The 284172-nt window shown below is 22.5% G+C and overlaps 80 protein-coding genes and 2 non-coding genes across 82 annotated transcripts; 42 read left to right on the forward strand and 40 right to left on the reverse strand.

Moving 5' to 3' along the window:
* Positions 1-636: 636 nt before the first annotated feature.
* Positions 637-3114, reverse strand: PVVCY_1203550 (EELM2 domain-containing protein, putative; the record flags this gene model as incomplete). The annotated part of the gene is made up of 2 exons (XM_008625365.2): positions 637-1256; positions 1386-3114. The coding sequence occupies 2 exons, from the start codon at positions 3112-3114 to the stop codon at positions 637-639; spliced, it is 2349 nt and encodes a 782-aa protein (XP_008623587.2).
* A 3305-nt stretch (positions 3115-6419) lies between these two features.
* PVVCY_1203560 (conserved Plasmodium protein, unknown function) lies at positions 6420-7748 on the reverse strand (the record flags this gene model as incomplete). Its single annotated transcript, XM_008625366.1, has 1 exon — positions 6420-7748. One exon carries the CDS (start codon positions 7746-7748, stop codon positions 6420-6422), a length of 1329 nt encoding a protein of 442 aa, XP_008623588.1.
* A 1420-nt stretch (positions 7749-9168) lies between these two features.
* Positions 9169-10292, forward strand: PVVCY_1203570 (40S ribosomal protein S9, putative; the record flags this gene model as incomplete). The annotated part of the gene is made up of 3 exons (XM_008625367.1): positions 9169-9231; positions 9622-9689; positions 9854-10292. 3 exons carry the CDS (start codon positions 9169-9171, stop codon positions 10290-10292), a joined length of 570 nt encoding a protein of 189 aa, XP_008623589.1.
* A 1534-nt stretch (positions 10293-11826) lies between these two features.
* Positions 11827-14400, forward strand: PVVCY_1203580 (protein phosphatase PPM9, putative; the record flags this gene model as incomplete). The annotated part of the gene is made up of 6 exons (XM_008625368.2): positions 11827-13170; positions 13331-13456; positions 13594-13657; positions 13813-14060; positions 14154-14243; positions 14365-14400. 6 exons carry the CDS (start codon positions 11827-11829, stop codon positions 14398-14400), a joined length of 1908 nt encoding a protein of 635 aa, XP_008623590.2.
* Positions 14401-15121: 721 nt separating this feature from the next.
* On the reverse strand, positions 15122-16900 carry PVVCY_1203590 (conserved Plasmodium protein, unknown function; the record flags this gene model as incomplete). Its single annotated transcript, XM_008625369.1, has 1 exon — positions 15122-16900. One exon carries the CDS (start codon positions 16898-16900, stop codon positions 15122-15124), a length of 1779 nt encoding a protein of 592 aa, XP_008623591.1.
* A 777-nt stretch (positions 16901-17677) lies between these two features.
* On the forward strand, positions 17678-18470 carry PVVCY_1203600 (U6 snRNA-associated Sm-like protein LSm2, putative; the record flags this gene model as incomplete). The annotated part of the gene is made up of 3 exons (XM_037634675.1): positions 17678-17680; positions 17904-18068; positions 18324-18470. The coding sequence occupies 3 exons, from the start codon at positions 17678-17680 to the stop codon at positions 18468-18470; spliced, it is 315 nt and encodes a 104-aa protein (XP_037490737.1).
* Positions 18471-18899: 429 nt separating this feature from the next.
* PVVCY_1203610 (conserved Plasmodium protein, unknown function) lies at positions 18900-19838 on the reverse strand (the record flags this gene model as incomplete). Its single annotated transcript, XM_008625370.1, has 1 exon — positions 18900-19838. One exon carries the CDS (start codon positions 19836-19838, stop codon positions 18900-18902), a length of 939 nt encoding a protein of 312 aa, XP_008623592.1.
* A 786-nt stretch (positions 19839-20624) lies between these two features.
* On the reverse strand, positions 20625-21666 carry PVVCY_1203620 (bis(5'-nucleosyl)-tetraphosphatase [asymmetrical], putative; the record flags this gene model as incomplete). Its single annotated transcript, XM_008625371.2, has 5 exons — positions 20625-20733; positions 20846-20955; positions 21055-21158; positions 21264-21409; positions 21662-21666. The coding sequence occupies 5 exons, from the start codon at positions 21664-21666 to the stop codon at positions 20625-20627; spliced, it is 474 nt and encodes a 157-aa protein (XP_008623593.2).
* A 711-nt stretch (positions 21667-22377) lies between these two features.
* On the reverse strand, positions 22378-25107 carry PVVCY_1203630 (conserved Plasmodium protein, unknown function; the record flags this gene model as incomplete). Its single annotated transcript, XM_008625372.2, has 1 exon — positions 22378-25107. One exon carries the CDS (start codon positions 25105-25107, stop codon positions 22378-22380), a length of 2730 nt encoding a protein of 909 aa, XP_008623594.2.
* Positions 25108-26204: 1097 nt separating this feature from the next.
* Positions 26205-31478, reverse strand: PVVCY_1203640 (conserved Plasmodium protein, unknown function; the record flags this gene model as incomplete). The annotated part of the gene is made up of 1 exon (XM_008625373.2): positions 26205-31478. The coding sequence occupies one exon, from the start codon at positions 31476-31478 to the stop codon at positions 26205-26207; it is 5274 nt and encodes a 1757-aa protein (XP_008623595.1).
* Positions 31479-32539: 1061 nt separating this feature from the next.
* On the forward strand, positions 32540-33979 carry PVVCY_1203650 (adenosylhomocysteinase, putative; the record flags this gene model as incomplete). Its single annotated transcript, XM_008625374.1, has 1 exon — positions 32540-33979. The coding sequence occupies one exon, from the start codon at positions 32540-32542 to the stop codon at positions 33977-33979; it is 1440 nt and encodes a 479-aa protein (XP_008623596.1).
* Positions 33980-34752: 773 nt separating this feature from the next.
* On the reverse strand, positions 34753-40120 carry PVVCY_1203660 (conserved Plasmodium protein, unknown function; the record flags this gene model as incomplete). The annotated part of the gene is made up of 8 exons (XM_008625375.2): positions 34753-34844; positions 34946-35023; positions 35131-35263; positions 35387-36497; positions 36616-37161; positions 37240-37445; positions 37559-39127; positions 39269-40120. The coding sequence occupies 8 exons, from the start codon at positions 40118-40120 to the stop codon at positions 34753-34755; spliced, it is 4587 nt and encodes a 1528-aa protein (XP_008623597.2).
* Positions 40121-41353: 1233 nt separating this feature from the next.
* On the forward strand, positions 41354-42355 carry PVVCY_1203670 (conserved Plasmodium protein, unknown function; the record flags this gene model as incomplete). Its single annotated transcript, XM_008625376.1, has 1 exon — positions 41354-42355. The coding sequence occupies one exon, from the start codon at positions 41354-41356 to the stop codon at positions 42353-42355; it is 1002 nt and encodes a 333-aa protein (XP_008623598.1).
* A 253-nt stretch (positions 42356-42608) lies between these two features.
* Positions 42609-46791, reverse strand: PVVCY_1203680 (conserved Plasmodium protein, unknown function; the record flags this gene model as incomplete). Its single annotated transcript, XM_008625377.1, has 3 exons — positions 42609-42668; positions 42753-42815; positions 42922-46791. 3 exons carry the CDS (start codon positions 46789-46791, stop codon positions 42609-42611), a joined length of 3993 nt encoding a protein of 1330 aa, XP_008623599.1.
* Positions 46792-47821: 1030 nt separating this feature from the next.
* On the reverse strand, positions 47822-49372 carry PVVCY_1203690 (conserved Plasmodium protein, unknown function; the record flags this gene model as incomplete). The annotated part of the gene is made up of 1 exon (XM_008625378.1): positions 47822-49372. One exon carries the CDS (start codon positions 49370-49372, stop codon positions 47822-47824), a length of 1551 nt encoding a protein of 516 aa, XP_008623600.1.
* A 701-nt stretch (positions 49373-50073) lies between these two features.
* PVVCY_1203700 (ribosomal large subunit pseudouridylate synthase, putative) lies at positions 50074-51736 on the forward strand (the record flags this gene model as incomplete). The annotated part of the gene is made up of 2 exons (XM_008625379.1): positions 50074-50408; positions 50530-51736. The coding sequence occupies 2 exons, from the start codon at positions 50074-50076 to the stop codon at positions 51734-51736; spliced, it is 1542 nt and encodes a 513-aa protein (XP_008623601.1).
* A 465-nt stretch (positions 51737-52201) lies between these two features.
* Positions 52202-52474, reverse strand: PVVCY_1203710 (conserved Plasmodium protein, unknown function; the record flags this gene model as incomplete). Its single annotated transcript, XM_008625380.1, has 1 exon — positions 52202-52474. The coding sequence occupies one exon, from the start codon at positions 52472-52474 to the stop codon at positions 52202-52204; it is 273 nt and encodes a 90-aa protein (XP_008623602.1).
* A 1953-nt stretch (positions 52475-54427) lies between these two features.
* Positions 54428-56863, forward strand: PVVCY_1203720 (ATP-dependent RNA helicase DDX1, putative; the record flags this gene model as incomplete). The annotated part of the gene is made up of 1 exon (XM_008625381.1): positions 54428-56863. The coding sequence occupies one exon, from the start codon at positions 54428-54430 to the stop codon at positions 56861-56863; it is 2436 nt and encodes an 811-aa protein (XP_008623603.1).
* Positions 56864-57670: 807 nt separating this feature from the next.
* Positions 57671-60238, forward strand: PVVCY_1203730 (nucleotide binding protein, putative; the record flags this gene model as incomplete). Its single annotated transcript, XM_008625382.1, has 6 exons — positions 57671-57928; positions 58067-59409; positions 59579-59650; positions 59726-59836; positions 59919-59978; positions 60172-60238. 6 exons carry the CDS (start codon positions 57671-57673, stop codon positions 60236-60238), a joined length of 1911 nt encoding a protein of 636 aa, XP_008623604.1.
* Positions 60239-61027: 789 nt separating this feature from the next.
* PVVCY_1203740 (conserved Plasmodium protein, unknown function) lies at positions 61028-65878 on the forward strand (the record flags this gene model as incomplete). Its single annotated transcript, XM_037634677.1, has 5 exons — positions 61028-64711; positions 64890-65053; positions 65164-65274; positions 65525-65699; positions 65852-65878. 5 exons carry the CDS (start codon positions 61028-61030, stop codon positions 65876-65878), a joined length of 4161 nt encoding a protein of 1386 aa, XP_037490738.1.
* Positions 65879-66436: 558 nt separating this feature from the next.
* PVVCY_1203750 (conserved Plasmodium protein, unknown function) lies at positions 66437-67351 on the forward strand (the record flags this gene model as incomplete). The annotated part of the gene is made up of 4 exons (XM_008625384.1): positions 66437-66520; positions 66752-66814; positions 66945-67058; positions 67289-67351. 4 exons carry the CDS (start codon positions 66437-66439, stop codon positions 67349-67351), a joined length of 324 nt encoding a protein of 107 aa, XP_008623606.1.
* A 452-nt stretch (positions 67352-67803) lies between these two features.
* Positions 67804-69837, reverse strand: PVVCY_1203760 (conserved Plasmodium protein, unknown function; the record flags this gene model as incomplete). The annotated part of the gene is made up of 1 exon (XM_008625385.1): positions 67804-69837. One exon carries the CDS (start codon positions 69835-69837, stop codon positions 67804-67806), a length of 2034 nt encoding a protein of 677 aa, XP_008623607.1.
* Positions 69838-71385: 1548 nt separating this feature from the next.
* On the forward strand, positions 71386-72080 carry PVVCY_1203770 (transcription initiation factor TFIID subunit 10, putative; the record flags this gene model as incomplete). Its single annotated transcript, XM_008625386.1, has 4 exons — positions 71386-71454; positions 71590-71697; positions 71807-71884; positions 71982-72080. The coding sequence occupies 4 exons, from the start codon at positions 71386-71388 to the stop codon at positions 72078-72080; spliced, it is 354 nt and encodes a 117-aa protein (XP_008623608.1).
* Positions 72081-72449: 369 nt separating this feature from the next.
* On the reverse strand, positions 72450-74326 carry PVVCY_1203780 (S-adenosylmethionine-dependent methyltransferase, putative; the record flags this gene model as incomplete). The annotated part of the gene is made up of 10 exons (XM_008625387.2): positions 72450-72509; positions 72617-72695; positions 72792-72890; positions 73020-73138; positions 73252-73366; positions 73536-73575; positions 73689-73751; positions 73857-73965; positions 74064-74168; positions 74291-74326. 10 exons carry the CDS (start codon positions 74324-74326, stop codon positions 72450-72452), a joined length of 825 nt encoding a protein of 274 aa, XP_008623609.1.
* A 2539-nt stretch (positions 74327-76865) lies between these two features.
* Positions 76866-103859, forward strand: PVVCY_1203790 (conserved Plasmodium protein, unknown function; the record flags this gene model as incomplete). The annotated part of the gene is made up of 4 exons (XM_037634678.1): positions 76866-76973; positions 77066-77732; positions 77846-95868; positions 96012-103859. The coding sequence occupies 4 exons, from the start codon at positions 76866-76868 to the stop codon at positions 103857-103859; spliced, it is 26646 nt and encodes an 8881-aa protein (XP_037490739.1).
* An 867-nt stretch (positions 103860-104726) lies between these two features.
* On the forward strand, positions 104727-105476 carry PVVCY_1203800 (50S ribosomal protein L17, apicoplast, putative; the record flags this gene model as incomplete). Its single annotated transcript, XM_008625389.2, has 3 exons — positions 104727-104945; positions 105054-105227; positions 105369-105476. The coding sequence occupies 3 exons, from the start codon at positions 104727-104729 to the stop codon at positions 105474-105476; spliced, it is 501 nt and encodes a 166-aa protein (XP_008623611.1).
* Positions 105477-107520: 2044 nt separating this feature from the next.
* On the forward strand, positions 107521-108981 carry PVVCY_1203810 (inner membrane complex protein, putative; the record flags this gene model as incomplete). The annotated part of the gene is made up of 1 exon (XM_008625390.1): positions 107521-108981. The coding sequence occupies one exon, from the start codon at positions 107521-107523 to the stop codon at positions 108979-108981; it is 1461 nt and encodes a 486-aa protein (XP_008623612.1).
* A 1133-nt stretch (positions 108982-110114) lies between these two features.
* Positions 110115-111130, forward strand: PVVCY_1203820 (iron-sulfur assembly protein, putative; the record flags this gene model as incomplete). The annotated part of the gene is made up of 5 exons (XM_008625391.1): positions 110115-110286; positions 110385-110434; positions 110573-110674; positions 110786-110922; positions 111073-111130. The coding sequence occupies 5 exons, from the start codon at positions 110115-110117 to the stop codon at positions 111128-111130; spliced, it is 519 nt and encodes a 172-aa protein (XP_008623613.1).
* A 312-nt stretch (positions 111131-111442) lies between these two features.
* PVVCY_1203830 (pre-mRNA-splicing factor BUD31, putative) lies at positions 111443-112152 on the reverse strand (the record flags this gene model as incomplete). Its single annotated transcript, XM_008625392.1, has 3 exons — positions 111443-111496; positions 111617-111789; positions 111936-112152. The coding sequence occupies 3 exons, from the start codon at positions 112150-112152 to the stop codon at positions 111443-111445; spliced, it is 444 nt and encodes a 147-aa protein (XP_008623614.1).
* A 3415-nt stretch (positions 112153-115567) lies between these two features.
* On the forward strand, positions 115568-120448 carry PVVCY_1203840 (zinc finger protein, putative; the record flags this gene model as incomplete). Its single annotated transcript, XM_008625393.2, has 1 exon — positions 115568-120448. One exon carries the CDS (start codon positions 115568-115570, stop codon positions 120446-120448), a length of 4881 nt encoding a protein of 1626 aa, XP_008623615.2.
* Positions 120449-122878: 2430 nt separating this feature from the next.
* PVVCY_1203850 (ABC transporter B family member 1, putative multidrug resistance protein 1, putative) lies at positions 122879-127111 on the forward strand (the record flags this gene model as incomplete). Its single annotated transcript, XM_008625394.2, has 1 exon — positions 122879-127111. The coding sequence occupies one exon, from the start codon at positions 122879-122881 to the stop codon at positions 127109-127111; it is 4233 nt and encodes a 1410-aa protein (XP_008623616.2).
* Positions 127112-128265: 1154 nt separating this feature from the next.
* PVVCY_1203860 (mitochondrial processing peptidase alpha subunit, putative) lies at positions 128266-130075 on the reverse strand (the record flags this gene model as incomplete). Its single annotated transcript, XM_008625395.2, has 2 exons — positions 128266-129491; positions 129697-130075. 2 exons carry the CDS (start codon positions 130073-130075, stop codon positions 128266-128268), a joined length of 1605 nt encoding a protein of 534 aa, XP_008623617.2.
* A 1220-nt stretch (positions 130076-131295) lies between these two features.
* PVVCY_1203870 (conserved Plasmodium protein, unknown function) lies at positions 131296-134422 on the forward strand (the record flags this gene model as incomplete). Its single annotated transcript, XM_008625396.2, has 2 exons — positions 131296-134197; positions 134289-134422. 2 exons carry the CDS (start codon positions 131296-131298, stop codon positions 134420-134422), a joined length of 3036 nt encoding a protein of 1011 aa, XP_008623618.2.
* Positions 134423-134864: 442 nt separating this feature from the next.
* Positions 134865-135582, reverse strand: PVVCY_1203880 (conserved Plasmodium protein, unknown function; the record flags this gene model as incomplete). The annotated part of the gene is made up of 3 exons (XM_008625397.1): positions 134865-135095; positions 135295-135334; positions 135461-135582. 3 exons carry the CDS (start codon positions 135580-135582, stop codon positions 134865-134867), a joined length of 393 nt encoding a protein of 130 aa, XP_008623619.1.
* Positions 135583-138164: 2582 nt separating this feature from the next.
* On the forward strand, positions 138165-139852 carry PVVCY_1203890 (DnaJ protein, putative; the record flags this gene model as incomplete). The annotated part of the gene is made up of 2 exons (XM_008625398.2): positions 138165-139699; positions 139819-139852. The coding sequence occupies 2 exons, from the start codon at positions 138165-138167 to the stop codon at positions 139850-139852; spliced, it is 1569 nt and encodes a 522-aa protein (XP_008623620.2).
* Positions 139853-140389: 537 nt separating this feature from the next.
* Positions 140390-141430, reverse strand: PVVCY_1203900 (dynein light chain Tctex-type, putative; the record flags this gene model as incomplete). Its single annotated transcript, XM_008625399.2, has 6 exons — positions 140390-140496; positions 140577-140651; positions 140854-140932; positions 141117-141151; positions 141243-141294; positions 141419-141430. The coding sequence occupies 6 exons, from the start codon at positions 141428-141430 to the stop codon at positions 140390-140392; spliced, it is 360 nt and encodes a 119-aa protein (XP_008623621.2).
* Positions 141431-142044: 614 nt separating this feature from the next.
* Positions 142045-143251, forward strand: PVVCY_1203910 (conserved Plasmodium protein, unknown function; the record flags this gene model as incomplete). Its single annotated transcript, XM_008625400.2, has 5 exons — positions 142045-142196; positions 142371-142499; positions 142640-142766; positions 142893-142931; positions 143075-143251. 5 exons carry the CDS (start codon positions 142045-142047, stop codon positions 143249-143251), a joined length of 624 nt encoding a protein of 207 aa, XP_008623622.1.
* An 850-nt stretch (positions 143252-144101) lies between these two features.
* Positions 144102-148223, reverse strand: PVVCY_1203920 (conserved Plasmodium protein, unknown function; the record flags this gene model as incomplete). Its single annotated transcript, XM_008625401.2, has 2 exons — positions 144102-147741; positions 148021-148223. The coding sequence occupies 2 exons, from the start codon at positions 148221-148223 to the stop codon at positions 144102-144104; spliced, it is 3843 nt and encodes a 1280-aa protein (XP_008623623.2).
* Positions 148224-151926: 3703 nt separating this feature from the next.
* Positions 151927-154056, forward strand: PVVCY_1203930 (transporter, putative; the record flags this gene model as incomplete). Its single annotated transcript, XM_008625402.1, has 1 exon — positions 151927-154056. The coding sequence occupies one exon, from the start codon at positions 151927-151929 to the stop codon at positions 154054-154056; it is 2130 nt and encodes a 709-aa protein (XP_008623624.1).
* A 997-nt stretch (positions 154057-155053) lies between these two features.
* PVVCY_1203940 (conserved Plasmodium protein, unknown function) lies at positions 155054-156072 on the reverse strand (the record flags this gene model as incomplete). Its single annotated transcript, XM_008625403.1, has 3 exons — positions 155054-155494; positions 155609-155846; positions 156053-156072. The coding sequence occupies 3 exons, from the start codon at positions 156070-156072 to the stop codon at positions 155054-155056; spliced, it is 699 nt and encodes a 232-aa protein (XP_008623625.1).
* Positions 156073-159702: 3630 nt separating this feature from the next.
* PVVCY_1203950 (karyopherin beta, putative) lies at positions 159703-163083 on the forward strand (the record flags this gene model as incomplete). The annotated part of the gene is made up of 1 exon (XM_008625404.1): positions 159703-163083. One exon carries the CDS (start codon positions 159703-159705, stop codon positions 163081-163083), a length of 3381 nt encoding a protein of 1126 aa, XP_008623626.1.
* A 1587-nt stretch (positions 163084-164670) lies between these two features.
* On the forward strand, positions 164671-167905 carry PVVCY_1203960 (conserved Plasmodium protein, unknown function; the record flags this gene model as incomplete). Its single annotated transcript, XM_037634679.1, has 2 exons — positions 164671-167717; positions 167800-167905. 2 exons carry the CDS (start codon positions 164671-164673, stop codon positions 167903-167905), a joined length of 3153 nt encoding a protein of 1050 aa, XP_037490740.1.
* A 618-nt stretch (positions 167906-168523) lies between these two features.
* On the reverse strand, positions 168524-169302 carry PVVCY_1203970 (conserved Plasmodium membrane protein, unknown function; the record flags this gene model as incomplete). Its single annotated transcript, XM_008625406.1, has 3 exons — positions 168524-168684; positions 168892-168960; positions 169071-169302. 3 exons carry the CDS (start codon positions 169300-169302, stop codon positions 168524-168526), a joined length of 462 nt encoding a protein of 153 aa, XP_008623628.1.
* A 1551-nt stretch (positions 169303-170853) lies between these two features.
* Positions 170854-171966, reverse strand: PVVCY_1203980 (conserved Plasmodium protein, unknown function; the record flags this gene model as incomplete). Its single annotated transcript, XM_008625407.1, has 1 exon — positions 170854-171966. The coding sequence occupies one exon, from the start codon at positions 171964-171966 to the stop codon at positions 170854-170856; it is 1113 nt and encodes a 370-aa protein (XP_008623629.1).
* A 1206-nt stretch (positions 171967-173172) lies between these two features.
* Positions 173173-174270, reverse strand: PVVCY_1203990 (ribosome-interacting GTPase 1, putative; the record flags this gene model as incomplete). Its single annotated transcript, XM_008625408.1, has 1 exon — positions 173173-174270. The coding sequence occupies one exon, from the start codon at positions 174268-174270 to the stop codon at positions 173173-173175; it is 1098 nt and encodes a 365-aa protein (XP_008623630.1).
* Positions 174271-175849: 1579 nt separating this feature from the next.
* On the forward strand, positions 175850-176224 carry PVVCY_1204000 (conserved Plasmodium protein, unknown function; the record flags this gene model as incomplete). The annotated part of the gene is made up of 1 exon (XM_008625409.1): positions 175850-176224. The coding sequence occupies one exon, from the start codon at positions 175850-175852 to the stop codon at positions 176222-176224; it is 375 nt and encodes a 124-aa protein (XP_008623631.1).
* A 1291-nt stretch (positions 176225-177515) lies between these two features.
* Positions 177516-178298, forward strand: PVVCY_1204010 (50S ribosomal protein L12, apicoplast, putative; the record flags this gene model as incomplete). Its single annotated transcript, XM_008625410.1, has 1 exon — positions 177516-178298. One exon carries the CDS (start codon positions 177516-177518, stop codon positions 178296-178298), a length of 783 nt encoding a protein of 260 aa, XP_008623632.1.
* A 908-nt stretch (positions 178299-179206) lies between these two features.
* On the reverse strand, positions 179207-179524 carry PVVCY_1204020 (mitochondrial import receptor subunit TOM22, putative; the record flags this gene model as incomplete). Its single annotated transcript, XM_008625411.1, has 1 exon — positions 179207-179524. The coding sequence occupies one exon, from the start codon at positions 179522-179524 to the stop codon at positions 179207-179209; it is 318 nt and encodes a 105-aa protein (XP_008623633.1).
* A 1690-nt stretch (positions 179525-181214) lies between these two features.
* Positions 181215-183808, reverse strand: PVVCY_1204030 (ubiquitin fusion degradation protein 1, putative; the record flags this gene model as incomplete). The annotated part of the gene is made up of 2 exons (XM_008625412.1): positions 181215-183020; positions 183551-183808. 2 exons carry the CDS (start codon positions 183806-183808, stop codon positions 181215-181217), a joined length of 2064 nt encoding a protein of 687 aa, XP_008623634.1.
* A 2331-nt stretch (positions 183809-186139) lies between these two features.
* On the forward strand, positions 186140-188776 carry PVVCY_1204040 (conserved Plasmodium protein, unknown function; the record flags this gene model as incomplete). Its single annotated transcript, XM_008625413.1, has 1 exon — positions 186140-188776. One exon carries the CDS (start codon positions 186140-186142, stop codon positions 188774-188776), a length of 2637 nt encoding a protein of 878 aa, XP_008623635.1.
* Positions 188777-193860: 5084 nt separating this feature from the next.
* Positions 193861-195864, forward strand: PVVCY_1204050 (zinc finger protein, putative; the record flags this gene model as incomplete). Its single annotated transcript, XM_008625414.1, has 1 exon — positions 193861-195864. One exon carries the CDS (start codon positions 193861-193863, stop codon positions 195862-195864), a length of 2004 nt encoding a protein of 667 aa, XP_008623636.1.
* A 2943-nt stretch (positions 195865-198807) lies between these two features.
* On the forward strand, positions 198808-200832 carry PVVCY_1204060 (acyl-CoA synthetase, putative; the record flags this gene model as incomplete). The annotated part of the gene is made up of 1 exon (XM_008625415.1): positions 198808-200832. One exon carries the CDS (start codon positions 198808-198810, stop codon positions 200830-200832), a length of 2025 nt encoding a protein of 674 aa, XP_008623637.1.
* Positions 200833-202480: 1648 nt separating this feature from the next.
* On the forward strand, positions 202481-207522 carry PVVCY_1204070 (structural maintenance of chromosomes protein 6, putative; the record flags this gene model as incomplete). Its single annotated transcript, XM_008625416.1, has 3 exons — positions 202481-207201; positions 207291-207382; positions 207479-207522. 3 exons carry the CDS (start codon positions 202481-202483, stop codon positions 207520-207522), a joined length of 4857 nt encoding a protein of 1618 aa, XP_008623638.1.
* An 899-nt stretch (positions 207523-208421) lies between these two features.
* PVVCY_1204080 (conserved Plasmodium protein, unknown function) lies at positions 208422-209681 on the reverse strand (the record flags this gene model as incomplete). Its single annotated transcript, XM_008625417.1, has 1 exon — positions 208422-209681. The coding sequence occupies one exon, from the start codon at positions 209679-209681 to the stop codon at positions 208422-208424; it is 1260 nt and encodes a 419-aa protein (XP_008623639.1).
* A 2387-nt stretch (positions 209682-212068) lies between these two features.
* Positions 212069-213481, forward strand: PVVCY_1204090 (G-protein coupled receptor, putative; the record flags this gene model as incomplete). Its single annotated transcript, XM_008625418.1, has 1 exon — positions 212069-213481. One exon carries the CDS (start codon positions 212069-212071, stop codon positions 213479-213481), a length of 1413 nt encoding a protein of 470 aa, XP_008623640.1.
* A 187-nt stretch (positions 213482-213668) lies between these two features.
* PVVCY_1204100 (WD repeat-containing protein, putative) lies at positions 213669-217964 on the reverse strand (the record flags this gene model as incomplete). The annotated part of the gene is made up of 1 exon (XM_008625419.1): positions 213669-217964. One exon carries the CDS (start codon positions 217962-217964, stop codon positions 213669-213671), a length of 4296 nt encoding a protein of 1431 aa, XP_008623641.1.
* Positions 217965-218759: 795 nt separating this feature from the next.
* Positions 218760-219959, reverse strand: PVVCY_1204110 (RNA methyltransferase, putative; the record flags this gene model as incomplete). The annotated part of the gene is made up of 2 exons (XM_008625420.1): positions 218760-218850; positions 218941-219959. 2 exons carry the CDS (start codon positions 219957-219959, stop codon positions 218760-218762), a joined length of 1110 nt encoding a protein of 369 aa, XP_008623642.1.
* A 798-nt stretch (positions 219960-220757) lies between these two features.
* Positions 220758-221403, forward strand: PVVCY_1204120 (conserved Plasmodium protein, unknown function; the record flags this gene model as incomplete). Its single annotated transcript, XM_008625421.2, has 2 exons — positions 220758-221033; positions 221260-221403. 2 exons carry the CDS (start codon positions 220758-220760, stop codon positions 221401-221403), a joined length of 420 nt encoding a protein of 139 aa, XP_008623643.2.
* Positions 221404-222793: 1390 nt separating this feature from the next.
* On the forward strand, positions 222794-223690 carry PVVCY_1204130 (inner membrane complex protein 1g, putative; the record flags this gene model as incomplete). The annotated part of the gene is made up of 1 exon (XM_008625422.1): positions 222794-223690. The coding sequence occupies one exon, from the start codon at positions 222794-222796 to the stop codon at positions 223688-223690; it is 897 nt and encodes a 298-aa protein (XP_008623644.1).
* Positions 223691-224732: 1042 nt separating this feature from the next.
* Positions 224733-226347, forward strand: PVVCY_1204140 (NIMA related kinase 2, putative; the record flags this gene model as incomplete). Its single annotated transcript, XM_008625423.1, has 7 exons — positions 224733-224833; positions 224957-225029; positions 225189-225285; positions 225375-225509; positions 225656-225798; positions 225940-226074; positions 226177-226347. 7 exons carry the CDS (start codon positions 224733-224735, stop codon positions 226345-226347), a joined length of 855 nt encoding a protein of 284 aa, XP_008623645.1.
* Positions 226348-226409: 62 nt separating this feature from the next.
* On the reverse strand, positions 226410-228434 carry PVVCY_1204150 (RAP protein, putative; the record flags this gene model as incomplete). Its single annotated transcript, XM_008625424.1, has 1 exon — positions 226410-228434. The coding sequence occupies one exon, from the start codon at positions 228432-228434 to the stop codon at positions 226410-226412; it is 2025 nt and encodes a 674-aa protein (XP_008623646.1).
* An 845-nt stretch (positions 228435-229279) lies between these two features.
* On the forward strand, positions 229280-230484 carry PVVCY_1204160 (conserved Plasmodium protein, unknown function; the record flags this gene model as incomplete). Its single annotated transcript, XM_037634681.1, has 2 exons — positions 229280-230029; positions 230428-230484. The coding sequence occupies 2 exons, from the start codon at positions 229280-229282 to the stop codon at positions 230482-230484; spliced, it is 807 nt and encodes a 268-aa protein (XP_037490741.1).
* Positions 230485-231403: 919 nt separating this feature from the next.
* PVVCY_1204170 (ADP-ribosylation factor GTPase-activating protein, putative) lies at positions 231404-233514 on the reverse strand (the record flags this gene model as incomplete). The annotated part of the gene is made up of 6 exons (XM_008625426.1): positions 231404-232337; positions 232474-232539; positions 232692-232746; positions 232884-232972; positions 233087-233181; positions 233281-233514. 6 exons carry the CDS (start codon positions 233512-233514, stop codon positions 231404-231406), a joined length of 1473 nt encoding a protein of 490 aa, XP_008623648.1.
* A 1635-nt stretch (positions 233515-235149) lies between these two features.
* On the reverse strand, positions 235150-236118 carry PVVCY_1204180 (nucleolar Jumonji domain interacting protein, putative; the record flags this gene model as incomplete). Its single annotated transcript, XM_008625427.1, has 1 exon — positions 235150-236118. One exon carries the CDS (start codon positions 236116-236118, stop codon positions 235150-235152), a length of 969 nt encoding a protein of 322 aa, XP_008623649.1.
* A 1075-nt stretch (positions 236119-237193) lies between these two features.
* Positions 237194-238276, forward strand: PVVCY_1204190 (conserved Plasmodium protein, unknown function; the record flags this gene model as incomplete). The annotated part of the gene is made up of 1 exon (XM_008625428.1): positions 237194-238276. The coding sequence occupies one exon, from the start codon at positions 237194-237196 to the stop codon at positions 238274-238276; it is 1083 nt and encodes a 360-aa protein (XP_008623650.1).
* A 1307-nt stretch (positions 238277-239583) lies between these two features.
* PVVCY_1204200 (conserved Plasmodium protein, unknown function) lies at positions 239584-243123 on the forward strand (the record flags this gene model as incomplete). Its single annotated transcript, XM_008625429.2, has 1 exon — positions 239584-243123. One exon carries the CDS (start codon positions 239584-239586, stop codon positions 243121-243123), a length of 3540 nt encoding a protein of 1179 aa, XP_008623651.2.
* A 1675-nt stretch (positions 243124-244798) lies between these two features.
* On the forward strand, positions 244799-245224 carry PVVCY_1204210 (conserved Plasmodium protein, unknown function; the record flags this gene model as incomplete). The annotated part of the gene is made up of 1 exon (XM_008625430.1): positions 244799-245224. One exon carries the CDS (start codon positions 244799-244801, stop codon positions 245222-245224), a length of 426 nt encoding a protein of 141 aa, XP_008623652.1.
* Positions 245225-246198: 974 nt separating this feature from the next.
* Positions 246199-248211, reverse strand: PVVCY_1204220 (conserved protein, unknown function; the record flags this gene model as incomplete). The annotated part of the gene is made up of 1 exon (XM_008625431.2): positions 246199-248211. The coding sequence occupies one exon, from the start codon at positions 248209-248211 to the stop codon at positions 246199-246201; it is 2013 nt and encodes a 670-aa protein (XP_008623653.2).
* A 1062-nt stretch (positions 248212-249273) lies between these two features.
* Positions 249274-250014, reverse strand: PVVCY_1204230 (conserved Plasmodium protein, unknown function; the record flags this gene model as incomplete). Its single annotated transcript, XM_008625432.1, has 1 exon — positions 249274-250014. One exon carries the CDS (start codon positions 250012-250014, stop codon positions 249274-249276), a length of 741 nt encoding a protein of 246 aa, XP_008623654.1.
* A 1107-nt stretch (positions 250015-251121) lies between these two features.
* Positions 251122-252328, forward strand: PVVCY_1204240 (transmembrane emp24 domain-containing protein, putative; the record flags this gene model as incomplete). The annotated part of the gene is made up of 4 exons (XM_008625433.1): positions 251122-251290; positions 251618-251695; positions 251805-252046; positions 252185-252328. 4 exons carry the CDS (start codon positions 251122-251124, stop codon positions 252326-252328), a joined length of 633 nt encoding a protein of 210 aa, XP_008623655.1.
* A 387-nt stretch (positions 252329-252715) lies between these two features.
* PVVCY_1204250 (DNA replication licensing factor MCM3, putative) lies at positions 252716-255669 on the reverse strand (the record flags this gene model as incomplete). Its single annotated transcript, XM_008625434.1, has 2 exons — positions 252716-252859; positions 252958-255669. The coding sequence occupies 2 exons, from the start codon at positions 255667-255669 to the stop codon at positions 252716-252718; spliced, it is 2856 nt and encodes a 951-aa protein (XP_008623656.1).
* Positions 255670-257373: 1704 nt separating this feature from the next.
* Positions 257374-258251, reverse strand: PVVCY_1204260 (ubiquitin-conjugating enzyme E2 N, putative; the record flags this gene model as incomplete). The annotated part of the gene is made up of 4 exons (XM_008625435.1): positions 257374-257592; positions 257778-257872; positions 257956-258042; positions 258197-258251. 4 exons carry the CDS (start codon positions 258249-258251, stop codon positions 257374-257376), a joined length of 456 nt encoding a protein of 151 aa, XP_008623657.1.
* Positions 258252-259937: 1686 nt separating this feature from the next.
* Positions 259938-261891, reverse strand: PVVCY_1204270 (ubiquitin carboxyl-terminal hydrolase 14, putative; the record flags this gene model as incomplete). The annotated part of the gene is made up of 2 exons (XM_008625436.1): positions 259938-261501; positions 261791-261891. The coding sequence occupies 2 exons, from the start codon at positions 261889-261891 to the stop codon at positions 259938-259940; spliced, it is 1665 nt and encodes a 554-aa protein (XP_008623658.1).
* A 1478-nt stretch (positions 261892-263369) lies between these two features.
* On the reverse strand, positions 263370-264665 carry PVVCY_1204280 (methionine aminopeptidase 1a, putative; the record flags this gene model as incomplete). The annotated part of the gene is made up of 3 exons (XM_008625437.1): positions 263370-263905; positions 264057-264368; positions 264521-264665. 3 exons carry the CDS (start codon positions 264663-264665, stop codon positions 263370-263372), a joined length of 993 nt encoding a protein of 330 aa, XP_008623659.1.
* A 1704-nt stretch (positions 264666-266369) lies between these two features.
* PVVCY_1204290 (conserved Plasmodium protein, unknown function) lies at positions 266370-266894 on the forward strand (the record flags this gene model as incomplete). Its single annotated transcript, XM_008625438.1, has 1 exon — positions 266370-266894. One exon carries the CDS (start codon positions 266370-266372, stop codon positions 266892-266894), a length of 525 nt encoding a protein of 174 aa, XP_008623660.1.
* A 1606-nt stretch (positions 266895-268500) lies between these two features.
* PVVCY_1204300 (Hsc70-interacting protein, putative) lies at positions 268501-269914 on the forward strand (the record flags this gene model as incomplete). Its single annotated transcript, XM_008625439.2, has 2 exons — positions 268501-268516; positions 268689-269914. 2 exons carry the CDS (start codon positions 268501-268503, stop codon positions 269912-269914), a joined length of 1242 nt encoding a protein of 413 aa, XP_008623661.2.
* Positions 269915-270307: 393 nt separating this feature from the next.
* PVVCY_1204310 (conserved Plasmodium protein, unknown function) lies at positions 270308-272671 on the reverse strand (the record flags this gene model as incomplete). Its single annotated transcript, XM_037634682.1, has 9 exons — positions 270308-270332; positions 270422-270594; positions 270741-270823; positions 270913-270951; positions 271134-271199; positions 271286-272011; positions 272121-272242; positions 272375-272430; positions 272594-272671. 9 exons carry the CDS (start codon positions 272669-272671, stop codon positions 270308-270310), a joined length of 1368 nt encoding a protein of 455 aa, XP_037490742.1.
* Positions 272672-274048: 1377 nt separating this feature from the next.
* PVVCY_1204320 lies at positions 274049-274121 on the forward strand. The gene has a single exon. It is a non-coding gene; the product is annotated as a tRNA-Glu (tRNA).
* Positions 274122-274993: 872 nt separating this feature from the next.
* On the reverse strand, positions 274994-275076 carry PVVCY_1204330. The gene has a single exon. It is a non-coding gene; the product is annotated as a tRNA-Leu (tRNA).
* A 461-nt stretch (positions 275077-275537) lies between these two features.
* On the forward strand, positions 275538-277436 carry PVVCY_1204340 (RNA helicase, putative; the record flags this gene model as incomplete). The annotated part of the gene is made up of 1 exon (XM_008625441.1): positions 275538-277436. One exon carries the CDS (start codon positions 275538-275540, stop codon positions 277434-277436), a length of 1899 nt encoding a protein of 632 aa, XP_008623663.1.
* A 360-nt stretch (positions 277437-277796) lies between these two features.
* Positions 277797-278171, reverse strand: PVVCY_1204350 (proteasome maturation factor UMP1, putative; the record flags this gene model as incomplete). Its single annotated transcript, XM_008625442.1, has 1 exon — positions 277797-278171. One exon carries the CDS (start codon positions 278169-278171, stop codon positions 277797-277799), a length of 375 nt encoding a protein of 124 aa, XP_008623664.1.
* A 926-nt stretch (positions 278172-279097) lies between these two features.
* Positions 279098-282640, reverse strand: PVVCY_1204360 (AP-1 complex subunit beta, putative; the record flags this gene model as incomplete). Its single annotated transcript, XM_037634683.1, has 8 exons — positions 279098-279157; positions 279266-279382; positions 279505-279612; positions 279734-279868; positions 279953-280023; positions 280111-280172; positions 280305-280386; positions 280480-282640. 8 exons carry the CDS (start codon positions 282638-282640, stop codon positions 279098-279100), a joined length of 2796 nt encoding a protein of 931 aa, XP_037490743.1.
* Positions 282641-284172: the final 1532 nt, after the last annotated feature.

A 284172-nucleotide genomic window follows, 5' to 3' on the forward strand; every position in this document is an offset into this window, starting at 1 on the left:
ATTTTTTGGTCATTTTGTGTAGAACTATTGAAATGGCAAACCCCCCAAAACACAATATTTAAGATTATGTTTAATGTGTAAAAGGGGTATGGGGAAATATTCCCCAATATAATAGGTATGTATAAGTATATTATAAAATGATAAAAATATATATAATTGAGAAAGTTAATTTATCAAGAAATTTATATTGCAAAAAATGCAAGGATATGTTAATTTTAAAAATTGATATAAATCAAATGGAGACGAAAAAAATATATATAATAAGCATAAAATGAAAAGAAAAGAGTAAAAATGAATGTACATATATATACTTATATATATGTAATACATTTTGAAAAATTATATACAAGAGTGAATAGTTAGTTTACCTTAATTTGGGTATATTCATACTTTTTTTAATATATAAAATTAAATTTGTTTTTTTTTTTTTTCCTTCGTCTCTTGCCATGAATTTTTTAATAATTTGATTTTTTTTGCAATTTAATTATTTTTGAAAAGCCTATATGTTTGTAAAAATGTGTGTCAATTATAACACATATTTTATATAGAAATTAATTTACTTACTGCAGTATATCATATATGTATGAATTATATGTATAGCTATTTAATCGTATGTTTTTTTTTTTTTAAATGTCATCATCGAAGGTGATATCCACTATTGTGATGTCGTTTAGATAAATATGTTCTTATGGTTAAGGGTGATGGGAATGGGTTTTTCGATATATTTTCTCTTTTATCTTTGGGTTTCCATTTATTTTGATATTTTCTAGTTGGTGGGTCCATAATTTTTCTAAATGAAAATTCTGAAGATTTCATAATACTTATAGCTTTATGTGGATCATAATTAGCATAATGTAATAATTTATATGCATATTCAGGTGAAAATGGGACCCATTCATCAACATTTGATTTCCAATTTTTTGCACATTCTTGTATATAGGATGATAATTCAATTTCATTTTTTATACATTTGTGATAACCTCTATTTTTCATACATTTTTCTCTTATTCTTTCTAATATAAGAGGTGAGTATACTAATATTGCTCCACCAGCTTTACAATGACATGATAATCCTGAGCATGTTAGGCATGGCTCAGCATTTGTCTCTTCAACTGGTTCATAACTTTTGTACATAAATTCTGATCGACACAAAAAAAAGTTGGGCAATTTGGATACTTGATAGCTATCTCCTATATTTATTTTGTTACTCTCTTTTGATCCCTCTTCTGTGACTCGTTTTTTTCGTTTTTTTTGATCTAAAAATGGTAAAAAAAAGTAGGAATTATAATAAAAAAAATAATGATATGAGGGAGACAGATAAAAAGAATATAAAAAATATTAATAGACAAACATAATAAGAAGACAAACAAAATGGATAGACATACCTGCATCATCATCGTGGTCTGGGTATCTTTCATTAAAACGGTTAGCATTAGAGCTTCTGGTATTTGTTCCATAATTATTGGAATAATAATTATCATTATTTGAATAATTGCCACCTCTATTGGTATTATGATGTGCATTTGAAGCAGCAGTAGCTCTATGTTTAGGATTTGATGAATAATCATTATGATCATGAATGCCGTGTTTTCTTTCATTTTGTAAAATATTAGCATTTTTGATTGCATTATTTTTATTTTTAGTTACATTTGTAGAATTAGCATTATTTTTGGCAAGTGTTTTTTTTGTTTTTTTAGTTTTATTTTCTTTTTGCTTTGCATTTGATTTTGAATTTTCAACATGGTCATGATCATTTCTATTTTTCACGGATACACTAGGCATTTTATGTATTCCATTTCCGATTACTTCACCATTTTTATTTCTAACAATATTTTCATTTATAAATTGTGCATCATAGTTATACATAGTATCATCATTGTTATATGCATCATAATTTACTTGTCTTCTTCGATTTTCACTTTTTTCATTTTTTACATAATTAGCATATTCTTCATTATAATTATTATTATTATTATATCTTCGAGTATTATTATATCTCCTAGTATTATATATATCACTATTTTTATTTGCTACATTATTGTTATCATCATATGCATTATTATTATTATATTCATCTTCATATTCATCATAATTTTCTTCTCTTTCAAATTTCCCTTTTGAATTGCTAATATATTCATTATTTTTGCTTTGATTTCTAATATAATTACGTGCTTGTATTTTTATATTATTTTTTGTATTATTTTTTAGTCGATTTCTTATAGTAGATTCATCTTGTATACCATTTTGATTTATGTTATGTTCATTTTGTAAATCATTTTCTTCTTCATCTTGATTTGTATAATATATATCATCTTGTTCATTATTATTTCGGGTATTATAACGACCCATATTATTTGTATCAATGTGATTATTATTTCGATTACTATTAGTGAATCTACTTAAAATTTCTTTATCTATAGATATTTTTTCAGAGTTTTTTCTTTTTGTCCCCCTATTTTCTTGAGATGATATGAATTGTCGATGATGATCACCATTTGGATTTCCAATATCTGATATATTATAATTAGTATTATTTTTATTTATATTACGTAATGATCTCCCACCTTTAATATTTGGATTGTTTATATAGGTTGTGTTATTATATATGTCTTGATTGTCTAGGGCATTTTGTTCACCCTTTATTAAATGAAGGCCATTATCTATACCTTCACTTTGTTTATTGTGATTAAGCATTTCATTCCTATGATATTGATTAGTACGATTGTTTGTGCCAAGACTGGAGGGGTTAAGATTTGAATGTTTCATTTGGGCTCTCTCTATTAATTTTCTCAACTCAAGGTCATTTGCAAGTTTTTTATATGCATCATCTCTATTTTTTTTTTGTTCCTTTAATCGTTTTGTATATTCAACATTTTCATAATCCTCCATGTTGTTTCCTACATCCTTATTTTCTTTGTAGTCATCTAGTATGTTATTATTGTCATTATTACTATCGTTGTTATTGTCATTGTTACTATTGTTATTGTTGTTATTTTTATTGTTATTGTCAAATATGGCACTATTTAATTTATTAAAAAAACTACTAAATATATGTGAATTTACTGGCTCTTCATCAGAAATGAGCATTCCCTTATGTTTTTGTTGTACAGTCATTTTTTATTTCCTTTTTTTTTTTTTTTGTGGCAATTATTATTATCACAATTATTTATTTTACATAAATTGTTCTGATTATTTATAATATTTTTGTCTATTTATTTTTTAAGAAAATATGTTGAATAATTAGTAGGCGTAGTTTTCGAATTTTATTACTACCTGTTTGAATGGTACCCACTATATACTATTTTTTTTTAACGTTATAAATTTTTTTATTTTTAATAGTAAATTTATTTCTTTTTTAATAAAACATCAAAATATATTATTTTATTTTTTTGAAAAAAATCTGTCTTTCAACTTTTATGAATATATATCCAAATCAACGGAATTGTCATCTTTAAATTTGGAAAATTATTATTTCAAACTTTTCCTTTTATATTCTTTTTTGTTCTGATATAATTTGGCTTGTTTTTTTTTTTTCTCCTCTTAATTCATGCTCGGTTTCAAAAATAAATATATATATATATATATGTCCTTTGGGAAAAATAACGGATGTTATTATAACATAAATTGTTTTATCTCTTTTCTTTTATGTGATACATAAAAAAACATTATAATTTTTTTGAACAAATTGTAAAAAAAGGTAGTAAAATAAAAATAATGTGGGGGGAAATAAAACAAAGGAGAGATAGCTAAAATGGCTGCCCCAAAAAATATATAGTAAAGGTTAAAAAATAAAATAATCTGAAAAATATAGTATTCTCTAATAATTGATTATACTTGAATATACATAAAAATGGAATTGAATAATTAAAAAATATGGATACAAAATATAGTAAAAAAAAAATAAAATAAAAAGAAATAATTGAAATAATTTGGAGTGGTTGAAATAGTTAAAGTGCCTATAATATAACTAAAACTATTAAAACAATTGAAAAGTTAAAAAAATATGTAGACGAAATTTATTAAAATAATATATAAACAATATAAAAATATATAAAATTAGCTATATGCTAATGTTATATAATTTTTTTATCTTTGTGTATAGCTGTCTATATACATATATGCATGTAGAAATGTTTTTTATATCCAATATAGGAGAATAGTAATAAGTATGTATATAATAGTATATATATATAATTAAATTTATTAAAATTAAAGTGACATATATAATTAGTATGATGTAAATAATTGAATAGTAACTATATACAAAAAATAAAATATGAGTAATAAAAATTACCTTGCATATACATGTATATTTTTTATGCTAGTAATAGTTATCGCAATAGTAAAGGTAAAATTGCTTGGGGTAAAAGGGGTGCGAAAAAAAAAAAAATAGAGAGTGACATACATTAATATATTTTATAATGAATCTACTACTCAAACTATTTTAATAAATAAATATATTATATATAACCCTATCTATATACTAAATATTAAAAGATATTTTTCTATTTATAGTGTTAGTGGTTTACTATAAAATTTAATCAATGTAAAATTTTATAGCATGCACAAGCTTAATAAAATATAAAATAGGCAAGTATTTCGAATCATAAAAATAGTATGTATATATATAATAAAGGATTATAAGTAATAGGCATATTATATATACAAATTCATCGGCTAAAATCAATAGGCAATATATATATGTATAAATATCATATCCATTCTTCGAAAATTTTATTAACATAAAATATTTAATTATATAATAAAAAGTAGTAAATAATAATACATTGTATACAAAATAAATATCAAATATGATAAATGAATGGTAGCATGAATATGTATTATTATCGTTCTTGTATATTTTGGTTGCCTTTAATACAAAGAGGCATATAAGAAAAACACAAAATAATAGAATAAATTTCACTTGTTCATTATAGAAAGGAAATGACTAATAAATATGTTAAAAAAAAATAAGTTAAATATTTAGGAAAGAAAAAGAAAAGAGAAAATCACAAGCTCTATATGAGTTATATACATTAGAAATATGCACATTGTGAAATAATTTAAAATGTTTAGAAAATGCATATTATATATATTTACTATGCCAAATATGAAATACCATTTCATTACAAGCTATAATATATACATAGGGTGTATTAAAAACACACGTATATAATAATTGAAAATAAAGCATGTGAAATATATATATTTACTTATATATTATATTTAAGTCCTTTTGAGAATACATGCATATAAAGTCAAACAAAGAACTAGCCGTATTAATTAACCAAATACGAAAAGGTCGTACTATATTAGTAAAAGATAAAAAAAAAGAAAAATATTATTAATTTTTTTTTTACACACATGTATGTAATAAACATTAATATTTATAAGAAATGTAAAAAAGAATAGAAAGAAATAAAAAATAGATGAGGTAATCCGATATTATGCATATATGTCGAGAAAATAAGTTAACCATTAAGAATATAACTATGGAAAAATAGAAAACTATAAAAAAAAACATATATTTTCACAAAGGAAAAAATAATTCTTAAAATGTATGATAATACACTATAGTAACAATTGAAAAAAAAACTAAAAAATTTTATGCATTTTATATTAATTATAAATTTCGTCCTTGTGCTAGTGTATATGTATAAGCTGTTATGAATAAGCTCACCGTATTTGCAAAGTTAAGAAATGAAAACTAAGCAAAAAACTAAGCAAAAAAATAAGCAAAAAAATAAGCAAAAAAAAATAAGCAAAAAAAAATAAGAAAAAAAAATAAGAAAAAAAAACTAATGCGCCATAAAGCTATTAAACTATTAATAATATTATTTTTTTAAAGCATGGGTTTTAATAGCTGCAACCAAAAAAATATCACACTTGGTAATATATATAAATATGCAAACTTATTTATATTAATATAAATTTATTAGGTTTATATATTAAATAATTTATGGAATAAGACCTTTAAATATTTATATTTTTTTTTTTGTCTATTTAAAAAGTATATTATAGAATGGCTCAATATGGCTATTTATTTTTATGACCTAACTTATAAATGTGTAGGAAAAATATTTACTACATTCACATTATTTAATATATTTATTTAGCTTTTCAAATTGCATAATAAATTATTTTTTAAGTTTACCAAAAATAGTAAAAAATTAAAAAAAAAAATTTTTTAAAAAAATTAAAAAATAATGTTTAAAATAATAATAAAATAATATGCCCACTAGTGAAAAGGGAAATATACTAAAAATAGACATTTAAAAAACGAAAAAAAAGGGAATTATAAAAAGGGTATTTGCAGGGAAATACCCCAAAATGAGACCAAAAAATAAAGTGTAAAGGATTATAGGCTAATGCACATACATATATATATGCTACTTGGATAGCGAGCAAAAAAGCCCGTGCTAAATATAATAAAACTCGTCTTCATATTTATCAGAACTATCGGTTGCTATAGTATATACCTTTTTGTCATAATAATTATCTTTGATTGTGTCCATTAATATTTTTTTTTTTAAGGAATTATTAATTAATTTCGTTTCCAACTTAATTAATCTTGATCGTACATGCTGGGATATATAATTAAATAATATATTGGAATATGAATATGCTTGTTTAACTATAAATAATTTAAGTGGTAAAGTAGTATGATATATATTACACCATATATTATATACATATGGATGCCATATTAGTTCACTACTTAATAATTGTAAAAAAGCTTCATAAAAAAAATTTCTTGTTAAATAAAATGAAGATAATAATGATGTTAAGGTAAATGTATCAATAATATATTGCTTGTTAATAATTTTATTTACAATAAGTGTAAAAAAGCTACAATTATTATAAATATGATCAAAAGTTATATTAAATTTTTTAAAAAAAATATTTTTTAATATATCTTGATTATTTCTTTTTATATCATTTAATGCGCTTATAGAAATTAAGAAATTATTTTCATCCATTTCTCGTGGTTTAACCATTACAGTACCATCAGGGACGTCTAAATAAACAAAACATTTTAATGGCTTATCTTTTTTGCTTAAATAAAAATCCCATTTAATATATTCTTTAATATTATTACTACTATTTTTATTTTCAAGTTTGTCTTTTTCTCTTTTTTTTAGTTCATTTTCCATATTTAAAATTTCACTTGCTAATTTTATCAATTGATTGCTAACATAGTTTTCTAATTTTGTGTGTATATCAGGAGTCAAAATATTTTTTTGTGACTTATTGTTAGTACTTTCAATACTTTCAGAATGGTGAAAAGCCCTGGATTTTTTAATATTGTTTGTGATAGGAGTTGATTTTTCTGATTGAATTATATTAAATATATAGCTGTCTAAGAATGTGTTAAATTTATTGCTAGGGATTATTAGCCAGGTCGGTGGTGTATCTTCTAATTCAGCATTTTCATTTTCTATAAATTGATAATTATAACTTGTTGGATAAAATATATTAAATAATTTTGTAATAACATCATTTTTATTATTTAAAAATTTATGAAATGTATTTTTAATTTTGTCATTTTTTATAAATAATAACTTATTTTGTGTTGGTAATTTATTTCTTTTACGGGATATTTCATATATATTATTTGTTCTTTTCCCATTTTGTATTAGTGGTTGTATTTTTTGATTGTGCCTATTTTGTGACAAGCTTTTTGTTAGTTTTATATTACACACAAAAAAAACAAAAAAAAAAAAGCTTTTATACAAATACAAAATCATAGCAGCATTCTCTTTTTTTTCGTTTTATTTTGTCTAAAATATCGTTTTAAATATGTATTATAATGATTATATATATGTTGGTTGTTTATTTATTTGATTAAGGTAATTTTCCTTTTCATAGTTTTGTTCATTATTTATTAACACAGCTAGCTAATTTTATTAAGTTTATTGATTTTTTTTTTTTTTTTTTTTTTTATAAAATTAACAAATATATTTTAAAGAATTATATAAGTGAATATTGGCTACCCATATTTTTATACCCAGATTATTATTTCCCATTCTTAGTATTTTTTTTTTTACCTTAATAAAATGATTATTTCATAATTTAGCCATATATAAAAGGCTTAAAGGGTAAATATGATTGAACAAACATTTGTTTTAAAAAATAATACATTAAAATAAAAACAAATATATATATAAATATTTATTTAACCTTTATTTTATATGTATAAATATACCTTATATTTTTTTTTTACTTTTTTTTATGGCATACAAGAAAGGAATATTATACCGAATTACACAACATATATTTAGAGTGATCAAAAGGGAGGAAAAAATTAACCTTATATTTAAGAGAAATATTTATTTAGGAAAAAATAATAAAATAAACAAACTATAACATTTGTTTTGTTTATTTTTTTTTAATTAAATTTATTTTGTAACAAAAAAGAATTTTTTTACAAATAATTAACAAATTTGTATTTTCCAGTTATATTTATAAAAATGTAATAAAATATACAATAAAGCCTTGTTTTTATTGAGGGCAATTGTCTGCGGTTATTTTTATTATATTATTTGTTTATTTATTTTTTTATATATAATGTTTTTTATTTCCATTTTGCTACATTGAGTTACGCACTATTATTATGGTACTATAGAGATATTATGGCCCTGCCCCCCTTGGATTAATTTTTTTTACCTATGAGTATATATATTATGCATATATATTATTATGGCGATCCCTCTATATTTTTCCTTAGTTTTTCCTCTATATATGCATAAAAATAATTAAACTTTTTTCTTATTTTTGAAACTAATATTATAATATATATGGCACCATATTTTTCCCATTATAATAAAAAACTTGTGTTATATATATGATTAAGAAATCCAAATGTTTAAATATGCATACAACTTTATATAGGCATTTTTAATATGTAAAATACATTCTATGTTAGCACTTTAATATTATAAAATTATATGCTATACATTTTAAGCACAAAGAAAAAGGAGCATATATTATATTCCAATTTTCAACAAAAAATATTCAAAAAAAAAATCGTTAATAATTTATATACAATATTTAAAAAAAAAAAAAAAAAATAATAAAATAGGGAAAAAAATAACTGTTTAAAAAGCATATTTTTTTACATTAAAAATTTTAAAAAAAATTTAAACGATTTTAAGAAATTAAATAAAAATGGGAAAAAGCTATAGAAACTATTCAAAAACTGCAAGGAATCCAAAGCGTCCCTTTGAAAAGGTAAACAAAAAAAAATAAAAATGAAAAAAAAAAATATAAATAAAAAAAAACTGAAATAAAAGTAAAAAATATGAACAACAAAATAAGGAAGTAAAGAACGAGTTGAGTAAGGGAAGGTATGGATGTATGCCTACTTTCCTTACACTCATTATATTCGTATTACCTACTTAGGTATGTACGCCTGTATTTATACTTTCCTATTCTTGTTGGGGTTCCCTTTGGTACCCACATATTTGACGATCAACTTTTTATAAAACTATAAAATGTTAACAATATATAATTACGGAAAACAAATGCATGCTTATATATATATATATAGCCTATTGAGGGTATACAATTTTTATCCCTATTTTAAAACTATAAATTTTTTCATTTTTTTTCGATTTATAGGAACGTTTAGATCAAGAATTAAAATTAATTGGAGAATATGGTTTAAAAAACAAGAGAGAAATATGGAGGTAATAATTTTTTCATCAACAAATGGGAAATATATGCATATTAGTAATATCGACTCTGTCGGTGCATGCTATATTGTTTTTTCATATTGCTATATTGTTTTTTCACATTGCTATATTGTTTTTTCACATTGCTTTAATTTATTTTTCCACTTCTTGTCATGCAGAGTGCAATACTTGTTAGCAAAGATAAGATCCGCAGCCAGATATTTATTAACATTAGATGAAAAAAGCCCAAAAAGAATATTTCAAGGTGAAGCCTTATTAAGAAGAATGGTTCGTCAAGGTTTACTTGGTGAGAATGAAGAAAAATTAGATTATGTTTTAGGATTAACTTTACCTAAATTATTAGAAAGAAGATTGCAAACAAAAGTATTTAAATTAGGTTTAGCAAAATCAGTACATCATGCTAGAGTATTAATAAGACAACGACATATTCGTGTTGGTAAACAAATGGTTGATATTCCATCATTTCTAGTTCGTATTGATTCAGAAAAACATATTGATTTTGCAACAGCTTCACCATTTGGTGGATCTAGACCTGGTAGAGTTAAGAGAAAAACATTAAGAAACCAAAAAGAAAAAGCTGAAGGAGATGATAATTAATAACAAGCACATTTACACACACATATATATATATATCATGAACAAATCGTGTAGAATATTTTGTTATTATGCTGTTCCTTGTATGTTATTATTTACGTATATGTGGCAATGCACTATATTTCAGTATCATCATATATGTGAAAAAGTGAATATATAAATTAACAACTTTATTGAAATATGTATATTTAGATATATGTCTGTATAATTATTAGTTTGCCAATGATTGGCCTTGTTACATTAAATGGGATATTTATTGATACTATATGTGCACACAAACATATACGTATATATGTTTATTTATTTTTTAATTAACATAATTTTGCAGTGAATAATAAACAATTTTTAATTATAAGTAATAAATAAGAGTAAAATTATATTTAAAAAAAAATAAGTCCCCATTTTCTTAGTGCCACACATTGGCACGTATTTATGATAAGATTTTTCAATGCTTATGTTTGTATGAAAGGGAAATAAAAAGCTTGATCTGCATTTTAACTATTAATTATTTTTACACAATGAAAATAAAAAGCAGGCATAGGTATATATTTATGGTTTGTTTATATCGCCTGGTTTTTTAACTTCTCACCAATTAAATTAAAAAAATATACTACACATTGTTATATTTTACTTTGAAAAAAAAATCAGTAAAATCGATATATGTAGATTTTAGTAAAGCATGAAATGTAATACTTCCTAATATTTGAATAATTTTATTTGGTTCTTATTTTTAAAATGGTATAGAGAAAAGTTGGATTTACATATTAAACATTTTTTTGTTTTTGTGGTGTGTTAATATAGTTATATATTAATGATCAGTTTGAATAAATTAAATTTAAAAAAATATAATAAATAATTATAGTTACATAAAATAAATTATTTAATTGAACTTGTTTATTTGCGTCTTATAAATATATCGTATATTTTTTTTTTGAGGTGGTCGTTTAAATTATATGGTGATGCTAATATATGTTATAATTATTTCGGGAAAAAAAAATACAAGCTCTCTTTTTTTTTTTTTTTTTATAGTATATTTTTTTATTTCTATATTAATTTTTTTTATTATATTTTTTTTAATTTTATTTATTTTCATATAAATAATATATCAAAATAAGTCAAGGTATGGGATAGAAAATAATTGTTAGGGGAATGAAGAAAAAAATGGAATTAAAAAATATATAGTAGAATAAATAAAGTATGTATAAAAATATATTATGACATAAATATAAGATATATGCCTTAATACAAAATTAGGTATACACATTCACAGTTGTTTATGCAATATCTTATTAAATAGGTATAAGCATAATTTAAAGATTGACGAGAGAAACATTTTGCATGTGCATATGCCAACTAGTGATGGTCTATATATACATGCATTATTAGTTGTCGATTTTTTGTAAGAGTAACACACAAATTAAGGTATTCTTTTTCTCCATATCTTGCAATTTTTCTTATTGGCAAAGCCGTGTGCAAATAAATATTGACAGACATACGTAGATAAGAAATAAAAATTTAGGGAAGCCCTTCACATATTATGAATGCAGCCAAAGAAAATTATGAGGAAAATAATGGAATGGAAAATTATGAGAAAAACAATGAAACGGAAAATTATGAGAAAAACAATGCAACCACATTTAAGGATATAAAGGGATATAAAAGTATAAATAATATCATTAGCTATTTGATAACAGTTGGTGTATGGGAAATGTATACATATGAATGGCTATTTAACCGAAAAACTTATTTATATTATCATACCTTATTAAAGGGTTACTATTTTTATGATAAAAATAATAATCTTACTTTATTTAATGATCAGAATTTTTTTTTATATGTATGTACATTTGAAAATACCGAATTTATTTCATATTTTTTTTTTAATAATTCTCCCAAAAAAATAAAATTAGCTAGCTATACAAAAACTATGCAAGGAAGAAGACAAAAACAAGAAGATAGATTTATAGTAGTTACTGATTTAACTAAATATATAGATCCAAATGATTATAAAACTTTATTTTTTTATAAAATAAATCCTTTTTATTTTTTTTCGATTTTTGATGGTCATAGAGGAATAAAAGCATGTGAATATTGTCTTACACATATAATAATAAATATTATTTATTTTTTTTACAACCAGCAAAATGTAGAAAACAAAAGTGGGTCTCCAAAAAATGAAAATAAAGAAGATCCCATCGATAGTACTTCTGATCAAATTGTAAAGAAAAAAATCGACCTTTTAAATAGTGATAACATGAATAGTAACAGTGCAAGTTCATGCTTAGAATGCGATCCAGAAAATGAAAACAAACAAGAGAGAAGTGATGTAGTTCAAACTTCTCAAACTAATGATGCTTTAGATGGTAGCGACATTAATAAAGAAGACATCGGGAACAAACATAAAAACAAACGTTCTAACGATAATATAGATGACGAAGAAACTGTAAAAAAAAGAAAATATGACAATAAAAATAATTTGAAAAATATAAAGATATGTAAGAATGACATCAATGCTGAAAATATCGATTCAGAAGTTAATAACAACAATGAAAATCCTGAGCATATTAATAAATGTGAAGGTATTGAAAATGATATAAAACATGAAGAAGGTTTTGAAAACAAACCAAATGATTTCAAAATAAATAATACTAAACATAGTAAAGAAGAAAATTATAAATATTTAGATGAATTATCAGATGATGAAATTATAGAATGTTTAAAATTAGCTTTTTTGAAAACAGATGAACAATTTTTAAAAGCTTCAAAATTTCCAAATCATGGATGTACAATTATTTCTTTAATTATTTTCAAAAATAAAATGTATGTAGCTAACTTGGGAGATTGTAGAGCTCTTGGAATTGTCAACATAAACAATGTATTGGTAAGGAATTTCCCACTTTATTTCATCTTCTTTCTATTTAAAATGGCAGAAAATTTTCTTGCTTTTTCTTGCTTTTTCTTACTTTTTCTTGCTTTTTCTTGCTTTTTCTTACTTTTTCTTGTTTTTTCTTCCTTTTTTTCTTTACATATTTGGCCCAAAGAAACACGAGCCCCTTTCCCATGACCATAAGCCTAATGACCCAAAGGAAAAAGAGAGAATAAAAAAAATGGGTGGGGATGTTGTTTGTCTCCAAAATGTGTATAGGGTGAAGGCAAACACAAAGAAGGTAGTAAAAAAGATACTGAAATAAATGCTAATGTGTTTGCTAATACGTTTTTTTATTTTTCATGTAATATATAAAGTAGCTTATATTTTTTTCCATATATAATATGTTTGTTATATGCTTTGTTAAAAAATTTGCAGAGTAGCGCTGAAAAGCCAAGTTTACTCGAAAGATTATCTTTCAAAGACGAAGTATATTTAGCAGGTATATAATTTTAATTTTCTAAAAAATGGCAATATATAATATTAATAAACAAATGAGTAAACGTTGTATAGCATGACTAATGAAGTCGTAATTTGAGCCCAAGCTAAGATATTTTACATGATTGATAAAAATTTTTAATTATTTTTTTTTTTAAGTTTCGAGAGCAATAGGGGATAAGGACTTCAAACATAACAATGTTATATCAGCTATGCCTGATGTTGTATGTAAAGAAATATATGATAGTAGTATAAATAAAAATAAGAATAATACTGAACCAGGAAATAATAATGAAATATATGAAGATTATTTTAAAGATAGTAATTTATATTTATCGTCTGATGAGATGAATTATCATTTTGTTATTATGGCTTGTGATGGTGTATGGGATACTCTATCAAATAAGGTAAGAAAAAAAATATTATTATTTTTAAACTATATATGTAGACATACTTACATTATTTTAATTTGTTTTTTCATTTTTTTTTTATTATATAAGGATGTTACACAAATTATACAAAAATACCAGAACGACCCAGACAAGGCTTGTAGTGAAATTATAAAAACAGCATATGCTTATGGAAGTCAGGTATGCATTTCATTAAAATAAATTTTGTTTATTATATTGTTTAATCTGATAATTAAATAGTATCATAAAGGTATATTGTTTACACATTTATGATTTGGCTTATATTTTTTCTCTATTTCAGGACAATTTAACTGCTATGCTTTTAAAACTTTTTTAAACATATCATAGATATAGAATATAAAGGGATATTACATATATATACTTTCTTTCTATTTTTAATTTAAAATTAAAAATATATTTTACCTATGACATAAATATTATTATGCATATAATGTGGTGTGCAACCAAATATTTCCCGAATTTTTTTATAAAATAAATTTTACCTTTTTAAGTTGACATTTTATTATACATAGATTTTTGTGCCTTTCTTGACTTTTATTTAATTTTTATTGTCTTTTTAAATTCATTAATTAAAACTTTTTAAAAGGAATTTAATATTACCATTTGAGAATATTCAAAAATAAAAAAAAAGACAAAAAAAAATGTTTTACAAAAAAACAAAATGGGATAGGTATAGCTAATTTTGTAATACTTAAAAAATAAAATATGCATTTTCAAAATAAAAGAATAAATAGTGTAACTTAAAAAAATAGACATTATTTGAGATCATTAAATGGGTTGATTAGTTAAAAAAAGTATAAATTTTTTTTACAATTTTTCATGTTTTATTAAAAAATGTAAAACATGTTATGCCTTCAAAAGTGTGTGCAACGACGAATATTCTCTAACACATTATATTAATTATTGAAAATTTTAATGACATTTTTTTGGTTAATTATTCTGAGGTTATACTTATTAATTGGGGTTTAAAAAATAGTATTTGTCAACCATATTAATAAGTAGGTTTATCAAAATATTGTGTATGACTAGCTTTTTTTTCAGTTTTTATATACCCTCAAATATTTTTCCAACGCTATAATAAACCATGAAAAAAAGGTTGTAAATAATGTGTCTGAATGAGAATTTGGAAATATATCTTGATATACCATGGGATGTATATCAGAAGAATAGTATGGCATTTCAAAAGAGAAATATTTCCATGCACAAATAAATAAGTCTCGTATTTTTGAAAGTGCTAAATTTAAAACTATTTGAATTAGTTCATTATCAATAATATCTTCTGCAGGAATTCCTTGTTTTTCCATATTCTCATCTTCAAATATTTCTTCATCGGAGTATTCCATTATTTTATTATTATTATCACTATCGTATGTTTGACTGTGTCCACATTCATTAGTAGTATCACTAGCTTCATATGTAATACTAAAAGAGAAATCGACTTTAATGTTTTTTTTAGAAGAAGATGGTATAGAAATATTATTAATAAAAAAATCGATTGATTTATGATTTATTTGTGTACAATGTATTTTAATATTGCGATTAATATTTTGTTCTACATTATCAAGATTTATTAAAATTTCATTATTTTTATCTTTTAAATTATTTGCTTGTTCAGCTAAAATACAAAAAATAGATTTATCAATTAATATCCATTGGGCTTTTGTTAATTTTTCATGAACATTTTTAGCTTGTTTGAATATAATATTTTCAGGTATTGTTGTAATATTATTTTGGTCTATACTTATAATTTTTTTTAATTTTTTTTTTCCTTTTAATTTAACATTTAAAGGGTGTAAATAAAATTGTATATGACAATTATTTTCAATTAAGTGTGCAGATATTCCTTCAAACTGAATTGAAACATTACTTTTGTTATCCAATAAACGGAACATATTCATTTCTTCCTCTGTAATGTTTTCAAAAATGGGGTTACTCTCTAAGTATGTATCTGCATTTTCCTCAATTCCCTCCTCTTTATCTTCTCCATTTTCTTCTGTTAAATTTTTAATTGAAAAGGTAATGTGTGCGTATTGAGATTTAAAAGGAGAAAATGAAGGATATGGAGGCCATAATAAAAATATGGGGTTTTTTGAGATTTTCCAAAAAATAGACGGTAAAAAAAAAAATTCAACTGAAAATTCAGTACAATATGGAAAATTACTATCTATTTGCATATAATCAATTTCAGAATATTTTGTATATAAAATTCTCCAATGTTTTATTAATTGGTTAATAAAAAATAAATAATATTTTTGAGCAATTATACCATTTATAGAATTTAATTGTATTCTTTCATTTTCACATAATTTTTTTAATTTTTCTAATATTTCAATTCTATTAGTTACAGAAATACATATATCTTGTTTATTTTCTTCTGGATCTCTATAATAATTACATTTATTTAAAGATAAATATTTTGTTCCTTTATCATAATTTAATGTACCTAATATCATATCAAATAATATCATAATTTCTTTTAATTCATTTTCAACTAATATTCTATATTCTTCTCCTTTATTCCATTCACTATTATTTTTCAAATTTAAATCATTACTATTTTCTATTTTATATCTTTCCATTTCTGAACATAACATTTGTGCATATTGTTGTAAATGTTGTTTATTTTTAGTTTCTTCATTTGGTACTTCTTCAAAAGCTAATGATCCATCAGGTAAATATCTCAACAATCTGTAATCTCCTTCTCCATAAGCTTCTAACTTTAAATTTATATCATTAAACTTGTTTTCAAATATATTATCTTCCTTTCCATTTTTGTTATCTACATGATTGTTTGTTTCCTCTTCATTTGTTTTCATTTTTTAATATACTAAAATATTCTTATTTTTCAAGCTATATAAATATGTGCATAAATATGTATATCTATATCGAGCATAATAGTTTTCCATTGAATGTTAAAGCGATATTATATACACACAGTTCTCAAGGTATATTCACCACTTGATAAATATAGAGTATGTTTTTACAAGCAGTAAACTATTTACCAGATTTTTCGAAAAATCTATCTCTATATAAATTATGCATGCTTTTTATTAATTAAAAAATTTGTATGATATAATATTATTTATTTCTATCTTTCTATATATTTATGCATATATACATATCTATTTAATTGTATTGCGTAATATTTTTATTATAATTCTTTTTGGATAAACCCAATTATATTACGCATGTATATGGGCATTACCAATAATTCCCCTCTATTATATTGTATACATATATATAATATATTTTTTTTTAGAGCTTTATTTTATAAAATTTATAGCAAACATTTATATTAGAAATATAAACTTTTATTAATTTTTTTTTCGTTTTTTTAAAAATTATTACTAAACAAATTTTAAAGAATAACCATAAGTTTTAATATATGGGTGTTATTTCATAGTCCCACGATCAAGGATACACAAATAAATCAACAAAAGATAAACCAATGAATTCGAAAAATAAATTGTAAAACATTACAGATATATAAATAAACCTATAAACAAGTATTATACTAAGTTATTATTTTTTTAGTAACCTTTTCTTTACTTTTATAAATCAGTAAATTATTAATTCCGTAAAATCAGTAAAAAATGGTAAGATGACAAATCCAATACTATTTTTTAATTATCTATAAAAAACATGATATGTGCTTACAATAACTTTCATTCTTGTAACTTTACGTGTGATATTAAATATTGGAAGAGAGGAGAATAATATCTTCATATAATATGCACACGCATATTTATATTTGCATGAATAATATACATGATATTCATTTCTATATTTATATGTACATATTTTTTATTAACTGTTCAGCTTTTTTTTACGTTTTTTCAACAACTAGCTGAAAAAAACCAACATATAACCATTGAATTAAAAAATGACTTACAAATATCAGGGGTGTTACATTCAGTAGATCAATATCTAAACATCAAATTAACAAATATATCAGTTAATAATCCGGAGAAATATCCACATTTAGTAAGTTTTACATTTATTTTGCCAAAAAAAAATAGAAATAAAATAAAAGATTATACTTTTATATATCCCAACGAATATTATTTATTTTATGAACGTTCATAATATTTGCTATAATTTTATTTCACATTAACCAATTTAAAATTTAATAATATGAATATATTTAATGGTTAATTTGACTATTTTTCATGTTTGTAATGATAATAAGTAAAGCCAATTCAAGTCATAAAAATTATTTACTATTTATATTTTTTTTAGTTATCCATTAAATCATGTTTTGTAAGAGGGTCAGTGGTGAGGTACGTGTTTTTGCCATCGAATGAAGTTAACATTGAAAAATTGCGTCACATGTGTAGACAGGAAGCAAAAATGATTTCAGACAAGGAAAAAAATAACTCAAAGTAGGGCATAATAAACCGAAGCCAGTTATGATACATCATGTATAATGAAAATGATGGAATTAATTTTTTTTCAAATTGCATATATAATAAACTGTGTCAAAGAATAAAGACAAGAGAAACCAAATCGAATTAAAAAGCCGGACGATTTTCACCAGCTTTTATAAAAACTATTTTTTTGGCTTTATTTTTGCAGCATTATGTTGCACACATTTGTTTTAAATTACAAAGAACTTGAAAAATAAAAAAATTAATAATTTTTTTTTTTATTAGTAATTTTTTGGGTAATAATATGGTTATAAATGACAACTCTTGTTGTCATATAATTGTGTGTATGCAAACACAGTATATAAAATCATAAAAAAAAAATAATATAGTAATTTTAAAAGCATAAAAAAAATGTCAAAAAAAAAATATATTACAAAAAATCGGTCTTTTAATTATGTTTAGTCCATCCTATAAGTTGGGGAAGTAATAAATTAGTAGCTTTTTGAAGAAATAAAAACTCTGAAAATGAACAACTAACATGTAATTCTTCATAATTATTTTTTTGATCTTCATTTATATTAGCATTTTCATTAACTTCCATATCTATATTATTTATATCATTAAAATTATTGTTTTCGGTAGTATTGGATGGATTATATTTATATTTTATAACAATATGATCATTTTTATTTGCATGTCTATCAATAATTAAATAATTATTATTACTTCCTTTAATAGTTATTGGTGATGTTAAATTTTCAATATCTGTTAAAAGTAACATATTTGATAGATTATTAATTTTAAGAAAAATATTCATTTTATTATTTTTGTCATATCGATTACAATTACTTTGCCTTTTCATAAATACAAATTGAAGTCCTCCTTTACCATATATAGTTGATTTATTTTTATTAACAATACAATCTGGGAATACAGGTTTTATTAAGCACATAGCTGTACTTCCAAAAATACTATAATATTGGTATGTTATATTATTGTCTGTATTTTCATTATTTGTATTAGTATTATATTTTGATTGATAAAAATTATTTGATGAGTCATACTTAGGATTTGGGTAATTACCTCCATTATTTCCATAGTTAGGCATATTATTTGGAGTATTGTCATTATTATTCATGCTCATATAATTATGGCCATTATTATTGTAGTATCCATAATTATACCCTCGATTTTTATATGTATTATATTCATTTTTCTTTATTAAGTTTGTGAAATTTTTTGTTTTTAAATTTGTATTGTATATATTTTTATATTTTAAAGGTGTGGTATCCCATAATAATGCTTTCACATGTGTGCTTATTCCCTTATTCTGCCAATTAGTATTTATTCTTTTGATAGCTTGCGTATTTACACAAATTCCCTTCATTTTTTCTCTCCTTTAAAAGTGAAAAATTGGATAGTACCTTTACTATTTTGTATTAATATGAAGCAAGCTAAATATTTCGCATATATAATATGTATAAGTATGAATTGGTATATTATTTTTTAGTTCTTATTTCCGTTTAAATCAATTTGTTTTAAATCCCTTTATGTGTACATAAGTCATAATAAATTTGTATAAAAAATGTATTTAAAAAATTGTATAATAAATGAAAAAAAAATGAAAAAAAAAATGATTAAAATGGTTTTATAACCAAATGAAATAACAATTAAAGTATTTTTAAAATGATATATTTTTCCTTAAGTTTTTATGGCGACCTGTGAATAAGTTATAAACAATTTTTGTGCAATTTATGTATTTGTTTTAGCAAAACAAAAATAATCCCAAGCTTCATTCTTACAATTCTTTACTTTTATCATTTTTCACATTATATACAATCAAAATGAACAGAGAAACATTGAAAGTAAAATTATGGGTTATTCATTTTTATACATCCTAGCGTGTGTAATACTATATGTATTTAATTTTTTTAAAAAAAAACAAACTTAAAATAAAGAATGGAATATTATAAGTTACATTTTTATTTATTTTATTATAAAAATATAAAAGTTTCAAATAAGTTTTTTAACTATCAAAATAAACATATGAACTAAATGTGGGTATGCACACAAAAGTATGTAAGTTTACAAATTTGTATATATTCAAAGGTTAAAGCATATAACAAATTATACTGTCAAAAAAGTATATTAACAAATCATAATATTTTATTTTTTATTGTATAAGGTTTGAATTATTTGCTAAATATTCTTCAGCATTTATCATTAAATCGTGTAAGGATGGTGAAAGAGAATAGTCACTTGATTGCTCACTTTTTATCCAGCTGTCAAAATTAAAAAAGGAGAAAAAATGAGGAAAATTAAAAATAACAGTAACCATATTTATGTTGAAATATTTTTCTAATTTTATTAGCATGTTCATTAAAAAATACATACCTATAATCTGTGTGCTCATCAGACAAAATTATGTTTTCATCTTTGTTTAATAAAATAGCTAAATAATATGTTGTTTCTTTTGGTTTCCCATTAACCAAATATTTTAAAGTCTGTACAAAAAATAAGAATAAATATTACATATATAAAAATATAGGGGTTATTATATATGTATATTATTAGTGTTAATTTTGTTGAAATAAAGTTAATACTTGTTCAAAGTTTAAGAGTTTGTATTTGTCCTTATTTAGTCCCGTTTCTTCAGCTGTCTCTCTAACTGCAGTAGTTAAGCCTTCTTCGTTTTCTTCAACTAATCCTATAGGTTTAAAAATAAAGACATGAAATATTATGATACATAAAATAAAGTAAAATTTACAAAATACAAAACATAGTAAACATATTTTGATGTTGTGTGGGGTACCTTTAGGGGGAGTCCAATGATTAGTTCCATAGGATGCCTTTAAAAATAAAAATTCTATATTTTTCATTATATTATTTGTGGTATTTATTCCAATATTTCCTAAGACTCGGCATAGTAAAATTCCATAAGCTCTTGTAATATCTCCACTACAAAAAATAACAAAATTGTTCATGTTTTTACTACACTAAATTTTAACATTTGAAGGTTTGTAAATTTGTTTAGTATTTTTAAAGTCACTAAGCATGCTTAATATTATAAATCATTCCCGTCTTAAACTTCATATCTATTTATCTACATATGTATGCATGCAAATTGTGACTTTTTTTCGCAAGCATAAATATTGATAGACTAAGCATTATTTCCAAAGTTGATATATTCTTTAAAAATTTTTGTAGTACCTCATTTTGTTATGATAAACTAGCTAAATAGTGAAATCCTTTAATTATTTGAGATTGTAATATTTTATAATTTAAAAAAATCAAATTAAAAGGACATAAAAAATGGAATTATTTTATATATATATTTTTTTCTTTTTTTTTATGATAAAATTTTTGAATAATTCTTTTTATATTCCTCTTAAGTTATAAAATAAAAGTTCCAAAAATAAATTTAGCATGAACAAAAAAATATGTGAATATATTTATTTCTATAAATATAATAAGTCGGTATAGGATTTAAAAAAAAAGGAGAAAATAAAATAAGGGGAAATATTTCTTTATGCATATAAAAAATATTAAAATAAAATATTCTTAATTTTGTAAATATATAATAAGATTAATTTATTTTTATCATTGTTTATAAGTATGTAGGATGAAGGATAAAAATAAACAGAGGATGGTAATAAATTTTTCTGTTGCTGCATTTGGAAAACGAAAAAAAAAAGTACATAAAAATAAACAAAATAAAGATTAACATTTTTGCAATTTAAAAAAACAAAAAAGAACAACTATAATTGTCTGTTCAAAAAAAAATAAATAAATTTATAACATTAAAACTAATTTCATCAGATAAAAAATATTGTAAACAATTACAATTGTGGTAATATGACGTCCTTCTTACAAAATAGAGTCAGACCCCTGTCGTAGTAATTCCCTTAATGAATATAGACAATATTTTATAAATTTTTTTTTTTATAAAAATTTTTATCTCGACGTTGTAAGATAAACTTTTCAACATTAGTCCAAAACTTTTTAGTAGCAAGATAATCATCTTTTCTATTATTACGACTTAATTGAATAATATCGACATTAGTTCCTGTCAATAAATCGGATGGAATTGTTTCATCACTATACATGAATGCAAATGTTTTAAAAGGTTGAAATAAAGTTGTTGATATTTCATAGGGATATTTATTTAAAATATTTTTTAAAGAAATTTTTGATTTAACAATAACAGCTATTACACATTTCCAATCTGTTTCAGACAAAGTATCAATTTTATCATTTTCTATAAATAAGAATTTTATATTTTTATTGAACATGTTGTAAATTATTGATACTCCATCATAGTTATTTGTTTTTATCGGTAAAGTGGTATTATTTTGTTTTTCACCTTTTGATGGCTCATCTAAATTATTATGTAAAAAAAAAGAATCAATATTGTTTCTATTTATTATGTTATTATTTGTGGAACTACTTTCGATTAATATGATGGGTCTTCTTTTATAAGTTAAATGTATTTCATCAATAATTTTTAAAACTTTTTTATGTTTTATATTTTCATCTTCATTATCAATTATTATATTTTTTCTAATACCATTGATATAAACATTTTTTATATTACTTTTATCTAAAAGTTCGTTTTTAAAAAAATTATATATTCGTCGAAAATCACATGAATTATTTCCAACAATATCATATGAATCTTTAAATTTTATTTCTTTGATTTGTGTAGATTTAATAAGTTCAATATTTCCTTTATTATATTTATTTTCACTTAAAGTTTCGAATATCTTACTATCCATTTTTTCACTAACCTTTACACTATCATTTTCAAGAAAATAAAATTTGGATTGGCTAGGGTCTATACTACTATCCAAAACTGTATTGTCTGTTTCAAGATCATCACTTAATGCTGTGTCCGAACAAGTTGAGTCGGCCTCTACCTCTGAAAAATTATCCTGGTTATGTGCACTTAATTTAATAAGATTATCTTCAAATGAAAATTCACTTAAAAATGTGTGGAAAAAATTAACATAATTTTTATTTTGGTCATAAAAAACTTTATCATATAAAGAATATATATACATATTTAGAATGCTATGAAAAAATATTAATTTATCGTGACTATTAAACTTTTCAATTGTTTCTATAGGAGACGATGAATATTTAAAATAATTTATTTTATCATTTTGTAAATAGGGTGGTAAAACTGTATTACGAATATAATTTAAATTGTTTATAGACATATAACGTTGTTGATTTTCAGTGTCTAAACTTGTAAAATAATCATTAGCCTTATTATCAAAACTGTTTATATTGCCACCTGTTTGTGGATTTATCTCAGGTTCTATATCGTTTAAATTTAATTCAAATTGAATAATGTCACTTTTATTATCATTTAAATTTATTGTATTATTTTTTTTTAAATATTTTATGTATTCTTCAAAAAATTTGTTAATTAAAATTTGTAGGTTACTAAAAATGTGATTGTCTTTTGGTGAGTTTGTGACATAAGTATTATTTAAAAGGGAGTACAAATTAAAGTTAAGAAAAAAAACATTTTTAAAAATGTTATGCTCGTAGTAGTGCTTCAAAATGGGGTTACCACTTTGCTCGTTTTGCTCATTTTCCGAGCCGGGTTCTACATTATCTAATTGTGGTTGGTTACATATTTGTGCTCTCCTCTTTAGGAACCTAAAATTGGCGCTAATATTATTTATGTGGTTTTCATCTAAATTAATTTCGTTTGAGTTGAAATAAAATAATTCATCATATCTTATTGATGGGATATCTTCCTCTATATAATTGTATTTTATATTTTTATTTAATTTTTTAATTTTATTTTTTTTATGTACCTCTTTAGTGATATTATGACACCCACTTTTGATGTAAAAAATTTGTGACTTATAAATTTTATCAATATTACATATTTTATTTGTATTATTGAACGAAATTAATCTAATGTTTGATTCATTGTGTTGATTATTATTACTTGTGTCTTTGGAATATAAAATATGATTTGTTTTATTTTGTGCATTATTTAAACTAGAGATTTGTGTTATATCGTTTTCATCTGTTTTTATTTTATTTTTTTTAGATGGAAAAATATGAGTATCGTCTTGGTTTGTGTTTAGTAATTGGTTTGTTTCTTCATCTGCATATTTACGTTTTCTTATATTCCCCCAGTTTTCATTTTCACTATCAATATCACCTATTATGTCATTAATATTTGTGTTAGCAAATAGGTTGGATTGAATAATATCTTCTTGTTCTATATGAAGAGAATAATTTAAATTAATAGTATTTGTTTTGTCATAAATAAAAAAGTTAACTTTAATTTGGTCTTCTTCATCATCATTATTTTGATCTTCTATTTTTTTAATAATTTTATTTCGTTCTAATATACTTATATATTTATATCCAATTGAATTTATATAAGAGAATGTGTAATTACTTTTTGGTAAGCATAGAAATAAATATATATCACCTACATTATATTTTTCTTTTTTACGATTTTCAATTCCACATATAACATCACTATATATATAAAAATTATTTTTTTCAAAAATTATAATATCTTTATCATTTTTTTTTTCTAATTTTATATTTTCTTTTTCATCACTTAAAAACTTTTTCATTAATACTTTTAAATCTAGTTGTTTTAATTCTGTGTTTACATCCATTTTCTATCTTTGTCTGTTTAAAAAATGGGGACAAAAATTATTACTAAACTGTTAAGTATATGGAAAATATATATCCCCTTTGAATTTGTATTTATAAAGTGATACTAAAACTTCAAGCTTAAAATCAGGAGAAACATAAAATTTATTAAAATTGTGGGGGTCCAAATTGGCATATATTATTTCCCATTATATTCTTTATTTTATTTTTTCATTTTGAGAGAAAGGAAAAGCAAGCCTATGCTCGAAAAGGTTTCCTTTTTAAACAAACACAAAATATAAAATAAAGAATTTCAAATATTATGCAAATAAATAAATAAATAAATGAATATGCGAACTAAACAATTATCATTTTTTTCAAATTAGTTTACAAAAAATGTTATATATATTAAAAATAAAATTAAAAAATGGAAAAGCCATATACCCACTACTGTATTATGAACACTTGGGTTGGTGATAATATGCCCGTTCTATTTTTTTTTTTTTTTTTTTTATTTTTCAAAAAATGGATTTATATAATTTATAAATATATTATAGAAAAGGTTTTTAAAGTTTATTCGCAAAATAGTGAAATTAAAAAATAAAAGTGAAAAAATGAAAAAATGAAAAATAAAAAAAATGTAACAAAATTGACAGCATAGTGAAAGGGTGAAATGGTGAAAGCAGTTCGATTTGGGAATAGCTTAACAATTTTAAATATAACAAAAAAACGAAAAAAAAAAATAAAAAATAAAAAACAAAAAAGTAACCCTATTTAAGTAACCCTATTTAAGTAACCCTATTTAATTGACCCTATTTAAGTCACCCTATTTAAGTCACCCTATTTAAGTCACCCTATTTAAGTCACCCTATTTAAGTCACCCTATTTAAGTCACCCTATTTAAGTCACCCTATTTAAGTAACCCTATTTAAGTAACCCTATTTAAGTAACCCTATTTAAGTAACCCTATTTAAGTCACCCTATTTAAGTCACCCTATTTAAGTGACACTATTTAAGTGACCCTATTTAAGTGACCCTATTTAAGTAACCCTATTTAAGTAACCCTATTTAAGTGACCCTATTTAAGTAACCCTATTTAAGTAACCCTATTTAATTGACCCTATTTGAACAACGAGTCAATGTCAAAGTCAGGGGGCATATCGAGCTGACTGATAGCAGCTTGTATATCTTCCTTAGATATGTTATGTTTTTTTACAATATCTTTTAAATTATCTATAGTAACATTATTAGGATCTATATTTTTATTTGGATTTGTATCGTATATGGAATTATATTGGTCTATAACTTGTCGTATATCCTCTTTGATATTATCTGATCCAGGATCATCTTGAAAATCAATATTTTTGGGTAGTTCAAAATCTTTTTTTTTATTTTTATTAATCCATATAACAAATTCATCAAAATTTTTTATAGCATCTTTATCTTCACTTCTTGAGATTGTCTTTTCAGTTAGGCCATCCATTAATTCATTATGTTCATTTTGGTCAGGAGAATATTCTAAACTTTTCTCTAAAATTTCTAAAGCTCTTTTTGATGAACATGCATTACTATTTATTAATAGGTCATATAAATGTCCACTACTATTTTTTGTTGAATAAGATAATATTTTTTGATTTTCTAATTCAGTTAAAGAATTAATCCATTCTTCATTTATACTATTATATGTTATTGGTAATTCTTTTTTTTTTATAATATATTCTATATATTTATGCATATAATTTAGATATATTGTTTTTATATCTATTGGTTCAAATCCTGCATCATTTGTTTCGTGAGTAGTTTTTTCATTATTTTGATTTCCATATCTTAACAGATTTATTTTTTCATATGTGTATAAATATTCTTCAAGACATTTTTGTATCTCTGCATTGTCATTATATTTTGTTTTTCTATACTCCATAATTTCTTTGAACATTTCTTCATGATCATATTTTGCTATTCGGTTGATTAAGTTTTTCATATCCATTTTGTTCTTCTCTCTTTCCAGCTCAGATTTATCAAGTGGGTTATCAAATTCATCTTTGCCATTTACGTCGTTCAACATGTTATCCATTTCATTGTCAAAGTCAGTTTTAGTTGAGCTGGTGTCTTCACCAAAGTTGAATGTTTGATTTGTTTCATACTTTTCAAAATTTTTCGAATATTTAAATACAGTTGGTAGGTATAGACTAGTGAAATTATTTTTTAAGTATAATTTATTTTCACTTTGAATTTGATTATTATTATAAAAATAGAAAATTTCAGACATTTCTTTTAGTAAGACATTAGCTAAGACATTTATTGAATAAACATTATCATTAATAAATATTTTAGAATTTTCAAATGTGTTTACATAATTTGCATGACTAGATAATAATTTATAATCTTTAATAAATTCAATTTGTACATTTTTATTTATTTTATTTCCAAATATTTCTTTATTAAAATATTGAAATAAATTATTTGTTACAGTTATTCTGTTTGTTGGGTCGGTGGATGCATTTCGATTATTATTTTGTCCTGGTTTTTGTAAAAATATTAATTCATTAATTTGGTCTTTTGTTTTTGGTGAGTCTTTATTATTTATTTCTGCTTCGGTACTTGCTTTGTTAGGAAATATGTCTGATATCAATTTGATCAAAGTGTCAAACACATTTTCTGTTTTTACTAATGAGATTAAAATTAGTTTTTCTTTTAGTTTATCAAAAAAATATTCTATACAACTTAAATTTTCATTATACATAGTAAATAATAAATTATTAGTTGGTGATTTTATTTCTTCTAATCTTTTATAGTATACAATTTCACATGCATATTTACATTTATTCATAATAAAATCAACATCATTTATGTTTAGTTTTAATAATTTATTAATACCTTTTGATAATACATTATAAATATTTATATAATTATTTGTATATATTGCTGATGCAATATGTTTAATTGGTATTTTATTTTGATTCCAAATTTGGTTTGGATCTTCCCGTTTGATTGAATTAGTTAATATTTCCATAATTCGATCTTTGTCAATATTTGCATTTTTTAATTTCATATAAAAATTATTTAAATTATTATCATATTCTTCTTTATTTTTCAACTTATTTATTTCATCTTTATTTAGATAATACTCTACACCCATAAGTTCGTCCATAAAAAATGGCCAATTATTATATTCAATAATAAATCGGATAAACTGCTTAATTTTGTTTATCTTTGAATAGTTAAAGATATCTACTTGTTCATCATCTATCAGTTCATCGTCACTCTTCAATCCATCACCATTTTCATCGCCATTTTCATCACCATTAGCTTTTTGGATATCCTTCACTTCTTTGATATTGTCAAGACTTACATTGCTTGGGTCGATACTTTCCTCGATATAATTTTTTGCATCTACCGGAGTATCAGACTCATTCATTTCTTCATTTTGAGTATGGAATTCTTCAATTTGGCTATTATCCTTAGATTGGTTTGCTTTTTCTGTGTTGATTTCATTTTTTTTTTTTGCTTCTTTAATAATTTTGTTATCTACATTACTACCAAATTTATGAATATATGTAGTATATTTTTCATAGATATTTAAACATTCATCTAGAATAAGTCTAGATAGTAGTAATGAATTATTTACATCGTTATTGATATATATTATTATATCATTATTTATATAATCATAATTATAATCTGAAAAACTCAATCCAGATATATTATCTGTATATTTAATAATTATATTATTTGGCAAATCAAAACGAAACAAATTTTTTGTATAGTAGTTTAAAAAATAATATGCTACATCTTCTCTACCATTCCCTGTAATGTTTGAATTATTATCTTCTTTATTTTTGTTTGATAAAATTAGATTTTGATTAAGAGGATATTCAATTTTAATATTTTTAATAACATTATCAACTGCATTTATATCCATATTTTCATCATATATACTTGTATTTTTATAAATATCTGCTAAAACATCAGTTTGTAAAATTTTTTTAAAAAAGTATTTTTCTTTAGTCCTCATCTTTCTAATGTTTCTAAATAATTCTCCTAAAACAACCATCATTTGTAATGCCATAATATTATTTGTAGTTTCAACTTTTTCATTGTTTTCATATTTTTTTAACATCCCTTCAACATCTTCATTTTCATTTCCACTATCATGTAAAAATTTTAGACAAGCATTTGTTAAAGCATTGTGAACATATGTCAAATCAAATTCGGTTAGTTCTTTCAGTTTATCTATTCCTTGTGTTAAATATTTAGTAGAATTATTTACATCGCATAAAAAGAGTGATGCAGAAAACTCGTTTAAGGGTATACGAAACTTTTGTAGTCCCCCATGTTCCCCCGTTAAATTGGTGTTCTGCAAATTTTCATTCTTTAAATTTTCAGTTGATTTTTTAGTGGTCCCGTCTGACTCTGGGTAGGCATGTTCACCCCATAGTAAGTTGACATTCTTTTTTATGTACACATTTTGTGCCATTTTTATAGCTTTATTTATATCATTAGTTGTTTTCGATTTTAAGAGAAGGAAAACTAAATCGTCATTAACAAAGTCGTCATCATCCTTTTGTTTTTGATTTTTGTTTTCTTCCTGTGTTTGTGTATCATTTTGGGCGTTATCATAAAAATTGATGTATTTATTATATTCCATGTTATATAGAACAGTATCTTGATTTGTCTCTATATTTTTAATGTAAGAAAAAAAGGTTGCAGATTGTTCAGGTGTTAAATTTAGATCCCCTAAATGTGGAGTATAAAAATAAAAATCAATATTCTCTAAAAGACCAGATACCCCATGTACATATTTAATAATTTTTTGTTTTACTGGATCAAATTTATTTAATTTTTTATAATTTTTAACTTGATTAAATGGTAAGATATCTACATGTATTAATTTATAATATTCATACATAATTTTTAATATTGTGTAGTTTAGTAGAATGGGAGAAGTTCTTAATGATGGGCATAATAAAATATTAGGTAAATTTATAAAATTTTGATTAGTTATATTATATGTTTTCATATTTGGAATGTTTAATAAGTTATCTATTTTACTGTTTATCCAATAAAATGGAATAAAATCAAAATTAGGTAATTCATTATTAAATATATTACAATTAAAAAATGTCCACATATTTTTTATATGTCTTTCTGTTTCTTCATCACTTTTTAATACATATGGTGTCGAATAATTTATGATATCTTTTTTTTTTTGATTTTTTAAATATTCTGTTAATTCTGTTTCATTTATTTTAAACATATCATTTATTTTATTAAAAAATTCGGTTAATATATTTAGTATTTCCTCATATTCTGAAAGCATATCTAAATATACTTCGCTATTCATAAACTTATTATTATTGTCATTGTTATCTTTTTCGGGGTAGATACTCATATCACTTTCAATTTCTAATTCATTAAGTTGTTTTGTTTGAAAAGTTTTGTATATTATATCTAATATATAACTTTTTGCATATTTCAATATAAACATAATATATATTTTATCATTTAAATTTATTTCTAAATTATTTTCATAAAATGAATTTAAATATTTATTTAAACTCATTTTTATTGAATCTATTCCCTTCTCAAGAAAATCGTTAAACCCATCTTTTCCAATATAAACAGAACTATACAACGATTTTTTTGGAAAAAATATATTTGTTTTTTTTGTATATTCAATATCGGAAAGTTTTTTAACTTCATCTTCACTTAAAATTGTTTCATCTTGAGAAGTAGATACACCCTCGTTTTTATTTGGGTTTTCCTTGTCACTATCACCCATGTTATACGCATCATAATTTAATTTTGATTCTTCACTCTTCTTTGTATTAAAAGGGATAAGATTTATTGATGTATTATTTAGGCATAATTCTTTTTTATAAAATGTTGTATTTACTTGATTAATTTTTTTATAACTTTTTGTATTTACACATTTATTTTCAATATCATAATAAAAGGAATTTTCATTGGAATAAATTAGACTATCATTCCATTGTTGAAATCGCATGTGTTCATTTATTTCTTCTTCATTTAGTAGTTCACCATTTAAAAAATCTTTTTTTTGTGTAGGCTTCTTATCTATTTCTAAGTGATAATTTTCTTTGTTTTGAGTTTTATCAAAGTTTTCAATTGTTTCTTCATTTTGAGTGGCAGGAAGATTCCATTCTATAGGACCTACCGTTGTTATTCTGTCTCGTTTATTTTTTTTATTTTTTTTTATATTCACATTTTGAAAATTGTAATTTAGCTGATATTTTGAATAACCATCAATTTTAATTGGTTGAATAAAATTAAAATAATCATAAAATCTTTTCAATTTTATTCCATTATATTTTTCAAAAAATTGAAATATAATAATAACAACAGCCATATATATCCGAATTCTATTCTTCATTTTTTAATATTTTTTTTTTTTCAACCATATAATATATACAATATGTGTAACAACCTTAATGGGAAATTCAAGTTTGTATAAAAAATGTCTTTAAACTGATGTAGGGCTATTATATGTATAAGTATATATTTTTCTTCCTATTCATATTGGCTACATATAATGAAATATAAATTTAGTTTGCTAAAAATTAAAAATAACTCATATATATGCAACCTGATAAACTATAATTTTCCTTGTAAGCCCATATTGGAAAGTTTGTGTAATTTGGAAATACATACACCAGTTCTACTTACACAAAATTTGTATATATGACGGGTGCATATATATAATTTCTTTTTATAACTATACAATTGTTTAAATGTTTTTCCTACTTTCAGCTAGTCCCGTCAAGTTTATTATTGAGCATTGTGAAGAAAAACAGAAAAAAAACAGCAAAAAAATTAAATAAATAAAAAAAAAAAATTAAAAAGCAAAAACGAACACCAAATTTATTTCATTGTTGCAAATACATACTATGCATATATATATGCATGTATTTTCCCATCACTGTATTACCAAAGTTTGTGTAAAAATGACGTGCATAATTTTTTTAGAATAAGTAGTAACTTCTTATCAGTGTAGGTAATATTTGTAATGCTATATTTTGAAAAAAAACAAAAAATAAACAGTTAAAAAAAATGAGGGTAAAAATCAAAAAAAATTGAATAAGGGCATAATTAGTTACTTGCAATAGTGCGTTAGATTGGCTAGATGCTGTGGATTTTTTAGCATGTCGTTTCCCTTGTAAAATAAAATATTATCTGTATATTTGACTGCATTAGTGTATGCAAATATATATAAATATATATTATTAAATTTAAATTTATAATTATATATTTATATATATATTACATTTATTTTATAATTTTTTTTTAATTTTTACTATCCAATTTAATAAATTATATATTAAAATTGCTAGCATTTTCACAACAGTGTTTGTATAATTCACATTATAATAATTTTTTTTATAAATTAATTATTTTGCCTATCCTTATTTTTTTTTTCTCTATATTTACATAAAAATGTATGACAGTACTAGCAAAATTAAAGATTTGAGCTTAGCCCCATTTGGGAAGCTTCAAATGGAAATTTCTGAAACTGAAATGCCAGGACTAATGACAATAAGAGAGGAATATGAAAAATTGAAGCCTTTGAAAGGAGCTAAAATAACGGGATGTTTGCATATGACTATAGAAACTGCATTATTAATGGAAACCCTACAGAAGTTAGGAGCAAAATTAAGATGGTGTTCTTGTAACATTTATTCGACACTAGATTATGCTGCTGCTGCTGTTAGTACTTTAGAAAATGTATCTGTTTTTGCATGGAGAGGTGAAACTTTAGAGGAATATTGGTGGTGTGTTGAAAAGGCTTTAACTTGGGGTGAAAATGGAGAAGGACCTGATTTGATTGTAGATGATGGTGCAGATGCATCTTATTTAGTACATAAAGGAGCAGAATATGAAAAATTATATGAAGAAAAAAAAATATTACCAGATCCAGAATCAGGAAAGAATGAAGAAGAAAGATGCTTTTTAAGTTTAATTAAAAGTTCAATACTTAAGAATCCAAAAAAATGGACAAATATGTCAAAAAAAATTATTGGCATGTCTGAAGAAACAACCACAGGAGTATTAAGAGTAAAAAAAATCGAAAAAAATAATGGGCTATTATTTACAGCTATAAATGTAAATGATTCTGTTACTAAACAAAAATATGATAATATATATGGATGCCGACATTCTCTTCCTGATGGTTTAATGAGAGCAACTGACTTTATGATATCTGGTAAAATTGTAGTTATTTGTGGATATGGAGATGTAGGAAAGGGATGTGCATCAGCTATGAAAGGTTTAGGTGCACGAGTTTATGTAACTGAAGTAGATCCAATATGTGCTATACAAGCTATTATGGAAGGATTTAATGTAGTTACATTAGACGAAATTGTTGAGAAGGGTGATTTTTTTGTTACTTGTACAGGTAATGTTGATATTATTAAATTAGAGCATTTATTAAAAATGAAAAATAATGCAGTAGTAGGTAATATTGGTCATTTCGATGATGAAATACAAATAGAAGATTTATTTAGTCATGATGGTATAGAAATAGAAAATGTAAAACCACAAGTCGATAGAGTGACATTACCAAATGGTAATAAAATTATAGTTTTAGCTCAAGGTAGACTTTTAAATCTTGCTTGTGCAACTGGACACCCAGCATTTGTTATGTCTTTCTCATTTTGTAATCAAGTCTTTGCCCAATTAGAATTATGGGAAAATAGAAATACAGGAAAATATGAAAAAAATAAAAGTTATATATTACCAAAAGAACTTGATGAAAAAGTTGCTTATTACCATCTCAAAAAATTAAATGCAAATTTAACTGAATTAGACGATAACCAATGTGAATTTTTAGGTGTTAGTAAAACTGGTCCATTCAAAAGTGAAGCATATAGATATTAATATAATGTTATATTTCTTACATATTTTGAATATGCATAGGAAAGCTTTCTATATTCAATATCCCCTAATACATGATCAAGTTATGCAAATTCATGAATATTGCACACATGTTTAGGAAAAATATGTTTTCATCATTTGCACACGCATAAGGCTATGCTTTTTGTAAAAAAATGTTATTACATGTGTAATGCTTATTTGTTTTTTTGGTATTCCATACTTCAATAATATTCTTGTATTATAACAATTTCGTAATGTGTCATATGAATTTTTTTCCTTATAAGCAATTGGAATGCCTCCAATTCATGTTTTTTATTAAATATTTGTAATAACATTCCTTTAAAAACTTATATTGAATATAAGAAAGTAATAGGTTGGTAATTGCAATTATTTATAGTTAAACAGTTTTTCTCGTTTAACAGAGAAGTTTGTTTCCATTTACATGAAGAACAAAATGGGAATACATGCATATATATGTACTTTTTTTTCAACACATGGAAATAGCTGTACAAAAAATAAAAATTTTTTTTTTATAGCTAGCCACAATTAAAAAAAAAAAAAAAAAAAGGTAGCTATTGCAAAGGTGATAGCACAATAAATAAAGTGAAAAAATATACTTCAATAATTTTTAATTAAGTAAATTCATTCGAATTATTCACGACATTTTAAGTTGCATTAGTTTGAAGCATATGGATATTATGTAGTACTGATTGATGACGGTGTGCGATATTTGGATAAAGGGAAAAGTAACAATATAACAAAATGAAGATTGAAATTTAGCTAAATGTATTAATAATATAATTGCATACGTCCAATCTCTTTACATGTTTTGTTCTAGTATATGTATCTCTCAAATTTATTAAAATGTCTAAAAAAGAAGGATTTTATGTATAATATTAAAACATATTTGTTCGAATTTTATAAATTATTATTTACATGTGGTAGTAAAATATAAAATGGAAATATTACCTAGATATGGGGTACTTAAATTATTTAGCAAAAAATTGATACAATTCTTAAGCGCCTTTTTTTCATTGTCTTCGTTTTCTGCATTTAAAGGATAGTATAATTTTATAAATAAGTTTAAGAATGTTGGGAATTGCATTATAGGCTCGATGAAAATTAGACATATTTTTCTCCTTCATTATGCTTACCATAACTCGAAATTAGATTGTTTAATATGTTTGAAAATGTGGTTTTGTCTAAATTATTCAATTTTTCAAAATATGTGAAGCGTTTTTTCTTTTTTAAAGAATTTTTTAAATCGTTCTCATTTTCCAAGTATAACTAAAAAGGGGGGAAATATTCGAATAAATAATTAAAAAATGGTTAATATGCAATATTAAATTGCGTATCTATGCATGTGTAAAAAAAATATATATTTTAAGGGATAATAATTTTCTTGCTTACTAGAATTAAAACGTTAAAAATTCCCGTTACATGTGTTGTATGTATTTTTGATGCATTTAGGAAAAAATCATCCACTAATCCAAAATTAAGATTTGATAAAATAGGTGTGTTCATATTTTTTGTTAAATTGGGTATGAAGAAATTATCAGAAAAAAATAATATATAAGAATATAATAAAATAATAATAGATTTATTTTCTAAAGTCCGAAAAGGAATATTATAAATATCATTCCTTAATAATATTAAAGCTATATCATGATTTTTTAAATAGCTACAAAAATTACTAGTATCATATTGTATTAAAGCTATATCATTTATATCATCAGAAATAAAATATGACTCTATACTATTTATTAAGTTTGTTTCATCTGTAGATTCTTTAGCTGTGCTCTTTGTATTTTCACTTGCATTTTCATTGGGATCTTCATTTGTGTCTCCATTTTTACTTAAATCTTTAGTATCCAAAATAATATCATTAATTATTTGTTCAGTAGACATGTTTTCTTTACTAACTCCATAAAAATAATTAATAATAGTTGGGTTCAAAATAAAGGTATTAATATTTTGTAAAAAGTCATAAGTATGCCTAAAATAAACATGTATATTTAGAATGAGATTGTTATATTCATTTTCTTTTAAAATATTATTTCTTAATAAAAATAATTCCATATAATTTTTATTTTTTAATATTTCTATAACGTTGTTTTTATAAGTATTTAAAAATGTGTTATTATTTTTTTCACCAATTTTTAAAACATTCAAAAGTCTTTTATTTGTATTTTGAAAAATATTATTAAAAAATTCGTTTAATTTTATTTCATTATTTTTTTCTGTACAATCATTTGATATTATACTTATACAGCATAATGACTTATAATATATTAAATATATACAACAACTTATAAAATAGTATAAAACATTTACTTCGTAATTTACTCTATTTCGTATTTCTATTTTTTTTTTGATATTAATATTGTCTAAATATCTACAATCCCCATCATTGTTAATATATTTCCCATATTCTAAATAGATATTATTCATGATGTACTTGCAAAAGTAGAGGCTTTTTACTTCCCTACACTCGAGTATGTCTAAAAGTTTATGCACCAAGCTTTGACATGTAAAGAAGAGAAAACAAGAAAAAATATATAATGAAATAATTTATTAACAAATAATATATATTTGGATAGTGTATCCCCTACTAATATGAACAAAAGAATAGATCTTACCAGGTTCTCTTTACGAAGTATAAAAAGGAATAAGGGTTTTTAATTTCGGATAGTAGATAGTATATAACTTTACATGTATCAATAATATTATCAAACGTCTCGTAAATATTTATATTCTTAAATACAAACAATAAAAAAATGGTACATGAATGTTCCAAAAATACATGTCTTACTTTGTTTTTATTTTTTTTTATTGTTTCTTGGTGAATATCATTTAATTCTAAATTTTCATTATGTAGTAAAACTTTCATAATATTTATTTCATTTTGATTCATGTTTAAAATTTTTATAATAATATTACATAAAAATAAAGACAAATTTGGGTCGTAAAAAAATGTTTGTTTTTTAATTATATATTTTATTAAATAGTAAACATAATATGGGTTGTATAGTATATCATCTGAAAGCATATCTAAAATTATTTTCTGTTGATTTATGTTTTCATCAAATAATTTAAATACTTCATATATTATTTCGGAACTTAACTGTATATTCAACGATTCTTTGTCAAAATTTACTCCTTCAAATTTTTTAAAACTCTTTAATCTGAGCAAATAAAAGGGGGGAAAAAATGTGTACATATAGTATCACATCCATTTGGAGGAATTTCTTATTTCATGTTACCTTGTTAAGTAAAAATGTAGATCGAAAATGTCTATAGATATGTCAAAGTTTTTATATATGCACATATGATCCTTTCCTTTAGGTAAATTTAATCTGATATGTTTTGTTTTCTTAAAAATAATGTATAGTAGTATTATTAGCTGGGTCATGCTTTTTTCCTCGATTTTTGTATATACTTCTTCATTCTTGAATAGTAGATAGATTATCTAAAGAAAGACCAGTAAATGTAATGATGCATATGATAGAGACATATATATAAATAGTATGCATATATAAACAGTGTGTGGTTTTTCTTTTTTGATTGCCCTAGTAGGCTCACCTGCAAGATTAAGATGTATTTCTCAGGATATTCATCTCGGCTAATTACCAAAAAAAAAAAATTTGTTACTTTTTTTATGACCATGATGAAACTAGGGTGTATATCGCTTTGCGACAATCCGGATTTTTTTATATTAATGTATGTTTCAATTGTTCCCAAAAAAGTGAAGTATAATATATATAGACAAATTAGTGTTACATGGTTATAATTATTTCCTGTTGTATTATTTAAATAATTTTCAATAAATAAATAGTAATTAGAAGGATTAACATAAGAACCTATTAAGTACAATGAATTGATATAAATATCCAGTTGTTGTGGATCAATTTTTTTATCAAAGGAATTGAATAAATAAGAAAAAAATTGAGGTATATGTTCAGTAACATTATCTTCAATAAAATAAAAAATTAATAATATAATTTTACTACTTTCTAAAAATTGTGATTTATTTGTTTCATCATCTTGCTTTTTATATAAATGCTTAAAATAAGTGTTTAAAATAGTAAATGATAATTCTTTAGTCTCTTTTCTTAATTTGTTGTATGTTATGTCAATATCTTTTATTTTATTTTCTCTCAATATGTTAGAAATATAGGGATGGCTATTTATAAATTTGTTAATAGTTTTTTCATAGTGCTGATATTCATCATAGTCGTCTATTTTTTTTGGAATAGACATTTCAATTTCTAAATCATCATATTTTATTTTATTATTGCTATCGCTTTCTTTGCACACAGGATGAGTTTCATTTTTCTCTTCATCACAATAAAAATTGTTTGATGTTTCTTGCTTGTTAATATTGTCATAATAAATGTGTAAATTTATTTTGTAATAATCCTTTTTTATTATAAACGGATTATTATGAGTTTGTGGAAAATAATATTCAGTTAATGGTAGTGGTAATGTAAATGGTGTTTTATATGACCATTCAGGAAAAAACTCATAAATTTCTTCCTCGTTCATATTTTTTTGAAAATTATGGTTACAGCTAGTCGTGTCTGTACATGTGGTACCTAATTGCTTGCGCTTTGATAAAATTTGTATGTAGATAAAAGAGAAAAATCTAAATATTTTGTAATTGTCAAAACAAGCAGAAAATAAGTAAGGTAATAAAAATGTTGTAAAGTCATTATAATCAATAAATTCATATAATATGATAAAAATAAAAGAATAAAAATTATATTTTACTTTTATACTTTTATCATTATATAAAAGACATAAATAATTTATGTTTACATAATTATTATCATAAAAGCATTTGATTGGAACTATATTAGGATCTTTGTATCCAATTAGCATTTCAATTATTTTATAATTTTGTGTATTATTATTATTGTTTTTAATTATTTTTACAAGAGTATGCATACATTTTATTTTTATTTTACTATTTTTGTTACATAAGCATTTTAATAAACTTGTACTGATTATATAATGATAATTTATGTAGCATTCTTCGATTTTGTCTATTATTTCTTCTATAAAATTCATTATTAAAAAATTTATTTCACAACAGTTATCGAGTAGACCAACCAAGCAAACTTTAATTATTTTATCCAAATGAATGCTCATCTAATAAGAAAAGAATAAAAAATAAAATGGTTAGACCTTCGACAATTGATTAATAGTGTATCAGAATGAATGTTATCATATATATTGCATATTCATATGTACATATATATATGCAAAGATTTTTCCAAAACTTGGCTATACCTGATAGTTCGAAATAAGGCGCATAAGGTAAAAAAAATACACAAATAAAAAATATCTACAATATTCACTTATAGATTGATTTTTAAGGACCATAGGTTTATGATCAAATAATCGTGTAGTGTCATCTTTTTGATAAAGAGGCAAATTGCATTGGTCGATATTTAATATAGTAATTAAAGCGTCAAGTATATGGGTATATGATTTATTAATATTGTTTTGATTTAATAAGGTAATAAAAATGTATATAATAATTAAAATATTTTGTTCATCTTTTTTATTAAAACATAAAAGAAGTGTGTGGAACATTTCATTGAATACATAATCATTATATTCATTATTACTATTAAACAAACAAAATATATTTTTTAAAACTTCAAAATTGTTACATTGTAATTCATATATATATTTTTTTAATAGTTTTTTTTTATCACCAGCCAATAATATTTCATTACATATTTTGTCTTTCACATTATATAGATATTCATTTATATTGATTTTTAATTTAGTTAATATATTTTCTTTTAACAAATCATTTTGTAAGCATAATTGTTTTTCTGTTAAAAATATAACATCATTCTGATTTTCATTTTGCTCATTAAATGTGTTACTTTTATTATTTTCATTTTTTTTACATACATCAAGATTGCTAAGACTTCTTAGTGGCTCCTTTTGTTCATGGTCCAAATTTTCAGTTGATATATGAGATATCGTAGACCCATTACATTTCTCTTTGTCGTTTGGGTTATTAAAATTTTTGTAATAACCTAGAGCCGATGATACAATATTGTCATATTGTTTTTTTTCTTTTTTTTTTTTTGTCTCCTTCGGTATATTAAGAGCGTATTCAATCATTCTTTCGACTACTAAGTAGGAGAAATGTGTATTATGTTGTTAGAAAATAAAAAATCGAAAAAAAAAGAAAACTATATGTTAGAGCCAGGGCCAAAAAAAGTAAAAAAGTAGAGAGATACATAAATATTGAGAAGTAGAAAATGAATAATGTTTCTATACTCTTTCGGTTTATTAATACTTATTGTTTTTTTTTTAAATAAAAAATATTTGATAAAATTGTAAATTCTAGGAAAATATAGACATATATAAGTGCAAAATTAAATAGTATTTTTCCATTTTGCCTCTTTCGATATTTATTATTTTTTTTTTTCATAAAGTGCACAATCATGAGGACTAGATAGGTACACAAAGTTATTGCATTATTTTGTATGCACCAACTTATATACACATATGAAGTAGTAAACCTATTAGCATTGAAAGTGTTTCTACATTATATAATTTCCCATGACCATTTCAAAGAGATAACACATATAGTGCAAAAAACTAAATGTGCTTATTAAATTGGAATTATTTCATATGTTGCTATGTTTTGAAAATGCATTGTTTGGGCTTATTTTTTAACCTTTTTATATGTATTTCCATTTTCCCGATATAACCATTTAATATCCAAAAAGAACGTCCCAATGTCTATGCATATGACCTTATAAATTATATGCATAAATATTTACACTTATATGTGTTAAAAAATTAGAAATGTGGCAATAGTAATTTATTTTACAAGCTGGTAAGGAAAATAATTACTAAAAAGGTATTATATGTTCATTTTATTTATTTAATTAATTAGTTAATTAATTAATTAATCAATTATTATTTCATTCCTTAAAATGATAACTATGGCTGACCGCCATTTATTATTCACGTTCCTATTTTATTTTGATTATTTTTAATTTACGCTTTTATAAGTGCATAAAATTGTTGAGAATATAAGAAATATATTTACCATTTAGTTAATAACAAATTTCAGCATAAAATATATGAACAGCTAGCTAATATATCATAAAATATTATTAACAAATAAAATTTTTTTTTTTTAATTCATCGAAATGGCAAGTAGATTGGGTCACTAAAAAGGTGTAACAAAAAATTTTGTTTTTAAGGACAGCCCACGAATTTTTGGAAGAATATGGATACATATGAATTTATTTTAACACATTTTTATTTTGATTTAGGAATAACTATTATGTAGGGGTGTCGTGTATTTTATGTTTTATTTCTCTTGATTTGTTAAGCAAAATGGGGATAGATAGCTATTTTATGAAATACATAAAGATTACTTACATATGTAGAAGGCGAAATGAAATGAAAAAAACTATTGAAAATTTAAAAAATAATATATATACATATAATAATTATTGTTGTCACAATATAGTATACCATGCAAATGAAGAAGATGAAATAAATAATACAAGCAACTGTTACAATGTAAAGGTTGATAAAAATGTTGAAGAAATTATAAATTTAGTTAGCCCTTTAAATTTGTATAGCTGTAAAAATGCTAAGATTAATTTGGCTGATAAAAAAAAAAAAAATGAAATAAATATAGAGCAAGAGCTTGGTGAAAATATGAACAGTAGTGATATAAAAAATGATAATGAAAATGAATGTAGTAATAAAAAAAAATATATATTAAAATATAAAATAAATGAATTAATTGGTATAAGAGGGAAAAGAGAACAATATAGATATACTTATTTAAAATCCCCATTTAAATATAAATATGCATTAAGACATTATGTTTTTGAAAAATATAAATATAATTTTTATTTTTATAATATTACACACTTTAATATAAATATTATTTTTAATATTATTTTATCGTCTATGACAAATGAAACATCAGTCAAGTGTAATATAAATTGGTTTTATCCTGGTGAATATTTATTACAATCTGAATTTTTGAGAAAGTGTTTTCAAAATGTGATTGAAGGTATTGATGAACAGGTTGAAAATTGTGATATTAAAGAGAAGACACTAGGTCGAAAAATAGAAAAACAATTAAAAGAAATATATAATAATAAAAATGACAAAATAAATAATATACCATATTATTCACGTATAAATTTAAACTTAAAAAAATATAACATCCAAGATTTATTACCTATATTTTTTCAAAATAAATCATTTAATGAAAATTATAAAAAGTTAATTTTGTTGGAAGAAAAAAGTTTAAAACAAACAAAAAATAAAATTAGAAAAAAAAATGCTCATTGGTTTTTGAATCAAAATCCAAATTGATAAAAATTATAAAATTAATTCTAAAGGGAACCTTTATGGTAACTTGTCTATACTTTACTGATAAAGCTGAGCATATATGCTTGTACAATATAAATCAGTGAAAGCAATATGCATAAATCAAATTAAAGAATATATAATAATATATACAAACAACGGTATTATTTAAAACTTAAAAAATAACATACATATATATATGCACACAAAAAAATTATATAGGCATTATAAATATAAAATATGAATGACTCATCAAATGTTATCGCTTTTTAAATCTGCTTTTATTTGTTATTTTTTCTCCAATCATAAAAGAAGAATTCTAAAAAAAAAAAAAAAATAACATGAATGAGTGCCAATTATTTAGCATATTAAAATTTAGATGATATATATTTTTTAGAATTACCGTTATTTCTGAGTTTTGAGAAAATTTTGAAGAGACTAACTTGTGGAAATTCAAGTCGGTTATCTAAATAAAAGGAATAAGTATGGATATGCAATGTGTAAGTAAATATATGCTTTGATAAGTGAACAGTGTGGAATATGTAATAATGTGTAGGCCTATAGGGACTTACCTGCTTGTTTAACTCCTTTATTATTTGCTGTTTTTCTTTGATAATATTTTTTTTTTTCTCATTTTTTAAATCATAATTATTTATTTGTTTTCTTTGATCTGCACACAACTTCTCATTGATCGTTTCCACATTTTTAAGTTCACGAGATAAATCAGTATTTGTTTTTATTTTATTCATAAGTGTATTAATTTTTTTTTTTATTTCATTTTTTAGATTATTATTTTTTTCTTGTAAAATATATATTTCTTTAACACATTTATTAATATCATTTAAATTATCCAAATTAATATTTTCATAATTTATTTTTAAATCATATATACATGATAAAAAACTATTTTTTTGACTTTCTAATAAGGCATTTAATAATTGATTAAAATCGTATATATATAATATAATATTTTTTTTATTTATAATTTCTTCATTTGGGCTTGTATTATTTCCATTAGTATATATATTCCCTGTATATATATTTTTAAATTTTTTATTTTGAATTTTTAAATTTATTAATTTTCTTATATATATATCACTACTATAATCATAAACTGAATTTTTTTTAACATCAAAAAAATAGTTATGTTGTGTTTCATAAAAATGATTTTTTGCATGGTCTTTAATTTTTTTTTTTTTTTTTTTTAAGAAACATTTTCTATATTTCTCTACAATTACAATATTACGATTGTTTTCTACATTACACATTTTTTTCATATTCATATTCATATTGTCTATACTACTATTATTCATCTCTTTGTTTGTTTTACTTTTTTTGAAATCGCCATCAAGAATTTCTTTTTTATCATTTGTCTGTATAGCATTAGTATTATCAAAATTATTTTGTGACTTGGATTTGGTAGCAGCTTTTTTTTTAGTGTCCTTCTTAATTATGCACTTATTTATGCTTTGAGAAAAATAATAGGAAACATTCTTTTTTTTGTTAGCTGATTTTCCTATATAAATATATTTAGAGAATTTTTTTAAATTGTTCATATATATATTGTCATTACTTGGTAATACTAATAAAGTATCATTTGTTGTTTCCTCATTTTGTGTGTAATTATTAGGATTAAATATTTTTTTATTTTCATTTTGACTTTCCGAATAATATGTGATGTATTTTGTTTGTTTATCATTATAGTTAGTGGGAAGATATTTATTTTTTTTTCTTCTATTTGGATATGGTTGTTTAGTTTGTATTTTATATACACATTTTATTTTACTTTTATAATATAGAGATAAAATGATGTTATTATATATTGGCATAAAGGATTTAATTATTTTATTAAAAATGTAAGATATATTTTTTATTAGAATTTTTTTTTTTTTTAAAAGCTGTTTTTTTTCTTTAATTTTTTTTTTCTTGATTTTAACAATTTGATCATAATTAAAAGAGCATCCAATAAAACCACAAGATAGACATATTTTGGAATTGTAATTTTTTTTACAAATATCACAATTAGCTATTTCATAATTATATTGTTTATATCGACATATTGGACAGGAAGTAAAACAACATCTCTTCAAACAATTAGAATGAAATATATGACTACATAATATATTTATAGGAACATTATTAAAAATTTTGGTTCTATCTTTATCATTTATAATATCACTTTTTTTTTTTTTTTTCTCTCTTTTCATTTGGCTATTATATTTATTTTGCATAGTATTTATAAGATTTGTAACAGATAAGTAATATGCATATTCATTCAAATTATAATTATTTAATGCATTAAGATTGTTATAATAATAATTTGAAGGATAGTTTTGAAATTTATTTTCTTCTTTATTATTCCTACTGTGTTTATCATTTGGTTTGTAACCCTCAAGAAAAATATTATTATAAAGAGCGTTAGCATTTGGAGGAATAGAAGATGAAGCAGCATCTGTTTTGCTACTGCACTTGCTATCACATTTACTATTATAATCGCTGATGTTATTTTTTTTTATTTTGGAAGTTTCTCTTTTTATATCACGGCTCGTTTTTTCCTCCCTTATAGAACTACTACATGGGTTGTTTTTAATTTTTTTAATTTTACTAGCTGTGTTGAATTCAGAATTTATATTACTAAATAAAGAGTCGTCTGTACTACATTTAATTTTTGAGGTATTTAATTTTTTGGCTATATATACACTTTTTTTTTGAAAACTAAAATTAAAAATATGAGAAATAATTTGGTTTAAATTTTCTGAATATAAAGGTTCTAGACATACAGCACAAGATAATTGAAATTTATTTTGTGATATAAGATAAAATGGATTGATAAAATTTGTATTTGACATTGATTGTAATTTTCCAATATTATTATGATCATTCATGTTGCTATTTGCGCATATTGTTTTATTTTCCAAAGCGATGTTATAAAATTTGTTTGTTTTAATGTAAGAATCTGGGTTAGTATTTCTAGTAATACAAGAAGTTAAATTCATTGTAATTCCTTTAACAATATATATTTTTAATTTTTTTTTTTTTTTCATATTAAAAAAGGAAATTTTTTTAGCTTTGTTCAGAATTTTTTTCGTATATATACTAAATGTTAAGAAATATATCATATATTCTTCATAACTTTTTTTATTTAAAACTTTTAAAAAAAATATAAAATTATCACACGGATATAAAAGTTCTAAAAAAGCAGAAGGGGATATACAATTTGAAACATTAACACATAGTAAGACTGAAATATTTTTTTCATTTACTGAATTAATATTCATTATTTTATTATTATTAAAACTATGGTTTTTACATTTGTCTATTTCAAATATGTTTTCTTTTTTTTGATCTATCTTTGAAATGTTTATGCCATTTCTACTATTTTCCAATATATTTATACATTTTTTATTATTTTTTAAACATTTTATATTGGCATTTTTATATAGCTCGTAATTCTTGTAACATATAATATAGCCAGTGATAGATTGTATTTTTGTATTACCACAGCTATATTCAAATATGTAATATTTGCTTGTCCCTTTTTCATTTTGTCTTTGTTTTTGTCTTATTTCTTTTGCATATGTGCCATCAGATAAGCACAATTCTCTTACTAGCTTGTAATTTTGTGTTCTTAGTTTGGTTTTACTTTTTTTTTTTTTTCGTTTTTTATTTTTCTTTATAATTTTTTTTTTCAAATTGAGAAAACTATTTCCCTTAATTAATATTTCTGAAAAATTAACAAACTCATTTTCTATAAATATGTTTTTTTCATAATTTACACATTTATTTTTTTTTATTCTTTTTTTGGCATTATTACAAAAATAAACATCTTTAATATCCTTTTGAAATTTACTTATTTCTTTGTTTATTTCTTCTTCAAATTTGATGTCATCATTTTTTGTATTTCCTATACCCCCTGATTTATTATTATCAAAATGTATGGAAGGAAATAAATAGTTTAGATTTTTCTCTATTTCTTCTATATTATTTAAATTGAGCAAATTATATATATCATCTTTACTAACTTTATAATTATCTGTCTTTTGTATTTCTTCTACAGTTGATTCCTCTTTTTTATTTTCTATTTTTTTTAAAATTTGTATTTCTTTATCTGTAGCTTCATCAGTATTTATTTCAAAACTGTTTGTTTGAATTGTGGGGGATTCCTTTTGAGATTTGTTTAGTTCAGGGTTCGTTTTTTGCTTCAAAGTTTTTTCGATTTTTGCTACTTCTTTATTTACGCATTGATCATTTTCAGAACTGTTCAAGCTATCATTTTGTTTACTTTCTAATTGGTTAGTATTATTGGATATTTCTTTTTTGGTATTTGCTGGTTTGTCCGCATTTTTAGTAAGCCCATCATTTATTTCGTTGTATAGATTTAAATTAGAATTTGTTTGCTTTTTTTTCCTTTTAAGTTTTTCTTTTTTTTTGTTTTTATTCATTTGAAAAAAAAAAGAAAAACAAAATGTATGTCGATTGTATTGTAAACAGAAATCTCAAATATGGTGTAACATAAGGAAATAAATATTTAAGTAATAAATGAGTTTCTATTTTAAATATGATAATATAAAGTAAACATTTTAAATAATAAAGATATCATAATTTAGTACATATTTGATAAATGGAAAATATAAAAATAAAAGGCTTATTATAAATATATAATTTGTATATGGCCATACTAAAAGTTTACATTATTTCCACGCATTAAATAGTATTGCTTTATAAAGGAAGTAAAAATTATATTATATAGTAGTATATTCAAAAAAATTATATTTACAAATATATTACTATAGATATAAAAATAAATTTGTATAGGCTTAATATATTTTTTATTTTTAAAATTTCAAAAGCATATACAAGCTTATATATTATACAGCATCAGAAATTTCTATGTACTTAAAAAAAAAAAAAAAAAAAAAAATTATAGCCATATTAAAAAATTTTACATATATTAATAAAATAAGTTTACAATATAACATCATAAATAAAACAAAAATAAAATATACAAATATATTATATGCATTATATCTATATATAAAAAAAATTGTATGTCGAAAAATAAATAAATGTATGTATAAATACCCATTTTTAGGCATATTTTGTCATTTTGTGTCCCATTCTATTATGTACAATTAAATTATATGTATAATGAATAACATATTTTAAAAATAAAAAAAAAAAAGAAGAATAGGAAATAAGTTAAAATACAATGACACACAAAAAAATGTTGTTATAAAACAAACTAAATGGATTGTAAATGTGAAAAAGTTATTGCATGAAGAAAAGAAAAACCATATTCATGTGCTTGTTGTGTACTACACATTTTATAAATATTTTTACTTCCTACTTTTTTTTGTGTACATGTCTAAGAATGTTATACGAATTATGTATGAGTTTAGTAAAAACTTTGTAAAAGTGTAAAGTATAATTTTGTTGGATTTGATCAAACTTATATTCTTATTCATTTATTTTTTATAAGCCTTTTAATTTTTCCTTTAAGTCATCATACAACTGCATTAAATATGTTTTGACAGTGTGTATACGTAATTCAGTATCATCGGTGTACATCAATTGAAGTTTTGTTTGTATATTTGCATGAATGTCTAACGGTAAAAAAGAGAAATATTCCAAATATAAAGAAGTATAAAAGTTTAGATCGGCATTATTTTTAAAATCAATTGATTTATTTATATTTAGAACATTAACATATTCATCAATTCGTTCAGTTATTTTTTCTAAATGTTTAAGTTTTTCATTTTCTTGTTTTTGTCCAATTTTTTCATTATATTTAATTTTAAGTTCTAATAATTTATCATATAAATTCATAATAACTTTTTTATTTTCATGTGTTAAGTCATAATTTTTAAGAGCTATATTATTATCAACAAAAAGTTCAGCATTAACCATAAAATCGCTATCTGTAACATTATAGCTATTAATTTTAAATCTGTACAAATTTAAAACAGATATTTCACCACATGTATCAAGCAAAGAAATATCTAAAGGATGTGATATAATTCCAATGGGAAACATATTATGATTAACACCTGCCTCATCATTATTATTATTATTTTGGTTTTTATTATCAACAAAAATCATAGCAATACATACATTTTTATTTTTTCGTATTTTTTTTAAAAATTGTACTTTTTCAATTTCTGTAAATTTAATAACAGTTCTTTCACCTGGAAGTAGATTAGAATTTTCTGTAATTTTTGAAACAAAAACAGAAAGATCAATATTTTTTTTTTCTTTCCATACTAAAAGAAAATTATATATATTTAAAACATGATTATTATCATATACTTTTTGTAAATATTTTATTTCATGTTTTTCTAATGTATCGTCTGTATCGAAAAATGATAAATCATCACCTCTGGCTTTTTTATCAAGTTTTTCTTGAATAATTTCTTCATTGACAATATTAATATAATCATTACTTTCTCTTATTATGCTTAAAATTTCTTTTGCAAAACCTCCTGATGGTTTTAGTTGTGTTCCTATAATTGGCAATTTCACTTTTTGAATAAACTCATTTTTTTGATTTTCAAATTTACTTGCAATCACTTCTTTATCCTCATTAGTCATATCTACATTATTATAATTTATATTGTCCAGATTATATTCCCCATTGGCATTTTGATTTATTTTGCTTAATGTGTTGTTACTATTGTTATCATTCAAGTTATTAGTAAAGTCTTTATCATCATTGTATTTCTCATTTTGCATATATGTTTTTTTTTTTCTATTATGAATTTTTTTCCATCCTACAGTTTGCCAACTCAAATTTCCAAGACTCTTGTCTTTGCTTATGTTATTATTATTACTATATTTTAGGTAGCGCTTTTTTCCTTCGTCATTTTTCGACACACCTATTATATGTTTTCGATTGAGGGGGGAAAATATACTATCATTATTATATACACTCACAAAACTGGAGTATATTTGTTTTTTACTCCTTTTACATTTTATTACTTTTAAAAAAATGAAAAAAATGAGAAAAATTATTTGGATTTTTGACATAATCTTCAAATTGTGTCATATAACACTTTTACTTTGATGCCTTTTCCTTTCGCATATTTAGTATGTTTTTTTTTTTCACCTTTTCAAGCTATAAATTAATTTATTTTAATAATATTCGGTTTTATAGTATTATACCGCTATACTGTATTATATAATATTAATTAAAAAAATTTTTTCAATACCATAATTTATGATAATATTTTCTCCTAACAATGGGATAGCATTACGTGCAACTACACCAATTTTCGAATAAACAAAGATATTTGCATATATTTTATGTGTATATTTGATACACGATGCGTTTTTGTAAATAATTGTAGAATATAATGAATCTGTTCTATGTCATATTAATAAAGTAAAAATAATAAAACAAAATGAATGTAAACCAATATACCTACAATTTTAAAAAATTGTGAAATGCTCCGAAGAAAAAAAAATTCGACAGCACCAAAAAAAAATATTATTACAATTTGGGAATATAGAGAAAAATGTGGAAACTTGAACTTATCTCTTAAAGAATATAAAAATTAATATGATATATTAGCTTGAAAGGGGGTATTATATTTATATATTTATGAATACAAATATATAACTGCCGCAGGTTTTATAACAAGCGGTAATTATATACAATTTTTTTTTAATAAAATTATGAACAAGTCAGGAGGTAGCCAAAACAATGAAAATAAAAAAAATAAAATAAAATGATTTTTAGTAGATTATTTAATAATATATCAAGACATCACAGAGAACAAATTATTCAATTAAAATTAAAAAGGGGTGGATTCCGATTAGCAAGAAGCAATTTTAATAATTATAAATGTGGAAATATGAAGGAGCAAAATAATGTAGTTACGGAAAATGGTACACCATTATACAAAAGTTACAAAGGTCATGATTTAAAAATAGAATATGAAAATGATTTTTTCTTAGTTGTAAATAAACCATATGATATTAAATTAGAGAAAGGGAAACTTGATGATATTTATCCGTCTGTAGAAACATTGCTTCGAAAAAAAAGAAATTTAAATACATTCAGGTAAGTATATAATAGATTATATTTATGATCATTTTTAAAAATGTGTGAAAAATGTAGCTAATTTTGTGTGCAACATATTTTATTATTATATATTTTTTTTTTTTTAATATTCCCCTTGCAGAATGTGTGGGCAATTGGATTATGCTACAAGTGGACTTTTAATTATAGCTAAAGATAAATTAAGTTCAAATATTTTAAATTACAATATCGAAAGTAAAAATATAAGTAAGATATATCTAGCTATATTATATGGGCATTTACCCCTTGATATTTTACATATAAATGTGCCAATAAGTAAAGTTAAAAATGAATTTAAGATGAAATTATGTTATAATTATAATGATTATTATGATACTGGAAAATATTGTTATAGTTTAATTTACCCATATAAGCATACATATTTAGAAAATGAAAAAGTGACTTTATGTGAGCTTCGAACAATCACAGGAAGAAGACATCAATTACGATTACATTCAATATGCTTAGGTAGTGGAATAGTTGGGGATGAAACATATTTTGAAGATATGATTGAAAATAAATATAAAATTAATTATATTAACAGTTCAGGTAAAAACATTACTAATAATGATGACAGTACAGGTTGTGTAAATAATAAAAATGATGAAACCAATATTGAAGGTATTAATAATGAAAAATTTAATGTGGAAAAATATGTAAAAAAAAGAATTGATGCAGAAAGGATGATGTTACATTGCTGGATCATAATAAAAAACGAAAATATAAAAGTAGAAAATAAATTAAATAAAAGTGAAAATATAAATAATTTAGAACAAAAAATATTTGATAAAGATTATATAATATGTGATGATGTATTAAGTGAATTTGTAAATGAAAAACCACGAACTTTTGATGAGTGTTTTTTAAAAAATAATGATTTAATTAATCAAGGTTTTATTAATTATAATGTTAAAAATATTAATAAAAATATTCAAAAAGTGAATAGGAAATTAAGAAAAGAAAAATACGCATATGATGCTTTGCTACATAACTCTTTAATCCTTGAAAATTCAAGACAGGAAAAATTCGAAAGCTTTGTTAAAGAGGGTAAAAATTTTCAAGCAAATCAAATCGATATGCAATGTGGAAAATTAGAAAATTTTGAAAAATTTGAAAAAAAAAATAATGAAGACAATTCCATGGATTTAAAACCTGAGAATATCGAGCAAGTTGATGTAACAGATACATTTATAAATAACAAAATTATCGATAAGAATAATATTTATTCGGTTAAAAATGATAAATACCAAAACCCAAATGATTTGTTTGATGACATTCATGATAGTGTCAATAAGTTTAATTGGGGGTGACGATTTTTTAAAAAACGACTTCAGTTCTTTTGTCTAAAACATTTTGAATAGAATTTTTATAATATGCTTTTTAAAATATTTTTTTGTTTACATTTTCATGTAACTATTCTTATTTTTTTATGTACTAATAATAACGATGATTATCTAATACTATTTGTTCATTTTCTTTTAAGCTGTTCTCATATTAACATATAGATCAATCAAATTTGTTTTAAAAATAATAAATTCAACTGTGCAAAATGCATATAAAATATATACTGTAATAAAAAGGATTAAAAAAATGCAAATAATTTATGCATATTTAGCTGTTTACATAAGGATAATGAATAGATATATGTGAACATAAATAGATTATATAATACTGTTCAGTTCATTACATATGTATATATGCATGGATATAGTTATTTTTTAATATAACTATGAATGAGTTTAAAATGATTTATTTCTTTGTATCTTGCTTCATATTTAAAAACAATAGACCATTTTGTATGTCCTCATTCCCATACACCCAAATAGTATAAGTTTGAAATCATCTAGGACTGATAAATCTCGGTAATTTTTTTTGCCTTTTGTATTTATATTTTTTGAAATAAAATATAAATTTGAATTTTTATTTTTATGACCTTTATTTGATTTGATTTTTGTAAAAACAGTATCTGTAGTATCATCACTGGAAAATGCTACTCCCTCTTTTAAACTAAATTTTGAATAATTACTTTTTAAAATAATAGGCTTCATTTTTATATATTTCGAAATAAATGTATATATTTATGACTGCTATACCATCAAATATGCATAGATATAATATGCCGTTTTCCTGTTTTTATTTATCAGTAATAGCGATGGTGACATAAAATATTGCTACAAATGTAGAGACAAATAAAAACAGAAAAAACATGTGTAAAAAGACAAAATTATGAATATTGATCTTTAATATAATTTGGTATATATTATGGCTCATATTTTAACAGACAAAAAAGGGGGTGATTGTCTACCTTTTTTATTTTTTTAATACTAAACGATCCTTATAATGTGTAATAAACAATTATTACAAAAATGAAATAACTCAGAACCTTAAAAAAAATGTCGTATAATATCATTTACCTCATTATAATTTAGATATTTTTTTTCATGCATGCAATACACACAAAGTTGTAATTTTGCATTTCGAATGTCGTATATGACTGTTTTTGTTTTATTTTATTTTTACAAATATTAATATAATATAGTTATTGCAAACATAATTAAATTTTGTAAAAGCTTATAAAAATTGACCCCATATTTTATATTTCTTACACTCTTTATTCTTATACAATAAAAAGCCATATATTAAAACTATTTATATATACCCAAACAATTTTTCTTTACAATAGTTAAAGAAACTTAAAAATATTGTAATTAGAAAAAATATAAAATAAAGTAGTCTATATTTAGATTGAAACAAATTGTAATAAAAAGGTGGAAGAAATTTTACCTTCTTTTATGTCCATTTTAATAAATTTTTTGAAAACCCAAAACTATGATATAACATATTTCATAATAAGTAAAATATAATTAACCAGTTTTATTATATATATAATGACATAAATAAAACAAATAGGGTTTAAGATTTTTATTTGATCAAACTATATAAGATAATTGTCTCAATATATGCATATTATATGTACTTACCAACTTTATACAATAATATAAAGCGAGTATATATTTTGAATAATTCGAACCAACTAACTTAATTGAATAGTAATGGTATGACAAAAAAAATAGACCATAGAAAATCCTGATTGATAAAAACATCAATTATTTTAAAAATATGTTTCTTTATTTCATTTATACATAAGTATACATTTTTTGAACTCCATTTTTTTTAACTTTGAACAATTCTACAATTTGCCATTTGAATAAAATGAAAAAAATATTATGGTAAATAAAAAAAGTAATTATAGTTTTAATTTTTGTAAATTTATAATTAAGTGCCCCCCAAAAAAATATCTACTATGTAGAGAGTTATATATAATACGCACATATATATATGCAAATTAATATCAATGAAGAAAATGTTGGAAAAAATATTTCTCTTAATATATCTCACCACCTTTTCTATAAGATTTACAGTTTTAAATGAATTAAATTAAATAAAAATTCATATTAAAATTGAAACTATTTCTTAAGGTAAAATGGTATATTTAATATGTTGTTTATTTATATTTAAATAATTACATGAATTTAAAAAAAAATTGGGGGTCCCTTACAAGAATAGCTAGCTAAACACACGCTTATTGTAAATGGATAAACAGTATTTTTTTCCCATCCTTTGCATAAAATACTAATTTTTTATATTGAATAGTGGAAAATTCTTATTTTTTTTTTAAATATATTTTTAAGGTTAAAAAGGATATGTATTGTAAGTATTTCATACATATGGATATAAATTTTATTAAAAAATTGCAACACCCCTTTCTTATGTTGTAGTGTGTCATTTATTTTTATGCATATTTATATTGTTATCCTTATTATTTGAGCCTAAAAATAGGAAAACTAAACAATAGTTTAGGCAGACATTGTATAATTATGTAGTTATCGAACAATTTGTTCACCTGATTATAAGGAAAGAATATAGTATGCACAAATAATATAGTTTATGCATTTTCCCTTTTTTTATTTTATTTCTTTTTTTCCATATTTGTTTGAATAATGTCTGCTTTTGAAGAATTAGGCTTGGATAGCAAGCTTTGTGAACTTCTAGAAAAAAATGGAATCGATCTTCCAACAGCAATTCAACAAGAATCAATTCCGTTAATTTTAGGAGGTGGTGATTTATGTGCTTGTGCAGAAACAGGTACAGGGAAAACCATGAGTTTTATTGTATCATCTTTACAAGTAGTGCATGAACTGTTCAGAAATATTGGGACATATTCAAAAAATGATAACAACAGCAACAATAATAATAAAGAAATAATACTAAGTGATAATAACATAAAGGGAAATAAAACAAACCGATTTGTAATAAAATCTTTAAATAATTACAATCCTAGAGTTCAAATTAATAATGATAAATATGAGTGCATTTGCCGAAATAGCTCAAATTTTTATGAAGAAATAAAAGTAGATTGTGAAATAAAAAATGATATGTATGCATTTGAAATAAAGATATTAGATAAGAGTTTTATAAATGTTGGGTTTTGTCCATTAATTAAAGAAACATTAAAATATAATTATACATATAGTAGTAATGGGTGTAAATATACAAATAGTAGAGAAGAAAAATATGGAGAATCATTTTCAACAAATGATATAATAACATGTTTAATAAATAAAAGATCGAATATGATTGCTTTTAAAAAAAATGGTAAATTTATGGGAAATGCTTTTAAAACATTTTATAAATATAATGATATACCTTTTGTTCCATATATATTTGGAACATCTTTTCATGTAAGTTTTCAATTTAAAAATTTGAAATATATAGACAATTCATATTATAAAGAGTTAGCTGATATTTTTAATGACAATATAAAAAATGACAACTCTGAACGGAAAATATATTTCGACTCAGATATAAAAGGTGTAGAAAAAACATTATCATTTGACAAGACTGAAGTGAATAGTCATATGGGAAATAGTCCTATCGAATCTATTGAAAATAATCGGAAAAAATTATATTGTATAGTGGTATGCCCAACAAGGGACTTAGCTATGCAAACATACAATAATTATTTAACATATTCAGAATGTTTTGATAATTATTCTATAAATATAGAATTGGTTGTTGGTGGGGAACAAAATTTTGGGGATCGAAAAAAAAAAGGATCATACAATACAAACTCCTATAGTAACATTATTGTGGGTACATCATTTAAAATAGTTGAGGGCATAAAAAAAAATACAATAAAGCTTAATAATATAAAATTATTAATTTTAGATGAAGCTGATGAACTTATAAATAGTGATGAGAAATCTATTCTTCAAATAAAAGATGAATGCATGAAATATAGTCAAAATGTTCAAACATGTTTTTTTTCAGCTACATTACAAGAGAAAAATGTAAAAGACTGTATAAATAAAATAACAAATAAACCAATATTTATTGATTTAAAATATGGAAAAAATATAATACCATCACATATATATGTTTGTATTTATTATGTAAAAAGTAAAGAAGTACATCAATATAGTGATAAAGAAATAGAATACTCTAATATAATATATAATGAAAAAATGAATAACATGAATTATTCAAATTTATATGAATATACAGATAAAGTACATGTATTAAATAAAAATGTTCCAAAAAAAGAAGAAACATCATTAAATATAAAAATTAATAAATTAAAAAAACTGGTACATATAATAAATGTATTTAATATGCAAAATGGTATTATATTTTGTAGAACCAATTTAGATTGTGATAATGTTTATAATTTTTTAAATACCGTTGGAGATGGTAAGGCATATAAAGGTACCGCAGCAACAACCAAAGAAAATAAATATTCTTGTGTTATATTAAAAGGTAAAATGTCAAATGAAGAAAGAAAAAATAATTTAAATGCTTTTAAAAAAGGTGAAGTCCGCTTTTTAATATGTACTGATGTAGCAGCAAGAGGTATTGATATTCAAAATTTAAGATATTTAATTATTATGACCATGTCAGATAATTATAGTGCTTTTTTTCATAAAGTTGGAAGAGTAGGGAGAGATGGAAAAAATAGTTTATGTATTGTTTTAAGTTCAGAAAATGAGGAAGAAAAAGTTTGGTATCATAGTTGTCCAACTAGGGGTGTGAATTGTTATAATAGAAATTTAAAAGATCAAAAAGGTTGTACTATTTATATTAACGAGTCAGATTATATTAAAGCAATTAATGACATGCTAGAAATACCTATGCATGTTATTGATCCAAAATATTATTATGTAGAAAATCTGTTTGACCCATTAAATTATTTAAAAAATAATTTAGTAAATAATAATAATAAAAGTAGAAGAGACCAAAATAAAAACCAAAATTCGATTTTTGCTGATATTATTTACACAGATTCTTCAAATATCTTTGATCAAAATATAGAAAACATTAAAAAATTGAAAACTGCTATATGTTGCAAACATTACGAATTAATGAATTTTGCTATTTAATATGCCACTTATTTAGGGCTACCTTTTCCGTTTTGTACATAATTGTAATGCATGTATATATTTTTGCTTATACCATTAAAATGCATAAGGATTTGCTTATTTATTTACTTTGATAGTTTTATGATAATATTTTGTTGTGTTTTAGTTGGTGCCATAATTTTCGAGGATATGACGTGTGTACTTTTCACTTTTTCATATTCCATAAAGTTAAGAAGCGACAAGAAAAAAACAAATGTTTTTGTACGCATATGTAGTATAACTATAATGTTAAATATTTACACAATAAGAATTGGCTTAAAGGCGTTGTTCAGTATGCTAACTGTGAAAAACGGTATAAAATAGGTATTCTGTAAAAAAACTATTAAAAAATTAAGGTATTTTTATTTTTAAGCTAAAAAAAGTAATGGCCTACATTGTGTGCCATTTATTTTTTTTGTATTTTCTTCATATCATATTGCCTTGAAAGAATGTGCATATTAGTTACAGCATTCTTAGCGATTTATTTTTTTTTTTTTAAATTGGTCATTTATTTAAAAAAAAAACATTCTTTATTTTTTAATTATAATTTTTTAATTATAGTTTTTTAATTATAGTTTTTTAATTATAGTTTTTTTCATTAAATTATTATTATATATTATTTTTATTTTGTAAAAAAATGATATTTGGAAGCATATGAAATAAATTATTACCCACATTTCAATGCTTAAATAATATATTAATTTTTTTTAGTCTTTGTTTTGACTGGCAACATGCCAGTTTTTTTTGGTGAATTTCATTCGATTTGTATTTGTTTTGTTTGTTACAAAAATGAATATTTTGTATAATTCCAAAATAATATTAAAAAATAATATAGGGATAAAATCCAAGGTGCATCGAAATCAATGTGTTTTTATAAAATCTCAACATATAAATTTTTCAATATTAAATGAAAAGCATAATGATACTAAAAATAACGAAGCGCCAAAAAATGTAAATACAGGCTTTATTGAGTTATATCATAAATTGGTGGAAACAAAAAAAATAGAAAAGGATCCCTTCCAATATAAGCTTATATTAGTCTTACAAGTACTTTATAAAACAAATTAAGTGTTGACATTTTAGCATATATATACATATCTATGTATGAGTGTGCATATGCTGCTATACGTTTGCAGTGCCCAATTTTATATACCTATGTATGCATGTGTACTTCCCCTTACGCAGGCCTTTGAAAACAACCTAAACAACTACTACCAGCATGTTGAGAGCAAACTGAAAAATGAGGAAGCAGAGAAGAAAACCTTTTTTAGCTCTTTTTTTAAAGGTGGCAAGAAAAGAGACAAAGATAAGGATGAGGCAGCTGAAGAAAGCGAAGAGCTTGGAAAATTGAATAATGATGATAACTTTTTCATATTTGATGATAAAATAAAAATAGGAAAGAAAGAGAATAAACTAAGATATGAATATATGGATAGCGAAAATGCTTACAATAATAATATGAATAGGTACTTAAATTTAGAGAAAGAAAATGGAATAAAATATATAAGAGGTATATATGTCTATGGGAGTGTTGGTAGGGGTAAGACATATTTTTTAAATTTAGTTTTTGATAGAATTAAAGTAAGTAAATTAAAAATACATTATCATAATTTTATGCAACAAATTCATAAAGATTTTCATGAAGAAAACTTAAATAATTCAGAAGAACCTATAAAAAATATATCAATAAAAATGAGTAGAAAATATAAATTAATATTTATCGATGAATTTCAAATAGTACATATATCTGATGCTATGCTTATTAAATCATTGTTTAAACATTTATTTTATCAAGGGACAATTTTAATTTGTTCATCAAATCGAAATCCTTTACACCTTTATCATAATGGATTAAATAGAGAAAGATTTATTGCTTTTATAAAATTATTATTTAAATTTAATTATATATATGAAATTGATAATTATCATGATTTTCGATTAAGAAATAGTAATTCAAATGATAGTATTTATAATATTCCGTCTAAAAAAGTTGAAGAAATAAAAAAATTATGTATTAATAAATATATGGATACATATAAAAAAAATATAGACTATATTAAAAATATAGAAAAAATTAATCATAAAATTTTTGTATCAGATTATAAAAAATATATTGTCCCATATAATATAAATAATTATGGAATATTTTCATTTAAAGACTTATGTTGCCAAAATTCAAGTATAGACGAATTTAATGCTATATCAAAACAAAATAATACTATATATATTTATGATATTCAAAAAATGACTGAAGAAATTAATGGAAATGAAATGAGACGTTTTATACTTTTAATAGACATATTATATGAAAAAAATACAAGAGTTTTTTTTTTTAGTGATATACCTATTTTTCAAATTTTTCAAACAAATTCAATTATTTCTGATTTTCAAAATTTAATTGAAAAAATGAAACAAAAGTTTAACAATTTTAATCATTTTAAAAACCATTTTGATGAGCAATTAAAATCGGGCACTTTTAATCGACCCATTTTTAACAACATTATTCAATCTTTTGGAATATCTCAAGAGTAAACTTAAAAATGGCATATCCATTAGATTAATATTTACATCCACACATAAATTAGTGTACAAAATTTTCTCTTTTTCTCTTTTTATATTTTGAATGTCTAACTATAGCATTACGATTTCTCACTTCATATAATTACTATATGATATATTTTTTTTTTTTTTTTTCAGAATTTGTGACAAGCTTTTTGATGCAATCAACTACAATATTAATAAGGAATATATACCTATAGAATACCTAAGGTAAGAGATAAAAAAAATGACTTCCTAAAAAGTTATAAATTATGTTAATATACAAACTTTATTTTTTTTTTTTAGAAATATTTTATGTTTCCATATTATAAATTATGAAACTAATATAAAAGAGAGCCTAAATTATTTAGATAATTCCGGTGTCGAATTGAAGCCAATTCCATACCTATTGTTTGAGTAAGAAAGGAAAATAAAATGATAAACTATCTGTAAATGTTACATAATATATATGTACACAATACTACAACTTTTTTTATAGCGAAAATGATATAGACACATCCCAAGAAAATTCATTTGCTTCAATGAGGACCTTGTCTAGGTATTTGATTTAAATGCATCTACATAATCTGTATACAAATATGCATAATTATATTTTAGAGAGATAAAACATAAATTTATTAAATAATATAGAAAAAAACCATAATAAAAATTATCAACAAAATAAATAGTTTGCATGTTTTTATATAAATGCATAGTACACATTCAATAATAATAATTTTTTTTTTCTTTAGAATAAAGCATATGTGTACAATGGAATATTTGGAAAAGCATAAAAAATTGTATGAAAATGATATATAAAAAATGTTAATTTTTTTATATTATATTCCCTTTTTTTGGCGCTAAAAAAAATCGTCTTATCCCTTATGCTGACATGAATATCTTGGATTTTTATTTGACTATAAATAATAATTAATTTTTTATTATATATTTAAATTTGTGTAAATATATTTTTTATTTAATTATATAATAATTCTTTGTTTTAATTTTAATGTATTACTTTAGAATTATTTTTTATATATAAACATAAAGCTTTGTGTGATCACGTAAAAGCGGGATAATTATTGCCTTAAGGCATTATAAGTTTTTTTGAATATATAGCTTGTCTATTTGAAAATTTTTTAATTATTAAATTTTCTATATTGTTATAATTTTATGACTATACAATTTATGGTGACTTTCTTGTAAGTACTTTATATTTTGAGGGTAAAGGAACCGAAATGAAAAAGCTAAGAAAAGCAAAAGTAAGGAATGTCATAATTTTTTATACTTTATATAGCTTACGATTTATATCAATTACGCATCATAAGTATATGTGCATATTACATTGGCAAAATTAAACTATAAAAAAAGATAAGCTTTGAAAAAGTAAAGTTATATAGATAAGATCATATAATAGTAAAAATAGAATATCATAATTCCTTTATCCATTTTTTAATATAATGATAATTAGGATTTCTTTTTTTTTTTCACCCAGAAAAATGTAAGAATATTTATTAAAAAATTAAAATAATAAAAAAAATATAGACAAAAGGGAATAAAAAAAATAATATTGTTAAGGAGTTAAATTATAAAGGTAACAAAGACATTATGCGTCATAACAAAAATAAAGATAATCCTAAAGAGTTAGGAAAAAAAAAGAAAAATAAAAGAAGAAGTTTATCTTTACTAATTCCGAATTATGAAAATAATATTATAAATAATATAAAGTTAGCTGATAAAATTTATAAACTAACAATTGCAAACAACACAGATGAATCGGATAATGATACTGAAGAAAGTAGACAAATATTAAAAAATGAAAAAAAAAAAAAAAAAAATATACCCAAAAATAAAACTAAAAATTTAAATAGGAGAAGCATAAGTTGTGATAATTATGATACATCAGATACAAATAGTGTTAATGATAAAAAACAATCAAAAAATAAATTTGATATTAATATTAATGAAATTAAAACGAAATATAAAAATCAAAATATAAAAATTATTTATGATGATGATTCAACAGGTAATATAATTCTTAGTGGACGTAAAAATAAAACAGGTAAAGGCAGGAGACAAAATAAAGACAAGGGAGAATATAAAGGAAGTTCAAGGGGGATAGTGAAGAAGGGTAAAGAAGAGGAGGAGGAAGAAGAGGAAGAAGAAGAGGAAGAAGAAGAAGAAGAAGAAGAAGATGAGGAAGAAGATGAGGAGGATGAAGAAGATTACACATCAAGCGAGGGATATTACACAGAACAGAATGAAAATACTAAAGGTCGAACCAGAGATGTATCAAAATATAACAGAGTGAAAAACAAGGGTGAAATAAAAAAAAATATAAAAAATAAAAAAAGTAAGAAAAAATGCATAACCAGAATAAAATCTAGAACCCTAAGTGATAGTTACTTCAATGAAAAGAGAAAAAAAAACATCCGAAAAATAAAAAGAGAAAAATATAGAAATAAAAATATAGAAAAAGGACGAGAACGATATGAAAAAGAATTCAGTGAACCAATAAATAGAAAAAGTGAAAATTATATAAATTATGAAAATGAACATTATTCAAATAAAATAAATGAAAGAAGAAGAAAAGATGATACAATAAATATATTTGAAGAAGATTCCAAAAAATATAATAATAAATTTATAGACTTTAAAAGAGAACAATCTTCATATAAAAATTATAATACTATAAAAAGAGAAATAGACATAAATTTTTTATTAAATATGAAGGATATAATTTTAAAAATTCATTTAAATATTCAAAATATTAAAGAAGCTATAAAAAATAAAAATGAATATGTAAAAAATTTATTAGATACGTCCTATATTAATATTATTGAAAATATAAAAAGGAATGAAATAAAAAAAGACAATTTCTATAAACAAATTTTTTATGATTTATTTAGTTTATTGAATGAATTTATTTTGGTTGATGAATATACTAAACAATTTTTTTTTAGTATAGAATCTGAAGTTAGACGAAGATGTTTAAATAATATTAAAAATGAATTTTTTAATTTTATAAATAAATATCTTAAATCTGGAGAAAATAAAATGAACTATAATTCGAAATGGATAAACACTGGATCAGTTCATGATCAACATATTTTTAATCAAAATAATAATATGCATATTCAAGAGTCTGAGAATAAAAGAAATGCTTTATATTCTTCCTTGTCTATTTATGGATCAAATAATAATAAAGAACAGCTAGCTAAAGATAGTGCAGGAAATATAATCAGATTGAGTAATCCCAATTGTATGACAGGAAATAGTAATAATATAGGAATGATGGGAGGAAGAAGTGATAGTAACTATTTTCTTTATAATAAAAGTTGTAAAAATGAAGAAGATAATTTTAGTAAAATTGACAGAACAAGAGATGACTTCATTTTGAAAATCCGAAATTCAAATTTGCATTCCTTTCAAAATGAGCAAGAAGATACAAATGTTGAATATTTAAAAAAACTTTTAAAAAGTGAAAAAGAGAAAAATTTTAAGTTAGAACTAGAATATGATGAATTAAAACAAAAATATACAATACTTAAAAAAAAAAAAAAAAAAGAAGAAACCGAAGAAGAAGATAATAGTGATAGTGCATCAAATAATTATTCACAAAGTATAGATAAAAAATTGTATAAACAAATATGTGAAAGCAAATCATTTATTAAATTAGAAGAAAGGAAACTCGAGGAGTCATCTAAAAGTATTGCTGAAGAAAATATTAAGCTACTTAAAAAAAAGGAAATAAATGATCAAAATAAAAAGGATATAGAAAATGACATAGCCTATATTGAAGTGAAAAAAAAAGAAATAGAAACCCAAAACGAAGAAATAAACAGATCAAGGAAAGAAATCGAAGAAGAATTATCCACTCTTGATAAAAAGAAAAAAGACATAGAAGATGAAAATGATATGGTAGAAAAAAAGAAACAAGATATTATAGATACAAATAATATGATTGAAGAAAAGGAAAAAGAGATAAACAAATTAGACATTTTATTAAGTGAAAAAAAGGGAAATTTAGAAGATTTAGAAAATGAAATAAATAAAAAAGTAGATGGAATAAAGGAAGTAAGAAAAGAGTTGAGTGAAAAAAAAGTCGAATTAGAAGGTGTAAAAAATATGTTAAATGAAAAAATAAAAGAAGCTCAAAAATTGGAAAATATAGATAATGAAAATAGAAAAAGTGTAATTGAAAAGAATGAATCTAAACTATTGAAAAGTGAAACAGAATTAAAAAATAAAGATACTATTTATTATGATAAAGAAGGAAATATGTCTTTCATAAATAATGAAAATGGTTTTGATAAAACCAAAACAAATAGTATGCATATAGAACAACTTAAAAGGGAAAGCTCTAACGTGTTTAGTAATGATATAGACAATAAGAAATGTGATGAAAATATTATGACATTAAAAAATGATATATTAGAAAGAGAAAAATTAATATCAAAAAGAGAAGAATCTTTTATTGAAGAAAAAAATAATTTTTTAAAAGAATTGGATGAATTAAATATATTAAAAGATAATATATTTAACCAAATGGATATACTAAAAAAGCAAAAAGAAGAACTTCATAAAAAAGAAGAAGAATTAAATCAAAGGGAAATATATATAACACAATTAAGAGAAAAAAATAATTCATTAATTAATACTGAAATGAATCAAACAAATATAAACATGTTAACAAGTTTAAATAAAACTAATAGAAATAGTCAACCCGGTTCTCAATTGGGTATTCACGATATTGCAGATGCAGAAATAAATATATCATCTTCTAACTCTCCAAACTTAAGAATAAACGAATTTGAAAGTAAAAACGGTATTATGAACACTTGTAATAATAGTGATACCACTATCATAAATCAATCTGTCAACCATAATACAAGCGATAATTTTATGCAAATGTCAAAACATAGTTATATATCAAATGATAATTATACAAAAGATAAACCAATCGATAATATAAAAGAAATTACGGAAATGTTAAATAGTAGCTTAAAAGAAGTTGAAAAATATAAACATTTATTAAAAGATAGAGAATTAACTATTAATTCATTAAAAGCTGAAGTGGAAAAAAATATGTCCAAAAACTATTTATATAAATCAGACACTTCGATAATAAGCCAATCAATACAGGATAATTCCCCTGAATCATTGGATAGTAAAAATAGGTTTTCAGAACTTTCTCATGATTCAAAAATAGATGAATCACAAAATGGGTTGCAAAATGGGAAACAGAAACAAGGAATTCACTTTTTGACAAATTCAAATAAAATCGATGAGGTATTTTTTGCATATAAACAAAGAGAAATACCAAGGACACGGTTGCATATGTGTATATACATACTTGACACTGAAGGCATTATTCAACTTATGCAAATATGTAGAACTATTAGGTGTATGCATGTTTGTGCCTGTTTATTATGTTTTCTAATTTATTATTTGTCTGCTAAATGTACAGAAAAGCTTTGTGGATATAACGGAACTAAACGAACAAGTTAATGGCAAAAATTTAATAATTAAAGAATTGATATCTGTATATAAAGAGATAAGTAGTATAAAGGAGGAATATAGCAAAACCGTTCTTAAAAAAAATGAATTTATTGATGGATTACTACTTAAATTGTAAGATAATGAAAAAGATAGGCATAGAGGAAACACAAATTAAAATAATAAATAGATCCAATTTATTATTATGCATACATACGCATATATTTATGAATTCAATTTTACAGTTTCAATGATCTGCAAACAAATTACAAAATGAAAGAGAACTATTATCAAAAAGAGGCAAATAAAAGAAATGCTATTATACGTGAAAAGGATAACCAAATAAAAGAACTTAAGTAAATGCACGTTCCATTTTTTTAGTGGATTATCTAAAATGCTGATTTTTTAATAATATATTTATGGCTTGTTCTATATTCACCCCTTTCACCATTTTCTGGGGTTAATTGTCTTGTCTCTTTATTCAATTATTTATTTAATTTGAATTGAATTCGTTAAAAGACAGCTTATGGGAATGCTGGAAATATGTACACATTTTTGTTATATTTTAAAAAATTTTTTTAATATTTTTTTTTATTTTTTAAAAAGGAGCGCATTGGATGATAAAAAAATAAAAGAAATATCGTATAAAAAATTGTTTTTAAAAATGAACCAAATAAATGACTCTTATAAGTTAAAAAATAAAAGAAGCCTTTCGACAGTAGAACTGCTAAAGCAAAATATAAAACTTTTAAATCAAGATGCCTTAAAAAAAAATGAAATGGTAAGAATTAAAAAAAAATGTGCACATCATTTAATTGATTATAAGAATGAAAATATAAATAATTATAATAAAGTTTAAGTTTCTTTATCAATGTTAATATTTTTTTTGTGCTATTATGCAATATTTATATTTTCCTTTTTTTTTTTATTAAGACTAATAAATTTAAAGCCGAGCAATGAGTTTTCATTTATAATTCGGGGACTAAAAAAATTGCAAGGAATAAATGTAAATAAAAAATAAAAAAAATAAAATAAAAATTGAGTATAAAAAAGAATAATAAATAAACCAAATAAATGGGAGAAATTGAAGAAGCTTAAATGTGAAAACATATAATTTTTTAAGTTATATAAATAAATATAATTATTAATTTATTTTGATATTCAGGAGTTATATTATTGTGATTATTATTTTCCCTTGGAAAAATTAAAAAAAATAAAGATATGATTTTTTTTTTTTCGTAATTGTTATTAACTCATAGGAGAACGTATATTTGTTTAAAATTCGCTTGCATTATTTTGTATCTTATGTTTTTATAACTTTATATATATTTATTTTCTTTCTTTTGGCATATACATATATGTACGTATCAATGTGTGCATATGCGTGTATGTCTGTTTGTATTTATATTAAGGGACTGTATTTTTGAAAACGCTATCATAGATTTATAATAAAATAAAAACCTTCTTTATATTAAAGAAGATCTTTATTTTTTATGTTTTTATTTTTTATATAAACCAATGGGTAAAAGCCGTAATAAATTTAAAAAAAATGTTCATAATAATGTTGACAATAAACAATTAAATACCAAGCCATCATTAAAAGTATTATTAAAAAAAAACATAGGAAATACATATATCTTGTATTGCGAATATAGACATTAATTATATTTACTAGTTATTCTATATAAAACAAATTTTTATGTTTATTTTACAATATATTTTTTATTTGAAAATATTCTGACTAATTTTATATTAAACCAATAATGTTTCTATAAAAGAACAATTCACAATTATACATAATCTTCATCAACATTTTTCCCTTTTGTGTTATAGTGGCGTCTAATTAATAAAGAAGCTAATTTCTTTGACAAAGCTTTTGAAGAAAACCTAATGAATGTATGTAAATAAAAATATATATATGTACTATAATTAATCAAGGATGTTATAAATTATTTCATGACAATCCTTATATCTTAAATATGCAACATTTGCTACCATTTATTTTCATTCTTTATTTTTTGAACAGTTTCAAAAAATGACCTTGAGTAATGATGATGACTTGTCATTGACAGGAGATACTATAGAAGATAAAATTACACGATCTTTTAAAAAGATAAAAAAAAAACGAAGAAAAAAAAAGGTAAGAAAGTGGCATAAAAAATTTTCCATACTATTTTCATCGAATATGGATTTTATCCAATGTTGTACACACACAAAAATGTGTGTATATATCCTTTTAACGTTTTCAAATAAAATAATTTTTATGTTGTTATATTTGTAAAGAATATCACCTTTAAAAAGATAAATACATGCTTGTCCACTTATTTCGATTAAATTCATTTATTTATTTTATTTTTTTTTATTTTTTAGTTAAAAAGTCAAATGAGAAAGAGGAACTTTCATAAACAAAAAAGAAAAAAATTTAAACGATAGATCAAACTTCTATAATCAATATATATACATACATATAATATATTTTTGTATATATATGTATAATTATTTTTTTTATTCTCTTCGTATATTTTATGTCTCTTGTTGGCTTATTTATAAATATGATTTTTTTATACTGTCATTTGAGAACAAAATAAGTTATTATTAAATTAAAATGATTTTTTTTTCAAAGTGTTTTCATGAGATACCCATATGTTTACTTCGAAAACATTTAATATATATAATATACAAAAAAAAAATGAAATGTTGTTTCAAAAAAACAGTAAAACAATGTGTTTTACATATATTCGCACTAGCGTATTTAAATGAACAAATAAGTACAAATAAAACTATATGTGCAATTAAAAATAAAGGAAAAATTGCACATAAAATTAAAATGAGGATATACGAATAGATATTTATTTTTTTTTTTTAAACTTCGATCAATATATTTGTTAAAACAAAATTCGAACTTTTATACCAAGTTCATTGAACAAATTTAATAAAATTTTTAAGCTATCTTTTCCACTAGGATGTCTAATACATAATTTTGCATTACTTTTTCGTTTATTTGAAAAAATATCAAATTCAGGTTCATAATTAACTATATAGGATCCACTTTGTTTGATAGTTGCTTTTATTTCATCATCAGTTATAGAGTCTTTTATATTTTCTAAATGCATGCAAGCAACTTCCATATTCGTATAATTTGTACTATTATAATAATTATCAGTGTCATTATTATTGTCTGGATTTATAAAAGATTGTAAGTGTACCTGAAATGAAGCTTTTGAACCTTTACCTAAAGCTTCTTGAAATTTTTTACGGCAATCATATCCATCATTATGGAAATATGATTTTCTATGAAAATTAGTTTTACCGGAATATTTAAGATAATCTAAATTTTTGTTTGATTCTCCTGAATATTTTTTACTATTAATTGGGCAATACATCCAATTTGAATTCATTGTAGTTGGCATTATTTTTTCACATGGAATAGTTTGATTAATATTTGGTGTTGTTCTACCAAATAAATCACTATAAAGTGGATATTTTTTTCTATTTTCATCTTTTTCTGTATTTTTTTTATCATTTGATTTGGTTTCATTATATATATGAGGTAGTACCGTATTTGTATTTCTATAATGTCCATTTTTTGTATTATTTTTATTATCGTCATAATCATAATCAAATATATGACTTGAATTCATGTTATTTCTTCTTTCTTCAATTGATATATTTGCATTATTTTTGTTATAATTATTTATATAATTATAATTAGCTGGATATAACTTTTCTAATTTTACTTCATTTTTACTATACTCTTTTGATAATTTAAATGGGTATACATCAGGTAATGGGTCTGTATTTTTGTTCGAAATTCTATTCATATCAAGTTTTATTTTGTTTGCTTCTAAAACAGTTATATTATCATTTCCGGATAAACTATTATAATGTATTTCCTTCGGTGTTAAATTTTTATACTTAGGAATAAATTCATTAGTTTTGTTTTTATGTTTGGATATACTATTATTTTCGTCACCACTTTTGTAATCAACATAATCAAATATTTTTGTATGTCCCATTGTTTTTTCTCTATTCATACACAAACTTTTATATATATAATTTTTTTTTAAATCATCAGTATTTAAATTATTTACACGTTCATCATCACGAAGGTTGTACATTTCAGACGCATTACTTGGTCTTTTTTCTTCTGCACATATTTTATTATTATTCAATTTGTAATTACCTAGATTATTTTCGTCATCATTTTTGTTCTCTCTATTTTTTTGGGGAATATAAGTATAATTAGTGCCATTATAGGAATCTCCAGAAAGAACTACACTGTTGTCATATTTATAATCCTTATTATTATCATTACGATTTATATAAGTTTTTCCTTTTTGATATAAATTTCTATTTTCTGAATTACTATTGTTTGTTTCACTAATATTATAGCTAGTTTCTTTATGGGTAGTGTTACTACTATTATAACTGTTTTTATCTTCATAGTTTGAGTATCCTGAAAAAATATTATTACTAGTTTCATTGAACATTCGATTTTTGTTATTGTTATAATTTGGGTGATTATTTGGTGCTCCCTTATAGTCAGTGAAAAAGCTTTTTTTTTTATTATATTTTGTTCTTTCTTTATATGAATCATCACTATTATGAGAACTAACTACTATATTGTAATTACATTTTTGTGAGCAAGATTCATCAGTACTATTTTTATTAGATATTGATCCATTTGTTGAATTATCTGAAATAAATAATTTTGAAGAGTATCTATCATTTTTTATATTTGTAATACTATTATTATGGTAACTATTATCATATACTAGACTATTTTTATCATTAGCAGATCCCATATTATTAGACAAATTCTCATTTTTATATTCTTTTCCTATACTCTCTTTATTATTCAAGTTGTAGTCTGGTATATCAGCGGGAGTAGATGATTTATTACCATTTTTGTTTATCATATTAAAATTAAGGGATGATTGATATAGTTATTTAAGTGCCGGGTGTGTGTGTTGAGATTTATATTTACTTCCCCAATTTTATTTGTACGTAATGATGTTTTTAATTCTGAAAAAACGATGTGCATATATAATATATAAAATTTTAATTCTTAATATTTTTTATATTATATAATTTGAAAATATAAAAATTATAATTTTTATTTATTTTGGCATTGCTCATTTTCTCAACTGTCTTAATTAAACAGCGTTTGTTACAAAAAGTTATTCAATGAAAATTTGGAGAATTGTGTTTAATTATTAATTATTTGGTGTGTTTGCATTATATATATTTTTATTTTATAATTTTTTGTTTAATGTTTTTTATTAATTGTTTAGTTTATTATCCTTTCTATTTGCTCACTATTTAATTATTATTATTTTTTTTTTTTACAAAGACATCGGAAATTCAAAAGAATTAATATAACAACTTTCCTAGTTGGAAAAAAAGTATATTATATATATAACATAAATAATGTAGAAAATTACATTTTTTTTTATATCTGCAAAAATTTCCTGGTATAAATTTATAGACATGCATATGTTGAGCAATAAATTATAAATATAAAAAAAATTATTAAAGTTGTATACATAAAAAAATATAAATAATTTTAATTTTTAATTGCCCGATTAAAAATTATCCTTTTTAAATGTTAAACTAACATATACAATTTACTAATGCCTTTTTTCAATTCCCTACGACTTTATATCCATTATATTATATGTGTAGTAACACAATTACACACACATATATATATGCACTTCCTAGAAATAAAACATTTTCCATCTTGTAGAAATTAATATAATGGTAAAAGGAAATAATAAAACCCTCAAAAAAGAAAATTTGTTTTATAATTTAAATTAATAATATCTTATACAATTGCTTTTTACAACTAAAAAAAAAAATATAAATTATTATGGAAAATTGTATAAAAAAATTAATAAAATAAACAAAATGGGATAAGTGAAAAATTATAGAACAAGGTGATTTTCCATAAAAAATACAAAGGCAAATTTATATTTTTATTAGGTGTTACATATATATATAGTCCCCAAATATATTAGTAATAATCAATCTCTTTCATTGCCCTTAGCATGTAGCAACGTAAGGGCAAAATTTAAAGCGTATATAAAAATATCCATTATTTGGCCTTAATTAATTTATATAAATATTTTTTTATTCACTTGTTAGTAAACTATTATTTTTATATTTTTATTTATTTATTTTTCTTTTAATTTATTAGAATATTTAATGATATAATTATTTTTATATATTTTAAATATTTATAATGATCAAGGTTTTAAATTTATATATCAAATAGTTACAGTTTTTAGTTAATTATACAATTGTTATTTTGAATACCCCAAATGATAGGCTAATATATTTTTCTATACTTTCTTTATCCTTATTTTCTTCATATCTTAAAAAGGGAAATATAATATATAAACATTTGCGAATATACTTAATCAGTATACCATATGAAAACTTGATTATGTTCTATTTTTAAAACAATGGATAAAAATTTTGTAAATGATGACGATGAACAATTAATAAAAACATTGTTGCAAAACACCCCAGCAGTAATATATTTTATGAAATATAACGAAATAAATAAATGGCTGTTCATATAAAGAAATGAAAAATTATATATGTATATATGGCATTCGATAATTTGACGTATCCTTTATTATTATATATTTTTTTCTACGATATAGTTTGGTGAAGAATTAATTGATTTTTATTTGGCTCATAATGGATGTAAAGTTACTGAAAAATCATGCTTTAGACTAATATCGCTATTTTTGCATAAATCCATGGAAAATGTAAAACAAAAAAATATAAATATAACCACAATAAATTACTAATGTCTTTATATTTAAAATTTACAAAACAAAAAAATTAATGGAATTATTTTCGCTAACTTTCTTACAGATAATCAACAACTCGATGAGTGTAGACTCCAATGAAGGAAGGAATGATAGTGATAAAGAAAATAGGCATTCCAAAAAAGTAAATTCATCATATATATAATAATACATATTTTATGCCCAAATTTCCTAATACATATTTATATATGTGTTCTTTTTCTTTTTACCCATTATAAAAGGAATTAGATTATGATAAATTAATTAAAGAGATTAAAAAATTTAATGATAATTCGAATAAGGATGAAAATGCAAAAAACCTAAGCGTCTTTTTAGAATAACATCACCCCAACCCTTAAAATAGTCTCATTTTATTTTTTTCGTTTTTTTTAATTTCATTATTTATACACACATGTTTAACATTATATGGTTCTTACCATTTATGTTATATAATTTTTTTTTAATTTTTAATTGATATAAACTGTATAGAATTATGGGTTAATACCCTCTTTTCATTTTCTATACTATTAATTTATAGTTTTATAATTTTAAAAATTTTAATCATTAAAACAGTATAGTCTTTCTTTTTATAAATATTTTATATGTTTAAAAAAAATACATTACAAACAAACAAGTTTTAATAAATTTGCAAATATATATGGGCATAATATTGCTATATATATATATATCACCAAAAAATATAGACATATTTAGTATCTCGTTTTCCTTTTCCTTCCAGTGTACTTACTGTCTCTTTTAACTTCCAAATTCTGCAAAAAAAAATGAATGTATTGATAAAGTTACGATTAAATAAGATATATATATGTAGTGGTAAAAATAATATGCTCAATTATAAATATATTTTATGTTTGCATACTTTCTTTCTTCTTTGTTCCTTTTTCTTTAATATCCATTCCTTATTTTTCTTAATAATCTTCTTTGTTTTTTTATTACTTCTACAAAAAAGTCATATAAATATATGTTTATATTTAGACCACGAGGCAATGAAGATATAATGTTTGATTCTTATTCAATATTTTTTTGTGTTTTACCGTCTCCTTTCCTGCGTAATCATGTCTTCTTCTTCGTTTTCCACTGGCTCATTCATATTTGTAATAGTAGCTGAACCCGCCCATAAACACAAATAATATCTACAAAATAAATGCAATAGAAAATTGTGTAAATTTTAATATATATATATGCCATTTTGAATAAATAGGATGATAAGTTACAAGAGAAAAGTAAAATATGTTTATTTGCGCATTTGTTAATTTGTTTACTTTTTAGATTTTGCTGAATTTGGAAAATCAACAACAACACCACCACCAAAACCCGATTTTATTGCGGCATTTGTTATGGTCTCAATTTGTTGAGGAGAATCAGGATAAAATTGGAAGACCTAAAAATAAATTTATTCAATTAAAAAAATATATGTAAATATATTTATAAAATAACGGAATATTAGCATATTAAAGTATGTATAAAATATTTTTATTTCTGATTATATATTACTGCTCTGGCTCCTCGTTTTAAACAATAATATAGCCATTTGAAAAATGTGTTAAGTCTTAAGGTTGGACTTTCTGATTTTTTATCCCAATTACATAACCATTGCAAGGCAGATATACTGTAAAAGTGAATTAATAAATCATTTTAAATAATTATATCATTACTAAAATTTGTTAGCATAATAATAATAAAATAAGTATAGAGTATAGTAAAAAATGCTTATATCATATTTTAATCAATTTATTTTATTAAGTATTTTGAGATGAATGGGTATTAACTATGGTTACCTGACAACTCCATCGAATATGGAAGGTTGAAATCTCATCACTAATTCGTTATCAAAAAGGGAAGAGAAAAAATATATATAATAATATAAATTATGCATGGGAGAATATATAATTCCATATAATAAAATATGCTATATATGTGAAGTTTATTACTTTTTCCCATGTCTGCTAAAATCATATCTCCTCCTTCTGTAGCCTCATTTTGTACTCCGGCTCCTAAAGAAGCAATTAAAATAGCATAAATGTGATCAATGCTTGTATTTGTTTTACTTATGAATATATGTAACTTAGTATATTTATTAATATAATTCGGTAACATACTTAACATATGGATACTAATATCTATTCCTATCCAAAAATGATCATATTCGTTCAAGGTCATTCCACTTATTCCAGACCCACAGCCAATATCCAGCAATAAACATGGAGTCTAAAGAAATTGATTAGAAACAAATAATTATATAATTTCCATCTTATATTTAAAATAATTAATTTGAATTAGTATTGAAAAAAATTAATTGTACTTACATCTGGTAGTAAAAGTAATTCGATTGCTCTTTCAGTCATTTGAGATTGAATATCTCTTATTCTGGAATTTCGAACATACTTTTTTGCTTCATCTTCGTTATAAAACTATAAAAAAATGGAATTGGATAATAAATAATAGTATTCCTATTTGGTATAGACATATATTATCATATTTTATTAACATATAAGTAAAATAATCAATTTTTTGTGTTTTTAATATTAGTTACAAATTCTGGGGGAGAACTATACTCTGGCCTAACCATTTCTTCTATATCCTTAACATTGGAATTTTTATAAATTTATTTATTAAATAAGTGTTTACTTTTGTTTCATATCGAAATATAAACAATGGTTTGTTTGACAGGAAAATCAGTGCAAATTTTAATGCATATTAATAAGGATATTTGGATAAATACATAATGTTTATATATTATGGACTTGCATATATTTTTATGTTATACTTATTTTTTTTATTATGTTTATTTTTATATTTTATTCTGTTTTTTTCTCTATCTTATTCATAATCTATATAATAAAGCGAGTATATTTTTGAAGTTCCATAATTATATATATATTATATATATTTTTTTTTACCTTTTCAATTAAAAAATGAAAAAAAACATACGCATATGCATATTTTTACTATGAAAAATTTGCTAATTTGAAGATAATAAAAATTACAAAAAATTAAAAATAATAATTATTATAATATGATAAAAAGTTGGAAATAAAATATTTCATATTTATGTAACTTTTTTTATAGAACTGTCATATGTTGCTGTTTTTTGATGGCACTTATTTTTTTTTAATATATTGTGTTATTGTTTCTGTAAAGTCGAAATTTAAAAAGTTGTAAATCAGTTTTTTTCAATATTTTACATTTAAACACTATTTACAAATTTTGACTTTATTTTTAACCATGTAAATTTATTAATTTTTTTTATCAATCGAAAAGATTGCAATATTGTAAATTGCTTTTTAGGAAAATTCTCATTCATTATTCTTTAATTTAACAAATCCATTATTATTTCTTTGACCTTTTCTTTGGTTTATTTTATGTTGATCAAAAGAACTACACTCAGAACTAATGGGACATTATTAAATGGGTATAACAAAAGACGGTTTATAAATAAAATTTTATATTATTTTATTTTGGTATAATTTTTTTTAATATTTGGAAAAAAATATGATAAGAAAAAGAAATTTATATTTAGGTGTTGGTACATTTCAGTTTCTTTTGGTTCTTTGGAGTAGTATTTATTTATATTGGCAATAGGCATTATGTATTCATATAAAGACATAATACAAAATGTAATATTTTTAAAGTTATAAATAGTTTAAAGAAATTGTCTTTTTATATATCTTATTGAAACATAAACATAAGAGTTCACTATTAATGCATTAAAGTAACAAATAGAAGATATTCCCTTTTAATTAAATATTTCATTGCTTTAATAATATTATATCCTTATTTTTGCCACGCACATATAAGTATAAAATTATGTAGCTTTCATGTATTTGGATAAGGGTTAATATAGATATGCATATATATTTTGTAAACAGAAAACATATTTTTTGTCGCTTTTGTAAGAAAATTTATACATATTCCCTTTGAATTTAAAAAATTTACAAATTGTTTTATTATAAAGAAATAATTTCATGCATATACATTATAGAAACATATTTTTTATGAAAATGGACATCTTTCTTTGGAAATATTTTCTTCCTATGATTTCTTTACTACATGTATATTTTCATTGGGTATATAATTATAGAAATAAATAAAAGTTATTATTCAAAAAATATTACACAGCTGTATTCTTTTATTTTCGAATATATATTATTATTTCTTTCCTTCTATTATTTCGATAAATTTTATGTTCTTGATATATAGCATAAAATATATATTTCTTTATATAATATTAAATTTATATATTTTTAAAATAATTTATTTCTTAAAAGTATATTTTAAATGCTATACATTCAAATTCCCATTTTATATCTTGTATATAATTTCCACAAGTAGTATGTGTATAATGCATTGTGTATTTTTTAAAATATATATAAGTGTAAATTAATTATTTTTTTTGAGAATTATATTTCAATTTTTTGTTGTGTAATTTTTGCACATTTATAAAGTTTTTACACTTTTATTTATATTTTTTACACTATATATATATGAAGATTTTATGAATGTATTTATCTATTTTTATAAATAATTTTGTAAAAGTATTTTAATTGACAATACTATAAGATAAATGTTGAGATAAAAAATACACACACAAAAATAATAATATTTAACAAAATAAGCAAATACTATTTTGTTTTATATTTCATATATTTTATTAAATATTAATACATTTTTAAGGATTGGTTGTTTTAGTCTGTTCATTGGAATAAGACGCCGAGTTTGTATGTACGTGTGTGTTATATATATGGGTTACAATGTGAAACAATTAGAATTGTACATTTTGTTTTCCATATGTATTTCATTACATTTTGTGATAATTTTATCATAATGTTTATTTTAAATGGATTTATTTTGTTACTAATAATAAATCTGTGAGCATATATGTGCATATATACATGTATGCCATAATAATTTGCATGAATTAACATTCATCAGTTGATTTGATAGATAATAAAGAAAACAAACATATTTGTTGTTTTGTGTTATTATATTTGTATGGTTATATGACATATTTCGTGCAAAATTTGTGTAGCAAAAAAATACATATGTGTAACTATATCCTGTGCTATTTATGGAAGACAGTATTATTGGGATAATTTTTAAAAATAAAAATGATTAAAAATATATTAAACCAATTTATTAAACTGTTTGGACAAGAATATTTAGGAGAATGGGATCCTATAAAAAATTTGACTGTCAATTCGGTTACATCTCCGGAGGTATGTATTTTTCATAACAAATAAATAGAGTAAAAAAAAAAAAGTGAGTTTTCTCAAATAATTTATATATGCCTTTATAATAATTTTTGTAGGTTCTTTTGACAAATGTGCCATTTCCGGAAAAACTTTTTGAATTAGCAGAATTACCTTTTGAGATAATTTATTCGAATATAAAAAATTTACGAATAAAATTTTTATGGTCATCTATTTTCTCAAATAGTATTAGCCCTATTAATATTTATGCAGATGATTGTTTTATAGTTATAAAATATTCTTATCCCAGTTTATGGGATACAGACAAAATTATGAACCATCAGTATAAACAAAAAATTAAAAAATTACAAAAATGGAACATTATAAATATATTAAAAGATAAAAAAGAAGATAGCTTTCTAAAATCTCTACCTGTCAAATTAGTCAACTCATTAAGAATATTAGTGGAAAATATTCGAGTAGTATTTTTTGATAATTATATACATAGAAATCCATTTACCTTGGAAATTTTTATTAAAAGTTTTAAAATTGATGAGTTAAATAAATACAAAGTAAAACTGACTGAAGAAGAAAAAAAAAATATCAAAAAAAACTTATTAATAAATATATGGATAAGATTAATAGGATTACAAATCATTTTTAAGGAATACAAAAAATCTATTAAATATAGGAAACAACGAAAAAAGACAAATCAGAATAATATACATAATACGAAATTTATCAAAAGAATTACCAAAGGGAAAATTAAAGGTATGCAACGAATTTGTATATTTAAAAAGACAAAAAATATATACTTTATTCTTGATGTTCTATATAAGAATTGGTTCAAATTTTATGTGAAGCAATATATATGAATAAATAATTTTCTTTTTTTGTAGATGATCTTTTTTTGACAGCAAACGAGGATAAAATGGATGGGAGTACAAATTCAGTTAGAAATTCAGTGATACCCAAATTAAAAAGAAAAAAAACTAACTTAATTGATGAGGATGGAGTGGTTAAATATTTATCCTTTAGTGACTATGATATTGATGACAGGATAAAGGAAGGGTATATTAAAAAAAAAGTGAAAAAAAATAAATTTGATTTCAATAATTATAATAAAGAAAAGGGTGAAAATGTGGAAAACAAAGATAAAGAATTTGAAATAAAGAAAAATATACCATCTAAAATATTAGATGAAAGACAAAAAAAGCGTAAATTAAAGAAAGCAGATTATAATTTTGAAATTCCTAAGCATAATTCAGGTTTTCGAATTACACCGAATAATGGATTAGACTTACATGTTATATTTAAGAAGTATGATATAAAAGCTTTAAATGGATTGAAAGGTGATTTAAAATGTTTTAAAAATGTTGAATTGTCATTTTTAAATCATAACAAAGATAATAATGTAAATAATGATAATTATTATTATAAAAATGATGATGAATATATTAATCAATCACTTTTTTGTTATAATTGTACATCTAATAATACTAATATGAATCCAATCATTGATAATAATATGAATACGCTACTTTCTAATAATAATGTTGACACAGAAAAATATTATAACAAATATAATTATATAGATAAATCAGATTTATTAGACTATGATAAAATAATGGAAAGAAGTTTTATGAATGATACTCCGCCAATGTTTAGTAATATTAATACACATCAAAGCTTAGACATATGCTTTACTTCATCTTCTTTAGATGCATTTTATAATTTTATAAAATATATAGAATTATGGTTTTTGTATAAAGGCGGTTGTACAAAAGTTTTGAACATCGTTCCATCAATAGAAGATTGTATAAAATATTCAGAATATCGAAAAATGCAAAAGAATAAGAATTACAAAGATGATGAGTATATTGAAAAATTTATTGAAAAGTTTGAAGCATCCTGTCCTATACATTTATTAATAAAATTGAAAGTTTTATCAAATGATAGTATATATGATAATGAATATTTTAATAATAATGAAAAATTTGGAAAAAGAGAATGGAAGAAATTGCTATATAATTTTATAAAAAATAAAAAAGTAAACTCATCTATAATTGATGAAAATTTAGAGAAACAATGCAAATGGTTTTCTCATGATATGCTATTTAATTTAGTTATACCTAAAATAAATTTTACATATGTTCCAATAAAATTTAATCATTTTAACGATTCTAAAATTAAATTAAATAAATGTTTATTATCTTATAATATAAACTGCTCATTTTTAATGAAACAAGAAAAATGGTCTACATTAAAAAAAAAGCAAAGTTTTTATTTGCATGATTTAAACATACAATCTTTATTTTCATATATTGCAAAAGCATCGACAAAAAGAAAAAATTTTATTAGCTACAATAAAAAAAAAAAGTATACTTATTTTTTTATTAAAAAGTTACCTATTATTAATTATTGCTTATATAATGAGCCAACTTATAGTTACTCGAATTTTTACACTGTCTGCAACGATCACGTAAAAAAAAATCACAGTATTGACAATAATAGTAGCAATGACATATCATTTCCATATAATAAATATACAAAAGACGGTGAAATAGGCAATGAAAAAAATATAGAATATATGATGGATTTTATAGGTAAAGAATATGCACATAAAGATGGTAAAAATCATCATAGTATTGCAAAGAATGGTATAATCATAGACAAAGATAGATTTATAGATAATGAGTTTCGAGCTATTGATAATTTATTTGGTGAAAATGATAACCAAGACAATTTTGAAAATATAGATTTAACTTCAAGCTCATCATTGGATACTATAAATGAGTCAAATCAAAACACATGCATGGGAAATATTAAAAAATATTCCATATGTAATAAATTGGAAAATCAAGAAAATGATTTACATAATATTAATGAATCAGAAAATTTAGAAAATAATGGTGTAGAAAGCATGAAAGTGTCTAGAACGGAAAATTTGGACGTGACGACAGATCAAGGGGTTGAGAACAGTATAAACAAATATGTTCCCCCTATAAATGATAATACTCAAAGAAATAGTGACACTAATAAGAATGGGAGAAGAAGTTTTTGGAAATTTATTTTACGAAATAGTAGCAAAATAAAAAAAACAACGAGTGAAAATATCAAAGATGAGAAGGAAGATATAATCGATGATAAAAATTTCGATCGAATTATTAACAATGAGGTTTTCTTAATTCCAAATGCAACTATTATCATGTTAAAAGATTATAGTAATAATATAAGAGAAATAGATATACATATTTGTAAATATGTAATAAATTTAAATAATTTATTACCGATTCTTAATTTTATTCCTAATAGTAATGTTTGTTTAGAACGTTTTTTAAAATGTGATAATTACATTGATAAAGATGTGATCGAAACTATTTGTCTATGCATAAGTGGTAGCTCTAATAAGAAGAAAATTATCCGTGCCTTTTATAATGAGATGAAATTATATTATGTGCACAACTCTTATATTCAAAATGAAATAGTTACTTTAAAAAAATATATTAAAAAAGCAAAGAAGAAAAAAAAATTTACTAAAATTTATAGTCAGGAGAATTTTATTGAGCATGATGAAATTGTTGATCCATTTAAATCTATAGATGAAAGAAATGAAATTATGCTCTCAAAAAATAAAACAAAAGACAGAGAACATAAGAAAGGCAAATATTCTGAAACGTTTTCACTTCGTAAATTACATACTTTGAATATACAGGAAAATGAGAATAACAATTTTGATAACACTAATAGTCAGAATAATAACAATTCACATTATGAAGAGAAGGATAAAAATGTTTATAGTCCTTATATATCACATAATTTAAATGAATATCAGTCTTGTGAAAATTCCAATTTTCATGCTGTAGAATATATTAACAGAAATATTAATGACAAAGAGTATAATAGACATATAAAGAAAAATCTTTTTGATATTGAAAATAATGAAAAAAGAGATATAATGAATATAAATAATTTAATTTTTAATAATTTGTTTGTACCTCAAAAGAATTTGTATCATACAAAAATAAATAATACTTTTTGTTATTTAAAAAAAAAAGATTTCCTTTATTCTATCAAAAATAATTATTATAAATTTTTAAAAAAATATGTTGAATATAATAAAAATCATATAAAAAATAAAAATATATTATCCATCGGAATGTTTTTAAATATAAAGAATTTTTTTGTATTTTATAATAAGGACGATTCTCTAGTATATTTACACACAAGTTATATTTATGCCAAGCATATTTTTCATTCCTCTTTTTTTGATAATAAAAATTATTGTATTAATAAGGATGATGTAGGTTATATTACTAATCAAAATAGTAAGCAGTTTGAAAATAAGACACATGAAAGTTCTATTGAAAATATTAACAACACAGTTGATATTAATGGAAATTACAACAACAATAAAAATGATGGTTATCTATCGGGAGAACATGGATACTTAAAAAGTTTTCAAGATCAAAAAAATAATAAATCTATGTTTATTTGCATAAAATCATTAAAAATGAAAAAAAATTCTAATGTTGTGTCTTTAAAAATGAATAGTGTCGATTTTAACATAAATGAGATATGTGTTTCTCTATTGAGTATATACAAAAATATTGTTTCATTTGAATATTTTGAAATAATTAAATTAAGAATTAAAATATTTCAGAAAATAAAACAATTTGTAATAGTAGGAAATAAAAATACGAGACATCTAACTATGTATAATATAACAAATGATGTATTATACAATGTTTTGAATAAACACATTTTTAACAATATTAATAATATAAAAGAAGAGAATGAAATAAAAAGTAGCAAGATAGAAAATGGTGAAAATGTTGAAAATAATGAAAATCCACCAAATAAAGAAAAAGTAATTGATTTAAATAAAAATTATGAAAAATATTTAAAAAATTTAATTATAAAAATGTTAGACAATGAAAAAACATTATATAGAAAGGAAGATTTTGAAAAAATATTTTATATGATATTAAGTAAAAAAAATCAAAAAATAAGTAATATAAAAAATGATAATTCTCAAAATACAAGTTCTCAAAACACAAATGATGATCTTACTAACCATAACAATAGTGAAAAAATGGATATTTCTAACAATAATATAGAAAATTTAAATTCCTCAAGTAGTATTAATGACATTATGGAATATTTATATTCAAATAATAGAAAGGATGAAGAAAGTAAAACAAGTAATAGATTTATATTGAAGAATTTACAAACATCTAAATCTCTCGAAATAGAAGAAGATTGCCATACTATAAATAAAGACAATTCAAATTTGGATAGTATTGATTATGAAAATATTGAAGACTCATTCAATAATTCAGCTTATTTTCACACAAGTACAGATCAATCTTCTTATTATTCACATAATGGTAGTGATGATTATAAAAAAATTAATCAGAATATTGAAGAATTAAAGGAAGACAAAATAATAGCACCGGTAAACAATTGCTATGATAAAAAATCTAAATATTTAAATTTAAGAGATTTATTTAATTTCGATCAAAATATATGTAAAAATGATGAAACTAATAATGACAATACTGAATTAGTTGATGGTGAAGACCCGATTATTTCACCAAATATACCAAAACTAAGCATACCCAAAATGGACGTTGAAAAAAATGCCAAAATCGAAGAAGAAACAAAAGGAAACGAACAAAATAACAAGCAATCATTATTTTTCTTTTTATTAATAAAGAAAATAAATGTCTATATTCCCAATAAAAATGAAGGAATGTTTCAAATTACATGCAATGAATTATTGAGCGAATTTTCACGAACATGTGCAGAAATAAATATGTCAATGAAAATGGGTTCATTGTATTTATTTTATTTAAAAACCCTTTTTAACGTAAAAAATGAATCAAATATGTTATGCCAATTAGCTAAAGAAATCGATAATAAAAAATGTCTAGAGACAGAATCATATATAGAAAGAAAAACGATAAATCAAAATAAATGCAAAAAATATGTTATTCTCACAGACACAATATCCAACATATTATGTGTATCAAAATCTAAATTAAAAAAGATGAACAAAGAAGAGAGAAATAAAATAAAGAAAGATATACTTAATAAATATGTGTGTATTTTAAAAAAAAAAAAATTTAAATTATATATTGATTATGAGAAGAGAAAGGGGAAAAATGCTAATAATACATATACTAACGATAAAAAGAATAGAGTAATATTGAAGCCTCAGATACATTTAGATATACATATAAATAAAGAAAATAATCAAAAAGTGATAAAATTATCTTTAAATAATTTTAATTTTTTTTATAGTTCGACATTATTTGTTTTGTTATATGATGTAATGATGAATTTATTTTTATGTCATTTACAAGAAAAAGAAAAAATGGACATACTTATTTATAAATATGGGTCTATTATAAAAAATAATTTTTATTCCTATATATTATCATCTAAAAAAAATATAAAGTATTATGACGATTATAATAAGAAAAGCCTTTTACAACCATATTTAGACACAGCAGAAAAAGGACGTTTCGAAGATATTCAATGTCTTGAAAAATGGATTAGTAGTCAATCAATTATTGATAACTTATGTTCTTATAATAGCAGCAGTGAGCAAATTAATGATATTACATATTTAGATAATGAAGAATATCACAATGTTAGCTCTTTATACAATTTAACTAAAAATCGAGATTCAAATGGAAGTATAATGGATGATACTTTTTATTATGATTTACCAGATAATAAAAAAAATATATGTAAAAAAATAAATTTTGATAATCTTGATAAAAAAGATGAAGAAAAGAATAACGCAATAGAGGATGAAGGATGCTTGAGTGACGATTTGGATCAGCTTGAAAATGGAAATATGAAAGCTGGTTTATACAATCAGTTATATTATTTAGAAAATGGCGAAAATAAAATGAACAAACACATTAAACAAAAATATATAAACTCTATAGAAGGAAATAATTTTCAAAGTTCATGCAATAATATGAATAAATCAGAATTAAATGGAGATACAAAAGAAAATACAAATTCTATTGACTTTAATACTATTGATAGTTGTATATTAGATTCAGTAAAGTATAATTCTATTAATAGCAATGCTAATGCTGAAGAAAGTAATAGTTATTTCGAACATAATTGTCAATTAGGTAAAGGAAAAAAAGAAGCAAATAAAAACTATTATAGCAATCGAAAACGCTTAGATGAGATATTTCATGAAAACTTAAGGAATAATTATAATATTTTAGGAATAAAAAAAAATAACGCATTAAAAGGGTATTATAAAAGGAATGATAATGAAAAAATATATAATCCTAAAGAAAAAAATTCCGATACACTTAATAAATACGTGGATAGATACATAAATTCTTACAACAATAATACCTTTGATCAAGACAAAACAAATAGTCATTTGGAAGATAATAGTTCTAAGATTGAAGATAATAAGAACAAATCAGGAAATGTGAAATTATTTGTATGCTCAGAAAATGTAAATATTTGTTATCTTATTAATTTTTATAGATTCAAATATATTTACAAAAAAAAATATAAACTTGGTGCATATATGGATAACTATGTAAATATGATGGATAGTTGTTCTAACTATTACAAAAAAAAGACACACAAAAATAAAAATGCAAAAACAAATGAAGAAACAAAAGATTATTATTATGGAGATAACATTGATCACATTGCAATAATGAATAAAGATTTGTATAATTTAAATTTTAACTTTTTATTCAAATTTGATTACACATTTATTGAAAATAAGAAGAAAGAAATTAAAGTGTTTTTTCCATTTTTATACATTTTATTTATGAAAAATTTTAATTATGTAATTTCTCATTTAACAATAGTAGATGTAAAAATGAATTCAGAGCTTGAATGTATAGTACATAAGGAGAAAATTAAAAAGCCCAAAAGAAGTAGCAAACAGAATAAACAAGATGATAATGAAAATAGTAGAGAAAAAGAATCTGAAAAAAAAGAAGAGGATAGGAATAATTTTAATAATTCTGCTAATATTTATACATTTGAAGATCAAAATTCATTTTTGGAAAGTTTGTGTGATAAAAATGATTTGAATGATAGTGCAAAAATAAACAATCAATATTATTACGAAGAAGAAAATATGCTTACAAATAATTTTATTAATACGAAAGATATAGCAGAAAAATATAATACTAGCAAATTAAATGATTTTATAAATTATAAAAGAACAAATAAAAGATCGCGTACTCTTAATTTTCCAATGAGAAAAGGTTACACAAATAATAACAACACTAATGATAAATTTATTAATAATAATATGTCTATTCATAGGCAATATTCAAGACATAGAAATAGAAACCATACATTAAATCCAATATGCAGACATAAAAATATTGACAATATGACAGATATCACACCATATAATAAAGAAAATGAAAATATAAATAGTGATATAGAACAAGATAATATGAATCTTTTAAAAAACCACAGGATACATGCTGATTCTTTATATAATGAGTCTAATTTAAAAAATCCCAAATCTTATATAAGTCGTTTATTTAATTATAGCACTAAAAATTCTATAATTGGTAATGATGAAAAGAAATATGAAAATGATCAGGAGAATAACATGACAAATAATGGTGATAGAAATATACCACAGGGAAATAAAATAATGAACCGTTTTAACTCGGTAATAAATTTTATGAATAAAAGTAATAATTCATTTAAAGATGTTAATAAAAAAAGTCGAAAAAACCCTTTAAATATTAATAATTTAAAATCGATGGAATATAAGAAAGATAGTTATAAAGCTAAAGGACAGGATTTAGACAATCAAATCGATACAATAAGTTTTATGGATATTCATAATGATGAAAAACGAATTGATATAAAAAATGATCAAAAAGAATCCGTATGCTTCGGTCAACTTAGGTCTAATTCTTATACATCCATAAATAGAGATGTTAGATTTTCTCCTTATGAAGAATATGATAGATATAAGAAAATATCACAAAATAATAACCAACCTCGCAGAAGTGTACTTAATTTAAATGAAAAAATTAAGGCTATAAAAAACAGAAGTAAAGTGAAAAATAGTTTGAATTTAAAAGATAATAAATCCAGTGGGATGAGCACCTATAATTCATCACAATATAAAAATAATATTAATGAACTAAATAATGATTGCGAATATTTTTTGAAAGACAATGGTTTAGACAATTTCGATATTATAACAAAAGAAGTTTACAATTGGAATTTATCAAACTGTGAATTATCGATATATAATATAAATTTATTCAGCTGTATATATTTGAGAAGATTAAAAAAAAATGGTGAAACATTGCTATATCCATTAATATATAATTATAAGAATTCTAATAATTCACACGCAGCTAATTTTTACAACAGTTATAGTTTTGAAAATCAAAATGAATATAATAATAACAGTTTGTTTGAAAAAGAAAGTCATGGAATATATAATAATATAAAAAATATAAATTATAAAGATTATATTAATAACAATTATGTTATTCAAAAGGAATTGAAATTTATTGATTATATTAATAAATTATATAACTTAGAATGGTTTAACAAGTTTAATGTTCATCATTTGCATAATATTAATAAAATTAATTCAAAATTTTCTAATTTTATTAGTATCAACAAAAAATTTGGACATATTAAAAAATATAGTAATAAAGATTATTTACCAAATGAAGACAATGATATAATATGTTGTTATGCTCCGATATTCCATAAAAATGTTTCATTATCGTATAGAAATATTTACAAATTTTTATTATTATCAAGATATTATGAAAATGTTTCGAATATAAATAAGCTAGAAAATAAAATTGAAAAATTAAAGACACTCAAAAAGGGAAATCAAGCAGAGAGAAGCAACTCTATTCGTACTAAAAACAAAAAAGAAATTATCCTAGAAAATGAAGCAAATAAAATCTTTAAAAATCATCAATTTACACATTTGCCGAATAAAAATAATAATGGTATAAATCATGAAAATAATGATATTCCAATGAAAAAAAAAAATATAGACAAATATGAACATTTAATGACGAAAAAAAATATTAAAACTTCTAAAATTGGGGATAATTTTTCTAATGATGTAAATAATAATATTTATTATGATCAATGGAATTTTCAAAATAATAATAAATATAATATTTTTAATAATTATTTAATATATAAAAATGATTTTTTAAAACACCATTCTTGGAAAGATAGTCATATTTATTTATCATTAAATGCTATCAATATTGATAAAAAAGCTAAAGAAAATGGCAAAACATTAAAATTTTATATTAATATATACTCATCTACCATAAATATAGACCCATATTTCTTGTCTACTTACAACTTTTATCTGTTTAACAATTTAAATAAAAGTTTAATAATGCATGATATTGAAGAAACAAAGAAATATTTTAATCGAAGATATAAAAAAATTAAGAAATATTATAGCCAATTTAAGGAACTAAGTAATAATAATACAAATATAATTGATGAATCAGAATATGGCAAACACACATCAAACAATTTTACAAATACTATGGAAGTAAAATATTCTCAAAAAAATATAACCCCTGATTTTATAACAAAACAAAATAATAGCGATATTGAAAAAGACAAGTTCTATAAAGACAAAGATTTGATGCCAGACTTTGTTGAGAATGACAAGCTATACAAATTTATGAATGGGCTCAGTAGAATTTCTTCAAAAATTAAGGATAAATTGAAAAATAATAAAATTATAGTTAATATTGATATAAATAATATCGATATAAATATATTAGATTGTTCATATATTTATGACTGTAATTACTTATTAATAGAAAATGGGCATCCATTTTATAAAAATAATTATATTTATATATCTAAAGAACAGTATGAAAAAATAAAAAAAGAAAAAAATCATAATTCTGTTAATACCTTTGGCTGTATTGAAGGTGAAATGTTTTCAAACACATTGAATGAATTAGTTTTCACAAGATTTACAAATTGCTATGATGATAATAGTTTTTATGTTATGTGCATTAATGAGAAAAATGTAAAGAGAATATCTGTCCAATTATCTTCTATAGTTTTATGTAATAATATTAATAAATATAATAATTTAAATGATGTATTAAGTATAATAATATATAAATATAGAATGAATTTTTCAACTCTTAAATTAAACAAAATAAAAAACCTTTCTAAAAGTTTAAAATATGATTTACAATATATATTAGAAGAAATCGAAACTGATGATATGCATATAAAGAAAAAAAACAAAGATCAAAAAAAAGAAAATGGTAAAACATATGATGTGTATAGTGGTGATACAAATTCATGTAGTAGTTCAGGTGTTTATCAAGGTACTATTCAAAAAAGAAATAAAATGAAAATAAGGCATCAAAAAAATCGAAAAAAAAAATTAAATATAAATAATAAAATTAGGCGTTCATACAGTAACAGTATATTTTATAATGACCGTCTCAAAAGTGACCATATAATTGACATGTCTGATTTTGATAGTAATAACTTAAAAAAAGATAATGATAATAATGAAATTTATTCTTATTCATCTTTGATGTATTCTTCCTTTGATGATTTTGAAGACACAGCACATGCCTTAAATTCTTCGATGTCATTTGACGAAAGCACAAATAGGAAAAATTACAAAAATAATAAAGATTGTTTGAATAGGTATATGAAAGGCAGAAGGAAAATGTTTAATAGAGAACGTGGCAGTTTTTCTGATAGTATGTGTAAAATAAATTATTTATCAATAAAATATAAAATGCTAAACAAAATTAAGGACGAATCTAATCAATCTAGTAGATCAAACGTAGTTGATCATTTTCAAGATGTAAGAAATAGTAGTAGACAACATTTGAAAACAAATTTAAGTAAAAAAAAATATATTAAAAAGAAGAAAAAAATATTGAATAACTATATTAAAAAAGTATATAATAAGTTAACTGAAAATAATAGAGATAACTTATTTTTTTATGAAATTACTCAAAATAATAAATGGGTTATTAATCTTGAGAATGTATTTTTTTCCTTGCCGTCATTTAGTAAAGGTTTTAAATTATCATTTTACATAAATAAGTTAATTATATATGATTACAACCAAATAAATATATGCAACAATATTTTTCAATATCGTTTGTTTATAAAGAATGATGCAGAAAAAGAGTATCTCAAGTTATGTGATAAAATACTAAATATATACGATTATTTACAAAAAAATGATAATACTCTTAAAGATAATTTTAATAAAAAGAACTATATGGAAACATTAATGAAGGAAATATATAATAATCAACTTTACATAATAGGAAATGAAAATTATAAAAGTGCTAATTTAAATATAAATGTGAAAAATACTAGATTTACATTACATAATAAAACAATTATGAATTTAATAAATTATTTTACAGAAATGATAAGTAGTGTTTTTTCCTTTTTATATGTTTATGTAATATATCCAGAAGTCTATATATCCGATTTAATAGAAATTGCATCAGGTATTAATGTAGACAATTTTCAAAAGGGATTATTGTTATATAACAATTTATTACGTAATTATATCAGTGTATCTAAAAACAAACAGATTAAGAATAATAATAAATTTGATTTCTTTTATATGAATTTTATCAATAATGATAATATTGATGCTCATAGTAGTGATATTAGTCAAAATGATTATATTACTCCCGATCAAAAGAGGAAATCAAATAATTATTTACCACATAAATCACAGGAAAGTGAAGAAAATAAATTTGCTGATAATAATTTAGACAATATATTTAGAGAAGAATACAAAAATCGAAACAAGACAATCAATTATGATAAACATTGTAGTGGCAATAAGAAAGATATTATAGAAATGTCTGGAAAGGATAGTGATATAAAATCACCATCTACTATTAATTGGTTATCTAAATTTTTATTTACTTATAAAAATAAAATAAATTATAAAACTTTATTCATAAACAAGTATGATTGTCAAATTAGTAACCCCAAATACTTAAGAGAATTGCCAGATAAAAATTATTATTTATTAGCATTTATAAATAGTAACTTAATATTCTTTTTATATTTCTATTCTAAATATAAAACGGTTTTAAATTGTTCATCGAATGAAAACACATTCAATCATGAGTGTAATTATACGTACCCTATTAAAAAGATAGAATTAAATAAATCATTAGTTAATAAAAATAAAATGTATGAAGAAATTTCAAAACAGCAAAAATTTATGATGCCAAAAAAATCGAAAGAAAAATATAAAAATAAGTCAAATGCATATTCTAATAATACTTATGCTAGTAAGAATAGTTACAAAATTGGTAGAAAACATAGTACAAAAGATCAAATAAAAGTTAACGATTCCAAAATAAGAGAAAAAAGAAAGAAGGAAAAGAAAATTCAAAAAATGGAAAAATACAAGTCTTATATAAAAAATGATAACAGTCATAGCACCAATTTATTTAAATCGTTTAATACATATAATGCATATAATAAGAATATAAAATCAAATCGACATCGAAATACTTTACGAATAAAAGAAACTGACAATTTGCACGCCTTAGAAAAAGAGGATGATTCTTATGAAATGGATAAAGAAAACCAAATTAAAAGTAATAAAAAAATAACTATAATGGATATAAACGATGTTGATATTAAAAGTGAAAAAACAGAAAATGGTAATAGTTTAAATAATTTAAAAAATAACACAGCGCAAATAAAATATTCTTCTTTAGATTATGAAAATCCAAATACAAATCATATAACAAATGCAAACACAAATGATAGCAAAAATGCAAATGAAATAAAAGTGCTGTCTAGAAAAATAAAAACGACCTTTCAAAAATTGTTTACTAGGAAATTATCGCTCCCCAAATTATATAAAAATGAAAATGATGAAAAAAAAAATAAAGATAATAGTGTCAATAATATGATAAAATCAAAAAATCAAAACAAATACTTAAAGCATGTTAGTACAAATACCAAAAATGATAGACTTAAAAAAAATGAACAAAATATTTTAAATGATAATTCATTCTGCTTTACTAGTATAGAAAATTTTCGTAAAAAACATATAGATTTAAAAATGTCTATAAACCATTTTGAAGTTTGGATAATTCAGGATGATTTATCAAATCATAATGGTGATAAAGTAAATGGAATAAATATGAATTACTTTTTAAAAAAAAAAAAACAAAAAGATAAATATTATTCTGATAAATATACAAACAATTCAAAGTCTATGGAATCGAAGGATGAAAATGAAAATAATAAAAATGTAACTGATTTATTACAAAAGGGTAATTTGAAAAAAAAAAGTAAAATAACTACCAAATCATATAGTAATAAAAAATTGTCAGATGACATAGTACACAATTCCAATAAATCAAATATTAAATCTTTTAGTTCTAGTAACTCAGAAGAAAATTTAAATACTTTAAATATGGTAAAATTATATAGGAATAATTTTAATACATATATGAGCAAACATATTAATAGACAAGTATTTTATATGGCGAAAAAAGTAAAATTATCTAAAAATAATGATGAAAATTTAAATGATAATTCAGTATGTGATCTTATGGGTAATACAAAAAGTATTGATTATAAGGAATATGGAACAAATACTAATTTTTCAAAAAATAAAAAAACAGGAAATATTGAAAATCGAAAATTTACTAGAACATTAAGTGATGATAATACAGAGAAACATTATAATGGAGATAGCAGTGAAATTGATGTATCTGATTTGTCCAATTCATATGACTCTTCATTATTGGGAAGTGATTATATAGATGGAAATAAAAAATTTAAATTATCTTATCTATTAGAAAAGACGAAACAATATAATAAAAAAGAAATAAATCTTGATGAGTTGTTAGGAAAAGAGAATGAAACGTCTAAATATTCATTAATAAAGAAAAGAAAAATAGAATATTTAAAATGGAAAAAAAAGAAAAATATAAATGACAATAATAGAAATATATGTCTAGCTTTATTATTTAGTACAACTATCTATTTTAAAGAACACAAAAACAGTGATTCATTAAAATTCAGAATAGAGCTATATAATTTTAATATAATGTTAGGTAAATGTTATAATTTTTATGAAATACATAATAAACTAAAATTATATAAAGGCAATAATAATTTGAATGTCTTTCCATACAATTCTATCGCCCTTGATTTAAATTCTCCAAACAAAAGGAGAATAAAAAATAGTGTTTACAAAAATGGGGAATATATAAATATAGACGATTACAACTCTGTTAAAAAAAAACTCGAATATGGATTTTATGATAATAGCAATTTTTATAATATATATTATAACGAAATGCAAAATATTAAAATTGTAAAAAAATATTTAAAACGCAAAAAAGAAATAAAGAAACATCACAATGGTTATTGCAATTACCAACATGATGAAGATTATAATGATATTTATAAGGATGAAGTTAATAGACTTAGAGAAAAGGAAATGAATTATCAAGGGCGTGATTTTAAAAACAAAAAATTGTCATTAGAAAATAGCAATTTCGATTATGGGCCATATCTTTCTAATTATAAAAATAATAATATACACAATAATAAAATGAGATACATAAATAATTCTAAAAATTCTAGCGTTAATGAAGATGATAATTATGACATTACACCATTTAAAAATTTCGATAAAAATGAAATGAAAAGAATTTCTCAAATAATTCCTGATTCTTTTGGCATGGTAAATAATTTGAACAAAGTATTGTATAAAGACAGGTATAATATATTTTTAAATCGAAACAACAATATATTTATGCCTAATATTAAAGATGAAGATGATTGGCTTTTAAATATAAACTATGCAACATTAAATATAAATTCACAGAGGTTAAAAAATATATTAAACATAGCATTTTATGATTTGCTAGTAAATATTACTATAGATGACATAAAAGAGTTATATAAGCTTCAGAAAAATTTTATTTATAATATATACTTTGCTTCCTTTTATAAAAATTATCTTGGATTTATTAAAAATATACATATTAATCCATTTACAGATAAAAAAAACAAATCTATTATTCAAAAATCAAATAAAAAATTACTGATGAAAAACCTTTATTTGAAAAATATTGCAACCTTGAATAAATTGAACAAACAACTTGTTCACAAAAAATTGAAGCTAATGAAAAGGAAGAAAATGAAAGAGGAAAAAGAAAAAAATAATATCACTTCAAAAGACAATGATGTAACAAATTTGTTCAAAAATCGTGAACAAAGTAAATATAATAATGAATACAATATGGTACTTGAAAGAGATGATAATAATTTACTAAATAGGCATGATAATGATTATGACAATGTAGAAGATGGTACATATAATGTAAGTGCACGAAAAAATAAAAATGATAAAAAATCGATAATGTTTAGCAACAATGTTGAGGCATTCGAGGAAGGAAAATGGAAAAATAGTTATGATGAAGATACAGAAAGATACACATTTAATGGAAATTTACACAATTTAATAAAAGAAAAAACAATATTTGTTCATAATATAAATGATAATAAATATAGTGAAGACAAATTAAATATTACGTATAATGTTAGGAAAAATCTTTTAGCACAAAATTATAACATATATTTAAAATTAGTTGATAGTTATAATAAATTACAAGATATAATAGATATAGAAAATATGAATACAAAATACATTGATATTATTCAAAATTTAAAAGAAAAATATGTTTATATTGAATTGTATAAGGAAAAGTTGTATTATTTATATAATCATTTATATGCTATAATTACGGATATCAATAATGAAAAAAATATTATCTGTCGTGGTTTAATTTTCTTAAAAATGTTAAATTGTTTTTATACATATAATAATAAATATATAGACAATTTATTTTATTATTTATTCATTTATTCAAAATATAACAAATTCCCATATTATTTATGTAATATACCAAAATATTTTGACTACAAATATTTTCGATATTTTACAGATGAAATACGTAATACAAATATTTACGAATATATTAATAGCATTAATAATATAAATTATAATAACAAAGGACGAAGCACATACATTTCCAAAAATGCTACATTTAAAAACGATTCTACTGAAAATAATATTTTCGATTTAAACAAAAATAGTAATAATAAAATTATAAATGAAAACATGTACTTACAAAAGGAGATTAAAAAAACTATTAAAAAAGAAGAAGTTAAAGAAAATAGTTCAACCCCAAAAAATTTATCAAGTCTTATTGTATCATTATTATATTGCTTATATAAGCCATATTTATACAAAACTGGTAAAAGAAAAAATGGCGCTACTACTAAAAATAGACAAGATAAAAAAGGCCTTTTGAAAAATCGATCTTCATTAGAAATGGATGATAATATATTTAAAGATAAATCCGAATATAAAATAAAAAATAAGCACTTAATTAAAAATGATAATTATAGTGGCATGTTTTACAATTGTGAAAGTGATAATAAATCAACAAATTCTATAATTTCCACAGATTTAGAGTTAAGGAACGAAGACGACCAGCATAAAGAAATTGAACAAATTAATAAAGATAGTCAATCAAGTCAAAATAGAATATCTATGAGTATAGAAAAAATTGAATCAACTAGCTCCAAAAATTTTAATGGACAGAATGCTATTAAAGAAAAGAAACATTATTTATCCAATAAAAGAGGAAAGAAAATAAAAATTCGATTCTGCGTAAATAATATATGTTTAAAAACACGGCAATTAAATAATGAACACATATTAACATTAAATATATATGATTTAAATTATTATTTATATACCTATCTTTATAATTATACCTTTTTTTTCTACAATAATAATGAGGAAGTGAGCTTTTATCTAAATAAAAATGTCAAAGAGATAAAATTTGAAGGCATGTATCCTTTGGAAGATGAAAAAAAAATAAACAAAAATAGAAATAAAAATATATGTATAGATACAATATGGTATGAATATTCAGATTCAGATATGAAGAATAATATTGCTAATTATAATAAAATGATAAAGGATGAAATTCAAAAAAAAAAAGAAAGAAAAAAATCCAAACAAAAAAGAAAGATGCTACAAAATAGCAAAAAGACAAATTTTATACAAATGGAATTAACATTTAAAACAAGCTTAAGCACATATGATAATATGTATAATGTGCATGATAATATAATAAATCCAATTACAATGACATTATTAATAAATGAAGAATTCAAGCACTTTCCTATTTTATATGTAAATTTTTATACAACCAGTATAAACTTAAATATCACAACATCCTTTTTATATTTATATAAATATTTATATTACAACTTAAATTTTAAAAACGATGTGAATGAAGTTAAAAATTCAAATATAGAAATTTATAATGATTTGCATTCAGAAATTATAATTTTTTATAAAACAAGAACAAAAAATAATAAATACACATGGAAATTAAATATTATTAACAAAAATGAATATCATAAATTTCCTTGTGAATGTTTATACTTTTGTATTAATAAAAAGAAAGGAAATAAAGATGTAAATTCAGAATATTTTAGAAATAATAAAAATTCAGACGATTTTATAATAGCAAATGAAAATGATCTAAGTAATGTATTTAAAGATATTAGTCAAATAGGTTTTAAAGAACACCATATATATAACACTATAGCTAAGGAAGAAAAAAAATTATTATATGATAATACTCAAAATGTTTATGACATTTTATATCAGTTTTCTCATAAAATGCCTTTTCTATTTAGAAATTTGAACTATGATAATAAAATTATAAATATTATTAAAAAACAATCATCATGGATATATATAGGAGTTCTATATACTGACGATTTATATTCCAGAGCTTATAAAGTTCCAAATGTAAGAAAGACAAATTATCATAAATATCTATTTGTTGATTATAATAAAATTTTTTGTGTTTGTTTTATGAATAAATATTTTATGCACGAGATAATTTTAAATTTCCACATTTTATTTATTAATTTTTTTATTCAAATTTATAGGTTAAACACAAATTGCTCGTCGAACCAGAAATAATACGAAATACATGGTGTCTTTCTATTGGTACATGTATACAGATAGAAAATAATACAGGTTTATGCTTCCGAATTTACAAAGAAGGTAAAACAAAATATTTTTCTGGGGTTAAATTTAAATGGAAATTAAGAAGAAATAAAAAAACAGGAGGAAATGAAATAAAATGGGGAGGATCCGAATGTGATTTTGAAAGTACCCAATTTGGAGAAAAGAAAAAAAATAGCAAATTCAAAAAAAATGATAATTACAGTAACAAAAATATGAATATGTTTATTATGCAACGTGAGAAGAGAAAAAAAAAAGAGAAAAAGTTAAAAAATGGAGACTATATTAATGTATTACCATTTAGTAAAAGAGCTATTCCATTATTTTGGTTATATGATTGTTCTTTGCCCTATATTAAAATTTTGAGAAAAAAAGAAAAGAATGATAATACGAAAAAAACAAAGAAAAATAATAATGATGAAAATATAGATATAGAATCTGTACCATTTCATATATTATATAAATTATTAAATAAATACTCACTAAATAATAACAATTTATATCAAAAAAAATTAAATATATCTCCATCAGATTTAGTTTTTAAGAGCTTATTAATGTTTTATTGTTATGTTAAGGTAAAAGATGTTCCTACTCAACATATAAAAGAAACGTCATATAGTTACTCAGTTGTAATAGAACCAATGGTTACAATTAAAAATAATTTACCAAATCCTATGACAATTATAATATCTTGGAAAAAAGAAAAAAAATTATTTAATATTAATAAAAATATTATTAAAAAAAAAACTGTATATCCAAAAAAATTAATGTCTAAAAGCAATTACGAAATGAATGACGATGTAGCAAAAATATTAAAAAAAGAAGAATTATATGCTTTAGTTTTGCCTCATCATTATTGGTGTCTTCCTATATGTACACAATTATTTTACATGAAAATATTTTATCATGGTGTGCAGATAGAAAAAATGAATTTTATTTGTGATTATACTAATCAAGTAAAAACATATTTTGATTATTCTAATGTTAAGCTACCTGATTTGATGGAAGGACTTTATAGTAATAATATTAAAAATAGAATTAACTCAGAAAATCATGATAAGGAAGTTTACTATCAAAAAGGAAACACAAAAATTGCATATAATAATTCGGGTCTTAATGTTGTAACTGACAATAACAATAACCGATCTAATGATGTTCAGAATAAAAATAGACTTGACCATTCGGTTGAAGAAGAGTATGCATCGAATAATGGCGAAGATATGAACAGAAATATAAATTATTTGCAATACAAAAAAACAAATTATCAATCTAACATAGCTAGGAATAGCATTTTAATGCATTATAAAATTATAAACTATTTTAACAATGGTGAAAATAAATATAATAAAAATGATTCTAGTGATAGTGGTAATAGTAATAATAGTGAATATGGAATGAATTTATATGATAATATAAAAAATATACAAATGCTTGATTGTAATGATGAAATAAATAATAGTAATAACTTTTTATATGGCACTGAACATTTTTTTCCTATATACATGCCCAATGCAGATACTATTACTTCAACAAAAGTATTATTTCATAAATATGGTTTGATTGGAAATATATTTACACATGATGAATTAAAATTTATATATTTTGAAAATAAAATAAGCCACATGAATAAAAAAATATATGATAACCTTCATGTTTTTAAAACAATAAATATATCAACTGACATATCTAGAAGAAAAATAGATTTTTATTTCCCATTTTTCTTTGAAAATACCACAAATGTGTGCATATATTTAAATAACAAATTATTACCACCTAATAGCCGTTTGTATATGACTGAAGAAGAGGCAAAAAATATTCGCATAAAATCTTATAAGCATGATAATATAAATAATAAAATATTATGCAGTAATGTTACTGGCAAGATTGATTGCACCAAAACGAATGTGACAAGACCTTTAATCAATTTAATATATAGAAAAATTAACCGTAAGCAAAAGGTACGATTTTGGGGGAAATATGAGCAAATACGAAAAGGTTATGAAAACGTTATTAATTTAAAGAGCCATCAAGAAATCGAACAAAATGAAATAGACAAAAATGAAAAAAACCAATACGAAATAAAGGTATTAGAATACGTAGAGAAACCAAATTTGGAAGATAATGGCGAAACAAATACAGAAAATAATTTTGTTAATGCAAACTCTAGTATTCTAAATGATTCTTGTGAAATTAACACATTAGACAAAATAAACAAAAATGATCTCGTTGAAAAAGAAAGACAGTGTACCATAAATGAAGAGAAAAACGAAGATAAGGAAGATAATGCAGAAAAAATTTACTTAGATAAAAATTATGAAGCTGAAATTCCTTTAGATCATTTACAAGATTCATTCTTTAATTCAAATAATAAGAAAGATTCATATAATCCTCGGGACTCCAATTTCTCAGACATTTCAGATGATACAAATAGAAGCATAGAAAAAAACACCGAAAGAAAAAAAAGATCAAAAAAACGTGACCGTTATATAAATCCATTTAAAACAATTCTGATAACTAAAAAAATATTATTTGCAGATAAAAAAAACAAAAAAACAAATGAAAGCGTAGAAGAATTAAGGTCATTCGATAGAAAAAAAAAAAAGAGATTTACATTATTTAAAATGAAAACATTAAAAAAAAATAAAGTAAATGATGAACCGAATGATGAGTTTATAGACGATTTTGCAGAACAAGACATATATGAAAGAAATGAGGAAGATTTGGAAGACAGTGATTATGATTATGATAATACAATAAAACAAAAAAATGAAAAAGAGAAAGAAAAAGGAGAGGAAATAGTAACACCCAAAAAAAAAAAAAACAAATATAAAATAAGTAATATAACGAAATACAAAATTATATTGAACAAAAAAAAGAAAAATAAAAAAAGAAGCATACTTTACAATAATAATTACTCCACTAAGCAGCATAAAGACAAATCTTTTAATGCAGAAAACAATAGTTATAAAAGTGAAATAATAGGATCATTTATTTCTGATAACGAAAAGGATTATGATAATTTTCAAACGTCCAATTTTAAATATAATATATCAAATTTGTTCAAAGAAAATGACGATATTATAAACGATGAGGAGTATGATGAAGAAAGAAATCCAGAAGAAAAAGAAAATAGCGAAAGAGGTGATGAAATGGGTGAAAGCAAATATATGATAAATGGTATGAGCAAGATTAAAAAACTTAAGCGAAGCACACTTTTGAAGTTTAATATGATGAAAAGAAAATTTAAAAATAAACAGATTCTATGGAAAAAAGGGGAACCAGATAAAAGCCAAATAGAAAATATGGAAAATATTTACGAAAAAACAAATACCAATGAAAAAAATTCAATAAAGGAAATGCTAAAATTTTCATCTCCGTTTAACATCAAGAAAAAGAATAAATGGAATAATAGTAAAAATTATGACACTTCATTAAATAATAATGATATGGAATCGAACAAAATAGATCGTTCTAATAGTATATTATCCAGAAAATTGAGAGATAGTAATAATAATTTTAATAAAGGGGATGAAAATGAAACAAAGCTTATTTTAAATAATAATAATAGACATAGTGAAATATCACATGTTAAATTTGAGGATAGCGAATTAAACAATAGTTGGAATAAAAAAGAAGACAACGAAAAATGGGTAGATGGAAAAAATTCAAAAAATAATATTGAAAATGTAGATATTTCTCAAAATAATAATAGGTCACAATTAACTAGTGTAAAATTACCATTTAAATATATAGATAGAAATAAATCCGAAAGAAAAAGGTTTAAAAAGCAAAATGATTATTATGAGGATGGAGGTGCTTCTTTAGGAATTTGTGTAAGATATGCAGAAGAGCCTTTTAATAAATCGAGAATTGTTACATTCGTTAATAGCTACATTTTTATAAATAGGTTGCCATTTGATGTTAAAATAGTGGCATCTAATCCTAGAGGAACAAATGATGTTTATGTAAATTCAAAAGTACTGAATGAGGACGATACAAATAATTCCATAAAAAATATGGAATTATCAAATGTAAAAACCTGTAATTATAATATTAGCAATTCTAGCAATGTGTATGATAATAATTCAAAAATAAATAGTGTCAATGAGTTAGCAGATAAAGATTTATATTCCAATAATTCCAATTATATTAAAAGTAAGGATAATGATGTGTATTTAAATATTCAAGACCAAAGCTTACGTGCAAGTTCATGTAAATTTGAAGATAAACAACTTAAAAATGATATGAATTATAACAATATGGATAAAAATTTTAGCAAAAACAGTAAAACCGATTTTTCAGAAAATGAAATACTGAAAGAAAAACATATAAGTAATGATAATAATAAGAATATGGCAATTTCGGAAATTATTGGTGATGATAAAAATAAAGAAATGGATAATAACAAGGATCGTCAATATAGTAATAAATCATTAGTACTCTCAAATAATGAAACATATATAAAGAGTGGAGAAATATCCTCATTTCATTATCATAGAAATTATTTACAAATAAAAGACAGTCATGGTCGCTATAGTTCTTTGCCATTTTCCTTAATTCCTAAAAATGTTCCTGCGAATTTCCAAATAGAATTACATAATATGAATAAATCACAATTGGATAACACAAATAATTTATTAGTAGAAGTAAATGTTTGTAGTGGATTATTCGGAGATAAACAACAATTACCTTATACTTATAATGGATATTTTTATATTCTTACTTTACCCGTTAGACCACAATTTGAGATCATAAATACTACTAAATATATGATAGCATACTTAACACAGGTCAATAGATATACAAAAAAATTATATTTGAATAATAATTATGATACATATTTAAATATAAAAAACAAAAATAATGATTCATCTGTAAAAATTGTTTATCCATATCGATCTACTTATTATACTTTACGGCATAATAATGAGATAGAATCTTCAAAAATCGCTCTTAAAGTTGTAGGAACTCAAAAAAGTGCTTGGACAGTTAATCCTATTAACTCATTTATAGATAATGTAATTTCATTGCCATATAAAATATGTGAAGATAATGAAACGAATTTTATATATCCTCGAAAAAATAGATATGCTGATATTAATAGTGCTAAGAAACATATGAATGAATCACAAACAGGTAATTTTTATAATAATCTCAGTAATTTCCATTTAAAAAGTGCTAGCCCAAATAATATGAAAAATAATATGAATGGATTGATTATGAGTAATGATAATGCTAGTAGGATCAGTAAAGAATGTATTAATAATAATAAGGAAATGATTAGAAGTATAAATGCTGAGGATGATAATAGTTATAATAAAAATACAGGTCATAATAATAAAAATAATGATGATAATGACATTTTGAAAAGTAATAATACAAATACAATCAATAGATTTAATGAATATACAGAAAAATTCGATGGTATAGATCAAATTCATAATTCAGCCCATAATACAAACGAAATAAATTTCAACAAATTTTATTATAAAAAAAATAGCGACATTGCAAATCAGAAAATGGTATCCAAAAAATTATATTCGTTTTTAATCATAAGGGATAATGGAAGTAGAGCTATTGTTATAACAGAAAATTATAAGTTAGCTAAAAAAATAGTAATCACAAAAAACTTTAGCAAAATACATAAATTAATCGAATTAAATAATAGGAAACAAATATTGCTGTCTAATAAAAATGGTAGTATTAATAAGAAAAAAAAATATATTATGGACTATAAAAAAATGAATTTTGTATATTTTAATTTTCCAAATATTCCTATTATATATAATATAAATATCCCGAGATTAACTATTACTTGGATACATAGACAAGACGTAATAATAGCTATGCATTTGACAAAAATAAAATATAGTAGCCATATTTATCGAAAAGAAATTATGAATAGTAATATAAATAAAATGTTTACACCAATAAATATTTTACACAGAAAGGAAATAGAAGAATATTTTCAACTTGGATTTTTAAATAGTAATATAGATTCGATTTTTATGATAAAAAATATACATATTGACCATTTTGTAAAAGGAGATATTCCAGTTATATTAAAAAATACAAATATAGAAGACAATGAAGATGTATTTTTATATATGCAAATGCAACAATATTGTGTGGATTTTCATAAACAAGCGCCAATTTATCAAAGCATTAATATTAAAATATCACCATTAAATGCAAATATTGAATTACTGGTTATAGAACAAATAATAAGAATAATAGAAAACGAAAAACAATTATTACTTCTATACGAAAAGGAAGATAAATTATTACCACCTCTCATATCTACATCAGAAAATGCTAAAGATGCGATTGGAACTACTTTGAAAATATACTCTGATAAAAACTTTTTAAAATTATTATATATGAATGATAATATAAAGACTATCGAGGGAAATGATTTAACATCTTTAAACAACAACAAAGCAACAAATAATAGCATAATTATGAACAAATTAAACCAAGATAAAAATAATTATACGGTTTTAGTGCGAAATAAAAAGATAACAGAAAACATAGAAGCAGACATAAAACCAAATGTATATTCCTATTATTTTAGTTCACCTAAAGAAAAAATGTTCAAAAAAAATAATATAATAAATTTGAATAACAGTTCAGACAATATTGATTCAGATGACTCAACAAATAGTTCTAATCACATTAATTCACAAGAAACTAATAAAAATAAATATAATAATGCATTATATAAAAAAAATTGCAAAGCATTATTAGGGTATTATAAATATAAAAAAATCCATAATTTAATTAATAATACTTATTATAATATCAACAATATAAGTGATGAACGATTATTACCCATAAAAATCCAATATTTCAAAAATCAACAAATTTTTATGAATACTTTTTCATCACATTTATTTTTGCACCCTAATCCAAGGTGGGTAGACAATAAAGTAAGTAAACCAGTATATATAAAAGAACTTAAAATACACCCTATAGAAATAATTGCTTCTATTAGAACATCAGAACATCGAATATCTCGAAGAATATTACATATTGTGGACGCATTGCCATTAGATACTCCCTCTATGTGTATACATTTAATATCCCAAAAAAGAAGTTATATGGTTTGTACATGGAATAGCCTTGTTCAATCATTAAAGGTAACATATTTTAGACAACTATTGAGGCAGTCATTACCTAGTGCATGGTTATCTAACCCTTTTGCATTTATTAAAGGATTTATTAAAGGGTTATATGCTTTATTTAAAGAAACAATAAGAGGAGTTAAAAATAGTTCTAATTTTTTTGATGGATTTATGTCGGGTTTTAAGTGTGGTATAATCATATTAGTTGTTAATACTATTGGAGGATTATTTCAATCATTAAGTCATATGGTAAATGTATGTCATAAAATAATGGGAGGTTCTAGGCCAAGACCATCAAGTATTTTAGATTCAGTAATATTAGGATTGGATGGATTGATTCTTGATACATTTTATAGACCATGGGTTTCATTATTTACTGAACCACAAGTTTCTATTAATAAAGGAAATAGCACATTAAGGACAATATGCATCGTAATTGTTTGTATTCTTAGATGTATATTTTCACCAGTTTTTGGATTATTAAATTTTTTTGCATCTATAACTGAAGGATTTTCAAATACATTAATAGGAGATTTCGAAAGATTCTCTAGGATACAAGAACGAACAGAATTTGAAACAGAAAAAGAGCCGACACGAATGGGAATTATACGAAAGAAAAAAAGTATGAAAAAACATAGAAAATAAGCATATAGAATTGCTAAAGGAGAGAGAACACAATATTTTGCATATATGAATTGCATAGAGTTTATTTAAAATCAAATGAACTTAGCGTATCCATCTACTGCTTTTACCATTTTTTATTAATATAATTTTTTTCATTTATTAATGTTGGATATATAAGAATTTTCGTGTTTTAATACATTTTTAATATTAAATATATAATTATAATGTTTTACACATTTTTGTATCTTAATGCATTTTTTTAAATAATAAAAAATAACTTTATAATACGTATGTAAAAGTATAAAAAACTATCGTATTTTATAAATACTTAAAAATAAAACAAATATTCCTAAATAAATTTTGGTTATAGTTACAAATTATATCCTCATTAAAAAATATTTGACTTATATATAGTGATATAACAAAATTACTTATTGTATATTTATTTATATTCCATTTTTATTGAAATAAATAAAAAAAGAAGTTTATATTTTTTCTTCTTAATAATTTAATATAGTTTTTTTTCAAATGGGGTGTATATGACTAATCATAAATAAATGGTAAAAATATGCTATTAAACAATATATATATATGTGCATGTATTGTCGTTCTAAACATTTTATTCTCTGATAACGATACAATATCTTAAAATTGTATAAAAATTAAAGGATATGCTAAATTTCATAAATGATAATTTTATTGTTATTACAAATTAATAAAAAATAAACAGAATATGGTTGAATGTATTGATTGGGATTTTTTTTTGTTTTAAACAAACATCCCCAAATAAATCCATCTTTTTTTATTATTTAAAGAGTTTTATAAATTTCATTTTTAATATTTCATTTATATATTCATATATATTTCAATTATTCAAAAAAATGAAGAATGAAGACCTGCATATTATTACTTTTCCTATGCAAGAACATATTGGCATATGTGTTAAATAAAAATGCTCCAATACATTTTACATTAAATAAAAATGCCGTAAGAAACACCATAAATAAAAGAGATAGCCTATTATTAGCACATACGAACAAAAATTTTAGGAAATTAGGAAGGGATAGATCACAAAGAAGAGCTTTGCTTAGAGCACTAACAACTAGTGTATGTGTATTTATATATAAACTCATATTGCTTGATGATTTTTTGAATTGTATCTGCTTATAATACATATATAACATGTGTAAATAATTACTTACTCTCTTATAACAGGTTTTGAGACACGGAAAAATTGTTACAACCGAAGCAAAAGCTAAAGAAGCTCGAAGGAAGGTGGATAGAATAATAACATATGCTAAAAAGCACTTTAATAACAAGCAATACAGCTATCGATTAATAGCTAATTACGTTTATGACAGAGAATTAGCCCTTAATATTGTTAAGCAAGTAATTTGATATATATATGCATTCATATATATTTATTATGCAAGAGTGTTCATTTTTTATTTATTGTTAAATGAGTTTATAGTTGCAATTTTTTTAATTAAAGCACATATGCATGCTATTGTCATTTTATATTTTTTAAAGGCACCCATTAAATATAAAGAAAGAAATGGAGGATACACAAAAATAAAACTTTTACCGAAAAGTAGAAAAGGAGATGCAGCAAGGATGGCAAGCTTAGAACTTGTGTAAACATTTTTTTTCTCCTTTTTTTTGTTTTGTAAAATGACACTATTTTTTTTTAACAATTCAATACATATACAAGTTTATAATTTATCATTTTGAGGAACTTTAAAAATGTTTTATCTTTTTTCATATTATATCTTAATTTTTGTATTTGTTGAAATACAGTTTATAAGTTAATATAAATTAAAATTAGCTATTCAATTTTTAGTAAACTTCTTTAAAAATAAAACCCAACAAATAATAAATTTAAAAAATATTTAGACCATATTAATTCCGTATATTTTATAGAGTAAATTATAGCAACTTAGTGATATAAAACATGGTGAAAGTTAGTGGGCATATACACATACATGGGTGTGCATGTGTATACTTTTAGTATCCCATAAGAAAGACGACTTTGTTTATAGTTTTATTAATTTCAGTTCATTTATATTATTTCCTGAAAAACATAATAAGTAGTATTATTGGTATTTAAGAGTTTGAGATTAAAATAATCACAATATTATTAGTATAATTTAATGTGCACATATGTATTCTTTGTGGTACAATTAAGCTTTATGTTATAGCATTATTGAATTTATTATCAAAATTTTCGAATTTGAAAAAATAAAGACATACAAATTGTATGTTTATCGTTTTTACTTTTAATTTTTGTGTATGAATTATGAGTTATGAAACTTTCAATATGTTCTAAATATTTTGTATGCTATTTTTCTTTTGTTTAGTTAGCACTATTATTTATGTAAATAATAATGTTTTTCATGGATATATATACAAATTATTTACTGATAGTTACTGTTATTTTACCAAAATTTTATATATTTCAATATATATTATATCAAAATAGTATATCTTTAAAACATAATAAAAAAATATAATAATTTACTTTTAAAAATGTTGTGCAAATATTAATATGCAAAAAAATGATATACAAATATTTTGCATGAAATATACATGCATTTAAAATGTGCAAAAAATTTACGGGATATTGCATATGCACTGTTTTCAAATGTTGTTTCATTCTGTTTTTAGACAATGTAATTATTATTTTTTTCGTTTTGTTTAATAAAATAATGAAGGTAATAGAGATGACGTAAGTAAAAAAAATTTTATTTAACATATTATAAATATTTTATTATTTATTTGGTAAAATTGTGAAAAAAATACATATTTTAAATGCTATGTATTTGTAGCATTTTTGGAAGATAATAAAAATCCACATTGCATTTTTCACTTTTGATACAAAAAATAAATAATCTGAAGAAATATAAAAGTGAATAAAAAAATATTGAAAAATAAAGTAGTACCATATAAATAATAAATAATAAAAAATATATTAAAATATAAACATTGAAAATTTGTGAAGTTGAAGCATTTGAAATTATTTTCCATATGCAAACCTACAGTGATAGCGATCGTATACACACATTTAAGAATAATTTTTATGTTACAAAAAAAATAATAATTTTATTTACAAAAATTCAATAATAACAAGAATAGTGTAAAACTCTAAAGAATATATTTTTACAGAAAAAACATAAAATTTGTAATATTTTTAGTATTTAGTATAAAAGACATATTACATATTGTATAAAATTTACATGCACACAATACATATTTGATTGATTATCATTTATAATATCGAAGGGGGAAGACAATTATGTAATTTTGAATAAAAAATGCATATTCAGAGTTTCACAATATTTTAGTTAATTTTTTTTAACCGGGAAATATAGCATTTATAATATTTTATATTTTTTCTCCACATCGCTAATTAAATGTAGATTATTGTTGGAGTTAAATTAATTCACAATATATATAGCAAATATAGGTATATATGTATTATTGTATACTTGGATAAGCATACATTAAAAATAATTAAAGCTTAAATAAAATGTCTACATAATTATATATTTATAGGGTGTTATATTGAAAAATATTTGTATATACATATATTGATTGTAATAAAAATATTATTAATATAATAGTGAGAAGACAAAGCATATTTAAATAAGATAAAATATATAATTGAACAAATTATTAGAAAAAAATGGAGAATTTTCACATACACAAAAATTTTGAAATGGATAATACGGTGAGCTTAGTATTTGGGATAATTTTAACCGTAATTGGATCAATATTTATGGCAATTGCAAATTCTTTAATGAAATTAGGATTAAGTGACTCTAAAAAGAAGAAAAGTATGCTTACAAATTATTCTTGTGATACAAAATGGTATATTGGTTTTATTGTTTATTGTTTTGGATCATTTCTACATATAATAGCACTTGGCTTTGCACCCGCAAGTACATTAGCCCCAGTTAATTCATTTGGTCTAATTGCAAATGCTATTGTAGCAAATATATATTTAAATGAAAAATTAGGAAAACTTGAAATGACATCAACACTAGGCATATTTTTTGGAATTAGTATTTGTGCATGTGCTTCTTTTTTATGTGATAATAAAATAAATATAGATTTTAATCCTATTGATATAATTGATAGCTGGAAAAATCCATGGTATATATTTTATATTTTTGTTGCGATATTTTTATCATTTTTTACATTAATTTATTTAAATCATAAAGAAAATAAAATAATTACAGAAAATGAAGAAATTTATACTACAAAAAGATATGTAGAGTTAACTTCGTATGATGAAAAAAATGGGTCCAATGAAGAAGACAAAAATAATATAAATTCCCCTATCAGCAATAAAAGTTTAAATGAAACTGAAAATGTATACCCTAAATCAATTGGACTAGCTTATGGTTTCTTAGCTGGTTTAATTGGTTCACAATGTGTTTTGGAAATTAAAGAAATTGTTGCATTTTTACATATCGGGATAACTAATAAACATATATATAGAACACCATTACCACATTTATGTTTTATATTTTTAGTAATATCAATTTATTTACAAATTCATTTTTTAAATCTAGGATTAACAAGAGGAGATGCAACTCTTGTCGTACCAACTTATTATGTATTTTGGACATTTTTTGGAACATTAGGTGGCCTTGTAAAATTTAATGAATTTGAGAATTTTAATTTTAATTCCATTCTTTTATTTGTAATTGGTTTTGTAATAACAGTATTATTTATATCTATTCTAGCTGTACAAGAAATAGCCTTTTTACGAAAATATGTTGATAAAGAAGTTCCAGATATCGCTTTAGAGAATTTAGATGTCAATGCCCAAGTATTGCAAAATAAAAAATTATCAAAGCAAGTTATTTTAAATATGGGATTATTTCCTATGTCATTGTTAGGAACAACAGTAGGAAGAAAAAAATTCCGTCCATTATACGAAAGATTTAGAAGAACAAGAAGCATTTTGTCTGATACTCATATAGGAGATCACCATTGTGAATATTCGATTGATAATAACATATATAATGCTTATACATTGCCTTATGATATATATAATGCCAATAAGGATTCATTTTTTCCAAATAAAAAAGCATATAAATCTTTGGGAAATAGTGTTGAAAACACTTACATTTTTTAACAGTGATCATTGAATAATATAAGTAACAAATATTATAATTTTTTTCATTTACCAATTTTTTCATTGTTTTCATATATAGTTATTTAATTTTTTGAATAAGTTGTTCACATATACTACTATTGTAGCATGTGCATAATGGTTCTACTGTTAAATATTTATTCAAACAAGAATCATGAGCATATCAATGTATATATGTATGTAATTACGTATGCATATGTGTGTGTACAAGTGCATACGTATGTATATGTGCATATTGAGTATTTCAAATGCCCTTTTTATAGAAGTATGGTAAATTAAAGGGTTCATTTTCCATTATGATGCATAGCATATGTTATATATAATATTGAAGAAGTGTATTTTTTTTCATTTTCACAAAATTTTACAACAATTTTTTTCATCTCATTTTGGCTATTTGTTCTTTTAAAAATCTTTTAAATATTTTTAGTTTATGTTTTTATTTATTTTTACTTGTTTAAATGTTTGGTTATTCATAAATTATTTATCATTTTTTTTTACCTACCTTATTATTCATTTATTTTTTTTAAGTATCCTATTTTTAGTTTGATTATATTTCACAATTTGCACTAGTCCATGTATTTTAATGTATTTAGAAAAATCATAAACTTTAACTTTTATTCACGCATTCGTATATATATACCTTCATTCAAAACAAACAATTTATTTTATTTTTTAAGTTAAAGATTAAACTTTTTTAAACAATAAAATTGTGTGTTTTATTAAGTAAGGACTTATTTAATTGGCGCATCATGCATCGTTTCTATATAATATAGAAAATGCATAATAGTATGTATTAATAAATTCTCTAAGCGATATGAAGAATACGTAAGCAATTCAAAGTAATTGCGTATTTAATGTGCTAAAGTGTGAGAAAACAAAAGAATTTACATTAGTATATTAATACATAGGAAAGCACAAAAGGATAAACCAAAAAATAAACAAACGGCATATCAAATCAGAAGCTGTGCATTACATAACCACAATTTTATATCTATTCTACTTCATTTCACTCCTCATTATATGTATACATTCCTCTTTTGTTAAAATGCCGATTTGAAAATAAGAGATTTAATATATTTTTTGAGGGTTTCTAAAAGTTTATCAAATATTACAAGATGATAATAAATATTTTTTTGTTTTTGTTTGCTGCAACAATAAATGTTTCCAATAGCTTGAGATACACCAGTATTAGCTCATACATATATACTCCTAGCAGATATAGTAGTAACAATGTAATGAATAGGACATTTATTAGCAGGCTTAATGTTGTAGATGAATCAATTAAAAGTATAATTAATTCATTATATTTTTCAATTTAACATAAAAAAGATACATAACAATAATTGTAAAAAATACCCATATTTTATTTTTTATTTTTTTTTAAGACAATGAGCATATAATAAAATTAACTGATAACGCTAAAAATAAAATAAAAGTAATAAACTATAATGTGCATTCTTTCTTTAACCATATTAATAAACACCAGCTACATGTGTATATGCATATATTGTGTATTACTTATCTAATATATGAGTATAATTATTAATATATATGTAAATAAACTTCTTTTTAGCAATTAGCAACTGAAACCGAAGACAAAAACTTGATATTGAAATTGTGTGTAGAAAATGGAGGTTGTAAAGGGTTGAAGTACAAATTGAATCCAATAAAAAAGGTATTAAATATAATGCTATTTTTAATAAATTTAATTATATTATTATACTCGAATTAAAATATGCATTTATTATTTTTTCAATGCTAATTTATTTTTTGTTTCTATTCCAAGGAGGAGATTGAGCCTGATGACTACATCCAGCAGTTCGACGAATTAAAATTTATTTTATCTATAGATTCTACTAGCGTTATTTACATTTATAACAATATATTAGATTATAGTAATGACTTAATTAATGGTGGATTCAAGTAATTTCTTATAAATATAAATTAATTATATTTGATGATTTTAGTGCATCTTTAAAATATTGATTTCAATTTGTTTACCCTCGTTTCTAAAATAATCTTACAATAATAATTAATAGTTTATTTATATTATTTCCATGTATTTTTTTCCAGGTTTATAAATCCAAATGCAACGAAAAAATGTGGATGTGGGAAATCCTTTAATGTGTAATACGCTTTGTATGACGCCCTATATGAATTTTTCTTTTATTTTGATTTACATTTGTTTTGTGATATATATTATTTTTTTTCATATAATATGGTGTTATATTTCAATCGCTAATCAAAAGTAAAATATAAATTAAACAAATAATAATAAAACAATATGTAATAAAATATAGATTTTTGTATTTTTAAGAGTCTATAATAGTTGTATCATATTTTTTAACAAATAAAAATATTATTTTTTGAGTAAGGGAAAAAAATTCAAAAAAATAATATACGGAATATACAAAAAAGCATTAAAAATATTTAGAAATATTTATTATCTGTCTCCACTCGCACAGCCTCTGCAACCGCAATTAACACATTGAATAACCTATAAAGGAGAAAAAAACGAAATAATGTTATGATATTTCTAAATAAAATGTGAACTGTCTATATATATTAGCACAATTTTAATAAAAATGCATCAGGTATCTATTTTAATAATGATTACCTTATTGCCTATATTGCTTTTGGGGACTCTACAAATACATGCATTGTTAAAATTACTGTCAGATACTTGTATGCATTTTAGGCAACATAAATTTTCGTAACCCTGTTTTCTCCATTTTGATATAAGAGCGCCATCGACGTACTTTTCTCGAACCAAATAATCGTACAACTCTCCTGCATTAAGCAAAAATATATATAGTATAATATGTAATTATAGAAAATATCACTTAAATAGATAAAATTGAGGGAATATGCAATCATGATATGAATTTATAAACAGTGATATAATTAAATGTTGTGTGTATTATTATTATAATTACTTGATATTTCTTTTCTCTTATAATATAATTCATAAATATAACGAGCAGTTTGATGATTTATTTGAAATATTGGCCATAATATTTCATTTTTTCTTTTTTTTGAAGTATCTTCATTTTCTAAACTTCTCATTTTTTGGTTCATTTCATTTAAAAACGCTTCAACTTTATTCCACCCTTCAGGTGGTTTTTTTGAGTTCATGGTTCTAATATGTGGCATTTTCGATTAAAAATAATATAAAAATGTAACATCAGGAAATTTGCATATTTTTATTTAAATAATATATTTATGTTATCAAAATTATTATATATCTCATTTACTAAATATATAAATAAATATATACATTTAATATATCGGTGGGTATGCGTTTATACCATTATTATAATTTGAAAATATTAATTATGAATAATATATTTCTCTTATTTAAATAAGTATATATATATTTTATTATCGAAATATAAAATAATAAAGATATTTTAAAAAGTTTTATTTATTATTTTTTTTTAAACTGTAAAAAACCAAAAAGTACGCGATCGATTTTATTATTAATACTAAAATAGCAACTATAGGCACGTAAGAAAACAGAATCGGATTTTATGTTATGTAGAACATCTTTTTTATTCAGAATTTTTCATAATATATTGTATAATAAATATATTTGCATTTTTCATCCCATGTTTCATATATATTAATATAGGGAAATATTTATTCTAATGATTGATTTATCATATTCCTGAAATATTTCATTGTATGGTCCAAAATGTGAAAATAATGTACACAATATATAAATCATCGATTTATATAAGACGAATATTTGAAAATAATTTTATTCATGGTAATGTGATTTACATTACATATCATTATAAATGAAGTGTATATATATAGTATAATTATAGGCTGCTTCTTATTATACAAATGCAACATAAAGCCACCGAACAGTAATGTTTTAAATATAAAGTTAACACTTTATATAGTTTACTTTTATAACACATTTTTTGATACGAATGCAATTTATAAAGCATATTTAATATAATGTTTTTTATATCAGTGTAATATAGCAAAGACCATGCTTTTAAAATTTATGTGTTATAATTGAACATATTTTTAATATGGGTTTATTATAAAAATATAGCCAAACGAATAAGAAATAAATAATAGGGTATGCTTTCATAAGAATATTGTATAAACGATATTAATTTAAATCGATGTTGGCTATTTTTAAGTCTAAATCGTAATGTATATATTGATGATGTTATTTTGATTATGGTTATTATTAGTATATATATAAAAAATGGAAAGAGATATAAAAAATAAAGTTGGTTGCTACACTAATAATTTTTAAAATATGGCTTTCATATGGTGAAAAAATATAATTTTTATTTATATAGATAGTCTATTTTATAGTTTTAATAAATTTTAAAATATTCCTCAAAAATTAAACAGTCATTTAAAGTATTCTTTTAAATTTTTATAATTAAATTAAAAAGACAAATAATATAGAAATATTTTAATAGTTAACTATATATATAATTAAAATAATTTTTTAGAGTGAGTTTATATAATAAAAAACATCAATACAGCATATGTCTAAAGTATGTACTACGTCAAAAAATTTCCATATTTTTTTGGAAAAGCATACAAACTCTAAATAATTTTTTTTTCGAATTATATATCAATATTAATATATTATATTAAGAATATAGAGATATTTATTTTATTATGTTACATTTTCTTATTTTTAAAAATATTTTATAAAATTTATACACTTAAATATTCCTGAAAAGTGTACACACTTGTTACCAGGCTTATACGCGTTTTAAAACATGTACATATTTTTTTACAGCTTGAAATTTACTCAAAATAAAATTTATATAACAGTAAAAAAATCACCATTAGAAATGTTATTGTACAAATAGGAATAAATAAATATATTTTTTGAAATACCAAATGTGTGCTAAATATAGGCTTGTACAAATGTTTATTTCAGTAAAATGTTTTTTTCATAGCTATATTATTGTGTGGTAAAATTATACATAATTTTATTGTAAATAGCTAAAATATGTGGAAAAGTGGAATAAAATGTGCATATATGTATGTCATTGTCATAATTTTATTATTTTTTTTTTTTGCCCCAAGCATTTTATTATTCATTGGACAAAATGTGCAAATTATAATTTTTTTTTTAAATATCCAAAAAAAAAAAATATATATAATATTTTTATAAAAATAGCTTTTTATATTTATAGTAAAAAAAATAAAATTAAAAATATAAATGAAATTAGAACTAAATAGATATTATCTATAAGAATATAATTAAAAAAAAAATATATGGTATTTTATATATGCTACAGTCCATAAAGATTTTTCCGTTTTTTTTTTCTATATTTATTCTCGGAATATGATTGTTTTTTTAAATAAGTGATGTCTTTGCATTTATTTCGTTATTTTATGATTATTCACATTATTATATTCGAAAAAACATCACTTGTAGTAGGAATATTAACATCCTAATAATTTAAAGAAAAATTTATGTGTTAATACATATGCATACATGCATATTTTATAATATATACATTTTATGTCTGTTTATTTACGTGTTTATAGATTTATTTATTCTAAATATTTATGTATGATATATATATACATAATATGTAGATATGTGTATACGTTTTTTGTTAGTGCGTAGTCAGCAATAACATGTAAAAAATTCGTTACACGTGCGTGTGTTCGCATTTATACTACTATAAAAATTAAAATAAGGAATATATAAAGATATCTTGTATATACATATATTTAAATTTATTAAAAAAATATATATGCATACATATATATGCATGTGAGAAATTGGGGAATTTATTTTATGTTTTATTTTTTTTTATATATATACAACGAGCAATTTTATACGGCTAACGTACTTTTCTTCGTCATTTATTATATATAACATTTCTCAAGTTTATTATGTTGGTTGTATAATAAATAAGATGATAGTTGGAGGAAAATAAAGTACATTTTTTTGTGAGAATAAAAATACATATATGCTTATATTAATATTTTTATATCTACAGAATAAAAAAACGTTATTCGTCAAATATGAATTATATTCAAGAAAATACAATTAATTATATAATCTATTTTGTTTTTTGATTGAATTGTTATAAATTAAAATATATTTTAATTAGTTGTCTGATTTATATAAGTACACACACCCGGATCTTAATACGAAAATACGCGAATTACAAAGATCTACGATTTTTTAATTAGTATAAATACATTAATACATATAAATATATAAAAAAACAAAAAAAAGTAAAAATTATAATATGTTTTATGATTTTCCTTATTTATTTATTATTATATATTTATACCCCTAGTTATATATGTGTAAAAGATTGTTCGTGAAATTTATCATATGTTAATTAAGTGTTGTTATTGTTTTTATATTATTATTATATAGATCAATTATTCATCAAATTCATTGAATTCATATATATGTATTTCTATTGCACAGTTTTGGTGCATACATTTCTATAATAAAAATAATATTGTATTATTTTAGTAGTAAACATATAATAATTAAGATTATAATTACATACATTTATATATATATTATATGCATAATAAAAATAAATATAAAATGGAGTGTGTTCTATATGATAATAGAAATTCAAGGGATACATTATGCAATGGGGAATTAATAAGTGAGAATATAGAATCGTATAATTCTCATGAACCAAAAAATAATAGTAATGGTTGTAATGAGAATAATAGTGGAAAATGCAAAACTATATATAAAGAAGTTGGTAGCAATGAAACAAATGAAAACAGTGAAATTAAAATAAATACCAAAGTACATGAAAACAACCAATTGCTTCTGGGGATTAATTGTATTAACGATAATGTTAATGACAATTTTAAAACGGTTCAAGATTATTCACCTAATAAAGGGAAAAATAACAAAAGCATGCATTTAAAAAATTTGCCCCCAAATAAGGCTGAATATAATTATTTCTACGAAGGAGGGTGTATTAATAATAAGGGTTCTAATTTAAATGATTCACTTAGTAAAAAATATTCCAGATCAAATATTATGCCAGAAAATATTGAAAAATCGTCTAGAAGTACATTTAATAACAATGATACATCTTTTATTGCTACAACCGAAAAGAGAAGTTTTAGTAACTATGAAAACAAAAGAAAAAAACGATTTAATAATCACGAAAAAAAATCGAACATATTTATTGGTAAACAAAAAGACGATCATAATTATAATGATAGCACCCAAATTTATTCATATACAAATGATGATGCCAAAACATCCGAATATTTCAACATAAGTAATAACATAGATATTAGGAATAATTGTAAAAACGGAAACATGAATGAGAAAAATAGTAGCATTCCTCATAATTATGATTTAGACAATAATAACGATAAGGATCTGAATAACGATGATATTATAGATAGGAATGACAATGAGAGAATTATAAGAAACGACAATAATATAGATAATAAAAGAGACATATTTATGGGAAAAAGTAAATCTTTAAACCAAAATAATATTTACGATGATAAAGAAGGTATAAAGTCATTCGAAATTAGTACATTTGATAATGATGCAGACAGAAATGATTATACAAATGCGCAGATAAAAATGAATTTTAGTAATAATTCAAAGTTGAAAGAAAAAAAAGTTGATAAATATGGTAGTATTTCCAATAGAGAAGCGAATTATGATTTTAAAAGCGCATTAAATTTTCAATTTTGTAAAACAAAAATGTGCCCATATATGAATACAAAAGAAAAATGTAAAAGATTTTCTAATAATATGTGTCCTTATGCACATGATCAAAATGAATTAAAACCAATTCCTAATTTATATAAAACTGCAATGTGCCGAAATTTTATGAAAAATATGTGTTTCAAATCCAAGAAAGAATGCAAATTTGCACATCATGTTGAAGAACTAAGATCAACGGATGAATTTTACAAAACAACATTATGCAAATTTTTCCTTAATGGATACTGTAAGGCGGACAAGAATTGCAGGCATGCACATGGTCAGAATGAGTTAAAATGTAGGTCTATAAATACTGTGCTATTAGAAAATACGAATACAAACATTAAGAATTCTAATATTAACAATTATAGTAGTGGTAGTAACAATAGCAACAGTAATAATACTAATGACCCTAATTATGAGATTAAAAGATGCAAATATTCCAATAATAAAAATCCGTTGAACACTTTAAAATCGTCTGATGATTATTTTTCTCAAAATGATAATAAAGGGAATACAGTAGCAAAGGAAGAAGATAGTGCTCTAGAATTATGTAATAATGAAACCAATAACGAAAATATGAAGAAAAAAAATTTCTATAACACATCACGGAAATTTATGTCTATTAGCACAAAGGATACATATTGCTTTACATCAAATGGATTATCAAAAAATCATTTATCTTTTGAAAATGATGACAATGAAAGCATAAAAACAAATTCTGACTCAAATTTTGATCAAAATGCTGAACAAAATAAATTTAAAAATTGCTGCAATTCTAATAGTTTTTTAAAATATGAAGAGTACAATTCAGAATGCTCAATCAAAACATCTGAAAATAATAAGGGTGATGGAGTAAACAATAAGGAAATTAGGGACACTATAAATAAATCCGTGAAGGAGAATATAGAAGTAAAGAGCATTGAAAGAAATGTTAACAAACTAGAATATCAATATGAAATGAAAAATTCCAATAATATTGTAAATGTGGCAAAGGTAGAAATGGAAAATCACAGTGTTATAGAAGCAAAAAAAAATGAATTTGGTGAATTGAATAAAGTAGAAAACAATAACAAAAGTTTATCATATTTAGGATTAGAAAAAACAAATAATAATATAATATTAAATGGAAATGTGCTGTGCCCAAAAGAGAATGACAATATGTGTAATTTGCATAATGACCATATAGGAGAAAATATGCTAGGGCGTGATGCTCAAAGAAGTTCAAATGAATATAGTATTCATGCAAAAAATGAGAAAAATAAGCATAGCAAGAAACTATTTAACCGTTATGAAAATAATAATAAGGATGTACTAACAAATTCCTATGAAAGTGAAAATATAAACTTTAATGGCAATACTAATATGGATGCGCAAAAATTTTCGAGTAATAATGGTGCATATATAAAAAGTCGATCGTCTACTATATCAAATGAAAATAATAATAATTATTATTGTGGAATACCCGGGGAAAAAATTCTTGGAAAAAATTGCGAATATGAAGATAATTACGGAAATAAAAATATTAATACACATAATTATGAAATAAATAAAAAAAATACACACGAATATAAAAAATCATGTAATAAAATTAAAAAAAATTACAATAACAGTGGTAATTATAGTAATTGCTATGAAAGTAATTTCAATAGCAATATGGAAAATAAAGCCAATGATTGTTATAGTAATACATATATAAATAAATCACATAGTAAAAATACAAATAATGATCATATAATATACCCAAGCCAAAAATACAGCAATAATAATAAAAGTGGAAATAGAAATAGTAGCAATATCAATAGTAAATCCAGTAATAATTATTGCTATAATAACGATGATATGAGTACTTTTGTGGGAAATGGAATCGATCATAATGTGCCTGCTAATAATTATGGGCATAGTAAAGTAGAAAATGGAAGAATCAGTAATAATGGCAGTCGAAATAATAATTATTATGGCTCTTATAACAGTCACGACGATAATACAAATAGATACATGAATAATAGCAAATTAAATTTTATAAATGGAAAACAAAATAATAATTATGATTCATACCGAGGTAATGCAAATAATGGGAACTACGTTAACAATAATAATTACAATTCGCATGAATACCCTTTGTCTATGCCAAATAATATGATAAAATCGAGTAAAAATTATAAGGGGAAAAAAAATAATTTTATTAATAATGAAAATAATAGCCATCATGAAATGTGTAATACCAATGATAATAATGAATATTATAATAATACTTATGATGATTATAATAACAATGGCTATAATGATTATCAAAATAAGAAGAGCAAAAAAAACGATAACACTCGTAGTAATAATGATAAGAAAAACAACAAAAACAAAAATAATAACATTAACAATGTATACTTAGAAAGTAGCGCAAAATTAAGGGTTAATAACTATAGTAATAATGAATCCATCTCAAATGGGAATACACATAATATAGATAGTTACAATCTAACAAATGCTGAGTTTTCAATTGAGAAATACAATAATGACGAATGCAATAATGATCATATTAATATAAAGAGTAATGGTGATGAACTTTTGGAAAATAATGTTTCTACATATGATTATGACGGTAGACAAATTAATATTGGAAATTTGCATAGAAGGGAAAAAGGAAGCTCTTATAACAGAATAAATGCTATAATGAAAAATAGTATGGGTAATAATAGTTATAAAAATGGGGATAATCAATATTTTAATAATAATATTAATGGTAATAATAGGAGTAATAGCAAAATTAGCAAACGTCACATGGATATTAGTAGTAATGACAGTGAAAGTAGTAAGAGTCATAGTGATGGCCATTATAAAAATTCAAGAGAGAATGATAATAATACTATAATAAACAAGATAGATATTTCATCATATAGCACAAATATAAATAACAAAAAGATTGTAGCAAATGATAACTTATTGCATAAGAAGTCAAAATACCATTCTAATAACTTAAAAATTGGAACCAAGGGAAAGGGGGAAGAATTTTTATTCACAAATGAATTAAAAAAAAAGAAAAAAAAAAAGACTAATAAAAATGGAATATATTCAAACACGGGTGATGTATTTTATAATAAAGAAAAGGAAAATATGAAAAATGATTGTAAGGATGAACTGAATGCAAATGGAGAGCAAAGTGATAGCAGTAGTGTGAATTATAAAAAAAAAAATAAAATATATTCTGTAAATTCATTAAACAGTGTGCATTTATATGATAAAGATACTGTTGTTAGAAGTAAAAATGTGAAAAATCGAAACAAAAGCACTTTTATTAGTACACATGACAGTGTCCACAATATCAATGATAATAATAATAATAATGAAACACTCAATGTAATGGCATCTTTTGTAACACCTTTGAAAGATTCCAATACCGAGAAAGGTAAGCAGGATACCCGTAATTATTTATACAATAATACCGAAAAAAATGCAAAAGATAATATTTTAGAAAAACCAGTAACAGATAATAATATAAATTTACAATATAATAAAGATGATAAGTATTTAACGAATGGAGAGCTTAAAACATGTGTTTCATGCTGCCAATATATAAAAGATGTAGATAATTCTGATTTTATTTTAGTCGATGAATCATGTTTAAAATGTGGGCAACTTATTAAAAAATCACTATGCCAAACAATAATTGAATTGTTAAAGCCCCAAGTGCAATATATATTTTCAGATGCTAATTTTTATGTCCAAAATTATCAAGATTAACCGGGGATATGTTTTTTTTTACTTGGATGTATATATATATATATATATATAATATGTCGAGATAAAATGCAGAAGTTTGTAATTTGTATATTTATAAATCAAAAAAAAATAATATATGTACAGATTCGTTTGCTAAGAACAAATAGCATAGGAAATGTTTTATCAATTATATGATGATTTGATTTGTTATATTTTATTAATTGTAAGTATGCATGTATAGTTATGCTTATACATACCATTGTAAATTTAAAGCTCTTTTTGCTTTAAATATAAAAGACGAAGAAAAAACATGTGGGCCTTTATATATATTATAAATTATGTTTTTCTTTAATATTGCATATATACCTTTATATGGTTATATGAATGCATGTGTGTGTATTTTGATACAATTGTTACTATGTATAAATTCATTTAAGAGATACTTTTGATTTTATTTTTATGATTTATATTTTTTTAGATGTCAGATTTTCATTCATATATCATTGATTTTATTTATAAATATAGTTTCTATAATATGTTGTATTATCTATATATTAAACAATGATTATCTTTGTTTTTATGATGTTTAGAATGTTTCTTATTTTTTTATTTTAGTATATAACTTATGATTTATTTTTATTATTCAATATTTTTTCATTTAATGTAGAGATTATAACACGAAGAATTATGCATAGATAGATGCATTTTCATTTGTACACATTGTATTTATAATAACTATTAGATAATAATTAAACATATATTTATACAAAAGTTTGTATTGAGACTAACTCGAAAAATATAACTAAAACTTATAATTTATTATTTGTATTCCCTAAATTATTATTGTGATTTAGTTGTTTTATTCATAAAGGAAGCGATAATATATAAGGGGAAAATACATGCATTTAAAAATATGCATGCTATAATATTTTATGGGATATAATTATAGTTGATCATAAAAAATATAATTTCCCCCTATTGTTGCTTTAACTGTTTTTGTATTGCTTATTTAAATACCACAGTAATTTTTTTATATATTAAAAATATGAAAGTAAATAAAATAAAGATAATAATTCTTTTAAAATATTATATTATTAAAATATTCTTATTTTTTGAGTAATTTGAATATTAATATTTTATAAGAATAATTAAAATAATAATAATAATATCAAAAAAAAAATAGTTTAGGTATAGTAATATATTGCAAAAAAATTAAAATCCGAAATAAAAAATATTATGCTAGATAGAGCATAAAATGTAAATAGATGAAAGGGGGATATTTAAAATATTATATAAATAAAGTAATAAAAAATATTTATTATTCTAGAAAATAGTATAACGGTGTAAATCTACTTAATATAAGAACGATTCATATGCACGCTGTAATTATTTTTGAAAGATAAAAATAAGTTTAGTTAAATTTTTATACCCTTGAAAAATTTTTTATAAGAACATTAATATATTTTATATATCGCATTAATACTTTTTTTATATAATTTATTTTTATTTATATTTTTAATTAATATTTTATATATTATATACAATAATATTTTATTAAGGTTTTGATGTTATGAAATATATTTATATATAATATATAGATATTTTCGTATTAGTAAACATTATTATTATTTTTTTATTTTTTAATTCATAAAAATTTTGTACATATACATACATATAATATTATATATATTTTTTTTTAATAGTTAATTATTTATTCTTTGTATTATTTTGATATTTTTTTATTTAAATGTATGTATGCATATTCTATACATATAAAACTACATTTGTATATCTATGTATCTATATATATATCTAATATAATAGGTACATTTACTCATATATGTTTTTATGTGTATATAAAATTGCTGTATTCCGCTGATATATATTTTGCGTATTTATTTTGTAATAAATTAAATATATACATTACTACTGTATATATTTATTTTATAATGATCTAAATTAGTTTTTATTAATATATATATATATCGTTACATTGATATTTTAAGCATCATATAATTAAGTATGTTTAGAATAGCAATCAGGCACATCTGCCGAATGTTTTAATTTATTAGTTTATTCAAAGAATATATATGTATATATATTATATATATATGTATATATGATTATAATATATATAAGCATTAAAAATATTTTAATTACATTTAATTAATTATTTAATTGTTTATTTACTGATTTTATTTGTTGATGTTTGTTGCTTTTTTATATAATTAATGTATATATTATTATAAAAAAGGTCTATAGATGTTGTAAAATTTGTTGTCTTAAATATATTTAGTCATTTTATAAGTATCCATAATTTGTGTTGTTATTCATACTATAAAAACACAGACTAAAATAATCACTTATTTTTGACGATAGACATATTTATTTATGATTGCGCTTGATAATATATACTTCATTATATAATTTCTTAATATCTTATTTTTCAAAATGGCGGACGAAAAAAGTAATGACAATAATATCAAACATGAAGCTGAGAAAGAATTAAATAAGAAATCTACCGTTGAGCTGTTTAAAAAGATAAAGAAACAAAATATTCCACTGTTTTTGCCATTTTATTCACTACCATCCAAACACAAGAGATTATTAGCTTTATCTTTTTTATGTGCAACAATATCAGGAGCTGCGTTACCCATTTTTGTTACGGTGTTTGGTAACACTATGGCAAATATGAATATGGGAACGAGTGTAAATGCGATGGTTTTAAAATTAGTAATAGTTGGTATATGTCAATTTTTGATATCATCGACTTCATGTTTATGCATGAATACTGTTACTACAGAGATTATAAGAATATTAAAATTAAAATATTTAAAAAGTGTTTTTCATCAAGATGGAGAATTTCATGATAATAACCCAGGTTCTAAATTAACATCCGATTTAAATTTTTATTTAGAACAAATACATTCAGGAATAGGAACAAAATTTACTACAATATTTACATATAGCAGTTCATTCTTAGGTTTATTTTTCGTATCATTATATAAAAATGCAAGATTAACATTATGTATTACATGTGTGTTCCCAATAATATATATAATCGGTTCGATATGTAATACAAAAGTCCGATTAAATACAAAAACATCACTATTATATAATAACAATACAATGTCTATAATTGATGAAGCATTAGTTGGTATTAAAACAGTTGTAAGTTATTGTGGAGAAAGTACAATTTTGAAAAAATTTAAATTATCAGAACAATTTTATAGTAAATACATGTTAAAGGCAAATTTTATGGAATCACTACATGTTGGTTTTATTAATGGATTTATATTAGCTGCATATTCTATGGGATTTTGGTATGGTACTAGAATTATGATACATGATATTAAGAATATGAACTCAACTAGCAATTTCAATGGGGGCTCAGTTATATCAATTTTATTAGGAGTTCTTATTGGTGTCTTTATGCTTACTATTATATTACCAAATGCTACTGAATATATGAAAGCGTTAGAGGCAACTAACAATATACATGAAATTATTAACAGAAAGCCAGCTGTTGACAGAAATCAAAATAAAGGTAAAAAATTAGATGATATTAAAAAAATCGAATTTAAAAATGTCAAATTTCATTATAGTACTCGAGAAGATGTTGAAATTTATAAGGATTTGAATTTTACATTAAAAGAAGGAAATACTTATGCATTTGTTGGAGAATCTGGATGTGGTAAATCAACAATTTTAAAATTGCTTGAACGATTTTATGATCCAACAGATGGAGATATTGTTATTAATGGTGCACACAGTTTGAAAGACATTGACTTAAAATGGTGGAGATCTAAAATTGGAGTAGTTAGTCAAGATCCTTTGTTGTTTAGCAATTCTATTAAAAATAATATTAAATATAGTTTAATAAGCCCCAATACTTTAGAAGCAATGGAAAATGGATTCACCATGAACGAAAATAATAGCAAAAATGGAAAGTCCACTAGTATTTTGGATGAAATATCTAAGAAAAATACAACTGATGATTTATTAGAAGTAGTATCGTCTATTAATTCTATTGAAGATTCAAAAGTAATTGGTGTATCTAAGAAAGTGTTAATCCACGATTTTGTTGCAGCATTACCAGACAAATATGACACTTTAGTAGGTTCTAGTGCATCTAAGTTATCAGGTGGACAAAAACAAAGAATATCTATAGGTAGAGCTGTTATTAGAAATCCTAAGATTTTAATACTTGATGAAGCTACGTCATATCTTGATAATAAATCAGAATATTTAGTTCAGAAAACAATTAACAATTTAAAAGGAAATGAAAATCGTATTACCATTATTATTGCTCATAGATTGAGTACTATTCGATATGCTAATCAAATTTTTGTCTTATCAAACAGAGATCAAGAATCAACAGGAACTGATGGAAAAAAACAAGGTGCTATAAATAGCAACAACGGAAGTGTAATAGTTGAACAAGGTACTCATGATAGTTTGATGAAAAATAAAAATGGTATTTACTATTCTATGATTCAAAACCAGAAAGTATCATTAAATGAAAATGGCGGAAATAGCGATGACAATAATAGTAGTGTATATAAAGATTCTAATACAGGTGATGCTAAATCTTCTAGTGATAGAAATCTGAATATTGATATAGATAAAAATTTCAATACTAAAAAAGAAAAAGAGATTGCTGATGCTGATAAAGCAAGTAAACCATCATTTTTCAAAAGAATGTTTGGAAAGAAAGAGAAGAAACCTAATAATTTGAGTATAGTATATAAAGAAATATTTTCTCAAAGAAAAGAGGTTGTTATTATACTTTTAAGTACTATAGTAGCAGGTGGTTTATATCCATTGTTTGCTATATTATTTGCAGAATACGTTGTGACATTATTTGATATCCCGAACTTAGAATATAATTCAAATAAATATTCTATATACATGTTACTTATTGCTTTAGCTATGTTTATTTCTGAAACATTAAAAAATTATTACAATCATAAAATTGGAGAAAAGGTTGAAAGCAAAATTAAATATTTATTGTTCGAGAATATACTACATCAAGAAATTGCTTTTTTTGATAAAGATGCAAATGCTCCTGGATTGTTAACATCGTATATTAACAGAGATGTACATTTATTAAAAACTGGTTTAGTAAATAATATTGTAATATTTACGCATTTTATTATTTTGCTTATTGTTAGTACGATTTTGTCATTGTATTTTTGCCCAATAATAGCAATAGCTTTAACATTAGCATATACCCTTGTAATGCGAGCTATTTCTACAAGAATTCGAATGGAAAAATCTAATAAAATAGAGAAAATTGGAGATAATAATGATGCCTCCCTTACATATACTAGTGATGATGAAATATTTAAAGATCCTAATTTTTTAATTCAAGAAGCATTTTATAATATCCACACAATTATTACATATGGATTAGAAGATTATTATTGTAAATTGATAGAAAATGCATTAGATAATCACATTAAAGAGCAAAAAAGAGCAACTATAAAAAATTCATTATTATGGGGATTTAGTCAATGTACACAATTATTTATTAATGCATTTGCTTATTGGCTCGGTTCCATATTGATAGAACACAAAATTATAGTTGTTGATAATTTTATGAAATCTTTATTTACATTTTTATTTACTGGTAGTTATGGTGGTAAGTTAATGTCCTTCAAAGGAGACTCAGATAATGCTAAAATAGCATATGATAAATATTATCCTTTAATGGTTAGAAAATCAAATATAGATGTAAGAGATGAGGGTGGTATAAGAATAAAGAATCCACAACAAATAGACGGAAATATAGAAGTGAAGGATGTTAACTTTAGATATTTATCTAGACCAAATGTACCAATATATAAAGATTTGTCATTTAGTTGTGATAGCAAAAAAACTACTGCTATAGTTGGAGAAACAGGATGCGGTAAATCCACAATTATGCATTTATTGATGCGATTCTACGATTTGAAAGATGACCACGTTTTATTAGATAATCAACATATTGAAAAAGACAATAAAGATAAATCAAATGATATAGAAATGAAAGATGCAACTACTATGAATGATTTGAACGAATTGCATAACAAAAACGCAAATCAAGAATTTACTCTTTACAAAAATAGTGGTAAAATTTTACTTGATGGCGTAGATATTTGCGATTATAACTTAAAAGATCTAAGAAGATTATTTGCGATAGTTAACCAAGAACCAATGTTGTTTAATATGTCTATTTATGAAAATATAAAATTCGGTAAAGAAGATGCAACATTAGAAGATGTAAAAAGGGCTTGCAGATTTGCTGCTATTGACGAATTTATTGAATCATTACCAAATAAATATGATACTAACGTAGGACCTTATGGAAAAAGTTTATCAGGTGGTCAAAAACAACGAGTTGCTATTGCTAGAGCCCTATTAAGAGAACCTAAAATATTGTTGTTAGACGAAGCTACATCATCTCTTGATTCACACTCAGAAAAATTAATTGAAAAAACCATTGTTGATATTAAAGATAGAGCTGACAGAACCATCATTACTATTGCTCACAGAATCGCATCTATCAAAAGATCAAATAAAATTGTAGTTTTTAACAACCCAGATAAAAATGGATCTTTTGTTCAAGCCCAAAAAACACACGACGAATTGATTCGCGATAAAGATAGTGTTTATACAAAATATGTCAAATTAACTAAATAAACGATTGAAAATTGAGCCAATACATAACCAGATAATAGGAATAAAAAAAATATGTGTTGAAATATATTAGTTCACTCTTGAAGTATGACTATAGAAAGAGTTCATTTTACCTTTTAATCAGCTATTTAAAAAGAACTAAAAAAAATGAACGTACTAATACAAGATGATGAGTTGAAATTTGGTCATGATGTGTATATAAAGTATAATTATTATGAACAAATATACCATTAAAATTATCTTTTGATGTATATTTTTTGATAATATATTTTATATTCTCTCTTTATATGTTTTCATATATTTTATTTTTGCATATTTTTTGTATTTACAATATACATGTTGTTTTTTTTCCATTTTCCTATAAAAGAGGGAATTTTTTTTGCATATTTAGCACTGGCAAATCCGAATAATGCGCAAAATATACATATTTTATATGCATACACTTTTAATTAAATTTTGTTCTTATTATCGTCTGTGTTACTGTATTTTTTTTCATATCTAATATAGTATATTTAAAATAACATAATTTTTTTACCGAATAATATATTTTTATGATTATCTAAATTTTAAACTATTTTTATTAAAAAAAATGTGATCTATATATATAGTAAAGGGAAGTAGGGATGCTATTCTCAGGAAAATAAATGAAAACATATAATTTTAGAGTGGTTATATTATAATATTGATATATTTATCTCCTTTTTATTGGTAAAATATGTTTATATAAGTTGTTAAAGATAAAAAAATATAATTTAATGCACATCTGAAGAGTAGTATATGCATTTAAACATACTAATTTGCATATGTGCCATATATAAATAAAATATGTAATACATATGCAAGGAGTAAGTTCAATGAAGATTGAGACCCTCATTGACTAGCTCTAATGTAGTTAATTTCTCATATAGTGAAAATTATGCATACATTTTTCGAATATACACTTATGTTTACCAATTTAAAGAGTTAATAAAAAATACATAAATAAAAAAATTATATAAGATAAAATAAACGGGTTAGAAGTACCCTTAAATTTGGGTGAAATAGTATAGAAACATAAAAAAGGGAATAAAAATTGAAATAAATATAGAAAATGATAATGCACACAAATGTATACATGGTTAAGGATAATAAAAATTGCCGCAGCAAATGGTTGTTATTTATCCAAGCATTTTGCATATTTCATCATAATGTGGGGAGTGACTAATATTTCCATATACCACGACAGTAGGTTTGGTTTTTAAAAATTGGGAAACAACTCTGTTAATATCTTCTTTAGTTACAGCATCAATAGCATCACATAATTGTTTTCCGGAAAGTATTCTATTTAGAATCATCATTTGTCTAGCTATATCTTCCATTAGTATTGATTTATATTCTAAGCTCATCCACATAAAGCTTTTTAAACTTTTCTTAGCTCGATTTAATTCTTCATCAGTACATTTATTCATTTTATGAAATTCTAATGCCATACTATTAATTATATCTTTAGTATTTGCTGGATCTCCTGTAAAATATAATCCAAAAAGGCCAGTATCTGAATGTTGGGTGCTAAAGGCCATACAAGATTCTATAAAATTGTAATTATTTAAAACATTTAAAAATAATCGAGAATACATTCCTTTTCCTGGTCCGCCAGTCGAAAAAGAACCACCACCACCCATCAAAGTTTGTAAAACTGTTAATGTAATCATATCGGATGTTTTCCATCCTCCTTTGGTTTCATATGCTATAGCAATATTTGTTTTTTTTATATTTTTATCTTCAACACTTACAAAACCCCCAGTATAATTTGGAGTTACTTCGTTTTGTTTAACATATGGTATTGGAACATAATCTTGAAAAGCTCTGGAAGTCCATTTTGTTAATTCATTATGATCAACATTGATACCAACTAGTGTCATATTTTTAGGGGAAAAATGTTTTAACATAAAATTTCTTAAATTTTCAGATGTATAATTTTCTATATTCGATTCAGATACATATAATTTATTACCTAATGTATTATTATACCAAGCTGTATTATGTAATAATTCTGTTATATACATTTCATTATTTTCAAATAGTTTTGCTCTCATAGTATTTAATCTGTTAACATTATTTTTCATTTCCCATGATAAAAAACGTGGAAATAAAACGTTTCCTATTAGTAAATTTATAACTACTGGTAAATATTCATTTAAACATTCACATGTATATACAATATGTTCTCGAAAAGCGTTACAACTAACATTGGCTCCTATTTTTTCTAAACTTTTTATGGCCCTTAAATGGGATAAATGAGCAGTACTATGAAATGCCATATTTTCAATCATTACACTCATTCCCTGTTCATTTATTTTGTCGCTTATTTCTTCATACCTAGATCCACATTTTATGTATAATCCTAAATAAAATTGTAATAAAATAAAAGCATGTAACATTGTGTAATAAATGAACAGTATATAAATTGAGGATACACTATTCGAATTTCACGAAATAGTGTGTATGCAGGTGATACACAAATGAATTTGTACAGGGGTTTGAATGAAATAACTATACAAAGGTATGACTATATGTTTAATATGGATATACACATTGTGTGTGTGTACCTATGGAGCAGACTCCGCTATTTTTATTGGTCGAAATTATTTTTAAGTCATTTTCAAGGATAGAAAAATTTAATTTGTCATCAACAGGCTTATAAGGTGGTAAATCGGAGTCTTTAATTATAGAAACATTCAATGGTATATCTTTATATTTGTTTTTTTTTCCTTCATTAAAATAATAATAATCAAATTTGACTTCTTTTATTACGTCCTCTATTTGTTCTTTTTTAAAAATAACTTTGCTAAAATCATGTTTATCCCCTGTGTATAATTTTTCTAAATTTGGATTTCTTTTTAACTTGGAAGCATCATGACTATAGGATTTGTTACCAAATTTTGTTTTGTTAAGAACAAGTTTCAGCTTTTGTATATTTGTGTTCATTTTATATTATGCCTATATAATACTCCAAGCATGGAATTTGTCCCCACACAAAAAAAAAAGTATTTTAAGCAATTATGAATTTATGCTTATTATATTTTTTATTATATAATTAATATACATAAGCAAATGAACATATATAATTTGTTATTGTTAGCTTGAAATGTTCTTTAAAAATTTATATAATAGCATTGTTAATTTTGTTCATACATTGTAATAATAATTATGCTAGGGAAAAAAATCAGCTTAGAAAAATAACTATGAAAATTCCACCTTTTTTTTCACATATATTTTTTTATTCATTATAACATTTTAAGAGAATGAAATATGCTAAAAAAAATACATTAAAATGCGTAAAGTGAAAATGTAATAACATTATAAATATACAAAAAAGTGTATGCATACATAACAATATAGCATATAAATATAATCATTTTTTTTCGGGGCTTATCAAAATAAGCAAAGTTCCAAAAACGAAAATTTTTTACATATTTATATAACAGAACATGGATATATATTCCTTTTATATATTAAATATACACTTCAAAAAATATAAAAAATATATAAAATTCATGTGTATTGTTAATAATTTTTTTATATGTGAAGATAAAAAAAATATAATATATATAGAAGTGTTTATATGAGGTTGTATTTAATTAAAAAGGAAATACAAATTTGTTTCGAGGGGGAACATAACAAAATACAATGTTTAATTAAGTTGTTATCCAATTATTTTTCATGAAAATGCCAAAATTTAAACTGAGCATGCATATAGATAGTATTTTTATCTCTTCATACATAATTGTAACAATAATGAACATATGAGACAATTAAAGCTGTGCATACATATATTTGAAAATAATATTACAACTATTTATTTTCATATTTGTCATTATTTCCAAGTTGTGAAATTTGGTTGTTTATCATTTTAAGCAATCCAACTTTCTATACACCTATATTTGTTAATTTGATTTAGCTAGTATGCTGAATATAAAAAGAATATTAATATTTTTTTATAAAAATATGATTATCTATTATAAAATTAATTTATTAGAACAGTTGTATTAAAATGACTATAAAAAAAGGAGAAAAAAAAATATTTTAAAGTAAAAAATGCAGCTATTTTGATACTCGGAATTATAAATTTAAAAATCAGAGAAACCATAATTGTGATATTATGACACATAATAAGATCAAATATGATGAGTTAAAAAAAGGAAACGATGAACATTATAAAAAATGTGTACTTGCTTCGAAAAGGGGGGCCTAATTATGGTTTTGGAATGAGATGGGGTTTGAACCATTTGAGAGAATATACAAAGGAAGGTAAATCTGAATTTTTAAAATGTTCTGAAAAAAAAACAATAAATTTAGTTACTAACAAAGTACAAAATAAGAATATATTTGAAGACTATAAAAAAATGGAAATTGGAAAAGTTTTGATACTTATTTTAAATAATCTGAAAAATAGAACGTTAGAAAAAGAAACTGGAGGGAATAAGAATAAAATGAGCAATAAAATAGAAAATATAATAGAGCATATTTTTAAAAATGATTTGATCATAAACAATTTAAATTTTATTCAGTTTAACATGCTATTAACTATAATTCATAAAAGTGAAATAAAAATAAAAAATGATATATTATCTTATATAGTAGTATTATTAAATAAAAAAATACTGTCTTTTTCAAATGATATAAATAATACAAATTCAGCATGGATTAACATTATTAATTTACTTTCTGGGATTTCTAAAAACAATAAAAATATTATTCATTTGATTCATAAAAAGATTGGAAATGATTTGAATAATAATGAAAAGGAAATTGAAACAAACAAATATGGAGAAAGACATGTATTTGATTCATCATTTTCTGAAAAGTTTATTTATAGGATTATTAAAAATGGTTGTGATTATTCTATAAGAGAAATATCTTTATTATTACATAGTTGCTATTATTTAAATATAAAAAATGACGAAATATTTAATTTTATTTTTGATAAATTAACAAAAAACAATTATCACTTTAATAGTTTAGATCTTCATATTTTTGTATATTCTGTATACAAATTGAATTTACTCAGTTATGTAAATTTTTTGGAAAAAATCAAAAAAGACATTTTAAAAAATATAGATAGTTTTTCAAATAGCCAAATTATTAATATATTACTAGCATACACCCATTTTTTTCATTATTATCATTTAAAAGATAAAAAAAATGTTTTAGAAATAGATGAATTTATATCTAGTATATTTGATAAATGCATGAAAAGAATAAGTCTTTTTATGAATAAGGAGTTTTGTAATTTTCTTAATTTTATTTTGCAAAATGATATTTATTTAGATAATAAGAAGAGACATGAGATTTTTAAGATCATTTCGAGTTTGCTAGAAAAAAACAAATACTATGAAAATAAATTAGTTCTAAATACAATGACAGACATAGATATTTTTACTGTAGTCAATTTTATATATAAATATTTATATAATGATAATGGAATGTTTCAATTAAATGATGTTGCTTTTTATAATTTAGATAAATATATCATAGAATTAATAATGAAAAAAAAAATTAAAGAAAATTTGTTAGCATATATTATACACTACTCTAAATGCAGAGTTATATCACCTATTAGTATGAATCATTTGGCAATTTTTTTGAAACACATTAATGTAAATTTGTTAGAATTTAAAATGAAAGTAATTTTGCTCACATCTATTGATAGACTTATAGAGATTAACAAAAATATTGGTAATGATAACAATTCAAATGAAATGACTGAAGAAACATATATTTTGAAATATTATCTTGAATTGCTGAAAGAAATTCACAAAGACTTATCTGATAATGTATTTATGCGCGAGCCTAACAACAGTAACGATAAAGTTCATAGTGATAATTATGAAGCTGCCATTCCAATAAAAAATATTTGCAAACAAAATAAAAAGGGGCTATTTTCCACTATCGATATTAAGGAGATAATAAAAATAATTAAAAAAGAAAAAGATAACAATGAAAGCGTTGATAAAAAAAATGATAATATAATATCAATGAGTCTCATTGAAAATGAAATCGAAAAAATAAAAGACACACTTTTTAATAATTTGAATGAATATATAATAAAAAATGAAATAATCGAATTATTTCCACAACTTTTAACGAATAAAATGATTGATATAAACATTTTAAACAAGATTGAATATATTGTAAATAAAGTTACGGTTGACATAAAAAATAATTTACTTGAAAAAAATATTGTAGATTTTTATACCACACGAAATAATATTAATAAACGTGAAAAAGTAGGGTTATCTTTTTTACAGACATTAAATTTATGTAATGAAGGTATTTTTATTAAAAATAATAGTATAACCCAATTTGTAAATAATAAAAATATAATATTAAAATATACAGAAGATATTGACAAAGATAAGGGAAAAAATATTAAAGATTATTTTAATTTTTATGTACATATGCTTTTATTTGATATAAACAACAACTTACTCTTTTTTGTGGATAATTTATTAAGAAAAATATGGAATGTTTTAATAAATAAACATTTTAATTATGAACAAAACATATTAAATGTTATTGATATTTATTCATCCATTATTAAAATAGATAAGAGTTATTATGATGTGTATATGAATCATATTTATAAATTAATATTTCCCAAAATATTATATTATTATAAAAGTTTAGGATTTAAATATTTGTCTCTTTTATTTTATTCTAATTTAATTCACATGTTTTTACATATAAATCCACATTGTAATTATTCTATTCATGCTAATTTGTCGATCGAACTTTTTCTTAAACTGTTCGATTATTTTTTAAATTCGGTAGACGCCAAGGTCTATGATTTATTTAAACTCAACATTAAAGAGCTATCAGAATGCCATGAAAGAGATCAAAAAAATGTACAGAATTCCTTATTTTGCCCATCATTAAATGAATTAATTTATATATATAGAACATTTTATTTTTTTCATTTCGTTGAGTTATATAAATACATGGGAATATATCAACTGAAGAAATTTTATACCTTCTACAAAGTTTTAAACTACTACACCTTTAATGTTAAAAGGTTTTCAATACACGAATTTACCCAAACCAATAAAGGTAAATAGACAAAATAGCATAGAATATAAATAGCTATATATATATGTGTGCACACATTTATATCATTTTTTTTACTATATAATTTTTGCAGATACTTCGAATACCCATAACTCCATAGTAAATTCCATAAATTCCCTTCTCAATAGAAATCAAAAAATAAATATTACATGCGAACATGTTGTTTTTCCGTTATTTATAATCGATATTTTAATATATAAAAATTAAATTGCATATTGCAATATTTTTTTTGGTTTATTTGATTTTTAATATTTTTTGTGTGTGAATTGCAACCTTAAAAATAATTAATATAAGCTTTTAAATTGTAATAATAACTTTGTTTATATATTGATATATGTAATGGTTAATTTGAGCCATGTTTAACAACAAAGCGACGAAAAAAATAAAAAAAGAAAACTAATATTAAAAAATAAAAAGGGACAAGCCATTTAATACGCATACAGTTGTGTATTATATGTGTTGCACCCTTTTAAATAGTAGTGTATAATTTTATGATACATAAAAAATAAAATCCTCATATAATAAATATTTGTTAATGATATATACCTAGCTATGCTATATTGTATAGTTTACAAATACAATTATATCGAGATGATAATTTCTATATTTTTAGCTACTAATAACAAATATATGAATCTTCAATACGTCGTTATTCTTCTTCATAAGCTTCATCATATGCTTCATCCCATGTCCATTTTATTAGTGGCTGTTCAATAAACTGATGATTAGGGGCTGGTTTATCTATTACATCGTTTAAATAAAAGGACATATATGGAATAACTGTTCCGTCTCTTAGTCTTGTATACATTTTACTTATTTGGCTATCCATAATTTTTAAAACTCTTCTAGCCATGTCATCTTTCTCCGAAAATCGCAATTTCTACATAAAATGTTATATGGCAATGGTATAATTAGAAAAATATATAAGCATATATGCAAACAAACAAATTGAATGTAATAAAAAAAAGACAAAAGCCATTGCACATTTTTATTTCAAAACAAATTAATATATTCAAAGGAAGGGAATATATATAATAATTGATAAATTATAATATAGTTTTTTTTTGTTAAATAAATACCGTTACTCTTCCCAAGCAAAAGTTTGTTTCTTCGATATACCTAAGTAAAAATAGATTAAATAGTAGTTATGTACTTATGAACACACATACGAATAAATATATAACTATATATGGATGTAATATTTATTTCTCATAAGTATTTTACACTTTTAGTTTTTTTACTAACCAATCATCGTTTTTTTTGACTAAATCTTTATCAGAAACATGCTTCCCTGAGTACCCACTAAAAAAATACTTTGCATTTTTTATGCAATTTAGCTGGGTATTAGTCAATTTGGAAATTCTCATTATTTGAACAATTTAAAACATTTAAAGGGGGAAATCACAATTTAATTAAACAAAGAAAACACATTATATTTTGAATATTATTAAATAATTCAAAATATAAATCCAAAAATAAAAGAAAATATAAATTATAATATTTTTATATTCTTATTATATGAAAACCCCTCAAGAAAATAAGAAAATAACAATTATGCATAAAAAATATATCTCATGTAACATGAACGTTTTGCTAAATTTTTTTTTATTCCATATTTAATGTATGATATATATAATAAAAAAAAATGTATGTATATATTTTTTTTTCTTCTAACTTTGTGTAATAAAAATATGTGCGTTTGACTCTATAAAATACTTTGCGTAAATCATAAGTACAAATGTATATGACAACTTTTTCTGTTATATAATCCTACGAGCATGGTATTATAATAAATGATCGAATAGATAATAGGATAAAAAAGTAAAAAATAATTTATTAAATACTGCAAACATGATATGCATAAAGCATATAATAATTATTATATTCTTATTCTATATTACACAAAATAAAATTACCACATAGTAAAAAACACACCATGCAATTGGTAATTTTTGTGTAAATTTAATTTATATATATTTATTTAAATAGTTTCCAAAAATGAATGTAGTACACTAATTTGTACGAGTATTATTTATGTTTTTTTTTTTAAGATTGAAAGAAATAATTTTTTATATTCGAGTGTTTTATGAAATTCGATGAAAATAAGGAAATTGTTCATGTGAAACCCGGAAAAAAGAAATTAAAATTTTTTAAAAGTGGACAATGGAAATTAATCAATATATAAAAAGTCTTTGAAAGTATTCATATATTTGTCCAATTTCACTCTTCCAAAATAATAGCAATTAAATAAAGCAGAAAAATATGTTAATGATAAATCATATATATTTGGACAATTGTTTTTTTACATATAGAGAGTTGTACATGTGTTTCTACATTTTTAAAATTGTAAAAAAGAAAAAAGAATTGCCTAAAACACCATTTAATTATATATATAATTTTAAAAAAATATGAAAAAATCGCTCTCGAATAAAAGGTGTTATTTCCATTTTATTTATTTTTAAAATAAAGCATCCTTTTGAAGTAATTTCATTGGGTTTACTATTTATATGTGGTGTATATGGCAAATAATTTCCATTACATATTTTTTTTCTACTTTATCTGGTTTAATTTATATAAATATATATTTTTTGTTGTTGCTAAATACGTTTTTTAATTTTATACAATATTTCATTTATTTTCCCAACCTCTTTTTTTATTTACATAGTACTTTTATGATTTATTTAATAATCAATCTCTTTCCTTTGTAGAAGATTTTTTCATTGTAAACAAAAATAGCTAATAAAGGAATGTGTTTTAAAATTACAAAAAAAAATATATATATTTAAAAATAAATGTTTTATTTAAATTATTTTACTTTTCCAAAAAATATTGCGTAAAACAACAAGTTCACGTAAAACACGATATTAAATATATATATATATTATTTCAATTTAATTTTTCTTTTTTCAGCATTTTTTTCTACTTAATTTTTTTACTTTATTTATTTTTTATAATTTATATGTTTATATATTTTACCTTTGTTATTTTTTTATTTTATTTTTGTTCTGCATCAATGAAAAAATATTTTAATACATATATATATATTAATCAAAATTTGCTAGGGGAATTAAATTTATTCTTTTTATAAAAACGCATAAGCGCATATATAATTATTCATATACAATATAACGTATTCTTATAAATTAAAAATTACAAAGAAGTATTTTTTTTATATTAAATGAGTAGAAATTTTAAAACAAATGGTAATAGGAAATAAATATTGAAGCAAATAAAACATAAATCCATAAATTATTTTATTTTTCTGTATTAAAAATAACTTATCATGATGACTATATTATTAATATATATAGCATATTAAATTATTCTATACTAATTTTCTATTTATATAGATGCAAAGAAATATTTTAAATTCAAAGAAATGGATGATGTAAGTTACTGAAAATATTTATATTTATATATGCATGTATGTGTGTATGCATAGATATATACCCAAATGTGCGCATATGCTCAGTCATACTTTAATTAGAGAGAAAAATATATATTTATAGATTTTATATATAAAAAAAACGTATATTAAACATTAAGTTGAAGGAGAATATACTTTCAATGTGCATATTTTGAATGAACAAGCGTGCTTATATAATTTAATTATAAAAAGGATAGTTTGATTGACGTGACTATCACTTGAGCCTATAGCCCCAATATATGCCATACTATGCATTTTATTGTTTCTATTTTTTGTTTATTTAAATATTTGATACATTTTAAATTATTTTTTTTCTTAGAAGGATTTAAAAGGTAATAGCAGCGGACTGAGAGACCAAATATATGGTAAGGATTAAAAAACCAATAAAATAAAAGTGACATTTTTAATATATATGTTAAGTAAAGAAAATAGATAATGCTTTTGTTTTTCTCACGATGTTCTCTATTTATCAATACGGGTTATATGGTCAAACTTTTTATATATCTTTATAATTTATTTTCAATGTCCTTTCTTATTTATTTAGAAAATGGTCAAATAATGCCTCATTGCATAGAAGACGAAGGGGTGGAAGAGAAAAATTTAATTAGCAATATATTTTCAACAAGAAAACCCAAACATGCAGGTGCTGGATTAGTATCTGGTTTAAAATCCGTAACAAAGGGGATAATAGTAGGAACTAGTTTTTTATTTATTTCACCATACTTGTGTGCAAAAGCAGAAGGTATAAATGGATTTTTTAAAGGCGTTTTCTTTGGTATATTAAGTGCAATAGTTATCCCAGTAATATCAGTAGGAGTAGCTAGCTATCAAATAGGTCGAGGTATAATAAATACGCCTGAATCGATAACTCAAAGGGCATTAGGAAAAATGTGGGATGATGAAAAAAGAGAATGGTATGACTTTTATTATAATTTAGATGATGAAGCAAATAAATTATTAAATGATAGTGATGATGATGACAAAAATAATGCAAATTCTGATAAAAAGAGAAGCGATGTAAATAATGATGAATATTATAATAAAAACGGAAATATCAAAGTTAAAAATGATGAATATTATCAAATATTAAAAGTCCCCATAGATGCTAGTCAAAATGAAATAAAAAGACAATATTATAAATTAGCTAAAGAGTTTCATCCAGATAAATGTTCAGATTTAAAAGCAAAAGAACATTTTCAAAAAATTGGTGAAGCATATCAAGTTTTAGGGGATGTTGAAAGAAGAAGAAGATATGATAGAGAAGGTAAAAATGCTATTAATAATATGCAATTTATTGATAGCACATTTTTTTTTACCTTATTATTTGGTAGTGAAAAATTAGATCCTTATATTGGAAAACTAAGAATGGTTATGTATGTAGAGTATGAACAATTATATAAAGATGAGGATGTCCAACGTATAATATTAAAAGCACAAAATAAAAGAGAAGTAAAATTAGCATTACATTTAAGAGATATGATAACTAATTATATTAACGAAAGTAATAGTGAAGAATATATTATAAAATTTAAAAAAGAAATCCATGAATTATGTCAAACATCATTTGGTCATGTCATTTTAGAAAATGTTGCATGGTCATATGAAAATTGCGCTAACCAATTTTTAGGTGATAAATATAGCTTATTTGGTATTAGTGGAAAATATTATAAAATGCAACAAAAAAAAAGAGTTATAGGAACAGGATTAAAATTTGTTAGAACTTTAATTAAAACTAGTTCACTAGCTAGCCAAATTCAAAAAGAAAACGATGAAGATATCTCTATTGAAAAATCAATCAAAGCAAATAAAAAACTTGAAGACTCATTACCAACAGTTGTAGAAACTATGCTAAATATTTGTTTGATTGATATTGATCAAACTATAAAAGGGGTTTGTAAAAAAGTTTTTACGGATATGTCTGTTGATGAAAGCGTAAGAAAAGCCAGAGCAGAATCGCTTATTGTTTTAGCTAAAGTTATGAAAAAGGTTATACAAGAATATGCAAAAAACAATGAAATAACGGATACTAAGAAATTATTTGAAGATGCCTGTATGAGGTGAGTGAATAGAAAATAAGATCATATTGCTACACTTAACGAGTGTGGATACGTAGATGCATGTATATATATAATACTATATGAGCAATTTATTATTGTATTTTTTTACACATTTTTAGGGCGTGCCAAAAACCGGATGATGACTATAATTAGACCTTTTACTATATGCAACATTTTCATTCAATCCAAATATTATTATTATATATATGTATATTTTTTTAGTATTAAAAAAAATTATAATCTAATTGTTTTAAAAATTATAGGAAATTACAAAAATATAATAACATTTTTTTAATAAGCTCGATATATTTTTTTTATATTTTTTTTTAAAGTGTTTGATTGAATACCCCAATTTTCCAATATTATATATATGCGTGCATACTTATTTATATGTACATATACGAATGGACATTGAAATTTTATATCCCATATATGTAAATATATATATGCAGTATGTATATTTTTATGCTATAATCCTTTTTTAATTGAATATATTGAAATTTTAGAAAACAAATATTTTTCAATTTAACTTTGCATATTTATGTATTATAAAACTGTATTTTAGATTTATTCATATTCAAATAAGTTAATTAAAGAAACTTATTCTTTAAAAAAATAAAATAAAAAAAATATAATAATTCTCCAAATCGAAATATATATACAACATATATGAGATGGCGTCTTTTCAATTTAGAGCTGAGCTACGGATCCATCTGATACTTTTAGGGCATAGACATTAATGTAGCAAAGCATGTTGCAATTATTTTGGTCATTTGGCCAACATATTTGAAGATGCCCTAAAATAAAATAAAAATTATGCTCTATAAAAATGCAACAATTTTAATTTATATAGTATTATACTTAGATAAATCGTAACTGTCATCTTTTCCCCAGTAAGTGGAATATTGAATAGAAGTCTCTGCATTCGAATTCTTTAAAATATAACAACTTACTGAAAAATGTATTATAAGGAAAATAAAATATTTGTATATATAAAAACGGATTATTAATAAAAAATGGTTCATATATATTTCTTACAAAGTAACGGTTGCATAAGTAATACTAATATAAGTTAGTAATAGTTTTTACTTGCGAATATTATCTAATATTTCAAATGCATATTTCTACTTTTTGAAATTATATGAATATGTTACTAATGTATTTGAGAGGAAGCGTTTTCGAGTATAAATATTTCATGCATTCTTCACAAATTATATTGGACCATTTGTTAATCTATATTTAGAATGAAAACAGTGAAATTGTTAAAGAAATGGCACAAAGGCGATACACATAATACTATAATAAGAATGTTTATAAATAGTATAGGCCTAATGTTCATTTTATATGTACATTTTACAACTGTGTAAAATACGTATATATTTATGTTTGTTTTAATTTTGTATTTTGTTTATCTTACTTCACTATTTGAGTACGTTTTGTTCTTTAAAACGTCTTATTTTGAACAAATTAAAAGTGAAATATATGTAAAATGTATAATGTTATATTCTTTTAATTACACACATATTTTTATCTTTTTCTATACCATCGATAATGGAATATATTCCATTGACATAGTTATGGGTTTCCAATATTGTCTAAGAAAAAGATAAAAATAATAATAATCGTAAAAATGCATAAAACCGGATCAAAATGTATGCTAACATTTAAAATAACAATTGTTTATGTAAAAAAGGACGACGAAAAAAAATGTGTTATTACATCAGTTTCCATTTTCAAGGCAATTTTTTCTAAGAAATGAAACTACACAAAAAAAAATTTCCTACATTACTATTATACAATATCTTTATGTCTTTCTGTTAATATATATAATATTAAAAATATTTATATAATAATATTTTAACTTATTTATTATAAAAAATATTTTTAATCAAACAAAAATTCCATTATGTTTTTATTTTTTAAGAAAAAAATTTATTATAAGGAATATAATATTTTTTTTTCTTTCAAATATATGTAAATAAATTCAAGACATTCTCCATCCTATTAAGCATTAATACGATTTTTTTTGATAAGTTATAAACATAAATATAGCTAAAAAAAAATATGTGTAAATAATTTTATAAGTGTTATTGCATTTTCTTCGCTATTCCCTATTTAACAATTTTTTATTTCACTTAATATATTATTTTATTTTACCCAATAATAATTAGCTATCTATGTGTGGTATAATTTTTGCTATGAATGAAAAGGAAAAGGAAAACAAAGCAAAAACTAGTATTAATTTTGCATAATATTTGATAATAATATATATATTTACTAAATTAAACATAGTTAAATTAAATAAATTGTTTTAGTAAGAGAAAAAATAAACAAAACAAAAAAAAATGTCAGCGAAATCTCCTTGTTTAGAGATATTGCCCTTTTTATTTAGGGAAGAACAAATTACTAATAGAATTCAAACGTTTCCAACAGAAACGATGAAAAAAGCATATTTAGAATTAAAGGGATACTTTGAACAATACAAGATATATGCTGAGTAGGGTTTAAAAAAAAGACGTATGCATATTGATACGCCATTTTTTGTATTTTTCATGACAATATATATGTTATTGCTTGCTTGGTATTATTTACATTCATGCTCTTTAGTTTCATATTCACCCTTTTTAATGCTATTGTATATTATGACTTTATAAATTTTCCATACTTTAAGGAAACTGATTAATTTCAATGGATCTATGAATGACGAAAATCAGAGAAAAGAAAAGCTAACAATTAAATTAAGATGTGAATATTATGCTGTCTTATTTTCCCAATCATCTAAGCTCTTAAATGAATACATGTAAGTGATAAAATTAATGTTATTATTTTTTTTCACAGCAAAAAATGAATAAAATATTGTAAAACTAAAAAAAAATATACACATAAGCATCCTAACATAATAGACGAATATAAAAACTTATTTTATTTTTTTTTTCTTAGAAATTTTCGAAACAGACTAATATTAGAATTAGCCATAAATGTGAATGGACTAATTAATTCCATACACCCAAATATAATCCAAAGACTTAATGAGGATGAAAAAAAGGAGTTACAAAGATATTGTGAAGTATGCACAAATCAAAAAAAAAAATAATAACAGCAATATTAGATACATTTTTATTCTTTATGACTATTATTTGTCTTTGTTTAGTGGGTTATTAAATTGATACTATAACTTTACTTTATTTTTTAGAACATCCGAAATGAGAGAACTAAATCAAAACTACAGAATGTAAGTTTTTTTTCAGATTTTTTATTTCATAATATAAAAAATATTCCTTATTTTGTCTTTTTACTTCATAAAGCGCCTTAAAAACATATACATTGAACTTGCCTATATATATATACATGATTTGCTCTATCTTTTCTTTACAGAAACATATAGTTGGCTTATTGAATGATTTAATTATAGAAGATTTAAATTATGATGGAATAGAAGACGATAAAAGAGGTCGAAGTGTTTTTTATGCAGCTGGGATGAAAGTCAGTGTTTTTGAGGATAAAGCTATCGATCTACAAAAGTGTGAATGGGCAAAAATTTTAAAAGACTAAATTTCAACTACAAAACACACACATATTTGAAATAAAATAATGTAAAAAATATTCCTATATTGTTTTACTCATTCCGTTATTTTTATATTTTTTTCTTTCAACTTTTTTCTTTTTTTTGTTTAACATTTTTAAGTAACAACTTTTTTCAATAAAAATTATACACAAAAAAGTATTATATATTATATAAAAATATAACTCCTTTTTGGAATAAAAGCATTAAATTTTGTTATTTTAATTTATTAGTGGTAGAAATAATTGCTGCAGCCAAATATAAAACCCAATTCAATGTTATGCCTTTCCACAAATATGCATGTGGATTTTCACAAACACACCCACTTGTACAAAAATAATAAATAGCTAATGATTTATCATCCTATTAAAGGAGTTAAAATTGATATTGTATACTATTTTATCTTTCTCATTTTTAAGAGACCAACATATTAGTATTTGTTTTAGTTATTTTAATTTAATATTTTAATTGAATAGGGAATACAAAAATAATGTATTCTCGAGTATATGTGAAAAAAATGATGAAAAGAGTGTAAAAATACAAGTTAAATTAATTCAGACGGAAAAAAATTGATATATATATGTATTGTTATTCAAAGGTTTGCAGTTATAAGGGAATAATACAAAAAAATAGTATAAAAATATTATTTATAACAAATTTAATTACGAAAACAAAATAAAATAAGAGATAGAAATGAAATAAGGTGTATAAGGAAAGAAAGACAAAAGCAATTTTATCTTTTTCTACAAATATTATCAATTTCACAAAGGTTAATATTACATACACAAGTAAAAAAAATAAACATAAAAATACATGGTTATTTTTTTTTATAACTAAAAATTATAGGTCTTTTCCCCTGTAATATTCAGAAATAATTTGCTTGCACAACTTTGTGTCATGTAATGGCAAATGCACAATATTGTAATATTTACTTAATATCAAATGTTTAAAAATATAGTAAGATTTATAATTATAAAAAAAACGTGGATTTTCATGGATTATGGTTGATATATATTGTTTGGTATAATGACTGTTTCCGTTAATTTCAAATATTGTATTTGTGTGCTCATCATAAATATCAACAATAAAAAAAAAATTATCCTTTTTAATTATATATTCATTTTTTATATGCTTAAAATTGTTGTCTTCATCTAACAAATCCCCTTTGGTGTTATCCAAATTATTATTTTCTTTTGCCTTTTTTCTTAAAACATGTTTAATATATTGATACAGCTTTATATGTGATTTTGAGCTTTGAACTTTTTTGAATATTAAAATAATTTCTTGTTCTATAATTTTTATGAAATCGCAAAACTCTTTATGAAATATATCTGATAGACCTATATTATTATTTTTAAAAAATGCTATGATTTGCCTATTCATCTTTATTTCGCTCTTATTTATACCCTTTTGAAATAAATAAAAAATTCCCAAATTTTCGGGTGCAATATAGTTATAATTATTTATTCCATACATATTGGATATTCCCCACTTTTTCATAGTATCTTCCATTTTATTCACATTTAAATTTTGCTCTTGTTCTTTTTCATAACTCTTTGGGTAGTTGGAAAAAAATGTCTCTAAATATTCGAATTCTGTTTTATCGATTTTATTAAAATTTAAAAATTTAACTAAAAATTCTCTATTATACTTAAAAATAGTGTTATTTATTGTATTTTGTTTAACGAACAAATAAAAAGTATAAAATTTCATGATGGTTTCTTCATTTTTTGTATCTGATAAAATATGTTTTTTAATAGAATTTTCATTAGTGCTATATAATTGATAAAAATAATATATCAACAATTGTGTAGACACATCAATATAAAATTGTATATACTTCATAGGATCGTAACTTTGAATTTTATCACTAATGATAGATATATTATCTTGTTTATTTTTTAAATTATCTGATAAGTTAGTTATTATTAATGATAGACTATACATGCATGTTAATATGTCATCGTGGTATGCCTCCATATTGTAAATCTGTTTATTAGAATTTCTGTCCTTTTTTGTGAGCATATAATAATTAATTAAAATTTTTATAGTTAATCGAAGTTGGTTTATAGTTATAGAGTTGTAAAGGGTTATGGGTAAAAGCATTTTTTTTAAATAAATAAAAATATTTACCCCATTATTACCATTCAGAAATGGAGAATTTACTTCGGTAGTATTAGACGAACTCATTTTATACAACATATATAAATAGTTGTAATTAGTCAAATTGAGTAAAGGTGTGAAGGAAATATTTGTATGTGAAATTGTCCAGTTATATATTGATAATATCCTTTCATTAATTTTGTCAATATAATTTAAAAAATTTAAAATAGACTTATCATTTTTATACATTTTAAAAAACAAACCATAAAATTTGTAAAGATATAAATATGAGTTTATTATTATATTTTCATTTATTATATTATTTTTATTCAAAGAATAATTAATATTACTTAAACAGATTAAATTATCATAATGTTTTTGTAAACATTCATCTATATTTTTTAAATTTATGTCTTTTTTATCAAAAATAGAAATATATTTTATTTTGTCTTCTAAAATTTTAATAATAACATTATACAAATTTGTCTTTAATTCAGGATTTATATATTTATCAGATATATGTGCTAAACTATATAGATAAGTAGAAATATTTTGCAAGTTTAAAAATGATAAGTTTTTATTTGAATAGTTCAAAATACGGGTGAAGCTATTATTTTCATTTTTAAGTTTTTTGGATAATTTTTTTACTATACATTTTGTTAATTTACTCAGAATTAATTCAATCTGTTTCACATTCTCATCATTTATTTTGTTTGTACAATCTTTATAATCGATGATCTTTGTAGTGGTTAAATAATTTTTATAATTATCAATATAAATTTTATGAAATGGTTCATATGAAATTTCGTGATCTTGTATTTCTTTATCTTGAGGGAAACATGATTTTTTATTTACACCATCATAATTATGTATCTCTTCTTTATTTTTATATGTTTGCAAAAAACTTTGAATACTTTGTATACTTTTAAGTATAATAGAATAGTGATGATAATTAAAATTTTTAACATTGTATATTGCTAATAGTAAAGCACTTTTAAGATATATATCATAATTAAAAGAAAAAAAATTATTTTCATTAGTTATGGATATTTTATAATTCAAATTACTTTTATAAACTTGACTTAATTTTTTAATTGGATAATATATATTAAGGGATTGAATCAAATTGCAAATGTCTTTTTCATTCAAATTTAACAAAAAATATAGTCGATGTGTATATATTAAATGGTGTAATAGATCTATATATATGTTGTTTATTTTTATTTTTGAAATAGCCCACAAAAATATAAAAAGCTCTTGAAATATTTTATTTTTTTTTCTTGTGTCCTCAGATATATTTTGATCTTCATATCCTTTTTCGTTTATCAATAAGAAGTTCATTTTTTTTTCTTTTTCATTGAGTTCTTTTAAATTTGACAAATATCCATGATAAAAGGAGTCAAGATTATATTTATTGTTGTATATAGTGTTAAAATGTTTTACTATCTTACTAGACATACAACGACTAAGTAACAAAAACATTAAATTTATAGGATCATCTTGTATATTATGTTTGCCTTCATATTCATTTAAGAATGTATAATATATAAATATATAATTTTCATAATATTTTGTAAAATCAATAGAATAAAAATAAAAAAGTTGTGAATAGGAATAAGTTATATTAGATATAGATTGGGAAGATAAATATATATACATATTATTTATATGTTTTATATATATTAAATAAGTTGGTATGTTATAATATTTTATGTTTATTAACGAATATAATAAATTTGTTAAATGTCTATATGTTAATTTTTTTATAAAATAATTCTTATTTATTTTTTCTAAAATATATTGAATAATATCATTTTTATAATCGAGGGCAAAACCATTAGTACTATACTGATTAGTATAGCATGAGTTGTAGTTATTTTTGGCATCATTAATAGTTATTTCGATTGAATTATTTTGTTTAGCTAATTTATTTTCTTCATTTAAATTTTGTGAGTCATTTTGGCATTTTTTTATATTCCTTCTTAAAATGTTATTGCACAAATCACTATATTCATTAGCTTCAGTTAAATTCATAATTTTATTAAACTCGTCAATATTTAATTTCATTAGATTATTATTAATATAATATGAGTAGTTCTTAATTTTATAATCCTTTTCTTTTATTAATTTGTATATTTTATAAATACATACCACATAATTTATAGGTACTAATATGTCTTTATTGTAATAAATATATTTATATACTTCATTAATATTTTCCATATTATTTATTTTTTTTGTTATTACAACATTTAATTCATGATAGTTTACTGTTTTTGTCTTTTTATTAGTTAATAAAATATGAAGCTCATTCTTTTTTTTTGATGCTTTTTTCTTAGGCCAATTGGTTGCTCTTAGTATCCCATTTTTCTCAAACCTATGATGAAAAAAAAAAATTATGTTTAATTAAAGAAAAATACAGCCAAAAAAGAGGAGGATTATATATATAGACTAAATTGATATAGCATTATGCAGATCATGGCTATCCCAATATGATCTTTTACTTTTCCCCATAAAAATTAGAGGGGAAATGATGTTGTAGAATGAACAATTATAAAATATGACACAATATAGACTTATTGTGTGTAGCGACAGACATATGTACATTAAGCTTATTATGCTATTTTTTGTTTTATTATTATTTTTTTGTACTAACGTGGTTGCACTATCCGAGTGCTTGAGCTGTATAAATTTATCATTTCCATATTTTTTTTTTAAAGGGTTTTTTATGCATTCATCATTTGTAGAAGAAAAGTTTTTATTCCCATGTTGATTATTTACAACAACACTTTTTGAAAAATTATTTTTTTGTTTTTTACAGACTATTTTTGCTTTATCAAATAAGGGCTTAAAAATCATTTTAATTATTATCTATCCATAGATTATTTTTACATTTATGGAAAATACCAATAACTTGAATAAAAAAAATGCCAGGATTTATTTCCTTTTCTCTTTTTTTTTTAAAGCTACATTTTTATACATAATTGGATAAATATATAAATTAATATGCAATATATATAATTGAAGAAAAAGAATAAATCAATAATATTTACATCACTAAAATGTATTTATTTTTTCTCATACCCAAAATTTATATACCTCCAAAAAAAAGAATAAAATTTGTCATTGAAATATGTAAGCAATTTTTTAGAAAAAACGGATACTTTTATAAGAAATAGGCTACCACACATAATATATCATTTTCCAATATAATATAAAATAAAGGGTTTGGAATTATTCGTATTATCACAGCTGTTTTATTTTGTTCACATATCTATATATGTATTTATACATGAATGTGAGTAGTTTTAGTCCTGTGAAATAAATTTAATATGCCTTATTGGTTTCATGAGATTTTTATCACCTAATTATTATTACGTTGAGTATTGTAACTTTTTTATTTTTCAACATTGATGTGCACATAACATATATGTTTTGTATTTCATTAAATAATTATCATATTTTTTAAAGCTTATTATATAATAAGTAGGAGAAAGATTTAAGTAGGGTATTTATTTATAAATTCGAATGTGTCTTTTATTTTAACAAGCACAAAAGAGACTTTTTCACCATAAAAGTAAAATATGCACATATTTTATAAAATTCCATAAAATAATATTAAACCTTTGTGTGAAGAAAAAAAGTATAAAAATATTATTGTTGTTATAATTTTCACTATAATTATTGCTTTTTTATTTTATTATACTTTTTAGTAATATGTTTCCTATATGATATTTGCTATACCAATTTTTTATACAATGGAAAAAAATGTTTTATTATTATTAAAATACACATATAAAGAAAAATGCGTAAATAGTAGATATTATATCACTTATTGGCATATCTATCATTTTTTGTTTTTATATATTTTTTTTATTTTCTTTAATTATACATTTTTCTATAAAGACTATTTTATGTAAGTATTTAAGGGTATATATGTTATTCCTAAAACTTATAACATTCTAAAGAATGATATCGCATTCAAAGTACCAACAATATATATATGCAAATTATATCAACATAAAGGAGCGAAGAGTATAATTATTGAAATATGGGATTTAATTTTATATAGGTGAACAAATATATGTAATTAATAGGCAGTTTGTTAAATCTTTTCATAATGTAATAATAATATAAGTAACATTGGTTTGCCTACGTATTCATATACTTAAATAGAATATACTTTTGTGTTTACATATTTATAGTTTTATATTTATACAAATGGATGACGCCATGGAATTTATAATGAAAATGTTAAAGCATATATTATATAGACATTTTAAAAATAAGGATGACATATATTTTTTTATAAAAAATGCTTAAAGGTAGTTGTTTATCACTTTATTTATTTAAAAAAAAAATTTATACCTTTATTATATCTATAATGTTATTATTTTACTATTTTTATATAATTTTTTGGCATATTATTAAAGATATGACCATTATTGGTAAAAAACAAAAAATTGCATTTGCGTAATAATTTAATTTACATGTACATAAATAGTATACGCCTATGTAAGATACACTTGCATAATAATTATTTAAGCCAATAAAAGTATTGTAAATTTGTGCTTTTATAATATTTTATAAGAATAACATTTTGTAAAAATAAACATAAAAAATATATATATTTGTTTGTTTATTAAATTATATAAACTATATAATAAAAAAATAATTATATAGCTTATGTAATATTAAATATGTTAAAAGAGAATTATTATTAAATTCAAGTTCATTATTTTACATATATATTATTTTTTTTTAATTTATCTTATATCCTCAATATATTATTATTAATATATTATATATGCACAAATAAAAAATAATATTAATAATAATAAAAATAATTGCATTCTATTTCCTGTATTTAAATCGTTTATATATTTTTTATAGTATGCGTAATTGTACCTAGAACAGAATGAATTATTGCACGGTGATAGTTTTTTATGTTTCATATAAACACTATTTTGATTTAAAATTTGAATGGTTACTTATATTTCATTATTTTAATAGAATACTTTTTATAAAGAAAGATGTTAAGTTTCTATATTTATTTATACTTAAATATTTTTTTTATATAATTAAATAAAAGAAATCTAATTTTATTTATATTTATATAATTATTTTATACTCAACCCCCAAATTCGTTGAATTAATAATTACAATAATATGACAAAAATATATATAAACAAAAAAACACTATCGTATGTACAATATTAGGATAGCACATTTTATATAGTATAATATTTTGTTGTGTTCTCAATATATAACTAATATATTTTTTTTCATATTAATTTTTTGATAATAAAATTAATTACAAAACTTAGTTTATTTTTATGGCATTTTGGCATAGAACATTTTTATAATTTATAGATATATATATGTAGATTTAAACTTTTTTTTATAATTATATTGTTATTATTGTATAATTGTTATAGATACAATTTTATATATTATTATGATATTCTTTTATTGTTAGTATATATTTTTATTTTTATACATATTTATATTTTTTATTATTCCCTATTTTAAATTTTATATTTTGATTTTAAAATGAATTTATGTTTTCTAATATACATTATATAGTATATCGTATGTATATAATATAAAAAGAGTTAGGCACATTGAAAACCCAAGCAACGTGAGCTAGCCCATACTATATATATATGGTTATAAGTGTTTGTATATTTGTAGGTTCCTTTATATATACATATTTTTTAATGTTGTATTGATTACATATATAATACTATTTATTATTATATTTAGGAATGTATATATATTTATAATATACGATTTTTTATAACATTGTTTTTTTAATTTTGTGTTATATTTTATGATATTAGTATGTATATATATTTTGTAATTTCAATTTTATGTGTTTATTACAACATAGTATTCAATAATATAACCCCAATTAACTATATAAATGAAGTGAACAAAATGGATTTATAAATAATATATATGCGTATGTATATATCCTTTTTTTTTTTATATTTTTCCCTTTTAAATTAATTGGATAAAAGTTTCGCTTAAACTGACTATATTATATATGGGCTGGTTTGCATATATGCTTATATATGCCTTGCGATTTACTATTTTCCATTTTTGCAATTCTGCATTCTTATTTTTATTATTTAATTAGCATTTTTTTTCTTTTAATGAAATGTTCGATATATATATTTTCAAATAGTAACTAATTTGAAGTTTAAGTTCAATAATTAATTAATTATGCATATGTGTACTATTATATATGCATGAATATTTGTTATATGATTAACCAAGCGCATACATATATGTTAGCTTTAGAATTTTATGTATATGATATTATAAGTACACTTGAATGAAAAAAACATATTTTTAAGTAAGATTCAATATAAACAACGTTAGACGAACAACTAATAGAGTATATCGCAACAACATTGGTGCGTAGATATACATTAACTAGTAAGTTGAAATACAAATTAGTTACATATAAATAAATTACATGGTGGGGTCGTATTTCTAGTATTGTTATCATACAAAAAACTAAACAAATTCGACCACCAAATATATCATCGCAAAGATGCATCAAGATAAGTCGATGAGAAGAACAATGAACCAGTCACGAAAAGATGGTAATGATACATGTGATATTAATAATGATCGAGAACATGATAATATAAATAGAAATAGTTATATTAATAATTTTCATATTGAAAATATAAATAATGATAAAAATGGATATAAAGGTTATAAAAATGAGAAATCGTATATATATCGTTCAGAAAGAGAAGATGTTAAAGATCCAATTTTAGGAAATAGAAAACATGCATATGAAGATAGTGTAAATTCAAATGAAATGATTTCAAGAACTAACTATGAATATAGTAATAAAAATGATATGGATATGGAAATAGAGATGTATAGTATGGGTAATAATAATTTTTACAATGGCAATAATAATCTTCATAGTAGTGATATTATAAATTATATAAATAATAATAATGTGACTAAGAACCTTGATAAAACAGGAAGCAATTCTGATATAAATACATATATTAAAAAATTAACTTCGAATCAATCTACTGCATATTGTGATGGTAAAGGCTATAATGAGTCAGGACTTGTAAATACTTTTGATATAAATTTTAGAGATGTTATAAAAAACAATAATAATAAAAATTATATAAATAATATAAATAATAAACATGTACCTGAGGAAATGTTAGAATTAGGTAACGGATCTTTTGATAGCTCCTTTTATATGGATAATAATGCCGAAGAAGTCGATAATGGGGAACAAGGTGGATTATCTTTTATGAAGAAATTAAAAATGTATTTTAATTATTTTGGTCCCGGATGGATTGTTGCTATTGCTTATTTAGACCCTGGTAATATATGTGGGAACTTAAATGTCGGTTTAATAAGATCTGATGAGTTTAATAGCATAGATAGTCCAATAAAAGATTATACGGGATATAGATTATTGTGGGTATTGGTATATGGGCATATACTTGGTTTTATTTTTCACACTTTATCAATGAAATTGGGACACATAACAGGTTTGGACTTAGCAGCATTATGCCGAAAAGAATTTAGTACAAAATTTTCATATTTTTTATATGGATGTGTGCAACTAGCTATATGGGGAGCACATATGCAAGCTATTATAGGTGTATTTGTGGCTATTAATTTGATTTTGGGAGTACCTGTTAAAATAGCAATTCTTTATACACTAATAGAAGCATTTGCATACAGTTTTTTAGAAAATAAGAGTATAGATTTACTAGAAAAGATATTAAGTTTACTTATCGGTATATTAGTTTGTTGCTTTATGTTTAATGTTTTTATGACACCAATAAATTTTCAAGAAGTAGCTTCAAGTATAATATTTCCTAGAATCCCAAAAGGAAAACTGTTAGATACAATGGGATTATTAGGTAGTGTAATATCAGCACATATATTTTACTTGCACTCAAATTTGACTTCAAAAAAAAAACCAATAATGTATAATGATAGAATGGTAAAAAGGTATAACAAGTTGGGAATAATCGAGTCAGGAGGATCTTTACTTGTATCATGTATTACAAATTGTATAATTGTTTTAACATTTGCTGAAGTAAACCTTAGTGGTGATGATAGGAGATCTGATTATAATCTTTTCAATGCATATGATGTTATGCAAAAATATTTTGGGAAAACATCGATGTATATATGGTCATTTGGTTTATTAAGTAGTGGAAACAATGCAAGCTTTATGTGTGAGTATGCATCAAAATCAGTTTTTGAAGGATTTCTAAATAAAAATGTTAATCCATTTTTTCGAGTTGTATTTTCCAGAATAATTCTTTTTATAATGCTATATGCATTTGTATCATATGATAAGTATACTATTGACCAGTTATCAAATTTTATAAATGTTGTTCAAATTTTGTTACTTCCATTAGCAATTATACCATTATACAGATTCTCTACACATAAAAATGTTTTGGGGAAGTTTGCTATAAAAGGACCATTTAAACTTCTTGTTTTTGTACTTGTTATTTCTATTATTGTTGCAAACTTTTTACTAACCTTATTTGATTTTCTACAATATGCACCTAATGGTTTATACGTTATGTTTATATTATTATGTTCGATAGTTTATTTAATATTCATCGTATATTTTTTTAACATGCCAATTACAAAAACATATTACAAAGAAGTTAGTTAGTGTATTCCTCACTAATACCTATGTGCATAATGTTTTGTAATTTAGCATTTTTTTATTACCCATTATATCACAAGTTTATTGTCCACTATTATTATATTCATTCATTTATTCATTCATTTATTATATTCATTTTTTTGTATGCGCATGCCTTGATCATAGGTGATTTCCGACTTACGTTGCGTTGATATATTCTTGCGTCAATGATGAAATATATATATATATATTATTTATCATTTTATTATTTCTTCGTTTCCATAAATTTCTTTGTTATTAATTTTTTTTTACATTTTCCTAATCTTTAAATTTTGACCTAAATTACATTATTATATATGATGCATATATATTACATTTACAATTCATGAAATAATGTGACGAGAAGCGGTGTCCATTTTATTTATTATTATGCTTAATATATTTTTTAAATAATTTTATTTTTAATTTTAAATATTCTCGAAAATTTAGTAATAAATATATTGTGTTGTATGTATATGTATTATTTTTCTATATTTAAATTCATGCGCATTATATTTATTTTTTTGCTATTTTCATTTTTTTTGTTTTTTTCAATATCCTTATTAATTTCAATGATATAAGTTGAGTAACCATCCTCACGAAATGCGATGAATGAAACTAGTTGCAGTTCTTTTTATAAAACTTATATAAATATAAATTATTATACAAATAAACCTACAGCATATAGGCTGTATATTATCCCCATAAATAGAATTTATCTATGGGGTATTTACAATTTGGTTTGAAAAATTGTTATAACATATTAATATGAACAATTTCGGTTAGGTACAGAAAAAAGGTTATATTTTTATTCATATAATTATCACATATAAAACAACAAATCTTTATAGTATGTTCATAAAAACATAACAATAAAAATTAATGTGCATAAAAATATAACAATAAAAATTAATGTGCATAAAAATATGAGCATTTATACACATTTTCACAAATTAATAATTTTTCTTTATAAAAAAAAATGTAACTACAAATAAGATAATAAGTCGGTGTTGTCGTCTAAAGGTTTTTCAAAGTTGTTTAATATATTTTTATTAACTGTTAAATGGCTATGATTATTATCAGTACCATGATGGTGATTATGATGGTGGTTGCAATGGTGATGGGTATTTTGATAACATTTTATATGATCATATTTACAACAATGATCTAGGTTTTTTTCTTTTAAAAGTTTATGGGATGCATAGTTTGTACTTAATAAAAATGCAGCCCCTAACAATGCCAAAGGTATATGCAAAACTTCAATAATATCATTTATACTATCATTACTAAATTCAATATGAGCATGAGATATTATAAATAATGTCATTCCGGTTAAGGCAGACATAAGTAAAGGGACATTTCTTAATTTGTAAAAGTTAACAACGGTGGTTATGGTAATTATTGGCATCATAAAAAATAATGCTATCTAAAAATTGAATAATAAATAAAGTATGAGCTTATTATGTCCATATGATTATTCAAAAATATAAATAAAAAAGAATAAAAAGGTAGACATAAAATAATGTATATGTTAATTTACCTTTTCCATAAATATGTGCCATGAATCATGGCCATGATGATCTATGGGAGCATTTCCATGGACACTACCTTCGAAATTTAAAGCATTAAGACCATTACTGCTAATAAAATAATGCTTTATAAGACTAAATAGTGACAATAAAATTGTAAGGACGGGTATCAAAACACAGTCAATTAAACATAGTAAGCTTGCTATCGATGATATTTTATTAAAATCAACGTTGATATATGAATATGCTCTGTAAATAAACAAGAAAAGAAATTTAATTATTTGGTTAATTTCAGAACACTAGAAATTGTAATTATTAAAAAAAGTTAAAAAATATTTCATCACAAAAATGAGATCAAGGCTGATATGTATGTTTATATGCATATTCCAATTATATAATGCATTTTTATGTTCCTTATTTATTTTTCTTTTCTTTTATCAGAATTTAATTTTTACCTCATAAACTGTTTCTTCATTGTAGCAAAACTATTTTTGAAAACATATCCTATATAGACCAAATAAAATTTTCTTTTTCATTTATGATATATTATAAAAAAAAAAGTCTAAGTTGGTAAGGGGAAATATTATTAAAAATATTTATTTTAAGTTTTAATATTTTTTTTCATAAAAGTATATATATTTCATCATGATTCTATTTTGGAAAACATTTTATGTTTATTTTCATTTAACTAAAAATCAGTTGCATTATATATTTCTGGAAATTAGCTGTAAGGGATTTAAAATATTATGTTCGTGCATTTCGATGTTTATTTTTGATTTTTTAAGAAATGAATTAAAAAGAAAAATAAAACAATAATCCAAAGCAATTCAGTAAAATAAATTTAAAAAAATTTTTAAAAATATAAAGAAAATATACTAAGAATTATAAAAAAAATAAATAAAAAATTTTATCCATATTAATTTCCCCCTTTTTTACAGTATTTTATATATTGCCCATTATCCTAAGTAGTAATCTAAAGTTAATGGGGGTATTTGTACTTTTATTTTTTACCACATTTATGATACATGCACATATTAATAGTTATTATATTTATATAAAATTTTACTGAATATTATCTTATCCAGTTTAAATTTCTCTTTTTTATGATTACAAATAATGTCCATTATTTTTTGTCTTTAATTTATGTTCACTAAAAATATAATATTAATAAAATTGGAAAAACATGATAATATTTATGCATTAGTTTTACATGATAATGGTCATAGTAAATATGCCAATGGCTATCCGTTAAAAATAATAATGATGCATTTCTTAATCATATAAAGTTGTAAATCGTTGCTAAAAGTATTATTGAATAAATACAAACCATATAATCTATTATAGATAGGAGAACAAACACACTACCGTTGGTTGCGTTCCATTGTAAGGATATACATGCTTCATATGTATGTGTGTATATATGTTTTTTGCTGAATTGTGGATTTACAATTAGTGAAAAATAGCATATAGACAATACAATAATGGTATGCAATATATGGATAGATAATAAAGTTTCCATAAATGCCCAAAACGCATTTATTTGTATATTTATTTTTCTCTTTTACTTTTTAAACCGTTGTTTAATCTTTTGAAATATTATATTAATATATAAAAAAATAAAATAATTATTAAGTTCTATTCCTTTATACGATCATATGCTTATATGGCCAAATATAATATTTGTAAACTCACCAAATAAGACTATTCAAATGTATTTTACCGAAAAAGCATTAAAAATTTTTTAAATATATTAAAATGATATACTCAAAGAAACAACATTAGAACTAATACCCCAATATGCATATCCCTAATTAGTATATATAGAGAATGATTGCTCGTATGTATGACGTGTTAAAATGATTTTCCTATACTCCCCCAAAAAATAATGATTCAATCATTATTATCTTTTATAAAAAAGAAAATAATTTTAATAGTTATATAGGCATAACTGAAATATATACCCCAAATAAAAATAATAATAAATAAAAATACATATATTTTTTTTAATTTATAAAACATGAATAATTGAGGAAAAAACATGTTACCCATAATATACCTTTATTTATATTAAGCATGTTTTAAAAATTTTAACTAGTATATATTTTCTCTGCATAATTTTAAATAAATGTACGTAATTTTGTACTTATTTTATTATATGTATAAAATAGCAATATATAATTTGTATATAATTATTGCCTAATATTTTAATAATACCATTAAAGCTTAATCCTATATATATATTTTATTATACAATTTAAATATAAAGGGATTGTGGGGAAAAGCAATACAAACAATAAAAAAAATATTATCACATGCATAATACTGTACATAAATAATTCATAAATAAAATAACAATTAATTATATTAAATAAAAAAAGCTATAACATAATTAATATATTATAATAAAAAATGTACATAATATATATATTTAATTATAGGAATGGTGCTTATTATTTATGCGCATTACAATACTTGTAACATAAATATTTAAAAGTAGTTATTTATTTAAGCCAATACAATTTCAATAAGGCTGTTGAATAATATATTAAATTTATTTGACTATAGGCAACAGCCCTCTCTACGTGCTTATTAATCAAAAAGATAAGGGGATAACGCACATATAATATTTTGATATTAAAAAAAAATAATAACATGAATATTACTATATTTTTTTAATGGGGTGGTACACCCATTTGGCTCATTTTAATGTACATATATGAAATCATTTTATAGTGCCTTTATTCGAATACGTATTAAAAAAATATATGTATTTGTATGCATGTTTTATATATAGTATATATATAATTATATATGTATATTATATATACTCTAAATAGTATGTACATATATAATAAGCGATGGAAATAAAAGAAAAATATTTTTTATAGAAGAGAAATGTATAGGAACCGAAAAATATAACAAGCCCAATGGAAAAAGTATGCGGTATTTATTACCAATTTTTTTTAATTATATTATTTTTTTATGCAATAGTTACGTAGAATGTGCTTTTATCTGTGTTTTTTTATTTTTTTCTGACACCGTTTATTTTATTTAGTTATAATAATAGCATATACCCCTTTAATTAATTATTTATTTTTATTATATAATATAATATGTAGATATTTTTTACATATGCAAATAATATATTAATTATATATGCTTATATATAATTATCAATATTTTATTCTTATTTTACATAATTTTATATAAATATAAAAAATATATGCATCATTATTATATTTTATTTTTGTATATATAAATTACATTTCTATCTTTTGTATTTTTGGATATTTACATTTTTTTATATTTATATATTTTTTATATTTTTACATCCATAAATTCCCTTGCATTTAATTTTTATAATTTCTATAATTGTGCTTGTTAAATATATTCTACTTACATATTTTCATTTATATAAAGAAAGAAAAAAAAAATATATTTTTTTTTTTTATTCTTTCTTATTTCCCATTTTAACTATATATAATAATATATATTTTTTGTTTATTTTTCATAATATTTTTTCTCTTTTAAAAAAAATAAAATAAAAAAAAATATATATATATATAATTTGGGAATATTATGCAATGCAAAATACATGTTTGTTCATAATTAAAGAATAACATTATTTGGTATGCATATATGCATGAATATCTTTTTGTAATAAAGAGATAAGCATTGAAGAGAAGGGATAGATAGCTTTATAGCTCCACATTATATTATACAGTATAATATTTGCCAAAGAAAAAATTATTTAGAAGTATCCGCAAGCATATGTCGCTAGATATAGAATCATATCATTACAACATAGGAAAAAAAATAAAATTGTAATAAAAATAGAAATCATTTTATGAAAACAAACAAGGAAAAATATTTTCCAAAGCTGAAGAATAAAAATATAGTGCTGTCGGATTGATGCGCACATATGCATATTCGATGTATCACCATATGACCATATACAAAGCAATATTGTATAAATATTCGACGCACACACTAACCTTACGAAGCTGCAGGTTGATATAAACCTCTCTTTTCTTTCTCTTTCTCTCTCTTTCTACTCCCCTCTCCTTCTCACATTTGTAACTATCTCTTAAAGAAAACTGGCAAGATGGAAAAAATTGTGGAGATTATTGAAGGGTTAAGTAACCCTGATAGCCGTATACGAACTGAATGCGAAAATACCCTAAACTATTACAAAAAGAATGATTTAAATAATACAGTATTATCAATATTGAAATTATTAAAAAGCCACAAAAACAGCCAAGTAAGATTACAATGTGCAATATTAGTACGTAATTTATTTCGAGGATATATAAAATCTCCAACTGGTGATATAATGGATAAAGATAAAGTCGATGATAATTCAATCTTAAATGGTGAAGAAGAAAATTATTGGGATTTATTATCTAACAATTTAAAAAATATAGTTAAGTCTGAACTTATTAGTAATATAGGTATTGAAACTGACAAAATGGTGAGAAGTAATTTGTGTAGTAATATAATAGATCTTTCATCAAAATTGCTTATAAATAATGAATGGCCAGAATTATTATCTGTTACTTTTGAATTCTGTAACTCAAATAACAATAATGACGTATTAATAAGTGGGTATAAAATTTTAGGAGGTATATTAAATTGTATACCTGATGAATTGCATGGTAAAAATGAAATGATATCATCAATTTGTATGAAAGGGCTAAATTCACCAAGTGTACAAGTTAGAAGTGAATGTATTAATTTAATTTCATGTATAGTAGAAGATAACAATTCCCCATTAATTAAATGCGTACAACCATGTATTCCTTTAATTTTACAATCTCTAAGTTTAATGGTTAAGAATAGTGTATCTGATGTTGCTGTTTTAGATGAATGTGAAAAAGTCTTGCAATCAATAGGAAAAATGATAGATTATAATGCAAAATTTTTTTCTAAATATATTTCAAATTTATGTGACATCTTATTTGATATATGTATGAAAAATGAGAATGAATTAAACTACGAGTTTGATAACAGTTTAAAATCTTTAAGTATTGAAGCACTTATAACTATACCAGAAAGAAGGCCCAAAACAGCTTTATCGGTTCCTCGTTTTTTAGATAAAATTATTAATGTATCATTATTATTTATGCTTGATATTAACAACGATTGTTTTAATGAATGGATGAACTCACTAAAAGAAAGTAAAGATGAAAATCAAGAATTATATGATATAGGTGAGGAATCATTAGATAGAGTTGGTAAGGCATATAGTGAATTATCAGATGATTCTGAATTTATTCATATATTATATAATAAAGTATCTGAATATTTAATGAAAAACACATGGGAACATAAATATGTTGCAATAATGGCTATAGCACAAACTATTGAGTATTTACCAGAAGATGAAATAGAAGAACAATTAGAAAATGTTATCAAAATGTTATTACAAGTTTTATTAGATCAAGATGTCAGAGTTAGATATGCTGCATGTCAAGCAATTGGTCAAATATCTTTAGATCATCAACCATATGTCCAAAAAGAATATCCAAGACAAATTATTACTTCATTAATTTCAACTATGAATGACGTTCACTTAAGAGTACAATCTCATGCAACAGCAGCATTCGTAAATTTTGCAGAAGAATTAGAAAAAAGTGCATTATTACCATTTTCTGACATGATTATAGAAATCCTTTTACAAAAATTGAACACTACAAATTATTTATTAGTTCGTGAGCAAGCAGTCACAGCTATAGCAGTTATTGCTGGTGTCATAGAAGAAGATTTCTTAAAATACTACCCTACTGTTGTACCTTTAATGAAGGAAATAATACAAAAAGCCGTATCAGAGGAAGAAAGAACATGCAGAGGTAAAGCAATTGAATGTATATCAATAATAGGTTTATCTGTCGGTAAAGAAATATTTATTGAAGATGCAAAAGAATGTATGAGTGCATTATTACAAATAAGTAGCACAAAAATGGATCCTGATGATACAGTAAAAGAATATATACAAGAGGCAATTGGTCGTATATGTCGTGCCTTAGGAAATGATTTTTATCCATATCTTAGCAGTATAGTACCAACTATATTATCTCTTCTTTCTATATCACCAAAACCTTTAGTTGATGACGATGACGATTTAACTATTACTATGGTTTCTAATGGACAATATGTAGGATTAAAAACTTCATTATTAGAAGATCAAGAAAAGGCACTTGATTTATTAATTATTATTATAGAAGTATTAAAAGAAAATTATAAAGAATATATAGAAGCTACAGCTAGTGCTATATTACCTATGCTTAATTACGAATTATCAGATGAAATAAAACAGAAAGCATTATCAGCTGTTAGTGAATTAATTGAAGCAGCAAGAATAATATCAGAGCAAACAGATAATAATAAATCTATGCTATTAGCTATACTTACAACATCTGCTGAGAAAGTATTAAAAAGTTTATCAGATACAAAATTAGATGACAATTATGAATATGTATTAGATATAATGATTATTGAATCTAATGGTTTATACATGTGCTTACAAAAAGCCGGTGCTAATATATTACCTAACAATACATTAAAAATGTTTTTCAATGAAATATTTAAATTATTACAATACTCAACTGATAGAAGAGTTATTTATAATCAAAAAAAAAATAATGAAGATGTCGATGATGACGAATTATTAATTATAGATAGAGAAGAAGAGTTAGAACAAACATATAGAACCAACTTATTAGATATATTGGGAGTATTAATAAAACACCACACAAATCAATTCTTAAGTACATGTTGTGATATATGTATTACATTTATAAATAATTATTTAAACTCACCACATGCAGAAGATATTGCATTAGCTTTATATGTTTGTGATGACTTATTAGAATTTTTACAAGATAATAGTGTTTGCTTATGGGAATATTTTATGAACCCATTATTATTAAATATTAACCACTCTGATCATAAAGTTAAACAAGCAGCATGTTATGGTGTTATACAAGCAAATAAAATAGAAGCCTTTGGTAAATATGCAAATTTGGCTGTAGAATATTTATTAAAATTATTACATCAATCTGGTCCATCTAAAAAACCCAAGGAATACATATCTGCTATTGATAATGCTGTAGCTGCATTAGGAGATATTGTCTTAATGCATACATCCAAATTCAATAATGCAGAAGAATTAATTAAATTATGGTTGAATAATTTACCAATTAAAGAAGATGAATCAGAAGGAAGACGAGTACACAAAAACTTAATCGATCTTGTTTCACAAAATCACCCACTTTTATTCGGAAAAGATAATTCAAATATTGGAAAAATTATAGAAATATTCTTATCAGTATATGAAACAGATTTTTCTGATTCAGATTGTAACAAAAAAATAGTATCCTTAATAAGTTCTTTAGACCAATCTTATTTGAGCAACTTGGCTTCCTCATCTCTCACCAACAAACAATCTAAAAAATTAAATCACATTATGAATGCCTCTAGAAAGTAACGTTCTTTTAAAGATCGGGAAGTGCTAGCCAACATTAAACACCATGCAGACTTATATATCATAAAAAAAATTATTGTATAACATTTTTAATTTTAATAAATTGTATTAAAATTGTAAAAATTATAAAAATAAAAAAAAATTAATTATATATATTCATACAATCAAATCAGTGTGAAAAATTGTCATTTTAAAAGAAGTACAAAAGTTGGTATTGTATTGACTTTAAGTATTGTGCGTGTACGTATGGATGGATATTCCTGTATATATAAATAATTGGGTGTGTAGGAAGGTGAGTTATACGTGCCCCCTACCCTTTGTATTGGGCCACATACAGTATACATTATATAAATACATAATTGTGAGAATAAAAGTAAAGAATAATAAAATGTAAATTTTTATGCATACCCATGTATCCTTTTAAAAACATACTTATGAGCACATTTATGCATTATATGCATTTTATTACAATTTTTTTATTTATTCATTAAATATGTAGTTTAATCATGAATATTGTTGTATTTCTTTCCCTTCATTTTTTTCTTTTTCTTTTCATATATATATATATATATATATATTCCATATTTATATCACTAAAATAAAATGTTCTAATTTATGTAAGTACATATATATTATGTATGTATATGTATACACATGTTGCATATCATTTATATGCAAAAAATGCGTAGTATTTAAAACTTAATATTGATCTATTATATACACATTTTAATTTTGTGAAGATTTATTATTATTTATTTACTTTTGCATATATCATATTAAATTTATATTATACATGTATTAAATAAAATCATTAATCTTAGTAATTATAAATAGTTTTATATAACTATTTTTTTTTTATTTTTTTTTTTTTTGCGACGTGAGTTGTATAGTTGTTCCATTATAACATCGGAAAAAATTGTATAATTAAAAACGCATGTTCATCTTTAATTATTAATAAAAAAATAATGTTGTAAGTATTTTCTTTTTATTACAACAAATATAGAAGAATATATATAGGCAATAAAGTTATAAAAATTGTTCTACATATATTGCTAAACTATTTAGTAATTCTTTTTTTTAAAAATAATCTTACCTAAACAAATAATCAAAATTAAGTAATTTTTTTCTTCTGTCTTAAATTTGAAAAGAGAAATAATGAAATCGAAAAAGGAGTACGTAAAACATAAATTGGTAAAAAATATTGATTTATAATTTTAAAAAAAAATCCATACTATTATTCTAACATTTTAAATATTAATATGTAAACTTTGAAGAATTGGTATTCCTAATATTTTTACTAATGGTATATAAATTAATATATATTATATATATATTTTTTTTTTACGTTTTTATTTTTATTTTGCATTCTCTCCGTTCTGTTGGTGCTCCGTTACAGTCATTTCATAGGAATGTTATTTTATTTTTAATTTTGTTTAAAATTTTATAATATTTAACTTTGTATAATTTAGAATTATTTAGAGTATGTGAAAAATTGTTCATATTTTTTTTAATTAATTTATTTTTTTTTTTGTTTCCCCCTAATTAATAGACGGTTTATACTTTTTCAAAAATGAGTTTAAATAAATAAAAATGGAAATAAGAACACGAACTCCCAAAAATATAAAAGGGAACAAAGATTATGAATATATAACTTCTTCACAATATTATGTAAATAAAAAAAGAACAATTTCGTCGGAAAAAGTAAATAAAAATTATGATAAAAAAAAAACAAAGATCAATCAAAAAAACACCATTGAAAATGATATAGAAAATGAGGCTAATTCTGTGTATAATGATGAAGTAACAAATAAAAATAGGCCTAATAAAATAAATAAGAAAATACGCAATGAATTATTAAAAAATGGTTTGGATGAAAATAGTAAAAGTTATGATGATGCTATAAAAAATTCGCAAAACAATTGTCAAACAATCGATGAGTCCATTTCTTCAATACCAAGCCATTCAAATCATAGCAAAAGTGATGAACAAAATAGTTCTCTAAATAATCAAAATTATAAAAGAGAAAGAAGAAAAATAAAACAACATAAAGATAATTTTTTTTGTTATTATAATGAAATAGAAGATGAAGAAGGGGAAATATCAAGTGAAGAATATGAATCAGATCAAGGGAAAAAAAATAAAATGAATAAATCAATTATATCTCGAAAAAATGAAAAAAAAATAAAACAAAACCATGATTCTATAAGTAACAAGTTTAATAATTTTATAAAAAAAGAAAATGATATATATAATTATAATTTAGACTTATTCGATTTTTTAAATAATTTTAAAACAAATGAAGAAAATGTTGAGAACTTAAAAAAGTTGATACTTTTTATAGTCCAAGAAATTGATGGAAAAAAATGGTTAGACAATAATAATATTCATGGTGGAAACAAACATAATGGTATTTCTGATAATGAATATGATAAAATGAAAACAAATAAAATAAATAAATATTTTGTTAATATAAAGGAAAATATAGATATAGAACATATAACAAACCACAATAAAAAAGATATAAGAAATGTGTTTTTTTTTGAAAATATTAATATAAATTATAACGATAAAGATGTGATTATTTATCCATTTAAAAGTTCATTAGTTATTGATGATAATGTAGCATATTCACAAAAAAAAAAAAAAAAAATAGCAAATGAAAAAAAAAAAAATAGTATTAACAAAAAGGTTCAAAGTATTAGTGATGTAGACATACAAGATAATCCATTCAAAATTATAAAAATAAAAATACCAGAATATGAAGATTTGCCTATACATATAAATATTAATGAGAATGATGTCAAAATAAATTTTGAGATACTATCTTTTTTATACTTTTTATTGATTTGTAATTATATATCCAGCGAAGAGATTGATACTCATGATGGTTCCTTCAATTTAACAGATATTTTTTCTTATATTGATGAAAAATCAGAATACCATTTCAGTAGTGAGAAAAATATATTTTTAAGTTTGTGTGCCCCTGTGATGTATCTAGACTTTACTACTAACACTAATTTAGTAGATTTTTTTGAAACATTTTTAAAAAGCTGTAATAATGGGAATAAAGATGAATTGGCTACATTTTTCCAAAGTGAATTACCCCTTGATATTTCTCAAGAAGAAAATAGCAAAATAGAAAATTTAGACCAACTAATAAACAAGTTTTTACTAAAATGTAAGAATATATTTAATGGGTGTTTATTAGCTATTAGTATATGTAGCTATTTAAATACTTGTATATTTTCAAAAGAATTTAATAAAAGTAGAAATTTTTTATTTATTTATTTTGTTTCACAATTTATGAATTCCACTTATTTGTTTGATATAATTGAGGTTGAAAATGTTTGTAAAAAGGTAGAGTGGATAAAATTGAATGGGGTATCAAAAAATACAGCTACCAATAATAATATTTCAGAAGAAGATGAATATACCTATTTGTTGATATGTTTAGTAGGGCATGAAATATTAATATATGGAATTTCTAAATCCGATTATTTTGTCCAATTATATTACTCTATTAAGGATAGAAATAAAATTCATACAGACAATAATAAAAAATATATAGAAGACAAACTTATGCAAACAAAATTTAAAAAAATATTTTCATATAAAAATGATGATATAATAAATGATTTTTCATATTCTATATATATAAAAAATAATCAAAGATATATAAAATTGGCTATTTGTTGTAATAATATGAATATAAAAATAGTAAATATATTTTTAAAAAAAAAAAAAAATGAATATGAAATTGACAATTTTATACAAAAATCTCAAACAACAAACATGAAATTTGATAATTGTAATTCCAGTTTACCACATTTGTTTCCGTTTAAAAATGTTGGTAATTTTGAATTAGAAAAAAAAAATGCGTTTTCCACCTCTCTTAATGAAAGGGAAACAGAACACAAAATGGACTATACAATGTCTTATTTAAATAATGAATATACAGAAAAGAGTGATAATTATAACATGAATAAATATTCTTACTATAATGTTTGTACTATGGAGGATATATTACATATTAGACATGGCATAATAACACTGTGCTCATTTTATCCATGTATAAACTCATTTGTTTTATGTATAAGTATAAAAGATGGAGATGTTATAGTTATTGATATACGAAATAATAGTGAACTTTTTTATTTTAAAAGAAAAACAGAAACAATATCCCATTTAAAATGGAATGATAATAGCTGTATATCTTTTGGACAAGATAAAGGATGTATAATATATTTATTTGAAAATAAATATCTTTTAAATATTGATAAAATATGGAATAATATTATTGAAACAATATGTACACATAATTGTATAATTAGTGATAATTATTTTTTTACATTTGATGATGGTACTATAATAAAAGGAAAAATAAAAATAAATCCAAATAAAATAAAACATCATGAAATAATTTCATGGAATATAATATCAAATTTTTCTATGGATCCACAAATTATTTTAAATATTTCATCAACTAAAAATAATCAAATTGATACACCTTCTTTTATATTATTATATGAATATTTATGTGGATTACAACATATTTTAAAAACTGGAATTAAAATAACAAAATCGGAAAATTATGATACTTCTATAAGTCGAAAAGTTGTTGCATTAGTTCCAAAAGCGTAAGAAGAAAAAATATATATTAAAATAAATCTATTCATAAATATAGTAATATATACAAAATTGCTCGTTTTTTTTTTATAGAATTTCCTTTTCATATACTGACAATGGCTATATGACAGCCTATGGAAACGCGTGCGGATTAGTTCATATTTTTTTTGGAAAAATAGATACCCCACCAGTTATTTAGGGATAATATGTTATGCTTTTTCTCTTTAAGCCTCTACCTATATATATTTTTCTATTATATGGTTACATCATTTTGTTTTTGTTTTTGTGTTTCCTTTTTTTAAGTTTAACAATGATACATATTAGTAAAATAGATAAACAAATTCACAATCAATATAGTAACATATTGAATATATGGATACACATGTTTGTATTCATGCATATAAAAAATATAAGGAATTAATTTATTTTTGTATATACTATTCATAATTAATTTTTTAATAAATGCAAAAATTCTTGATTAATTATATTATTCGAATAAAAGTAGTAAATTACTAAAAATAATGTCAATTTATAAATTCTTAATATAGATATAAATATTAATTGATATATACATGTATATTAATTTATTCCACTAGGAATGTAATGAATAAATTGGTATATAAACATAAAAAAAAAATAATATCACAAGTGTACTTACACACAGTGTATATATAATATATGTTTTTACAAATATTAATACCATAAAGAGAAATTTACAATGAGCATACACTATATAATTCAATGTCTTTTCATATATTACTATCAATATGAATATAACATATTACAAATAGATAGTTATATTAATTTTCTGCAAATTTTATACTTCTACATTTATCGTTTTGCCATTTCCCATAAGATACTTTTTTTTATTTGACATATTAGAACTTGATTCAGCACAGAGTGCAGAAAAATAAACCATCAAATAAATACAAAGATAAAAATTCTCCTTTGCTACTAGCATTTCTGACATGTAAATTCCTGAAAAAAAAAAAATAAAGCAATAAAAATTATATATTATTATGTAACTAGCACATTATGACATACATAGTAAGCATAAATAGTGGGTCTCTTCACAATAAATGAGAATATATATAAGCCCAGTATTAACATTTAATAGTTTTGACATATTTATAATATATGGTTTGTTATTTTTATAAATTGTTCTATATTTTATTTTGTTCTTACCGTAACAAGTATAAAATTGTTGTATGAAAAGCATAAAGACATAAGTTGATAAAAAACATCCCAAAATCCCTAAAAAAATGAAAAATATGCACATAATATTTATAATTGTATTATTATTATAATGTCTAAAATGGAAATATGACTTTATGCTGTCTAGACAATATTTTGTAATTTTTAACCTTTTAAATTGATTGCTATTTTATTTTTTTGGGAGCCAAGTATATTTAATAATAAATATGAACAACTCAATAAAATGAAATTTGAAAATTCTACATATGGGGTGTCGAACATATATTTCTTGAGATTTGATAGTGCCATATCATTTTGATCAATTTTTGACAACTGATAAAGTATTAAAAGTAATCCGCCTAAAGTTGATATAACTTTATGTAATACGGTATAAAGTCCCATTGTTATAACTAGCTAAAAATAATTGAGAAAAAAAAAAAATAAATCACCAAAATAGAAAATATGTAAATATTTATGAACAGTCATGCAAATATGTACACATATGCATATATATAAAATAGGTCTTTTTAATTTTTTTTTTTTTGTAACATTTAAAATGTGTAGCAGTCCTTATATTTTATCTTACTTTTTAATTTAAGTTAAATCAAACAAATGGTAGCAATTTGGTATAATTGTTGTTTATTTAATTATAAATTGAATATAATAAATATATGCTATTAAACAATATAAGCTTAATTAATAATTTGAAGGTATTGTAGAGATATTAAAAATATATATAAGGTATGGTTTATATAATGATCTAATAACTAAGCATTGCCAAATAATTAAACTATATAATATTTTATTTTTTTATGTAATACTTTTATATTTTAAGAATATGTTTTAACATACAAACAAACAAAAACAATGCTACAATTCAATAAATATAAAATTGTTGTACAATATCAGACTGAAACAATGGGAATAAGTTATATAAAAAATATAATAAAAAATATTTTTAAATAAGCAAATATTGTAAAGATTAAATATATATATGTATGAATTTCTATAAATAAATGAATGAGTACAAATAAATCAATATGCGCTATTTGTGTGTGCTTAGCATACGCAATATAAATAAGAACAAAAACCGCAATTTTTAATTATCTTAAATAAGTACCATTTTATAGCAATATAAGGCATGTAAAATGGTACTAATATTTATAAAACAAAAAAATAAATGTAAAAATATTATAAATATATATACATATGTAGTATCATGGTGCATAAACCACATAGTAAGTATACACGCATGTATGCATATTATATACATATGATTATATATTAGGTATAGGGACAATAATTAAAATTTCAATAAGTCTATTAAAATAAGACTAAAAAATATCATAAATTTTAATAAATATATACTTTAAATGTTGTTTATTTTATTATATTTAACCATATATTGTGCATTATATATCTTGACAACTGAATAAATAGAAGAAATTAAAATAAATCATTCTTATATATTTTTTTTAAGTTTGTATCTGTTAAAGGTATTGTTTTTTGTAAAAATCAAATACATGTATAAAAAAATTTTCAAACAAATTTAAAAAAATAAAAAGAAAAATTGAATCAAAAAAATGTAAATAATATGCATGCATGTGATATTCTCTTTGCAGATATTGCATGGAATACACCTTTGTGTGTAATTTATACAACCTCGAAATTACAACAATTATTAGCTGGCTCTTTGAAATATTAACGAAGTACATGCATATGTACATGGATGCATTTAGGGTTTATATATTTTTTGGTACATACTTTTAATATTTTTTTTGCTTGTTGTAGAATGTGTTAAAAAAATACACGGCGTTTATTATTTCTTTATTTATACATAAGGCTCGAAAATTCATATGTACCAATTAATGTTTTTTTTGATAATGATTTAGCAAAAAAAATAAAAAATCACATCAATTTAATAATGATAAATGATTAAGAAGTGTGAGAAAATTATTCTTCATCCATACCATCAAAATATTGTTGCAATTCTAAAATTGCCTTTTCGGCTTTTTTCCTCCTTTCTGAATCATTATTACATTTTTGATTTTCAATTTTAACTAACTTAATTTTTTCGACAATTTTATTAAAATTTTCCATAAATTTATCATCTTTTTTGTTATGAGTATCGCTATTATTATTTTTTTTTTCAGATTCATCACTTTTTTTTTGATTCTCTTTTTTCTCCAATTTTTCTTCAGTCTTTTTTGAGTCTTCTAATACGACTGATTTTGGTGGGCTTGATGAAATATCTTTATTTTCATTATTTTTTTTTGTATTATTTTCTATTTTTATATCTTTTTGATTAATTATATTTTCTTTTTTTAATTTCAAGCCTTTCCACATGTGGCAATGTAAAGCTTCAATCAATCTTTCATCATCGTCACAAAATTCATCAAAATATGTATTTTTTTTTTGAGTTTGATTTATAATTGGATTATTTCCATTGAGGTTTGGCTTATCACTATTGTTAGACTCATATTCTATATACAAACATTCGATAAAATATTCTGTACAAAATTTAAGTATTTCTTTTTCTTTTTTTTGTAACAACAGTGGAAATATGGCAATTTTAACTCCTATATCTTTATATAAATTAGAAAAATCAAAATCATCATTTTTTATCATTTTATCATTTTTTGCCTCAAAATTTATAAACGGGTTATTATCTATTAACTGTTTAGTATCTTCATTAAATTCGTCAAATAAAAAAATAATACTTTCACAATTTAAGTTTAAATTTGTGTATTTATTAGTATCACTTAAAAGGCTATTACTAATTATTTCATCTTTTTTTGTCTCTCCATTTTCTATGGTATATGGAATACATGATAGTATAATTATTTGTGCTTGATAATATTTATTAACAATTTGTATTTTTGCTTCTTTTTTAAAAATAAAATCTTTTAAATTATTATCTGTCTCTTTATTCTCATATAAAACTTTGTGCCATTTTTCATCAGTATAATGATTTATAACTTCAAATTTTGTTAATATATATTTTATGAAAACTTCAACTTTGTCTTTATCATATGATAGTACTACTATATTTGGAAGATTTTCCATTTTTACTTTTTTCTTACTTAAAAATTGTTTATGTTTTACGAGAGAAATATCATAATTATTATTGTATTAGCAAATTTAATTAAAATGAGTTGATTCACTTGATTTTTCTTGGAACTTCATTTGGTAGCGGTAATAACATATTTATATAAAGGTGTTGAAAAAAATATATAAATAATATATTTTATCTAGGCCTTTTAAATAATTGTAAAAAATAATAAGAAAATACTATACATAATATTTCTATCTAATGAATAGTATATCCTTTTTTATTTTTAAATTAGAAGAATGTTTTTTTCTTTTTCTTTTTTTTTATAATTTCCATATCTTAAAGAATTATTTTTCATACATATACAATGTTGAAATTTGGTCGTTATTTTTTTTTAATTATTTTTGTACTGCCATTTTTTTCTCTTAATTGTATATATGGTGATAATAATTTTATACACAATAATTTTTCCATATTGAAATAGTATGAAATAAAAAAAAAATTAAAAACTATTTTAATTCTAATACCTCTTAAAATTAGCTAGTTTTGTTCTTTCCTTACATTTATTAGTATCATTTTTAGAAAAGAAATTCCATATTTATATAGTATGTATATAAAAATGGGGTAGCAAAACGGTGTATAAAATTATTATTACACTCTCAAAGTTTAATATGCATTTATTTGGAAGGATAAGAATATAGCCATATATAAAATGAAGGTATGATATGAATCTTGGTTGTCTCTTTAAGATTCATTAATATTTTTACACTTAATGAGAATACATCAAATAAAAGGTTTTCATAAAAAAGTTTTTAAAAGTTAAATTAAAAATGGTGTATGTACAAAATAATGCACAATGAATTATAAATTCCATAAAATGTTTTTGGAGAGTTGAACCCTCAAATTGTGCATGTCCCATATGTATAGCATAGGGAAAAAATACTTTAAAAAAAAAAATCACATTTTTTGAATAATTAATTTGTCTCTCTCTTATCATACTATTCATTTTAGTAGTAAGAAAGGAGACTAAAATGTTTTAGAAAAAATTAATATTGATGGTTAGGTAAAGCGGCCAGGGGTAATAATTATATATTTCATTAGCTACCTATGATTGTTTAGAAATATGACACTTGTAACTGGTCTATATAAATTAATTTCAGTATTTGGATTGATCATCCTTCAAATTAATCAGTTCATAAGGATATGAATTTGTAAGTTCATTATTTTTTGACAAGTTGAACAACATCTTCATCATTAAGCTCGTGATCTTTTCCTACTTTTTGTGGATTATGTTTAACTGATTTTCCCCATACTAAAGCGTATTTAAATTGGTTGAGTAAAGATCGATGTATTTTTTTACAAAAATTTTCAACTTTTGATTTATCTTTTTTTAAAATAACAGGGGAATCATAATCTGGTATATGACCTTTAGGTTTAGTATATATACGTACTAGGTCAAGATAATTCCATATTTCTTCTAATAAGCCATCAAGATTCCATTCTAAATGTGCTGATATAGGAATATTATGAGGTAATTTTGTAATTAAATTTAATTCTTCCATAGTTATTTGATCTACTTTATTTAATACATATATACATGGTACATATAATCTGTTCCCTTCAATAACATCTATAATATCATCAACAGTTGCTTCACATCTTATTGATATATTTGCATTCATAATTCTATATTCATGACAAATAGATTTAATTATTTCTTCATCTAAATTATTTAATGGTACCGTATGAGTAATATTAATACCACCTTTATCTTTTTTTTGAAAAATAATATTTGGTGGTTTTTTATTTAATCTGATTCCAAAACCTTCTAATTCTTTTTCTATAATTTTTTTAAAGGATAATGGTTTTAATGCATCTAAGACTATTAAAATTAATGAACAACTTTTTGCTACTGCTATAACTTGTTTACCTCTACCCTTACCATCTTTAGCTCCTTCAATAATACCTGGTAAATCTAGTAATTGCATCTTTGCTCCTTTATATTTAAATATACCAGGTACACATGTTAATGTTGTAAATTCATATGAAGCAACTTCAGAAAATGTTCCCGTTAATTTATTTAATAGTGTTGATTTACCAACTGATGGAAACCCAACAAGTCCTATTCTTGCATCTCCTGTTTTTGAAACATCAAACCCTTCTCCTTCTCCACCACCTTTTCCTCCTCCTTCAATTAATTGAGCTTTTAATTTTGATAGTTTTGCTTTTAGTAAACCCAAATGATAATTTGTAGCTTTATTTTTTTGGGTCTTGGCCATTTCGGCCTCAATATCAGCAATCTTTTGTAGGATCGACATTATGCTTAAAATAAAAAATTATAATAAATTTATGCGAGTAGGTAAATGGTTATACACGATTATATGTGTACTTTTCAACTTGCTTATTTTCAGCGGCCTGAATACTACTTTCTTCTTTTTTTTTAAACAAGCAAGGAACAAATTGTATATATAAATATGCCTAGCCTTTTAAAGGTTATAAATGATAAATAGGAAACAAATTACATCAGAGCATAATACTTATACATTATTCCACATCTAGTGTCTTTACTACATCTATTCAATAGTACTACAATTTCAATATATGTTTTTTGATTGACCAGTAATATAATTTTATTCGATTATTTATTTATTATTTTTTTTGGCAATCCTTTTCCCTTTGGCTCTACCAAATCATGGCATATTAAAATGGCTAGCTTTATATTTGTTTATTTCTTCCCTATTTAAAGTTTATTAAAAATAAATATCTGAAATATGCATCTATATATTTTGTATGGTAAATAATCAAATGCTTATATGTATATATATATATATTTATATGTGCATAGATAAGGGTATGTTGTTATAGGGATTCATGAAAATGATTTAAAAGATAAATATAAAAAATAAATGAAAAAAATTGAATTATTTTACGCCTTTATGGGCTAATTATTATATGTAAACAAATATATATAGCTAGGAAAAAAAATATATATAATTAATTAAAAAAAAAGGATGTTTAATTTTATTATATATTATTTTATGTTTTTCTTTAATTATTTAAAAAGTTCAAAAAACATAAATTTGTAAAATATGGAAAAATTTTAAAACCGTTATGCATATTTTTTTCTCTTCGTCAATGGACTCCTGAATATATGTAAATATAAATAGGCTATATTGTTTCCCCGAATTTGGTCATAGTATATATATTATTATTACGTATATATAATAAAGATATTATTATATATTTTTTAATATGAGAAGGTGTATGTATTATAATTATTTTGTAAGTTATAACATCAACTTATTGCTTAAACTATATACATTGTTTTATTTCTTTTTATATTTTTTTTTAATTTGTTTTCCCTTAGTCTCAACTATCAAATTATTAAAGAACATCACAACATGCCATTTGGCACAACACATTGGTCCCTAAATTTTAATAAATTAACTATATACCTAATTTTTTTTGAAAAAAAAATAAACTCGCATATTATTTAAAGAATACAATAACAAAAATTTTCAATTAAAATATGTTATTTTCTTATAAATAATTATTCTTACATATAAGTGTATACCTTTGTAAGTCGTGCATGTAAAAAGATTGTAGACTTAGGAGGAAATGCTAACCATAAATAGGGTTAGAAAAAATAAATACGTATTTACTTATAAATATATCACTTTTTTTTATTATCCTGCATTATGTATGTATACAATTTTTTGGATATTACAAGAGCTTAGACAATTAATATGTTAGAAAACCTTATGGCAATTAAATTGGAGGCATATACATATTTGGATATTATACAATAGCTAGGATAGCATATTTATTTGAAAACAATTTATAAAGATTATATAAAAACAGTGAACACATATTATTTTAAAAAGTGTAGGAGAAAAAATGGAAGGTGAAGAAGATATGGAACTTTTAAAAAGCAATATGCCAATTTTTGAAATGGCTAGTGAGAAAGATTTAAAAGTTAATATAATAAATCATGATAAGAATAGTGTGGAATATTATACAAATAAATTAAAAAATAGTACAATACAAAATGTAAAATATTTTGATATAGATATAACCAACGATGTTAAAGAAATAAACGATCCATTTACTGTTCCTTTACAATTAAATGATGGAACAGAAGAAGAATATTTTCAATACAAAATAAATAAAATTTTATCTCCAAACTCTGATTATTATTATGCTAAAAAAATTTTATCTCAAGATATGAATATAACAATTAATACCGATGATACAAATACTGATACAAATTGAATTTACATTTTTTTTTATCTCTCTAAAAAGGGCCAAATCGATGCCAACTTTTCAAAGAACTCATATGTTTGTCACGACTAGGTAGCTTTCAAAGTTACCTAACCCCACATTTTATTAATACATACATAACACTTTTGCATTGAAACGGCTACCTTAATATATATACTCATACATATGTGTGTTGTAAAAAGGGAACACCATAGGTAATTACACAATATGCAATGATTGATATGAGAGAAAATGATTGTTTTATTTTTTTTTAAATGAAAATTTGAATAATACATTTTTAATCTCTATAAATTTTATCATAAGTCCTGTTGAAAAATACTTTTTAATCCGCAGCCGTGGAGAGTATTCTTCTCTATTTTTTTTATTGTATAATTATTTATTTTTAATTATTCTTGTAAATATGTATATTCATATACTTGTTTCTATATTTTGTAAAATAAATAGTTTCATGAAAAAGAAAGGAATATATATGGATAATACATATATTTTTTTTTTAACTTTTTTTTGTATTTAACAATTTACTTTATAAATTTTTTATAAAATAAGAACATATTAAATTATAAATTCACCATTTGCAAACAAGATAAAATGAATTTTTTAAAAGCCCAATTTTTTAAGCATATTATAATATGTGTATAACAATAATAAGTTTGTTAATTTTTTAGTTTTCTTTATATATAATAAAAAAAAAGTAAAGGAAATAATTATTATAATGCAACAAAAGGGATGGAAAAAAATATCTCATAAAATAAAATTTAGTTGATTAGTAATAATGTGTATATTTATTATTAAAAAAATATGATTTTATTAATTCCCTCATAATTTTAAATCACTCCTTTAGCATAAATTTTGATTAATTTTAAAAAATCTTAGTAAAATGTATACTTTATAAATATGCAAAATAAATATATATATTATAAATTATGCATAAACATTATTTATAATAATCAAAATTGTCAGAGGGAGGTTAAACATATTCTTTAATTGCTGTGTGTGTATATATGTATTATACTTATATAAAAATTACTATTTAATAAAAAGCCTATTATTATTACTATTATTACAATATTGGGGGATATAAAAATAATAACTTTTAATGCCTTAGCATATAGTTGATTACCACCGTTTGATTAGTTTCCTATGCCTGATATATAAGGGGCAATAGCAACAAGATATTAAAATAAAGGAAAAACAAGATTGAAACATAACTTTATGACATATTTTTTTTTTTACAAAGAAGATATAATTAGGAAGTAATTAAAAATGCATAATTTTTTGAAGAATGAAAAATACAGAAAGGGTCGATAAAAATTTAGGGAATAATAACATCAGGCCATCAAATAATAATGAAAATGAAAAAAAAAGAAACTATAATATATGTTTTAGACAAGTAAACTACATAACTAGTTACACATTATGTAGGCTTATATATATTATACATATTATATATATATTCCTATACTTTGTTAATTATTCAGCATGTTTCAAGCTTTCAAAAGAACATAATAAATTTAATTATAATAATTTTTTATATTATGACAACCGATTAAATGATAATTATAATGGTAGAAAAAATGCATTAAATTATAAAAGCAAACCTTATAATTTTAAAAAGGACACACAAATAAACAATAAAAAATTTAAATTAAAAAGTGAAAAGGTTGATAAAATAATAGAAAGTTTAAAAGAACTAACTTTATTAGAAGCTAGTGAACTTGTAAAAAAGATTGAAGTAACTTTTTCTGTAGACTTAAAACAAAATGTTGGAGATAACAGAGATGGTCAGGGAAATAAACAAAATGAATCTGATAAAGACGCAAATGCAGAAAATGAAGAAGAAGATGAAAATAAAGTATATGATTTAATTTTAGAAAATGTTGAACCAAATAAAAAAATTCCAATAATTAAAATAATTAAAGAAATCAAAAAAGAATTAAACTTAAAACAAGCAAAAGATTTAGTTGATAATCTACCACACACACTTTTTGAAAAAATCAATAAAGAAACAGCAGAAAATTGGAAAAAAAAATTGACAGAAGCTGGAGGTATCGTTAAATTGAAATGACTTCATTAATAATTATATAATATTTTCGATACAGGTTTAGCATAAATTATTATATTTTCAATCTATGTTATTCCTTTTTTTTTTTTTTTGGTCTTATTATTATTTATAAAATAATATTTCTATTTAATTTTTTTTTCGAGTAAAATACAAAATACTTTTAATTTGTACAAAGGCATTTGTTTTAAAAAAATGTTTTTATTTTAAAATGATGTATGATATTTGTTTTTTCATTTTACACCCCTTAAAAAATTCTTAAATATGTAGCACATTTTTATGTCTATATATATGTATATGATTTTTTTTTTTTTACAAACTTATTAACTTTATTTTTATCCTAAAAATATTATATATTTTTTTTATTTAAAAAAAGAGTAGATTTTCAAAAATTATATTTTCTCTTATGGTTTAGCATGTTTTTTTGTTTTAATATAATTTTTTAAAAGCCCTGAAATTTTTCTTTGGCTTATTAAAAGAAAGAACACAAATATAAGTTAATATGATAAAATAAAAATATTTAATAAAGATAATGAATTTAAGTTATTTAAAATGACAAAAATACAAACATATAAAAAATTTATTAAAAAACACAAAACATAAATTATAGTTTATATGCTTATTAAAAAGCATGCCGGTAAAAAATTTACAAAAAGGGCATATTAATGGATTGGAAATTTATTAAAATTGTATATATACATAATATTACACACATATATGATAATTAATTGTGAGTATATTAAAATAAAATTAACTCATAAATAAATTCTTATAATGTATGTATATTCTCTAATACACATAATATGATTTTTTGTAAAAATTGTACATAAAAAATAATATATTTATTTGCTTAGTTTTATTTAATGGATATATTTTTTTCTTTAGCACATACTATTATTTCTATTTTGTTCATGTTAATTTAGTTGAGGTACATTGGCTGCTTGTTGGGCTTGGAAAAACTGAGCTTGCATTTCAAAAAGTTGGCATTCTTTTTCATACTGAAAAGCAATTGGTGTAATTAAAACAACAACTGAAACTCCTGTTACCCAAACAACCCAAGATGTTGTTTTCAATCCTGTTTTTACAAAATTTTGAATTCGATTTGATGCCACTCTTAATCTATTTCTAAGTCTAAATCCACCACCTTTTTTAAAATTAAATGTTGGCTTTCCTGATAAAGCCAAACTTGATCCATCATCATTAGCTATCATTCTAGATATTACTGCTCCCATTTTGAAAAACAAAACATACAAGTACAAGTTATAAGAATCTCTTATAGGTATGTGCTGTAGATACGTGTGATGGTATTCGATACGATTTGGCCGATTTTTATACATACATCGAGATTTTATATGATAAATTATTTATTGGAAGGGTATGTAAATAGGTATACATTAAGCGCGTAAATTGTCATGCATATATATGCCAACTAATATTTTGGCAAATGCTACTTTAATTTAATAATAATTTTGTAAAAAAATACATAAATGTATTTACTACTCGATATGGGAATATTTTATTGCCTATATATGATATATTTTATAAATCAATATAACAAAGCATCTTATTACAAAATCATTCCCAAACGATATATATAACTTTAAAAATATTGATGTTTAATGGAACAACAATATCTGTATGTATATATATATATAAAGAGGGGAAAATATCATGAAACAGTCTTATAAAAATTCCTCGAGCCGAAAGTTCTGGTAATTGCTTTTAATTTATATGAGTATAATTCCCCTCGAAATATATAAATAATAATGCATAATATTATAAATATTTTAAAAATGATCTACTACATTATACAACAATTACCACAATATAACTTATAGCTCCCTATATAAATTTGTAAAAAATATAGATATATATTTTATAATAATTTAAAAGAAAGTAAAAAAAATATAAAAAATGAATTATTTTTTATTTTTTCGTTTTATTTTATTTTATATTTTTCTTTAGTTTCCTTTTTAAATATATTTTTGCTTTTTAATCGTATATGATATAATGCATATACGTGGTAATATTTATTTTTTTTTTATTGTACAAATTAATACATAAAATAAAGTACAAAAAAATACAGGAAAACTGGATAAAATTAACAAATTATGAAAAAAAGTAAAATGTTACGATATTAATATTTTTTTATTTTATAAAAAATTACTTTCAAATATATGTAAAAAAATGTAAATAAAAATATTTCCGTTTTTTTACCTTTCTAATATTAAATTTTTTTCAATTTTTTCAATTTTTTCAATTTTTTTATTTTCACCTTTGTTCTGAAAAAATAAAGACAATGACACAAAAAATAGTAACTTTATCATCGCTGATATATATAACTTTTTTTAAATAACATAATTCGAATGTTGAAAAGAATTATATATTATTTATACCATTAAAATATATATGTTGAAAGGAGAAAGAAATGTTTCAACAGTAATATATTTATATTTCATTTCTTCATAATACATATATGTTAAAATTTATTCACAGTTTGTAAACAAGTGATAGCATTCAATAAAATTATTAAAAATAGTTTTTTTTTTTAAGTTGCACATGATAATTTATGGTAAAGATTGGACAACTTTTTTAGTATTTTTTATGCCGTTCATATATTGAATTAAAAACATAAAAAAAATAATAAAGCATACAAATTCATTTAATATATATATATATATATATTGGTGTGTGAATAAATTAATTTAGGGTGTTTTTCATATGTATTAACCTTTTCTATATTCCACAACAAAAAAACAGACAAATAAGGATATAGAAAGTAATAAATAATATAATGGTGAAATACAAAATATATAAAAAACAACGAATTATATTTATAATATTCAATAACATATATTATTCCAGTAAGTTGGGTAGTATACTGTTTTTAATTTGTAAAATATTATGACTTGTTCATAATTATTACTGTATTTGGATATTGCCGTTAATAATTTTAAACGCATCAATTTTGGTAAAATTATGAAATGAAATTAAATGAGTTAAATATATATTTCTGTACATATTTTTTTTACAAATTATACAAGAAATTGATTTGGATCCACAATATTTTTCATGTTCTGAATTTTTTATATATTTTAAAAAATAAGTAAAATTATTATGTAATAGGTTTACATAGTAACTAATTGTTTTATTTTCAAAATTTGGACAAATCTCTCTACTATTATTTGTACAAATACTGCTAACCTGTTTATTGTCAAACTGATCAAAAAAGTTAGCCATAATAAAATCTTCATCATAAATATTTGTAAAGTGTGCAGTAAATATGTTACAAAATGAACAAAAAATTATTTTTTTTGGACAAAATAATTTTTGGTGAAAAATATATTGTTTTCTATAAAAAGATTTTTCACATAAGCATTTTATTTTTACATGCCATATGAGATTATGTTTATTTTTATCATTTATATGCATTCCTTCATTACATAAATCACAATGTATATGATTTATAAGTTCATTTTTTTTAAATGATTGTTTACAAATATTACATATAGAGAAATTTTTTATACAATGCATTTTATGGATATTTATATTATATTCAAGAATATCTTTAAGACAGTTATCACATTTTATATAATTCTGGTTATGTATCATATTATTATTAGCACTTTTTTTTATAGTTTGATTTTCTATATCTTTATCTTTGGTAGAGCTCAATGCATTTTCTATTATATTAGTTGATAAGTTATATTCCACCGGACTGTTACTATTTGATGATATACCAAGAAATATTATATGCGGAAAAAATTGGTCATATACATATTCCAAAATTTCGGAATAATCTTGAGAAGAACCATTCCCATCATAATTATCACAGCATAAGAGATTATTGTTGTCATTAGTAGTAGCAATAGAAATGGTAGGTTGAGTATCTTCGTTTTTTCTCTCGTTTTGAAAATAAATAAAATGATACATTAAACATTTTTGAATAATCTCTTTGTCTATCTTAATCTGATCAGAACAATCATCAAAATGTAAATGGTGTACTGTTTCAGACACATCATCATAAGGTGGAAAAGAAATAAAAATATTAAATTTATTTATATCTTGCGATTTTAAAGATATATTTATAGAAATGTTACCTTTTTTTAATAATTCTAATATATTATAATTAATTATAAATTTGTATTTTTTAAATTGGCTGTTAATTATGTTAGTAATATTTACTTGAGTATTATTTATTATTTCATATGGATTATTATTATTACCAGTTTTAATATCATTTGAAAAAAAATTAATTTGATTTCCACTAATATTTGGTCGTTCACATATATCAACAGTTATATCTGTATTTATTAAAGACACTGCATTATCTGGCTCTAATTCACTAATATAAAATTTTAAATTATTAATATGTACATAGTCACCTAAAGTTAGTGTACTATAATTTAAACTTAATTGGTTTTCTAATAAATTTTTCATAAATTTTATATCATTTATATTTTCATTTAATGATTCAAATTTTATAAAATCACATTTTGATAAATTTGCATAAGTTACTAAAATCCGTATTACTCCATTTTTTTCAAATATTCCTAAATTCTCTTTTATGTTTTCTGAAACTTCAATTATCCCTTCACTTGAACTAAACTCTAAAACACATGCATGAGTCATATAATTATTTTGAACATTTTTTAAACTGAATGTATAAGGGAAACTTACTTCATTACTATATGTCCCTTTTTCAAGAGTTTTCAATATAGAGACAGGCTATAAATTCATAAAAAAAAAGGGAAGAGGGTATATAGACATGTATAAAATGTGCATATTTTAATATAGCAAGGGAAATAAAATGAAGCAACATTTCTACTGCTTTAACGGTATTATAATCCCATGTATAGCAGTACAAATATGAATTCAAACAAATTATTCAGTCTACTTGTACGTTTAAGCGTGAATTTAATTACTTTAAAATTTGAGCTAATTAAATGACTGTTTAAACGTGATTAAAATTTCAAAAAAAGAAACATAATTAAATTTTCAACCATTTTTGTTATAAGAAAATGATAAATAAAAATCAATTCCCTATAACGGCTATGAATGGAAATAAAAGTATGTTCCTTTTTGTGAATTTAAAATTAGTACGGCTTTTTTTACGAGCATTGATTTTAGCTTTTAATGTTGGATTGTACAAAAAAAGCAAAATAAGTAAATGCTCACCAAATGTGTATAAAGTAAGACGGTATGTATATGTGTAAACATTTTTCTTAATATTTAATCTAAATTTTTATAAAGCTTACCAATATAATTTTGTCTGAGTGATCATTTAATTTTCCTGAACTTTTTCTTAGGCATAATGTCAAAAATTTTTGACAAATTTTATTATTCGAGCTATGAATATATTCTAATTCTAAATCTTCTTTTAATTTGTTTAAGATCGATTGTTTTTTGTTCTGATTCCTCTCTGTCGTTTTATTGACATTTTTTATTATATTATGTTTATTAAATAAACGGTTCGAGTTGAATTTATTTAAAGCCCGTGCGAAATCATCATCCATTATATTTAAAAATATATAAACATAAATATGTACAATTATCCATATTTTTAAAAATAAAATAAGGGGAATATACACGCCCCTTTAAAAGAATTGAAATTATAGCTATCTATGTAGCCACTAATATAATATTTTTTGGAAAATTGTAACTTTTTATACTCGTTGGCAATTTTTTTTTTCAACTATAGGACTAATTAAAAGTAGATTAAACTATTTGGAGACTGTTTTATACGTTTGATTAAATACACTGAAAATTTATACAAAAATATATATTTATTTTTAAATTTTATCATTTATTTATATAGAAAAAAATCGGGGAAATGTTCATATTAAAATGTACCATCGCACTTTACTGGGGTAACAATAAAAATGTATAATATTGCATTAAAATTATTTTATCATTGTAATTTTCCTCTTGTTAATTTCAATTTTTTTTTACAATTATATTTTATTTTAACACTAATAAAAACCTATGAATAATTTTTACTTTTTTGTGGCATTTTTTAATGTTTAATATTTTTATAGAAACGTCTTTTATTTTATATATTTTTATTTTTTAAATTGTCTCGTCAGGAAATTTTATATAATTATATTTTATTTTTTTATAAAAACTGGAATTTTTATTAAGTATAATTTATGCCATAATTTCATGTTTTATTATTCGATTTTTCTTCATTTTAAATAAAATTTGTATATAATTTTAAAACTTAATATATTACGAATAAAATATTTTTACCTTATATTTAATATCAACTTATAAATTTTATTATAAACATGTTTTTATTGTCATTTAAAATATAAGTTTGTTTAACTTATTCTACACTCTTTTCCCCCTTAATGTATTCAAATAAAAAAATACACACTACATTGAAATGTGAATGTTGTGAAAGGGTGCAAAAATTATGAACAGTCATAAAAAATTATGAAAAGTCATGAAAAATTATGAACAGTCATGAAAAATTATGAACAGTCATGAGAAATTATGAACAAAATAAAAGTGTGTGTGATTAATGACATTACAGTTGTTACCTTTATTTTAAATTTTTTAACAACCGATTATTTATTATTTTCATTTCTCAAAGTGTAAACAAAATTTAGCATTTGCATAAAATGCTTAAGTTGTCCTTTTTACGCATTAATGGAATATGCAGGCATATACCTATTTAATAAAACATTGGACATGTATAAAATATAAAAAAAAAATTAAGACAATGTTTTTTAGTAAACCATTTAAGAACTTATTAAAATAAATATATACCATATGTAAATATTATTAATAACGTGTAGTTAGCATTTTTGACAAATAGTATTATCAATAAAATTTTAAAAATTATAATTAATATATAGCTAATTGTATGTATTATTTCAACATACAGTTATCTCTATGTTCATGCCACTATTTTTTCTCTTTCTTTTTTCGTTATTCTTTAAAAAGAATGACTATTTAAAATTTTGGGAATAGTAATGTCGTATATTAAAAAGTCCCTTTAAAGGTGTCAACACCCCAACATGGAATATTTCGAAAATAGGGAAATATTCCTTCTTCTTATTGTTACAATTTGTTATTTGCTTTTTTGATGTTGTAGACCATATGCATGTTTACTTAAGTAGAAAAATGAGTATACCAATGAATTTTGGGGGTTAGTACAATTATGCAAGAAAATTCGAAACATGGATATTGTTGTTTTGTTAATATTCAAGTTTATACTAAATCATTTGTTGGAATTTTCGACTTGATCTGCCCATAAAATTTGGCATAATCATATGAATTAAAAGAATATTTACATATTTTTTGAAATAATTTATATAAAATTAAAAATAAATTTTTCTTTTTAAATTTTCGGTTATTTTTTTCACTCTAATAAATACATGTATTAAGATTTTTTAAAATATAGTTGCTTTAAACAAACCCAATTTAAATTATTAATAAGTGAAAAAAAAATTTGTATATATTTAATTATTATGCCTTTATAATGGTATAAATTTCAGAATTGAAAAAAAATATTTTTTTTTGTTTTAAAAAGGATACATGAGTTTTCCTCTGACCTCTTGCGGATATTATTTATGTGGAGAGTCATCTATAACATCTTCCAATTTGACTATATATCATATAAAAGTTATTATTATTTTATTTTGTATATTTATGAATTTTTCATAATTTTATTTTACAATTTTTTGGAATACCTGCCCCTCAATGGTTTTAAACAAATTTCATATTCACAAGTGATGTAAGACGAAAAAAAAAGTTTGGATATATTTATGGATAAAGGGAATGTAAATATATTTGGAAATATTATAATATATAGAATAATAAATTAATAAATCAGAAAAGGTATGGTAACAAAAAGAGAAGATGAACTTGTACCGCCCCCCAATGAAGGAGGCAATATTAATTTTTATTCAATTCAGAAAAAAACGAAAATAAATCTCACGTTGATATATGGGTCTGAAGGTATTACTAGTTATAAAGCAGCAAAAGAATTTTTAAATGAATTAATAATTTTTTTTAATGATATATTAAATCATTTTAATACTATAAGTATAATAACTAAAGGAGATAAAAAAAATGACACAATTTTTGATGGATCTATAAATAATGAGATAAATAATATTGAAGATTATATGTTGGAATATTTTCGATCTAAATTATTGAAGACGAACAAAAAAAATAAAGACAGAAAATATGGAAAAAATTGTAAAAATGAAAAAGAAAATATAACAAATAATGAATCATCAAAATGTGATAATGAAGTAAAAGATATTTTTGATAATTTAAAAAAATATGAAAAAAATATGATTAAATGTGGTAATACACATTTTAATAATTATTTAAATTGTTTTATAGAAAATAATATTAGTGAAATTCATTTTGACTTTGTTAATGGAAACGAATTTGATAGTTATACCTTTTTTGAAAATAGTGAAAATAATGATTTAAATATTTTGTTTATGTTTATTAGTACATATAATTTTGGATCATTCCCAGCAAATTGTTATAAATTAGAAGATACATTAACTGATTTAGTTAACGATTTTCGAGTTGAAAAAAATTATTTAAAAAATATTTTTTATAGTTGTGTTGGATTTGGTAATAAAGAGTATGGGAGTAAATATTTTTGTACCCCTATAAAAAAATGCGATAAATTTTTATCATCTTTAGGAGCAAATAAATTAGAAAAAACATTAAAATTATGTTCAACTATGGATAATGAAGAAGAGTTTGTAAATTGGAAATCTAGCTTGTTAAAAAAAATATGTCTATCTCTTTTTTTATACAATTTTAATTACACCAAATTTAGTAATAACTTTTTTCACTACGCAAATAGAAAAAATTATAATACTTTGAAATATTACTGTACATATTTTTGCAAAAAAAGTGAGGATGCAAAAAGTATGCCAATTAATGATGGTGAAAATAAACAAACAACCAAGTCAGTAGACAATAGTAATATTAATAAATGTGATTGCATAAACAATGGTATGCCCTCGGAACATTTGAATACGTCAAAAGAGTCAGTTAATGGCCATATTTCATTTTCTACATCCCAAAATGATGGAAACATCACTGAGAGATGCGGATGTATTTCCAACAATTGCTTGAATGGAAATGATAAATATATTAATGACAAAAAAATAATAAATAATAATTTTGAAACATCGATACCAAACGGATGCTGTAAAAATGAATATGAACAAGACGACAAATTAGTTAATAGTGATTTTAGCAATGAATCTATAAATGAAAATAATGACGAAATAAATTGTAACAGTTCAGAAGATTTAGAAGATTTATTATCAAACAAAATAAAAGATATGCTAACAGATAACCAAAGAACAAAATTAACAAAAGAAGGATATAAAATAATTGGGTCACATAGTGCAGTAAAATTATGTCGATGGACAAAATCACAAATAAGAGGTCGAGGAGGATGCTATAAACATACATTTTATGGAATAAATTCCTATCAATGTATGGAAGCCACTCCTAGTTTGGCTTGTGCAAATAAATGTGTTTTTTGTTGGAGACATCATAAAAATCCAGTCGGAACAAAATGGAGATGGAATAAAGATGAAGCAGATTTTATAGTTGATGAAGCTGTTAAAAAACATAAAAATATGATAAAAGAATTAAAAGGGGTTCATAATATAATCAATGAGAGATTTGAAAATGCTAAGAATATTAGACATTGTGCATTATCACTTGTAGGGGAACCTATTATGTATCCCGATATTAATAAATTAATCGATGAATTACATAAAAAAAATATTTCAACATTTTTAGTAACAAATGCCCAATTTCCAAATGAATTAAAAAAATTAAAAAAAGTTACACAACTTTATATTTCTATTGATGCACCAAATAAAGAAGCTTTAAAAAATATAGATAGACCATTGTTCAAAGATTATTGGGATAGATATCTTAAATGCATTAAAATTTTAAAGGAAAAAAAAGAAAGAACTGTATTTCGATTTACATTAGTAAAAGAATATAATATGATGTCTGATGAAATATCAAGTTATGCTAAATTAATTGAATATGGATATCCCGATTTTATTGAAATAAAAGCTGTTACATATTGTGGGTCGTCGGAAGGATATCAACTAACTATGAAAAATATACCTTGGCATGAAGAAGTTTATCAATTTGCATTTCATTTAGTAAATTCGAAACGTTCTATTTCTGATATATACGAAATTTCATGTGAACATAAACATTCATGTAGTATTTTAATAGCTAAAAAAATTTTTAAAATTAATAATAAATGGCATACATGGATAAATTACGAAAAATTTCAATCACTTGTTAAACAAAATGTAAATTTTAGTGCTATAGATTATTGTGCAGAAACACCAGAATGGGCTGTAGTTGGAGCACCAGAATGTGGATTTAATCCAAGCGATCAAAGAGTATATACAAAAGGGAAAAACAAAAAGAAAAACAATATTAATACTATGGAAGTTAAAACATAAAATTTTATTTAGCTAGCTAAATTTAGCTATTTTTTTTTTTTAAAATAATTATCTCCGTTTCCCTTTACACAATAAAAATTATAATTTACCGCATAAAAACCAGTATTTCATTATGCATATAAATTAAGTAAAATTCTGGTTAAAAATTGAGGATATAATAAATACTGTGTGTGTGTATGTCTTTGTTATAAAAGTGTGTAAAATGAAGATTGGTATATATTAATAAAATATTAAAATTTATTACATAAATTTGTGCCACCCTATTTAGCTAGCTCTAAGTGTGGTTATGTGTGTATCAATATGTTGTTTCGTTACATTTTTTAAAATTATTAAATCTATAAAATAATGTAATTTAACAATGTTGTCATTATTCCACATTTATTGATATTGCTAAAATTATTTGTATTTCTATTTTTTTTTTTTTGGTCTATATAAAAAATTGTTTTTTTCCTTGCTGTTCATAATTATTAATGGAAACACAACTAGCTAAACGCTAATAAAATTTGAAAAAAAAAAAATAATAAAATAACATAAAAATATCAAAAAAGTAGTAAACCATACTATATTTTTACTATTATAATATTTTTTTATATTAAAACTCATGATAATATAAATTTCGAGAAATCGTTAATTTGATCGAGTTATTTTGTTTAATCAAACATTGTTAAAAAAAAAGCATACAAAAAATTAATATTGATTTATATTTAATTTTTAAATATTCATATTTTTATGCCTTATTATTTGAATATATACAATTGTATAAGTATAAAATCTATAAACATATGTGTATATATTATTGTATGATATACTGTTTTTTTATAAAGCATTGTAATTATTTTAAGGTAGTTATTTTTTAACTATGAAAAGGAATTGAAATAAAATAAAAAAAGAAAAGATATTACAAAAAAAAATAAAAGGAGAAGACCTTATTATCCTTAACTATAAGATATTTTTGACAAAAATTTTACTCAACATAATATTCTATTATTATTTCACTTATGATACTCTCCTTTAGCAATAAAACAACAAATAAAAGGTTTAAAGTATATATAATGATAAAGTAAAATTTATGCCTTAAAGTAGTAATAAGTTTATAAATATGTGTATATAAAACTATTATTTTATACTTATTTATAATATTAATAAGGGGATAATATGCTTTACATTTTTTAACTAGGTTATTTTTATATAGAGATAATAATGAATATGGAAAACACATGCATACCCACTTTTATTAATTATATTTTACAAGAGAAAAGATTTGTCGTTTTTAATTTTATAAATTATATAAATACTAATTGGATAAGCATATGTTAATGCTAGTAAATTTTTATTTCCATTTCTTTTTCATAAATCCTAGAAAAATAAATTATAAGGGTATATGAGAGAGAGTAAATTGTGATTAGGGGGGAAAGAAACCAAAAAAAGTACATAACAAAAAAAGTACATAACAAAAAAAGTACATAACAAAAAAAAGTACAAACACAAAAGCTATATATTATGCATGGATTAAATGTAGATCGGTATATGAATATATAATAAAAATCATAATTAAGAATAGTTATTTTATAATATAACAAAAGCATGTCAAAATTATAAGGAATGTAAAAACATGCTAAAAAATATATAATTGGATAATTTTACATAATTTGTATTTTATTTTTGTTTTTGTTCCATGCATATAATATATTTTTTTATTTGCATTAATTTCTATAGGATTATAATAAATGCAATTTAAATTATATTTAAATATGTTATCTATATGTATCCCTTTATACATATATAATTCATATTAAATATAAAAAGATTTTGTTTAAATGCTAAATGGAATATTAATTAATAATTTTACTATACCCCTTTGCTTTGTGTAGTTGCGGAAACAAAATATATATTGAAATTAAAAAAAAAAAAAAAAAAAACGTTATAATTTTTTTTTTGTCGAAGCACCTAGTAACTTCGAAAAAAAAAATTGCCTTGGGGAAAATTGTATAATTAATATAAATATATTTTTCTATGTGGCAAATATAGTCAATATAATAAGTGTATTAACTTTACAAATTAAATTTACCGCGAAGCAAATTAAAAACGGAATATAGCATAAATATTATAAGAAAATAATACATAAAATAAAATATTTTATATACATACAAAAAATACGTGGACAATAAGAAAATTAATAAAAAAAAAATATATTGTTAAAACTATAAAATTTACATATATATATATATATAAAGTTAAACATGTTTCACTTTTCTATTTTATTTCAATTTATATAATTATATATATTAAATACATATTAATTTTTTTTTATAAAAATATTTTCCATCATTATTATATATAATATTTATCTCTATAAATTTTATTTCATTGTGTCCTTAGATTATTATATTTATATATAATAGTTACAAAAATTCCATAGAGTATTTAAAAAAAAAAACAAGAAAGAAAGAAAAAGAAAGCTTAAAACTTGATTTTCCAACACTTTTTTTTTATGTTACTCATGTTATAGTTTACCATTATTTTTGTTTCCTACATTTAAATTATAGTTTCATATGCATTTACTTTCTCTGTTTTATTTTTTGATTTATTATTTTACTTTCCTATGCAAATTCACATTTTAATTTATAACTATTTTTACATAATATATATATTGTTTTAAATATCGCAAAGGCTTAACCATATTTTGCATACGACTGTCACTATTATTAAATAGCTTGTTATATATACATACATAATCTCAAATAGCATATACATATTTATACACTAATATAATATTATATATGTACATGTACAAAATAATACGAAGCCCAAAGTCCATATATAATGCATGCATTTAATAACTACGATAGTATTTCATATTTATAGCATTTAGTGCTATATATATAATATAAAATTACAGTAGCATGCTTTACACGCATTTAAATATATCAATACAACATATATAATTTTTTAATACACTGTTTATATATATATGATATAATGAATTTTATGCTAATATAGTATCTCAAAAGCCCTTAAAAACAAGTGGTATAATATATAAATTAAATTTTTTTTTATGTTTTGACATGTATACACGTACATAAATAAAAAAAAAAAAATAATTTAAATATGCAAAATGTATACCCCATCCATCCCCTTTCTTTAGAGAACACACCCTTATTTAGTATTCTCTATTAATATTAAAAATTCACAGTTTTTTTATATTTTAATTTTTCATATATTCTTTAAGTACATATATATATATATAATTTTTTTATAAGAACAATACATATAACGCTCTTGAATTTTATTATTATAATTTTTTTTTATAAATAATCCATTTTTAAGTATGGTAGAACACTATATGTATACACACATATATGCTATATTAATATCTATATATAACAGTTATATTGTTTACAACTATACAACATTATTGTCCTAAGTAATATCAGACAGTTTAGTGTAATTATATATTGTTTTATTTATAGACATTTTTTTATAGTTTTTTTTTTTTTTTTTTTCTTTTAGTATTACTTCGTGTTCTTTTGCATATTATAATTATATCCTTTTTTATTTTTGATCATTATTTGGATTATATCTGCTAACTTTTCTTGATAAATAGTAAATAAATAGATTATATATTTTTTCATATATACCTTGGTTTTTTTTTTTTTTTAAAAGTTGTCTTTTTTGTTTTATTAATATATAATATCTTTAAATAAAATTGATAAAATTTTATTTTTATGTGTTTATAGTTTTATCTTTTATTTTAAAAATACCATTTGTGTATAAAAAATAATATTTTTTAACTTGTATATTTATATTATATAAGTTTAGTATCTGAATTTAGTTTAGTGCTTATTTTTAGGCTTAAGTAATATATTAATTTATTTTTATTTTATTATTATTATTATTTTTTTTTTTCTCTCTTTTCCTGTTCTTGTTTATCTTGTTCTTGTGTTTTTTTTTCACATTTTTTTTTTATGCTTTTATTTATTTTTTAATGTAATAAATAAATATAAATAATATTACAAAGTTTTAATGATTAGTAAGCCATTAGTCCATTAATCATTTAGTTTTTAAGTTGAGCATATTCTTTAGCAAGTAAGTGTAGTAGTACTTATTATTTTAAAAGTTGATGCATACACATATAAGGCTAAATATTTACCAACTTATATATGTATAAAAATTAAAAAGTTATTTTTATAAAATATTTTATTCATTATTTATTACACATATGTGTATGTAATGTGTAATGAATATACATATGCATAATTTATTTTCTTATACTTCTTATATTTTTATTTTATATTTTTTTTTTACGTTTTTATTGTAAAGATATAATAAATAAATTACAATATACAAAATTTTTTTTTTTTTTTATCGTAAATAGTTTTATCATTGTATTTATTTTCCATACCTTTATTTTTGTTACTTTGCTGTTTTTCTATTTTGCTAATTACCATTGTTCATGTTTTTTCTGGTTACTTTGAATTTTAATATGATTCAACAATTGTTGAAACACTAGAAAGAATTAAATACGACACTTCTCTAATTAAAATCTTAATGTATGTACATAAGTGAAAATACATGCATACATATTTATGAATATATATATATACATATAAATACAATTTATACGAAATATTTTTTTATTTAGAGTGTATTGGTAAGAGTATATACATACATCTATTTGTTATATATATCTTATTTATTGGTTTTTAAATTTTATATGCAAAATAAGGTATATATATATGTATATTTATTTCAAGTAAGATCTAAAGAAATTATTTGATTATGTTTTATATTTATAAACCTTTTTTTGCGCAATTAATTGAATAGTCATATAAAGTTACATACTTTTTCTGTCTATACTGATAAGAGCAATTGTGTTGAGAGTATTTATAAGTGTGTTATTTTGCTCTCCTATGTAATTATATATACGCTTACATAAGTACATACGATCATTGAGATATACATATTAAAACAATTATAAATATATATCAATTTTCAAAACATTTATATTAATTAAAAACAAAAGAAAAAACAAAATTAGTTTTCCTATACATAGAACGATTTATTCAAAATTTTAAGCAAACAAGATGATGACAAAAAACGTGAATAATCAGTCACCATTAGTTGTGACTCAAATACCAAGGAAAAAACAATTTTATAAAACAAAAATGTGCCCATGGTTTTTTTCGGGGCGTTGTGATAGAGGTATAGATTGTTTGTTTGCACATTCACAAGAAGAATTAAATCCAATCCCTGATTTATCCTTTACTAGTTTATGTCCATTAGCAAAAAAATCAGGATTATGTAAAAATGAAAAATGTAGTTATGCACATTCAGTATGTGAATTAAGGCCTACAGGTGATTTATATAAAACTGCACCGTGTACTAAATTTCTAAGAGGAAAATGTAATGCTGAATCTCATTGTCGGCATGCTCATTATATTGAAGAGTTAAGGCCATTACCTGGAAATATATCTCCATCACAAAATGCCATAAATTTGATGTTAGCTGCACCTTTAACAACTTCTATGCAAAAAATGAATAAACCAAAAAATAATTTTTTTATGGATGAAAACAGAGGAAATATAAATAATAATAATAATAATGGTGGTAATGGAAAAAAAAATGAAAAGGATTTAAAAAATGGTACATCAATATCATATAATAATTATTCGTTGCAAAATGGTTTAAATAATACTCGATTTGGAAAAAAGTATACAAAAAATGCAAGTGCTGATAATAGTATATTGTTAGGAGATAATAATATGGACATAAACTCAAACAATAGTAACAATAGTATGCATAACCATGTTACTTCAAATATGAGCAATAATAATGAGCTAGGTATTCATAACAATATTAATGAAAATATTCTTAACAATATAATGAATACTAATAATAATAATAATAATAATAATGGAAATAATCATATGAGCAAGCCATATAGAAAAAGTTCTTCCTATTCAAATAAATTATATGCTCTCTTAAAAAGTAAAGATAATAATAAAGATGGAAATAATATGAGCAACTTAAAATTAAAACCCTTTTTAATGAGCAATCATGATATGAATAATACTAACAACAGCAATGGTAATAATAGTAGTGGAGGGATATTGAGCAACTTTAATATTAGAAAAATCCATAGTGCAGTAAATAAAAATAATGATAATAGTAATGGAGGATATAAATCTATAAATGAAATTATGGGACAAGATATGAATATGAACTGTTCTATAAATAATAACAATAGAGGTGGAGCAGGAAATTTAGTAAAAAAGGCTGGAAGTATTACAAATAGTAATGGTATGGTAAAAACAGGAAATGGAAATATGGGAGGATCAAATATGAGTATTGGAATGAATGGAAAAATTAATTCAAATGTAAGTATGGCTAGTGGACATAGTAATATGACTAACCAACATTATGGAATGAATAGAGGGCAAAAAAATGAAGGACTTCATTATTCTTCATTTTCAACTAAAGAACCTTCATCACCTATGAGAATGGCAAGTAATTCATCTAAAGAATATGTTGAAGCTAATGAAACAAATTTAGTAGATACAATTGAACATATGGAAATAACAGCACAAGATAGTGTATTAAAAGTTATCGAAGATGATAATGAAAAATTTAATTCTACTGATATCAAAAAGTTTTTTAAATTATTACAAATGGCAAATGCTAATAATTATAATGATGAAAATTTTTTATATAATGATGCAGATATGAATGAAGGTGTTAATAATAACATGTACGAGCAATATAAATCTCCCTCTATGTCAGGAAATATTATGAAACAACAAATGAACCCAGATTTATCACATACATCTGAGCAATATCCCCAAAATAATAATATACCTCACATGAAAAATAATATAAATAATAACAATGTAAATAATAACAATGCAAATAATAACAATGCAAATAATAATAATAATAAATATGACGTAAATGACAATATTAAAAACATTTATAAAATGAATAATAACAATAATTTGGCTGGTTGTTCCAATTTCTGGAATTTCCCAGAAGATGAATTCCCAGCACCAACTTCAAAAATTGCACAAGATGTAGAGATATTTGATTATTGAAAAATTAACAAATAAAATCAGATACCCAATTTGTGCTCAATGTGTAAGTATACAATATTTGCTATTTTATTTAAGTACAAAAATTTTATATTTGTAAAGTTCAATGGATTCCTAAATATGCATAATCAAAACATATGATGATATAAAATACTTTAGTGGTATGTAAAATAGAAGAGTATGGACCAAATTATGCATAGTAATCATAACTATCATTATAATAAAGACTCCAAAAAGTATTTTATTTCTATGTATTAGAAATAGCCGCATGCTTTATGTATATGAATGTACTTTTGTGTGTGTTTTTTTTTTTTTTTTTTTTTTTTTTTTGATTAGGTTTTAATCTTTTGCAATTATTCAAATTCAAATTTGAATATGTATAATATATATATATATTTATTTATTTTAAATGTGTCAATTCATTATGCAAAAATTTATATTATTTTATGCGTTCCTCAAATCTATTGTATGCCCATACATTATAGGTTTATATACATATATTTCTATATATATATAATACATGCTTTATTTACAAGTTGTATGTGTGCCGCATATTATATATGCTGTGGATACATATTACATATATATATTATATATATGTGCATATTTTAATTTTTTTTTTTATTATGTATGGTCATTTCATTACGCAGCTAATTAAATGTTATGAATATATATAATACCCAGCTATAAATGTAAAGTGTATTTTTTTTTTATATATCGTCCCTTATTTGTCAAGTTTTCTGAGTAATGTTTTATTTCATTTTTAAATATTCATTTTTGTTTTAAAGTCACTTAATGTATAATTTCATATCTTGTTTTATTAATAATTACATATATGTTATGCTATAAGCAATTTATTTTATATGAGATGGTTCGAAACTCAAAAAACAATTAACACATTCATGTTATATTGTTGTGTATATTAAACAAATATATATAATCTTAAATATTAGGAAATAATATTCCGTCTTTCGAAAATATAATATCCATTTTGCTTGAAAATTAAATTGTGTAAGACAAAGTAAAAATTAATCAAGCGAATGGCATATATGAAAATGGTAAATAAAAAGGGGGAAAAATACTGAAATTTTATTATATCCGTGCAGTCCCAGTTTTTACGGTATATTTTATTCTTTTTTGTTGTCTTTTAAAGGGATATGCAAAGTGCATAATGAAACAATTTTTTTCGTTTAAAGTTTTATAATTCAACTAATTAAGAGGTGAAAATAAACTAAAGAATGTGTATGTGTATTTAAAAATTAGGAAAATGGAAAATACTGATTTCTTATATTATTTTTTATAGCTGGTTAAGGTGCTAAAAACCAAATAGTCTAATTCACTATTAAAGTTTTATAAATCAATACTATAAATAAGTCAAAAAAGTACCAATTTACCTTATATGTTCATAAATATGTGATATTTACATTGCCAAAGTTTAGAAAGCCAAATTTATACATAACTATTTATTAACCGTTCATAAAGTTTTTATTCTTTTAAGTAGTAATTTATATATGTAATTAGCTAAAATATGTAAATAGTTAGCATATTTTTATTAATTTCCCTTTTTATTATGCACAGCAATATTATTCTACATAAAAAGGATAAGCTAATTATATTAAAAAAAAAAAATGTATATAATTAATTATATTTATATTAACATGGAATAAAACAGCTATTTTCATTAAATGATAAATATGATATTACAAGTTGAATTTATGACTTTTATTTTTTATATACTATAGTAAATGTAATACCAATTTAACTGTTAAATTATATTCGATAAAAAATAATAATATATGAATAATAAATAATATGCTGGTTTTTATCACGCTACAATATGCATATTACCATATGTGGTTTTCCATTTTAATAATTATTAAAATAATGAATATATTATTACGAATGTATTTTCCATAAATTTGAAGAATAAAAAAAGTTTTCATCACACTATATCTCGTTTAGATATTAAATGCCGTTTTGATATGGGAAATAATAATAATATAATATTTATTAATATGAAGCTTCCGATATAATAAGTTATGCATTAAAAAATGCAAGAGAGAGAGTATTTACAAAAAACTAATAAATGGAAGGAATAATAAGCGTGCATAATTATTCCCGTAATGTGGTTATTGGCACATTGTAATAATACTATTAAACTTTATTTACGCATAATAATATACATAATATATTTTTTACTTTTTAAAAATAAAGGAAATTTTTTACTATAAAATAATATATATAAATAATTTATTGCCTACTTATTATATATTTTTTTATTAAATATCCTAAAAAAATGTATATATATATAAAAATATTTAAAATAAATTATAAATTTTATATATGACTAGAAAATATGATAATAAATAATACACAGTATCATTTTTAATGCATACATAGAAAGTTTAAATTTTATAAAAATAATTAATTAATAAATAATTATAGTTATATTTTTTTATTGTAAATAATAACAAAAGCTGAATGTTTGTATTTTTGAATAATAGATTATTTAATAATTCTTTTATTTTAATTTAAAATTAAAAAAAAATAAAAATAGCATCCCAATTAAGCTATATTTAATAATAATACATATATTTTTTTTTAACCTTGTAATACTGCATAAATTATTAATATATTTTTATATGATTTTAGTATAATTTTTTATAAATAAGTAGCAACCATTTTTATGCATATCGATAATAAAGAAAGATATAAATAATATGCATATTGTAACGTTTACATAGCATCATACTATTTTTAAATATATATATATTTCATTGTGAAAATATTTATTAAGCTGCATAGCTAAGGTATGCTATTTAATGCTATATTTTGTTGTTTGTACAATAAGTTCTTTTAATTATATTCTAAATATTCCTGTGGAAGTTAATTACACAGTTTTAACAATATTATTTTATATTGTATTTAAAAAAAAGATAGTGCAAAATGTTTACTAGCACGGGTAAGCTTCTTTATTCTGTTGAACATAGTCCGTCCAAGAGTAAGAACTCAACAGGGGTTTTCAGAAATCCAAAATACAAAGATAAGTTGATAGATAATTTTGAAGATGTGCCATTAAGTAGTGTATGGGATGGATTTAATAAATCTGCTGATAAATATAAAAATAAGCAATGCTTTGGTACAAGAGTTCGTAAAGATGATAAGTTAGGTGAATATAAATGGAAAACATTTGAAGAAGTACGAGAGTTGATAATATTAGTTGGTTCAGGTTTAATAAATAAGAATGTATGTCCAGTAATTGATTTTGAAGATGCAACAGTTCCCAAAGGAAGATTTTTAGGTTTATACTTACCTAATTGTGAAGAATGGAATATTTGCGATTTTAGTTGTAACGCATTTAATATAATTACAGTGCCATTATATGATTCATTAGGTATTGAATCTAGCAAATTTATATTAGATCAAACAATGATGCAAACAATTACATGTAATAAAGCATGTGCTTTGAAATTATTAAAATCTTTGGGTGCGTTTGAAGAAATGTATATAAAAACATTAATATTAGTAGAAAAAGAAATAGATCCAGAAATAAAAAAATTAAGTAACAAATTAAATATAAAAATAGTAACATGGGATGATTTAATAGAATCTGGAAGAAAAAAAAAATTAGAACCCAGACCAGGAAAATTAAATGATGTTTGTTCAATATGTTATACATCTGGTACTACTGGATATCCTAAGGGAGTTATAATGACTAACCAAAATTTTGTTGCCCAAATTGCCTCATCTTGTTATGGACCTATAAGATTACCTAATCTTATTATAGATGACAAAGATACGCATTTATCTTATCTTCCATTAGCACATATTTATGAAAGAATTATGTTGTCTATATTTATATACTTAGGTGTACGAATTGGATATTACTCAGGAAATATATTAGCTTTGACTGATGATATTCAAGCATTGAAACCAACTCTATTTCTTAGTGTACCTAGATTATATAATAGAATACATGAAAGAATATGCAATTCTTTAAAAAAAAAACCATCAGTTTTGCAATCATTGTTTAATAAGGGAGTTGATCAAAAAATAAAAAAATTAAATAGCACTGGTAATCCTTGTAGTTTTTTTTGGGATACATTATTATTTAATAAAGCAAAAAAAATATTAGGTGGAAATGTAAGAGGTATGTTAAATGGTTCTGCTCCTCTTGGTGTAGACGTAGCAAAGAGATTAAAATGTATATTTTCCGTCCCATTAATGGAAGGATTTGGTATGACTGAAGGATTGGGTTGTTTATTTATTACAAATACTTATGATAAGGATGTAGGACATATTGGTGGTCCATTACCAGCTACTGAATTTAGATTAGTATCTGTACCAGAGATGAATTATTTAGTTACTGATAATCCACCAAGGGGTGAATTACTTTTAAGAGGTCCAACAATATGTAGTTTAGGATATTTTAAGTTAGAGAAAGAAACAAGTGAATTGATAGATGCAGATGGATGGATGAGAACAGGTGATATTGCTTGCTTTAGCTCAAACCAATCACTAACTATTATTGATAGAAAGAAAAATATATTTAAATTATCACAAGGTGAATATGTAGCAGTAGAAAAAGTTGAATCGGTTTATAAACAATCATTATTTATTGGTCAAATATTTGTTTTTGGGTATTCTCATGAATCCTTTTTAGTTTGTATTGTTTTTCCATCTTTTGACACAATGGAAATATGGGCTAAAGAAAATAAAATAAATAAAAAAAATGAGGAAATTATAAAATTAGAAAAATTTAAAAATGATGTTATGCAAGATTTAATTAAAATAGGTAAAAATAATGGATTAAATGGATATGAACAAATTAAAGATATTCATTTTATTATGGATGGATTTACTATTGAAAATGATTTGATGACACCAACCGGAAAAATAAAAAGACATGCTGTACAGACTAAATTCAAACCAGAGATTGACAAAATGTATGAACGTGTAAAAAAAGCATAATTAAATAATAAAGAAACAAATGTAAAATAAAAAAAAAAATGAAATGAAACATGATGATATGTTAAAAGAACAATATGATAGTTAACTATGATCTTTTTTTTAAGGGATCAAATATGTATGTTATGAAAAAACAAAAGGAGAAATTGCCTATATAAAATTGGCATTACTCTTGGAGATTATTTTGGTTTTTCTTAATTGTTTCCTCCCTTTGCTTCTTTTTTTAATATTCTTTTTTTTCCTTGTTATTTATTTTTAATTTTTTTGCTTAAAATTTATAAAAGTTGTGAGCATAGTATTATATATATTATTGTAAGGCTATATTTCATTCTATGCAAACTAAAAATTCATACCGTATAACATTACATATATATTTTTTTTATTGCTGATTATTGAGAGTTTCGTAATCATATACATATTATTTATCATTTTTTGTATTATTATTACTATATATATATATATATATAGTATGTATTGCTTATTCCATTTTTTTAGAAATATATTTACATACATATTAAATATATATATACGTATTAATAATAATAAGTTGTGTATGTAAATGCTGAATTTAAGGTTTTTATTGTTAATTTTTATGATTTGAATTATACTATATATAAGGTTCGAAATTGGCTTATATTAACTATATTATTATTTATTTTTAAGAATTTTAAAAAATATTTATAACTTCACAAAGTTCAACCATATATGTATAGTCATACTGTGCGTGTGATAATATGGCTAGTTGGAATTTTCAACATTTTAATATTCCTTTTATCAAACTTTTTTACACACACGTATGTTTATATTTTTACATTTTTACATTTTTTTAATTTGTAAATATCATATTTTCTAATCCCATTTCCTCCTTTTTATAATCATTGTAAGTCTAAAATTAAAAAAAAAAAAAAATACAATATTATGTGAAAGCGTATTTATATATGCTTATTGTGTAGTATGTGTATTTTTTGGGGGGAAAGAAAAAAAACAGGATAGACTTTGAAAAGAAAAAGCACATAATAAAATTTGTTCTTCTATCAAATTCATATTTAAGTGATTTTTTTTGTTTTATCTTAAAAATATAATTTTTTTTTTTCTTCTGTATATTATTGTGTCATAATTCACTGTTACATGCAATTAAGGGATTTATTATTATTTTTTTAATTATTTTAACATTTTTTTTTTATACTTTTTTTATTTTTATTTATTTTTTTATACTTGTTGTAGCAACATTTTATGCATAAAAAAAGTGAGTAGTAAAAAAATATGGCATACATTCCAATTTCATAAAATATGTACCTTATTAATTGTTTATTTTAAAGCAGAAAAAAAGGGGATACTAAAAAGTAGAGGAATAATAAAGGTACACAAACTGATTAAAGATTTAAGTAATAAATAAACAAAAGAAAATACGTTACATAGTAAAGGAAGGGATAAAGGACAATTAAATTATCATATGGATGTCCTGGCAAGGTATATATTCGATGCGCATACATAAATCCAAACATATATAATTACAGTTCTTGTGTTTCATTAGCATATTTGTATTTCCTTTTGACTTCTTAGAACACTCCGGTTGCTATGACAATCAGATTTATTATTTATGAGTTGAAAATTTTGAAAAGTGGCAAATAAATACTGATTAAATGGTAAGATGCATCTAGATACTAATGATAATTCTGAAAGAACGGATGAAACATATTTAAATACATTTGCTAAAAAAAATGAAAAAAAAAGAAAAAGAAATGAAAATGATGAGTCAGGAAACTTAAGTGAAAACAATAATCATGGAGAGAACTACGAAGAAGATATGATCCAAATTAACAACGATTTTGTTGTAAATGGTTTAGAAATATATGATAATAATTTATTACTTGATATGGACAATACTAAACAAAATGAAGTTGAAAAAGAAAGAAGTGACAAAATTAGTCATAATAAAAAAAATACAAAATTAATGAGAATAAGTACCGATTTAAATAACAATCCTAGTGATATACAAAATGAATTGGACATATTAGATTCAAGTAAAAATAGTTCAGTTTCATTTTTTTCAAGAAAAACAAGAACAAGTAAAAAAAAAAATAATAATAATTTATCTGAAAGAAAAGAAGGAAGTAGTAGTAGCAGAAATAATAGTGATGATTCCGATTGGTTAGAAGATATAATTAAAGATAAAGAAAAGGGAAGTGCTAAAAAAAGTCGCAATAAAAATGTGAATAAAACCCCTAGACGAGCATCAAATAAAAATGATACACAAGAATTATATGATGAGGGTTTAGAAAATAGTGTATTTAATATTAGTGTATTGGAAGATGTAGACATAAAAAGTTTTTATGGAACTACAGGGAAGATTATAAAATTGAGGATACGTAATTTTTTAAATCATGAAAATTTAGAATTATCTTTTAATTGTTATAAAAATATAATTATTGGAAAAAATGGAAGAGGTAAAAGTGCGATAGCTCAAGCTGTAGCTGTTGGTTTAGGTAGCCAAGGAAAAAATGCAGGTCGAGATACAAGTATAGCTAATTATATAAAAGATTATGATAAAACAAAAAAAAATTTAATTTGTCATATAGAAATATTTTTATCAAATTCAGGTCCTAATTCATTTAAAAGAAATTTATATGGAGATATATTAGTTGTAAAAAGAATTATATCTTCTCATAGTAGTAAATTTTATATTTATGGACTTAACTATTTTAATCGAAGATCTGGTTTAATGTATCCCACATCTGATGATACACCAAAACGGATTCATTCGATTAATAATGCATTAGAGAACCCATCTATTTTAGATGCAAGTTATAATTCAGTAGGAGAAATAACAGAACAAAATAGAGAAGCAATATTTAAGCAAGTACAAAAACGTGCATATATAGAAAACTATCTTAATGTAATAAAATTAAATATAAAAAGTCCATGTGTATATTTAGATCAAGAAAAAGGTAAAATGTTTTTCAGTAATATTAGTGAAAAAGGATTATATAAATTTTTTATGTCATCTGTTGGGTTAGATATTGTAGAAGAAGAAATTGAAAAAGAAACTAGTTTATTGGAAGAATGTGAAAAACAGATAAAACAAAAAGAAGTTTTATTAGCACCACAAGTAGAAGAATTAAATAATATAAAAAAAAGAAATGATTTATTAGTATATGAATTTAAAAAATTAAAACAATATGATAATGGTTATAAGGTTTTTGTATTTTATGAGCTATTAAAAAATACAATACTTCTTTTTAATGAATATTTAAAATCAGAAAATTTAAAAAATGAAAAAGTAATAAATAATATAGAAAATCAAATGTGTAATCTTGCTATAAAAAATGAATATATTAAAGAAGAATTAAAAAATTTAATAGAGATGGATAATAATGTCTATAAATATGTTATAAAGAATATGAAAAAAATAAATAAATATGATAGTATGCTAAATGAATTAGAAGATTTAAAAAATTGTTATATAAATCAAAAAGAAAGTACACTAAACGATTTAAATATGCTAAACAAAAGAAAAGAAAATAGTAATTTATTAAAAGAACATTTGAATAAATATGAACAGCAAATGAATTCTTTAAATGAAAAAATGGCAAATGAAAAAAAAAAAGAAAAAGATTTACAAATAGAAATTAGTCAAAAAGAAAATAAAATTTATGATTTAGAATATTCTATAAAAAAAATACAAAATAGAATTGAAGAAATTGATAAGCAAATAGACATAATTACTAGTCAAGCTACTGAAATACAAAAAATTAAAAATATTCATATTAAAAAAAAAATGTATATATATGGTTATGATATATATTCAATTTGGAATAATATAAAACATGTATATAAAATTATTAATAAATCAGAAAAAGATTATTTTCCAATTCCAGAAGAATGGCAACTAACCAATAATGTATCTAAAAATTATGGAAAAAATGAAAGTGCATTTAAATATGAACCTATTGGACCTATTGGTGAATATATAAAAATGAATGATCTAGCTAAAAATGATAAAATTCTTTCTATAATTGAAAAACATCTTGGTGATATATTTTATTCATGGCTAGTCAGCTGTTATGAAGATAAAAATAATCTAATAAAAGCTAGTAATTTTGGAAAAGGAAATATAAAAAATTTAAATATAATAGTTACAAATTCATTCAAACATATAAATCGTAAAAGTTTATTACAAAATATTGAATATTTTCTGAACAAAATTAATGGAAATACAATATATTCATATTTAAATATAGATTTACTTCCTACATCTTTATTATTTTATCTCTATGATAATTTTAAAATTGCTCAGACATTAATTTGCAATGATTCAAGTGAAGTACAAGAAATATTAAATACAAATAATAAAAGAAATATAAAATCTATTTATGTTGTTAATGAATATGTTTTAGTTAAAGTGATGGGTAATGGTGGGTTACACTATCAGCCATTTAAAGAAGAGAATTATAGAGCTCCAGTTTTTTTAAATTTAGAAAAAAATGAAAATAATAATTCATATAATAAGGAAAATAATCAAAATGGTAAAGACAAGGGAGATAGTAGTGGACTAACAAAAGAAGAACAACTAAAAGAGTTAAAAAATGAAAAAATGGAAAAAAGAGATGAAATTGGTGTTACATCTAAAAAGATATTATCATATAAAAATGTGATAGAAAAATTAAATGAATCTATAAAAAAATGTAAACTTTCACAAGATGAATTAACTTATCAAATAAAAAATGTTGATGAACTTATACAGAATCATGATAAAATATTTTCTGAACAATTAGATGCAAAAATTAATGAAATAGATGAAAATACTAACCAAATTATTGAATACATAAATGTAATTGAAAATAAAAAAAAAAATGCAGAAAATTTTACAAATTTTCATACATATTTTTTATCTACACATATAGATTATTTAAAAAGAAAAAAAAAAAAAATGAATAATATGGCAGAAGAATTCGATAATTTAAATGAAATATTAACTAAACTTGAAAAAGATAAATTAAAAAATGATGAAGTATGTATAAAAAATAAACAAAAATTTATAGCATCTTTAAATAAATTACATTCTATATATTTTGAAACATTAAATGCAAATTGTGTCCTTGAAAATGTTTTTCTAAATAATCCATTTTTAATATTAAAAGATAGAACCTCAAATGTAGAAATTGAAAATGCTGTTATCGAAAAAAAAGTAAATAATAAAAATGATGAACTTAAAAAAGGAACAGAGAAAAATAATATAATCATAAATATGGATGAAAATATAAATGACAATCCTGAATTAGCTTTATCAATAAATGACAATCCTGAGTTGCCTTTACCAATAAATGACAATCCTAAATTGTCTTCACCAATAAATGACAAAAATGTTAGTAATAATTATGAAGATGCATATATTGATATTCGATTTACAACAAAAAATCCTGTACGGAATGAGTTTGAAAAGGAATCATTTTCTGTCCCTATTCCACTATCTTGTCTAAGCTCATTCAATAAAATGTTTGTTATATCTAAAGGTGATGAAAGCAACGAAGATGGAAATATAGACAATCAAAATTCAAATAAAATAAATGAAAATCTGACTAATTTGAATGATAAAGATAAAGAAGGGGAAATAGCAGATATAATAAATTTAGAAAAATATGTTAAAAATATTTTATATGATATAATAAATCCTGCTAAAGGAAATGAAATTATTTCTAGCCAAAATGATGAATGTCAAAATAATCAAATAGAAGATGAAATAAATAATTTATGGAATAATAATCAAGTAGAAGACGAAATAAATAATTTATGGAATAATAATCAAATAAATATAGAAGGAAAAAAATATTCTGATATTTTATGGAAAAAAAGATGTGAAAAAAAAATAGAAATAACTGAAATACTTAAAAAACATGGTTTTAATACTAATGAATCAACAGATAATTCAATGAATATTTTTTTTAATAATTTAATTGATCAATATACCAATGAAGAAAAATCTTTCAACATTCAAATGAAACAAATATCAGATTTAAAAAAAAATTATGATATGCATTTATCTAATATTAAACTAAGAAAAGTTAAATATTCTAATGTTTTAAATAAAACAAAAGAACAAATTACTGACCATTTTATAAGTATATTAAAAAGTATGAATAATTATAAAGGGAAAATTGAATTTGATGATATTAAAAAAGTTATAAAAGTTATGGTATCAATAAATCAAGATTCATCTAATAATACATTTATGGAAATATCTTCTTTATCTGGTGGAGAAAGATCAACTATACAAATGGCTCTTTTAGCCTCTATGTCACTAACAGAAAGTTCGTCTTTCCATATGTTTGATGAGCTTGATGTTTACATGGATGAGCTTACTCGGGTTAAGAAGTAAGATATGAAAGAAGCAGTAATATACCCATTTTATCCTTACGAATGGCAATTGTAAAGTAAATCATTTTTCTTTTCTTTCTTTGTAGCATGCAACAGTTTTGCAAATTCATTGAAAGCAGTGGGAATAAGCAGTACTTCTTCATAACACCCCACATTGAAATAACAGAGCTCTTTTTAGGTAAGTCCCAAAAATTATTCAAAATTTTATCCATATTTTGTGTGTATATTTCTAATCATTACTTATACGTGACAAATTGATGCTATTTTTTTGCAGAGGAGGCAAAGGAAAAAAAAGCTAAAATCTTTAGTTTGTCATAAATAATGTAATTTTTTTATTTTTTTTTTTCGTTTTAATTTTTTTTATGTATTTTTAATGTTTTAAATGGCTTATTTTAAACAAACCCAATACAATACATTTTAAGAAGCTATTGCATACTCTTAAGCATTGTTGTATTATTGCATGGTCATGGCTTGTTATTGCTCATGTTTACATATTATAATTATATATTTGGGCAATATATATGTGTGCGTATTTTTTTATTTGTGTGTTTATCACATAAAACAGTTGTATAATTTAGATTATTTTGAAAAAAATTATATATTAATGTTATACAAAAAATACGAGAAAAAAAAATTATAATAATAGGTAAATAGGTAAATGTGTAAGCAAGGACAATATGCATTAATAAGCTTGCCCTTATTAAAAACTAAAATAAAATGGCATGAATATGCATATATAGACGGGCATTTACAAGAGGCATAAACAACAAAAAGAAATTATGAAAAATGTTTAATACCATATATAATAACACTTATAAATATGCTCTTGTTTCATTCACATAGATATATATATATATATGGACATCTTTAATTGTTTCTCGAATTAATAGTCATATAACAAATTAAAGAATATTTTATATGTGTTTTTTTTGTTGAAGCAATAAAGGAATTATAAATTTTAAAAGATTTTACGAATAATTTTAAAAGAAATAATGAAGCGACGAAAAATAAAAAGATAGGGAAATGAAAACAACAATAGAAAATGACAAAAATGAAAGGAAATATAATTTAATTACTTAACTCAAAAAGATACTAAAAATTTTGTTATACTTAAATAAGTTAAGATGTACAAATATGGATTCACATTAATGTCTACATACAATATATATACTTTTCAAAAAACTGTAATATGATTTATATTTTTATTATAATTTTTTTTATTGCATATAGTAACAATTTTTATATGTGCTATCATTTATTTCATAAATTTCATTATTATAAGATTGGATAATATTATCGTTGTGTGTGTTATTATTATTTTCATATTTGTAATGCTTATTTAAATTTGTATTATTGTTTATTATTTGAGAACTATCATTGTTTGTCGTGTTCATATTATGATGTGCATTTGGTAAATAATTCGAAATTTTATCTTGATTTTGTTTTATATATCTATGTGTTTCATTATTTAAGTGACCATTATAATTGTTAATAATATGATGGCTTTGAGTATTTTTTATACCATTTAATGGTTGCGAACTTTTTAGAAAATTTGTTGTTTTATTTTGGGTTTGAGGTAGCTGTAATTTTTTTTTTTTTGATATTAAAGAAGAATTACTTCGTACTCTTTCATTTGTTTCGACATTAAAACTGTTAATCACATTAATGGGATTATTTTGCATATTATTTATAAAATGTGTATTATAATTATTACTGTTATTATGTATATTGTTAGTATTGTTTATGTTATTTCCCATAAGATCATTATTATTTCTTGAATTGTTTTCTATATTATTACTGTACATACCTCCATTTTTATCAATATAATCATTATTATTTGTATTTTTCGAATTGTTTATACGTGAATTATAATGTGATAAAGCATTAAATGCCATTGCATTATAAAGTTTTTCTTTATATTCTTCAGTACAATTTCTTAATTGTGAATATTGCTCTTCGATATTTGTAAATATTGAATCTTCTTTTAAATCAACATTATGGATATCATTTTCATATGAATTGTCTTCTATTTTATTTTGATTTTCATCATAAATATTTTCGGATATATTTTGTTCTGGGTTAAAAGTGGTTTCATTCATAACAGGAAAATTTTTATTATTTTTATGTTTTCTTGAATTTATATAAGTTGAAAAAAATAAAATAAGTTTTAATTTTGCAATTAATCCAAGGGCAGCCAACACATATAATCTTTTAAATTTATCTTTTTCATCTTCAAGCATATGTTCATAATTTTGTAGATTTATTCTTAAATAAGACAATTGTGATGAAATACCATCAACTAAACCTTCTATAAAATTTACATTTTTTAATTCACACATAATATTTTCACTTGTATTTTGATAATTAAGGGCTTCCAATTCCCAATCTTTTATAAAATTTCCATCGATTTGAGGTATTAATGATTCTTTTAACTTTAACAAAATTTGAATTTTTTCTTTAAAATTTATTAAAGCCATTGCTTATAATTTTTTTTTTTTGTATGAACAGTTCAGAAAAAATAGCTATACAGGTAGCTTTTTTATTTTTTTTTTTATTTTTTTTACAATTTTGATAATGTTATTTTTGTATATAATTATTTATATATATTTTTTTTTGAACGTTCTGTTGCATTTATTATATTAGTCCTATGCACCCTTTTAATTTTTTTTACAATTTTTACTACTAATATATATAACAGTTACAAAATATTTTATAAATTAAAATAATTTACATAGTCTTTAATAACAAAACAAGTACATATTTAAATGCACATTGCCGATTGGTGGAAAATTTATATTTATATGGTTACAACATATATAGTATCTATAATTATCCATGCATATATATAAATATATGTAATATATACTTTTGTTTTTTTGGGGTGTTATCTATTTTTTTTCAATTAAATAATTTTTTTGAAAAAAAATGAAACATATTATATTTATATAAGGCGTGACGAAAAAAAAAGTAAATAATCTATAAAACAAATATTACACAATTTGTTACATTATTAAAAGTGCTTAGTAAAATGCCTTTACAAAAAAACAATTTAAAAAAAAATGACATAAAAACAGTTTAAGCACAAACACATGTAAATTTTTAAAATGTTTACTTTGAACAGAATAAACACAAGAAAAAAATATGAAATTTAATCATATTAAATAACAAAAAAGGAGAGAGGGGGGAAAGTAAAAATTTTAAGGAAAAGTTAAGAAAACTATAAAAGTAAAATAGGGAAAAGAAGTGGAAATAAATGAAGAATGACAAAAAAAAAATGTCAAAATATTATGATCTAATATTATTAAAATAAATAAAATAAAAATTTAATCGTCTTAAAAATTTACAGCAATATATATAGTAAAAGAAATATGCAACGTCATAATATTATAAAACATCAAAAATGTGTAAATTAATAAATGCATGAATAAATAAATAATTATATATATTTGTTAAAATAATTTTCGAAAAAAATATTTCTTTACTTATTGAAAATCATAAATTTTCATTTTTTTCTATTAGTTTATCAAATTATAATTTTATTAGTAAAGTAGAAGGTACACATTATATATAGTACACGCACATTTTATATATCTAAGAAAATTAAGATTTTTGGCTGATTTTAAAGAATTATTCATATAATTAATAACCTAATAAATCTACTTTTTTTGTTTATTTATCCATTTCTAGACCGTCACATAATTATGTAGTTACTGTCCATTTATTGTTATAAGTTTAGTTTGTTTGATTTTTCTTTGCCTTTTTTCAATACACTTTAGTCTTTCACAACCTTAATACTACTTATATATTTCACCCACTTATTCTTTATGTTTTTTTCACTTTAATATGATCAATAAGCTTACCAAATTATGGACCCAGGTTTTTATTTTTGTAAAATAAATAAGTTTATACACATTTATATAGAATAAGAACAAATGAATAATGACAAAACATAAAGGTGTTGTGACAAATAATATTATAAAAATGGATTTGTATTAAACCGTGTTACTTTGTTAATGGTCTTTAAATATATAGGCATATATTTTATCTATTTGGTTTATTCTTTACTATATATTTCGATATGCAAATATTAGGGAAAATAATAATTACACATTATACAGTTCTTTATAATTTTTTATGATTTTATACTTTAGCATATGGTTATGTTTGTCAACAAGTTTTACTTTGTAAAGTCATATGGATGTGTAGAGTATGAATTATATAAGTTTATCTTTCTTTTTTTTCGAGAACAATTAATTAAAAGTGTGATCTTACAAAAAGATTGAAACAATATTGACGTGTGTGTTTCACTAAATATGTATATCAGTTTGTGGGAATGTATATATTAAAAATAATGGAAATAAATAGGGGTATATATTTATTAATATTATGTAACAATTTTTATGTAAAAAATAATAATATTTCTTAAAATTGTGTAAATATATATCATTGTTAAAGTTCATTTTATACAAATAAACTATTTTGGTGTTATTATGACTAAAATATTTTCGCTGATATTTTTCAAGCACTCTTGATAAGGTTAATAAAAAGGGCACTAAAAAATTGGTATAAAGAAAAAAGGGAAAAAATATTTTTTCAAAATAATTTTGAGAAATTTACCCAAACTTCAATTAATTTTATATGTCATATTTTCAGAAAAATAAATATTTATCAATTTGATTTATGTTTCACTATACTTCGAATTGGGACTACAAAAATAGTGGAGAATAGTTTGCGAATAATTTTGTAAGCCTTATAATTTGGGCAGAGATAGAAGATATTTGTGAGGGTATAGTAACTGTGTATCAATTTTTTATTTTTTATTTTTACTTTTCTTGTTTTCTTTCCGTTTTCACTACCCAACTTGATGGAAAAAAGTAGGCGGTATATTTCAAATGAATTTCTGGAGGAGTTTGAAGAGAATGAACATAATATAATATTGATAAAAAAAAAGATTAATGAATATTCTTTCAAATTAAACAATGAAAATGAGATGCATGCAAATCAGTCGATTTATTGTGGTATTGGTGGTATATTATATATGGACATAGTATTATATGAATATAATAATGATTATATATATTTAGAATTTGGTAATAATATAATAAAAAGAATAAATAGATATACTTGTAAGAATTGTATAAGTTTTTTAGAAGGTAATATAGGGGTAGTTAGTTTATCATGTGTTTTAAATAAGTATATAGAAAATGATAAGGGTGTAGATATAAATATAAAAGGTTTAATTCAAAACTTAAAAGATAATTCAAAAGAATTATTACAAATAAATAGTAATTGTGAATTATTATATGGAAAAAGTGGATATATATATTCTCTATTATTTTGTAAAAATACATGGATAAATACAAAATTCAAATTTTTTATATTAAAAAATTTATATAATATAATGAATTCAATATTTGAATATGGTTTAACAGAAGGTGAAAAAAATTATAGTAATACATTCCTTAGTTTATATTTTGAATGGCATAAACAAATATATTTAGGTAGTGCCCATGGTTATGCAGGTATATTTTTAATACTATATAAACTTATATTATTTTTATTTAATCACATTGATGATTTGTCTATATCGTTAATTTTATGCTATAACAATGAAGTGGTAGATTTAAACAATTTAGACAAAAATGAAATGAACAAATGTAAAAATGTCGTTATTTCAAAACTTAATGAAAATATAAAACTTATATATAAAGTAGTAGATGAAATATTACAATTTTATTTAACCGATGAATATAATGTTTATTCATCAGTTCGAAGAAAACAAAAAAGTCAAGAAATAAGTTACACAATTGATAATGGTAATAATTTTGTAAAAAAAAAAGAACAACTAATTCAATGGTGTCATGGAAATGTAGGATTTATTATCCTTTTAATTGAATTATTAAAATATAAATATGTACCAATTAATTTTAAAGAAAAATATAATCAAAAATTTTTAGAAAAAATGGGATTATTAATTTGGGAGAAAGGATTATTATATAAAGGATTTGGTTTATGTCATGGTATATCAGGTAATGGAATTGTTTTTTTATATTTATATAATTTAACTAATGATAAAAAATGGTATAATATGGCATTAAAATATGGTCTTTTTTGTATAAAATATTTTGACAAATTTTATAATATTCCTGATAGACCTAATTCTTTATATGAGGGTTATGCAGGTCTAGTTGTTTTTTTATCATTTATTGTGAACCCTCATTTGGCGTACTTTCTTGGATATGATTTTCCAAACAATTTGATTTCTACTGATGTGTGAATGTTGCTTTATTTTGTTTACATATATATATCTGCTTATTATGCTTTTCATTTCTTGTTACATATATTTTTTTTCTAAAAATTTATACCTTTGCAATAAAACGCAATTTTAATTATGTTTAAAAAATATAAACCCGAGGGAACTAAAAATGGTTTGTATTTAAAGTAATAAAATAAGAATGAGGGTTTCATTTTTCCATACTTAATAAGAAACACTCGATACTTCCATTTGTGCCAGCAACGGATAAGTACACTTTACGGTCGTAATTTTGTTGATTATTTTCATCAATTTTTAAAATATTTTTTTTTTTAACCACTAAATAGTTTAAGCATGAAACGTCATAAACCGCCATTTTGAATTTTTTGAAACTAGACAGGGCAATAACATGCTTATTTTTGTCTTCATTTTTATTTTCATTTTCATTGCCTAATTTTTTGACGCTCCATTTATTCATTTTCCATATGGATATGTACTGATCCCATGATGTTGTTATGACAAAGTTTGAGAAATTTACTATTGACCTAATTGATGAATAATGTGAATTTGGCATATTTGTATTTTGTAAAATAAAAATTCTAAATCGTTTTTGTATATTAGAATTGTTAGTCATGTCTTGATTAATTTTGATAGTACTAGTTTCATTTTTTATAATTTCAAAATCTTTTATTTTATCTTTAATTTTTATAGTAAGTATATTAATAGATTGATCATCTCCACATGTAAAAATATGTAAAATATTATTTTTTTTTTTAATAGATATTTTATTAATTCCATTTTGATGTACTTTTATTTTTTTAAGTAAATCCATTTTATCTTCTTCAACATGATAAATATAAACATGTCCATTATTTAGTCCGGAAACTAATATATTATGCATTTTGTTATCACTCCATTTTTTTTTTTTTTTTTTTTTAACGAGAAGGTGTAACTCATTTGGGTCTAACTTTTGTGTCACATCACTTGGAATGTTACTGCTTGTTTCTATATTTGATTCAGTATGTAGATTGTTTTGCACGTCATTTAATTTGTGGTTCATGCTTTGTACTTCTTTTAGTTTGTGGCTTATTCTTTGTACTTCTTTTAGTTTGTGGCTTATTCTTTGTACTTCTTTTAGTTTGTGGCTAGAATTTTTTTTATTAGTAAAAATGCTGGCTAGACTAATTGAGAGTATTGTGCTGTGTAAGTTGTAAGAACTTGTTAAGGTTGCACGCTTTTGAATTTTTGAAAAAACGATATTTTTATATATTTTAAATTCATATATACCATTATTATATCTAAATATATGACCCATAGATGTTCCAATAAATATATCAAAATGAATAACATAATTATTTTCTGTTTGATCTGATATTTGATAAGTTCCTTCAACACATAAAAATCGAAGATTACTCGAAAAAATTGGAACTTTTAATTTTTCTATATGATATATAATTGGAATTTTATTATTATTTATAAAAATATAAAAAAGGTTGATAGAATTTTTTGCTCCAACACTTGCTAAAAATCGAAGATTTTGAAAATTATAAAATGAATTTTTTAAAAAACAGATAGAAAAAATTGGCTCATTATGATTGTAGACATTTTGAACTACCTCAATTCGGTGTCGCAAATAACTTTTGCGATCATATTTATTTTTAGAATTCATTTTAAGATCTTTTTTAGGGTCTAGTACAGACGGTTTCGATTCTTGGCTTTGTTTAATTAGCTTGGTAAATAAAATTTTGATAGTCCCATCCTCTGAGCAGGTAACAAAATAATTTTTGTTTATCCATAGAATGGAAGAAATACTTTTAGTATGAAAATCTGAATTTATATAAATTTGATTGTATGGTATAATATTTGATTTATTTTGATTCAAGTCTTTAAAATAAAAAAATATATTTTTATCTTTACAAAAACAAAAGGAAAATGTTTTCATCAAATTATTTGTATATCTCATAAAAATACTTAAAGGCCTTCTAAAACCTCCACATTCTACTGATATATATTCAATTTTATTTTTTAAATCGTATAAAACAAATTTTTTTTCCTTAAAGCAGCAAACAACCATATTATGGATATTGTCTTCTTGAGAGCAAGTTGTGTTATAAGGAGGGTTAGAGTCTTCCCCCTTTGTAGTATTGATAAACATTGGAATTAATTTATAAATAGAGGAATAATATGGAATTTTAATCAAACATAATTTATATAATGTATATATTTTATTTTTATATAATTGATATTTTATTATATTTCCATTTTGGCCACAAGAATAAATGAATCCATCAATTATTTTGATGTCAAACACTTTTCTATTACCATGTACTCGTAACTTGTCTTTATATTTAATAGTAATATTTTCAAAATCATATATTCTTTTTTTTTCATATATTTGGATAGGAATTTTTAAATAGATAATAAAAATACAACCATACTCATCACCTAAAAATATTATAATATTCAAACTATTTAGAGATTCTTTTTTTGTTTGTTTTTCTCTTAATGCATAATTAAAGGATATTATTTTGGATTTTTTATTTTTCACATCTATAAATGTTTCAGATATTTCAAAAAAGTTTATTTTTCCATCTTCATTTTGTATTCCAAAAAATTTTATATTTCCTGTATGATCAAATGTTGTTAGTAAAAAGTTCGAGACAATATTTTTCACTTTATGTCGTTCAGAATCTGATTCTATTTCATTATTGTACATGACCATGTAAAATGTAGAGTTATCAGATGTTGCATTGTTAAAGTTGGAGAGGTCTTGTTTTGTGTTATTAGATGCACTTTTTTTTAAGTTCAAATATAAGATATCCACTATATTTTGATATTCATTAGATGATATAATTTTGTTGTAACTTAAAGTAGATAGGGGAATTAGATTGATGTCACTTACTCGATGCGAAAAACATTTAAAATATTTTGAAAAAATAATATTTGAATTGTATAGATTATTATTTGATAAAAATAGAAAAGAAGAATATCCATTACTAAATCCAAGAGAAATATAATTTAATCCATAAAAAGTTAAACATGTTAATAAACAATTTTTATCTTCTATTTTATGTAACAATGTTAATCTATTTTTTATTTGGCTAGCTTTTAAAATATATATTTTTCCAAAATTTGTACAAATTATAATATTAGTCATATTTATATGATTTATAGATCTAACCCAATCATTTGTTTTTTCTAATTCTTTATTTAAACTTTCATCTAAAAAATTTATCATATTTTTTTTTTTTAAAAATTGGTCATCATAGTAACAAAGATTTGAGGTTTGTTCAGAAGTTTGTTCTGATTTATTTTCATTATTACCTTCTTCATTTGTGATAGGATTTATTTTTGAATTATTTTTTATTAATTTATAAAAAGAAATAAAATGTACAGAACCATTATCAAATCCTGAAAGTAAGATCCTATAAGTTGGATTAAATAAAATAAATCGGATTGACCCTGAGCATGTGCTTGAATATTTGAAAGAAATTCCAGTTTGTCTACATACATTTTTATTATTTAAATCATTTGATTTTATTTTATTTTTTAATTCATATATAATACATGTTGAATCTTCACTACAAGTAACAAAATAAATTTTGTTTTTATGTTTACACATTTCTATATTCCATACTCTAGCATCATGTCCAATTAATACTGTATTTATTTTATAATATAACAAAAAATTAGTAGACTCATTTTGATTAAACTTATTATTATAATTTATTTCTGTCAGTTCTTCATTATATTCTCTTTTTATTTTTCTATTATTTTTTTCGCTTATTAATTTCGACCAAATTATACCCTCTCTATCATCAGATACTGAACCAAGATACTTTGATTTTTTGAAAAATTTCACTTTAAATATGATACCTCTATGTCCTTTTAATTCTTGATAATGATCTAGTGAAATAATACTCTTTTCTTTTTCATTTTTTTTAAATTTTTTTTCAATTTTTATACTCCATAGTAATACCTTATTGAAGGGTGTGCCTCCCGCTATTATAACTTTATAATCTTTTTTTTTTTTTTTTATATAAATATCGGCACAATATAATAAAAATATATCATTGAATTTCCATTTTTGTAAGATCATACGTTTGTATATGTCTAATAGTATAGCAGATCCATTACTTAAGCATATAATTAGGGTATAATCTTTTTTGTTAGTACAATTTAAAAACTTTATGTTTAATATCCATTTGTTTAGGCAGTACTTAGATAGCAGTTTTAAAGTGCACTTATAATTGCTTATGCATAATTTGTAGGCATATATTTTATGTACCCCATGACAAATTAATATGCCTCTATTTTCATCATATTTTTTATAAATCAATCCATATATATTACTACTATTTGAAACTGCATATTCTAATAGTATATCTTTATTTATTATATTTATTACTTTTATAATATTACCAAAAGATATGCATACTAGATTGGAGTTCAAAAGGTGTATACATTTTACCCCATGGTTAGCACAAATCCTTTTTATGCTATTCATTTTGTCTTCATCATAAAGTTATACTTTGTTATTATGCTTTATTTTTTGGCTTTATATTTATACTATTTATTGCGCTTTTTGTGTTAATCCCTTCATTCGAACTTAATTTTGTAAAATAAAATAATCACATAATTTTTAAATGTTTTTTTTTCCTTACAAAGTTATAGAAGGGTTACAATATAAATACTATTTTCTTTATATGCTATATCAATAAAATTAAAAAAGTAAAATATTAAAACAAATTAGTGTATGCTCATGTGGCATAGTCAAGCATATACTGCTTGATGAGAATCACTAAACAACTCTCTATGAATCAGTTGTTTTTTTTTTTTAAAAAATAATATATTTTTATATGATAAAATGTAGAACTAAAAAAATGAATATATCGATGTTGTTTTTTTTCCACATGTTTGGTTATTATTTTTGCGTGACATGATACAAAATTAATTTTATATTTTTAAAATATGAGAGTTATTTATATATATATTTTTTTTTTTTTAAAGCAACAAAATTCTACAAATACAATATTGGAAAAAATTAATTATATAACTAAAAATCGGAATAAGCAAATAGTCAAATGTATGTATACAATCATTTTCAAAAAAAAAGAATGCATAATAAGATGCATCTTCAAATTAATAAAATGAGCATATTTATTGGTTAATACAAAATTAAAAAAAAAAAATATAAATAATTTTAATCCAAATTCATGCAAAAGTATGAGCACGTTTTTATGAGCCAGATTATATAGCTACATAAATATGATTATCTATTAAGGTTAATATTATAATTTTTTTATAATCCATTTTTAAGATAGTGTATGAGAATTCCTGCAGCCACTGACACATTAAGTGAGTTTGTCATCTCATGCATTGGTAAGGAGACCCTGTAAAAAAGTGAATAAACAAAAAAAAAAAAGTAAATAAATAGAAAAGTTACGAAAATGATGGAGAGAAAAATGGTAGTTTGGGTTTACGGTTTTGCAAAAGAGAAAATGTCCTTGTGAGGGCCTGTTGATTCATTTCCTAAAATAAGACATATTCCTTGATTAGTTATATTTTTTAAAAAAGATTGTGGTGTCATACCATTTGTGTGTGCAACAATTGGAACTAAATTATTTAATTCACAAAATTTATTTAATTCATTATATGATCCAACATTGTAAGGAATAAATAAATGTTTCCCATTAGTTATATCCATAACTTGATGGTTATATGGATCTACTGTATTATTAATATAAAATATAAAATCAATATTCATTGAATATGCTATATTTAATATTTTCCCAAGGTTATATGCATATCTAATTCGATCTAATGCTAATAAAAATTTTATTTTTTTTTCTGTTTTGGTATTTTCTATATTTGGAATTTTTACTATAGCTACAGAATCATAATTTTTATCTTTTATAAATTTTAATGAATCTAAAAATATATAATTTAATATATCATTATTTACATAATATAGTTTATTACATTTATCTTTGAAATATTTTAAGAATGTTTTTGAATTAGATAAAACAACTTCCATGTTTAAATTATGATCTCTTGATAAACTCATAATTGTTTTTGTACCTTTAACAAAAAATGCATTATTTTTTTTTCTAAAATTACTTTTTTTTCTTAATCGTATTATATATTTCATAAGTTTTGATCTTTTTGAAATACTTAAATATTCATTATTTTCTTCATTTTTTTTTATATAGTCTATTTTTTTTTGTTCTTCTTTAGCAACTTTCTTATATACCTCACTTTGTTCAATCCCAATCCAGTGTGGGTTTAAACTCGAATCAGTTGAAGTTAGTTCATCTTTATTTGATTCATTATTTTCATTAAGGGTACTAAATAATGAAACAATTTTACTATTAAAATGAAATACACTATGATTATTTTTTATGCTGTTACCCAATTTGTGGTGAATATCAAAAAAGGGAAATGAACAAATATATTTATTACTTCCTACATATCTCCTTATTATATTTACTGAAATGTTCATTTTTTTTTATTCTCTTTTTTACTGATATAATGAGATATGAAATAAGTATGCATAAGCTCTCTATCTATATCATTTTATGCTTCATATATCAGGTCAGAAATTAAAGTAACATTTTTTATATCTTTAAAGGTTTATCTATATATATATATACTTTACTTTAGTAAAACATGAGCCAGCAAAATGAATGATCAAATGTGTTTTATAAAATTCTTATATACCTTTTCCTATATATAATACTTAATAATATATGAGAAACAGTTGGACCTCTTTCCCATATTTATATTTGCATTATAGTCTGAAAATGTCTTTTAATAATATTTAAAAAAAAAGAAAAATCGAATTATTTTATAAGAAATAAAGATATGATGAAAAGTATTAAGGATATTTGTGAAAAACAAAATTTATGTCGTTACATATGTGCATAGGTAAATTATCTTTGCTACAAGTGGCATAGAAAAAAACAAATGTTAAAAAGTTGCGGTATTTTTTAAATAATATAATATTTTGGAAAAAAAAAATAAATAAAAAAATTAACATAACCTATTAGAAATACCGATCATATTACTGATATTGTAGCATTGAAAATGTTCTTTTATTTTTCTCTTTTTTATTGCCCACAAAAATATAAATAAAATTAGAGCAATGCGATTTTAGCTATATATTTTTTTATTCTTTTTTAAAATATCACTAATGATTTATTTCACCACCCCTTTATAAACATCCATTTTTTGTAACACAATGAAAGAAAAATTACGGGATTATGAATAGGGATAGGGCTGAAAAATATACACATTATTTATGCATATAATTTTACATTGGGAAATGTTGCTTTTAAAATTGTTATCACTTCTTTTAGTAATTAGTTTGAAGTGTTTAATGGCACATCGAATTAACCCCCATTTTCAAAGCCTTTTCTTGCATACACAATTAAGTTCAAAAAGTAATAATGGCAATATAATAAAACACAAGAGAGATATTTCATTGCATGCGGTCCCAAAGAAAAAAAGTTCCCATAGAGATACCAGGAGAAGAAAAGTAGCATGGATGAAAAAAAACCCAGCTAAATTATATAGGGTAAGTTTTTATATTTAAATTAATGAAAATAAGCGAATTTTTAGATTATTTGAATTTTAAATGGGAATAAGCAATTGTATATTAAGAAGTTAAATTATTCCCATGCATATTTAGGAATATGAAATTGAGGCTATCTTAATAAGGGCCTTATATATATGCATAAAGTTATGTGTTTATTTATTGTTCACTATATATTGATATTTGTTTCAACTCCTTACATTTGCAGACTAGTTCTTATGATATGGACGAAATAATGAGGTACACTGACAGGAAGCTAACATCACATTATACAACCCGAGATAGTTGGTTAAATCTTCCTTCCACAACATTAATAAACGATTTTTTTCTGTTCAGAGAAATAAGAAACTAAAAAGTGTGAACAAAAATGTTTATAAAATATGCTTAGATATCTCTATATGGACTATAAAATTTTACAAACACACGTATGTGTGTAATAATATATTTGTAAGAACACAAAGAGGATTAAAATATAATTTATTTGCAAAACTACAAATATTTATACATGATTATTATTCAAAATAATTGCTTAAGTGAACATGTATGAAATAAGGTAAAAAATGTTTAAAGGACTTAAAATAATTTATTATGAGAAATAAAATAAAAAAATTGGCATTAAATAAAATATGCATTTATTTATGCATATTATAATGTGTGAATAGGGAAAAAAGTTACAAGTATTTTATAGAATAATTCTTATGTTTTCCTTTTTTGTTTTTTTTTTTTACACATTATATGGCTTATTTAGTAATAAATTTTAAAACAGCTATTTTTTTGTGCATTATTTATATACATATTATATATGTATTTTTTTTTTACGTGTACATAATTTTTTATTTAAATTATGGCTAAGTGGCTGTTGTTTAAATATGTACATATAAATATAGTGTTGTTTACAACATTTTTTTTTTTTTTACTTAAAAAAAACAGCCATTTGGCAATTTTTGTTAATAATATTTTTTTTTTCCCATATTTGTTAATAATTTTTCATTAATATTAACAAAATGGTATTTTTTTATTTTGAAATATATTTGAAAATATGTAAATAAATATATAGAAATTGATAAAACGAGTTTTTTAACATAAAGAAATTCAAGTTATATATAAAATTTAAAATTAGTTATTAAAATATAAATTCAAAAATTAGGCGTAACATTTTTTCTTTTATTCGGATATGAAAAAAATATATTTGTGTGTATTATTGTTTTAACCATTTCGTTTAATATTCGATATAGAAAAATATTATATACATCACGAAGGTACTTTGTTTTGCTCGTCTATTTATCCGTTGTTTTGTTTGTTTATTTATTTTAAACTATAAAAATAAAATTTTTGTTAAATTTGTTTTGAAAAATAATATATATATTGTAATTTCCGAAAATTTACTTGTTTTATTTTTTTTTTGTTTTTTTTAAATTGAAGGGGTCATGTTGTAATGTGCACACATGCATAAATTAGAAAATTTTAACTTTTAGAATTAGCTATATTATGTGAAAATTTAAACAATTAATATATATATATGTGTGAATTTTTTTTATATAGAAGAAATTATCTTCAAAACCAATCGAAATTAGTCATTTTCTAAAATAAATTATTATATTTGTATACATAGATTTATTCTTCCAAGTTTTGTGAAATTACGTATAAAATTTAATTTTTATGTGTAATAGTGTATTAATATTGAAGTAGTTAAAATAAAAAAAAAAATTAATAAAATAATAAACGGTTTTAATTATAACAAGATGTGTTCTACACCCAATAAATTAGCCTGTTGCTCTGGCGACAACGTTTTTGATCCTACCCCAAATGAAAATGATCAATACCCACAAATAGTAAATAAGCATTTACCATCAAAAGTTTTAGAGCCAATTATTCAAAATAAAATTATTGAAGTTCCTAAAGAGGTATATTTAGAAAAGATAGTAGAAGTTCCTCAAATAAAAACTGTTGAAAGAATAGTAGAAGAAATAAGACCAGTTGTTAAGTACAAAAATATTTATAAAACCAAAACAGTTTATGTTGAAAAAATAAAAAATGTTGATAAAATAATTTATGAAGAAAAAATTATTGAAGTTCCCCAAATTAAAACTATTGAAAAGGTTGTCGAAGTACCAGTATATGTAGACAGAGAAAGAATTATTCATGTACCAAAATATATGATTGTTGAAAAAGTTATACCTGTATTAAAAACAACAAAAAAAGAAACCATTAAAGAAATTCCTGAAATAAATTGCCCAGATATTGATATAACAGAAGAAGTCGAAGTAGAAGAAGAACAACAAGTTGAAGAATTAAAAGAAAATGAAACCGTAACTGTTTCCAATGATAATGATGCTGAAGTATTAAATAATTTACATTTCGAAAACATGAACTCACAAATAATGATGACTATGGGATCTACTGAAGATACAACTGTTGATACAATACGTGAAGACAATTATTGTGGAACCGTAAATTGTAAATTTATACCACCCTTTGGCGATTTCCCACAAATGCGATCATCAATGTGTAAAGGATTCCCAGAACGAGAAAAACGTTTTTCAAATATGAATATATACGCAACAAAAGATAATTCTCTTCCTAAAATAAGAATTTCAAAAACTCCAAATGTAGTTCAAAGAGGATTTTATTGTAATTAGATTTAAGAAGGTATTCATGGTGTTATATATACATTTAATTTTTGCGGTTAATGTGGTCGAAGTTTTGATTTATATAAAGATATATTTGCATTGGTTTTCATTCTTTGTTGTTACTTGATTTTTTCTTATTCCTTTTTGAATAAGACATGCAATTTTTTTTTTCCGGGGCTGTCTAATAGCTATGACAACATGACGTTTTAAAAATATGTGAATAATAATTAATTAAAAATATATAAATTATAAAAATTAAAACTAAAATACAAACTCCGAAGAACTTTAAATTGTATTTTATATTTTTTAGTGAGACCATATATTTAGCTGCTTTTATAACATATATATATATGCAATATTTTTTGGGGGTTCAAAACCATATATAATGTATTAAAATGATGGTGTTAATTTTTTGATATATAAATATTATGGATAATATTTATAATTAATATTTGTGCTTTTTAAAATATATTATTTTTACACTTTAATAATAATATGCATTATATATGTACATATTTTTCCGATTAAAGCTTTATTTTTTATTTTTATGTTCTGTTATAATTTCAGTTTTTTTTAAAAAACGTTTACAATACTATCGGAAATTATTATATTGTCAACACACATATATCTATATTTATTTTGTGTATGTGTTCGATTTTTTCCAATTTTTGTAAGAATAAGTGTAATACTTCAAGCAATGTATTACTAAATAAATTTTGGCTAGCTTTGATATGTTTTTATTTATTTGTTAGGTATTGAGATAGGGGGATAGTTTATTTATACACTAAATTTTATGAGTGCAACATTATTATTACTATTTGTTTTTTATGCCTATATAGTTTATGAGGTATGTGTGCGTTTATTTTTTTTATATACATTTTTTAGCTCAACTCTTGTGGAATTATAAAATAGTATAGAATGCTGTCTATTAATAAGTCATTTGAGAATGTGATAATATGGGTATATTTTTTCAGTCATTTTTCAATATTTTCGAATATTTTTTGATTGGTTATGCTAAATGAAATAAAAAAAATAAACCTTTTAGTAAAAAATGGGTAATCCCAAGAAAATAGGAACTTATGATGTCATAAAAACAATTGGACGTGGATCATTTGGAATTGTTACAGCAGTTAAAAATGAACAAGGGGAAATGTATGTTTATAAAATAAGTATGACATTATTTTTTATTAGCTGTGATAAAATTAGAAATAAAAATATCCTTTTAATTTATACCATATTATAAACAATTAATAATTATTATTTTTTTTTTTGAAGATTTGTTGTTAAGCAGCTAGACATATCATGCATGAATTATAAGGAAAAGATGAATGTAATAAGCGAGTTAAAGGTATTACTAATTTTTTTGCTATAATCTTATTTATATACTTATAAATGGGTAGACCAAACCTGCATGTTTTTCATTTTTCTGTATATACTATATAGTGTGCACACACATACACATTCGATAATTTTCTTTTTTCATGCATACCAATGTGTAAACAAAAAGGCTCTAATTGAAGTATCAACACATCCATTTATTGTCAAATATAAAGAGGCATTTATTGAAGACGGAACTTTATGTGTCGCTATGGATTATTGTTCAAGTAAAAATAGTTTATTTAAAATTTTTTTTTTCATCCATTTTTTTATCCATTTTTTTTCGTCAATTTTTTTCACTTCTTATGTATTGAAGAGGGAGATTTGAAAAGATATATAAAAAGGGCAAAAGAAATGAAGACAATTATTCCTGAAAATAAAATTAGAAGATGGTTGTTACAGATAATTACAGCAATAAAATTTATACACGACAAAAAGCTTATCCATCGAGGTATTTTTAAAATGTTTTATTAATACAAATGATAGTTGAATGTATTTTTAAGTAGTAGTATGGTTTACGATTTACATCTTTGCTTTTTCCATCCATTTTTATATACCCATAATATATATGCTATATATGATTAATATTTTTTTAAGATTTAAAATGTAATAATATATTTTTGGATGAAAATGAAAAAGCTAAGATTGGAGATTTTGGGTTAGCAAAGCTTTTAGAAAAAACAGATCAAACAAACACACTATGTGGGACTATTGGTTATATGGCCCCAGAAGTTTGCAAAGTAAATTTTAAATTAATATTTTTACAAACATTTATACATAAAAATGTATTTATCCATGAGCCATTAATGTAGACAAATTTTATGTTGAAATTGACTTATTCTTTCATTTTAATATTTATAATTTATATTTTCTTTTTAAAGAACATACCATATAGCTACGCAGCAGATATATGGTCTATAGGAGTAATCCTATATGAGCTTATTGCATTAAGACATCCATTCAAATCAAAAAATGGAAATATGCTTTCAATTGTTCAGAAGGTTTGCGAAGAGCAGGTATAACAAAATAGTGAAAAAAAATGAAAAAAAAAAATTGAAAAAAGTGATGATATACTTACAAATGAGACAAAAAAAATAAAATGTATACTTAATTTATAGCCGGATCCACTTCCAAATATTTATTCCAAGGATTTGCGAAATTTGTGTTACTGGATGATGGCCAAATGTTCTGAAAAAAGACCAACAGTCTATGATATTATTGGGACTGAATATTTTCAGGATGAAGTAAATTTATTGAAAAATGAAATTATCCAAGGAAAAAAAAAGTAAATAATATTTTTTGATAAAAATAAGAAATAGACAAATTTTTTTTTTATAAGACCTATGTAGGGTCATTTAAAAGAGTGTATATAATTTATAAGATATGATTCTTTTTGGGATAAATTTAAAGTATTCCATTTATAGAAAGGAATATAAATATTAATAAAACCTAAATTTGATGTAATAAATTTTTTAAATTGTGTATTATAATTTTCTTTTAAATAATAATGTAAATTATTTGTAGTTATATTGTCTTGATCAATTTGTAAATTATAGTGTGTTCGTCCATTAAACTCAATTGCAAACAAATTATAGTAATCTATATTATTTTTATTTTTTTTAAAAATTAATAATATATCAATTAAAATATTTTGTTTAGTTATATATTCATATATTATTGAGTGCTCATTAAATTTTTTTTTTAAAATATTATATATACTATATTGATTATAAAAAAAATTGTTATTTTTAGTATCACCAACTTTGGTCATATTCATTTTATAAAAATTTAATAAAAAATTTATTTCTTTTAATAAATAAGTAAAATCATTTGATAATCTATTTGAGTAAGTATAATAGACATTTTTGTTATTAAAATTAATTTTAACAATTTCGATTATTTCCTTTTGATCATCTCTTAAATGTTTAATAAAATTATTTATCACTATATTCCATCCCAATAATGTGTAATAATTTTTATGTAATAAAGGTGTAGACATTTTTGATATATCATCATTATGATTTTGGTGAGTATTATAAGATATGTCAAAAGTAATAGGGATTGTTTTATATTTTTTTAAAAGGCTTATATATGAATTAATAAGGGAAAAATCAAATAAACCAATAATAGACGAAAAAAAAAAAAGGTTAAAAATGTCTTGTGGATTTTTGGTGAGAATATGTTCTTTACAATATTTATATACATATATAATATCATCATCCTTTTCTAATAATGTTAATAATTTTAAGTAATTAAAACATGTGTTTCCTTTGTATATATCATATGTATTTTTATTTTTTTTTAAGGTTTGAATAAAATTTTCTACAATACCTTTATGAACAATTTTGGAATAATACATGATGTTAATAACTTTAAATAGGGAAATAATATGAAGATTTTTATTTTCTGTTTCATTTTTTATTTGTTTCATAAAATAATTCAAAAAATTTAGTATAACACTCTCAATTATTATCCCATTTTTTGTTTTATTGTATAAAAAATTTAAAATATGTTCAAAATGTTCATAACTAATAGAATAAAAATTAATATTTTTAAATATGGTGATAGTTAGATTTATTTTGTTAATAAATATTTGATGGTACTTTAATTTGTATAGTTCTTCATAATGGTAGCTAAAATTAAATTTGTCTTTTTCGTTTATTATTATGTTGGTGTTATTTTGGCTTTTTAAAATTTTTGCATTTTCCATATAATTTTGGCTAGTTGAATATAAATATAAAAAGTTTAATTTTGGATAAATATTAGTATCTTTTTTGCCTTTTCGATTTTTGTGTAATTTAAAAAAAAAGTTAAAAAAGCGTTCACAACTTTTTAATATCAACAAATATTTCTTTATGTCATATAGAGAGAGATATTTGGACAACGAGGAGATACATGTATTAAAAATGAATAAATAGGATGTGTGCAATTCTCGAATATTATATTCTATAGATAAATTATTTTCTAAAACATAATTTGGAAAGATTATCGATGCATTTTCAATGGCATTTTTATTTTCACAATTTCCTATGTCCTTTTTTTTTGGATATAAATTATCACTTATTATTTCTAGGTTACTTATTTTTTCATAAATAGATAGCCATTTATTTTCATCAACTTTAATATTTTTCAAAAAATAAGATATTCTGACTAAATTTATATGAACATTTTTAATATTTGGCTTGTCATCATGTATAATATTAAAATGAAATAAATTACAATTATTTATTCGGTCTTCTTGTATACATTTTTGAAAATATAAAACTAAACTTTCTACTTTTTGTTTTTCAATTTGTATTATATTTTTTTTGGAATAACCTTTTTCTCGTTTAATAATATTAAAGACCATATGTGTCCAGATCTTTGGTTTTATCATAGTGAACTTTTTTTGTGCGTATGCACACAACCTTCTTAAGAATTAAAAATTAACAAGTCCAAAAAATTAAAATTGGATAAGTTAAATAAATTTATGAACGTTCATAATAAAATGTAAATATTTTTTTTTTGTTCATATTTTTTTGGTCATATTTTTTTTTAGCTAGCTAAATTTATTATATAAATATTAACCCTTATATAATTGGTACTTCTCTATTTTCATAAAACATGGATAAAATTTTTATTTTTTCATTCTACACTTTTTTTATAATTTTTAATTATTATATTTTCGAATTCGTCATTTTTGGAACATCTACACATTTTTTCAGGCTTTCTACAATATCATGATGTTTCTTTAGTTTCTCCTTTGGTAGGTTTTTATAAATTAGAGAAGGCTTTCCCTAGTCAGATTGTTCCATTATATTTTTCCTTTATTTTTTAGAGGATTTTCCCTTCTTTTTTTACGATGTTTTCCTTCTTTTTTTACGGTAATTTCCCTTCTTTTTTTTTGCTTTCTTAAAAATACAATTTTATATGGCATATTCGAATTTATTTAAAAAAATAATTTACATACGCATATGCACATTGAAGGTTTTTTCTCCTTCAATAGTCAAATCTAAGGTTTTCCCATAATATATACCATACTTTTATTTACCATGTATATATATTATTTTTTTTTTTATTATTTTATTTTTACAAATTTTTAAGCATATCTAAGGATATGGCAAATTCTATATTCAGTGTTTGCGATTATATATTAACTTTATAAAATTTTTGAAAAAATGAAGGACTTATAGAATAATAGAAGTTGTTTTATTTTTATAAACACTTATTTTAAGACTGAAGATGAGATATGCTTTTTTTCTTTTTTTCTTTCTTTTAATATTTATAAATTATAAAGTAAGATTGGTAAAATGCAGCGAGGTAGCCATTGTTTCTAATCCAGGAAACACATTTTTTTTATCCTTAAATAAAATAAAAATAACAACATTGGATATATTAAGTGATTATAGGAAAGAACGGAATATTATTACAAAAGTGTTTGAAAAAAATCAACACGAAAATGATTACATTTTTATCAATGAAAAAATAAATTCCTATAATTCGATAAATATAACCTGCACATTTAAAGTGAAAAAAAAAATCACCAAGACAAATTTTTTAGTACTTTTAGTAAAACATTTTGAAGGAGATATAGATCATTTAAAAAGAGATGAGACATTTATATTTACAAATACATATGAAAATGATTTAATAATTTCAAATTTATCACTTTTATTAGTTAACTTAACAGCAATTACTGGGTACTATAAATTTGATGTTTTTATAACAGACGGACAAGATAATTTTATATTTTTTAAACTTATAAAAATATTTTTTCATTTTCATAATAATATACCAATAATAGAATACCCAGCAAAAAGAGAGACAATAAAAAAAGGAGATGGAAGCAAGATTATAGAGCATATTTGTAAAAACAAATTAATGATAAATAATAATTCATTAAATGTGTTTAACAAATTAGTTGTTCATAATTTTAAGGAATATTATCCACAACCTTTAATTTCCAAGAGAGAATATTTTACACACAATTATGTTAATAAGAAAAGTTCAGAAAATAGGATTCTATCCATTATATATATTATTTTGATAGTTGTTTTTTTTATTATATATATTTATTTTATTATTTTTTATATGAAATATAATATTAAAATGATCAATATAAGTTATATTAATTATGCATTTGTGTTTTCATTTATATGCATTATTTTTGTGTTTATACTTTATGATTTGTATTTTAATATTCTCGAAATTTATCCTATATTTATTTTTTTTTTTTCATTTTTTTTGGTTTTATTTTTTAAAACATTAACAAATTTGGAAAAATACAGAAAGATAGATTGATTCTGAAAAATGTTTTGCATCATATATCTTTTGTTATATCGAATAAATTGATAAGTTTATCAAAATTAATGTTCCTCTATTTTTTACAGCATGCGATATCCCTTTTTTTATTAAAAGGAAATAGCATCGCAATGAAGGTATCTTAAAATGGTTGGTTAATAAACTGTTTATATCAATATATTTATGTATATTAGTTGTGTTAATTTAATTGCATATTATATATGCGTGTGTATATGCACTTATACGTACATACAACGGGAATAAAATGCTCGAGTTAGGAAAAGGTAAAAATAAAAAATTTCATATAAGATAAAATAACCACGAATTAAACAAATAAAAGAATATAAAAGGGAAAGATTGGCATACTACGTCAAGTATGTGCCTTATATATAAGGCAACGTTTGCATTAACCATCGTCATATACATATATAATAATTATGAAACGGCATATAACACTAAATCAGTTATCTTTCCATTTCGATGAACAAACATGCATGCATAGAAACTAAAAAGAAAATAATTAATTTATAATACCTACTGAAAAAAGGCTACATATTATACATATATGTGAACAAAAAACCTTTAAAAAAATAAACACAAATAAAGAAAAATGAAAAGCCTATAATTACTTTATTTTTAATGCTTGGAAATGTTTTATGTAATTAATAAAATGGCTTCATAATACCCAGTTTTATACATGTCTTTACTTCTTTTCATTTATATGGATAGCGTGTGATATATTTATTTCAAGGCTTGCTTTATGATTTTATTTTTTTGTCTCTTTTCTTCTTCCTTTGTGTCAAAAAAAAATTATTGATTTGACCTAGGCTTAACTGATTATAGGTATAACTACAAATGTAAACATAATTTTCCTTCAAAATAATCTAGCTATAAATATTTATTATATGGTGATATAACATGAAAATGGTAATCCTTGAAAAACGCAAATGCCCACAACCTTATAACAAACTACATAGTTGTGTTATATTAACAAAAAATAAAATAATAAGATAAAAAAAAATATTTTTTTAGTAGCCAAATATAATATATAGTTCAACAGCTAGCTTAAAAAATGTTAATATTTTGATTATCGTTTTCTTGATATTTTACGGGAGTATTTTTTTCTGAATTTGACAATCTGTTATTTAATTTTATTTTTTCATTTACACCAGTATTTATAATATCTGTTTGTGTTGTTCTATTAAAATTAAAATTGTCTATATTTTCAGGATTTATATCATTCATAAATGAATAATTACTATTATCATTTGTATAGTAACTGTTAAAATTTGAGTTTAATGTTTTTTTTTTAGTTTGAGAATTATGTTTTGAATTAGCAAACAGTCTAGCAATGCATTTTTTTGCAGCCTGAACTTTTGCATTTCTTAATTCCTTTTCTGAAAGTGAACTATGATTACTAAAATTTTTATTTCCATTATATTTTTGTAAATTTATTTTTTCATTACTATTTAAACTTTCTATTGTATTACTAAAACTTTTTGGATTCCTATTTTTATTGCTACGATTGTTATTATATTCATAACTATAGTCATAATTATAATTGGGAATGTTTAACTCTATATTGCTACTACTAATCCTTTTATTATTTGAATAATTTGTATGACCAAATTTCTTTTTTAAATTATCTGTATTTTGAATATTTGAATTTTTTTCATGGCCTACCTCAAAACTCTCACTATTCATATTCGAAAAATCATTAAAAGAATAAGAGGTTCGAAAGTTAGCATTATTATTGTTATTACTATTTTGTTTATTTTTTATTCCTATTCCATTATAATCTAAATTATCAAAGGAATAAATATTATTGTTTGGTTGAACTTTATGAATCATATCCTTATTAAAATCTATAAAGTCATCATTTTTTTTTGCATAATCATTATTCTTTTTATTTTCTTTTGGGGATCCCACTTTATAGTTGTCCATAATTCGTAGGGAACTAAACATGTCACTAGACCCAGTGCTATGTTTTTTTTTTCCACTGAGAAGGAGGAAGTAGGAAAATAGGAAAATCATATGAATACGATTATTTATTTAGGCACAATAGCAATACTGATCATGCATAATGTTAATTATGATAGTATAAATTAATACTATTGTTTTTTTTTTAAACTTACGAATTTGATTCATTTTTTAAATTTGATGGTTCATTTGTTCGGGGCTTAGAAGCATCATTCCCTTTGCTAAAAATAAAGAAATAAAGAAATACATAAAATAAAATTATCAATCATGTGCATATAGCGAATACTGGGTCAATAAAAATAGTATAATTTTACTATGCCCAAAACTGTTACAATATAATATAACATTTGTTGAGTTTAAAAAAAATGCTCACCTCATTTCAGTATTCGGTAGTGCAGATACCATAATACTGTTTCTTGGATCAATGCCTGAATAAGTTGAATTATGAGTAAAAAGTGTAATATTTAACTTCAAAAAGTGTATATATATATGGCCAATCATATAAGTAGCCTTATATGTATAGTGAATAAATGCTATCGCTATTTTATGATTTTTTTTCATATACCTTCTATATAATATTGGCTTGGTTCTTTCCTATTAGAAGGGGCATATAATTTTTTCTCATATTTATTTTTGATCCAATCTTGCATAACCCTGAAAAAGGATAAAATAATGGAATGTGGTTATGAGATGTTGCCTATGTGTTAGGATAGTTGGCTTTATGCATTTTCAGATTATATAAATGTTTTTTTCTTTTTTTATGCTTACTCAGAAGAATCTCCTTGTTTAGGCCTATATGCATCAGGAGGCAAATTGTGCAAGTAATATGCATTGGATAAATCATTTCCTATAGCTTTTATACACTATAAAATAAAATGGTAATATAGTAAATAATGGTGATAACAAATTTTAAGGCAATAAATTTGTTTACATATATATATATATCAAGAAAAGGATCTTACATGTATCCATTGTGGCATAATTTTATCCAAAGTTAATGATTTAATTTTAGAAATGTGAACTCCTAAATTTCTATGTATTCCTGAGCATTCTATACAAATTATTATTCCTAAATTTATACTAGCCCATCTTGGACATTTTGCTCCACAATCAGCACATGTACTATTTCCTTTAATTTTAGTTAAATTTTCGATGTCTTTCTGATTTGAACATTTATCCTTTGTATTGACACGCATTCTTTCGATATATTATCTTTACATATGTATATAAATATATATATGTATATTTGTAAATTCTTAGGAATTTTATTGGCACCTTTGTAGTAGTGCTAAACTTTTATGAGATTCATATAAAGCTTGGGTTCCATACACGAAAAAAAAATATGGTACGTATATATTACAAATAAAAAAAATTAAACGTAACTGGTAGTAGTTAAAACATTTGGTTTATGCTTTTTTAATTATGTTAAAAATGTTTGGATTTCTGAAATATATAGAATTAATTTATCATAAAACAGACATCGTTATAATGTGGAATAAATTATTATAAAAATACTTGATTTATAAATCATAAATTTCAATATTTTTAAAATGTACAATATGCTGCTTGCTTGTTGTTACTTGAATATTCTATTACTGTTTGTGACTTTTTATTTCCTTAAATTCCAAAATATGTGTATACATATAATATTAATGATCTTAATCTGTTTTAAATTGCAAATAAGATAATTATTTCTTTAAAAAGGTACTGAATATTTGCATACACATTATATACAAAGTGTAAATATATATATATATATATATATAATAATATGCTATATATTTATATGTACATAATATTATAGCTTATACATAATTTACAGCAAATAAAAAGCTAGTTTTTTTTTTTTTTTATGACTATACATAAATATATAGAATATCTTCATGTAATAAAATCGTTTTTTTTCATTATCAAATTAAGTAATAAAAAAAATTAGCATCGCTTTCACACTAGTTATGCTTTTTATTTATATTTGTATTTATATAGATATATATATAATGTTTTTTTCCGTCTCTTGCATTAACTGTTCATAATTTTTTTTTTTTTTTTTTTGTAAACTAGCTATAAATTGTAAAAAAAAAAAAACATTTTAATTATATATATTTATATATGTAAATAGGTATATTAAAAAAAAATGAATAGTAATAAGCCTATTATATACATAAGCATATAAACGGTTGAAATTTTTTTTTATATTATTTCCATACTTAATAAAATTATTTTTTTTCTTATGTATAATAACTAAAAAATTTCAACTTTTAATATGAACGTTCATAATTTTACATATTGTATATTTTTCAAAAATTTAATAAAGGTTATTTTAAAAATGTTAGCAAATGCATTCTGCATGTAAATTATATGATTAAAATGTATGTAATAAACAAATGATACAAAAATAGAATACGTGAAATATAGATTAGGGATACGAAAAAAAAAAAACATATTTATACATATCCATATATAATAGAAAAACAGTGGATACATCATTTATATATACAATTATGTGATGCGTCATATAACAAAGAAAATAAAGAGAATATTTTAAAAAGGTGGTACATAATTGCATAAACCATATTTTTTTCGTCCTATGTTTTCATAGTTGTCAGGATGAATTAAAAATAGGTGAAAATAATAGCGCATAGCTGTGAAATGCATTACTTGGTATATTAGGTGTGGGCTTAATTGCACAGTAACTCGTCAATTATCAATATATTTAAATGAAATGCATTTTTAATTTTATTGTTATTTTTGTTTTATTATTTTATAATTTTCAATGGCTTTTCACATTAACAATAAATTGGATATGTCCTGAAAAGATATAATGGGTTAATTTACAAATCACGAAAAAAGGATTTTTTTTTTTTTTTGGTTGAGTTAGATATATGAGAATCTTTTACTTTGATTTGGTAAAAATCAATAGAATAATCATGGGATATACTTGCTAATAATGTTTTTTTATTATTAATTGTTAGCTTTTCAATGGAATCACCTGTATTGTTTTTTGCAATTACATCACCAAGTTTGTTTGGGTTAAAATGAGCAGTTTGTATTAAACCGTCTGATGTACCGAATATAATTGCATTGTCATTTGTTTTAACAAAAGTATTTATTGTGTTTTTATTTGTTTTTATTTTTGATTCTACACAACCCCATGGGTTTCTTGAGAAAACAAATATATTTCCATCCATTGTTGTACTTACAATTTTTGAATTATTCGAAATAAAATCACAACATAAAAACTCATCTTTATATTCTTCTGATATGGTATTAGAATGAATTCTTTTTTTATGTAAAATGTCAAACAATCCTAAATATCCACCAGAGGCAACAGCAACTGAATTTTCTTCCCTATCTAATACCATACTTGATATAGTATCATCAAATTCTTTTATTTTATGGATAGGTTTGTTTGATGTATCTCTTATATCCCAATGTTTTATAATACCCGATTCGTCTGCTGTTAAAAATGTGTTTAAGCCTGTATATAAAATTGAGGATATAGGATGTTTATGGCATTTATTTGTCCATAAAATATCCCCCGTAATATCAAGCACAGAACATTTACTGTCTGAGAATGCTGCCAAAATATTTTTCCCTTTCTTTGAAAAGGATACTAATCTAACTGAGTTTTCATTATTATCTATATTCCATTTTTTTTGAAATTTTTTTTTTTCCTCTTTTAATTTATATAATAATAAATTTCCATCTGATAAGCCAGTACATATAAGATCTAATTTGGGGTGAAACTCAACATCAAAAACTAGACTTTTACATTTTATCGATGTATATATATCATTCATTTTTTCTCAGTTTTTTTGATACATATTAATCTTTGTTTTTTTTTCATTTTTAGGGTTCAGGGTTTTGTTCATATAATGTGGATTTATTTTGTATACGTGTTACGCATATTCACATGTTTTGTGTGAATTTATTAATGTGGCTAGTCAGAGACAATGGCAAATTTGGTGTACAAATAGTATATTATTTGTTAAGTAAAAAAATGGAAATGCAACAAATTGGTGGGATATTTAAAAAAAAAAATAAAAGTTTATAATAAATATTAAATAAAAATATACGAAAACAACAGATAAATATATAAGAAATAAAAAATGGGATGCATAAAAGTATTAAAAAATAAATTCATATAAAGCTATGGTAGTTAAAGAAAAAAATGCAAAAAAAATTCGAAGATAACAGGAAATGGTAAGAAAATTATATATGTATATAAAAATACTAAAATAAAGAAACACTGAATCGTGGTATAAATGTTTTAAAAAAATAATGAATTTTTTTTATCGCATAATTCCCGGTATAAGTAAAGTGTTGCATTCCGTTTCCCATTTTAGGAAAAATATATTCTCTTACAAAAAGGTAAAGAAAAATTGTTTATCCTTATATATTTACGCACAATATGAAATAAAAATGATAAAATGTTTTTTTTAACAAAATGAATAAAATATTGTAAAAAAATTATATTATACACTTATTAATATATGAAGAAAAATTATATATCCATATATGTGTGATATATTATTTTACGTAAGGAAATTACATATGTATATGTATGGATATATTTTCAGGCCAAAATAAAATATAAAATGTTTATGGGTAAAATGGATATGTTTGATAATAGTTAGTAAAAAATAATTATGGGATAAAAAATATTTATTAGGCTTGCATATATACACATTTTTTGTTCTTGGGCTGATAAGAAAAGGGAAAAGAAGATCTCATTAAGTTATTCTAAAGAAAGGATAGTTTTAGCATAAGGAAGGGAGAAGGATATATAAGTGTATACATAAGTATATCCATTTTTTATGGCTTGATTTATTTAATACATAACAAACTACATGATAAAAAAGGGGAGTTTACAAAATGGACATGTCAGATTTGAATAATAAACAAGGTGGGAATACATGTAAGTATAGAAATAAACATATAGTAAAAGAAATAAATGATATTCATGAGTTTATAAAAACATATCCTCATACAAATGAAGAACTAAATAATTATTTTATAAAAAAAGATAGACAAAATTCAGTATCCCCATTTAAAAGATTTATTTTTTATATATTAACACAAATAGCAAGTATATTAGCTGTATGTATAATAATATTTTGTATAGGTTTTTTAATAGGAAATAATATATCATCAAAATCGTCTATAATAAATTCAATAAATAATAGTTATTACTTATCAAATAATATAGGAGCACAATTAATTATTGACAAGCCATCGACTCAAAACAAGGACTCATCTAATGATAAAAATAATGTTTTAACTTTAAATATGATGATCAATTTTAATTTTAATTATAATAATATATTTATGGGAACACTCATAAGTAAAGTACTACTACATTATTATCCAGCAAATGATATAAAGTTAAGACCAAATGAATATTGCTATAATGTAAATAATTCAAATATTATAAATAATGGGATTAGAAAAGATAAAAATAAATTTGGTAAAAATAGTGATGATTATATTTCTTTTTTACAAGATGAATCATTAATTTTTTTAAATTATTCAATTAAAGAAAATAGAGATATAAAAATAACATATATAAATGATTTATTATTTTCAAATTTAACATCATATCCTATTGCTGGTTCCGATATTACTGTATCCCCAGGTATAATGCATGGAATAAGTTCTATCAATACACTAATAAGTGTTAATTATATTATTAAAGATATAAATATTCAAGATAATTTATTAAGTGATTGTAAATTAGGAAGAATATATTTACGTTTGGATTTAGTAGACCTACGTATTAAAACTATGTTTTTTCGTTTTGCACCACAAATTGGAACTTTCCTTCCATTCAAAATACCATGTATAATAAAAAAAGGAAATACACTAACCGAGGAAAACAAAGAATTTCGGGACAACCTTATCAAGCAGCACAAAATGCAAAGGTCGGCTATTAAAAATATCAGTCTATTTATGAATTAACTTTAGAATCTTTATCCCTATTATGGTAGCAAAATTTTTTGACCACATATAGCTCGTCAAGCGAAAAAGCCATTTATTCTTTTTTATTTTATTCCCTTGACTATGCTTTAATATCGCATATTATTATTGATTTTTTTATTTTGTTTTTGTGATTTTTTACATTTTTATTTCCCAATTGGGAGTGCATAAATAGGTATTACATATTTAGATACATTTTTATTACATGTGGAATACTGTTATGCGCAAATAAAATAGAAAAATAAAACTCCTTAGATTAAAAAAATACTTAAATTAATATATTACGATGTTAACTATATTTGATTTAGCTAGCTATTGTCTAGCTAATTTGGTATGCATTAAATTTTTATTCACATTTTTAAGCTATATACTATTTCGTTTGGTATGTCAATCTTTTGGTCTATTTTTTTATTTTCAACGAGTTTATGTATATCAAATTGTAAAGAATTGTTTTCTTCATTGTGTGTGAATATAAATAATTTCTTTACATAATCAAGGGAGTTGACAATTGAACTTTTATGTACAGCTAATTTATTTCTTTTTAAAATGTAGCCAAAAATGTATATATCATAAAAGTTCAAAACATAGGGAAAGAACTATACTATTTATATCTTTTATTTTGCAGTAAAATGGAAGTAGTGAAAATTTAATAATTTTAATTAGTATATAGCAAATAAATAATGAGTATTTGGTATGTTTCTTTAATTTTTTATTATACATAAATATGATGTAGCGTAAAAGGGAAATAATGCCAATCACTTGTTAATCATATATCATGGCATAATATTCACATATTTTTTAATATTTCTATAGTATATATATATAATTATATTTTAAAGTTAGAAAAAATGTACAATAGTATTTAATATGATGTGTATATATGTTGTAATGTGATATTTTATTTTTAATTTAATATTGGTTTGTTTATGCTTACAATATCGGTCAATTTTTTCTGAAATTTTTTTCCGAATTTTTTTGTATTTGCTTTAGGTTTTAAAAAAATATTATTGCATATGTATAGAATGCATATTGCCCCTTTGAGTAATTTTATCTTTTTTACGAAAAAAAAATTTCAGAAAAAAAATGTAAAGAAAAAATGTAAAGAAAAAAAGAAAGAGGGATAAATTTCTTTTTTTCAATCAACTCGCCATTTCGTTTTTTTTTCATTTTGGCTATCTATATATTTCTTTATTTAAAATTTTTTTAGTAATTTCTTTAAACTGCCCAGTTTGACAGAAAGGGAAATTCAATATGGTATTTTATTAATTAAAAAAAAGATGTAATAGAATATGATAAAAATAGGAATGCAAAATGAATCAGTGCAAGGAGACGAAGAAAATGATGGGCTAGTAACAGCTAAAGAACTTTTTGAAACCCATTTAAAAGTTGATGATAGGATTAAATTAATATTTAAAAATTTTAACTCTCAAGAATATGTTGATAATCTTATGGAAAATAAATTAAATGAGGAAAATGAAAATAATAAGGAAGGTGAAATGGGTAGCAACGTTAAAGAAGGGAATGATGAAAATGGAGAAGAGGAATGGGTAGATGAACAAGAACGAATAGATTATAAAAAAGAATTAAATTTTTTAAAGGAAAATCCGTTACATATAAATAGATGGAATAATTTTTTAGAAGCATATGATAGGGAAGAAGCTTATGAACCCTTTTTGCTTATCTTCCCAAGGTGTGTTAATTATTGGATAAAATATGCAGAATTAAAAATAAAAAAAAAAAAATATAAAGAAGCATATAATATATATCGTAAATGTATAAATTCAAATATATATGATTTAAAATTATTTATATCGTTTTTATATTTTACATATCATACGTCATCAATTCATGAATATATCAGTTTTTTATTTGAAGCTTTAAAATATGTAGGAACAGATATAAAATCTGGTTATATATGGGTTGAATTATTATACATATTAATAAAAATATATAATACTAATTTATTGTTAAATAATGATATACAAAATTTATTATATGACCCATTTAAAAATATAAATCATAATAATCGAAAGAAAAATGAAAATAAAGTATTAATACCTTCAGAGCAGGAACAAAAAATATATAAATCTTATATACCTAAAAAAAGTGCTAACATAAAATATATAGAGCATTATACAAGTGATGATAAATTGAAAAAATATTACTTGAGCTGGTTAAATAATCCAACAAAATTTTTAGATAAAGTATGGAAAGGGTTTTGTTCATATGAAAAGACAACAAGTCTCAATTTTACTAATAGCTCATTATTTACATATAATAGTCAGTATACAAATTCTAAAAATGCATATAAAGAATTGTGTATGTTATATAAAGAATTATATAATTTAAAAAAATCGAAAACAGTTATAATACCTATTAATAGTGTAAAATGTAAAATGGAAAATAATTTATTATATAAAAAATGGATGAAGATTATAAATTTTGAAAAAAAAAACCCTCTTAAATTAAAGCTATCATTAGTACGTAAAAGAATTATGTATGTTTATGAACAAGCTTTAATACATTTACAGTTTAATAGTGATTTATGGTTTTCTTATTTTCAATTTTTATTACTAAATAAAAAATATGATTATGCTATTCGAATTATGAGAGAAGCAATTGAAATTTATCTACCTTTTGATGAGTTGCTAAAATTAAATTTTGCATATTTTTTTGAAAAAAACTCATTAATAAATCAAGCACATTTTATATATCAACTAATGATTAATGATATTACGAAAAAAAAAAAAAAATTTTCTTTAAGTTATTTATATTCAAAAAAGGTATTTAAAAATTTGCCATATTCCTATATAAAAGGTAAGGGAAGGAAAAAACGAAAAAGAAAACCAAAAGACACAAACTCCAATTTGTGTAATAATGATGAAGAAGGTGATAAAAAGGAATTAGCTGAGGAGGAACAACAAGCAAAGAAAGTAAAACTGGCTGACTCAGAAATAGAAAATGTTGAAAATGTTGAAAATATCGAAGGGGAAAATATAAAAGAAAACAATGATGATGTAAAATTAGAGGAAATACCATTTATGGTTGATGAATATATAAAGAAAAGATTTAACCAATCCGATTATGAACAAATAGATGAAAGAAAAAAATATTTTGTGAAATATATCAATATAGACAAGAATAAAAAACGAGATTTTGTTTTTACACATTTTTTAAATTTTATTAAAAGAAATTATGATGAAACAATTTGGAGATATTATGTTGGAATTATTTTAAATGAAAAAAAATGTTCACAATATATGTATTATTATTGTGCAAATATGGAAAGAAGATTATTAAATAATGAAAAAAGAGCTACATATATTATGAATGAAGGTTATGAAAAATATTCGAAAAAAAAAAAATTTATTTTATATTATATAAGTTTTCTTTTAGAGAAAGGTAGTATTGATAAAATTCGATGTTTAGTTTATAAATTTATTCATAATATATACTCTGATTTTTATAAAGAATATGATAAAAAATATGGTGGAAATAATAATATAGGTTCTGGTAATCCATCTGGTATTGACAACAGTAGTAATAAAAAGGATGGAAAAACAAAAATGACGCAAAATGAGTTTAATCAATTTGAATCACGTTATTTAAAATTATTAAAAAAAAAAAATAAAGCATGTGAAAAAATTTGGAATTTATTAACACAGTTAGAAATATTATATGGAGATATCCAACATATAAATAAAGTATATGAGACTAAATTAAAATATGAGTCAGGTTATAATTTTGATGAAAATAAAAATATTCTTTTAAATTTTGGAACAATTTCGAAACAAAATGAAATGATGATGTTAGAAGATAATTCTATTACTGATATACTTTGTAAAGGATATTTGGAAAATTTAAAAAAAAATGATGTTGATAATATATCATATAAAATAAATTTAATTAATTCTCAGTTATTTGCTGGGACATCCTTTAAGGATACCTTCTTTTTTTTCCATCCAGGAAATAGTATTAACGTTTTATCGACGTCACCTTTTAATAATCTTAAAAATGAAAAGAAAAAAAAAAAAAAAAAAAATGATAAATATGACAAGGAAAATGATAAAGCATTCAATATTGACCAACAAGAATATAAAGATGATTCAAATTATGGTGATGAAAATGTACCAATAAGAACAGGTTTATATAAAAATGTTGGAAAATTCAAAAGAAATATTAAAAATGAAGATGATATGGCTAGTTCAAATGAAAAAGAGCACTCCCTAAATACCAAAAAAAAAAAAAGTTTATATAATAAAAATAATCAAATGAATGCTACATATGATTCATTTAACTTTTTGGATGCGGAATATTATACAAAAAAAAAAAAGAAGAAAAAAAGTACCAATAACAATAATACTAACGATAATGTTGGCGATGGAACCGGAGAATTATCGAAAAACATGGAAGGGAATAATCCAGTTAATTATATAAGTAGACCAGATTTAAAAATGATGTCTATATATAAGCCTTTTGAAAATATTGAGCATTTAGAAGAAGGTGAAAAAGGTGTAGGAACAAATGTGAATAATAGAAATACAAGACTTAATGAAAATAAATTTTTTATGAATAAATTAAATAAGGGACAAAAATTTGAAGATACAAAACTCTTTTTAAAAAGAGAATATTTCGCAATGCCAAATATTATAAATGATTTTTTAAGTTTATTGCCTGAGGAAAATTCAAATTTAAAATTGTCAGACAATTCAATCGATTATTTGATGGAATCATTACAGAATTTGTTTATACCAAAATTAAAGGACTTTCCCTATGAGCCCATACCAGTAAAAGATATTATTAAGCTTAAAGAAGAATTAGATAGCTAGCTTTATTTTGTGTATATATATCCATTTGTATGCATATGTTGATAAATACTATCTAACCAACTTTAATTTTCCCATGATTCATATTTAACTATGTTGTAAAGTAACAACAATTGGTGGGATGTGAAATAATAAATAAAGAATGAAAAAAGAAATGTTTCATTTTTTTTCGTGGTGTTTTATATTGCATTTTTTTTTTTAATTTTCAAATATTTTTCATAAAAATTATAAATGTGAAATAAAAAAATGGCTTAAACTATTACAAAAATAAAGCTTTAATTTTTTGGCTTTAACCAACTTGATAAAAACATGTATGATTTTTTATACAATTACCAAAAAATATTACTTATGTACTTAACATAAGAAAAAAAAATTTAAGTATAAAATTTAGATGTATCAATTTCCTATATAGTTTTATTAATTTATTTATGAACATTTTTTATCCCTTTATATAAATAAAATTGTAACTAATAAATATTTAAGACATTGTATACCATTTTATATTTTCATGTATCAAATTTGAAACTTCCTTACTCTCTATATGTAAAAATAGCTAGTTTTTTTTTTCTATATCTTTTCATTTTAGCTAGATGAAATAAAAAAAAAATATGTGTGCAATTTGATTCTCGATTGAATTAATTGCTAAATATTCAACAATTTTAGCTATGTTGATAATTTTTAAATTAAAGAATTTTATAAACCGATATTGTTTTAATAATACATTTTTTGGTATCCTTTGTATGTGCATATGCTCAGTTTTAAACAAAATACAAATTAGAATATGTCGTTATTAACTGTTCATAATTATTTGACAATTTTTGTTCTTAATAGCTATATGTATGTATCATATTTTTTTTTTTTTTTGGTTCATAATATTATAAACATATAAATTACTTGAAATGAAAACTCTGTATGTTAATTTATAAAATTTGTAATTAAAAAAATCGTATTCTTACCTTTTTTTTCATTATATATACTTGAGTTATTCATAAAACGTGTAAAAATTTGTATACTATATTTTATGTTTTAAATATGGCATTTCCAATAGGAAATTACATAATTTAAGTATTTATTTATGCATATATATTAATATATATTTTTTTTTAATTAATAACTTTTTTATAACATCATAAATTTGGACATATAGATTCTTATATAACTGGATAAATAGTAATAACCAGTCAAATAAAATAATTAACTAATTAAATAATCGAATGATTGGTTTTCGCTTTAATTATTCATTTTATCGTAGCAATTCATTGTTTTATTTTATTAAATAAAGTATATATATAATATATGTGTGTGGTATTCCATAATTAATTTGCAAATAATTTGTCTTTCATTGCATTTGAGTCTAGGCAATGTTGATATTATTTACTTTGGGATGTGCATATGTTTTTTTTTGAAAAATGAAAAGAAAGCATATTATGCATTCATAAAATAATAATACTTTTGTTTTATACACAGTAATATATATATATTTTTGTGAATTTATGGTGTATAACTTTTATTAAGTAGAAAAAAGGTTGTTTTTCAGTGAATTTGCTACATGTTCATAATATTTTAGTTACCGTTTTCGGTTATTTTTTTTTTAAAGCACAAATAAATATAGCATATATGTGTATGCGAATATATTTGTCGATAATTTGTTTGTTTTTATAATATTTTTAGAAGGAAAATGGATGCTACTGCGAATGATGAATGGATTGCAAGAAGAAATAGATTATTTTGTGACGTAATAAATAATTTAATAACAACATTTTATGAAATTCAATATAAATTTTTTTTTGTAAAAAAAGAATTATATAATATTAATGAATCGATAAGTCATGTAGACACAATCCAAACTATTCAATCTACACTTTTTAATATTATTATTACTTTTGTTATTGATTGTAAAGCGCTAGTTAATCTGAAACATATTGTTGATAAAACATTTAATCAAGATAATTATAATTTTGTAGAAAATTATTATTACCAATTTGAAAATGAGAAATTTTTAGACTTGTTCAATAAATTAGAAGGATGTATGTTAGGGTGTGAAAAAATTAATATGTATTTGACAATTCAGATTAACAGATTAAAAAAAAGAAGAAACTATTGAGTAATTTATCTAAGCACCGATGAAAAAGTTACAAATTAATAAAGTATAAAAAATAAGACTAGATAAACAAAATGAAAATATGGAGCATCAAAATTTAGGCAAATACCTATAAAAAAGAGGAAGACAAATATTACGATTGAAAAGGGTTTCTTAATTCAGTGGAGCTAGCGATAATTACAAGGTTTTCGATATTTTAAAGAATTAATTAAAAAAAATGAATAGTTACACATATATGTATTGCATTTATCTTTTACTTTGTTTGAATAATGTGTGGTACATATAGAATGTGTACTATTAATTTAAAAAATAAATTTAAATAATATTTATAATTTTCAAGCCGTTCATAGGATATATAAAACATAATGCTTTTATACATATTGCTTTTTATTTTTAAAAAATTATTACATTTTATGAAATATTTTTATTATTATAACTTGCAATAGTAAATAATTTGTTTTCTTTTGGCGGTTTAATTAAAATAGTAAGTGAATAATATCAGTAAAAGAGTATCAACAAATAAAGGTTGCATTTTTTATGGTTAGACAAGTTATATAAAAATAATATTAACATGTTAATGTTATTTCATTGCAATTATGTGGAGAGTATATTGTTTATAAATGGTTGTCTTAAAAAAATATGTAAAAAAAAATCGATTAAAAATGGGTAGAAAACAAATTATGCAATAAAATAAAAATTTAAAGAAATTAATAAATAAAATATTTTACTTTATAAGTAAAAATAGACATCGAAAAATTGTAATATCCACATATATTATTGCAAATGTTTTTTGTTTAGCACATTGTTTAATCCTTAAAAATAGGAGACTAAATTGTGTGCATTTATAATGAAAAAATTTTATATGCCCGAAAAAAAAAATAAAAACAAAGAAATGAAAAAATATTAAAGAATTAATTATTATACCAGTGAATGGTTGGGTAGTGGATAGTATAATAAACATTTATTGGTGTAACAAATTAATGGGTGTTAAAATAATCTGCAAGTTCATCTCTTATTTCCATTTCTCTGAATGTATAGCCAACAATCAATTGCCAAAAGCAAATGTATGTTAATACTGATCCACTAGTATATATAAGTTCATTGGGTAAATTTTTATTAACATTTAATGTCATACCTTGTATAACTAATTCAACAATTTTTTTTGTTGCATCCAAAACAACGGCTCCTATATTATCAGTTAGTGAACGTAATTGAATATCAGTCAGAGATTTGATATATGATAGTAAGTCATCATTTTGAAAATTTTTATTTTCTTTTAATGCTTTCAATTGATTTTCTAAAGAACTTATTTTTTTTTTTAAAAAAATAATATAATTTTTCGTATTAATTATTGGTAAGTCTTCATTAGTGGCTTGCTTAAATTTGGTATAAAACTCTTCTCCAACATCATTTTTTTTATTATGCTGACTTTTTGAATTATTATCATTTTCAGAAAGATAATTATTATTTTCATGTGCATTAATATTTTTTTCATATATGGGCATATGTAAGTTGTTGTTTTCGTCTTGTATATTAATTTCATTTTTTTTTTCTTCATCATAATTTGTAATAGTATCAGGTTGTGTGTTTATTAGTTCGGCTGAATTTAATGCCTCTCCAGGTTGCTTAAAATTATCAGTAAAAATATTATTAAAATATTTTTTAAAGTTAAAAATATCTTTTTGATTGTTTTGATTATTTTTGTCATATAGAGATTCATTTAGACTTAATCGGTAATCAGCATTTTTTAACATATAACCAGTGAGAATTATTTGTAAAAGGAAATTATATATTTTATCATAAGTAATTAAAACAGATATATCTAATGCATATTTTTGAATATTACCAATTATATTAAATATAATATTTTTTACAGCTTCTTTAACTCTTTCTGGTGTATTTTCAAAAAATAAATTTATAAGTTCATTTGGTGGTATACTACATATTTTATCAAAATATTTATTATTCGATTTTTCAAAATGTTTATTATTAGTTGGAAAAAATAATGGGAAATCATTTTTTTTTTTTGGCATAAATGCATTATTAATATTATTATTTATTGGTGAATTTGGATGGATATTATATTGGTGTGGTTTATAATATTTATTTTCTTCTCCACCTTTATTATCTTTTACATTATCAGTTTCATTTGGTTTATCAGGATTGAAAAAATCTTCTTCATCATCCTCTTCATCTTGATAACCTTCATAGTCATCTTCTTCATCTCTGTATTCGTATTCTTCATCGTCCTCCTCATCCGCTTCATCATAATAATCATCTTCCTCTTCCTCATAATAATTATCTGCTTCATCCTTATAATAGTCGTCGTCTTCTTCTTCTTCTTCTTCTTCAATATCTTCGTGACTTCTTTTTTCTTTTTCAATGTCTGCATCATTTTCTATAGTAGTTTGTTTAGTATTCCTTTTGTTTATGATATGTTTTTTTTTTTTTTTTCCCTTGACATTTGCTTTTTCTTTAGTCAGACTATTTATATGTTTTAAAATTTCTTTGCGTCGTTTATCTTCCAAGTGTTTTTTCCATTTTTCTCTCTTTTCCAAGTTTGTATCATTTTGGTTTTTTTTTAAAATAGGGTCTAAGGCTGTATTTAAATCTTTTAGGTTATCTTCTTTTTCATCATTTTGTAAGGTATTATCAAAAAGTCGAAATTTATTTAGGTTAAAAAATTCTGTAAAATTATTATTATTCTTAAAAAAATCGACAGTATTATTATTTATTATTATAGAATTATTGTTTATTTTTCTAAATGCTAAAATAGTATTTTTTTTGAATAAATTGTTTATTTTTGTTGAATGCCTGGTTGGTATAAAGAGATATTTTTTTTTTTTTTTTGAGTAGCTAGCTATTTTTGGAAATATTTTATCAATGGGAAGAATATCCTTTTGGCATTTGACCTGCTCAAACTTGACAATATAAATAACTGATAGAGCAATAAAACATTCCACAACAATTACATAAATCGATCTTAGCATGATACGGTTATATTATTTTGTGTGTTTTATGTTGTTTGTTTTTGTGTGTGAGTTATGCTAATATATTTGTCACTACGACAAAACGATTTTTATTTCCTTCATAGCATGGATATGATGGAAAAAACTGTTTAATACAGTTAAGTAGTAACATAACTGAATTTTAATAATATTTTTAATTCATTTTATTTTTCTCCACTCTCTAAATTATACTAGTTCGGAATTTATTTGATCAATAATGGGCTTATAAAAATTTATCAGTAAGATTTTTTTTTTTTGAATATTTTTAATTTCCTTTTGTACATTACTATTTTTTATATTATTTATTTGTTGGAATATAAAAAATTGATATAAACCAAAGGTTATATTTTTAAAGGTAAAATTTGGTCGAAATAAAAAATGTAAGTGAAAAAAAAAATGGAATTTCTTATTGCCTTATAATTATGCATATGAACATGTTAGGTAAAAAAAAATAATGAAAATGAAAATAAAAATTCAATTTATTTTTGGTATATAATTAAGAAAAGGAACAATTAATTAATATTAATTAAAGAAATAATTATATAATGGGAGTAATAAAATATAAAGCTTATATAATTTATATGTAAATATGATGTAGTGAAAAATATATTACCCCCTCGAACTTTATTTATTTCTAAAATGTGTCAATTAAATTTATAGGATTATATTTATGACGATACATTATATGGATTACAAAAATATATATATGTGTATTAAATATTTGGAGGTAAAAAATGTGCTATACTATGCAAACCATATATTGTTGTGCTTTCATAGTAGAGTGTGATTATATATGGAACCCAAAATGAAAAAGATGAAAAGAATAATTGGTTTTCATTTTAAAAGTAATGAATTATTTAAATAGGAAAGATACGTTTTCCTTTTCGATAAAGTTTACGAAAAAATATAATATTTCAATCAAATAAAATAAAATAAAATGAATATGGAAAAACAAAAAAAAATAAGGATAAAATGTTAAAATATTGTTTGTATGTATTTAGCCTAATATAACGAATACAATTGTATGTGGAGGTTTAAATTTGATTATTGTCTTTTTTTATATTTAGTTGAAAATACATCACTATTACCTACCTTACTATTAGTGGCATCATCAATATTTTTTTTTGTAATGGAAAAACTAGTAGAACCTAAAGTTATGGAACCTCTGTCTGCATCTTCAGTATTACTATGCTCATAAGGTCTTGAAAATTTATTTGAATATTTTAATTTCCAATTTAATAAGCTTTGTGAATTTCTAATTGCTCTAGTATTTAAACTTAATAAAGAAGGGGCCATATTATTAATAGAACTAGCAGCATATTTGTCTGCTGTATTTATATAATTTTCTGAATACTTAAAAGTATTTTTAACTAATGATTCATGAGGATTTCCTTTTAAAATAGATTTTGAAATATGTTTAAGATATTTTTTATTTTTTTTTAATTGATCATGTTCACTATTATTATTTGTATTCATATTTGAACTTAGAATATCTTTTATTGTAACTTTATCGTATTTCCAATATTGTTCTATAGATATATTATTTAAGGGTTGAAAATATAAATACCATTTTTTATTATTATTTGGGTCATCATTATTATTTAGTAAACTTTCTTTATGTTTTATTTTGTTATTATAATCGTAATATATATTATCTAAATTTAAATTATTTAAAACTTTATTTTTAAAGTTTCTTAAATTTTCTTTTGACTCTAAAATGTCGTCTATCCCATTTATATCTCGTTCCTTTGGAGGCTCAAATGGGCAGTACTTTTTGTAATTCATCCTGTCGTAGTTTTGCAGTAACCTTTTATGTAACCTTTTCTGTATTTTTTGATGGTAGGATTTACTATATTATCTTATGTTTGCATTCCCTATTAGTGTGACAATTTTTTATTTCAGATATATTTTTTCCGTCTTTATCATTAGTGTATGCTTTGGTATACCTTTTCTTATGCTCTTTTTGTGAATATTTGATCAATTTACATGCCTCATGAGGTTGTAAATTTTCAAACACACATAAGGATCTTCATAAATATAGGCATATAAATTGGTGTTTTAGAAATGACCTTATTTTGGCATACTTAGAATGGTATTTTTTTATTACTCAATTTTTTTTTTTTTTTTTTTTTTTAAATTAAGTAAAAACATGTTTTCCCTTTCTTCTTTATTATTATATTTTCCCCATAAAATATATACTCATAAAAATTTATATTTACCCCAATATATATAATTATATGTAAAATATGTAAATAGTAATAAGGCAATAAATAGGTATTGCATTACTTGTTTGATATTTTTTATATACCATTTTTCTATTTTTTTTTTTTTTTTTTTTTTCAGTTCCATTCCGTGCCATATATACCTTGAGTTTACATAGTTTTTTAAGAATATTTTTTATGAAATATATATTAATTTTTTTTAAAGGTATTAATATAGTTTATTTATATTTTTTAAATGAGTTGTTGTGATAAACTTTCCATTGAATTGGGTATGAAAACTTGATTGAACTTTAGGGATTTTTTCTCTTTTGTTTTTAGGCTATTTAGGAGAATATAAAAAACAAAATTATATAGTAAGCATTTATTACAGTATTATATATATATGTATAAGACCAAGTAACTTATAATTCAAGACTTAGAAGAAGTATATTTTTAATATAAAATAAGAATGTGCAAGAATATTTGTTAATATTGTTGAAGTTTCAAAATTATCGTAAAATAGCTATATAACACAATTAATAATAACTTTATAACTTTTTTTATTATGATGCTAAGTTGTGGTTATTAAACTTTTCAGTAGTAAATAATATAATAGATTTTAAATAAATAAAAATTAAAAAAAAAAAAAAAAAGGAAAATGCTATATTTAATTTATATAAATTTATAAATTATGAAAGGGATAATATTGATTGGATATTTATTACTTATAGCATGTTTAAATTATTTTTACGTTCAAGGGGCATATTTTTATGTAAAAGAAGGTGTTGAAAAATGCTTTGTTGAGACAGTTACAAAAAATGTTATTATAGTAGCATCATATGATAATTATGGATCAAAAGGTTAGTCAATTTACTTCTTACTCTTTTTTATTTTGTTTGATTTGTACTTATGTGTGTTAGATTGCTTATCCCCATGTTTATATAAATTTACAATCTTATTTTCCTCTACAAATTTACAATCTTATTTCCCTCTACAAATTTACAATCTTATTTTCCTCTACAAATTTACAATCTTATTTTCCTCTACAAATTTACAATCTTATTTTCCTCTACAAATTTACAATCTTATTTTCCTCTACAAATTTACAATCTTATTTTCCTCTACAAATTTACAATCTTATTTTCCTCTACAAATTTACAATCTTATTTTCCTCTACAAATTTACAGAACTAAAATGCTTGATCAATGTGAAAAATAAAAATGGGCATGTTTTGTATACCCACGATGCATCCCAAATGATTAGAGGTAAGAGATATAGTTTATTGAAATAATATTTTATCCCTACATTTGGTATATAAGATGATTATTTGATTGTCTATAAATATTTTTATGTATTTTTCAAAATAATGTTTAGGAAAAATATCGTATATGGCAAAAACAAGTGGGCTACATTATATTTGCATTTTATGTCCTTCAAATAATTGGTTTAAAGATACATCAGTAAAATGGACAATGTCGATTGAAGTTGGTGGATCAGATATTGATTTTAATGAAACTGCAAAAAAATCAGAACTAAGTAAAACATCAAGTACTTTACAAAGTTTAAAAAGAAAATTTCATTCTATGAAGTCACACCAAACGCATCAAAAGCTAATAGTAAGACTTGCTTTATAATTTTGTTTTAGCACATACAATGTTATCATATATTTTTACATTTTTGTGTTGCATATATATGAGAATATGGACACTTATTTTATGCATAAATATGGATATTATTCATTTTTTTTACCTTAGGCGGACAATATGCATGAGCATAACAAAAATGTTCATAAAAATATGATCTATTGTTACATTATAGAAATTATTATATTAATAGCAATAACAGGGTATTCTATAATGCATTTAAAGAATTATTTTAAAGCAAACAAATTAATGTGACATACTCTAATGCATCCATATTTCCTAATAAACATATTTTTAAAATGTACGTGCATGCATATTATATATGTGCTCGTATATTATTATTGATAATGCCATTTTATATATGATTTTTTTTTTTGAAAAATTTAAAGTGAAACACTTGTTTGAGTAAAAAATAAATTAATCTATGTATTTAAAAAAATAAAAAATATTTCCACATTTTTACAATTAAAAAAAAGTATACGCATATACATGCGTGTAATATTTGATAGGCAATTTAGACCAATTTAAAAAAAAAAAAATTAAATAATAAAAATAGCAAATGAAAAATAAATATACATTTGTAACAGCTTAAAGAAAAAAATGGAAAAATAAAACGAAAAAAATGTAAAATAATTCAATAAATTAGCATTTATAAACTACTTTGTCTTTTTTGACGTAGTAAATTGGTGCACCGTCCATTTCGTTCAAGGAGTTAATAATTTTTCGTAGGGTCGCGATATCCAACTTTGCAAGGTGAGGCATTTTTTCTTTGTTGCCCAAGATGATCTGAAAGGAGGGAATGAAAAATGGATAGATAAATAAATGAAAAATGAATGAGAAATGAATGAATTATAAATAAATAAATGAAAAACGGGAAGGCGTACCAGGTCGAGAAGGGCTTCGTCTCGTAATCCATCACCGGGGTCGTTGAGGGTAACATTTTCGACGATCAATCTTTCTATTTCTTTAACATCAAGAGGTGTTGCTTTAGCACTAGCAGATTTGTTGTTGTCTATCATTAGATTATCATCCTGGTTATCTTTTGATTTATTTGTTTTATTTTTTTTTCTACTAGTAGTTTGTTTTTCAGCTGTTCTTTTTTTTGTTTTCGTTTTAGTTTTTCTATTGATTGATTTATGAATATATTCTTCATCATCGTCATCTTCATAGTCTTCCTCTTCTTCATCGTCCTCTTCATACTCATCTTCTGATTCAACAATTTCTTCTCCAAATAGAGTATACATTAATAATTTTTTAGCATAATTGACATCTACACTTGTTACATATCTATTTAGTTTTAATTTTGCATGAGATGAAGCTATACGAATAATGGCTTCTAGGGTTCTTGGTGTAACACCTTGTATAATTTTATTGTGGGAATACTTAGCAGCTTTTTCTCTTAAGTCTGCATATAATTCAGTAATAACTTCACATGCTTCATCACTAACTTCTGGATATGGTTTCCATCCATCAGTTCTTTGTTTTTCATTATAAAATACATTTTTAACATAATGTAAATATTTTTTAAAAAATGGGACAGTTAATATTTCATGTTCTACACCATCTTTATCATAATATATCATTTCATCTCTATTTGCAAATATAGGAGTTTCAAATTCTTCATTATCTTGAGCATTATTTGGATCATTATTATTATTATTGTTTACTTCTCTTTCATTATATATACTAATATGTTGAGCCTTTTGATTAATATCATAGCTATCTGCTTGTATAACAAAATTCTTTTGGCTATTTCGATTTTCATTTAATATTGGTTTTGCTTTTTCTGTGACATTTCTTAAAACGGATTCTGCAATTCTTTCATCATCTTTTTCAGTGGTACTATCTCTAACTAAAAATATCAAGTCAAAACGGGAAAGTAAAGATGGTTCGAATTGTAATTGTTGTCCCATATCAAGGGAATCATTCCAACAACCATATAATGGGTTAGCTGCTGCTAAGACTGTACATCTAGCATTTAATGTGGTATGTATACCAGCTTTTGCAACAGTAACAGTTTGTTGTTCCATAACTTCATGAATTGCTACTCTATCAGTTTGTTGCATTTTATCAAATTCATCAATACATACAACTCTTCGATCACCCATAACCATAGCTCCTCCTTCAACAACACGTTCACCTGTATCTTGATCAGTTACAATAGCTGCTGTTAAACCGACACCTGATGAACCTCTACCTGTTGCTGAAACAGTACCTGGCATGATACTCATAACATAACGTAATAATTGTGATTTACCACAACTTGGATCACCAACCAACATTATATGTATATCTCCTCTTATATGATGAGAAGGTAATGCACGTTCTGTACCTCCTGCTAACATAAGTACAATTCCCTTTTTTACAATATCTTGACCACATATAGATGGAGCAAAAGAATAACCTAATATATCTATAGTGTTTTGTTTTTTTGCAAATGCATGGAAATTTTTTTTATCCGCTTCAGAAATAAATAAATTAGTATCATATGTTTCTTTATTTTTAACTAAAACATTGTTAGCTATTAAGAATGATCTACCTAATCCACTATTAGTACTATTGGCTTGTCCACAGCTAGCTCTATAAACACCCCAAACTCTAACTCGATCTCCACATTTTACAATATCACATAAATCATCTTCTACAATTACTTCTACCCATCTTGGCATTTGACCAGTTGGTGCATCTTCAGGTGTTTCTTGAATAACAAACTTTTGATGATTTTTATATTTACATAATCCTATTTCATGTCTGTGCATAATTTTACCTTCTGGATCTGAGGCTGGAGGTCTTCCAGAATCTTTTGCTGTTTTATCGAAATCTGTTATATCATAATGTGGCCTTAAATGAACAGTTTTTTCTTCGCTTCGAACATCTGCATTTATATCATGTACAGCTTCACCAATATAAACAGATTGTACTAACTTAGGTTGAACTGTAGAACATTTATTTACTACACCTTCAACTGCAACTAATTTATTAATCATTGAACTTTGTAAACCTCTTGGAGTTACATGATGTCTACCTAACCAACCAGATATACCTATTTTAGGGCATTCTATATCAATTTTACTATCTTGAGATTTCCATAATTCTTTTATAGCAGCTTGATAAGCTGGTAATGCTAAATAAGGTTCTTTTATTAGACATTTGGCTAGTAATTCAAATTGTTCATTACCTGTTTGAAAATTATTGATATTACATATCAATCTTTGATGTATAATTATGTTAGGTATATTTTTATCTACCATTTTATTATATTCTTCTGTAGCATCAGCTCTTAGTTCTGTTATTTTTTGGTGTATATATTTATTTGTCTGAACAAACAATAAGAAACCTTCTAACAATTGCTTATACTTTTGTTGTGTAAAAACAACACTTTGTCTTCCTGACTCATATTCACTAATAATATTGTCATTTATTTTTTGTAGTTTTCTTTCTTTACTTTCTTTATCTAATCGCATTGAATTATCTAAGATTGATGAATTATTTATGGAAGAATCCATTAATGTATAATTTATTAGTGAATTATTGTATGCCCGAAAATCGGACCTCCTTGATGGAGTAACACTTTTTTGTATGCTTAGATTTTCCATTTTGTCAAATATATATATCGATAATATTATAAATAATTATATAATTATAAAATTGACATGAAAGATTTTTTAATAGACTTGTAAACGGTTTCTTCCAAAGGGGGGAAGTGTTATTATATATACAAAATAAAATAAAAAAGGGAAGATAAAAAAAAAGGTTGATAAAGTATAAAGATATTGAAATTATATTACATGGTATGTAATAAAAACAATAATAAATAGTATTAAAAATATATATTAAACATATTTGGCATTGGTTAAAGGGGATGTAATAATACAAGCGCACACACACACACGTACTATGAATATATGTGTGTTTACACTACTATTGAGTGTAGTATCAAATGTAGTAATAATAATGTAAAAGCTATGGGCGCATGTATATTAACATTGTATGCCAATTGTTTTCGTGTGTAATTATGTATTATATATATGTATATATTTTTTTAATATATTATATTTTTTTTATAGCTTTTAAATTATTTAATAAAAATAATTAAAAGGCTTTATGCGCTTAGTACTTGAATATATACATACTATTTTTTATGACAATTAAAAAAAAAATAATATATTCACATTTTATCAGGAACAGAAAACGATATGCATATTAAAATACGCAAACATAAAAATACAGGAATTAAGATTATGTCCACATTATTGTCATATATCACTTTTTTTTACATTAAAAATGTAAAGAAAATATGTGAAAAATAAATTATTTCATATTTCATACATAATTAATAAGGAAAAAGTCAATTATTTTTACAAAAATAATATACACATTTTAATTGCACATTAGGTATTAAAAATATATCGCATGTAAGTTTTTTATATTGCTAAAAATAGTTGGGGTAAAAAATAAGCATTCACAAGTGCGCATGAAAATAGGAAAAAATTAATGAAAAAAAAAATGAAATATATATATATTTTTTATTTGTATTTTATTTGAAATGTCTTAAAAAATGTATATTTATTTTAGAAAGTCCCTTGGACATCATTAGTACAAAATGGGTATTTTTTTTTTCCCTTATTTTTTTCAGCATTTTTTTCGGCATTTTTTTCCGTAATTTTATATATATACGTTTTGAGGATTATTTTGAATTGGTAAAAAAATAAATATCTCTACACACTTTTGAGGATAATTATAAGGACAAAAAATGGATAGAGTAAAATTGGGATATATATACATAACGATTTAGTATTACGATTATTTTAATGTTTTTTAATTGAAAAGGAGGTGTATATATTTAGACTTGAAATAGTTTCGAGGAAATACTATTACCCATGATTAATGAACGGTTTTAATTTTAACATATAATTATTTTTTATTATATTATGGAATAAAGTATTACATTTTCTCCTTTAAAAAATTTATACATAAATACGTAAAGAGAAAAAAGAAAAAAAAATATAAATATTTCACATATATTTTCTTAAGTACTATTATAATGTAAAAATCTGAATAATAATATTATAAATTTATAATAGGTGTAAAAAATAGTATATTAAATAAAATTTAATAAAAAATAATGTATATTACCCAAGGATACATATGCTCACATATATATGATTGTATGTACAAATAATCATATAGCTATGTACTTATTAATAAATACATAGGTAAGCTTATGTTTGTGTAATTTTATAAAAAAAATTTAATTAATAATTAACATGGTAGTAATGCTAACAAGAAGTTTGATTAATTTATATGGCACTATTGGCATACATTTTATTCCATTCTCTTGCAACATTTTCAGCATCCTTTTTATCTTGTTTAAAATGTTCAGCAACTTTTGAATCTAAAGGATCATCAGGTTCTGGTGATGACAACAAAGCTTGTATGCTCAGTAATACAGTTCTTATTTGTAATGCTGGACTCCATTTATCTTTTAATATATCTAAGCATATTCTTCCTAACTTATCCTATAAAATTTGGGAAAAAAATATATTTATTTATTTATTATAAAATAAAGAGTCAAACACACACATAGCTACAAATCTCTATGTTTTTCCAAATTCAAATATCTCGTTAAAATGTATATGAATATGATTATAAGCGTGTAAATATGATGCAAATGGTATTATAATAATAATTTTTTTGAACTTACAATATTGGGATGATATATTTTTGTTAGAAATCGAACTTTTGGGGGTTCCATTGGGTATTGCTCAGGCAAAAAAAGTTCTAACTTATAGGAGCCACCTATGATAAGCAAATAAATGAATAATATATTTATAATGTACTAATAGTGTATATTATAAAGAAGGATGTGTGATTATGCAAACCTTCATATGGAGTTCCTTCAGGGCCATTTATTTTAATGTCAAAGTGCCTATAATTTTCGGGAACAGGGGCAGCAACAATACCGGGGGCTATGCATAAAAAATAAAAATATTCATAAAGTTGTATATATATATAAGATAGTAGTGTAAATTGTATGCAAAAAAAAGTAAACTTAATGTAGGTGTTTGTAATGTGTAAAGGGGCATGGGAATAGTAGTAATTTGTTTTTGCTTTTATTTTTACGTGGTTCATTTGCTAAGTTTTGTGTTTCCTTTATTATCCTTCTTGGTATTGACATATTCTATAAGTTGGTTATATATATATATATTAAAACAAGAGAAAAATAAGAAAAAATAACGGAAAGAAAAGCGGAAAGTAGAATATGTTAGGAAAAGGGGTTAAACCGATTATAGGGTGTTATATATATTGTCTCTGTATAAAAAAAAAATGTTTATATATTTTATTATATTCCATGTGTGAATAAATAAGTATGAGTAAATAAGTATAAATAAATAAGATGAATAAATATAAAAAAATATATACTATATGAAATATATTATATAATATTAATTTTTTAAGCAATCTTTAACCTTTTTGATTTTAATATTTTCTGGTATTTCAAGAGACTTTTCATTATATTATAAATATTCTTCTACCAAATGACGTATTAGTGATATAATATAAATAATACATGAAAATGAAAAGAAATAATACGCCGTTTTAATTATTACTAAAATGATTTATTTATGATATTTATGCATATTTATGCATATTCATGTTTATTTATGCTTATTTTTTTTTATTATATATTTCCAATATTATTGTGGAAATCGCTGTGTTAGTTTTACTACGTATTTTGGTGGCTTCATTAATTTGGCCGTTATATATGCATAAAATAATTATTATATATACATAAAATATTTTATACATATAATAGTTTTCCCCCTTTTATATGGTATATATATTAAATAAAACCACCTAAAATGAATATATATAAGCACCTTAATAAATTGCTTTACAAAAATTTTCATGCTTTATAAAAAATTTCATGCTTTTTAAAATTTTTCACGCTTTATTTGTTACTAGCTTTTCTGTTCTTATTTAAATGTGGAACCTTTTTAATCACATATTTATATTCACAAATAATCATAAAAATTAAACTATTATCCAACCATTTTTATGAACTAACAAAATTGTAATAAATAAATAAATATTTTTTTTTACAAATTTCTCTATTTTTTCAATACACTTCTATATATAAATCGTTGGGAAAAGGCAGTGTATTTTTTATATATAAAAAGGGTATTTAGTAAAAGGGCAATATAGGTGTAGATTCTTTTGCTACTAAAATATATTCTTATTACATATACTTAAGTATATATAATTTTATAGTATTTTATTTAATTAGATGAATAAGCAAAATGTACACAAATTACATATTATCTTAGCATATATAAAAATATTTGACGCATCCGATAGGTCGTATTAAAATTTACGCTAAAATTTTTATATAAATTAATTTCCTGAATAGACTTATTCAAGGAATAAGGGATAAGGGTCTTTTTAATTACGATTTTTCAATCATCAAATATATGGATATAAAACGGAGCAGTATGATAATATCTTAGTGTAAGGAAAATAATTTCCTAACATTTTCAGACATATTTAACTTAAGAAAATTAATTGTATATTTATAGGAAATGAATTTCCTAACATTTTTTATTATTTATCAAGTTTTATAAAAAAATGTAAATATAACCAACATATGAAATAATAAAAAAATAATTATATTAGATATGTATATTTTTTGACGGTGTTGTAATGTAGATTGAGATTGTTATTTATTATATTATTTCTACTATTTAAGTAATCATGCATTATAATCAATGAATAAGGGGATACGGTATTATGTGTGTATATATGTATGTGGTAATAAGAGTACAAATTCAAAAGGGCAATAAATTTGTATGTACATGGCAAGTGGTTAGGCTGAATTTTTGTTTAATTCTTCTTGTGTACAAGATAGTGTCTTCCTTTTGTATAATAATAATACAGCTGTATTATAATCACTACATCCTCCAAATAAATCAAGAGAGGAGAAATTATGAAGACTTACTTTATCATCATCCATTTTAAACCATGATGGTTCATTATTACTTTTATTTTTTTTAACTCTTGGGCCATTATCATCATACTGTAAATCTTTATTTATACGATTTCTCATTTTTTTCCATGCAATATAATGTCCACTTTCTTCATTTCTTCCTTTGTGTGTAATAACTGAAATTAATTCATATTCTCCATTTGGAATTTCAATGAATTCTTTTTTTTCATCAAGTTGGGTCGTTGGGTTTTGAGATGGATTGTCACCTTCATTTGTTTCTTCTTTTGCATTGGGTGTTTTGATATCCTTTCGGTTCATAATAATATTTCGAGCGATTTTTAGATCGGCTTTTATTTTATCTGAACAGAAATCATAAATATCAAAAATTTCTGGGAAGGAAACTTTTCTACATATTTTGGCAGTAACAACAGAAACAGTATTACTTGTATCTACAATGCGTTTTGATTCAAATCGTAAAAAATGTACAATTAAATAAGGAGGTAATGAATCAATTTCTGATTTTTTTTCATATAATGTATCTTCTTTATCATTTTCATTTTTTTTTTTTTTAATTTTTTCGATCAATGATAATCTAATACCTTCATGAAGATGATTTACAGGGGTATTTTGTGTCCCCATATAACAAATTAATTTATTATGAAATTCTTCTGTTAATTCGAAATTGTTATCTTGTTCTTCTTCTGTTTTGTCTGCTTTAGTTTTGTCTGCTTCAGTTTTGTCCGCTTCTGTTTTGTCTGCTTTAGTTTTGTCTGCTTCAGTGTTTTGTGGTGATTCTTTTTTTTTATTGGGGTCATCATCCTGTTCTATGCATTTAATTTTTCCCACTATTTTAAATGAAAAAAGTTTATCAATAATTTTTGATTCTGTATGTTCATTTAATGAAGTAAGAATGGCATTCATACATTCTTCTGCATCTTGTTGTGCATATTGTTTTGTTCTTACATTGACAGTTTTAAATTTTGGAAAAACATCTCTAAAAGCTTTTAATAATTCTAAGGGAACATATGGTTCTGATGATTTTCCAAATGTTTTAGAAAAATGTATATAACAATCAAATAAAATATCTTTATTTGATCTGAATCCAAGACTTTTTGGTTTTTTTATATTACATAAAAATTCTCCTAAATCATTAAAAGAAGTTAAAAATTGCAAAACTGCATTAAAATAACAAGTGTTTCCTAAATTGACTATACCTTGATCTTCGAAAATTATATTTTTATCGTCATTAAATTTTTCTTTATCTTCTTTTGATAAATCTTCTACAAATGTAATTTTATCAGGTTTTTCAGCTAATGCTTCTGAGGACCCTACTAGCATAATTTTATCATTATTTTTTATGTTCAATGTTTGTAAATCAGTGTCATCTTTTATGAGTCCTTTGTACATTAGCTTTTGCTTTTCTGCAGGGACCGCAGTCAATTTCCTAAAAATGGTGGAAAATGTTGAAAAAAGTTGAAAAATGTTGGAAAAAATTAACATGCACTTGTGCCACCTTAATATTTCACGCACATATAGACGAAAACGAGTTAGGTCAATTTGTTTGTAAGACAAAAATGTAAGGGATAAAAAAGAAATAAGTATCAAATTAAATATATACACATTATTTAAATAGGGACTTTAAGAATGTCTATTTGTTCGGTCTATATAGAATAAGAGAAAAATATAATAAAGGCATACACACATGTACATATATTTTTTATTTATTGAATTACCATAACTGTTCTTTAAATAATGCTATTGGTTCATTTATATTAAGCTCGAGATCATTGTAAACATTTGTTTTCCATTTGACTGTCACCTTAACTATTGTCATTTTTTATCATGTATATATGTGTATATATATATTATGTCCGTTTTTTATACAAATTTCGATTTCTTTATAATAAAACATAAAAATTATAAAAATACAAAAAAATAAAATTAAAAAATTATTATTATATAATATGATTAATACGAAATTGTATTATATAGCCATATAAATGCTAGTCAGTATACAATTGAAAATGTGGAATTACAATATTTCTTATTTATACCATACAAATCGATTTTTCAAAAAAAAACATATACACTATTTATAAGATAAATAATTGCTATAATAATATGGCTATAGTTATACGCAAAAAGAGAAAATAATTAAAATGCCAATTCATAATAACTAAATTAAGTGAAATAAAATTTTAAGAAAATAAAGCACAGAAAAAGGTCGTTATACATAAAGAAATAATTTCAGTATAGGGATATTATTATGGATCAAAATTAAAAAATAAGAAGTATATGATAAAAGAAAATAATTGAAAATGAAAAAGGTAATAATGTTATAACATTCGAATGGAATTTTATTTAATATTTTTACTTTATTTTTCTGATTTATTTAAATTAATACAAATAAGGAGAGCTTGTTGAAGCTGATAAATAATTGAAGTTTTCATTCTAAAAGTGAATACTATATATATACTCTCATTTGTCACTACTTTTTTAGTTATACAATTTTCTGCTACATATATATAAGACTATTAAGGTTAGTAGGTCTGTAGTAAATCTTGAGTATATCTAAAGTTGGAGTTCACAATAATATATATGTGTGTGTATGAAAAATAAAATCTAACTTAGGACAAAACAATTGTGCTATATTTGTGTTAGTTGTGAAATGAAGCCAAAAATGTGTATGCATATACCCCTTATAAATATGTGATCATAATTTTGCTTGACAAAAAATTAATTTAATATTAAAAAGAGAATAGTGTTTTATATGTATAGTAGATTAGCAAGGTGGATATATAGATATTTTTGAGGTTTGGTAATAATCTTAAAATTGTGAAAATATATATTTATTTAAAGTATTAATGGTTAAAAGATTGTTTATTTGGTTGTAATTTGAAAAAAGTTTATAAATTAAATTTATTACTATTTATATTTTAAAACAAAGTAATAAATTTTTTATGGGCAAAACAACGTAATAAACTTTTTATGGGCAAAACAACGTAATAAACTTTTTATGGGCAAAACAACGTAATAAACTTTTTATGGGCAAAACAACGTAATAAATTTTTTATGGACAAAACAAATAATAACATAAAAAGTATCACTTAAAAAAGTAAAAAATGATAAAAAATAAATGTACAACATATATGATGTCATTTTATTTGATATATGACCATATTATAATAAAGAAGAGGTCATTCAAAATGTATATACATAAGTTTGCAACGTTGCAACTGTGTATACTGATTTTGAGTGGTATTGTTTATGTACGTGAGACTTCGAAGATTTTTTGAAAAAAAAATAATGTACCTATTCACATTCAGTTAATATTTCAGCAGAATTTTCTGTTACTAAAATAGTATGTTCCCATTGTGAACAAAAAGAATTATCATTAGTACAAACAGTCCATTGGTCTTTCCAAGTATGGATGTTTATACTTCCTTCAGATAATATAGGCTCTATAGTAAATATTTGACCTTTTTTCATATATTCATTTTCTTCATGGGTATTAGGATAATGATGTTCAATTAATGGGTACATATGCATATTTGTTCCAATAAAATGACCACAAAAATCTTTAATTACATTAAATCCATTTTTATGAGCATGTTCAGTAATTACTCTTCCAATTTCTGAAAATTTCTGACCATCCCTACATATTGAAATAGCTTTATAAAGACATTCTTTACTCACTTCAATTAATTTTTTGTGTTTTTCTGAAATATCACCTATTCCTACAGTTCCAGCACAATCACCAAATACACCATCAAAATAAACTGTACAATCATAAGTTATTATATCCTTGTTTTTTAATTTCCTTAAATTTGGTATCCCATGACAAACAGCTAAAATTTGCAAAAAAAAAAAAAAAAAAAAAAAAATATGACCAGGCAAGGTAAATTAAGTCGGTAAACTATATATTAAGCTTTCTCTCTTTTTTCATAATAATTATATATATAGATCTAATTAATCGTAAAAAATAATAAAAGATTTTACCCTCGTTTGGTGACGCACACACTGTTTTAGGAAAGCCATGAAAATTAATTCCAGCGGGATAAGCATTGTTTTTTATATAAAAATCAAATGCTAAATTGTCAATTTCTTCTGTTGTTATACCTTCTTTTGAACTTTCTAAACATAATTTTAAACAATTTGCTGCTATTTTTGCAGCCTTTTTCATTTTAATAATACAATTTTCATCTTTAACTTCGTAAATATTATTAGAGGGTTCCACAATTCCTGTTTTAGCATAGCTTGGTGATTTTATATGTGGTGGAATTTGTTTAGCAGGTAAAACTTTATATTTCCCTTAAAAAAATGTATGTATATATATATATATATATTTAATTTATAGACAAATAAAAATAACAGAATGTTGTATTTATGTAAAATATTACATATATATATGTAGGGATGTTGAGATGAAACTAGTCAGACATATAATTGTTTTTTTTCATTACCATCTTCTAAGGTAGGTTTAAATAAAGTGGTTTCAGACACTCTAATTTTATTTAATTTTGGTGTTAATATATATGTATGAAAATTATATTTTTGTTTTGATATATGGGAAACTCGAGTTGTCCAATTTTTAAATAAATATGACATTCTTTTTAATTTATATATAAGTTAGCTTTAATAATATTCCTTTTTAAATATTTCGTTTTCACACAATAACAGGATATACATATATATATTTAACTAATTTCTTTTATAATTATTTACTATGCATAATTTAAGGGGATATTACATTTTTTATATTTACTCCTGTCATTATGGTGTTATTAAAAAATTCATAGCCTTATAAAAAAAATTAGCTAACTACAGAATGGTATAGAGAAAATGAACAATAATCGGGGGGATACATAATTAAATATTAATTATGTTTTTAAATATTTTATAAATATGCATTAATTCATGTATTAAGTAATTTACATTTTGTATTTATAAAAAATGAAAAATTATAATTTTATAAAATGGTGTAGTATGATATTCAAAAAATAGGAATTTAAAAATGGGGAGTCGTTTTGCAATCGTCTATAGCGAAAAAAAAATTATAGTATGCATAATAATGCTATTTATATAAAGATAAATTTATATATATAAAAATATTTTACTACAAAGTGTAATATAATTTTAATATAATTTATAGATTTTATTTTTCTTTAATTTTAAAACATTTTATTTATTTAAAAAAACAAAATTAAGTTATATTTTTTTTAAATATATCATTATTCTAATTAATAAGTTTGATAGACTATTAATTACAAAAGCTTTATGATTTTTTTGTAATTTTTTAATTTTAACTATAGAATATAAAACATATAAACAAATAAAAGTACAATAATATTATTTTAATTTTATTATAATTATATAATTTTTAACATTGTTAGTGATACCACCAAAAAAAACAAAATTTTATTATATGCTACTTTGACAATTTGGTATAAACCTTTTGGTTGCCCATACGAGACTAATAAACCCATTAAAATCGAAAACAAAACATTTTGTCCAATTTATATGCATATATTTAAAATTGTAAATAAATTAATAGCAGTTTTATGTAATACCATTATCATATAAGTACACAAACTAGTTGCATATATATAACATCATCCAGATATATACTACTTTTGGAAGATCAAACATTTTTTAGCTTTTTTTTTGAAGAAATCCCGGAATGTATAAAACAATCCAAAACGTTTTTGATTATACTAATTATTATATAAATATTTTACGCTTTTATTACAATGTTAACAAAATAGCAATTTCTTTCAATCAATCCAAGAGAGCATATATTTCCTAGCATAAACAAAACCATTAGATATTTTGTCATGTTAATTTTTTTAGTCATTTGGGAGAACTCATAAAAATTGAAAAATAAAATAAAAATGAGAGTCAAATATATTAGATAGCGGGTTTTATTTTTTAATAGTTTTGTTTAGCCCATTTTAATTAAATAACTATTTTTTTCAAGTGATTAATTCCCGTTGTATATATAGTAGCATGCATATACTAATATAAATATATATCCGAATACTACAGTGTTATTCCCTTTTTGGTGCTTATACCAACATATATATTTTATATATATACATATAAGAAAACAGGCAGAAGGAAGATTATATTAGTTGAGATAAACGTCGCATAGCGGTTTCGTTTATTTCAACAGACTTATGCATAAATATTATGCACCTGTCGAAAGACATATATACAAGACAATTGATATGTACATATCAACTGCTAAAGTAGTTAGTAAGCAAATATAGTATATCATATTGTTTCTTTTCTTCACCGGCACTGTTTATATAAATGAGTAAATTTTATATAAAAAATCTGAACAATACAGAAAATTCCCTCAATGATGGACCCCCTACATATATGGAAGATGATATTCCAAAAAATAAATATAGAGAAAATAATTCAATAGTATATGGTAGTACAATAGATATATATAATGTAACAGATAAAAATGGTTTGCCAATAACAAAAGAGTTTGATTTTGTTTATGACGAACAAATTGATAATAGAATCAACTTCAGTAGTAATAATATAAATGACTTAAATATACAGATATCTAATTCGATTCAAATATATTATAAATCTATTTTTCGATATGCAGCTGAATGTTCATCTTTTTTATGTGCTGTAGGAATGTGGGGGGTATTAGAAGATATATTTCGTATACTATCAGAAGATGATACTTATATTATGTTTTATTATTACTTTTTTTTTGCACTAATTTTTGCATCCTTAGCTCTTGCATGTAATTTATGTTTTAATGAATCAGATAATGTAAATAAATGTGCATTTAACGATTTGGAAAATCAGGAATAATTTAATTTGATTTTCCTTTAGTATTATTTATATTAATGTGTGATAATTGTAGATATTTTATAATTTTTTTTAAATTAAAATTAAGTTGTAATCTTTGTTTTGCTCATATGTTTTTCTCATATGTTTTTCTTATATGTTTTTCTCATATGTTTTTCTTATTTGTTTTGCTCATATGTTTTTCTCATATGTTTTTCTTATATGTTTTTCTCATATGTTTTTCTTATATGTTTTTCTCATATGTTTTTCTTATATGTTTTTCTCATATGTTTTTCTTATATGTTTTTCTTATATGTTTTTCTCATATGTTTTTCTTATATGTTTTTCTCATATGTTTTTCTTATATGTTTTTCTCATATGTTTTTCTTATATGTTTTTCTCATATGTTTTTCTTATATGTTTTTCTCATATGTTTTAATTATAAAATTAATAAATTATAATTTAAACTGGTTAAAGATTAAATAAATATATATTGTATGTATACAAACTTTCTCTACTTTTTAATATCAAACTTTAAACATCATTTAAAACGATATATAATAGGATATACCTCGAATTATGCAAAGTAAATAACTTTTATAAGATGGTGAAATAAAAACAAAATTAATACTAAGACTAAGACTATAAATAGGTATATATTTTTATGCACATATTGTATCCTACATATTTTTTTATAGTAAAAAATAGAACCTTTATTCTTTTAAACTCTTTGCTTAAGTTTGAATTATATGTAAAAAAATAGTTACATTATTATTCACCCTTTTTTATAGTCACACTATTATATTAACATGTATTAACATATATTTATATATGTAGATAATTTGTTTACTATTTTATAGTGGTTTATTTGTTCTGGTTTAACAGATGAGAATAGCACAGTTACATATTTTGTTAATTTGAGTTCTTTTTACACTTTTTGATTTTTTCTTAAATATGATATTAAAATTTTAAGACAGTGGGGACATTCAAAATATATTTATTTATTTTACAAAACATATAGAGAAAAAAAAATAAAAAATGGTATACCTATATATGATGTATCCATTTGGTGGTATTATCATTCGAGAGTATTTAAAAAAAAAAAAAACTTAATGTCATATTATATGTAATAGGAATATATAATGAATTCTGTGTTCTTTAGTTTATATATAATTGGGTAGTGAATATATTTAATGAATTTTTAATAAATAAATTTTGAGAAGATGTAAAAAATAAATAACAATCCAAAAATGTATAATAGATAGAATTTTCCATTTAAAAAAAAAAAATTATATTACTACAAATATATGGATTATATATATGCGATGTTAATTTTATTTTCTTGATTATATTTTTTTAACATGTATACATTTTTTATTTATCTATTCATTTATTGAATTATAATTTATTGTATTTTTATCATTTGTAGAAATTATTATTTTTTTAATATTTTTTATAAAATTCACAGATTTCCTGAAATATATAATTTTTTACAATTTGTCAGTTTCGAAACAAATTATGTTATACCAATTGTTTATATGACATTGTAAAATTGTATATGCATATTTAGTACTTTATTTTATTATTCCCTGTCCCAATTTTTTTTTATTTTTTATAAAATATTGTAACAATGGATGTTGAAAAAAGTGAGTTTTAAAAAAAAACAATATTCATTATGTTCCTATGCTATCTGTTTTGCATACTCCAAATATAGTTTTTATATAATAACTTTTTAACTTACAAAAATGGTATTATATATATTCTCTATGCTTTCTTTATAATTTCACATTATCTTTCCATTTCTTTTTTCACCTTTAGTTGAAGAGCTTAAAAAATTTGTAGCAACATGTGAAGAAGACCCATCAATTTTACTTAAACCAGAATTTTCCTTTTTCAAAAATTTTATCGAAAGTTTTGGAGGAAAAGTAAAAAAAGATAAAATGGGTTATGAAAAAATGAAGAGTGAAGATAGCACAGAAGAAAAAACGGATGAAGAAGAAGATGAGGAAGAAGAGGAAGAGGAAGAAGAAGAGGAGGAGGAAGAAGAGGAAGAAGAAGAACAGGATGATCCTGTAGAATTAGAATTAATTAAAGAAGAAACTGAGGAATGCCCACCATTAGCTCCAATTATAGAAGGAGAATTATCAGAGGAACAAATTGAGGAAATATGTAAATTAAAAGAAGAAGCTGTAAATTTAGTTGAAGATAAAAAATATGAAGAAGCTTTAGAAAAATATAATAAAATAATTAGTTTTGGTAATCCATCTGCTATGATATATACTAAACGTGCTTCTATTTTATTAAACTTAAAAAGACCCAAAGCTTGTATAAGAGATTGTACAGAAGCTTTAAATTTAAATATTGATAGTGCTAATGCATATAAAATAAGAGCTAAAGCTTATAGATATTTAGGAAAATGGGAATTTGCTCATGCTGATATGGAACAAGGACAAAAGATTGATTATGATGAAAACCTTTGGGATATGCAAAAATTAATACAAGAAAAATATAAAAAAATATATGAAAGAAGAAGATATAAAATTAATAAAGAAGAAGAAAAACAACGATTAAAAAGAGAAAAAGAATTAAAAAAAAGATTAGCAGCTAAAAAAAAAGCTGAAAAAATGTATAAAGAGAATACAAAAAGAAAAAATTATGATTCAGATTCTTCTGACTCATCTTATAGTGAACCAGATTTTTCGGGTGATTTCCCAGGTGGAATGGGCGGAATGGGTGGAATGCCAGGAATGCCTGGGGGTTTTCCAGGTATGCCAGGTGGAATGGGAGGTATGCCCGGAGGAATGCCAGGAATGCCTGGAGGAATGGGAGGTATGCCCGGGGGAATGCCAGGTATGCCAGATTTGAATTCACCTGAAATGAAGGAACTTTTTAATAATCCTCAATTTTTTCAAATGATGCAAAACATGATGAGTAATCCAGATTTAATAAATAAATATGCTAGCGATCCAAAATATAAAAATATTTTTGAAAATTTAAAAAATTCCGATTTAGGAGGTATGATGGGTGGTAAACCTAAACCTTAAAGTTATCTATACAAATTTTAAGTGCATTTTTACGTAGCAACAAACATAAAGATAAATATGCACATATACAATGTTATTAAAAAATCTTTCTTTGTGAATAGGTATGTAAATTGCATATACCAAAAAAATAAGTATTGGCAGGTATATCGAATACGCACGCCTTTCTTTTTATACATATGTGCATTTAATTAATTATCCATTAACTGTGTACATCGTTTTTTATTTTATGCTTAAAAAACATGAATGAAACAATTGTTATAAATAAAGAATGAAGTCAAAAATAATCGGAAAAAATGATGAACAAAATTTAAAAAATAAAAAAAATATACAGTCATACGAATATGGTATTAAAGCTATATAAGATTTTGTAAATTCCCTGTAACAAACAATCTTTTACTTTTTCTTTTTAAAAAAATTCCTGAAAAAAAATGTTCATAAATTATATAAAATTTGGAAATATGTATGTTGTATTTGGTTATTTACAATATGATCATATTTGTTTCTTACGTGAGTAATGTTTGTTGAAGGTTTCTTTTTTTTTTATTATTATCTGCCGGTGCTTTTTTATCAGCATTACTCGAGTCATTGGTAAAGGTTTTTATAAGATTTTTTTTTATAGGGGCTTCTTTATCAACTGTTACTAAATAGCCATTCTCGAAGAACAGTTCTGTTTCTTTATCCTATACAAATAAAAACGCAATAAATTATAAGTAAGAAAATAGTATAGTGTAAATTAGATAGGCAATTTATATTAATAGGGAAGTGGTATATAAAAAGGGGAAATATGAAAAAAATCCATGTCATTATTGTATAATTTTTGATATACCAATTTAACTCGTTTTGTGACATCCGATTCAATGGTATCGGGGTCAAGACATTCTGTGCTTTTATTACTTTCAGTAGATTCTTCTAAAAAAAATAATAAAAATAAAAATGATTAACTACTCATATATTTGATTTTACATATTTTTCTTTTTTCATTAGTACAATCTTATTACCCAATTTAATTTTAGCCACCTCGGTGTTGCATGTCGATGCTGAAAAGGTTTAAAATTTTCGAAAGTAAATCAGTACAAATATTGTATAGGAAAGCATACAAAATATTATTAAAGTATTTGAACTAGCCATATATAGCCATTTTAAATGTATTGCTTAAGAATTAATACAATATAATCCTCATATTTGATTAAGTTATTATTACTTGCTTTGAAATACTTACATTGAAAAGGATCTGTTTTATGTTCTTTTTCGCTTAGGTTTTGAGAATCTTCGATTTCTTTTTCCACTATTAAGAATGAAGTAAATGGTGAAAATGATTTAATTTTTTTTTGACATAATTTTTTTTAGCATTTTTTATGGATATAGGTATACCTGTGTTTTTATCAGAATTGTCCTGATCAAATAAGTTACATTTATCTCTTGTTTTATTTATTTCTGATTTGTTGTGTGTGTCCTTAATATTATTAATTTCTTTTTCAGAAGAAATAAGATGAGTCGATTGTTTTTGTTCATGATTTTTAGCACTACTTTTTGTATCGTATTTTTCACTTTTAACAATTTTTGAATATTTAATCTGATCATTTGTGCTACCAATATTGGTGTTAGTATTTTTTTTCGATTTATCTAGATTTGTTTCCACAGTAGGATATTCTTTTTTAGGTGATATATTTATATCTTTATTAATTCTGTTACTGTTTATAGAGCTTTTTTGTGACAATGAATTTGATATCATATTGCTATCGTCAATTAACTTTTTAGGTGATACTAATGCTAGAAATTCTTTACTTTCCCTACTAACTGAGCGATTAGCAGATACAATAATACTACTTTTTAAGTCTGGATTAGTAATAAGTTTTTTTTTAGGAGTTGCATTATTATCTCTTTTGGTTGGGGAACATGATAGATAATCCCATGGTGAATCCACTTTTTCATATTCATAAACAAAATCATTTAACTTTTCATATATTCCATTTTTAGAAACTATTCGCTTATTTATTTCATTTAATTCTTTCATCCATAACATTGAAAAATCAGTTTCAATATTTTTTGCTTGTAAACTGTAAACATTGATTGTATAGGTGCCTTCCTTTTTCACACCTAACGTAATAAGCGTCGTAAAAATCAATGAAATGCGTTGAGCATATATATGTTGAAAATGCAAGAATAATATCCTTTTCAAATACATAACCCATGTTGTAATACTTACTTTCAATGCCATTTTCAGAAATAACAGCATTTATATATTCATCGCTATTATTTTTATATCCTTCGACCAAGTATGTTACACATAATTCTTCTTTTTTTTTTTGATAATAATAATTCATAATCCTAAAAAAGGTAGAAATTTAATTATTATGTACTGTCAACAATTAATCAATCTCAGGCATTGTAATATTCTTAAAAAAATGCTACCATATTAACATAAATATGTATTTTATACAACCATATTTATGGGCTTACTTTTGAGACGACTCTGATGATATATTTAGGGTAAATTTTACCCATATTATGGTGATCTAAAAGCAAAATAAAAAATTTTATAATGAAAAAAAAATATTTTTTATCTCTTTCTGGTTTTAGCACAATTGTCTACCCTTGCTACGTATATGTAATATTTATTCAAAAGATGTTTTACTAATAAACAAGGAATAAAAATATGTATTTTTTTTATGTTATTACAGAGTGTCCATTTTTTATAAAATCATCGAAAAAGCAAAGTAACTCCTCTATATTTGATACGTTATTAATATCTTGCATTTTTTTAATGCTTAAAAATTGGTTTATATATTTATGTCTTTAACTAAAAAGAGAGAAAAAAAAATTATGTATATAGCTACCCAAAATATGGTGTAAAAGTAAGAAGAGTATCCTTGGTGTTTTATGCTTGCATTCGTATTAGTATAGTTAAAGGGGAATGAATAGGGAGCTAATCCCTTTACATAAGCATGTGCATACATATGTATACTTACATATATATATATGCATGGATGTATAATACCTGTATATATCCAAGTGTTTTCATAAACTTACACACACATGGTTATATGTGGCTTTTGTAAGAATATAGTTATTCTTGATTAAAATAATGGCAAGTTTTTTTGAGACTATTCAATTGGAATGACATATAAATAGTTACACACAATAAAAAATATAATAAAACATTTGTTTAAAATATTTTATATACCCACATATACGATATATTAAGAATGCTCTTTAATTAAAAATTTAAAGGAAAAACAAAAAAATAAAAAATATGTATTAATATTTACAAGCTCAGCAATATTGGTGTTAATAATTTACACATTTAAAAGGATATATATATGCATATATATTTTCCTTTTTTTATATAAACATAAAAAATCGAAATATATTTTTTTAAATAATTATATACATATCAAAATATGTCAATTAAAAAGGATAGATTAAATCATATTTATGATTTATGTATAATTAAGCCATTTATTTAATACAAATAACAAATTTAGTATATTAATTAAAATTTTATTTTTTTTTAAAGACACTTATTATTACTTGTCCTCATGAGCATTTAGCGCAAAATAAAAAAAAAATAAAATATGGAAACAGGACATACCTGTATATTATACATATTATGGATATTATTTTAATAAATGGAAATTTTCTATAATATTAATTAGTGTGGTTATACAAAAAAATATCATTTACTGAAACATTACGACTGGTACCAAATAAAATGAAAACACAAGAAAAGTTCTACTACCAATATTGGCTTTTTGTTACTGTTTTGTCATTGTGGCATTTGTATTTACTTTTAACATAGCATAGTGTAGTAATTAATTTTAAAAAATAATAAAAAATGGCAAAAAATGGGAAAAAATAATAAAAAATGGAAAAATAATTCAGTATATCACTACCATTTCAACCTACTACTATATAACTTTTCCATTTTCATTAAGTGATAATAATTTAAAATTATTTATAAAGCTAAAACATTTTTTTGTTTTTTTTTAAATATATGACAAATAAAAAAAATAAAAGAAAATTATTATGCATAAAACAAGTTATTATACTACTATTATTATATATATATAATAGTTACTAATTTATTGTAAAAAAAATAATAATATAAAATTCAATTTTCAATAAATAAATGTATCCCACGTAGTCTAGACGGTTAGGATATTCGGCTTTCACCCGAACGACCCGGGTTCGAGTCCCGGCGTGGGAATAAAAATAATTTTTTTTTTATATCCCCTTATTTTTTACAATATATATATTTTTTTATTACACTTTTTATATGTATAATAATTATTTTTTCTTATATATACAATTATTAAAAAAAAAAAATATAAACTTTACCAAGTCAGTCAATATTTTATGGCAATTCACAGAAATTGCTATGTATACACATGTAACACAGTATTTGCATAATATTATGCATAATATTATTATATTATCAGATTTTTATAAATTTAGGACATAATAATAGTTTATATTTTTATTTTATTTATTATATAAAAGTAAAATTGTAAATAATTTTTATTGTTTTTTTAAAAGTTGAAGCAATAAATAAATACATTTTGTATATTTTCACTGTTTTTATAAATATACCACAATATTTAATACCCTTTTTGCTGTATTAAGAAAATTACAACATTATGAAATAGGCAAATTAACAAATATATACATTTTATCGCTATATTATAAAAATAAAAGTCTGTTCTTCCTACAAATATGTAGTAATTATATCAAAGGATTTGAAGCCCATAGTACATTGCGCTTTCAATAAACAAGTACTTAAAAAGGTGAAAAAAAGTTTATATTATATATATGCATATTTTTAGTAAATATATATCGTAGTTAAACCAATATTTTATTTAGTATAATGTTTGTAAAATGGGTAGCTTAAAAATAATAAAATCCCCACAAAATATAATGCTTTATAAAATATAGAAGATTGTTATAAAAATAAATAAAATAGTACCATTTATATCGTTATAAATATTTCGAATATAATAATATTTTTTACTAAAAAAAAAGACGTTAATTATATAATTATTGGATTTGTAGTAAATAAAAAATCCATAATTTTAATAAGATTGCACGAGGTGGGGTTCGAACCCACGCGGTCTAGTGACCAGAGGATCTTAAGTCCACCCCCTTAACCACTCGGGCACCCGTGCTTACAATAATGTTAATATGCTATTATTTTAATTTTTTATAAAAAATATAAATATACAATAAAATAAGATATTTTACATATATTAATATTTTATAGGTACAATATAGTTTTATGGAAAGGGTTTGAAATTTTTCTACATGCTATAATCTTTAAGGTTTATCCATTTCAAACATATATTTAAAAAAAAATATATAATGTTTTAGGTATTTATTTCAAAAAAAATTCCCCATATATTAATTTTTAGTAATGAATTTCATGTATATGTTTTTTTTAAATAGCATATAAAGATTATGTAATTTTACTAATTTGGGGTAATTTTATTTATAATATTATATAGCCATTTTAGTAGCTAGCTTTTTTATAAGTACATTTTTTTATAAAGTCGTATGAAAAAGGCTAGATACTAAAAATGGTATTTGAATAAAATAATAAATAATAGTTGTTATAAGTGTATAGAACAAGATGGAAAAAATAAATGAGGAAGGGACTGGTGAAGAAGATGATAGTGGAAGTGATTTTGTATATGAGCCAATAAATGTTAGAAAAAAAAAGTTCATGAATCAATTGGTAAATAGTTTTTTAAATGAAGAAAATGAACAAGGAAAGGAAAAGAAGAGAAAAAAAGACGATGAAGAAATAAGTGAAAATGGAAAAAATAATAAAGATGATGAAAAAGAAGAACAAGAGAATGGACAAACAAAAATTGATATGAATAAAAGTTTACTTGAAACATATTATAAGATAAGAAAAGAAAAAGAAAATAAAGAAGTTGATGAAATAGATGAAATTCGTAAGAAGGAAGAACATATATTAGCACAAATATCCAAAGCATTAAATGCTCCTTTACAATCTGTAAAAGAAAGAGCAAAAGGAATAGTATATAAAGATAGTTTTAAAACAATATGGACATTACCTAGTAAATATAAAAAAATGTCTAAAGAATATGTTGATAAGATACGAAAAATATTTTACATTGATGTTAGTGGTAATGATGTTCCCCCTCCTATAAAAAATTTTAAAGACATGAAATTTCCTAAAGCAATATTAAAAGGGTTGAAAAAAAAAAAAATAAATAAACCAACACAAATACAAATGCAAGGATTACCATCTATATTAATAGGTAGAGATATTATAGGAATAGCTTTTACAGGTAGTGGTAAAACTATAGTTTTTGTTTTACCTTTAATTATGACCTGTTTAGAAGCTGAATTGAGATGCCCAATAGAAGAAGGTGAAGGACCATTGGGTTTAATTATATGTCCTTCAAGAGAATTAGCATCACAAACACATAATATAATAAATTATTTTTGTGAATATTTACATAAAGATAATTTTCCAATGTTAAAATCGTTATGTGTGATTGGAGGTGTTAGTACATATGAACAAGGAAAAGAAATTAAAAAGGGTGTACATATGTTAGTAGCAACACCAGGGAGACTAAATGATATGCTAAATAAAAAAAGAATGACTTTAGAACAGTGTCGATATTTATGTTTTGATGAAGCAGATAGATTAATTGATTTAGGATTTGAAGAAGAAATAAGAAATACGTTAGATAATTTTTCAAGTCAAAGACAAACATTATTATTTAGTGCAACTATGCCTAAAAAAATTCAAGAGTTTGCAAAATCAACTTTAGTTAATCCAATAATAATAAATGTAGGAAGAGCAGGTGCTGCGAATTTAGATGTTATACAAGAAGTAGAATATGTTAAAGAAGAATTTAAATTATCATATTTATTACAAGTTTTACAAAAAACTGGACCACCTGTTTTAATTTTTTGTGAGAATAAAAAAGATGTAGATGATGTACATGAATATTTATTGTTAAAGGGTGTAAATGCTATAGCTATACATGGTAGTTTAGGACAAACAGAAAGATTAGAAGCTATTAATTTATTTAGAAATGGTGAAAAAGATGTTTTAGTTGGAACAGATGTTGCATCTAAAGGATTAGATTTTCCATCTATTGAGCATGTTATAAATTATGATATGCCTAAAGATATTGAAAATTATGTACATCGAATTGGTAGGACAGGTAGATGTGGAAAAACAGGAATAGCTACTACATTCATAAATAAAAATCAAGAAGAAGCTATATTATTAGATTTAAAAGCATTATTAATTGAGGCTAAACAAAAAATTCCACCATTTTTAGAAATGCTTGATAGTAAGGGAATAAATTTAAAAGAAATTGGGGGTGTCAAAGGATGTTCCTATTGTGGTGGATTAGGGCATAGAATAACTCAATGCTCAAAATTAGAAAACCAAGCTACTAAACAAAAAACAGCTCGACAAAAAGATATATTATCAGGAAACAACAAATTTAATAACATGAATGGTTATACTGGGGATTGGTAAAGAAGAAGTATATTCATTTATTTGTTTTATCTGTCATTTTGCTAATATGACATTTTTATCATTTTTTTTGTATAAAACTATTATTCCGTGTTATTTACATTTTTACAATTTTTTAAAAAATATTAAAACTTCAAAAATTGTGAAATAGTAAAATGTTCTACAATGTTACTGTTCAGTGTAAGAGGCATGAAAATGTGGGTGCAGTATAAAATGCGATAAAAAAATGTGGTAAAAAAGTGTGGTAAAAAAATGTGGTAAAAAAGTGTGTAAAAAATGGATAGAATGCATTAGCCTTGGAATGGCTAGCTATATATGGACTTGATATACCATTTTTTATACGGACTTGGATTTCTTAGCTTATCAAATGTTCATTTTTCTTTCTATAAGTTCTGAGATTGGTTCATCAGGTTCGTTATTTAATTTTTCCATATATTCATAAGTTTCAATTTTATCAATGGTATTTCTCATAACATCAAGGGATAATAAACTACTTTTTATTCCTGGTAATCTTCTTGACATACCTACGATTTCTCTATCCATAACATTTTTAAAAACTTCTTGTGTACCATATATTAATCCAGTTCTTTTTAAATAATTCTTTTCTTCATTATATAATATTTTATCATGAAATGTTTCAATATTATCTTCTTTTCCTTGTAGGTTTATATCCCTAATATTAGTAACATCCTTTATTTGAAAATCAAAGTTAAGTTTATCTAAGTGGCTGTTTTCCATTTTAATATAATTAAAAATTATGAAAATGTGAAATTATATTAAGTTATAGTATAATTATTAATTAGTAAACCATACCAGTTATAGGCTAAATATAATAAAAGTAATTTTATTATTTTTTTTTTTCCTATTTAAATATGTACTAATGCTAACTAATCAATAAAAATATTTTTATTTATTTTTTAAATGTGTTTTTTTTTAATTATAACGTTATTCTTTTTTTATATACCCATTAAGGAACAAAAATTATTCATGGATTATTACGGCAAAATATTATGTGTATAACACTGTGCCGTGTTTTATTTTTTCCTTTTTAATTAGCAAAACTGTATTATATATGTAGTATATTATATTTCTCTTAAAAAATTAAAAAACATATTTAATAGCATATATATAAGCCTAATTACACTACTATAGTTTTTTCCAAAATAAAAAGAAAGCCATATTTATATTATTTTTTAAAGAACATAAATATGGGTAACAAATTTTCTTTTAGGCTTCCATAAAATACACTGAGCCTTATATACTTTATAAAAAGAACAAACAAAAATTGTTGTTATAATTATTTTTTAATTTAGTGTAACATTATTAAAAATTATTATTTTTTTTTTTTTATTATTTCTTCCCTTTAAGGGACTTTAACTTATGACAAATTTTATGAAAACAAAAAATATTTTTATTTTATATAGTATAAGTGGATAATGTGTCTATGGGTTTTTAAAAAATGTATAAAATATCAGATAATATTGAAAAAAAAAAATTATATATTTATAATTCCATAAAAATAAAGAAAAAGTATGGACTTATACTAATCCATTAAAATGTTTATATATTGTTCGGTGGGTAAAATAATTCCATTATCAGGTCATCATAATTTTTTATATGCACACGTCTGCTAACCTTTTATTCTCGAAAAAAAACAAAAAAATTTAAGAGTGTGATACTGTGAGGGAAAAGGCTTTAATAAATAACATCTTGTATAGGGGGATCTAAAAAGGTTAAGGAAATATGAAAAATGTTAAGTAGTGAAAATAAGCAAGAAATTTGTTGACAATACATTACAACAATATGATTGTTTCTTTTGCATATGCACTTACGACTGATATTGAATCTGTTCGAACACATAATTTAACGGTTCTTTTTTCCTCTTGAATTATTACTTCACTTAATATGACTAAGTTGTTTGTTGTTAAACATGCAAAATAGTACATTTCCTGTAAATTGAAATAAAATAAAGATCGTAAAGGTTAATGGTTAGAAAGAAATGTGAATAATATTTTATAAAATAATAATGTGTAACATATTCTGAAAGTTTGTTTAAATTATTTTGTTTTACCATATTATTTGATGCTCTTCGAGCTATTAAATTGATGTTGAAAATTTTCATTCTCTTTATCAATATGTCTGATGTTATTACGATGGGGCTTGTGGCCATCAAAATGCTCTGCATAACATTATCAGAATAAAAAAATACAAACATGTATTATGTTATTATTAAATAGTGGATGAAAAATGTGAAGTAGATAAAAGGGAGTAAGCAAATGATAAGATGTGCATATGTTTACCTCTTTCGAATCTTCAATAAGTTTCCATTTTTTCTTAAAAATATCTTTTTCCATATTAAAGTTTTCAACAAAAACTATGAAAATGTCATATGGCACATTGAAGTAAAATATGTCAAGATTGGTTCTTATAGCAACCTAAAAAAAGGAAAGAAATAAAATATATTTATAATAAATTATATCCTTATATTATTTATATTTTTAACTATTTTTTTTCATTACTTGTAAGAGCAATGGGTAGGTGGGAGGTGTGTTGGAGTTCAGCATGTTAGGGGCTAGTGTGACAAGGATTTCTAAAAAAAGAAAAAACAAAATGAAAGATATTAATAAGGTGTATCTACATAATATGAGAACCGTTTTCGTATTAACCATGTAATTACCTTTTGCCTCCCCCATGAAAATATTCTGATTTTCAATCGGATTAGGTGACGACAAGCCAAATCTGCAAATAGATCATAAAAAATTGAAAAAAATATAGCATAATGGTAGTGGTAGGAACTAGAGACGGTATAGTTACATAACCAAACAAGTATGCAACTTCCATTTGCATATTTCATCAATTTTATTGTCTTACGAATTTTTGTTTATTTGAACTCCAGAAACGATGAGAGGGTTTGGGGTCTGGTTGGTTACAGCGATTTTTAAGCATATCTTGCCTAAAAGGGGTGAGAAAGTAAGTAAATATATAGTAAATAAATATAGAGTAAGTAAAAAGATGAATTAGCAGTTTAAAATATAAAGGTACATACCATCGACACGATTGATGGACGCCATTATGGAAAGACCGCGTTGGCCTTTAAGACCAGCATCTTCAGGGGTTAAAACTTGTGTTAGTTTAACTGGAGGATGTGATTTTTTTTGTTTTGAATCATCGGGATTGTTGTTATTAATATTTCCATCTTCATTAAGTTCTATTAAATCAATATTTTTTTTATTGTCATATGTATCATCTTTATAATCATCTGAATCGGATGAATTATTATAGGATGCACTAGATGATCCAGAATGATTTGATTTTCTATTAGGACTTGAACTAGTATCGTATTTTTGTTTTTCCATTTTTTTTTTAATTTTCGATAAATTAAAGTTATCATCATTTGTTTCATCATTTTCATCATAAAGAGAATTAGTATCATTGTCATTATTATTTTGTTTGACAATAAAAGTTTCTGGTAGTTTATGATATATTGATGAGAGCATAGAAATATTTTTGATAAGTTTATTTAATAATTTAGCATCTGTAATAACATTATCTTCATGTATTGGTGGTTTTTCAGTAAGTACAATTTTTTTTGCTGCTTCAACATCTTTAGATAATAATCTCCAATAAATATATGCTCGATCTCTTAAATCTGGATTATCACTTTCTTCTGTCGATAGTTTTAAAACTTTAGTAATTATATCTTTTGTATTTTTCGATGACTTTAAAAATAATTTAACACTAGATGTTAATATTTGTAATTGAACATTATATGGTTCATCAACAAAATTTTCTAAAAACAATTCTATCAATTCATGAGCATTATCTATTCGTTCAACATATTCTCCAATGATCCAAATAAGTGATGCTTTTGCATTTGATTCTTCAAGTAATTCTAGATTTTCACATAATATAGTTATAATACTTTCATATTTGTTTGGGTATTTTCTAAATATATCTTTAATAACAACAACACATTCTTGTGTTACATAACTAATTTTAGTGTCGATAAGGTCGAGAAGTATATTTATACATTTTTCGCTAGATTGTGGTAATTTGATTGCACAGTTTCCTATTGCTCTTACACTTTTTTTAACAAATTCGACATCTACTTCTGTTGAATATTCTTTAAGTTCGTATAAAACTAAATCAACATTTTTATCTGTAACTAATCGGATTATAATATCTAATTTTTCCATTTTAACATAAGCTGGTTCATTATATTTACAAAAAAACATATTAATTTTATCGGAAAGCATGTTAGGAAACTTTTGAGTAATTAAATTAATATTTCTTAATGCGATATATTGTACTTCTGGTTCTGAAGATAATAAAGTAACTAAGGATGGACTTAATTTTTTATGAACATTTTTAATAAATTCTTTATCATTTATTTTATCTAATAATGTTAATATAACTTTGATTGATGATAAGACAACTGCTGAATTTGCATGTGATAATCTAGGTAATATTCTTTCTAGAACTCTTTCTGCATCTTTACTACTTTTGGGTTCATATAAAACTAATGCATCTAAAATAAAAACTTGACCCCATTCAACACATTCATTAATAGCATTTAATAATTTATTAACATTATTTTCATCTTTATTTATAATATCTTTTAATATAGTTTTATTTGAATTTTCACAAATATCGGTTAAAGAAATAATTGCATTGGCTACTACCATTGCATTATTGTCATCTAGAATGTTAAGTAGTGTATCTATAAATCCTTCTTCTTCTACTAATTTTGGTGATATATCATAAAGTTTTGCAATACATATAACGGCTGTTTTTCTAACATATGGGTCTTCATCTTTTAAACATCTTCTTAAAGGTTCTATTAAATATTCTGTTATTTGTTCTAATCTTATACATCCCATAGTTCTAATTGCTAATGCTCTTATTAAAGGATTAGGATCTGATGAATCTTTTCTAAAAGTATTAACTGCTAAGATGGCTAGTTCGGGTTGTACTTTAGCATAATTTATTACGTATAGATATACTAATTTTTTTAATTCAATGTTTGATGTTTGCATACAATTTACAACATCAGAAAAAAGCATCGATACATCTTTACCTACTGTCATTGCAGCAATTATTTTTTTTATGGCTTCTTTTTTTTTTTCCTTATGACTTGAATGAAGCTCTTCTTTGAGCTCGTGGATTTCCCCTTTTTTGGTGGTTTGGAAATATCGTAAATCCGACATTTTATGAAAAAATTAATTAGAGATTGTGTTGGTAAATATTAAAAGGTTTAAAAATGGGAATAGGTGCAAAGTGATAAAGCAGCTTATGATGATACTAAGCATGCATATATAAATGAATATTATGGTGTTGCTTCAAAGTATGGCAAAAGTACTTATGTACTATGATAAAGTTGTTATTTTATTTTTCTATTTTTGTTTTTTTTTATTTTGATTGGTTGTTCTTGCCCCCTTCATTCTTCCATTTTTGTTCGGCACAAATCAGGGTACTTGAGGGTGGAGGCCCAAAGCAAACTGACAAGGTTGAGGAGGTTGAAATAAATATATAATGCTGATTTATTAGAAAATGTATTTATTATGGTAACTATTATATAGTATTACCACTGTGCATAAATTTATCACTCTATTACAATATAATGTATGTACGTATATATTTTATTTTATTGTTTATGTGGATTTGTAAACATATGTATCTTAAACAATTTTATATAAATCATATATTTGATGAAAATTGTATATTCGTATATATATTAATGATTTTTTTTTTGTTAGTGTTTTAATTTTTCTCTAAATTTATGTTTTTCTTTTTTTTTTTTTTTCCTTCTAATTGTGACTATTTAGCTATTTTTTGTTTAACTTTGTATCATAAAATGAATAAATAACTGGATAAATAAATAATTATAAAAATCAAAAAAATAATGAAGAAAATAATTCCAAATAAACTATAAAGTTATTGCAAAAAAATTAAAACGAAAACTCTAAAAATTTATGTATACGTACAAAAAAAGGTTTAGTATTATGGAAGATAATATTTTTACCAACCTACTTAAAAAAATACATATAGCGCCCCAATTTGTTTTTTTATTTTTTTTTTATATTTTTTTTTCCAAAAATGTTATGTAAAAAAAATGTGAAAATAATAAATGAACATTTTAATGATATTTTTTATTTATTTTTGGTATACTCTTTTTTATAAAAATTATTACTTTTTAAATATGTCTATATATTTTGTAAAATTGGCAAATTAGGGGGATAAAATTTTATACCTAAAAATGTATGAAAACTTGTAGGGTCACATTATATTATTTTAATATAAAATAGTAAGAAAATATTGGGGTATAAAAAAAAAATAATAATTGTCTCAAGTCACCAAAATTGGGATAAACATTTTTAAATGTAGGTAAGTCTATGCCACTACAATATGGATGGACTTACATATGTCTGTTAATAAGAATGTTTACACTTTCACAAGCATATAATTATTAAATATGTTGAGAACAACTTTCTTGTGCAACAATAAGTTAGCTAGTATAATTTATAATTCTTTCTATGAGTATATGAAAAAATTAGTTAACCAGCGGGCTTATAAAAACAATTAGAAAAGGAGAAAATAACTGATATACAATCAGTGATCCTTTTTATAATTTATATTTTTTTATTGAATTGGAATGTATTTAAAATTTTTTTTTAATTTTTTTTCGACAATATATATGCACATGCAACAATGGGCGTGATAATTAAAAAAGGGGGAAATA

This window comes from Plasmodium vinckei, assembly GCF_900681995.1.
Source record: "Plasmodium vinckei vinckei genome assembly, chromosome: PVVCY_12".
Lineage (NCBI taxonomy): Eukaryota > Apicomplexa > Aconoidasida > Haemosporida > Plasmodiidae > Plasmodium > Plasmodium vinckei.